The sequence below is a fragment of the Balaenoptera musculus genome, chromosome 5 (assembly GCF_009873245.2).
Source record: "Balaenoptera musculus isolate JJ_BM4_2016_0621 chromosome 5, mBalMus1.pri.v3, whole genome shotgun sequence".
NCBI lineage: Eukaryota > Metazoa > Chordata > Mammalia > Artiodactyla > Balaenopteridae > Balaenoptera > Balaenoptera musculus.
In genome coordinates, this window is record NC_045789.1 from 101393350 (window position 1) to 101681707 (window position 288358).

The window sequence follows — 288358 nt, forward strand, 5'->3', positions numbered from 1 at the left end:
GTGAACTTCATTCAGGCTATGTCTGTTTTACTCACCACTATAGAACTGGAGTATCAGATACATTATAGATGCTCACTTGTGAATGAATGAATGAATGAACAAATGGGTAGTGTAACAGAGCAATAAACGGTGCAATAGAATGGAAAGGAGCTTTGTAATACAAACCATATTAATGTGTTCATTCAAAAAATGCTTATTGAGCACTAGCTGCGTGCTGGTGATTGTTCTAAGTCATGGGGAGACAGCAGGGAAGAAAACAAGTGTGCTTCATGAAGCTTACACTGAAAAAAGTGATTCAGGAAAAAGAGATACAGTTGTAGTTTTAGAGAAGTGTCACTGGAGGCCTCATTGAGAAGGTCACATTTAAGAAAATACCTGTAGGAAGTGAGGGATCCAGCTGGGCATGTGTCTGGAGAGCAATCTTCCTGCTAGAGAGGGAGCACATGCAACGTCCTGAAGTCCAAGTGTGCAGACAGGAGTCTGCTAGTTGGGGTGTTGGAGCAGGTAAGACAGTGTAGGGATTAGGGCAGAGATCAATGTGGGCAGAGAATACAGGAACGCCAGGACCATCATAAGGACTTTGGCTTCTACTGCATGCAGGCAAGAAATCCTCGGAGGGTGACTACTGGAGGCATAGAATCTGACTGCCTTTAGCAGGAGCACTCTGGATGCTCTGATGAGAACCGACGGAAGGGGTAAAGGGTGGAAGCAGAGACACCAGTTAGAAAGATTTGGACCAGGATGAGAGCAAGGACAGTGGTAAAAAGTGGTCATGTTTAGAATTTTCTGGGAGATGGGATGTGATTTTGAGAGAAAGAGATAAGTTCAAGAAAATTCCAGGGTAAAAAGGCACATTAGGAGTGTGTATATGTTAATTCCAAATTCCTACATAATCTCTCCCCAGCACTCCCACTACCCCCTTTGAACTGTAAGTTTGTTTCTATGTCTGTCAGTCTATTTCTGTTTTGTAAATAAGTTCATTTGTATCATTTTTTTTAGATTCCACATATAAGTGAAATCATATGATATTTGTCTTTGTCTGACTTACTTCACTTAATATGATAATCTCTAGGTCGCTACATGAGCTCTCATTTGGTGATGTGTCCATATCTACTTTTCCTTTCAAAGATGTTATCTTTTGATTTTAGTTGCTATAAAATTGTTGAAAACTAAATTCTGCAAGAGAATCAGAATGAATATAATACGACTCCAAGTGCTCTAGCATGTCTGGACAGGATGGCAGTTATTCCTCAAAGTTTTTTCCCTGTAACATCTTCCCCATGAAATTTTAATGAAGGTTATAAAAAAAAAAGTCAAGTAAGTTTACTAAAAGACAAAGATAAATAATATATTTGCTACCAGATTGATCAGAGCCTCTAATATATTACTGTGCACTGTGAGTCTTCAAGGTCACAGTATCACAAGAATGTTCCAGGCTGAATTGTGTCCTCTCCCAAATCCATATGTTGAAGTCCTAATCTCCAATTTCTTTGCATGTGACTATATTTGGAGATAGGCTCTTTAAAGAGGAGATTAAGTTAAAATAAAGTCACATGGATGAGTCTTAATCCAATTTTACTGGTGTCCTTATAAGAAGAGTAGATTAGGACAGAGACACACAGAGAGCAAAAACCATGTGAGGACACGGGGAGAAGACCTCCATTGACAAACCAAAGAGAGAGGCCACAGAAGAAAGCAACCTGTCCACACCTTGACGTCAGACTTCTAGCCTCCAGAATTGAGAACATATATTTCTCTTGATGAAGCAGCTTAGTCTGTAGTATGTAGTTATGCAGCCCTAGGAAACTAATACACCATGTATTTGTCCCTTTTACTGAACTTACCAAAGGCACTGCAGCACTATGCATCAGCACTAATAGGAGCTCAAAACCACTCAGGAAGTATCTGAGGTGATAGGTAGGTGACTGAATAAGAGGGAGGTCCCTGAATGATAGCAGAAGTGACTGTATAGTTGCTAACAGTAAAAATCCATCAAGAAGGAGAACATGAAAACATATTAAGGTGGGGGGACATGAAATTTCACATAAAGTACACACAAAAGGCCTTGCTTAATTACTCTGAGGACAAGAAATATGATGAGGGTTTTAAATTACGGCAAGGAGACCACACCCAGCTGAAGACGCACCATGGATCTTGAGATACCCAGAGATGATGCTACACCATGATCCAGTAAGTGGATTTCTCTATTTAGCTCCTGGGATTAGGATGAAGGACTGATTGAAATTTGGAAAGAATGCGGAATTACAGAATCCATTTTTATTTGGTAACCTAGCACTTAACATGCTTATGATATGCTCTGCCCTGTTAATTGCATTTTATTTTGAAAATCTCTTGAGATAGAACTGCTAGCAAAATTCTGAGAAGGTGTGCATGCATTTATGTGCACTGGGGGTGATGAGTAATACACCATCATGGGCTACATTCCATGAAAATAATTCCCTGGAGAATTTGCAGAAGGGAGCACTAATACAGGTGTTACTTGAAAAAAAAATTTGTACCAAGAAGTTTTCTGTCATTTCTGCCATCCAACTCAGTTAATTCACTACTCTTGAAGGGTTTCCTATAATTTACCAAGAGAAGAAATTAAATACTCTTACTGAAATGTTTTTTTAAAAAAGTGGCATGGGCTACAGAAATAATTCCTTCCCTGTAGACTTGTCTTCAACACCTGATGAGGTGCTACAAAAAGAAATTTCATGTCTCATACCAGCACTTTCAGATGGTATCATTGAGTACCAGACTAATCACAAAATGGACCACAAGATAGAAACGAAAACAGAACCAGTAGGGCGTTTCTAGGAAGAAATGAGCGTTAAAAATTGCATGTACTGAATTCCTTTAAAGCAAACCTGAACATGGAGAGATAGTAGATGGAAAAACATAGGTCAATGGTGAGCTAATTTTAAAATGATGTTAATTTTGAGGACTCTCCCCTGAGCATACATTAATTAGCCACATGTAGATATTATGTTAAGAAGTCTTGTCTTTATGCCTCATACAATACGTTCTTGTGTATGCAAGTCTCACAGCTCTTTCCCATTCCTAATCTGTTGTCCTTACCGAATCCTTCACAACCAGCGTTAATCTCTGCCCTTCTTAGCCATCTGTAGGACTTACATTTGATATGCTCTGTAGTGGTTTATGTATCCTGTAGTGTTCTAAGTAGTACTCATATTCGTACTTCTTGTAATAAATTAGGTACCTTTGGAACTCCAGGGGAGCTCAGAAATAAAGTCTGTTATCTCTTCTGTAAAAGAGGAATAATAGTAACTTCCACGAAGTGTTCTTATGAACGTTAGAGGGAATGTTTAAAAAAACAAAAGAAAACACATGATAGTATCAATAAATGCTACCTATTTTTGTTTCTGATTAAATTAACATCCAGACTTATTTTAATCTAGTTCTAACCTATGCTTCTCATTTTATAGATGTGTGAACAGAGGCTTAAAAAATATCTCATTTTAGTACTCCAAAAATTTAAAGGGGAAGTGGTAGCAGATAGACCAGGGTTTGAGAACACTAGCCCCCTGGATGCTGTGAGAGGTATTTCACCCTTCTGACTTGCCTCAAGGAAAACCTCAGGTTTTTTTTTTTTTTTTTTTTGACTTCTATTTTGTAAGATAGTTTTGAATATAAAAATGATAAAACAAACATATTTGGTTATGTGGTACTTGGCATATTTTAGACCCCTAATAGTTATTAGAAAAGAAAAAATAAAAGTCTATAGATAAAATATTAGGAGTATGAAAAATCTCTCTTCTAGAACTTTGCGTGTTGTAAGAAGAGCAAGAGAAGAGTGTGAGAGAATGTATTCTAATGGTCTGAGCCAGTCAGTCAGAAGCACAGGTGACAACCTGGACTTGGAAGTGGTGTCTGAAGTTGGGGAGAGGGCAGTCTTGCCGGACTGAGCCCTTAACTCGTGTCATCTGATGACCTGATGCTAATTCCAGGTAGGTAGCCTCAGAAGTGAGTTAAATTGTAGGACTTCCAGATGGCGTCCGGAGAGTTGGAGAATTGCTTGGTGATGTGTCAGAAGCAAAGTGCTGTAAGTAGTGGAATTGCAGCAGAATAGAAACACAGAGTGTTTTTCTTTTTCACATAGTGTTTGGTGTTTAATTCATAGTTCAGATTAAAACAAAAATAACAACAAGAAGGCAAATGAAGAAACAAAGCAGTTTTTAAGCCATGAAAATGTAAGCCGTATATGAGAGGAAATATAGCCAAAGCACTGCTTAGAACAATCAGAGATAGAATGTCCATAAGTAAAATATTATAAATTCTGGATACTGGATTATCCAAAACAGCTGTTAAAACTTTATTGGGTGGATGAAGGAGATGGAGGTAATGAAAGTTTATGTTTGGAGGTGGGATTAGCCACAGCATTTTCTCTCTCATGGTAGAACATCAATAGATAATATCAAAGGCCAAGAATCAAATTATGGATAGTCTGTTTGTTTACAACATGTGTGTCTTGTGGGAATTGGCTTATACATGTTTGCTGTGCATATATGTGGAGATTTTGTTGGTTTACGGGTGATTTCTCTCAGTAGTTATTTTGAAGCTATCAAAGGCAAGCTTTCTCAAAATTTAAGAGGAGAGCATTAGCATCATATGAAAACTTAAAAAAATAGGAAATCCTACAGAAATGCCTTTCTTTGGATCAAATTGTGACATTTTAGTGCTCTAAGAATCATTGCAATTTCCGTTAACTTAAGGTATATGGGAACACTAAGGAGGTATTGATGAAGAGACTACAAAGATATCTCTCTTTGTTAAGAAAGGAAAAGATTGATGATGAAGTCTACACCTTGGGAAAGATTTTTAATCTTGATGAAAGTGGTATTTTAGAAGCAGATACCCTTGAGCATCGACATTTTGGAGGAGAGAGTATGAGCCTCAGGGTATAAAACTTTGAGAATCCAGGAATGTCACCCTGGGTGCAAATGCCACTAGAGATTTAACTGGGTGACTCTTCTTAGTAGGGTTGCTATTGTTTTAGTTGATGCTCTACATTTTGACATCCTTAGATTTTGAGTGGTCTGCCCTTAATCCTAATTTTCTCATGAATCTGTTAGGCTTTTCTGGTAATACATTTAACATTATAGCAGAAATGTCTATGCTTAGAAATATGGAGATAAATGCCAGAAGAAAGAGTTAAAATAAATGAATTTATTGCCTTTGAGAGCAAAAACTGAGGGAAGTATGAGAACATGGGCATTGTCTTTATAAGACTACTATGTATAACATTGATAAAAATAAACTTTAAGCACATTAATAATTTTCAATGAAAAGATTTAAGCAAATGCATATGTCTAGCAATATAACGGATTAGATAAACTTACATCCTCTTATTACAAACCACTCAAAAATACTGGGTACATCATAACAAACAGCCTTTGAACACATAGTTGAGTGCTTAAGAAAGTAAATCAGGCACTAAAAATAGATAAGGAATTAAAAATCAGGGTGGCAGATGTGAGCTCCTGAGGGAAGTGAAGAGTTGATTAGGGGTCTCAGTAAGTAGAGACGTTGAGATTGAGATCCACACATAAAGCTGAAAAGCTCAACTGGCTCTATCCACAATTTTATATATATTCTCCTCTCAACACAGGAGAATTTTTACAAAGCTTGCCTGTCCTTGCCTGGATGCTACATGAGAAAAAAATCTCCCGAAATTTTATCACAGCTCTCATGAGAGTTTGAGGGTTACATTCAGACTCATAAGCTGGTTAATTAAACTAAAATGTGGTCCTGAGCTGGGGACATCCTGGGGTGCTTGGATAAAGCAAACACAAAGCACATCCTTAACTGGGCCACTCAAGAGATCCACATATAAAACTTAGATGAACATGAGCTCGCAGACCAAATTACAAAGCTCACAAAGAAAAAATCCACTATTTAGCGGTTCATCATATATGTATCAAGACCAGTTGTATGCCCGGCATTGATCCAGGCACTGGGAATGCAGCAAGGAAAAAAATGTTTCCAAAGGAACTTTCATTCAAATGAAGGAGACAAAGTGCAAACCCACCAAAATTCCCAGCAGAATTCAATTTCCCAAAATTCAAACAGAACAATTGAGTAGGCTTTAGTGTGCAAACATTGCTAAGATGGCTAAAATTAAGAGAACACCAGGGTCATATGATAAAATTACTAAATAGAAACCAAAATGAAAAATACAGTCACTGGAAAAAAAAAAAACCTCAACCCACGGCTTGAACAGCTGATCCCACAGGGCTGAAGATTAATGAATTAACAGATAAATATGAAAAAAAATTACTCAGAATGCAATAAAGATAAAAAAGTGAGAAAAATACGAGAGTTTGAAATTTGGAAAAGGTAATAAAAAGGTCCAATTACTGTAGAAAGAATGAGGAGGCAATGTTCAAGAAATAATAGGGTGTTGATAATTTTTCAGAATTTATGAAGTTTCACGTTAGGAATAAACTCTGACATTTCCTCTCTGAGTCGATAAATCTATAGCATTTTGTGCATTATCATACCAATGCAATTTTTATATTCTATTATAACTTTTTGTTTGCTATCAATTTTCTCCCTCCCTCCTTTCCTCCTTTCCTCCCTTCCATCCTTCATTCATTCCTTCCTTCCTCCCTCCCTCTCTTCCTCCTTCCTTCCAACTTTTCCTGAGTACCTGCCACTCCTGGTCACTATGGAGAATGCAGTACTGAGCTCTGAAGGATTGTCTCTTCCAGTGGAGAAGAGCTGCCATGTACGTTAGCAAGTTCTGGAGAGGGAAGCTGATGAAAGGATTGGTTCCCGGAGTCATGCAGACCTAAGTTCAAGTCCTGATGCTTGTTAGGACTCTGTGATATTGGGCCAGTGAACTTCCATTTCCTCATCATAAAGCTAGGATAATAAAGTCTTATCAGTGTCAGTGAGGGTTCAGGCAGGAGACAGAAACCACACTAGTGAATTTAACAGAGAAAAATTAATATAAATAATCATTAACTAGGTATTAAGCAAGTGAAATGCAAAAGGGAAAACAGTGAGTTATGGAGGTTGAGAAAAAAAGAGAAGAGGTTGGAGTTATGTAATGCAGAAGGTTGCAGTAGGGCTCTTGCAGAATGGAGGTTCCTTGGTCCCTCAGGAAGGGACACTGTCTGGTTCTGGCATCTTTGAAGTTCAGGGAGGGTCTCTGAATCTAATATTCAGCCTTGTTTCTTTGTGTGTGTATGTGTAGACGGAGGAGGGTAGGGAGGAGGCAAAGAAGGGGCTTTTACTACTGTTTGGAAAATTACAAACTAGAAAACCAGAACCAACTGCTGCTGTGAGAACAAACTAGTGGAACAAACTACTGCTGTCAAAGTGAAGAAATTGTGTTAGGGTGACGCTGACCGGAACAGGAAACCCCATGAAGGAACAAATCTCTCCTTCTTTCATCTTCCCATCTGCCTTAGCACCTTCCATTACCAAAATGGGAATGTGGCTTGTAGAGTTCCCGTCCCAATGTCCAGACCATGAAGTCACAGACCAGAAGGATCGGCTTGACGTTGAAAGGCAGTAGCTTAATCATTGGTCCAGTGTAGCCCTTTGGCTAATCCAGCAACCATCTATACATATATACTCATATTTATAATGCATATGATGACAAAAACAAAGTTATGGTTCTCCTAACAAGATGCTATTGTTTTATGTACAAATAAACACATTTCCACCTTCTCCTCTAAATGAGGAAATAGAAAATTCTATCAGTCATTGTATCCATTTCTGGGGAACAGTCACAGCTATCCCTCTCTGGACTATGTTAATTATGGCGCAAATTCAGTCATAGTCTCACCTGAATTTTTGGTTACCCAAAGAGTCAATTGTGTTAGCCTCTAATAAGGTTGTTTAACAAATAAAATAATAAATTTAAACTCCAATAAAATGTGTATAAAGTAATAAGGTAAAAGAGGAGAGAGAAGAAAAAAATTAGGTTAATATATATATGTATACACGTGTATGTGTATACACTTAAATTTGTACACACACTCTCATGTACACACACACTTAGCTTCTAAAACCCTTGCTTTCATAACTGGTCACAAAGTCATAGTTAATATTTATAATTTTTTTTTATTCCGTTACCCATTCTGAGTTTCCCTTGACCTCAGCCAGCACCTTAGCTGGTCAGCATTTTTTACCTTGTAGAGTGATCCAAACTTTCATTACTGAAGGGTCTGAATCCTGACTTTTTTTTTTTTTGATTGCTGTAGTTTTCCACTAACTTTTACTACTGGACATGTAAGTACGAAGGGGAGCCCCCAAGAATTCCCCATGGTTCTAGACATAGCCTCTTTACTCCCACTTCTCCTTGATAATTGGGATCAGTCATTCCAGCCAGTAGGTTAATCCCTGGCTTTTCCTAACCTACCTCATTAGAACACAATAAGGACCAGTGTAGATGACCTCTGTACACCAAGTGCCAGATAGGCAGCAAGGTCTCTGAACATGTAAGTTCCGCCCTTTGAGTCTTCCTTCAGAAGACATTCATTTTTACTGAAGTTATTGTTGGGGGTCTTTTGGAAGGGATCTCCCATAATATCCCTCTTCCTTGATTGAGTTCTGAACAGTTTGAGAAATAATAATATTTTTTTCAAAATGGAGACAAAATGATCACCTCTATTAACTATTGAAGCCAAACTAAAGGATGTAACTCAGTCTACCTTCTGAGCTCCAAGAAGTGGTGGCAGATTTACCCATCAGCCTCTGAAGCAGAGGGGAGCACCTGGGTCAGGTAAGACTTGTAGCATAAGGAGCAGAAAGGATGATGTGCTCCTGTGGGCAGCTGGCTCCCAAAAGAAAAGCAGAGGTTAGAGCCGGGCATGGCCGCCAATTCTTCCCAAATTCTCCAAGTAGGCAATTTAGTTCACTACCCTCTTCCCCCTCCCACAGGAGAACTGGGAGAGGAAAGGCTGGAGGCAGCGGTGATATATACTTAGGGGAAAAACACGCTCTACAGGGACACTGGAGAGGGACAGATTTACACACTCTAACAATCATCATAAAAATATTAGGATGGGCCAGACCTGTTCACCCCTCCTGAGTTTGCAGGAGTGAATGCAATACATCCAACCTGTCAGTAAGACACAGCCAGTCTGCCTTCCTGAGAGGAGGGGCATGAGGAACCCCAAAGAAGGGTGAAGATGCCAAGTCTGGGGTACTCCAGAGTCTGGAATCCTACTGAATGGGAATTTTAGTGCCTTTCAACACTGTTTAACCCAAGATCAGATGAATTGTCTGTTCAATACTGTTTTCTGAAAACTTCATACATGATGCACACAGCATTCTGTTGGGATAGAGTTCAACTCTGGAGAGAATTAAGATAAAACATAGATTAAATTATATTTTTAGTCATTTGATAGGAAAAATATACATGTACTATTTTATGTGTCAATACCCAGAAAGAGTTTGGATACTTCGAATGTTAGGAAAAAAACAAACAAATTATTCTGAAGTTCTTTCTTTAAATCCTTAAATCCCTGTATTTCTGCCAGGTGTAACAGTGCTTTTTAGTTCAGCAATGAATACACAATGGCACCACTGCTGAGAAATCTTAGACCAAAGACAGAGTTATCTCCGCAGCTATCCATTTCTGCAAACTGTCTCTCATTCTCAAATTTCCCCTCCCTTCCACTCATCTCAAATGTGACCCATCCTGTTTTCCCAGGGCACCACGGTTGGAGACCTACCTCCTTTTCACACAGTCTGAAGGCCTATTTTCAGTGACAATTGTGCTGTGTCCCCTGAAGGAGGCCATCTGTTCACCCTGGCGATGTGAGTGTTTCATTACCTGTCAAGATTTTTAACCTGGATCCCGTTATTGGATTAGATTCCACACCTTTTGATTTTTCAGCTCAGGTCCTGTTGGTGCCAGAATCTCCCTCTGGGGCTGGGGAGATGGTTTCACAGGCTCTCTGGACCCCTCAGGAGATATTTGTTCAGGGTCCTAATTGCTTGGATATTGTTCTTCTTCTGAATCATCAGCAGTCAACTCACTCCTCATCAGCCCCGCATGGTGGATAAGCTGTAAATCACGGAATGTCAATGCCATTTCCCAATCATTCACTGTTTTCCAAATAATGCAGAGGGCAAAATAATGAAAGGAACAGGGTGAGCTCAAGTTACCAAAAACTCTGCTAAATAAGCTCATCATCTGCAACCCAAATTAACTTTACCATAGACCATATGTTGCCAGGTTAGTTAACAACATAAACAGATTCACCTGACTGGCCTGGACTCAGTACCCTGATTGAAATAAGAAATAGAAGATAATTGTAAACCATCCAACGCCCTTATTTATCCTCACAAATCCAACGATCGCCCTTTCTTCCCCAAACTGAGAAAACATGTTATGAAGTAACTAAATCACTTTTCATATCTCCAGAACAAACCAACCTAAGGCCAGTTTGCCAGGGAACAACATTAACTGGGGAAAGATCAATGGGAGAAAAATAGGAGAGGGGCAATATATGGGTGGGGGATTAAGAAGTACAAACTATTAGGTATAAAATAAGCTACAAGGATATACTGTATAACATGTGGAATATAGCCAATATTTTATAACTATAAATGGTGTATAACCTTTAAACATTGTGAATCACTAAATTGTACACCTGTAACTTACATAATATTGTACAGCAGCTACACTTCAATTAAAGAAAAAGGTGACAGAATTAGCATTTATTAGAAAGCTATTATAAATCAGTCATTTTAGGTTCCTTCTTTGTTTCTCTTTTAATCTCCACAGCCACCTAGAGAGGCAAAGTTTAAAAATTGTAATTATAGATGAGGAGAGGGGAGCTTGGAGAAGTTAACTAACAAGCGCAAAGTTACCCAGCCCCAAAATTTGCAGAGAGTAGGTTTCAGGTGCTTTCACCACACACACACACACACACACACACACACACACACACACACACACACACACACAAGCATAGTAGTCTTTTAAGAGTAAGAATTCACGAATTTGTTTTTTTTTAATTTAATTTTTTATTTTGTATTGGAATATAGTTGATTTACAATGGTGTGTTAGTTTCAGTTGTACACCAAAGTGACTCAGTTATACATATATTTAACACATGTTAAGCTCCTATGATGTGCCATGTACTCTACAAACCTTGGGAATATAGCTCTAACAAAATCCTTGCTTTCATGGAGCCTCCGTTCCAGCAGGGAAGGCCAACATAGAAACAATAAGCAGGGGAATATAGTTAAAGGCTTCTAGTTTTTGGTCTGACATGACTTGGAAGTCTTAACTCCTGTCCTTATAACAACAACAATAAAAGGCTAAACCAGGTAAAAATTTACAACTCTTCTTAGATCCATCAGATAATCAAGCTAGAAGGGAAAACCATCCCACCAGAAACTGGAGAGACAGGCACATACAGACTCCCAGCTTACCAGGAGCAGAAGCTGCTGCTATATAGCCTGGTAGGAACAGTGTAAACCTTAATTGAGGAATTGCTGGCCATCAAGGATGCACCAACTCAAGACACAACATTCTTAGAGGTCTCCATACTTCTGTGAGTTTTATCTCCAGGAGAAGGGACCTACCCTGCTCCAGCTCCCTCTAGCTTTCATGTCTCACCTATGGGGAGAAAAGAACTGAGAAGTACTTTTGAAGATCACAGCCCAGAGACATAGGCTCTTGGAAGGACTGAGACCTAATTGTAGGACCACAGATCTTCCTTGACTTACAATGGGGTTACCTCTCAATAAGCCCATCAGAAGTTGAAATGATCATAAGTTGAAAATGCTTTTAATACACTTAACCTATCAATTATCATAGCTTAGCCTAGCCTGGCTGAAACGTGCTCAGAACACTTACCTTAGCCTACAATTGGGAAAATCATCTAACACAAAGCCTATTTCATAATATAGTGTTGAATATCTCATGTAATCTATTGACTACTCTACTGAAAGTGAAAAGCAGAATGGTTATAGCTTATTGGTTGTTTACTTTCATGATCGCACGGCCGACTGGGAGCTGCAACATCCTGCCTCACTGCTCAGCATCACGAGAGAAAGACTGACATTCAAAATCTGAAGTTTGGATTTATACCGAATGTGTACAACTTTTGCACCATCGTAAAGGTGAAAAAAAAATTGTTATTCAGGGACCATCTATATAGAAAGTTTCCCCATCATTCACACTTTACTACCCCATCAATAAGGTTCTGTTATAAATTACAGGGGATTGTAGCTGACATGTAATTAAAATCACATAGCTCCAACTATCACTGAAATACATTCCAAATCTATCCATCTCCTCCTTTCCTTTCCCGCTACTATGACTTCTTATCACTTAAACTTCCACGAGCCTTGCTTTTTCAAGTCTAAAATGCAGATCATAATGGTATTAACCACATATGATTCTTGTGAGAATTAAAAGAGGTGTTGGATATAAAGTGCTCAGCAAAGTTCCCAGTGTGTGTTGAAAGCTCAGTAAATCCATCATTATTATCAGAGCTCAGAGTCAGGACAAACCATTGGCTGGGATGGTCAGGGGAGACCTGGTGAAGCCCCATCTGCATGAGCATTTAAAAGGATTAGTGCCCTTTTAAAAGAGACCCCAGAGAGCTCCCTCAGCCCTTCTGCCATATGAGGACACAGTGACAAGATGGGGGTGTCTACCAACCAGGAAGTAGGCTCCCACCAGATCCTGAATCAACCCTTGGCTTGATCTTGGACTTCCAAGCCTCGAGAACTATAAAAAATAAATTTGTGTTGGTTCAGACACCCAATCTATGGTATTTATTTTCATTATAACAGCCCAAACAAATTAAGACATCTCCCTATATTTGTCTACTCTGGCATCCTGAGCAGATTGCCAGGTCTTGTTCCCCTTTAACTTAGAAAAGGATGTGAAGCAAGACATAGGCATAAGCTGACTCAAACAACCCCACATCTTGATGTTTATTTTCCAAAAGGCTGGTTAAATTCCTGAAGGAAAAGACAGAAGAAGAGAGGGAAAAAAGTTGGCTGAGATTTCCTTTAAGGCTGGGAAGGTAGTAGTTATAGACAGACATAGATATGTCAGATCTATGAAGTTAGAGTCTCAGGAAATGGCAAGACCTTGAACAGAAAATGGCTGTGAGATGCATTAAGGGAGTCTGGACCAGCAAGAATTTATGTGTCCCACTGGACCACACACTCCTTGCTTTAAGGATTTTGTAGCTGGGACTCCAAGGATATCAGTAGCAATCAAAATTAGAACATTTTCTGGGCACCAAGTAAGCCTCCAGAATTCTTTTAAAACTTAAAAAAAAAAAAAAGAATAGGTACTAGTAATAAAGAAAACAATTTTCCACCAGTATAGTGAATGAATAGAGACTAGAATAAAGATTTAATATAAGATAAAGGAAAAATAAATGTGATATTATTGTAGTCTTGAAACTGTGTAATAAGATACACATCAGACACATGTACAAATGCTGTTCGAGTCAGAACAATGTGTAGATTCTTTCGGCTGAAGCAGAGGATGCAAAGAGGGTTGGGGAAAAGAGGGAGGGGCCCTGTTTCAACAGACTGATTGGAACTCTGTTGTGCCAAAGTCCATTCTTAGCATTCAACCAGCCCTGGGGAGAAGTTCTCTAATCAGCCCCACTTTATAACTTTGCTCTTGGCTCTATCCCCAGATCTGTTGTGCACAATCTGGACTTGACATTTAATGGTTGGTCCAGCCTGGATGGGATATGGATGAAGCTATTCTACAGATAGGATGGGATTCCTGGATCATATCCAATTTCTGCTGATAGGCATAGCTCTCCTTCTGAAGACTTGTGCAGACAATGTGTCAACTGTAAACGGTAGATATCAGATGATGTTATATCTTCTATAAATGGCATCGATGATTATCATTAAACCTGTTTAAACAGTGTAAATAAAATACTAACAATAGTCACAAAGTGTCTACTAATGTCCAAAATATATTATGTTCTAAAAGTTTTACACATTTTAACTCATGTCATCCCCACATGAACTCTATATGGAAGGTGTTCTTATTATCCCCATTTTACAGAAGAGGAAACTGAGGTACAGGGAAATTAGATGGTTCATGCTAGGTCACACAGCTTATAATTGGTAGAACTATAATTTAAATTGGTTTGTCTGGTCTTAGAGTTCTTAGTTTTACCACTGGCTGGGCTATGCTTCTTGTCTGAATTCTTGTCTCTAAGTGTTCTCCCAACTTACTGTGCTTTTCACTTCATTTTGATGTATGTATACACATCTTCCCAAACACAATTTATTGCACGTCTTTTGGGTGCATGGCACAGGTCAAAGCTCTGTGCGCTCAGTGTGGTAGTAATGATGAGACATGCATGTTTTCTCAAATGTTCCAAATTCTTTAGAGGCGTGAAAGGATTCAATAGAAGTGGACACAACTTTACATATATGTGATGGTTAATTTTATGTGTCAACTTACCTGCACCTTGGTGCCCAGATGTCTGTCTGTCAAAAATTATTCTAGATATGTCTGTGAAGGCATTTTTAGATGACATTAATATTTAAGAAAAGGGAACAATCAAGATGAAAGAGTAGGAAGATCCTGAACTCATCTCCTCCCACGGACACACTGAAACTTCAACTACATATAGAACAACTTTCTCTGAGAACTATCTGAAGACTAATTAAACAGCTCTCCTACAATTAAGCATATAAAGAAAAAACACATTGAGATGGATAGGAGGGGATAAGGTGTAATTTATTCAGGACACAAGACAGAGAGAATATCACAAACTCAGAGGTGCTCCCTAAGGAGTTTAAGCTTTGCACTGGGCCTGTGGATAGGTACTGGAAATATGAGCCCCCATAGCTGGTTTTGAAAACCAGTAGGGTTTATGTCCAGGAGAGCTGGAGGACTATAGGAATTCAACAGTCCACTCTTAAAGGATTCATACAATAGCATACTCATTCCAAGTGACAGTGAAGGGGCAACAGTTTGAAAAGCACTTAACACTCCAACTGACCTGCCAAAACCACTCCAGTACACCAACTGGTCCATACCCTCTCTAGCTCTAGGCAACCTGCCAAGGTGGTGACCCCCAGCTCACACCCAGGAAAAGCTACAGCAGTGCCAACTCCAGATCGAGCTGTCCTGCCAAAAATGTGTGGCACACAGTCTACACAGGAGATGTAGAATCCTATACAAGGTCATGACTTCAAGACTTGGACAGGTAACTGTCTCACCTAATTCATAGGAAAAAACACAGAAAGCCAAACAAATGAGAGGATAGAGAAATTTGTTCCAAAAGAAAAAACAAGATAAAATCAATAGGGAAAATACCCTAATGAAATGGAGATAAGTAATTTAGCTGGTATAAAGAGTTCAAAACAATGGTCATAAATAAGCTCACTGAATTTGGAAGAAGAATAAAGAAACACAGTGAGAACTTTATCAAAGAGTTAGAAAATAGAAAAAAAGAACCAGTCATAGCTGAAGAATACAATAACTAAAATGAAAAATAAAATACACTAGAGGAAATCAACAGCAGATTAAATAATATAGAAGAATGAGTAAGCAACCTGGAAGACAGCATAATGGAATTACTTAATAAGAACAGCGAAAAGGAAAAAAAGACTTTTAAAAAATGAGGATAGTTTAAGGGAGATCTAGGACAAGCAAGCTAGCATTTTTATTATAAGAGTCACGGAAGGAGAAGAGAGAGACAAAGGAGCAGAAAGTGTATTTGATGAAATTATGGCTGAAAACTTTCTTAACCTGGGGAAAGAAACAGATATCCAGGTCCAGAAATCCCAGAGAGTCCCAAACAAGATGAACCCAAAGGGATCCACACCAGTATGTATCATAATTAAAATGGAAAAGTTTTTAAATAAAAAGGGAATTTTAAAAACAGCCAAAGAAAAAGAGTCACACACAATGGAACTCCCATAAGGCTATTGGCTGATTTTTCAGCAGAAATTCTGCAGACTAGAAGGGAGTGGCAAGGTATATTTAAAGTACTAAAAGAAAAACCTTACAATCAAGAATACTTTACCTGGCAAAGTTATCATTTAGAATTGAAGGAGAGGTAAATATTTTCACAGACAAGCAAAAACTAAAAGAGCTCATCACCACTAGCCCATCCTTACAAGAAATGTTAAAGTGTCTTCTTTAAGCAAAAAAGAAAAGGCCATAACTAGAAATAAGAAAATATATGAAAGAAAAAAATCTAACTGGTAAAGGCAAATATATAGTTAAGGCAGTGGATCAATCACATGAAAAACTAGTATGACGGCTAAAAGACAAAAGATGTAAAATCAACTATAACTACAGTAAGTAGTTAAGGAATACATAAAATAAAAAGATGTAAAATATGATGTCAAAAATATAAAATGTGGGGACTTCCCTGGTGGTGCAGTGGTTAAGAATCCGCCTGCCAATGCAGGGGACACGGGTCAAGCCCTGGTCTGGGAAGATCCCACATGCCGCGGAGCAACTAAGCCTGTGTGCCACAACTACTCAGCCTGCGCTCTAGAGCCTGTGAACCACAACTGCTGAGCCCATGTGCCACAACTACTGAAGCCCACATGCCAAGAGCCCGTGCTCCACAACAAAAGAAGCCACCACAATGAGAAGCCCGCACACCGCAACGAAGAGTAGCCCCGGCTTGCCGCAACTAGAGAAAGCCCGCACTCAGCAACAAAGACCCAATGCAGCCAAATAAATAAATAAATAAATAAATTTATTTAAAAAAATATAAAATGTGGGAGGAGGAGTAAAAATGTTGGGTTTTTAGAATATGTTCAAACTTAAGTGACTATTAGCTCAAAACAAGCATATATATATATATATACATACATACATACCTATATATATATATATATATATATATATAGGTATGTATGTATGTATATATATTTCAAGGTAACCACAAACATGAAAACTACAATAGATACACAAAAAAATAAAGAGAAAGGAACCCAAATATAACACTAAAGAAAACCATTAAGCCACAAAGGAGGGAACAGACTAAACAAAGAAGGGAACTGAGAAGAGCCATGAAAACAACCAGAAAACAATTAAGAAATTAGCAATAAGTACATGGCTAACAATAATCACTTTAAATTTCAATGGACTAAATATTCCAATCAAAAGACATAGGATGGCCAGATGAAAAAAACACCAAACAACAACAACAACAACAAAACAAGACCCATATATATGGTGCCCACAAGAGACCCACTTCAGAACTAAATACACACAGAGACTGAAAGTGATGGAAAAAAAATATTCTATACAAATGGAAACAAAAAGCAGGGGCAGAAATACTCATATCAGACAAAATAGACTGTAAAATAAAGACTTTAACAAAAGACAAAGAAAGGCATTACATAATTATGAAGAGGTCAATCAAGAAGAAGATACAACATTTGTAAATATTTATGCAACCAACATAGGAGCAACTAAATATATAAAGCAATTATGAACAGACATTAAATGAGAAATTGACAGTTATACAATATTAGTAGGGGCCTTTAATATCCCACTTACATCAATGAATAAATCATTCAAACAGAAATTCAATAACAAAACATTAGCCTTTATACAAAACATTGAACCAGATAGACTTAATAGATATATACAAAGCATTCCATCTAAGCACTGCAAAATAAACATTCTTTTCAAGTTCACATGGAACATTATCCAAGGTAAATCACATGTTAGGCCACAAAACAAGTCTCAATAAATTTATGAAAATTGAAATAATATAAAGCATCTTTTTGGACCACAATGGTATGAAACTAGAAATCAATTATAGAAAGAAAACTGGGAAAAAAACAGAAACATGTTATGACTAAATATCATCCTACTAAAAACCCAATGGGTCAATGAAGAAATCAAAGGGGAGATCAAAAAAATATCTTGAGACAAATGAAAATAGAAACACAACTTTCCAAAAGCTATGGGAGTTATTAAAATCTTTCTAAGAGGGATGTTCATAGAGATATAGGCCTACCTCAAGACACAAGATCAATCTCAAATAAAAACTAAGTTTACACATAAAAGTGAGAAAAGAAGAAAAAACAAAGCCCAAAATTAGTAGAAGGAAGGAAATAATAAAGATCAGAGAGGAAATAAATGAAATAAAGCCTAAAAATATATGTATAAAAAAAATCAATGAAACTAAGAGTTGGTTCTTTGAAAAGATAAACAAAATTTACAAACTTTTAGCCAGACTCATCAAAAAAGAAAGTGAACCCAAATAAATAAAATTAAAAAGGAGAAAGGAGAAGTTACAACTGATATCACAGAAATACAAGCAATCATAAGAGACTACCATGAACAATTATATGCCAACAAATTGGACAACCTAGAAGAAATGGATAAATTCCTAGAAACATACAACCTTCCACTACTGAATCAGGAAGAAATAGAAAATCTGAACAGACTGATTACTAGTATGAAGTAGAGTCAGTGATCAAAAAACTCCCAACAAACAAAAAGTCCAGGAGCAGGTGGCTTCATAGGGGAATTCTACTAACACTTAAAAGACAGTTAACACCTATCATTCTAAAACTATTTCAAAAAAATAGAGAGGAAGGAACATTTCAAACTCATTCTATGAGACTAACATTACCCTGATACAAAAACAAAAAACACAAAAAAAACCCAAAGACACTACAAAAAAAAAGAAATCACAGGACCATATCACAGATAAATATAGGTGCAAAATAGCTCAGCAAAATACTATCAAACCGAACTCAACAATATATTTAAAGGATCATACATCATGATCAAGTGGGATTTATTCCAGGGATGCAAGGATGGTGCAATAACCACAAATAGATCAATGTGATATACCACATGAACAAAACAAAGGATAACAATCACATATATAAGTTAGTCTAAAGCATTCATTTGTTTTTCTTTTGCACTGTTAAGAAAAAAAGTCTGTTTCAAATCCTATTTGTCCCTTATCTCTGTTTGTTCAGTTGTTTTTAATATCACATACTGAAAGAATTTCAGTAGCAGTTTCACCATGAAGTTATTTGTTATCCTTCAGCAGGCTTTTGCCTACTGAATTGTAAAGCAGTTCTATTTGCATCCTCCAGATGGAGTGGCATATAAATACTCCCAGATATATCTGGTAAGTATGAAAAAATATCTTATTTGTCCTTTCTGTGAATAAATAAGAGAATGTCAAATTTTATAGACTAATAAATTTGTATGCCGGCAGTGACATTGAATCACTCTCATGGCCTACAATGTCACAGACCCTGAGAAACACCATTCTTTTTTTGTTTGTTTGCTTCAAATGAATACTAAGTCAAATAGAAGCTCAATAAAAAGCCAGAATTTGACAAAAAAAAAAGAAAAAGAATTTGACAAAAATGTATCATCCATTAATGACAAAAACTCTCAATAAAGTGGACATAGACGGAACATACTTAAACATAATAAAGGCCATATACAACAATCCCACAGATAATATCACACTCAATGGTAAAGAGCTGAAAGCTTTTCCTCTAAGATCCTCTAAGACAAGGATGCCCACTCTTGCCAATTTTATTCAACACAGTATTGAAAGTCCTAGCCACATCGATCAGACAAAAAAGAGATAAAAGACATCCAAATTGGAAGGGAAGAGTAAAGCTGCCACTATTTGCATATGATATGATACTCTATATAGAAAACCCTAAAGACTCCACTAAAAACTATTAGAAGTAACAAATTCAGTAAAGTTAGAGGATACAAAATTAACATACAGAAATCCATTGTATTTTTATACCCTAATAACAAACTGTCAGAAAGAGAAATTAAAGAAAAATATTCCCCTTTACAACTCCCTCAAAAAGAATAAAATACCTAGGAATACATTTAATTAAAGAAGTGAACAACTTGTACTCTCAAAGCTATAAGATATTAATGAGAGAAATTGAAGACAACACAAACAAAAGGAGAGCTATACCATGCTCGTGGGTTGAAAGAATTTTCATCCAATTAGTTGAAAACTTAATAGACCCAAAGATTGAAACTCTCTGAGTGTGAAGGAATTCTGTAATTAGATGATCTCTGGGCTCAAACCACAATTCTACCCTGTGTCTCCATCTTCCTAGTCTGCTCTGCAGATTTTGGGTTACCAAACTTTGCAAGCATATGAGCCAATTCTTTAAAATTTCTCTTGATAGATAGAGGGATGGATGGATGGGTGAATGGATCGAGAGTTTCTGTCTGTATCCTGTTGGTTCTGTTTCTTTGGAAAACCCTGATTAAGACAATATGGCATTTGTGTAACTGAAGACCTACACAGAGTTTCCTTTGATTCTGGTACAGTAAACAAAATGGGCAGAGACATGACATTTGCAGATTTTTGCTTCCACTCAGAAGAAGCATTCATCCGATGATTCCTCATCCCAGGCACAGCTATAAAATGTGGATGTTTATTAACTGGACTCCTTTCTTGCTGGTGCAGAGCAGAGAATGACAAACAAACAAGCAAACAAAACAAGAAAAACAATGAGGCTTGTGAGGTTGGGATGACTTGATTTGGAGATGTCAGATATTTAACGCCTAGGGTGTCAGTGGTAGTAAAGGCAGTTGGCCCTTCCTCCTGCCAGCATCAGCACCCTGAAGATGCCTAAAAGCTCAGTTCCCATATTTACCAATTCAGATTCCTGTTGGACTTCTGGTATAAGCAAACAAGGGCCACGTGAGGGGAGCTGCAGCCAAGGATGTACCAATAGCAAAACAGGGTAATTTCTAGTAAGTCAAGAAATGTTCACTGAGCACCCTCTTCCCTCCTGTTTGTGCTCCTGAAAGTTTTGTTCATCCCTGAAGTTCATCCTGGACACAGTGCAGAATGATGACAAAACAGGAATGTGGTGTCAGGGAACAAGGCACAAGATGGCATCAGGAAGGGGCAAGCGGTGGTAAACACATGTCACCTGTGGCAGAGTACGGAAATCTTCCCTCCGACTTAGCAATAGGTGACCCTAAAGGAAGCAGAGCCAGTTACCTGGAAGTTGGAACAACCTTGATTGCAGAAGGTTGTAAAAGAAATGGGAGATTAGAGAAGAAAAAACGGTTAGGTCCTTCAATAAACTCAGCAAGGGAAGAACATAAAGCCTTCTGTCTCTGCTACTCCCACCCACCCTACCTCCCTTCCTTCTTTCTTTCTTTTCTTTAGTTTTAAACATGGAAGGACTCCTTGAGCATATAAATATCCTGAGAAGAAAAAGGCAGCAGAGATGGGAAAGTTGAAGTAAAGGAATAATTGATGGAACAGTTTTTAAGGAGGTCAGAGGTGGGTGGTGGCATTTAGAGCAGAGCTGGAACAATTGTGAGCCAAGTGCTTTGCCTGGCACTGGGCAACCTAACCAGCTGCATCACGCCTGCTCCTCTCATCAGTCAGTTGTCAAAGGTCAGGAAAGAATATTTGTAGCAGACAGTATCAGTGCTTCCCCCAGGTCCCTTCAAATTCCTTTTATATTTACATATTTGTTTATTACTTGGTTTGTTTACTTATTTATTTAGTACACCCTTCAAATTCCTCCAGTCTTCTTTGGCTTCTCACACAAGTACCTATAGCTTTTCTTAGGATGGTTGCCTTCAAGCTACCTGCAGGAACAGATAACAGGAAGTACCTGGGAATGTATTCCTCCCTGGATGGCCTTTGACCAATAACAGACAGATGCAGGGGTGCATGTCAGCCCAATTCTCTTGCTTTGATAGGAACGAGTCAGAAGCATCCTTTATAATGAAGAGTTTCCCTCTGGGACAAGGTTGAAGCCAGTTCTCTGGGAGATGCTTCCTGAGTTCTTGGTCTTGTTTGGCTTCCTCTTCTTCCCTTTCCTGCTTCCTCCACTCCCTAAAGTTCTCTGCCTGGAGACCTTCCTTAATAAATCACTTGCAAAAAAATCCTCACTTCAGGGTCTACTTCTGGAGACCCTCACTTCAAACAGAAGCTTTTGAGCAGAGCCGAACTGCATGATGAACTCAGAGAAGCTGGGAAAGAAGGTTCTAGGCAGCATAATTGGCAGGATCAAGGGTCCAGAAGTGGAAAAGTACCTGGGGAGAAAGGGAGAAGAGACCTCTGTGGCCAGCTGTGAGGGTGGAGATGGGGTCAACAACCTCGTGAGGCATCCATCCTACTGGAAAAGACAGACCTGGCAGTGGGTGAATCAAAGTTCCAAAGCTTCTCTTGTCTTTTCCTTTTGAGAAAAAAGTATGGGAAGAGGGATTGGATTTGGGGAGGTAGGTTAGCAGAATTTCCTCTGGTCTATCTCTGTAGTCCAGCACCACAGGGTAAGTCTGGGTCTGTTATCGCGGAGCTGTTTACTCAGTACCTGCCTGATGCCGACGGGATGCTGTAGTGTGTATCTAGGGCAGATGGCAGAGATTGTTTTCCAGGAGCTCACACCCTGCTGGAAAGTAAGTCACCATAGAGTATGGTAAGGTATCCATCAGCTGTGGGGTTTAAAGGAGGGGTAACCAACTGCCTGAGGATTTGGAGAAACTTCTCTCTTCTCTGAGGGGCGACCTGAGCGCGAAATCTCCAGTGGGCATTTTAGATGCAGAGTAAAGGGTTTGGGGAAAGGCAGCGGATAAGGCATCCTGGATATAGCAAACAAGACCAGGCAAGAGTATGTCTGTCCAGAGAAGAATAAGTGAGTCCAGAATGGCCCCAAACACTCTTGTGTGTGGTGCATGGTACCCAAAGGGGCACCGAGTGGTACATTTGTCCATGTTAATGGATTTGAACTTTAATCATTAGAATATACTGAATCAATAGATCTTAAGAAAAGGAATGTTAGGGTCAGTTCTTCATCTAAAGCAAGTGATTGACAACAATGGAGACAAGGAAGGTGATTTTTGGCCCTGTTGTCACTAGCATAATGTGAACTTCCTTCTTGCATTCTACCTCTGGGCTAGGAATTCATAGCAGTAACTTATTTCTGATAAAATAAATTCTGTATTTCTGTGCTTTCATTTCTAGGCAACCATGACAGCTATGTTCCTTGAAAGTATTCATGTACAGTTTGTTTTTACATCTTTTAATTTACTAAATTGCCCTGTGAGACTGACACATATACTCATATGGTGTCTTTCTTTATTGCTGTTACTTTGCTATTTCTTTGGGTAAACTGTCTTGCAGAACTAATAATTAGCATACAATTAAATACAAAGCAATCAACTCAGAAAGATGCCTGCTATAATTCGCTGCAATCTTGCCCAGGCCCTGCATCCCTTTTACTGTTTGATAACTCAAGCCTGGGTAGCAAAACATTCAATTACAAGCAGTCTCAATATTGAACGAGTACCTGGATGCAATGCAAAATCAAACAAATTAGGGTTTTCTTTTTTCCTTTGCAGCCTGCAGAGATGGGGCCTCAGCAGGTGGCAAAATGCACACATTGACCTGAGGTCTGCTAGAGTCACTAATGACAGCAAACCTAGCCAAGCAACCTTGGAAGTGAGAGAGGGGAGCTTTTTGTCACAGCTTCCTTTGCTTTTCTGTTAAAGCATTGGCTTAAGAGAAATATGCTGTATTTCCAAACCAAGTTAGTGCAACAAACATGGGTCCAAGGGCAACACTAATCATTTGGTAAAAGAGGCAGCCAGGAGCCATTTGCTGAAGTTTGTTCTGTTCCAAGAACTGTATGAATAGTGCTGTGAATTCACACAATAATCCTGCCGGTGGGTCTATGATCCTCATTATAGCCTTGGGAAAACTAAGACTCAGGAAGTTTAGTAGAAACTTATTGCAGTGAGTGGGTCATGTAGGAACGAGATATTTTAGACTTTCCAGGGAAGGACATACAGTGTGGGAAGAGACATATTCATTATTACAACATGATATGATGTTTTGCAAACTAAAAAAATGTTTCAACGCAAATAGGAAAAAGCAAAACTGGGCCCAATCTGCCCATCCTGCAGGACTAGCTGAAGATAGATTTTGTATTTGTTGGATCAGAGTTGATTGAGGTGCAGAGGGAATCTCTGCATGAATCCTATACCAGGACAGATGTAAATAGAATCCCTTGAGGTCCCCATAATGTTCAAGTTTACCAAATTGGTGAGTGGCTTAAAAGAGACTCAGAAACATTGCCTTACACCACCTTACCCTTGCACAAGGATGTAATAACAGGAATACATCTATCAATCATCAGTGAAACATAAAGCCATTTACTCTTTATTGAGCAACTATTATGTGCCAGGCATTGTACTACATGCCGAGGCACAATAGAGGGCAAAACAGAGTCCCTTCCTCAGTTACCTTCTATTGGGGAAGAGACAATAAGTCATAAACAATAATGGCAGGAAAGAAGTGCTATGAGGAAAAATACAAAGCAGGAAAGAGAGATAAAAATTAGTGTGGGGATGAGGGCAGGGGGTTCCATAGGGTAGACGGGATGGCTTGATATAAGATGGACATGGTGGACAGTTGAAGAAGTGATATTGGAGCCAAGACCTAAGTGAAGTGACAAAGAAGTTCTGCAGAGAAAGACTCCGAGAGATAGTGCTGGCACGGTCCACGGATAGCAAGGAGGCCAGTGTGGCTGTTGGTCACTAAGGGAAGCAGCAGGAGTCAGGTCATGCAAGGTCTTGCAGCGCATGCTAAGGGTTCTGAATAATAAACATATAGATAAATAATAGTAATAGCAAAAACTTACGTGCCCGACAATGTTCTAAGCGATTTCCATGGAAAGCCTCACTGAATTCTCCCAACAACCCTGCTTCATGGATGAGGAATCAGAATTGGCTCAAGATCGTACAGCTGGTGAATAAAGGAAATGGATTTGAGAGTAGACAGTAGAGGGTCCTGAATCTGTCCTCGCAATCACTGCTTTACAATGCCATTATAAACAATTTTTACCATAAAAAGACAGGATTCCAGGAAAGTGAATGACTGCAGAGCTGCTTTACTTTGCAGGGCTTAGGGTTTATAGAGTGGCTATATGTGTACTTTGTCCATCTGTATGCCCTTCAGGCTGCTGAGAGATTAATTTACTAATTATTGTGCTGGAGCAAATCAATAATGGCATTTTGCAAAAGTGAAATGTTTAAGGTTTGGGCTGTTGAGTCACAGTAATTCAACAAGTCCTTAGTGGAGGGGGTGGGGATCAGTTGTGAGTCAGTACAGTTTCCCAGCAAAACTTGGTACTGATCCCAATAAGACCCAATCACTGTTGTTAAAAGTATTGACACAGTATAGGAACGGATAACCTTGCTAACTGCTTCTACTACAGGCCAGAGTGGAAAAAGTACAGAAAATGCAGTAGATGAAAAATCACACTCAGAAACATTGCCTTAAGGGGACATGGCTTTTAGTCTTGCCTCTATCACTAACTTGCTCTAATTTCTGAGAAGGTATGTCATCTTCATGCGTTTCAGTTTTCTCACTGACCAGATGGAGATAATACCTACCTCGAAGGATTTGGGGGAGAAATAAAGGACACTAAAAGACATGCCCATTCCTCCCGTGACTGGCCCAGGAGTTGAAAGGTGACATTCTTACCGTGTCCAGGGATGGGAATGGGGCAGGACTGAGCAGTGATTGGGGACTGATTCTAAGGGATTGGAACTGAGAAGTATCAGTTATTATAGGAAGGACGGGAGGCCAATTGTAGGAGAAATTATATGTTCACATATCAAAAATCCTAAGTATAAGCATCATACAAAAAATGGCTCAGACCCATAAACCAAGTCTGGGGTCAGGAAAAAAAAATGGGAGCATTTTAAGAGAGCCAAGACCATGGAGAAAGAGCAGGGCAGAAACTGAACACAGAGCTCAGGGCTATGGGCAAAATCCCCAGTCCATTAGGTGGCTGGAAGACAGGCATGGCAGAGGTAACTGGGCTGTCTCCTAGCTTCTCAGGGTCTGAGAACCATGCTCTGTTGTCCATTTATTCATTTGTTTTCTACACTTCTCATTTTCTTTTCTTTCACTTACTCAACAAAAGCTGTTGAATGTCTAAAATGTGCCAGTGTTGTTCTAGCTACTGGGGACTGAGCAAAGGACGAAACAAGCCTGGTCCCTACTCTCATCGACCTTATGTGATCTCAAAGGCATAGATGATAAGCACATCAATAAAGAAACTTTAAAATAGATAGTGTTATAATAAGTAACATGAAAATAAATAGGGAAAATTGTTTAGCCACTGACCGGAAGTTACTTTAGATGATATTGTCAGAGAAGGCCCTTTTCTTCCTAGATTTTATTTTGAAAAGTTCAAAATTGCAGAGATTGAAAGAATAGAACCCGTGTATACCACTCATATAGACTCACAAACTGTTCACATTTTTGTTATGGTTGCCTTACTTTTCCTTTTCTGGATCACATAAAATTAAATTGCAGGCATCATGATACTTTATTCCTAAATATTTTAGCATTTAGCTCGTAAGAGCAAAGTTGCCTCTTTTGTATACTTTAATATCATTAGCACAACCAAGAAATTTAACATTTATTCAATAAAATCAGATAGTAATAGACTTTAGGCTTTGTGGGCCTTTATGGTTTATGGGTCAAGATTTTTCAATTGAGAATATTATTAGTTTCCTATATAACAAAAGGAAAAACAAATTACTAAAAGCTTTATATTGCTGAAATTCAAAATACAGTAATAATCAAGTACACATTTTTGGTACTGAAGTCTAACAATGATAATAATGGAATTTAACTAACATTTCACTTAATTAGGATTCAAAGTTTGTATTCCCTCTCATCAGATCAATTGTACATATTCATCTGTTAATGCTGATCTGTAATAAGGTTTTACCTATTTCATCTTTTAAGCATGTTTTTTACAGTTAGGCACTACCAAATATCGATATCAATCTACCAGCATATGATTGAGCATATTCATCATTTGGAAGGCACTTATAGAGTTTTATTAGGCTCTTTCCTACATTTGCGTTTTAATGTGTCATTACATTACAGATTAATCACTTTCAGTTGAAGATTAGGTAGAAGCTCCTCAACTGTACATTTAAGTAGGACTTTAAATACAGAAATTTCCTTTACATTTGCACTGAGGTCTGAAAAACATTCCTGGAACTGTAGCTAGAGCTCAGAAAAATCTATCTGTTGCAAATTTGTGTGGAATAGAGATCTTGCTTCTTGTTTTAATTTTTGACGGTATTGGAAATTATAAAGGAGGTTGACATTACTTTTTAAAAAATTTTTATTTTATATTGGAGTAGAGTTAATTTACAATGTTGTGTTAGTTTCTGATATGCAGCAAAGAGAGTTAGTTATTACTTGTGATGTAAACATTAGTTGTCATTGAAATGACTTGACCACAGTCTAAGTTTTGTATATCACTGTTTTACCTAGTAATTTTATGTTGAATTTATTTTCCATCATTTTCAAGGCTACTGCAAAATTTAATTTCTAAATCCATTCAATGTTATATCATAGTAGTTGAGGATGGATTTTCTTCTCCTGAAAAATTTAAATCTTGGCTCAGAGCTCAAACAATTATAGTAAAACTTGAAGCCAATGAACTGACGGTAAATTCAGGATATTCAGCTTTTATTGCTCCTCCCAAAAAACAATCACAGAACTGATGACGGTGAAGCCCATAAGAGCAAATGAGGTACACTGTTGATATTATTAGTTCAATAACACATGAGAAGTTCAAATATTTTCCACGAAGTACTCTTTTATGAATAATACAATAAATAACTTAGGCTTCTAATAGCTTATGTTTTTCACAAATTTTGTAAATTTGTCCAATTAAACCTTTTTTCTATTTTACACATACTTTCATCACCATCAAGTGTAAAAAACCTTAGCAGATTCCACTTCAGTTTGTACTGAATTAGTGTTTTCTCTACTTCTTTAAAATTATTCTCACCTATGGTTTTTCCATACAGACTAATGATGGAGGCTAATTCTTCAACACTTAGAACTCAGCAGGGACTCCTCAAATAAACAACTACTGAGCTGTATTAGTACATATGTAGACTTATCCAGAGTCACAGAAATGACCTGAACGCATTAAACTGACTATGGATGTTCTCCCAACATTCTCCACTCTTCCATCAACTATTCCCACAAAAGACTAAGAGCCTGAAGTTTATTTTCTCTGGATCATGTCTTCAGCTATTGCATGCAAACACAATTTAATTAACTCATGATTGGCAAAGGTTTTTGTTATTGGCTAACAAATACACCACTCAAAATTTTACATTTTTTTTGAAACCTCATTTTCATTTATGACTTTTGTGAAGAAATTTTGCCACAATGAGATACTCAGTTTCAACTGTTCTAATTTTTCTGATGGTTGCCTTCCTGTGAGATAGGAATAGGGTGAGGGCTTGGCCAGATAATGTTGATGTAGATTGTATTATTTTAGCATAACTGTCGTGTCATTACATAGGAAATGCAGTGTTTTGACATCTAATGTGATAATAAAATAATCCACATTCCACTATGCCATAAAAATGCAACGTTTGAAGTCCACTTTTCCTTTCTTGTTTTGACAAGATGGACATGCACGGAAAATTAATAAAGTACTATGGTGACACATTTGAAACTCAAAACCTTGCTGAGGTATAACTGTGTTGCTGCAGCTAACTGTGTGCTGAGCAGGAGTGTGAAACAATGAGAGGATCACACACAGTCTCCGTCCCAACTACTCACTCTGAGTAGTTTGTATGAAAGCAATTACAGATGCTACATGAACCAGTGAACATGGCTGTGTTCCCATAAGCTTAACTGACAAACACTGGAATTTGAATTTCATGTAATTTTCATGCAAAAAAATTATTATTCTTTTGATTTTTTTCAACTGCTTAATAAGTGTAAAACTTACTCTTATCCATAAAATCGTAAGAAAAAAAAAAGCAACAGGTGGCAAGCTGGATTTACCTCATGGTTTTTCCAAGCTCTGATTCAGAGCTGCCCCTCTGCCCTTTTTCACCTCCCTCCGTCCCTCTGTCCCTTCCTTCCTTCCCCTTTTTTCCCTCCTTCCTCCTTTCTTTCCTCTTTCCTTCTTTCCTTTCTTCCTTCTTTCCTTCCTTTCTTCCCTCCTTTTCTACTTTCTCTCTCTCACCTCATTTAGAGGGTATCAATTTTTTTCTTTTCCTTTTGAAACAATCTCAAGCTAACATAAAATTTGTAAGTACAGAATAAAGAGCTTTTTTCCCCCTTGAACTACTTGATATGATGTCATTGGCATGGTGTTCCATCTGCACTGAATACCTTATCTTACCAAGAAGGACATTCACCAAACAGCCACAACAAAAACAGTCAAATCAGAAAATTAACATTGGCATATTACCACCATCTAACATTCACATGCTCTTCAAATATTCCCAGTTGTCCTCTAGACCATAAGGATCTAGTTCATGATCAGGAGTTACATTTTGTTGTCACTTCTCATTAGTTTCCATCAATCCATAAGAGTTTCCCAGTCTTTGATTTTCATAACTTTGACATTTTTGAAGGTTATAAGTCAACTATTTTGTAGAATGTCCTTCAATTTGGCTTTGTTTGATATTTATTTATGTTTTGGATTATGCGTTTTTGGCAAGAATATCATAGAAACCATGTTATATTCTTCTCATTGCATCCTATCAGTTAACACGCAGTTTTACTTTTTCTCTTTACTCATTATGTTCATTTTGATTTCTTAATTAAGTCAGTTTCTGCCATGCTCCTCCACTATAAAACCACTCTTTTCCCCTTTGAAATCAGTAAGTAATATTGTGGGGAGTTATTTTGAGACTATCTCATTTTCATCAAACTTTCTTGTCATGTATATAATTTTTATCAGTATCTACTCTTGGTTTCTTAGTTTATTCAATGAGTTATAATCCTTTATTATCATTATTTTGATGCTCAAGTTTTTCCATATTTGGCCAGTGGGATCCTCATGAACCTGGCTTCTATATCCTTTGACACGCCCCTATCATTCTCTGAGCACTTCCTTACTTTATCACTAAACAAGATGTTTCAGATCTTGTACTTTCTTCAATCTAGCCATGGAATCAGATACATTCCAACAAGCACTGTTCCTTTCTTTGGATAACTGTATTTACAATCCAAGATCTGGGTTCTAGGTGTGCTCTTGTTTCAGGCCTTCCCAGGGACAGAGCTAAGGAACCTAGGTCCTCTCGGTGGGCGGAACCAAGGAATATATGTATGTATACACACTGTTTTTTCTGTCTATCTGTTTATATTTACAACCAGAAGTTCAATACAAAAAATCCAATTACAACACAGGGTTCAAGTTAACTTTCTCCCTTTCCTTCTTTGCAGTTCCCTTCTCCAATGGGAGAATCCTGTCTCCCATTATCCTTAATGTATTTACTTGGTTAATCAATCTTCCTGTATGTAGCTGGTATTGTGGCCACTACCTTTACTTGGCACAGGGCTCATGCCATCATCAGAACTTAATGGAGTAACTTATTATGCCCCATTCAATGTGCTTGGCATTTGGGAAGCAAGGGCAAATAAAAGCATCATAGTCTACTAGGGAAGCATGGTGAAAGTAATCACACAAATGAAGATGGAGTTTAAACTAGAAAATGTGTAAGGCTTGTGGTGCCTTACACATTTTACTGGCAGTAAGGGCACCTGATCTGTGCTCTGAGGCCAGAAATCCTAGAGAAGTGGGGTTTCTAGTAAGAGCTAAAGAAAGTCTGGCTGGATCTCAGAAGGCAGGGGGCAGATGGAGTGAGAGAAATCTGTAAGAAAAAGAGCAACCAGAGAGAGTAGAGTCTTTCGATCACATGAGGGTTGGTGGGCAGGTGTCAGATGGTGGAGTCATGATCAAATCTTCATTTTCAAAAGACCCCTCTGGTTATAATCTAGGAGTAAGCTCTGTATGAAGAGAGACCAGTTACGGAGCAACTGTGATAATCCAGATAAGAGATGAAGGTAGGTTGGACTAAGGGATAATTGTAATGCTCAGTAAATATTTGTTTCATGTGTACATGCATGCATGAATGGTGAGGAGACTCATAATACCCTTCCCTAATCACATTAGTTTCCTTTTGGCACACTCTAACACACTTCTCAGGACAACTTAGGTGTCATCTCTGCTATGAATCTCTCAGTTCCATTGCACACTTACCTGTGCAGCCGAGTGAACCACTGCAGCCCTGAGTGCAACGTCCATTTCCATCATTTCTAATAACACCAATCACACCATGTAGAAACGGTATATTTCTCTATCTGTGTCTACCATTAGACCTTGTTCTCTTCAAAGTCAGAGACCACCTACTCATTTCTAGCTCAGGCAGATATGTATTTATTTTCTGGATGAAGGATTTTTTCGTGAAGCTCATATAGGCAAAGGATATTTTGGTCTGTGAGTGAAGTGTCACAGACAGAGCAAAGAGTGATTATTTGGAAACCAATTTCTTAGCCTGGGTTCATCCCCTAACTTGTACTGCAAACTTGATGGTGGCAGGGGGTGGATCATGCCCTTGCTGGACCTCAGTTTGCTCACATACAATAAATAACAGTTAACATGTATTGAGTGATTCTTTTGAACCAGACACTGTTATGTTACAAGTACATATCTTGTTAAATCCTCACAACAACCTTTTGAAGTAAATACAATTTTTCCTTCATATTACAAATGATGAAATGGAAACAAAACAAGATCAATAACTTGCCCACTGTGTCACATAGCCAGGAAGTGGTGGCAGTCAAGATAAACCCAGTCAGTCTAGGACCAGAGTTGGTGTTCCTAACCATGATTCTGTTTGAGAACTGCAGTGACAGTTTCTGAAGATCACCTTTCTAATCTGGCATTCGGTGATATACAGATACTAGTGATGGGAAAGCAGCTCCTGGGGAGATGAGGTAATCGAGCTGAGGCCTCACGTATATATATGAAACAGTATCAGCCTGTTTATATATATACAGAGGTTATTCATATATGTGTGTGTGTGTGTATATATATATATATATATATATGCATACATACACAAACTTACGGATCACCGTTCATGTGGATAATCATATCAGGTCTAGATAAAGGATTGTACACATACTATCATATTGCTGATGTTGAGACATAAGGTATGCACTGAAGTAATACAAATACATCCAAAATGTCCACTTTCAATTCAAAATGCACAGTTTAATTTCAGATACTGGATTCTACCTGAAATTGAGTTAGTGAAGAAACATGATAAAATATTAATATGAGCCTAACACACCTATCAAGGACAGACATTTTCATAATGACGGATACAGTGATTAAACCGAATAGTAAAATGAAACAAGAAACTCACACAGATACACACACGCAAACTAAAACTAAAGTCCATTGGGTGCTCATGTTAGGAAAGCAGGTCATGGCTAAGGCGTCTGTCAGACACTTCAAGCTGGTCCCAAAGATAGCGGATAATGTGTTGGTTGGGTTTTCATGATTTCTCATCCTGGCTGTCAGACTGCAACTCGATAAAATGGAATAATTCCAGGTTTATTAGAATTGAGGTGCATTTAGGTCTCCCATGAGAGACAGGTAAAAAAATCAGTGTGGCAAGGTGCTTTTAAAGGCTGCCTGTTGTTAATTGCAGGTGTAGGGGAATCTGAAAGGGGAAATCCTGACAGGAGACGGGGAGCCGGAGCAATGAAGCTGGCCATTTCCCACCTTGCAGCCACCAGATTTCTAAAAGCCAAATCATGCCCACCTGTCACATAAAGCCATTCTCAAACTCAGAGGGATGATTTATTCTGCAGGGGCTGCATCCTGTGGACTTTTGTGCACAACGTAAAGTGGCTTGTGCCTGAAGGATCACCCTTTTCTTCAAAAAAATAAAAAAAAAGTGTTGGTTTTATGAGGGAATAGAAAAACTTGTATACACACACACACTCAGAGGCTGAGTCCAGGAAACAAACATACGTCTGTCCTCTATGTCTGTGAGTGATAAACTATAATGGAAAAGACTATGAAAAAGAATGTATGTATTTGTATAACCGAACCACTTTGCTGTACAGCAGAAATTATCACAGCATTGTAAATCAACTAAGCTTCAATAAAATAATTTTATTTTAAAAAAGGAAACAAACATATGGAGGGAAGGGAGAAAATACACCACATTATAAGCAGCTTCTGCGTTTACGTGCTTCCATTATTTTGTTGAAACCTCCCCAAAACCTCATGAGTTGAGTTGTATTATTCTCGTCCGAATGAGGACCCAAGATTTAGAGGATTTAAATAGTTCACTGAGTAGACACCACAAGAAGGCAAAATCAACTCCAGTTTATCTGACCCCAAAGCCCATACTCGTTTTGTAACATACACTGTTTTCCACTGAGTTGTGGCAAAGGCAAGCTTGCTTTCTCTTCTGACACAGATCTTCTTTGTCTGTATGCAAACATTAATTATTGCTTCACTCAGGTTTACAAACGAGCTTCCATTTCCAGGGCCTTAGGGATTACTGTTTCATTCAGAATGCATTGCCTAGTAGTTAAAGATCCCAGAATGTGCTAGACCAACAAGCAAAGATTGAAGGGGAGGGGTGGTGGTATTCCAGTTAGAAGACAGAAAAGTAATTCAGAAAAGGACATCAAACGTGTGGTTGTGTGTATTTCATAGGCTTTCTCAGTCTCATACATCTTTGCTTCCCTTTAGCAGGAAATGGATGTCTGCAAAAGTTGCCCATTAGATGAGCAGCTGAATTAGATAACCTGAGTTCCTCCCAAGATTGTGCACAGAGAAATCAGAACTGCCCTAGGAAACACATGGAGCCTATTTCCTGGCAGAGAAAATTCCTTGCCAGCCTCTCCACTAAAGCTAACCACACCTCCCTGTCTTTGTGGACCCATGCATACAGCAGACCTCAGAATAAGTGATTTATTATCTCGAAGGAAGATGACTAAGGAGAGAACTTTATTTTCACAGCAGTGGCATGATAATATTTATATTAGTTGAAGATCAAGGGAATGACTGTCTGGCACTTGTCCATCCCTTCTCTGAGGAAGCAGGTTCAGGGCTGGCTGCAGGAGGGAGGTCCCTTGGACACATTCCTTTACCCTACCACAATGCAGTGTTTTAGATGAAGGGACTTTGATTCACACTGAGTGCCACTTATTTGTTATTTAAAGAGGAGAGGAATTCACCTCTCCTCATTAAGAGATCTTTGAGGGAAAGACTCAATTGGGAAGGGAGTCTGAAGGTCTATCATCTCCCACTATCCTGACATGTAGACCACTTGGTTCCCATTTGCTCGATGAAAAGTTGATTATCATCTTTGGTCTCCATGAGGGCAGGGGCTGGCTCTGCCTGTGCGTCACCACATCCCAGTCCCTAACCAGGAGCCCTGAACAGTGTAGGTGCTTAAAAATACCTGTTGATCACACCGCGATGAAGAGTGGCCCCCGCTTGCCGCAACTGGAGAAAGCCCTCGCACAGAAACGAAGACCCAACACAGCCAAAAATAAATAAATAAATAAATGATAATTAAAAAAAAAAAGAATCCTGGTGGATATAGAACTAACATCATTTGGGAAAGGGTAGAGACTGGGAATAAAACTGTATATAAAAAAAAAAAAACCTGTTGATCATTGCATCACATAACTTTCAAGTATATAATGCAACCATTTTTAACTATAGTAATGGATTACATTGTTATGGTAATCATTCCACAATATACATATGTATCAAATCATCACGTTGTATACCTTAAACTTATACAATGTTATATGTCAATATAATAATATATCTCAATAAATCTAGGAAAACATAAAAAAAAATATCTGTTGAGTGAATGCATGCAAGCATTGAATACACTTTCAGTGGATGGATTCCTGCCCAATCTTTTCTTTTAAAAAAACAGAATGGAGGCTATAGAATATATTGAACACCCACAATGTGCTCAACACTATGCTAAGTACTTAACATACATTATTTCTTGGGGATTAGCGTGATCATTTTCATATGAAGAAATAAAATCTCGATGTAGTCGCGTAATCTTTCCAAGGTCACAGACCTAGCAAATGACAGAGCTGGGATTCCAATCCACGTACATCTGATTTTGTGAGTCAAAGTTTTTCTGTTTAGTTTTGTTTTTCCATTGTATCTTTTCACATCCCTAAAATTTTTGAAGTCCTCAAGGTAGAAAAGTATGAGCCTAGAAAACGTAGAAAAAGGAATAGATGACCTGATTTAGATAAATCTGAGGGCATAGGAATGTGTTTACTGGTATAATTGAATTGAAAGCATTCAGAAACACAGAGGCTAGATGTCATAGCTTGTAATGGTTTGCAGTTGCTAGAAATCCAGATAAAACAATTTAAGGTTGTCCTTAAGGTTGCCTAGACTATCACTTCAAGGAAAAAACCAGGTCACTGCTCAACCCTGCTGAAAGTAGGCAAGATTTTTCAACCCATATCATGCATTTATATCATACTTTCAGCCAATTTTTCCTGTGTAGTGAAGAGAGGAGGCACTCATTCATTCATTCAAAGTCTCTTAGGTACTTACTAAGTGTGAGACTCTACTGCATTCTAGAGATGCCGAGATACAAAGCCATACTCCCTCCCTCTAAGACTTTCATAAGAAACTAATAATGAGGCAGTAAATAATCAGGAGTTTAGCATCTGTAGTTACACCATCTGATTGTGGCAAGGCACACTTGGAAATGCACACTACTAGGCTGGATGGAAATTAGACACCAAAAAATGAGGGGCAAACTCAGATTTCTGGACCAAGTTAAGCTAATGAACATCATAAACAAGAAAAAGCTAACCACCTAAATGTCTATCCATGGGTGAATAGATAAATAAAATGAGATATGTATATACAATATTATTCAGACATGAAAAAGAATGAAACCTTGACATCTGTGAAAACATAGATGGACCTTGAGTACATTATGCTAAGTGAGATGTCAGGTGGAAACCAATAAATACAGTATGATCTCACTTATATGTAGAATCTAAGAGGAAGGAAGGGAGGAAGGGAGGAAGGGTGGAAGGGAGGATTCATGAATCCAGAGAACAGATTGGTGGTTGCCTGAGGTGAGGATGAGGTGGGGAGTGGGCAAAGGTGGTGAAGGGGATCAAAATGTACACATTTTCAGTTATAAAATGAAGTCCTGGGCTTCCCTGGTGGCGCAGTGGGTGAGAGTCTGCCAGCTAATGCAAGGGACACGGGTTCGAGCCCTGGTCTGGGAGGATCCCACATGCCGCGGAGCAACTGGGCCCGTGAGCCACAACTACTGAGCCTGCGCGTCTGGAGCCTGTGCTCCGCAACAAGAGAGGCCACGACAGTGAGAGGCCCGCGCACCGCGATGAAGAGTGGCCCCCACTTGCCACAACTAGAGAAAGCCCTCGCACAAAAATGAAGACCCAACACAGCCATAAATAGATAAATAAATTAAAAAAATAAAAAATAAAATGAAGTCCTGGGGAATGTACAGCACAGTGACTATAGTTAATAATACTGCACTGCATACTTGAAAGTAGCTAAGAGAGTAGATCTTGAAAGTTTTCTTCATGAGAAAAATTGAGAGTTTGGGACTGACATATACACACTACTATATTTAAAATAGGTAACCAACAAGGACCTGCTGTATAGCACAGGGAACTTTGCTCAATATTCTGTAATAACCTAAATGGGAAAATAATTTGAAAAAGAATAGATACATGTGTATGTATAGCTGAATCACTCTGCTGTACACCTGAAACTAACACAACACTGTAAATCAGCTATAGTCCAATATAAAATGAAATTTAAAAAAATGAAATAAAAAGGGCAAAAATAATTTGTAACTATGTATGGTGATGGATGTTACCTGGAACTATTGTGGTGATGATTTTGCAGTATATATAAATATCGAATCATTAAACTGTACATCTGAAACTAATATCATGTTATGTTAATGACACCTCAATTAAAAAAAAGAAAAGCGTGATTCACTACTTTGCTGGGATACAAGGGGCTATTTTAGGAAAGATGTGGCCCCGTAATATCCCTGGGCCCTACAGTCCTTAGCCTGCCTCACAGAACATTTGGGGATAATTCACTCTGTTCCTAGGTGCACAGGTCATCCAGAGCAGTGGTGGGAATGAGAGCCAGGACTCAAGAGTAGCGGGAGGCCTGCTTCTTAACAGGTGTACTGTTAGTATCAATCAATCAACAGAAGTGAATGGAAGAATCCTGACAAATGGCAGCCAGTTGAAAGTGTAGGATGTGAACAAATGAGACAGGATGCTGGGATCAAAGTGTGGAGATACAGAACACCAGACAGGGACCTGCGAGAGCCTCCCCACAGGATAAGATTGGCTTTCAATCACTTCCCACATTAGCCATGAAACTTGAGGATTTACATAGATGAGAAATTCATGGTTTCTAGTCACTATGGTCTGAAGGGCAGGTAAACATGGCCATTCCTTTCCAATTTTTTTTGAAGGCAAATACCCTCAGTCGTGTCTGTTTAGGCCAAAACAATTTTAAAGCAGATTAAGGTCTTGCCTTCTGATCACTGTTTATCAGAGAGGCAGGTGGGCTGGCTGTGTTTGGAGGACAGGCTTGCCATTCTCTAATCTGCTTCTAACCAGTGATCTTTAAGGGAAAACTGTGGCCAAGGCACCATACACTTTGCTTAAGCCAGCCGCTCACCGTTGCTATGGACATTCTGGTAGTTTCCCGGGACTTGAAGGCTGACCAACTTGCTGAGGCATGATGCAAATGGCTTCAGTCTTTAAAAAGCTTTTGTAAAGTGTCGGACTCATTCTCACTGCAATGATTCCATGCAGAATCTCCCATTTTGTGACTTTATCAGAAGAGATGCTCAAGGAATATAGTACCTGAGATCTTCTACAGGGTGATGATGATTTGTCTGTCTCTTTTTGTCTCTCTTTATGTCCCAACACAAACCCTTGGTGCAGTCACTTGAACCATCTGACTACGTGGATCTTACTTTCTGAGTCAGTCGGATCCAGCAAGATTTGGATGTCAACTCTGATCTGTCTAATAGCACAACTTTGGGAAAACAACTTTATTTTCCCCCGAGCCTCAGTTTCCCTATTGTTAAAATGGAAATGATTATAAAACCTACCTCAAAGGGCTATTATGAGGGTTAAAAGAGATCACCACACCTGCAAATGCCTGTCCTGAGTAGATATAAGTCACCCCTGAACCTACTTCCCCTCACTTTCTAGTTCCAAGATGTACACATTTATGTGAAATATTATAATGAGATTCTAGATTATGATTCTCATCTCATTAACACATATTCATTCTTCAAGATCCAGCTCAAAAGTTACTTTATTTCAGTAGTTCTTTCCTACTTTTGCGATGGGAAGTGAACTCCTGACTCTTTGATGCTTTCATTGTACTTGTTATCTCTGTTATAATACTTACCTTGCCGTTTGATAAACATTCATTCGCATGCTCATTTATTTAACAATGATTTCTTCTGCATCTTTTATATCCCAGGACTTGTGACTATGCTAGGTGCTAGGGATACTGTGAGAACAAGATATCCTTGCTGCTACCCTCATGGCGCTGGCTTTCTGCTTTTTCCTCTGGACTTGACCAAGAAACAGGCAATTGTATGGTGATCATGCAATAGGCATCTTGCGTCTGAATTGAATTCTACCTGAAGACTCACAGGAGATACTTTGTTATACTATCCCAGAGCCCCAGGGACATATCTGTGAATGTCCCAGAGCCCCCTCCTCCATGGGTGTGGGCCTGGAGGCAGAAGTGTAGAGTGCAGGTATAACGTATCTGGGGACTCAGAGAGCTGTGCAGGGGAGGAAAGAGTTTCCTTCTACCCTCCTAGGTTTGATCACTGTGACTATGAAATAAACTGATGGCAGGCAAATTACCAGGAGAAAAGTCATACACATTTATTAATGTTTAATATACACGTGTGGAGACATCACAGAAAAAAAAGTGAATGCACAAAAATACGGTGAGATTTGAGAGCTTATATACGATCTTAATAAGAGAAGGGGCTGTAGTCCACTTAAAGGAGAGTAAGTAATTTTCAGGAAAGATTCATGGGCCCTTAGAAGAGTAGATGGGAGGTGAGATATTTTGTGACAAAGTTTGTCTGGCTGTGGTGTCAAATTCTAGTCTCCTTTCCTGAATGAGTCCATCTTCCCTGGTTGATAAAACTCCCAGGAAGGGGATTCATGACAATTTAGTTCCTTTTGGAGGATCTGTCTTTAAGCAGATAAAGGAAGTTCAGAGAAAGCTTCTCCCTGACTTTGCTATTTTACAATAGCTCAAAATAATCAATAAACCAAAGCGGCATATTTTGGGGTGGCCTGTCTTAAAAGTCCTTCAGGTGCAGAGAAATGTGCCTTCCATTCTCCTAAGCTCAGTGGAGTTGGAGCAGGAACGGGCAGCCCTCCTGGTGATGAGGTGATGCTTCTACGCAGTCCAGAGAGATGAGTGAGGATTCACATGGGAGACGGCAGGGGTAGGAGGAATATGGGGGGATGTGGGGCGGAGCTAGCTCTTCATGCAGGGGCACAGAGAGCTGCAAACAGATATGCCTCCAGCTTCCTCTACGCTGCCTCTCCTTGATTTCCATCTAAGTCCCTGACTGACCGACACTTTGTCTTCTTTTGCTTCTGCCCTTTCCCAGCTTGTCCACGGTCCTGCCTTTGGGTCACTGGTTCATGCCACTCCCCTTCTGATGGCACCAGAGCTGCTGGCTTCCCCAACTGCATCTCTAGCATCAATCGCTCCTTGAGAGGCAGCCATTCATTGCAGTCTGTTGGGCATTTAAAGCAAGATTCCTATGACCTCTTAAGATATACCAATTGCACACTATACCTTTCTTCCAGTTCAGTAACTTTTAGTTTCTTGTTTTGTTTATGGAGCCATCATTGTATCAGTCATGCAGACACGCAGCTAGGATTCCACTGTGCCCGTTCTGCTGCTTCCACCCCTGCCACACACACAAGCCACATCTCTGCTCCCAAACGGTCAGCAAATCTCACGTCCTCTGCCATGCCATCTGTATCTTGCATGAATCACCACCACGGTAGCCCTTTTTAAATATCTCACTATTCAGGGTGACTATAAGGACCACTGCAGTAACCTCTGAATGTATCCTCCTATATCTGATCTCTAGCATTCCCGATCCATCACCAAGGAACTTTCCTTTAGCCTACAGTACCTTCCCAGTGCCTGCTGCATGTGGAATTGAGGTCCTCTGCAGCTTGCCTTTCCTTCTCTTCTCTTTCTCCTCTTTAGTAAGTATCATGTTTTCCTATCTTGGAATTGGTGAAGATCCTAGAAGAGAAGCTTGGTGCAGTGGATTCGTTATACACTAGGAGGAAAGGACCTTTATTTTAGTATCAGCTCTGCCTGTAAAGACAACATGACCATGGGCAAGTAACTTCAACTCACTGAGCTATGATATTCTTTATCTAAAGCCCAGGTCAGCAAATTACGGTCCATCAGCCAAATCTAGTTCACTGCATAGTTTTGTAAAGAGTCTTATTGGAACATAGCCATGTTCATTCATTTACATATTGTCAATATCTGCTTTTGTGCTATAACCACACGGTTGAGTAGTTGTGACAGAAACTATCTGTTCCACAGAGCCTAAAATATTTACTATATGGTCCTTTACAGAAAAAAGTTTCCTAAATCCTAATCTATAGGAAGATCTCTGAAGTTTATAAGCTCTAACCTTTTATGATTATAAATAACTATATTTATAATTGTTTAAAATCATGTATATATAAACACCAGTGGGAAATTAAGCTGTTTAGTCCTTTATACATTGTGATTTACATGCTAAGGGAATTCAGACAGGTCACTTCATCTCTTTGAGTTTAAATTTCCTTATTTTTTAAATGATGCTACCAACTGCCTCTTAGGGTTGTTGTGAGATTTAAAGGTAAAAATACTTGCAGAACCATCCAGCCTCATACCTGGCACGCGGCAGGTATTCAATACATGTTACTTTTCCTTCCCTTAATCTCCTCAGTCATTTTATCGTAATCTCTAAGTAAAGAAGAGGCAAAATGTCTTTCTTATTTAACAGGTCTTGAGATGAACTCCCACCACTTCAATATCAATATTCCAAGCCAAACCGGGCTTTGACTTCTACATAAATACATGTAATACCTTTGTAATTGCCCTTCCCTCCTCCTCTCCCATTACTCTGTCCTTCCATGCATGAAGACGGCAAACACAGTCTGCTTGCATAATTAAAGGCTCTGTGAAGGGTCAGGTCACTTGGGGCAAGTGTTGCCCTGGAGTGTGTAAGATGATAATCATCTAGAGATGCATCAATAGGACCAGAGCTATTGTAAAAGGAAAATAGCAGCTTAGTATCTGATCATCTTTGTGCTACATCCCATGAAATCCTGGTGTGAGAATCTTCCCACCACATTTTAGGAGTCAGTGTTTTGTCTAAGGGAGAATGGTTATCTCAGGAACAGATGAGGCATCCGTGAAAATATGCTGCTCAGGTCATTTGCATTGGGAAGAAGTAGTTGATTGACAGCCCCAGCAGGCACACCTCTGATTCACCGCTGTGTATGTGCTGAAGCCATGCTTCCCCAGGGTTGCTCACAGCCAATGGCTGGGCAGTGCGGACACTAAATCTGCTCGTGAAACGAAGGGTGACTCCAGTTGGCAACATTGGTTGCAAGAGTCCCCATTGGCCCAGGTGAAACTTTCATAGATTGATGCTACTGTCTGCCATTCCTCCTACCCCATCTCCTCCCTTCTGCCTCTCTCTTCATAGATGTCAGGCCTGCATCACGGTCTGAAAGCTCTCCCTGCCCACTTCTGCTTTCTTAACTTTACCCTTTACAGGTGTTTCTACCAATAACTCCCCTGGTCCTGTCTTGATGTTTGCTTCTCAGAGGACCAGAACTAAGACAAGTAGACCAGAAATGGTCCAAGAAAACAAGTGGTTAACTTGTATGGAGAAGTGGATCTGTATGGCACCTGGGACGTACTTTAGTGGCCATGAACTCCTATGCTCAGGTCTTTCTCCAGGAGTACTAGCTGCAGGGAGTGTACTTGAATGTCAGGCCACCCAACTGCGCAACCATGAATGCTGAGACCGCCTTCCCTCAGGCTGGCCCCACCCAATGCCTGAACATGATAGGGACTCTGGTTCTGGCCCATTTCTCCTGATGTGGGACTCTGCCCATGGGTGCCATCGGCTCAGGAACTCCCATCAGTCTAGAGGGCTTTCTCAGACCACTGTCCTGGGTCTGGAGGTTCTTCCTACTCAATCTTTCCTTACCCTCTTCTTTCACAGGTATATGACCATCACTGTGGTCTGATGGCTCTCCCCACCTACTCTGATGCCTCACCTTTATCATTCACAATTTCCCTAAGAAATCCCTTGTACACGCAATTTTGCCTTGACGTCTGCCTCTGCATGGACTCAACCAGAAGAGCAATCAGAAAAATGGAGCTAGTGATCATGTATTCAGTCATTAATTCATTCAACAAATATTCATGGATCCTCCTTATGTGCTGGGCACTGTGTTAATGATAATAAGTTAAATAAACTAGTGTCTGTCCTTTCAGTTAAAACAGCTAAGTAAATATTCTCTGATATATTCTGAGTAAGGTGCACACATAGTCATAGTAGGGGGAGTTTAGTGGAAGAATAAATTCCACACTCGCAGAAGTAGTAAGGAAACCCATGGGGATGTAGAAAGAAGAGCTGGACGCTTCTCTGGGGAGCAGTTTAGAAGACAAGTCAGAAAATTAGGAGTTTGGTGATGTTCTAAATGTGAAGGCTCAATTTCCAAACAACCACATTAAGAAAAGTGTTAGGATTAAGAGGGATTTGGTTGGGTAACTTGCCTCAGGTCTCCTTGTGATAAGAAAAGATTTTAACTCTGGAAAAATCTACTTACCAAGCCTATGAAACATTTGCATCCATCACCCGAATAAACAAAGATAGATGTGTAGCTATGAAGCCAAGGTGTAAAGAGAGGAGGGGACCTGTGGTGAATCTGCCAAGGGATAAATTGTTGAAAATTCTGAGGGTTTTTAAAGCTCCTTCTATAGGAATAACAAAGCGAACCTCTGGATGTGTTGAATCTGTTACACACTTTATGGAAATAAGCCCATTTCATGATGTCAACATGACCACTTATAGTACTAAAAACCATAACGTAAATCTCATGGACTGGGATGCCTAAACAGTTGGAAAGCAGGTCATCTGCTTCCTTATTGGTTTCAAATGTAAGTACTGAGCAACTAGCAAATTGCTGTCCAGGATAATCATAGTAAATAGTCCATTTAAAGGGCTATTATGCTTTTAAGCATCTCACATCCATTCCCCTGTTTGGGTCTCAAGACTACCTTATGAGAGACCTTACACGGACAGACATCATCCCTGATTCATGCAGAGAAGGACCCCGGGGTAAGGAAAAACGTAGTGGTGGAAGACATGGGACCCAGGTATCCTGATGTTTTGCCCTGAACTGTTGTTACCACCATATATTTACACTACTGTTTTCACCATACACACACATACACATATTGTTTCCTTAGGAAACGTCTAAATAATTTGCATTTAACGATTACTGTTATGATGAATTTAGTCATCATTCTCTATAAGGATAAGGAGAAAAAAAAAAGAAGACTTTTTGTGTGTTTCCTTGTTACCTGTGTACGGATCCATTTTAATTTCATGATAACTTTTACTTAGAAATGTGCACTGTGTAAATCGAAGCTTAGTACTTACGCAGCATCCTCAGCAAGCTGAAAATATAATTCTTGTTAGGAGATCACCCTAAAAAGACCTATGTAAATCTGACAAAGCCCTTGACGTTCCGACAAGTTCTGTTTAGGACTATGCTATGTACCTAGGGCTGTGTGCTCTGTAGCCGCCAGCATCTCAGGCAGGAGGAGGAAACAGCCTCCTTCATGGAATCCCAGATGGGCTTAGCTGGCACTGGCTCTTCTTCTCGTGGGTCACTGTGGGGTTTCCATTCTGAATTCCTCCTGGAGAGCTGTAGATCTCCGATTTCCACATGAGCGGCTCTCTAAGGTTCTTCCTGAGTGATACGCAGGCATGGTTCTCAACCCCTGGAAGCTGGGGGCGGGGGCTACCTAGCCCATCTGGGAGGGAAACAGTCTGAGCTTTGGGACCGTGAAAAGAAACCCATCAATCTTCCAGGGGGCAACCGTGTATAGTTCCACTGGCTCCCTGCTTCTGCAATTTTCCCAACCCCTGGTGGGGAAGAGCATAGAGGACAGAATGGGAATCGGCGGGACACTACTGTCTCACCGATGGAATCTCATGGAAATGGGACCCCAATGTTCTTTTCTGTTTTCCTGAATCTCTGAGACTGGCAATGTCTGCTATTTTTTTTTTTTTTTCCAAAAGGACGCTACATAGTAGCCACTGCCCCTTGGGAAAGCAAGTCACTCCAATTTGAAACCAGAGTAAATGTCTTTAACATGTGTGAAATGCTTTCAGAGAGCGTAAGCAATTTGTAATTGTTAAGAATTCATGTCCCGCTTCATTTGCAGGACTGTTGGGGTGGAAGCAGAGAGGACTCAAGGTTGATTACAGTAACAACAGCAATAATAACTATAACGATAGAGGCTAATTTATTTATTGAGCACTGAGGTTTCTTAGACACCATTCTAAGGACTTGTGTAACTCTTGGATCTTCACAAGAGCACTGGAAGAAGTAGCTAAGAGGGCCTTCACTGCGCAGAGCTGAAGCTAGTGCACAGAGAAGTTAAGCTGACCAAGGTCACACAGCCAGGATGCAGCAAAGACAGATGACATTCATTACATTCAGGTCATTGGTCTTCAAAACCCCTCAGTCATCATCTGATGATGTGAAAGACACTAGATCTAGGAAACACCCTTCCAATGATCTTATTCTACCTCTTGGACCAGCAGAATGCTATCCTTTTCCATTATCCTCTGAGGCAGAGTTTTCAGAAGTAGAAGGAGGAAATAAAGGTTCACAAAGTTTCAATACTTTCTCAGAGTTCCAGCGATAGTGATGGGGCAGGAAACTGAAAGAACATGTTGTTTCTCCTCTATCATGTATCCTTCCAAGAACAGTAACTTTTCGTTCCATGAGGCCCTGGCCATGACACAATTTTTTCTAAACTTACCTCATGTTGGACAGAGACTGTTTTTCGTGGAGATCTATGAAATTTCAAAAATATAGCACAATGAGGAAACAGACAAAGATGCAATTGGCATTACCTTAGCAGCCAAGGATTTAATGTGATGACATTTAATTTTAGCCTTTGTCCTTCCAAGAAAATAAATCACACTCTATGGGTCCAACAGCACAGTTTAAACTTGTAAAAGTCAACGTTTTCTTGTTAAGCATGTCTCTTTGGAAGAATCCTTCCCAGGATCAATTTGTTCTACTCTGCCTGGTTATAGCCCTGATTATTTTGAATTGAGAGCTTTATTTACTCCACACATATAAATATAAAGAAAAAGTGATAAAACACAAACCAAGTTCTCATTTCTAACATCTGCCAGGCCAAAAAAGTGTTAATAACTTGTCTATTGCATTACTTTCAAATGGGGGATGTGGGTGGAACACACACACACATTCTTCTCACCCAGAAGGACAAGTCTTGATGACTCCATCTTGAAAAACTAATTAATAGAAAGTACCAACATTTATTGACAATTTTCTTTTAACCAGACAATGATCTGAGCAATTAACATTCTCTGAAGTTTCACATTAGCACTATCCGGTAAGTGTTATAATTACACAGGTCATACCCATGGTCCTCAACCAGGGTCAGTTTTGCCCTCCCTCCAGGGGATATTTGGCAATGTTTGGAGACAATTTTTGGTTGTCACAACTGGGATGCTGTTAAACATCCTACAAAGCACAGGACAGCCTTCAACAATAAAAAATTTTCCAGCCCAAAATGTCAATAGTGCCAAGATTGAGAAACCTTGTAATAGACTAAAGAAGAAGTAGAAAGTCTGAGCCATCTAATAAATACTTTATAAATTTAATCTACAGCCAAAATCTTCCCCTGCCTTTTTTCCTGCCAAAATAAAAAGAAAGCAAGGTGTTACAGACAAGTCTTAAAATAAATTCCTAATTCACTCTATTAGGCTAGTATAACCTTTTATTTTTTTCTCTTTTTTGTTTTCTCAGTTTCATGTTCTTTTTTTCTTTTTCTTTTTTTTTTTTAACTTTTTATTTTATGTTGGAGTATAGTTGATTAAAACTGTTGTGATCGTTTCAGGTGTACAGCAAAGTGATTCAGTTATACATGTATGTGTATCTATTCTTTTTCAAATTCTTTTTCCATTTAGGTTGTTACATAATATTTAGCAGAGTTCCCTGTGTTATACAGTAGGTCCTTGTTGGTTATCCATTTTATTTTATTTTATTTTTATTTTTATTTTTTTTTAAATATTTCAGCTTACTTTTTTTTTTTTAACTTTGGGTTTATTTATTTTACTTATTTATTTATTTATGGCTGTGTTAGGTCTTCGTTTCTGTGCGAGGGCTTCCTCTAGTTGTGGCAAGTGGGGGCCACTCCTCATTGCGGTGCACGGGCCTCTCATTATCGTGGCCTCTCTTGTTGCGGAGCACAGGCTTCAGACGCGCAGGCTCAGCAATTGTGGCTCACGGGCCCAGTCGCTCTGTGGCATGTGGGATCCTCCCAGACCAGGGCTCGAACCCGTGTACCCTGCATTGGCAGGCAGACTCTCAACCACTGCGCCACCAGGGAAGCCCCGGTTATCCATTTTAAATACAGCAGTGTGTACATGTCAATTCCAAACTCCCTAATTATCCCTTCCCCCCACCCATCCCCCCTTACACTTGTACAATCTTGATCCCAAATCACACAAGAACATTTCCAAAAGAAATTATCAGGTTCCCAGCCTTAGGAAAGACCTTCAGTGCCCTGGCTTGACATAGAAGCAGCAAGACATAACTTTGAAAAGAAGTTCAAACATTGGACAATGAGTACATTCATAGTGACCTGTGTAGACCAAAGCCCCGAGGACACAGAGACACTTACCCAGTACCTAGTTCCCTACAAAACTAGCTGGGCATTTCATGCTGCCCAGTCAGGAGCAGACCAGAATGACTTCCATTACATTTTCCACCAGCCTGGCAAGGAGGTGCATAGTATCAGATTTCATTTGATTTTAGGGAAAAAAAAAAGTACTGGGCCAATTTTTGCAAGCCTGAGTTTGGAGAGTAATATTTATACCAGCTATAGACATGCCCACCATTCAAAGCTCATGTGTGGAACTCCTGATGAATTTTTAGCCTGGATAATTATAGAGATTATTTTTATCTCCTCAGTGTCAGGGTCTCTCATGCCTGTCATGTAATAGCTTTTTTGGAAATGTTAATGCCTTCCTTCTGGTAGGTCTGAAGTCACAGCATTCCTTTGCCTCCTCCTTCACCAACAGACAAGCCTAACTCTCATGCAGGGCAATGATATTTAGGAATATTTTCTTGATGTTTTTTACCTCAAAGCTCCAAACATTTTTTGTCAAACCCTGCTGCATACTGAAATCAGTTGTTCCTCTATCATGTTTGTTCTGGGCTTAGTACTAAATTCTGCACCAATCCAAACAAAATATCAATAGAACCCCCCTCCTACCTTCAATGGCCTCATTTTGAAATTAAAATCCCAGGTATTCTGTCAGAGCATTTAGCCTCAGACATTTTTCTCCTGCTGTTCCTCACAGGCTATTAGGCTAATAAGCTTTATTATCTGTTCTATAACCACTGGTAGTTACACAGCTCAGTGACCGTTAGGAAGGAAAACATAATGAGAGAAGCACAAGGTAAACTTAATAAAGCACTCTTTGTTATCCTGGTATGGGTAGAATAATGGGCAATTTCTTCTTGTTTATTGACCACGTAAAGAGTTTGATGTGATCTGCATCCTCTCTGAGGCTGAGAGCTTCGTCTTGGAAAACTTGCTCTCAGCTGAAACGGAGGTTTGGAAGTGGCTTCTGGGAGGCAGAGACTGGACACACCAGGCATTTTCACACATGCTGTCTTCTTTGAAGGAACCATGGTACTTCTCATACAACCCTGCTAAGGCTGTTTTGTTGTGCATTGAATTATAATATGTAAACTTGAATTTTTCCTTACTAGAAAACCAGGTGTGTCATTTTCGTTTAGAACATGGATTCTGCGTGGCGTGTTTTTAAACCACATTGCAGTGAAGCGATACAAAAGACCTGAAGGGTAACCCCTCTGGTTGGTTCTCAGTTTCAGAAGGGAAAAGAATTAGTATCACATTTGGTTTGGGGGGGTGAGGGTGGGCAGTTAGGTAAACATTTGCTTTGTTAATGAGGTAATGATGCTTTTTATTTAAATCACGAAAACTATTTATTTAACAAACACTTATTTGAAGCCTATTCTTTGCCAGTCTCTAGTCTAAGAACTTTACATATATTAAAGCATTTAATCTTCCTAATATTCCTATGAGGTACTACTCATTATCCTCATTCTACAGTTGAGAAAATGGAGGCACAGAGAAGTTAAGTAGGTTGCCTAAGGTCACACAGCATAATTTGCCCAAGTTTTGGAATTAAGATTCAAGCACAGGCCATTTGACTCTCAACCAATGCAGTGAAATTATGGGTCACAGATACTGTTGATAAAAGCATGCGTCCCTATAAATTTAACCAAATAACCCGCAATAAACCCATATTGATAATTATGATGTTAAACTCACAGAATTTCTAATGGAAAAGAAAGGAAGGAATAAATATTTATTGAACATCTACTTTATATCTAGAAGTTAAAACATATTATCTCATGTACTGACATCCATAAAAAATGAATTATTGTCTTCATATTACAGATGAGGGAACAAGGTTTATAGAGATTAAAAGATTTGTCAGTGGCCCCAAGGTTAGTTAGCAACAGAGCTGTGGCTTGAATACATATCTGAATTCAGGGTTTTGTGTCTAGCATCTTTGTGAAAGGTACACTCTATTCCCAGACTGTGGAATTGATGCCAGAGTTTTCATTATTCTCCTGCAGAACAGTCAGTGCAGTAACTGGATGCTTGCTACTTTGTACTATCATTACAGAAGTCACTAAATAAATCTAAAAGCATATTTTTGGCCCAGAATCTTTTCCCACTTTTATCACAATTCACCAGTGTTCTATGGTCCATATTATTGTACAGTGCTTTGCAGTGCTCCGAAAACAATTTTTGACTCCCTGTTAATGTTCTTGGTCTCCTCTCTTACTTTTCATTTTGCTGAGAGACAGGCTTGGTTTACAACAAAGGCACTGTGTAATTTTTTCCCTTCACAAGTTTCTGAAAAGCCTACATTCACGACATTCTTTGCCTCTCCCTTTGTGATCAGTCCTTCTGCCCTGCTCTGTTAATAATTAGAAAGATAGTGCCCCTCTCTTCCCTTTGCCTAGAATAATCAGAGAAACATCTCTTCATCTTTTTCCCATTTTCCTTTTTTGCCAGCCATGTATTCTAAGCTGATCAAAAGTAGTTTATTCAAGTGTCAAACGTGTTTCCAAGAGTGCTAAACTGCAGAAAATTCAATGTTGCACAGGTATAATGTATGTATAATTTATAGATAAAGAGAATGAGGTTGGCAGTTGGCGTTGTGACAGATGTAAAGGCTCCCAGTTCAAGTATTCATGAGTTTATTCAAAGACCAGTTTCTAGTGACCAGGTGTCTGAAAAGAGTGGTGTTGCTTCTTCTAAGCCTGGCATAAAATCACAGCAATAACAACATTATTACATGAAAAACAACACAAAAGCCAAAGTAGAAATATTCCTGTGAGAAATACTGCTGTTGACTTGGAAGTTCATTTTCTTTTCTTTTTCAAAAGTAATTTGTTTACACCTGTCACCTCTCAGCTCTTTATATAAAAGTGTTCTATAGGAGAAACCATCAGAGGGACAGTCTATGCCATAAATGAGTATTTAAAAAAATGTATTTCAACCCAGTGCTTCCTTTAGTTCAAATAAAACCATTTGAAAGCTTTATGACAATTATATTCCATACTGAGATCATAAGCTTGTACAACCTCTAGTCCACTTACGTACACATTTGCATCTAGACACAGCTGAATAGCGAGCAAAAGTCTGAGCTGTCTGCAGCAGAATAGTGTCATGCTCCAACATCTGGGCATCAGATGCATTATTTTTAGCTTTCTCCCAGAAGACATGATACTGATAGGTGCAGATTGTATATCTTATGAGATTAGTGCAATCCTTTTTCAGGAAAATGTAACTAGTTCTTAGAAACTCCCAATGACTTAATCCTTCAGCCAACTATGAAGAATTCCTTAAAATAAATGTGTTGTTAAATCTCTATCAGATGATTGAATCATTTCTATCTTTTATCCATTATGTAGTCATCCCCATGTGCGTGGTCAGCTCCAAGATAGAGACATACTATGTTTTTAAGGCTACACTGTCATGGATGTCTTTCTTATTTTGAGTCAATTTTATTTTCTCATGTGATAGCCACAATCCAGCCATCCATCCATCCACTCATCCATCTATTCATTCAACCTTATTTCCTTGAGACCTGGAAAAACAGATCAGATCCCACCTATGCATGAAAGGCATTCTCATATTGAGGACAGCTGATGTTGGCTACGTGGTTCTTCACCTTTCAGTATAAACATCCCTAGTTTCTTCAACTATCCTCACATTTTCTTTCAAGACCTAGACTAGAAGGTTTCCCTAAGTTCTCCAGGCATAGCCAGTCCTCCTTCTCCAAGTACCATGGGATTCTGAATGCATCTCTAGCATCACTCTTCTTCTAATATCTGTTACATGCCTATAGTCACAGTTTGTATCAGTTAGGATTGCTTCCAACTGCAAGTAACCGAAAGTCCAAAGAATATTGCTTTAAACCTTATTGCTATTTAGTCACTTAAATTTTAAAAATATGGAGGTAGGCAGGCTCATGGTTAGTCTGGCAACAGAAACATGCCATCAAGAACCCAAGGTTCTTTGAGTTTTTTTCTCTGCTTTTCATGATTTTTGAATTTTTCTTACTTTTCTTCACTTAATAATTGTGAGATGTTTCCAGATATCATATCCACAGTCAAGGCAAAAAGCAGAGAAATGGTGATGACAAATTGTTGTCTCCATATTTATCCCTTTTATAAGAAATCGAAAGCCCACTTGAAAATGTATCAAGTTGAAATTAAAAATATACAAGAAGGGTAATACATGATGACCAAGTGGAGTTTATCCCAGGAAAGCAAGGTTGGTTTAAGATTTGAAAGTCAATCAATGTAATTCAGCATATTAACAGAAAAAAATTAATAAATGAGATCATCTTCATAAATGTGGAAAGATCATTTGACAAAATCCAACATCCATTAATGATTAAAAATCCTTGTTAAATTGATATGAAAGGAACTTTCTTAATCTGATGAGAGCATTCATAAAAATTCTACAGCTAATAACATAATTAATGGTGAAAAGTTAAATGTTTCCCCACTACGACCGGGGACATAGTAATGATGTCTTTTCCCCTCACTTTTGTTCACTGTACTGGAGGATTTAGCCAGAGACTTAAGATAAAAGATAAAATAAAATAAAATTAAATTAAATTAAAAAGTCATCTAGATTTAGAAGATATATATAAAATTGTCTTTATTAGCAGATCATCTATATAGAAAATACTATGAATCCTACACAAAAGCTATTAGAACTAATAAATAAACTTAGTAAGGTTATAGGATTTAAAAAGAAGGAAAAAGCCCATCTGAAGACTTTTAAATTGTCCCAGAGCCAGTCCTAGCTTAGGAGAAGGAAGGAAAAGTGATTATCTAGCTTGGACTGGGAATATTGTTGAATAAGAAAATTAGTTAAGAAGAAAGAAGGCAGGATTAGCTTCTGAGTCCACAACAAACCATGCTTGCCACACACTGAGTTGTAAATATTTTGTGAGTAGGAACAATCTCATTCATTTTTGTATCCCTAATTTGTGGAAAAAACTTGATACTTATTGATGAATGAATGAATAGATGGAGGCATAAACTTGAATGGATAAATAAATGAATGAATGAATGAATCCATCTTGGCTTTAGTCACTTGACAACCTTTATTCACCTTGTCCATATTTTCTTGGAAAGTGGCACCAGAAGAGAAAAAGCACCACCAATGCGTCACAAGCACAGAGTAAAATAGGAATGCCACCTGCTTGGTCCTGATACCATTCTTCTGAGATTACATGAAAGAAATGTGGATTTAGATCCACTGACTTCACTTTAGCCTCATTATACGCTCATTTACAGAGCAAATGCATATATATATATATATATTTTTTTTTTTTTCCCAAATCTCATCCTATTGTTGGCTTTGTCTTGAACAATTTTATTTTATCAGTTTCATCCAACTTCACTACATTCCCAAAGAGGAATAACACGCTTCTTAGTTTCCTAGGGCTACCCTAAAAAAGTACCGCAAACCAGATGGCTTAAAATAATAAAAATTTATTCTCTCCCAGTTCTGGAGGCCAGAAGTCTGAGATTGAAGTTTGCACAGGGTTGGCTCCTTCTGAGGCTGTGACAGAATCTGTTCCATGTCTCTCTCCTACCTTCTGATGCTTTTCTGGAAATATCTGGTGTTCCTTGGCTTGTAGAAGCATCACTTTGATCTCTCATTTCACCTTCACATGGCATTCTCCCTGTGTATGTGTTACTCTCCAAGTTTCCCTTTCTTATAAGGATACCAGTCATATTAGGGTCCACCCTAATGACCTCATTTTAACTAGATTACCTTTGTAAAGATTCGATCTCCATTCGATCTCTTCACATTCCGAGGTACTGGGGGTTAGGGTTTCAACATTTGAATTTGTGGGGGACACAGTTCAAGCTATAGCACCTTCCTTGGGGTAATATGGTCCATTAAGCGTCACAAGTGGGGAATTATTTGAGAGACAGTGGTTCCAGCGGGGAGCTGAGCAGATCATGGAACTGGATGGCCTGGGTTCAAGTACTGTCTCTCACCTTTATCAGCAGTATGTCCTGGGCAAGTGACTAACTCGCTATGTGCCTCATTTTCACCTAATGTAAAATGGGATCATATTTGTAGATACCTCACAAGGCTCTAGTGAGAATTAAATGAGATAATATAAGAAAGTTATTAAAATAGTGTCTGGCAAGATGTAAATTTTATATTGAAACTTGCTTTCCCCCCCCCCCCGCTTTTTACTATTGTTGACCAAATGTACAAATCCTATTTATTTTTCCATTTATGGTATATAATCATTTTTGTCTAAAAATGTACTATACAAAAACTTTCCAAAGTATGTGTTGAATTTACATAATTAATGGTGAAAAGTTAAATGTTTCCCCACTAAGTATGTGTTGAATTTACGCATACTTTCCCTCTCTGCATATCTCTGATCTATCTCAGCATTAGCTGTGCTAAAAATAGGAAAGATTTTATTAGAAATAATCAATTCTTCAAGAATCCATGTGGAATGATCATGTCTATATGTTCACAAACCATTTCTATATGTATTTTGCTAAAAAATCTTTTCTATCATTGAGTTATCCATCATTTATTTAGTCTGTAATCCTCATTATATTAATCTGTATTTTTTTCATATTCATTTATTTATTTTAGCTGTATAGAGTCTTAGTTGTGGCACACGGGATCTTCATTGCAGCATGCAGGATCTTTCGTTGCAGGGACCGGGCTCTTTGTTGCAGTGCACAGGCTTCTCTCTAGTTGTGGTGCGTGGGCTCCAGAGTGCACGGGCTCAGTAGTTGTGGTGCATGGGCTTAGTTGCCCCACCACACGTGGGATCTTAGTTCCCCGACCAGGGATCGAACGCATGTCCCCTACATTAGAAGGCAGATTCTTAACCAGTGGGCCACCAGGGAAGTTCCACATTAATCTGTATTTTTAAAAATCCATCTATTTTCTCTCCCTCTCATTCCCGGTCCTTGATACGCAGTTATGTGCATGTGTACACACACACACACACACACACACACAGACATGCTTCTTTTATTAGCAGGGTCTCTATATGCTGTTTTCAATCTCTTAAGACATTCCCCATTCTCCACATTCTCACGTAATGTCACATGGACTCAACAATCTCACGTTCAAAGTTAACTCTGTTCACAAAGGAAGGAAGAAAAACAGTGATTATTGGGCATATACTAGACACTGGACATTTTATAGGAAATGTTTCTCTGATATTGTCACTTTCCTAAGGTGACACAGCTAGTAAGTGCCAGAAATAGAATTTGATCCCCCAGCTGATTTTAAAATATGCGTAGTATTTTCTAACTATTGTACAGATTCTGAATAAAATATAATAAATATGGTTCAGATGTACTATATCCAACACAGTTGTAGCAGATCGTTTTCTTATGACTTTGGGTCATCTTTCCTCATGTTTCACAGAGTTCCCAGGGATGCTGGGTGTGTGTCTGGGGGTGGGATGCAGTTGGAGTTTCTGATGACTAGGCCTCAGAATAAGACCAGTTCAATCTGGGAGAGGCAAGACCTACTGAGTTTATTTACAAAAAATATATTTATGTAATTCAAGAATATGATTTGGCCAGGGTTATTCTTAACCTGATTTTTATGCAGGTTGACAAAGGGAAGAAAAAGGAAAACATTAGGCAGCTTCTGTAAGCTTCCAGGTTTACAGCGACATCAAGTCACAGCTGACTGCCCGGCCCATGCACTGCAAGGATTACAGGGTGTGACAATAAAGTGGCTTTTTGAGAAATGAGTTGTTGCATATTTCATTTTTTTTCAATATGACCACCCTGCAAGGAACTGCTGTAAAACTATCCTGAGTCCTGAAATGGGAGGGGTAGATTTTCCAAATAGCCACCAAGTGGTAGGGAAGCCTCCAAACTTGTAAGTTGCCCATTTGGGCTGTTGGCACAGACACAGCAGCCTCAACCAAAGTGTTTATTAAGGGCCCAGCTTTCCTGGCTGCCACACAAGATGCTTTGCAAACAGCCAGATACAGGAGCGGCACTGCTTTCAAGGCTCAGATCGATAGGAGCTGACAGTTTTAGGCCAAGAGTACAGGTTATCTCTGGTAGGCATGTGAACACAGCCTGGCTTACCAAGTGTGCCCTCCTCCCTTTAACCCCAAGTAGATCCTGTGTGATCGGCAGGACAAGAGATGTTGTCCGTCTTTTACATGAGAGTTCATGTGTCCTCCCCTGGGTTCCACAACTTGAGGGTAGCAGAGTCACGGTTCAAATCCAGATCTCTGGAGTATTCCATCTCCTGTTCTCTCTGCTCCCTCCCGCTGCCTTTGCCACAAACTTTGAACTTTTTAATATAACCATGCATCTAAGATGAAAATCTTGTTTTTTTAATTTTTATTGGAGTATAGTTGATTTAAAATGTTGTTTTAGTTTCAGGTGTACAGCAAAGTGAATCAGTTATACATATATATATATATCTCCACTCTTTTTTAGATTTGTTTCCCATATAAGCCATTGTAGAATATTGAGTAGACAGAGTTCCCTGTGCTATACAGTAGGTCCTTATTAGATATATATATATATATATATATATATATTTTTTTTTTTACAAAAGCAATTATATTTTTATTTACTTGCAGTGAACAACCCAAAAATAAAATTAAGAAAACAATTTACAATAATATCAAAAGGAATAAAATACTTGGGAATAAATTTAACAATAGAATTCAAAACTTACAGTCTGAAAACTCTAAAATATTGTTTGAAGAAATGAAAGAACACCTGGATAAGTGGATATATAGTAGTGTGTATATGTCAATCCCAATTAAGATGCAAATCTTAAAATGGCAGAATTTCAAATCTGAAAGGCACATAGGAGCCTGAATTCAACACCTTTATTTTATTTATGAGGGACTCGAGCTTCTCTGAAATGTCCACTGAGCCCTCAGTACAGTACCTTCTAGGCAGAGCTATGCCTAGAACACAAGGGGAGCCAATGGTTCCGAAGCACCATTATTTGTCTTTGAATTGAGAATTCCATGGGGCTAGATGTTCCATGTAGGTTGTAGGTTTCTTTTTTCCTGGTCAAATTTCTTCTCCTTACCCCATGCTGATTTTCTTGAGGCAGCACGAAATATTGTTCACCCCCTGAAATAAGAAAATGCCCTGGATGAGATAGAATGAGGTTGTTAAGACACTGGAAACAGAAGAGGAGAGACAATGAAGTCAGGCTGAGGTTCCCATGTAAGGAATTGGCTTCATTCTTCCCAGTCGTGGAAAATCAGTCCAAGATAAAAAGAGTGGTCTGAACAAACTCAGCACCTCACACAGCAGAGCAATGAATGAATCTGAACCAGACATACAATTTTGAAAGTTCTAACTGAGGCAGGGGGGCATAAACTAAGGGAACAGATGTATCAGGAAACTAGAATTCATACTTTGCACCCAAGGTGCAAAACTCTGGACTAAAATTAGATCCACAGAGCGTTGATACATGTTGAATTGAAATTGACTTTTTGTCATCCTGCATGGAAATGAACTAAAATAACCTGTCCTAGAAACTTCTCTTTCCAGCTCCTTTCCTTACAGAATGAAAAAATAAGGGAAACACACACAGGCGCATATGGATTCATTCTTTTAAAATAGATCATCAAGATGAATGGAGTGGCGTTATTTACTTTTAATTAATAAATCAATATGTGTTTATTGTGAGTCACAAGAATAACATAACACGATTAATAAGACAGGGTTCCCTGCCTTCAAGGAACTCTGAGTCTGGCCAGCAAAACAGACAAGGACAGAGTAATCAAAACACGATATAGAAAGGGCTATACAGCTACATGTAAAAGAATTAAATTAGAACACTACCTAACACCACACACAAAAATAAACTCAAAATAGATTAGAGACCTAAATGTAAGACCAGACACATATAGGAAGAGGAAAACATAGGAAGAACACTCTTTGACATAAATCACAGGAAGATCTTTTTTGATACACCTCCTAGAGTAATGGAAATAAAAACAAAAATAAACAAATGGGACCTAATGAAACTTAAAAGCTTTTGCAAACCAAAGGAAACTACAAACAAGACAAAATGAAAACCCTCAGAATGGGAGAAGATATTTGCAAACGAATCAACAAAGGATTAATCTCCAAAATATATAAACAGCTCATGCAGCTCAATATTAAAAAAACAAACAACTCAATCAAAAAATGGGCAGAAGACCTAAATAGACATTTCTCCAAAGAAGACATACAGATGGCCAAGAAGAACATGAAAATCTGCTCAACATCACTAATTATTAGAGAAATGCAAATCAAAACTGCAATGAGGTATCACCTCACACCAGTTAGAATGGGCATCATCAGAAAATCTACAAACAACAAATGCTGGAGAGGGTGTGGAGAAAAGGGAACCCTCTTGCACTGTTGGTGGGAGTGTAAATTGATACAGCCACTATGGAGAACAGTATGGAGTTTCCTTAAAAGGTTAAAAATAGAACTACCAGATGACCCAGCAATCCCACTACTGGGCATATACCCTGAGAAAACCATAATTCAAAAAGAGTCATGTACCACAATGTTCATTGCAGCACTATTTACAATAGCCAGGACATGGAAGCAACCTAAGTGTCCATCGACAAATGAATGGATAAAGAAGATGTGGCACATATATACAATGGAATATTACTCAGCCATAAAAAGGAATGAAATTGGGTCATTTGTAGCAACGTGGATAGATCTAGAGACTGTCATACAGAGTGCAGTAAGTCAAAAAGAGAAAAACAAATATTGTATATTAACGCATATATGGGGAACCTAGAAAAATGGTACAGATGAACCAGTTTGCAGGGCAGAAATAGAGACACAGATGTAGAGAACAAACATATGGACACCAAGGGGGGAAAGTGGCGGGGGGTGGGTGGTGGGGATGGTGGTGGGATGAATCAGGAGATTGGGATTGACATGTATACACCAATATGTATAAAATGGATAACTAATAAGAACCTGCTGTATAAAAAAATAAATTAAATAAAATTCAAAAATTAAAAAAAAAAGAAAGGGCTATAAAAAATGTACTTGAAAAGTGTCACAGAGGCTGAAGAGTGAATCCTGCAAGAGCTGGTAAGAGGATACTGGTCTGGGAAGACTCATTAGAGGAGGTGGCATTTCACAAGTAGAAAGATAGGAAATGATATTCCAGAAGAAGAAATTGTGGAATAAAATTACCTTCAGGTGGAAGCATGAAATGGCATGCTTTGTTCAGTGAATTGTTAGTATCATGCAGCATATGGGGCAAGATGCAGGAAAAAAAATGGAAGGTGAGTTGGAAGAGGAGGGGTTGGCTCATATCACATGTTGAGAAACCTTGGGTACCTGGCGAAGGAGCTTGGACTTTATCCAGGATGCTGCCTAGTTGGGGAGTGACACGTTGAACTGTCTGTCCTGGAAGACTGGAGTTCATGGGATAAACGTGTCCTTAAGCTAGATGTAACAAATATATTTATTTTTTAGAAAATAAATTCCTAGAGAAAGATAGATCTGAAATAATGATGATGATCATCATCATGATTGTAATTATGATCATGATGATACAGTCCACTGAGCACTATTAGACAATATTCTGGATTAAAATAGCATATTATTTATTATCTAATTTCTAAATTTAGAACAACATTAAAAAGCTGATGATAGGCAATGCTGTCAAAGTTTTGCTGAAATCAATATACTCAGATATTGCTAATGATGTACATTGTCAAAGCTGTTTTGAAAAGAAATATGGAAGTACATTATCAAGAAAATCATATGCAATCATGTTCCTTGAAATAGCAGTCCCAATTCTGAGAATTTAAGTGAAGAAAATTATCCAAAAGCCAAAAGTACCATATATATGGAGATGTTTACTGCAGCATTATTTATAATAGCTAGAAAAACTAAATAAGCATCAACAATAAGACAATTATAAGTACATTGTATCATATTGGCCAAATGAGGTGTAAAGCACTGATTAAAATATTTACTGAAACATGAAATATTTAGTCAATATGATGATTAAAAATACAAACCTATGTGTACAGTATTATTCCTGCTATGTAAAATGATGTGTGTGGCAATAAAACTTGAAGAGAACAAAGACAAATTAACACTATGTAATGTGTTTAGAAGGTAGAATTTTTCTCATTATATTTAGAGTTGCATTAATACTTTTATAATGATGTTTGTGTAAAAAAATCACATTTAAAATAGCTGTCATTTATTTAATGTCTATAGTATGCTAAGCACTGTACATGCGTTATCTTATTTAATTCTCACAACATTGCATAAGGATGGTACTGTTATGATCCATCCTTTAATTGAATTTTAATTTTTTTCAAATTGATACATATGTATATTTTATAAAGATAAAGAGTTATGACTAATTTTCTTAAGAATAAAAGCAATACCTTTCCCTTCAACTCTAATTCATTTAAATAATTTTAGAAGTTTCTTTCTTACGCCTCACCCATATTTCTAAATCATATGATAATATTGTCATTTATAAATTTCTGCTTTAAATATTATTCATTTAATAGAATTAAGCCAGTCTTTAAAAATGTGTTTTTGAAGGGAAGCATACAATTAATAAACCCTGAGTAAAACTCATCAAAAAAAGAGAGAAAACAAAAATTAGCAATATCAGGGACAAAAAAAGGACACGATACATAATCCACAGGTATTAAAATTATAATAAGACAATATCATAAACAACCGAAAGGTAGTGTACTTGAATGTTTAAAGAAATGGGACAAGTTCATTGGGAAACATAATTTACTAAAAAACATGGAGAAAGAAATAGAAAATACTAATTGCATTATATCTATTAAGGAATTGAGTTCTGAGTTAAAACCTTCTCACAGGAAAAACCCAGGCATAAATGACTTTGCTGGTGGATTCTATCAAATATTTTTGGGAGAATCATACAAAGATTCTCCACCTTTCCAGTTTTTTTTTTTTTTCCCCTAATAAAGTCCCTGAACGCTAATCTCCATCTCAGCTCTTGCTTCTAGAGCAAACCTGAAACATCCCAATCTGAAATACTCACCAAAATACATGTACAAAAGTTTTCACAGAATCTTTACTCATGATAGCTAAAACCTAAGATCAATTCAAATGTTTATCAAAGGGAGGATAAATACATTGGGTTATATTCACACAGTGGAAAACTACACAGCAATGAAAAAAGCTACTAATACATGTGATAACATTGATGAATCTCAAAACTGTATAGTAAGCTAAAGACAAAAGGCAAAAAAGTATACATACATTGATGTGATATTCAAGAACCAGCAAAATTAATCTGGAAGAAATGGAAATGGAAGTCATAGAGTGCTGACCTCAGGGAACTTTTTGTGACTGTGGACTAGTATGAGGGATCCTCTGGGATAGTGGAAATGTTTTATACCTTGATTGGGTTGGTGGCTTCACAGGTAGATACCCACAAAAATATTTCTCAACGTGCACATTTAATATGTCTGTATTTTACTGAATGTAAATTATACCTTGATTTAAACAAAAGCCTTTCACGATAAGAACAACATAGTTCCCAGACCACCATCCACCAAACAGAGATAATGTGCCTACTCTGGGCCTCCTTTCTCTCCAATCCACTCTTTGCCCTTCTTCGCTATGGCGTAGGAAAACTCACCTGACTCCACATCTTTAGGCTTCCAGCTGAGTTTGAACAGGAGGCTCACTGTCAGTAGATTAGAGGGTGAAACGAAGGGAGAAGGCTGGATGTTCTTGCTTCCCACCTTCCTCCCCCACCTTAGTGGGCACATCTGGCAGAAGCTACAACATCCAACTCTGAACGGGAAGCCTCACCAGGGTCCCACCCCGTATCCCTCCAGCCTCTGGACGCTGCCCCACCCCATATGTCTCCAGCATCCCATCTACTAATCTCTGGGTTACCTCATCATCTTCTATTGGATTCCTTACCTTTTTTCATTACTTGTGTAACTAATTCCCTGCTTTTAGTTCCCTCTGTAAATACTATGTCAATTGCTCTTTTTCTGTTTAAACCAAAAAACTTATACAGATAACCACCCTAATTGTTTGGTTTGAAATTGACTTTTTTAAAAAGTCATACTGAGATATGATTGACATTCAAAAAGCTGTACATATTTAATATATACAACTTCATGATTTTGGAGATAAGTATACCCCAGTGAAACAAACCATCACCACAATCTTTATTTAATTTATTTAACTTATAAGAAACAAAACAGTCCCCATTTCTCCCAACTCCCATTCCCTGCCTTTGGCAACCCCCAATCTGTTTTTTGTATTTATTAGTTTGGGGTTTTTTTTTTTGATACCACATATCAAATAGATCATACGATATTTGTCTTTCTCATTTGACTTATTTCATTTAGCATAATGCCCTCAGGGTCCATCCATGTTGTTTCAATTGGTAAGATTTCATTCTGTTTTATGGCTGAATAATATTCATATATATATACATATATCTCACAATTTCTTTATCCATTCATTCAAAGATGGACAATTAGGTTGTTTCCATCTCTTGGCTACTGTAAATAATGCTGCAATAAACATGGTGGTGTATATATCTCTTTGAGTAAGTTTTTCATTTTCTTTGCATAAATACCCACAAGTGAAATTGCTGGATAATATGGTAGTTCTATTTTTAATTGTCTGAGGAAACTCTGTACTATTTTTCATAGCAGCGGCACCAATTTACATTCCCACCAATAGTGCACAAGTGTTCCCCTTTCTCCGCATCCTCGCCAACACTTGTTATTTACTGTCTTTTTGATAATATCCAATCTAACAGGTGTGAGGTGATATCTTATTGTGGTTTCGATTTGCATTTCCTTGATGATTAATGATGTTGAGCATCTTTTTACATACTTGTTGACTATCTGTATATCTTCTTTGGAAAAATGTCTATTCAGATCTTCTATTTTTAAATCAAATTGTTTTTTGCTATTGAGTTGTCTGAGTTCTTTACATATTTTGGATATTAGCCCATTATGAGATATATGATTTTCAAATACTTTCTCCCATATTTATTTTTCTGAATTTTCTAGATATTCAACAAAGAACATTACTCAAATAACAAGGGAGATATATGTGATAAATATTAATAGTATTATGAAAATCACTTCATTTAAGTCACAGCATCTTCAAGAATGTTGAACAAATTTTTATTGTTGTTAAAAGAAATACAGGCGATATAAGAAATGATATGCTTGATTTATTAATGATAAAACATATTTGGGAAACATTCCTTAACAATTGGGAGAACAAAAAAGATTACTCAAATTTTTCCTGCATTCATTCCACAAACATATATTGACCACCTATCAGGAAACAAATGTCTTTATTCCAGGAGTCAGGAAGGAACAAAGAGTAAAGTGTAACTCTAATGGAAAAAAACAGATATGGACCATAGCAACCAAAATAAAACACTGTTGTCATAATAATGCATTCAAAATGGGAAGTGGGTAAGAGGGATGGAAATTCTGCCCTCAGATAAGGGAAGGTCTTCAAAAGTAAGGTAACTTTGAGAATATCCAATATCTTGGATATCACCATAGAGAAAATAGTGGGAAGGTATTCCAGATATAGAAATCACATAAGGCATAGAGAACTGAGAGTATATCTTAGTTGCCTATAAACAAAAGCCAGTAGAAATATATATATATGAAGGATGAGGCTAAAAATGTAGCTAAGGGGAAAACTGTAGAGCATCTTGAACATCTATGACTCCAAATTTGGCTTCATCCAAGGTAGTGAGGATATTGTGGATGTAAGAAGCATGGGGTCATACCTATATTTTCATGCTGGTCAGATTTTTCTGGCATAAGCAGAGTGAAAAATGTGGGGAGGAGAAAATGGAGGCAGATCGACCCACTAGAAAACTATAAGAAATGCCTAGGTAGAGTAGGATGTGGCCTGAATCTGACTAGAGGCTATAGAGATGGAAGAGAATGTAATACAGAGAGATGCTGATGCTGAAGAGCTGTGACGCCATGACTACTGCTCAAGAAGCATCGTCCTCAGAAGTGGGGTGGAAGGATTCATCTCTCACCAAATCAATGGACAAACACATGGACAGTTTTTTGAAGGATGTGTTCACCTTTCAGACAGGTGAATAAGCCAGTCTGCCTTACCTGCCCATCCTGTAGCAATGGGCTAGAGCTAGGGAACTGGAGCCAACACTCTCAGTGATAAAAATGAAAAATGCTTGAAGTTAGAATTAACACCTCATCAAAGAGCTAAGAAGTTAGGGAGAAATAAATGACCAAGCCAAGTTCACGCAGAGTTTTGGAACCCAGACAGGTGAGCCTAGCACTTGAGTTCCCTTTATCCTGGACCATGTTGCTACATTGGGAAAGACAACTAAGAAGCCCATTGGTGATTTTGGTGACCTTGAGAGGCTGTAAATGTGTGGTGCCTGATAAGCCATCACCTACACGGTTCTGGACCCAGATAATGTAACCTGGTTATTGCCACAGTGATGTAGAAAACAGATCGCCACAAACTTCAGTGCCTTAGAACATTAATGCTTTACTTGCCTTCAATTCTTCAGGCCGGTGGGAGCTACTCTGCTTCCATCTGAAGTCACTGGGCTTGTTTCCAGGTTGCAGATAAACTTCAGGTGTGCTTCTTATGTCTGTTATCCTCCTGCCATCAGCTGCTGCCCTGGGTATGCTCTTTTTATGGAGAAAGTCTAGAGAATAAGCAGCACCATACAACCACATCTAAAGATCTTTTGCATTTTATTGGTCACAGTAAGTCACAAGCCAGGTCCAGGGATACACACCTGAGGGGCAGGGGGGCAGGGAAGTAAAATCTTTTTGAGCAATATTCCAGTTCATCCTAACACCTAAATGTGAAAGACGGTTAGCAGACATTTGGTCCTGTCCAAAGCGCCCTTGATATTTGGTTCTGTACAAAATCCATAAGACATTTGGTCCATAAGACATTTGCCCTATGCCAGAAGGTCCTTGATATTTTGAGAACCATTTGGACCTTTCCAAAGCGTCCATAAGACATTTGGTTCACGCCAAAAGCTCCTTGATATTTGATCATATTTGGACCTGTCTAAATTGTCCTTAGAGACATTGAGTCCATGCCACAAGTTCCTTGATATTTGGTCCTGTCCAAAACCATTGTGCATGGACCAAATATATTCATGGACATTTTGGATAGAACCAAATTTCAACAACTTTTTGGTGTGGACCACATGCCTTATGGATGTTCTGGACAGGACCGAATGTCCTGCAAAGGTGAAAGATACTCATTTTTTAATATGCTTTTAAAAGATAATATTCGAGAATATCTTCAGGGCAGAGGATAATTTCTTGAAATGATATAAAATTAAAAAGAGTTGGGATAAAATGAACTACATTAAAATTAAAAATTTATATTATTAAATGATATCATTAATGAATGAAAAAGTAAGCCACAGAAAGGGAGAAAATTGTTGCAACACATATAACTGATGAAGAGCTTGATTCCAGAAGCCAGAAATGTTTCTGACAAGTCAATGAAAGATAAAAAACACAATAAAAACATTGATTAAAAGTGTGAATGGACATATGATGTAAGAAGTTTAAATGCTCAAAAAATAAGGAAAAGTGTTCAATCTCATTATTACTGAAGGAAATGCAAATTAAAACCAGAAAGTAATATCATTATATGCCAATAAAAATGGCTAAAAAAAAAAGTCAGTTTCAAGTGTTGATGAGGAAAGTTTCATTCACTGAAAGAGGGAGTATTTACATTGGGGCAACCTCTTTGGAAAACACTTGGCCTTCCTTATCTATTGAAGTTGAAACTGTGCTCACTTTCTGGTCTGGCAACTGCACCTCTAATGACACACCGTAGAGAACTGAGGACATTTGTGCCCCAGAACACACACGAGAATGTTCATAGCAACTTCATTATCTGTAGGACAAGCAAGAAACAACTCAACTGTTCCCTAACAATTGAATGAATAAATACATTATATTCATGAAATGGAATTCTGTATAGCGATAAAATGAACACAGCACAGGTCTATACAACAATGTCCATGAAACTTGCAATGTAATGAAAGAAGCCAGATTTAGAAACACTGCATGTTCATGAGTTCTTTTCTAGAAAGTTTGAAAAAAAAGAAAAGAAAAAATAAATGGCCTTGTTCTTTTAAAAGGGGATGAAGGAAAGAGGACTTGGTACATTTGTTTTATCATATTCAGGAAGCCTTGCATTGATGTCTTGTGAACTTTACAGTGTATTATTTTTCCCAACAAGAGAATTAAAAAGAAAAGTCCTACTGTCTAAATCTTGGTATCTGTATTAGTTTGCTGGTGATGCCGTAACAAAGTACCACAGACTGGGTGGCTTTAACAACAGAAATTATTTTCTTTCAGTTCGGAAGGCTCAATGTCCGAGATCAAATGGTCAGCATGTTCGGTTTCTTCTGAGGCCTCTCTCCTTGGCTTGCAGACGGCCTCCTCTCCCCTGCGTCCCCACATGGTCGTGTCTCTGTTCATGCAGGTATCTGGTGTCTCTCACTGTTCGTGTCTTACTATCCTCTTCTTATAAGGACTCAAGTCATATGGGATCAGGGCCTACCCTAATATCCCCATTTTGATTTAATTGCCTCCTTAAAGGCCCTATCTCCAAATATAGTCACATTCTGAAGTACTGAGTGTTAGGACTTCAATTTATGAATTTTAGGGAACACACTTCAACCCATTAATAGTGCCTAAAAATTTCTCATAAGAAAAGTCGTCACTCCTCTGAACTTCCAGCAGTGTGTTGGAATGTTCACTATGACGCTTCTTTGGGTAGCACCACAGTGGCTCACCATTATTACATCTTTATTACATACCAGGCACTGTTCTATGTGCATTAAATCATTTAATACAACCAACAAAATGGGCATTTTTATTATTCCCATCTCACAGATGGCAACACCAAGGCACAGAGATAGGAATTGTGTAGCTAGGACTTAAATGCAAATGATTAGACTTCAAAATCTTTTTCTATACCCTTTACACTGTCCTTAACCTCCAGGTAAAACTCCAGGAGGCAGGAGGAGTGTTGAAGAAGAGGAGTGTGTGTGTTTGGGTGGGGAGGGTGATTCAAGGAGACAGGGAGGAGGGATATGAAAGTTGTGAAAGCTGTGCAAATCTTTGTAGGAAGTTTTGCTATGTTATTGTTATAATCCCCTCTTACTCATGTCTTCATGGGACTTTAGTAAAAACAGATCTTGCTTTTCAAATTTTTCCAACTGAGATTTGTGTTTCTCTTGCTAAGTTTCCCTGCTGAGACTGGGAAGCTCTCCTCCATTCAGGTAAAAGGCACAAAATGCTGCATGTAATTTCAGGCCATATCAGTGTCTCCAGGGCCAAATTTCAGAACTCTTCATATTATTATTATCATTCTAATGATGAAGGAGAAATAAAAGGAAAGCAAAATGAGTCTGCCTGAGAGAATGATTCCTCCCAGGATTGTTAACCTGGGAAACAGACTGGCATCATTTCTCGCCGCTGTGCTCTGCTGACAGTACACATTTGTAACTGCCCTTACTGGGCACCTGGGAACACTTTGGAAATAAGCACACATGCCTCCATATTAGATAGAATAATCTGCATGTTCTTGGGATCCACAAGAGAGTTAAGTCAATTAGCATATAGGAGATGTTGATCTATAACACGAGCACACATACATTTTCTTGGCACAGAGTCATAGATTAAAACAAACAAACAAACAAACAAAAAATGAAAAAACCCCCACTAGTTCTTTGTTTTCCTGATAATTCATGGACAAGTTCAAAAGATATCTGTTTCTCTTTGTAATGTTTTTTTTCTCTTTGTAATTTTTTAAACAAAATGACAGACTGTAAATATGTCCAGTTCAATATCGATATTTTAATAGGAAAATTTCCTGCCTTTCTTCTTTCCTTCAAATTCTTCTTCTTTTTACACACTGCTACCACTTCCTCTGCACTTCAAAGCTCATCCAAGTTCATATGCATAGAGATTAAGATCGCACGCCTTGGTATTAGATGGGGCTGGTTTTCAGTCAGTTCTGCTACTTGCTGGCCATTCCTCAGACAGCAAATTATGTTCTGAGCCTCAGCTTCCTCCTATGTGAAGTGGACAGACTAGTATGATCTCCCTTATAAGGTCATATGCATATTAAGTGAGAAAATTCCAATGCAGCATTTGTCATGGGAGTGACCACCTAGGGGACACTCCACACATATGTCACTATCTTCCTCCTATCATCATATCACCAGCGATGCAGTGTGCTTGTATTTCTCTGAAATTCCTTCTCCCTTCTTTTCCCCAAACCTACAGAGAAAGCAAGGTCCTCTATGTCATTGGCATCCCAGCCTCTGACTCCTTCCCAGAGCTAATATCACAGTTTAAAAAAATCATTCCTCTGCCATGATGGTTTTTATTCCCACTTTTTTCCTTATGGTATTTTTATAAATCAAGATTTCTTGGAGCTTTATTTATTATGACCTTAATTAATCAAAAGCTTCACAAGCACTGAGACTATGCCATCTCACCATTCTCCATAGCTAGTTTCTGATTCTCCCTTAGCAAACCTTGATAACAGATCTAAGATTCACTGAAATTCTTTGGAATGTGATTAGTTATCTCAAATACCATCATTCTAATGAAAACTTCACCTATTTATTTGTTCTAGATTCATAAAAATCCTGTAGGAATTGATAGATTAAGGATTTGACAGCACAGAGCTCAAATATTTCATAACAGATACGACACAGGAATATATAGAAACTGAAATGGCTACAATCATACATTGTTTTGCAACAGAACTTTACCTTCCACTTCAATCAAGGGCAAAAAAATGAATAATCAGCAGTTTGACTTAGATTTCATTTGCTAATGACAATTTCTAGCACAAAATAAGTGCACTCTGACTGAAATGAGTGCCATACAGATATTTGAAAACAGGCTAAGACACACATTTCTTTCACTAGGCTTCAGATGAAGCATCCTAGAAAAATGGTAGTAATAATAATAGCTACAACAGGTCAGCTGGCTGACCAGAGGCACAGAGGTTCTCTTGAGAGTTTCTTTACTTGCACAGCAAATTATTTGCCATCCAGAAATGTGATAAGCACTGAGGTCACCAAGAAAAACAAAACAGATGTTTTTTCTCAAGAATCTCATGAATCATCAAGAGATAATTATCACACAATGTGCTAAGTGCAGTAACAGACATACGTTCAAGAAGAGGGGCAACCAAACCTGTCTGAGGGTGCCTAGGAAATCTCTGAGCAGGTCACTTCAGAGACGAATCTGAAAGGCTGGCAGAAGTAAGGCAAGGGATGGAGGAAGGAGGGAGGAAAGAATAGCAAAGACACAAGGAAAAACACAAGCAAAGTTCAGAAGAGAGAAGTGGCATGCAATTGGAAAACTCAAGCTACTCAAGCTTCCAGAAGCTCATGTAAAATGAGCTCACAAAGGCAGCTGTTGAGGTAAATTGACGCCAGATCTTAATGGATCTTCGAGGGTCTATTCAGACACTTAGATCTTACCCAGAGTGCAATGGGAAGGCCTTAAATGATCTTAAGACACAGTCATAATATTGATCACTGTTGACTGATGAACTTATTATTTTTCAGACTTCTTATTCATAATTCCTTTTAATTTCTAATGTTTTCAAATGGTCATATCTTTTTGATTTAAAAAAATAGTTTTAAAAAGGACCACTTTTCCAAAGAAATTTGGTTGACTCCCTACTTGCAAAATGAGGAAATTTCCATAGTTTTCCTACCATCCCTCCTTCTTTCTGTTTTATTTATTGGTGAAATCTTGTCTTGGATTTTAGACTGATATTCTTTCAAATTATCATTCTTATGTTATAGTACATATTTCATGTTTCTAGAAATAACGATGCTTGCATTTGTTCCTTAACTGTCTCTATAATGATTATGTATGTGCAATGATAGGTAAATGTACCACATTCCTTAACTTCATGAGGCACCATTTGGCCACACACCATATCTTTTGTGACTGGTTGCCCTGGGGGTTGTGAATGCAGCAGATGCAGCAGCTCTGATTAAATGATTTTGATATTTATTCTACACCCTAGTATATAGTTCTATTTGCATTCTTAAGTTCTTTATTCTTCTCTAACATTATTAGGTATTCTTTGAGTAGATAGTGTTCCCTAGCAAGGGTGATATAATTTCTAAGTTGTTGCCTATCTTAAATAGTTTTTTCTCTAAATTTCAAACATACAAATAAAAATTCATCTAAGAAATAAAGTTTTAGGTATCATTCATTATTCTTTGGACTCAAACATTTTCCCATTTTTTTGCCATCTCTTTTTTATAAAAGTATAAAACTGGTTGGATTTATCTTTTTTGTTTTTTTGTTTTGGTAACATATATTTATTTTTCTACTTTTTCTGGATGTTTTCTCTTGAATTGAAGTTGAAGACTTTCTCCAGATTTGGATATTCAATACTTATTTCCTGGTATTATATAAATTTTCTAAGATGCAGATTTATTGCTCTTTGGCTCAGGGAATTTTTCTTTTATTTTTAATTTTTTTTGTGAAAATTGCTTCTGTTTCATTTGTTCTTGTGTATTTGTCAAGAATACAAAGGAGAGGGCCACCCACCACTCATTCAGAAACAGGTGATGGTCTCACTTGCTAAGCAAGGAGAACTATTCTTTAAAAGCACAGTCTCTCTGAACAAAGCAGAGTTGGGACTGTCTATATAATTTTGTGAAACACAGGGTTAAGGATTCGAACACTCTAAGAAGTGGAAATGTCAGGGATTGGCGGATATTTTGGCTGTGGAAGCTGGGTATTACAGCACGAGCACAGTGGGTGCTGATTGGCTGGATTTCAGAAGTCTGGTTATGAAAGAGAGGTGTCCAGAGTTTGTTCCCTTTTCACAATACCCTCTTGACTGCTCATTGATCCAGGCTGTCAATGTCCCTCTTATTGTATCACACCTCCACAGGAGTCCAGGTTCAATTGTGTCTGAGAGCACAGGTCATAAGAGGATCACATTGTCACTCTGCTTCTCTATATGTAGCCCAAGTGTGGTAATCCCACAGCATGTTTATTTTTCTCTGCCTATGAATGCATTTTTGACTAGGTTTGAGGCAGGTTAGACAGATTGTGTAATCTGGTAAATTACTAGATTACTGACATCTAGTGAAATCTCAGTCTACTAGAGTTCATGGTGTACTGAACATGTCAGGACAGAAGTTCAATTAGTGACTCTCGAATGGTGGAATTTTAGATATCACTTGAGGTCACTGGGGGGCACTTTGCATAATGAGTCCTTCCTTCCTGACAGGTGACATCATTTAGACATCCAGGTGTCCTCTACTATTAGAATATTAACTGAATGAGTGCTCGTGACCACTGAAGGCAAACATAGCCACAATGAAAGACCAGTTCAGGTCACGTTGGTCCCTGACCTCACTCGTGTGTACTCATCATAAAGTTCAGCTTGGGGATTTTCCTTAAATTTTTAGAATATTTTTTATAACAGAGAATTATTACGTTTTTGTGATTTCTGCTAAAAAAGTAGTATTTTTATTTTCTTGTATAGTATACATTTTATTCAAAAAAGAGCCATCTCAGACAAGGTTCTTGCAAAACTGTAATTTTTAAATTAACTTAAAAATTCAATTAAATTCTTAAATTTCATTTGTAATTAAAATATAAAATAAAATATAAAACTATTTGTTGAGTATTCAGTAATTAAATGCACAAAATCTGCTTTTGAAAGATTACAAGAATAAAATTACCAGTATTTATAATTAAGAGTGCTAAACTAACCAATTTCCATTATTATGAAGTCCATATTTTTATTATGTATTTGGAGGAGCCTAAAGAAGAACTCGCAGAAAATCAGTAACATTTTAGCCAAGTCTAAAAGCTGAGCGAGAATTCGCCATTGAATGAATAGCAATGGATAAATGAATGAATTAGAGTTAGGTATAATGTAAATCTTGCAGGGGGCTGCCTCAGATGTCACTGCTAGATAAAAACATCAAGCAGTTCACATTCTAGTGAAAATATTCCAGAAATAGGAGAAAAGGAAATCTTGAATCTCATTCCCAACCTGTGGCTGTACCATGTGACCTTGGCTAAGTCTTTAGCTGGAAGCCTAGTCTGCTTTCACCAGCTACCCCTCGGGGATAGATTCTAAACTGTCACAGGCCGATATACCATGATTTCCTGACTACATTTCCATGAGTTTTCTTAGCATGGTGCTTGAAAATAATTTCTGGGAATGGTATGGAGCTTGCAAAGTGATTTGAATCCTAAAATTAGGGTGAACCACCATCCTGGGTGGTTCCCAGATGCAGAACTTGCAGTGTTAAAACTGGGAATGTCCAGTTTGGTCACCAGAACAAGTTGGTCACTCTACTAAAATACAATTCAGATTTGCTTAAAGAATCTTCTTTCCTTCCTCCCTCGCTCCCTCCTTCCCTTCCTTCCTTCCTTCCTGTCTTCCTTCCTTCCTCCCTTCCTTTCTTCCTTCCTTTCTTTCTTTCCTTCTTTTATCCAAGTTCTTTTTTTTTTTCTTTTATTGAAGTATTTACAATGTTGTGTTAGTTTCTGGTGTACAGCAAAGTGATTCAGTTATTTATATACATATATATTATGTATGTGTATATATATATATTCTTTTTCATATTCTTTTCCATTATGGTTTATTGAATATAGTTCCCTGTGCTATTTATCTATTTTATATATAGTAGTTTGTATCTGCTAATCCCAAACTCCTAATTTATCCCTTCCTGCCCCTTCCCCCCTGGTAACCAGAAGTTTGTTTTCTATGTCTGTGAGTCTGTTTCCGTTCTGTAAATAAGTTCATTTGTATCATATTTTAGATTCCTCATATGATATCATATGATATTTGTCTTTATCCAAGTTCTTTTTAACAATTGTTTAGATTCTCCAACTCAATTGAAAGAAAATCAGACTTGATCCAGTAACTCCATCCCTTTCATTTGCCAATTAGCTTTTATTTTTCCAGTGCTTAAAATTCATTCATGTTACCACTGCAATGAGTGATGAGGGAGAGTTTAACCACTGACTGATTATAAGCATAAATAAAAAGCCCAATTCCCCCAGAGACTGATGGTTAGGAACCAGAAGTGAGTGTCGAGATCCCAGATCCTCAAATGAATTGTTTTCCATTAATGATTTTTTGTTGTTCAAACTAAAGAATGTATTTGTGAAATATTTAATGATAGGGAAGGCTAAGCTATAATATTTTAGAAATGGAGAGGCATTTTTTTTTTTTTAAAGATTTATTTATTGATTGATTGCTATGTTGGATCTTCGTTTCTGTGCTAGGGCTTTCTCTAGTTGCGGCAAGCGGGGGCCACTCTTCATCGCGGTGCGCGGGGCCTCTCACTATCATGGCCTCTTTTGTTGTGGAGCACAGGCTCCAGACGCGCAGGCTCAGTAATTGTGGCTCACGGGCCCAGCTGCTCCGCAGCATGTGGGATCTTCCCAGACCAGGGCTCGAACCCGTGTCCCCTGCATTAGCAGGCAGACTCTCAACCACTGTGCCACCAGGGAAGCCCCTGGAGAGGCATTCTGAGATCAAATAGAAGATAGTGTTTCCAACATTCTCCTGGAGAACAAAGACTTCCCTGGAAGGTCCAACTTTGGAGATAAGAATTTAATAAAGCAGGTGGGACTCCTAGCTCCCATTTTCATTTCACTTAGAATAGCCTTGATTTCATCTGGTAAATGTAATAAAGTATTGTGTGGGATGATATCTCTTTGTGGTTTTGATTTGCATCCTCTGATGAACGGTGATGGTGAGCACTTTTTATATACTGTTGGCTATTTGCATGTCTTCTTTAGCGAAAAGTCTATTCAGGTCATTTGTACAATTTTAAATCAGGTTATTAGGGTCTTTGGGGCTATTGTGTTGTTTAAGTTCCTTTTACACTAGTGAAATAAGCCAGACACAGAAAAACAAATACTCCAAGATCCTACTGATATGTAGAATCTAAAATGTCCAATCCATAAAAGCAGAAAATAGAATGGTGATGGCAAGGGGCTTGGGAATGGGGGAATTGAAAGATGTTGGTCAAAGGGTACAAAGTTTCAGTTATACAGAATAAATACATTCTGATAGAATGATGTACAGCATGATGACTATAGTTAATAATATTGTATACTTAAAATTTGCTAAGATAATAGATGTTAAGTGTTCTCATCAAAAGTCAGGGGTGCTATGTGAGGCGATAGATATGTAAATGACCTTGACTGTGGTGTATCATTTCACAGTGTATTCATATATCAAAGCATCAAGTTGTAGACCTTAAATATATAAATTTTTTTTTTTGTCAAGTAGATCTCAGTAAAGCAGGGTGGGGCGGGTGGGGGGGGGAGTTCTGTGCAATGTTTTATTACTTTGGGTAATGTGTTTAACATCTTAAAAAGCGGGGGGAGGAAAATAGTGAATCACTCCAACTCCCTCACTTTATAGAGACAAGAAGTAGGGCCCAAAAGGCAGTAGAGCTTGGGAGAGATAGGAGAGGAACTTTGCACTACGTTGTATGGTTTGGGGCACATTTATGAATTCTGGAAGTCTCTCTCTCTCCCTTCTCCCAGCCCCCATTCACCTGGGTTTAAAAAGAGAGAGAGGGTGAAGTTCTGACCGTAGCAATTCTTACAAGGATCCCCATGATATATGTGAAAGTTCCATGAAAAGTGCAGGGAACTAATGATGAGCGTAAGCTCTCTTCATGGCCTCCCATGCATTTGATACAATCAGTCAGTCACTCAGTTTCTTCCTAGGATCTTTGCTCTTTGCTAGTTCTTATATTCCCTTTGAGTTTGAGGGGTGGGAAAAATCCCTGCATCAGGCCACGGAATCCCCAGTCTCCTCGGAGGAAGGATTTATCTCTTCCTCCATCACTAATCAAATGTCACCACAATTATCCCGCTGCTGGAAATAGCTCTGGCATTTTTTGACACTGCGCAGCTCTGAAGCTCCTGTCAAATGAATCTCTGCTTCACTCTTTCAGTGTCCTCTTCTCTGGACCCTTTGCTTCATTTGCTCTAGGGCTGAGATAGCAGTCATGTTGCAGCTCCTTGCCCTGTTCAACTCCACTTCTAAACAAAACAAAACCCCTTTTTTTGTTGTTGAGTCTTTAGTGAGTTCAGATGGGGCTGCTTTTCTGTTTCCCTCTACCATGGGGTTGTCCACACAGGCTGGTCTCGTCATCCTAATGAGTGTCTATAGCATCTTCCAATTTTGTGCCATCCACAGATTTCATTAAGGGGTCATTTCGTCCCCTTTCCAGGCCATTAATGGAGAGATGAGCCAGTCTGAAAAGTGTCACATTTCCAAGCCTCCTCCCAGCTGCAGACTTGGCTATCCACTTTTCCTTTTTGTTCATATTTCCTCAGTCACTTTTCAATCTGTGGGTTCAGAAACAATTTCTGTAAGGGTGGGAGAGAGTCTAGTGCTTGAATTCTTGCAGACGTACCGGGGATAATGGAAAGGACAGGGGCTTTGGGTTCCTGCATATTAACCCCCAATTGGCCCTGACCTCACTATGTGATTGTGTCAAGGAACATTAAGGGCTCTGAGACTCTGAAAATGAAACTGAGACTATTGACAACACCTTCCAAGAATTATTGTGAAGATTAAGTTGCATGAGATAGTACACAAAGCACTGGACACAAGGTCTGTTTTACATCAGGGATTCAATAAAAGTTGATCCTTTCCTCCCAATAATGTATATTGAAGATTTGTGACTGATGCTGCCTGTGGCCAGCCTGTGTCCCCTGACCTTGACTGTCTCAGTGTACATTAGCCCAGTGTCCAAGGCCAGCACCTGCATTTCTTTCCAAGCCCTTTCCTGTACCATGGGAGCTTATTTTTCTGCCTAAGAGGAAGGCAGATGGAATGGGGAAGGAATGCCCACCAGGCAGCTACCTTTCAACCATGAACAAAGGTGTCTGTGCAAAAATACTCCAGCTCTTCCACCCTTGTTTGGATAATTCCAAGGTGCCTGTTCCACACTGGCTCCTGCAGCATGTCAAATTTCCAGTTTCCCACAATGGTAACTGGCTTCATAACACCCCCTTTATCATTTGCCTTCCCTTCCCTGATCTAAAACAGCCTAAGATCATACAGTCTAAGAACTATACCTAGTGCAGTGTGAAGTACTTGATTAAAAAGCGATTCCTCCTCTACATCTTTTCCCATCCATTGAAGTGTTCGGACTGAGGCCAGGCAACTGCCTAGTGGTTTGAACCTATAGTAGGATTTTGCATCAGTTGAAAGATGGAAAGCAACTTTTAAGATATCTCTTGATACATGAGAAAATGATACTGGTTTCTACGCAGGAAAGATACTCAAGGGCTTTGTGATTATTAAAGTCACAATCTGTACAATTATTGATTACCTATTGATTACCCGTCTTAATTCCTGCTCAGCAGGACATTTTCTCCAAGGGTAGTCTAATATGGGAAGAACAAGCGTAGTAAATAGTGGGTGAGGGATGGGGGTGGAGATTATCCAAGCCAGAGGTGATAAGAGGGAACAGAAAGTTGGTGGCTGGGGGGTGTGATAAGATCAAATGCCCAACCAAGAACTTAGGAGCAGGGGCAGCATGGAAAGATGGCGCCCAGAGTCAAGCGCCATGGGACCAGGTACAGAAGAGGGTTGGGGATTAGTGAGGCAGTTCTAGGAGAATTCTAGTTTTCACAGTTTACCTTTTGGCACCACCAAGGTTTACAACTTTATAAGAGCCACCAGTGCTGAGTGCTAACTATGACCTGGGAAGCAAAGTGCAAGCTGGCCTATGGGAGGAGGGTCAAGACCGCCTCACCGAGATTCAGAAAACAGGACGATGGTATTACAACCCTTCTGCTGCTCAGTGTGTGTGCTCTTCTGCCCTTGAATTCCATCGGTTTCACACAGCTGCCTCTTCTTTTTGTCATTATGGCTTCACTGATGACTTAACTCCCTTCTCGACACAGGTATCACCCCTGTTTCTGTGCCAGCTCATCCATTGTTGGCTGACCTGGAGCAGAAAATAGGTTGCTTAATAAATAGTCCCAGCATCAGTACAATACGGCTTATTTCTAGGTCAACTGTACCTGGTGGGGAGGGAACAATGGTCTTGTGGATAAAAGGAAATGTGTTACCTATTAAGAGTGTTGTCCCTTAGATGGTTAATTAACCAGAGACCTGGGAGGCCAACTCAGAGGGCATCCTCTGAAGATGAGAAGGAAGTGGTGGGACAGTAGGCAAGCTGTAGGGGATAACCTTGGATATTCTGCAAAGAGCTGGTCACACAAACTGCTCCATGGAGGATGACTGATGTAGCATTTATACAGTACACAGCATTGTACTTTCTCACTGCTGTGGACCTTTTTGGCAGGAGCTGTTTAATCCACTAGGACATTCAATCAAGTCCTTTTGAAAGTTTCAGGTCCTCCATGTTCCCTTTATCCAAGCAGGCCGCCTTCCCCCAGTCCCTGCCCGGGCAGCCACTGCCACATAATAACAGTCTGGGTGCTCTGCGTGCGTCAGCAACTCCCCTTGACCTTGCTGTCTTGACTCTTCACACATTCCACTTCCTGACTATTTCCCAGCCTCCACACTTTCTAACTGTACTATTTATAAAATCCGCTATTTATTGAACATCTTCTATGAAATAAGTGCTCAGTAAATATTGACTGTTATTAACTGTTGGTTTTATTCTGTTGTTATAGAATAACGATATCAAATATATAATGGTAAATAATATAACTATATATTTATATAAATATAGATATATAATTTATAAGCTATAAATATTATAAATATACTCATACACTATTTTTGATTAATGTTATTGTCAATAACTACTGTCATTGTTACTTTAACTTATCACTGTATTCATATCTATGTTATTTTATGTAAATGCTCAATCCTAAGAGTCATATATAATTACTCTCATTTTATGAATGGGAAACTGAGGTTTAGGAAGATTCAATAATAGTCCCATGGTGACACTGCTTGTAGTAACTAGTGGGACAAGAATTAAATCTCATGGCTCCCAAATCCACTTTCTTTCTCATTCTCTTCTTTCCTCCTCCTCTTCCTCCTTCTTCTAATATAACTCCTCTCCTTTTCATATTCTCTTGCTCACTTTCTTCACCCAGGGAACCCAGAGTTTAGAGACAGCTGCTCTGACACCTGACATTTGCAGACCAGACTTTCAAGAATAAGTATTTTCTGCATTGGATTAAATCATAAAATACCACATTTAAAACCAGAGCTTGGATCTGGGACTTCTCTGAGGAAGGAATGGTGACTGAGAATCCAGGCTATGAGAGGTGATCAGAAATCCTGTAACATCCACTTGTCAGAGAAGAAAGCCAAAGCTCCCAAAACCAAGATGAGCAGTGAGCCCTGCTGCATCTGGTCCAGGGGTTCTCAACCTTGGCACTATGACATTTGGGGCTAGATGATTCTCTCTTGCGGGGGGCTGACCTGGGAATTGTAGGAGGTTGAGCAGCGGCCCTGGCCTTTACCCAGTAGATGACAGTAGCACTTCCCCCGAGTTGTGACAAGCCAGTACATCTCCAGATATTGCCAAACGTCCCCCGTGGGGGAAATTCATCTCCAGTTGAGGATGACTCATCTAAGTTAAATGGAGGAAAACCAGGAGGAAATAGTGAAAAATGATGTTGAGTAAAAGAATCTTCGAAGGAAGGGCCATGGGAAGCTTGCTTTCTTCGCAAGATTGTAGAATTCAGGATTGGGAGAATTTAGTTGGGCTCCAGCTTTGCCCCTCTGCTGGCACTTGGTCAAGCCCACATGGACAAGCCAGTTTCCGTCTCTCATCCTGAGTATCTTCAGTGGGGAGATGGGGAGTTACGGACTGAATGTTGGTATCCCTCCAAAATTCATATGTTGAAGCCCTAACCTCCAAAGTCCCAGTGTGATGGTATTTGGAGATGGGGCCTTCAGAAGTAATTAAGATTTAAATGAGATCATGAAGGTGAGGCCTTTATGATGGGATTAATATCCTTATAAGAATAGCTTCAGAGAGCTTGTTCTCTCCCTTTGGCCATGTGAGGACATAGCTAGAAGGAAGCTGCCTGCCACCCAGGAAAAGGGCTCTCACCAGAACCCACCCATGCTGGCACACTGATCTCAGACTTTCAGCCTCCAGAATTGTGAGAAAATAAATTTCTATTGTTATGGTAAATTTGTATTTTGTTATGGCGGCTGGAGTAGACTAATACATAGAGGTAATCATTTTGCTTATGGCTCTGGACTGTTACAGTAAGTCCCCTACATACGAACCTTCAAACTGTGAACTTTCAGAGATGTGAACATGCTTTCGCATGTCCAATCACGTAAGTTATTTCACGTCGCTGGCGTACATGGACACGTGCGTGCATCCTCTATAAGTGCTTGTGCTTTTGTGTACTTTACTGTACAGTACTGTATATGTACAGTAGCACAGTATCTTTATTTCAAGCCCAGGAAGTCAGGAAGCAAGTGTAAAAGCAGAATTGATGTAGCTGGTACTACTGTACTTTTCACGGTACTGTATTGTAAGTTTAAAAATGTTTCCTTTATTTTTTGTGTTTGTTTGTTTTTTATGTATTATTTGTGTGAAAAGTATTATAAACCTATTACAGTATAGTACTACATAGCCGATTGGGTTAGTTGGCTACCTAGGCTAACTTTGTTGGACTTACGAACAAACTGGACTTACGAACGTGCTCTCGGAACGGGACTCGTTCGTATGTAGGAGACTTACCGTAATTGAAGTAAATATGAAAACTGTAAAGTGACATATCATATTCAGTTTTATTGATAGTTATTAGTTTCAAGAACATTTAGCAATTAACTGCTTATGAAGTTTGGCAAGCACTGGTGCTACTAGACCCACTTTGCTGAAGAAGTGATATAATTGTAATTAACTCATTTCTGGTATGCTACAGAGGGCTGCTAAAAACTTGAAATTAGTGCACACTTAATGAGTTCATTTCAACATTTCACGGTGAGTGAACAAGTCAGACTCAGAATTTGCCCTCATGGAGCTTACATTAAGGTAGATATATAAAAACTTGACTTACAAGATTGAGTCAATAAAAATATTGAACAAAATAAAACCATAGATTATTTCATTACAATTTTTAAGTGCTCTGGCAGAGAAGCCCAGAGTTCCATCACAGCACATACTAGTAGAAACCTCTTTCTTAAAAAGTGGGAACATCCTTACTGGTATCCACAGTAAATGACTGAATTGCTTAAGAAACCTTTCTTCATAAATAATATGCATTATTAGAGGTGATATAATAGGGCGATGAATCATAATTTCATTTAGTGTTTTCCTGGAAATTGTTAAACTCCTTTTTCTATATACAATGTATGAAACCAAAAGCAGAATTGAGCAAGTACTTGTCCTTTTCCTGCTGCCAGAACTGCACAGCACTAGCCAAGGAAGGGTTGATAATGCTCAGTGGGAGGAATTGGAGCCAAACAGAATACACTTCTCAAAGAACATTTATTCACAGACAATTATGAAACTTGCAGCACGTGTCAGGCACAGTGCTGGTTGGCAGAATACCTAACTCCTACAACTGCAAGAGTTTCTGGTTTACAAAGCCCATCCCACTCATTATCTTATTTATTTCTCATTTGTTTATCAAATCAGATGAACTCTAAAGCAAGTAGAAGATATTATTCTCATTGAAAAAATAAGAAAACCAAGGCATAGAGAGGATCAGTAATATGTTCACCATCAGCATCTGGCAAGATGAAGAACAAGGATTCACATCCAGGTTAGTCTTGGGCGCCATACAATGGCCTTTCATTGTACCATGTGAGGCCACGCTCCATCAAAACACACTTCCCTCAAACATACTATTAAGCACGCAACAGAGTAGCCCGGTTTGTTTTCCTTAACTAGATCAGCGCATTTGGTGAGCACTAAAATCCATTTCCTAAATTGTCCAGGTCAAGCCTTTTCTAAATCATACAATTAAAATTATCTCATGCTTCGTCTTGACTCAATTTACTTTTATTCAGTAAAATAGTTACATGTAGTATCCAATTTGTATGTGAGCAAAAGTGTAAAAGGTAGAATATATTGGGTTCTTTGAGCATCAATAGGCCACTCACTTTGGCAGAGCATGGGGTGTCTTAGAAGATGAGATCCGAAGAATAGAAGGACGGATTGAGGCTGTTTGAATGATCGGTGATTTCATAATGTATCAATCTGCTTGGGCTCCCATAACATAATGTCACAGACTGGGTGGCTTAAACAGCAGAAATGTATTATTTCATGGTTCTGGGGGCTAGAATTTCCAGATCATGGTCTGCCAGGGTCAGTTACTGGTGAGGGTTCTCTTCCTGGCTTGCTAATGTCCATGCTCCCACTGTGTCCTCACCTGGCCTTTCTCCTACCTGCCCTCTGAGAGAAGAGAGCTCCCTAGTGTCTCATCTGATGAGGACACTAATCCTATGGGATCAGGGCTTCACTCTCATGACCTCATTTAACATTTGTTACTTCCTTGAAGGCCCTACCTCGAAATACAGTCAGGCTGGAAATTAGGGATTCGACATATACATTTGTAGGGGTGAGGATGCAAACATCCAGTCCATAATATTCCACCCCTGGATCACCCCCCAATTCGTGTCCTTCTGACGTGCAAAATATACTCATTCCACCCAAATGGGCCCAAAGTCTTAACTCATTCCAATATCAACTCTAAATTCTCAAGTCCGAAGTCTTATCTAAATATCATTTAAATCAAGTATGGGTGAGACCTGAGGTATGATTCATCCTGAGGACAAATTCCTCTCTAGCTCTGAGCCTGTGAAGCCAGACAAGTTATGTGCTTCCAACGTATAATGGTGGGACAGGCATAGGATAGACTTTCTCATTTCAGAAAAGAGAAATCAGAAAGAAGAAAATATCGACAGGTTCAAAGCAAGTCCGAAACCTATCAAGACAAACTCCATGAGATCTTTAGGCTTAATGCTCTGCACTCAAGACCCATTGAGGTGGCAGCCCCCCCGCCCCCGCAAGACACATGCAGTTCATAACACAAGGGTAGTTCTGGAGGCAAAGGAAAGTCACTAAAAGTGTTTTCACCTGGAAATGACATGAGCAAAATATTATTCCAGAAATATAAATTTGGCTTAAGAGAAAAGGATAATTTGAGATAAGGAAAAAACAAAGTAAGTGCGATAAAGCTATTGCTGTGATTTGTTAACCTAGACAGCTTAAAGTAAATTGAGATCTTTCATTTATTTGTTCATTTAACAAATATTTACTGAATGCCAACCATGTGCCAGATACTATTTTTGGTACTGGGAATTTAGAGGTGAACAAAAGATATAAAATCTCTGCTTTTCTGGAGCTAACATTATATTGGGAGAGACTGGCATCAAACAAGTAAATAGGTACATGATAAGGTTTCAGACTGCGATTGTGTGACAGGAAGAAAATTTAAATGGAGTAAATGATCAGAAAGTGATGAAGAAAGTGACACTTTAGAGCACACGCTTAGGGAGGACTCTCTTTAGAAGGGACATTTGAGGAAAAACCTGAACAAACCTTTGAGTCACTTCAATTCTCATTTAGTCTCAATAGTACACAAAGCCTGGTGGTAGATCCTAGTAGTAAGACTAATAAATAAATCAGGAAACAGAGAAGAATCACAGCAGCCCACATAAGGCACTCTTTTTAAAAAAAATTTTATTGGAGTATAGTTGATTTACAATGTTGTTAGTTTCCACTGTACAGCAAAGTGATTCTCTTATACATATATCCACTCTTTTTAAGATTCTTTTCCCATATAGGTCATTACAGAGTACTGAGTAGAGTTCCCTGTGCTATATTGTAGGTTCTTATTAGTTATCTATTTTATATGTAGTAGTGTGTATATGTCAATCCCTATCTCCCAGTTTATCCCTCCCCCTCCCCTCCTGGTAACCATAAGGCACTCTTTTTGATGAAGCACATCCTGAACTCTTTCTCTGCCAGTTGCATACTCTTCCCCTTTCCGACCCTCCAGAAATCATTTATTTCAGAGTCACAGAATGCACAATTGAAGAAAAAAATGGGAAAATGGGATATTAGGAATAGAAGGAAGTTTTTGAGACAGGAGCTATCCCCTACTATTTGCAAATAGTAATTTTCTCCACATGCAAATTCTCCACCTTGTGATTGTCCAACACATGTTTGATGTTGTTGCCCAGTGGAAAACTCACCACCCTGAGAGGAGTCCATTGTGCTGGTTATCTTTTATTATCAGTCTAGATCTGGTCTTTGTGCAAAACTGGACAGATGTATTCTCTCTTCTTCCACCTGTCAGCCCTACGCACATCCAGGTGAAGGACACTTCATCCTCTTAGATACATTGGTATAGAGTGGCTCTCTATTCTGGCTTCCTTCCTCTGGCACCACCCACACCCCTTGACTGCTCTACTTTATTCTTTTTGTTTGTCTATTTGTTTGTTTTCTTTCTCTGAAACACTTATTGAGGGGAATACTATGGGCCAGGGGTTTCACAAGGCAGTAAAATATCAAGATCAACAAGACATGGTCCCTGATCTTTAAGATTTACCATCTATCAGGGAAGAAAACTTTGAGAACAAACCCATCACAATGTGAAAAGTTTACTTTAGTTAATAGAGGACAATTGAGCTCCAGCGCTAGAGAAAAAGATGAGGTAAGGATGGTCAGAGCTAATCCATGTGTGGCCAGGCAGGTTATTACGAGCTGAGGGAATGAGCCACGTGAGCAAACGTAGGCTCGTGTAAAAACACAAGCATGTTCAAGGATCTCCTTAGAACTGAAGCTTAGGTTCCTGAAGATGGCTCTGCAAATCTGCAAACCTGGTTTTTTTGAAAACCAAGTTTGGGGGCGTTTCATTGTGTCGAAGACCCTTTGAGCATCAGGTTAATGTAACTATATAAAAGAAGACTGTTGCCTCCTCTGTTTTGGACTAGAGATTCTAATTGTGTTTTCTGAGGTGGGATTAAATGGAGTTGGATTGTGTCTCTTCATCCCTCAGATCATTTAAACTTTCCTTTTCTCCAGTTCAAAGTGTTAGTCCCTTGAAAACATGGACTAGATTATGTTTCCTTCAGAATCTCACAGAGGTAATGGCAGCATAGAAGTCTAATAATTATAATAATAACATGTGTGGCTTGGTAGCATTTGCAATGCAATACCATATACAACATTCACTTTTGAGGGGCGCTTTTTCCCCATTTTGCATATTAAGGGAGTTGGTGGGGCTCCAGAAATGTCATATGGGTTGTCTCCATGACATGATTACAATTGGTAGGGGTAGAACTAGAATCCAGGTCTTCTGGCTCCAAGCTAATGTAATTTCCACTAACTTTTAATGGTTGCTTTCCTCAGAAAAATAAATAAATTTAGATGGAAGTAGAAGACATAAAGAAAAACTATCTATTCTTCTATGATCCACTGAGCTAGCAGGCACGGCCCCTGCATTTATTACTCATCTCCAATCCCATTTACAGTGCAATTGTCAGGATTTTTAGAAAGGATCTGAGAAGGCTGGGAGCAATGATCAGCTTTTCAGAGGTTCTCTAGTCTGTTTCTGAGAACGTGTCTGCCTCTGAATGCAGGTAGCACAGCACCATGGATAAGAGACATGGTCTTCCACTGAGATTGCTAAAGTCCACGGTGCCCAGCTCTCTTTCATGCAATGTCCTGTCAAGCAGTTTGCATAAAACACTAGCCTTAAGGTTATTGGATGTTTGTGCTTTTGTCTGTTCCTTCTTTAAGAAGAGCAAAAGATGGAGAGAGAATTGGCTTTTCAAGCCACATAACGAGGTGCTATGTCATGATAACAAGCAAAGCTTTGGTAAAGCTTTAGAGCATAATCGATAAGTAAGTCTAATTCTTGAAATTACCTTTTGTAATAGGCGTTTTTTAAACATCTTTATTAGAGTATAATTGTTTTACAATGGTGTGTTAGTTTCTGCTGTATGACAAAGTGAATCAGTTATACATATACATATATCCCCATATCTCCTCCCTCTTGTGCCTCCCTCCCACCCTCCCTATCCCACCCCTCTAGGTGGTCACAAAGCACCGACCTGATCTCCTTGTGCTATGCGGCTACTTCCCACTAGCTATCAGTTTTACATTTGGTAGTGTACATATATCCAAGCCACTCTCTCACTTTATCCCAGCTTACCCTTCCCCCTCCCCATGTCCTCAAGTGCATTATCTACATCTGCATCTTTATTCCTGTCCTGCCCCTAGGTTCTTTTTTTTTTTTAGATTCCATATATATGTGTCAGCATACAGTATTTGTTTTTCTCTTTCTGACTTCACTCTGTATGACAGACTCTAAGTCCATCCATCTCACTACAAATAACTCAATTTTGTTTCCTTTTATGACAGAGTAATATTCCATTGTATATATGTGCCACATCTTCTTTATCCATTCATCTGTTGATGGACACTTAGGTTGCTTCCATGTCCTGACTATTGTAAATAATGCTGCAATGGACACTGTGGTGCATGACTCTTTTTGAATTATGGTTTTCTCAGGGTATACGCCCAGTAGTGGGATTGCTGGGTCGTATGGTAGTTCTATTTTTAGTATTTTGAGGAACGTCCATACTGTTCTCCATAGTGGCTGTATCAATTTACACTCCCACCAACAGTGCAAGAGGGTTCCCTTTTCTCCACACCCTCTACAGCATTTATTGTTTATATATTTTTGATGATGGCCATTCTGACTGGTGTGAGGTGACACCTCATTGTAGTTTTGAGTTGCATTTCTCTAATGATTAGTGATGTTGAGCATCCTTTCATGTGTTTCTTGGCAATCTGTATATCTTCTTTGGAGAAATGTCTATTTAGGTCTTCTGCCCATTTTTGGATTGGGTTGTTTGTTTTTTTGATATTGAGCTGCATGAGCTGCTTGTATATTTTGGAGATTAATCCTTTGTCAGTTGCTTCCTTGGCATATATTTTCTCCCATTCTGAGGGTTGTCCTTTTGTCTTGTTTATGGTTTCCTTTGCTGTGCAAAAGCTTTTAAGTTTCATTAGGTCCCATTTGTTTATTTTTGTTTTTATTTCCATTTCTCTAGGTGGATCAAAAAGGATCTTACTATGATTTATGTCATAGAGTGTTCTGCCTATGTTTTCCTATAAGAGTTTAATAGTGTCTGACCTTACATTTAGGTCTTTAATCCATTTTAAGTTTATTTTTGTGTATGGTGTTAGGGAGTGCTCTAATTTCCTTCTTTTACATGTAGCTGTCCAGTTTTCTCAGCACCACTTATTGAAGAGGCTGTCTTTTCTCCATTGTATATTCTTGCCTCCTTTATCAAAGATAAGGTGACCATACGTGCATGGGTTTATCTCTGGGCTTTCTATACTGTTCCATTGATCTTTATTTCTGTTTTTGTGCCAGTACCATATGGTCTTGATTACTGTAGCTCTGTAGTATAGTCTGAAGTCAGGGAGCCTGATTCCTCCAGCTCAGTTTTTCTTTCTCAAGATTGCTTTGGCTATTTGGGGTCTTTTGTGTTTCCATACAAATTGTGAAATTTTTTGTTCTAAGTCTGTGAAAAATGCCCTTGGTAGTTTGATAGGGATTGCATTGAATCTGTAAATTGCTTTGGGTAGTATAGTCATTTTCACAATGTTGAATCTTCCAATCCAAGAAAATGGTATATCTCTCCATCTGTTTGTATCATCTTCAATTTCTTTCAACAGTATCTTGTAGTTTTCTGCATACAAGTCTTTTATCTCCTTAGGTAGGTTTATTCCTAGATATTTTGTTCTTTTTGTTGCAATGGTAAAAGGGAGTGTTTCTGTAATTTCTCTTTCAGATTTTTCATCATTAGTGTATAGGAATGCAAGAGATTTCTGTGCATTAATTTTGTATCCTGCTACTTTACCAAATTCATTGATTAGCTCTAGTACTTTTGTGGTAGCATCTTTAGGATTCTCTATGCATAGTATCATGTCAACTGCAAACAGTGACAGTTTTACTTCTTCTTTTCCAATTTGGATTCCATCTAGTTCTTTTTCTTCTCTGATTGCTGTGGCTAAAGCTTCCAAAACTCTGTTGAATAATAGTGGTGAGAGTGGGCAACCTTGTCTTGTTCCTGATCTTAGTGGAAATGGTTTCAGTTTCTCACCATTGAGGATGATGTTGGCTGTGGTTTTGTCATATATGGCCGTTATTATGTTGAGGTAAGTTCCCTGTATGCCTACTTTCTGGAGGGTTTTTTATCATAAATGGGTGTTGAATTTGTCGGAATTGTTGAATTTGAGATGATCATACTGTTTTTCTCCTTCAATTTGCTAATATGGTTTATCACATTGATTGATTTGCATATATTGAAGAATCTTAGCATTCTTGGGATAAACCCCACTTGAACATGGTGCTTGATACTTTTAATGTGTTGTTGGATTCTGTTGGCTAGTATTTTGTTGAGGATTTTTGCATCTATGTTCATTAGTGTTATTGGTCTGTAGTTTTCTTTTTTTGTGACATCTTTGTCTGGTTTTGGTATTAGGGTCATGGTGGTCTCATAGAATGAGTTTGGGAGTGTTCCTCCCTCTGCAATATTTTGGAAGAGTTTGAGAAGAATAGGTGTTAGCTCTTCTCTAAATGTTTGATAGAATTTGCCTGTTTAGCCATCTGGTCCTGGGCTTTTGTTTGTTAGAAGATTTTTAATCAGTTTCAATTTCAATGCTTGTGAGGGTCTGCTTATATTTTCTTTCTTCCTGGTCTGTCTCAGAAGGTTGTGCTTTTCTAAGAATTTGTCCATGTCTTCCAGGTTTTCCATTTTATTGGCATATAGTTGCTTGTAGTAATCTCTCATGATCCTTTGTATTACTGCAGTGTCAGTTTTTACTTCTCCTTTTTCATCTCTAAATCTGTTGATTTGAGTCTTCTCCCAGTTTTTCTTGATGAGTCTGGCTAATGGTTTATCAGTTTTGTATATCTTCTCAAAGAACCAGCTTTTAGTTTTATTGATCTTTGCTATTGCTTCCTTCATTTCTTTTTCATTTATTTCCAATCTGATCTTTATGATTTCTTTCTTTCTACTAACTTTGGATTTTTGTTGTTCTTCTTACTTTACTTCCTTTAGGTGTAAGGTTAGGCTGTTTATTTGAGATTTTTCTTGTTTCTTGTGGTAGGATTGTATTGCTATAAACTTCCCTCTTAGAACTGCTTTTGCTGCATCCCATAGGTTTTAGGTCATCGTGTTTTCATTGTCATTTGTTTCCAGGTATTTTTTTATTTTCATTCCTTCAGTGATGTCCTGGTTATTTAGTAGTGTATACTTTAGCTTCCATGTAATTGTATTTTTTACAGTTTTTTCCTGTAATTGATATCTAGTCTCATAGCATTGTGGTCAGAAAAGATACTTGATATGATTTCAATTTTCTTAAATTTACCAAGGCTTGATTTGTGACCCAAGATATGATGTATCCTGGAGAATGTTCCATGAGCACTTGAGAACAAAGTGTATTCGGTTGTTTTTAGATGGAATGTCCTATAAATATCAATTAAATCCATCTTGTTTAATGTGTCATTTAAAGCTTGTTTTTCCTTATTTATTTTCATTTTGGTGAAAAGAAATCCATTGGTGAAAGTGGGGTGTTAAATTCCCCTACTATGATTGTGTTACTGTTGATTTCCCCTTTTATGGCTGTTAGCATTTGCCTTATGTATTGAGGTGCTCCTATGGTGGGTGCATAAATATTTACAATTTTTACATCTTCTCCTTGGATTGATCCCTTGATCATTATGTAGTGTCCTTCTTTGTGTCTTGTAATAGTCTTTATTTTAAAGTCTATTTTGTCTGATATGAGAATTGCTACTCCAGCTTTCTTTTGATTTCCATTTGCATAGAATATCTTTTTCTATCCCCTCACTTTCAGTCTGTATGTGTCCCTTGGTCTGAAGTGGGTCTCTTGTAGACAGCATATACATGGGTTTTTTTTTTATCCATTCAGCCAGTCTATGTCTTTTGGTTGGTGCATTTAATCCATTTATATTTAAGGTAGTTATCGATATGTATGTTCCTATTACCATTTTCTTAATTGTTTTGGGTTTGTTTTTGTAGGTCCTTTTCTCCTCTTGTGTTTCCTGCCTAGAGAAGTTCCTTTAGCATTTGTTGTGAAACTGGTTTGGTGGAGCTGAGTTCTTTAGCTTTTGCTTGTCAGTAAAGGTTTTAATTTCTCCATCGAATCTGTATGAGATCCTTGCTGGGTAGAGTAATCTTGGTTGTACGTTTTCCCCTTTCATTACTTTAAATATGTCTTGCCACTCCCTTTTGGCTTGCAGAGTTTCTGCAGAAAGATCAGCCGTTAACCTTATGGGGATTCCCTCATATGTTATTTGTTTTTTTTCCCTTGCTGCTTTTAATATTTTTTCTTTGTATTTAATTTTTGATCGTTTGATTAATATCTGTCTTGGCGTGTTTCTCCTTGGATTTATCCTGTATGGGACTCTACACTTCCTGGACTTGGTTGACTATTTCCTTTCTCATATTAGGGAAGTTTTCAACTATAATCTCTTCAAATATTTTCTCAGTCCCTTTCTTTTTCTCTTCTTCTTCTGGGACCCCTATAAATTGAATGTTGGTGTGTTTAATGTTGTCCCAGAGGTCTCTGAGACTGTCCTCAATTTTCTTTCTTTTTTCTTTATTCTGCTCTGCAGTAGTTATTTCCACTATTTTTCTTCCAGGTCACTTATCCGTTCTTCTGCCTCAGTTATTCTGCTATTGATTCCTTCTAGAGAATTTTTAATTTCATTTATTGTGTTGTTCATCACTGTTTGTTTGCTCTTTAGTTCTTCTAGGTCCTTGTTAAACGTTTCTTGTATTTTCTCCACTCTATTTCCAAGTTTTTGGATCTTCTTTACTATCATTACTCTGAATTGTTTTTCAGGTAGATTGCCTATTTCCTCTTCATTTGTTTGTTTTGGTGGGTTTTTATTTTGCTCCTTCATCTGCTGTGTATTTCTCTGTCTCTCATTTTGCTTAACTTGCTGTGTTTGTGGTCTCCTTTATGCAGGCCTCATATTTGTAGTTCCCATTGCTTTTGGTGTTTACCCCCAGTGGGTAAGTTTGGTTCAGTGGTATGTGTAGGCTTCCTGGTGGAGGGGACTGGTGCCTGTGTTCTTATTTATGAGGCTGGTTCTTGTCTTTCTGGTGGGCAGGACCAAGTCTGGTGGTGTGTTTTGGGGTGTCTTTGAATTTATTATGATTTTAAGTAGCCTCTCTGCTATTGGGTGGGTTTGTGTTCCTGTCTTGGTAGTTGTTTGGCATGGGGTGTTCAGCACTGGAGTTTCCTGGTTGTTGCGTGGAGCTGGGCCTTAGCATTGAGAAAGAGATCTCTGGGAGAATTCTTGCTGATTGTTATTATGTGGGGTTGGGAGTTTTCTAGTGGTCCAATATCCTGAACTCAGCTCTCCCTCCTCAGAGCCTCAGGCCTGACACCCAGCCAGAGCATCAAGACCCTTACATATAAATGGGTTAAATTCTCCAATACAAAGGCACAGGATGGCCTGCCTTCTGTGCTCTGCTCATTCCCCAGCCGTGCATTGTCCTCCGGACCTGGTCGATATTGAGAGCCTGTCTTGGATCCAGGTCCAGCTGCATTCTCTAGCATCTAGAAGAAACAGCTGACACCCCTATCCTCCCCTATCCCTGTTGCAACTCATCATGATCCTGGAGAGTCCAAGCCTCTTGTAATAAGCAGTTTTTAATCCCCATTTCATGATTGAAGAAAGTGCCAGTCAAGAGATGAAAGAAATAAAAGAAATAATACATTGAGGGCATTTGTAATGTCAGGCATTCTAATAATTTTGCATATATTAATTTATTTACTGTTCTCAAAAACCCTATAAAATAGTTACAATTTTTTTTTTCTGTTTCATAGGTAAGAATCAATGAGAGTCAGCTTGATAATGTAACTTACCCAGTCACACAGCTAGTAAATATGGAGTTGATAAGAAGCCTGACAACTGCTCTGTGGTCCTCCTACAAGTAATCATGTTGGGAAATTTTCATATGTAGCCTCATTCAGTCCTGTTTGTCACCCTGGGAAACAGGTATTGGGAATCCTATACTTTATATGCTAATAATCAGAGAAACTAAAACACATGCCCAAATTCATTTGGCCTTCAACTGGCATTCAACTCCAAGTGTTCTAAACATCACATTTCATATTGTTCAACTATACTCAAGTTCCTGTTAAACAAGACAAATTAGAACCACGCTTTTTTTTTTTTAATACTGAAAAACAGTCGTTTATATTGTTAATCCTATGTTAGCGCAGTGGCAGTGATGAAACTCATACCTTTTGCCATTATTATATAGGCTAATTTCATTTCTGTTTTTTAAATTTTGATTTCATTCTTTAAAATAATTTATTAAAAGTCAGTAGTAAGAGAGCTTGTTCTCATTTAAATACTCAGTTTCTTGGGGGTAGAATGAGAAAATATTCCAAAGCAGCTCAGATGGAGGCAGATGTGGCAGGTATGTGGGCTGCAGGACTTTGGAGGGGAGCTCCTGGTCCTTAAAATCAGACAATGTCCTGCCAAGTTGCAGAACCCAATCAAATATACCTCACTTCTCAAAACCAATGCTCTTTTGAAATCACCAGATCCCTTCTCAGAAGTCCTTGGACTTTACCATTCATAATTCTTATTATTGTTTTACACTAGGTCATCGTACTTTGAGTCTTGCTGTCTTGTTTTCTTTGGCTCTTCAGAGGCTAGAGCTTTCAGATCCCTTCTTGATTTCAATAGAAGTATTATTTCTGAGACACCTCTTTCAGAATTTCCTTAGTTGTCAAATCTTGTACCATTAAACAAAGTAGAATATCTCCCAAGCTACACTTGCTGGCTTCAGTCCTTATATAAAAATTGACAATCACAACTATATTTTTCCCAACTTTAATCTGTAGCTTCTGCAGCTAGGTAGAATCAGAATTGAAATAATAAAACCTTGGATTTTAATTTTAGCTTGACAATTTACTGCATGTATAGCCATTGTTATGAGTTAAGCTTTCTGATTCTTAGCTTTTTCATCTCAAAATTTTAAGCTCTATTATCTGTCATGATGGTTGTTCTGGAGATTAAGGGCAATCATTCATTCACTTATTCCCTCACTCATTCATCATATTCAATAACTATGTGTTGAGGGTTTACTAAGTATCAAGTATTCTGTCAACCCTTGGCCGTGATAGAAGTTACAATGTTTTCATTTTTATTCTCAAGGAGTGAATAATCTATTTGGGAGAGAGTTTAGTGCACAGTTAACAGTTGTCATGCTGTCTGCTCATAGGATGTATGTACAGAAGCTACAGGAACACCAACAGGTGAGGGGAGGGTTTGGCATCTGATATTGTTTGGGTGTTGAATGGTGACAAGTGTATGGAGTAATCAAGGTATTTTTTCTGAGGAAGAGAAAATTAATCAATGACTTAATGAAAGAATAAGAGTAAGCCAAATGGGAAGAGGGTTGGGGCAGGGACATAAGAGAGGTAGCTATAATTGAAGACACATACCTAGGATAAAGTGTGAAATGTTAATAAGTGCTTAGTACTTTGAACCTCTTTGGTTCTAAATAAAACAATGAAAAACAGCCAATTTGACCTCAAAACCTGCCTTTGGTTGTATATAACCAAAGCTATTACTTTTCAGTGTTAACACTGAGTCTTCACAGCTTCCCAGACTTAGGAGCTGTTCTTTGAAGTACACAAAAGATAAGATCCTATGGGGACAGGACTTTCTGAACATAGTGAGATTAACTTACACCACCACAAAATAAAATCAACCTGCTGTTAATCAAAGGTCCAAATCCTATTTTCCAGGGCATTTCACAGGAGGATTTTTCCCACCATGGGAAAAAATGAAAAGATAGTAGAAAAATCACTCTTGCGATACTTTGGGATGAAAACAAACAACAGAGTCATGCTCTGATGAGAAAGTTAGCAGGTTGCCATTGATATGTCTCCATAGAGGAGGAAAAGTAACATTTCAAACAGAAAAGAATGCTATCTTAATTAAGCAACTTAATCTATTTATGTGTTTATTTTTTATACACACCTAATATGAGTGGAGCATCATGTTGGTTATTGAGGTTTGATTCCATATAACACACTTAGATTAAGGATGAACATGTTGTAAAGAAAAGAAGATGAGCATTTTGATTTAGTTCTGACTGTGCCACTTAGATAGCATGACCTTGGGCAGGATTTTACCCCCTTTCCCACATATTCAATGCTACTAATAGCATCAGCCTAGCCCACAGCACTTTTGATAACCAGATATGGAGCAATAGATGCACAATTACTTGAGGAGCAATAATGGAAAATGAATGTAGGAAATTGATAAAATTAAAGTTAGAAAATATTTTAATGATGAATTCATTTTGAGTTCAACCTTTCCTAACCCTGGACCTGCATTCACAGGGCTAGGAATTCAACAAAAGGTACTCACACATGTGATTCCTGTTGTCTTAGCCTGGCTGCTAAAACAAAATACCATAGACTGGGTGGTTTACACAACAGACCTTTATTTCTCACAGTTCTGAGATCTGGGAAGTCCAAGATCAAGGTGCTGGCAGATTTGGTGTCTGTTGAGGACCCTCTTCCCATGTTATAGACAGCTCTGCCTTCTTACTGTATCCTCAGATGTCAGAGACAAATATCATCTCTCTCATGTCTCTTCTTATGAGGACAGTAATCCCTCATGAGGGCTCCACCCTCATGACCTAATTACCTCCCAAAGGCACCACTTCCAAATACCATCACATGGAGGATCAAGGCTTCAATATATGAACTTTGGGGAGATACAAACATTCAGTTCATAGCACCTGCTTTTAATTTATGGGCATTTTCTACTGTTGTATCATCTTTCAGATTTATTATCAGTCTCTTGATTTTGTTTGGGAACATCATCTCAATTTTCTTATGCAGACCTTTCCACCAACCTACTCCTTCCTCTGTTTATAAATGATTAACCGCAGAAAGCGTTCATCAATCTATGACACAACAGTGTAGTTTTTGACAAATAAATTAAAGAAAAAATGAAGAAAAATCCAAGGTCTTCCTTTTCTGGAGGCAGTCTTACCCGTAGCACCTTACAGGCAGTCTTACCCGTAGCACCTTACAGGCAAGCCCCTCAGAAGGAAGATTAAGGTGTCTGTCTAGTACAGATCTTGGTACCAAGTGGATGTTCATGTAATGTTGGTCATCATCACTCACTTCCCTCCACAGTCCTCACCGTCATCCCTAATTTTGAGGACACAGATTGGAAGATTAGGAAACTTGTTCCTTTTGCATCAAGTCACAAGGCCTAATTCTGTCATTTGCTTACTGTTTTTTTTTTTTCTGAAATTGATTAAGATTACTAACATACATCAACTGACATGCATCAAATAGTAATGGGAAAGCCCCCAAACACTAAAATAGGTGTCTATAAAGGAAATGTAATACTGGTGGGAGGAGCAAAGGGATCAATTTCATTTTGTTATTTATGCTTGGTCCTTATTTCCCTGATACCAGAGTGTAACTCCAGGCTAGGTTAGTTTTCCTTTTGGGAGGTGCTGGAGGGTGTGATGGGTTTCAGAGAAAAGGGGCATCATTAGCTGGCTGCTGAAGCTTGTCCTGATCTCCATGGCAGCATTTCTCAAAGAGGATTCTATGGGGAAAAGGAGAATAATCCAATATTCTCTACGACTTTCCAAAAAAGAAGAATCTGGAAGAGAGTAAACCCACACGCTTCATCCTGAATCTTCTGCCCTGAAGCTGCTCCATTTTACAGGAAGCTCTGGTCTGCCTGTTTACTCAGCAACCTTCCTGTCTCTTAGAAGGGAGCACGGAGGAGGAAGAGACGGTGATTGGACTCCTGAAAGCCATTGGATGGATCCATGATGGGAGAATGTGGCCTTGACTTTCACCTAACAGGAATGGATTCTGCTGGACATTTCCCTGAAGAACCTGTGCAGGGGTGACGGTAAAACGCAGGCATCTTTTCTCATCGGTATGTCCCTAGGCAAAGCTGTGAGCCCTCCAAATCAGAACCCACAGAATACCAGATGTGGCAAAACAGGACTTTCACAGAGCACTTGTTAAAATTGAGAAATGATATTGAAAAAGAGAGACAACTCTTAAGCAGGACATTCCTGAGATAGCACAATCCAATGTCATGAAACAACCATTTAAAAAAAATTCTATGTGCTGTTGAAGCCAATCTTTACCCAGTCCTACTCCTATTAATTCCTTTACAAAGGTATCAAAGATCTTAAGGTGGGATTGGCTATCTCAAATTTTTATCATTTTTCCAATTACATATACATATACATGTATATAATATATGTAATATACATATATGAAAACTATACATCACTTTGTGTGCTTTTAAAGTTACATAAGTGGTTTTGCAATATAAAAACTGAAGATTATGAGTTTAAGCTTGGGAAATACTGCAAGGTGTCTGCAAGATTTTTCAGAAGCTTAAAAATGATTATGACTTGCAGTATTTATTAATCTTACTTGACCATGATGTTATACACAATAATAGCAACCATACCAACAACAGCAACACAAGAAATTGCTGAGCCTCTCTGCAGCTAAGTGTACAGAGGAACCCATTTTGGAATGAATATAAGACTCTGAGCTGAAGGTGCAAAGGGATCCTTGCAGAGGCTGCACTGAGCCCCAGGACGAGAAGGCTGCAGAATTCAGGGATGAAGCGAGGCTCAGGTTTAGCTCAGGTGTGCAATCGTGCTGTTCTTTTCATGCTCCCTGGGGAACCTAAGCGTGGCAGCAGGCAGCCAGGCAGGGTAAAGGTCTGAGTGAGCTGCGGGTCCCCTGACATCTGGCAGTGGCAGCAGCAGCAGCCACAATAGAGTAGGATACTCAGCCCCAGTCCGATAAGATGGTTGTGAAGATGAAATGAATGGGACCTCATGACAGCATCTTGTGAACTGCAAAATGTCAGCTCTGTATGCCACCACTTCTACGGGCAGTGTCAAATCTTGTGCTAGGTGTCACTAACACAGGAGATCATTTTAAAACATCCACAGCCAACAATTCTTGAGCCCTTGACATCAAGAGTTGTGCTAGGCTGACCATGTTCCTGGTGCTCTTCGTGTATTAACTCTTTTAATACTATTTTTATTGATACAATAATTTAACACTGTTATTCGTGAGTGGGAAAACTGGGCTGCACCCCAAGCAGTCTGACTCCCAGCTCAGCTCTTATTCTCCTTACTGATCACATCATGAGCCTATGAGAGACATATCATTGCTCTTGGTTTAGGAATGAAGAAACTGACTTTCATGGAGTACCTGTAATTTGCATAAGATCTTACAATTGTTCAAGGGCAGAGCTATCTTTGCAAGAGAGAATGATGCCTCTGGTTGAAGTTGCTGAGTGGCAAGAGTAGCGGCCGCCCCAAAACCCCATCCTAACAATGCGCTCTGCACGTTTCACATTGAGAGATAATTCTCTACCACTTGGGTAGCCTGCGTCATTGGCTGGATCATCAATTTGACTAGGTGGAGTGAAAGCCTTTTGGGAAAAGCAGGCAATATTGAAATAAATATAATGTTTTATATTTACATAGTCAATTATGCTCTTGTGTAGAGGCTTCCATATCGAATTGTCCACATCGTTTGGTTCTCCCAATACCTGCAGAGAGTAGGTAGTTGCTTTTCAAAAGTACACCAGATTTAGATCTACTCTGTTTGAATCCCAGTTCATCCATGTAACAACACTGTGATCCTAAATAAGTGTCTTAAACCACCAGAGTCGAAGACTCTACTTTAAAAAATAAGGTTAATGTGGGAGATTGGGATTGACATATATACACTAATATATATAAAATAGATAACTAATAAGAACCTGCTGTATAAAAAATAAATTAATTATATTAAATTTAAAAAAAAAGGTTAATGTGACAAACCCAGAGTGGTGAGGAATAAATTAAATTAGTATCTGTTGAGTGCCCTTAGATAGACGATACTACTTTACTATAGTTTCATTTATTCAGAGTGTCTGTTGAGGCCCCACTGTGTGCTGGGTGCTGATCTCCATGCTAGATGAATCTTGTTTAAGTGTAAGGGATGAAGTTCAATAGGCTCAGACCGTGGATCAAACTGGGTGATCTGAGACAAGAGACAGGTTTTCTGGATCTCTTATCCTGGCTCCTTAAAAACAAAACAAACAAGACTCTTATATCAATCAGTGGCTTTCATGTTGTGTTCTGTGTCCCAAAGATTCCATTCATGTTCCTTGGGAGCCTCCCATTAAGATGGGAGATGTAGGTTTGACAGGACCCAGCGTCCATGCACCCCACTGCCTTCCTTCAGAAGTGATAGGACGGTTGCTCATGAGTAAGAAATAAACACAGACTGTTTGGGCTGGAACATTGTGTGGTTTTGTTTGAAATAGAACTGATTTTTTACAAAGAGAGAGAGACTGTGTGTGTGTGTGTGTTTAAATCCATATTCCCAGTTTAAAAATATCAAATGACTATCACACAAAGAGGACAAACCAGTGGTGTCAAGCAGAGCTGAATTTGCTTGCTAGCTATGTGACCATAATGGGTGTTAAACCTCTCTGAGCTGTAATTTTCTCATCCATAAAATGGGAAAATACTATCTCACAGAATAGTAATAAGACTTAAATGAGATCATTCTTTAAACAAGATGCCTTGGCCCATAGCTTTGCTAAATACATGTTAAGTTTTTCTCTTCACACCATCTCGGGGAACAGAAATTTCTCCAAGGCTTTGTCACGGGGTCTTAAAATATAACCAGGATCCTTAAAGGTTGGGTTTTCTTCAATTCTTGAGAAATGATTGTACCTATCTTTCTTTATGACCGCATTGTCTGATTTCATCATTTTCAATACTGAAAATATTCCTACATACCACATATGTACAATCCAATATACATTAAAATGTTTAGATATATAGTCATTTTTTGAAAAACTAATATATAATTAAGGTACTTTACTCCTGCTCTGCACTTTATGATTATTAAAGACACTTTCAGATGTTCATATACAACTTTTAAACATATAAAATGTACACATACATCATTATTTTATATCTTGATGGTTATGATTTAAGGGGTCAATCTTTCCATGTAGTGAGTTTTCAAGGGACACTGGCTGTGCTCCCAGCATCAAAAAGTGGGTGTATTTAGGTTCTAAATCCCTAAGATCTACATTACCTTGTACAACCCCTGTGAGCGTGTATAAAAATGTGGCTATTATACCAGTCAGAAGTTTTTTTTAGCCTGCAGTTTGCACTTCAGAGCAACTATTATTTTTCTTTTTTTAATTGCTTATTTTTTAAATTGAGGTGTAATTGACATAACATTATATTAGTTTCAGGTGTACAACAGATGATTTGATATTTGTATACATTGAGAAACAATCGCCACAATAAATCTAGTTAACACACCTCCTCTTATGTAGTTACAAAATTTTTTTCTTGTGATGAGAACTTTTTAAGATCTACTCTCTTAGCAACTCTCAAATATGCAATACAGTATTATTAACTATAGTCACCATCCTGTACATTCCATTCCATGACTTATTTGTTTTATTATTGAAAGTTTGTAGCTTTTGACCCCATTTACCTATTTATCTCACACATTGACCACTCCTACACCCCACCTGTGGCCACCACCAATCTGTTCTCTGTATCTATGAGTTTGTTTTTGTTTGTTGTTGTTCTATATTCCACATATAAGTGAGATCATATGGTATTTGTCTTTCTCTGTTTGACTTATTTCACTTAGCATAGTACCCTTGCAGTCCAACTATATTGTCATGAATGGCAAGATTTCACTCCTTTTTATGGCTGAATAATATTCCATTGTATTAAGATATAGATATAGATATAGATATAGATATATAGATATAGATATAGATATATACCACGATTCCTTTATCCATTCATCCATTGATGGGCACTTAGGTTATTTCCATATATTGTCTATTGTAAATAATGCCGCAGTGAACATGGGGGTACAGATATCTTTTCAAGTTATTGTTTTGATTTTCTTCAGATAAATACTCAGAAGTGGAATTGCTGGATCATATGGTAGTTCTAGTTTTAATTTTTTGAGGAAACTTCATACTGTTTTCCACAGTGGCTGCACCAGTTCACATACCCACCAACAGTGCACAAGGATTTCCTTTTCTGCATATCCTCACCAACACTTGTTATTTTTTTGTCTTTTTGATGATAGCCATTCTAACAGGTATGAGGTGATGTCTCAAGGTGGTTTGATTTGCATATTTCTATGATGATTGGTGATGTTGAGCATCTTTACATGTGCCTGTTGGCCATGTTTATATCTTCTCTGAAAAAATGTCTATCAGCTCTTCTACCCATTTTTTTAGCAAATTGTTTTCTTTTTGCTATTGAGTTGTTTGTATTATTTACATATTTTGGATATTAACCCCTTATCAGATATATAATTTAAAAATATTTTCCCATTCAGTAGGCTACTTTTTTTAGTCTGTTGATGGTTCCCTTTCCTGTACAGAAGTAACTATTTTTTCTTTTCACAGTAAAGCTACTTCTCACCCTTAATGCAGTGGAAAATGGGCATTAAAAGGAGATACTTTTTCTAAATAAAATAAGAGGAAGAAGATACAGAAGGAATTTGTTGGAGGATGACAAAGCATTCATTTGGGGAGACCACCAGGATACTTAAGTGATAAAGCTTTTGACTAAAATGATCCTCTCAAGTGACTGAGCCTTGGGATGAGTCAGGAAACTCAGTCCCCAATGCTGGCTCTCCCTCTTAATCACTGAATGACCCTCTTATTTCTTAGTCTTTTCTTGAACTGCCCAGCTCAAGGACCGAGGTGAAAATCCACTGGGATGATGAATGGAAAAGTATTTAGAAAAAAATAAAAACATAATTTTGAAAATATGTAGAATTATACTGAAATACTTAAGTTTGAGTCAAATTTGAGGAGCTTACTAGTTTTGAGTGTAGCTTCTAGAGACTGACAGATCTTTATGAAAACCCTAACTTTAACACCCATAGCCCCATTCAGAGTGTTTTATTGAACTGATCTAAGAATTGGTTTTCTCCTCTTTAAAATGGGCATAAATTGTATTCTCCCAAATGAGAACCAAATGATGAAATGCTTGCATGATGCTCAGTTCAGTGTATGGCACAGAGTTAGCCCTTAATAAATGGTAGTGAGAATAATGAGATGAGATTATGGCAATGGCCTGGTCAAAATGTTAATCCTAACAGCTACATCAGTATGAAATTCCATTTTTCAGCTCTTTTTAAAATCTGGACACTTGGGTATCATGGAAAGTGAGTTAATTTCTACACATGCAAACCAATGGGTACCTTGGTTGAATTTTTATTTAATACGTTAGATAAGTTATATGTATTGGGTTAGCAGATAAAATATTACCAACTGGTACATTAGGTGAAGAGCATCAGGTAAGTTTGTGTATTGGTTGAAAGTGTCAGCCAATGGTTGCCAAAGAAACAAAAAAGAACTGAAAATAAAAAGCTCACTCTAACCATGTTTTTCCATATAAACCAAAATAATGACTCCGTTAGGCTCTTGCTTTTTTGTGTTTCTGAAGATCATGTGGTATTAGGACAAATCACAGGCTTTAATTTATCACATAAGTCCTCTAAGCTTCCTCTATGGCTCTAATAATGCATCTTACAGCATGGTTATGAGGCATTAAACAAGATATTGTACTTGAAAAGAATAGGAAGGTGGTAATTTTTTCTCAGCTGAATAAATATTAACATGATCCCAGCACATCTAACACATCATAGATGTACAATAACTAAGAATATTCAGTCCCTCTTCCCTGAGTAGCTCACTGACAAGTTGCCAGAACAGGGAAATTAGCACATAACCTTAATGAATTGCCAAGGGCACTAATAATCTTGGATTAAGATGCTTCCTAACCCAGTTTGAAAAGATTTCCTGAAAGAAGTATCCCGTGAATCTAGAATCCCATTAATCTAGATGAGAAATATTTAGCCAGGTGCAAGTATGGAAGAAGAATATGAGCAACAAGATAGGAGGCTGGAAAAAAAAAATTACAAAGGAAAGAAACTGGAAGTGTGTTGTTTGGTGCGAAGGAGCAGTAGAAAGTGTGATAAGAGAAGTCAAATTTAAGGGCAATCTGAGTTGATTCCTTTAACCATGGGGGAAAAAAGTTTAATCAAGGGGCAGAGACCTATGTTATTTATGGACATACCATCTGCACTGAACAATCATCAGACAGCCAAATATGGTTAACTGAACTGTCACTTGGAAGATTTCTTAATTACTTTTAAGAATTAACATCAGGGAACCAAATATATGGTAACTCTACGTGATCAATGTATATTGATCCCCTCTGTTGATGGAACCACGGATGTTGCCTTTCATCGTGTCTTCACTTTGTGACCTTGGATTGGATCCCTGTAAATTCACAGGCAGCTCAGAGATAGCAGGAGGAATAGTCACGCCACCCTCTATGCCCTATTACACCTGCAACAATTTCCCGCATGGACATTACATCTCTTTTCCTGGAAGAAATAAATGAAGGTAGTACAGTTATAAAAAGGAACTTTACCGTTTCCCAAGACCATGGACCAGTGAACAGATAAAGTGGAGAAGAAAAATGGGCCAAATTCCTTTGGAGAAGGGGAATCCGGTAATCACAGTGATGAAGATAAACACTTAAGCTGACTTTCCCTGTTTCCCACCTTCCTAGGGCGTATTCTGTCAGCCCAGCTGGACCAACGGCCTATCATGTGTAGGTTTAGCTTGAGCCCAGTTTCCAGGATGAATGGGCCTTCAAGATGAGAAATTCCTGGCTCAATCATGAGTCAGCCTGTCATGAGTACCCCATGTTGACTCTCTTCTCAATATTCCCCTTTAGATATAAAACTCCCATCTTGAACCTCAGTTCTGCTCTAGTTCCTCCAAGTTAAAAATCCCACCTTCCTTTCATATCTGTTCTCTATTTTCCTGATTCTAAGGCCAGATGTTTTTCTCATCCACAGCTCCAGTTCCTGGTTTCTGAATCCCAGAACTTCAGGCTTATGTCTAATATCTGCTATTGATATCCTTTTGATGCTCTTGATATTTCCCCCGATATTCATACTTTATCCCTTTTTAGATGCCCATATACCATGTTCTCACTCTCTGATAGAAACCTCACTTGTAATGTTATTCATTTATTGATTTATTCCTTCACAGATGAGCACTTGTTTACCATGTGTTAGCTGTTAGGGCAGCAGATGTGAATAGGACATGGAGTTCACAGCGGAGTACAGGACATTGAGACATCCACAAAGAAACAACATACATGGATTAATTACATGGAAGCTTGAATCAAAAATAAATTAACAACTTTCCAAGCATGGGAGTGAGGAAGATAATGCCAAGGATAGGGCTCCAGATAAAATTGCAGCGCAACAAACCACCCCAAAACTCGGTAGAGTAAAACAAGCATTTTCTTATGTTTACAGATTCTGTGCGTTAGGAATTTGGGCATCTCATAATGGGAAGATTTGTCTCAATTCCCTAATGTTTAGGGTCTCAGCTGGGAAGGTTTGAAGACTGGTATAATGTCACGTCTGGGGCCTGGAATCATCTGGAGGCATCCTTCTTCACGTGGCTGGAAGTTGATGTGGTTTGACAGCTGGAAGACATACACAAGGCCTGAGCTTCTTCACAGCACGGCAGCCTCAGAGTACTCAAATTTCTTACAAAGGCAGCTCAGGACCAGAAAGGTAAATGTCCCAGCTGACAGGGCAGAAGTTGCATTGCCTTATAACCTAGACTCAGAAGTTTCACAGCATCTCTTCCGTTAGTTATATATGAGTCAAAAGGGAGGGGGCTTAAGCTTCTCTCTTGGTGGCAGAGTTGAAAGTCTCTAGAAAAGCACGTGGAACTGGAGATAGTCTTAAAGCCATCTTTGTTAAAACATAATCAGTGGTTTTCACACGTGAGCAAGGGGAAAAGTTCTGAACAGTCTGTGCAAAGATGTTAGGCATCAAGGGACATGATTAATAGATGAGTGTGTGTCAAGGATAACACACATGGAGAGGAATTGGTAAGGAGTTGTCAGGAGAAGTGTTGGAGTTACAAGAGGAGATCTTGAAAAGAGGCCGGGGACCATTTAATAAGCCACAGTAACTGACAAGATGAGAAATGATAAGAACTTCAACTCAGGCAATGGCAGTGGAATTTGAAGAAGAAAATGACTGAGAGATATTTAAGATGTAAAATCCATATGACTTGCCAGTTCCCTGGCTATTAGGTAAGAGAAATGTGGATGCACCTGATTATCTGTCACTTTCTATTGCACAGCACCTTTCTCATGCACTGGACAAATCAGGGGGAGGGACGGAATCTAGGTTGGTCAACCAGAGCACCCCATCTGGTTGGGGTTGGGGTTGGGGGGGGTAGGCATATGCCTCAAGGTACAGCTAGTGGAGACTGACATATAGGATTTCTGGAATTACTAGAAAAGTGATTTGCTCTTTCCTATGGGAAATGTAAGAATGACTTAACCCCAGAGCTACCATTTGCCATATTTTTCCAAATGGAGAGCAAAGGTCAGAGAATGAAGTTGTCCCAGGAAAAATTCTAGCCAAGAAAGGGGAAAGAGAAGCATGCACCCAAAGATATTGTCAGAATCCTCAGATACAGCTGAGTCAAAAGCTATAATTCAGGTTGCACAGACCGCTATATTCACTCTTTCTGAAAGCTTTTTTGAACTGTACTTCCATCCACTACAATCAAAAGAGTACTGACCTATGCAATAGAGAAATTAAAGATGACTCTGAGTTTCTCAGCTGGGCGTCTTGGAAAGTGTAATAAGATTCTGTGACTGTCATGGGGACCACAGTAGAAGAGAATGTCTGGTGACAGCATACATCCTGGTTTGAACATTGGCAGTGGAGGAGCCCGTCAATCAGCCCAGCCGTCAGCATGCTCTTCTCACTGACACATGACAGCACTCACACATGTGACATTCCCATTCCCACGGGCATACCCCATGCTGGGCACAGCTATTAGTCCACTAAATCTAATTCTACCACACCCTTGCTCGCTCAAGAAGCATTTCATGATGCAAGCAGTTGGAGTTATTAACAACCTCACTGATTTGTATATTTCAAATTCATTGTTTGATATCATGAGTTAATTAAATATTAATAGTGACAAATGATCCCCACCACACTCCACAGCTGATCACGGTCTTTGACTATGACCTAAATCATGGTTGTGACCTGATGCTTTTGGCTATCAGGGTGTAGAGATTTGGAGAGAAGACACAGATTGGGTTGAAAACTTTGGAATGAGCTAGGGCTTTGTCAGCGTTGCTCCAGCTGCTGTGACCGAGGATAATTCCAGTTACATTGTGACGCCTCTAATTCTAAGTGTAATACAAGTAGCTTTTCTCTCTCCAGTGTGTTCTATTGATTGCAGACAAAATGTAATTACCTTCTGAGATATACTTTTCCCTTCTTAGCTCCCTTTACATGTGAATAGAACTGTAACAGACAAATTAGCTTTTCTTATTTTTCTTTCTAGTTCCTAACGTACTTAGATTTTTTTCCTGATCTGATGATTCTCCTCTCCTACCAATATAGCAGTGTTATTGGGGATTAATGGCATGTTCTATAAGGCCAGATAGAAATAATATGCAGTCCAATACAGTATCTAGAGTTATACTGGAATAGATACCACAGCTGAAGGTGCCGTCTGAAATCATCACATCTTAAGTCCTGTCTTACCCAGTGGGAAGCAAGGAACCCCAAAGCATACAAACCATCCAAGATGGCTCACTCCTTGTTAGTTACAGAATTCTTTCCTGAATCCTGGCTCTTTTCATTGCCTTAAAGTTTGATTATATGTACTGAATATATTGTATTTTGTAGGCATTTTACATGGTTTTCTAGCCATTCACAAGTTCAATCTCACTGTAATTTGGTTCCATCAGAGCAAGAGGATGCCCAGCTCAGCTTTATTCTATTGCTCCATTCTGGACCTTCTTTGTCAGCAGAAGACGCAGCATCTGCTGCATTATGACAAACACACAAGCTTTAAATTTCAAAAATCAGGGCATCTCAGTCAGTGCGCATTTTAGGCATACAAATTAAGGTGATGATATTAAAAATACTTTTGTAGGATAAGGATCGCAGTGCTTTACAGTGCATAAAGTGTGCTGAGGGGTTGTTGACCATTAAGTGAGATATGTAGATACAAAAGCTTCCGTCAAAGAACAGACCTGGAGGACCTGTTGAATCCTTTTAGGCAAGAGTTGCTCCTTCATTTTAAAAAACAAATTCACAAAGAATATTGTGGCAAGAATAAAAAAAGCAAAATGCAATACACAATCTAATCACAGGGCAAACTTATCATTCCTTATTTTCCATGTTTCTTTTTGAATATGTCCATTTACACCATGTATGTATGTGTGTGTGTGTATATCTATATTGATTTATACATTTAGATCTTTTAAACATTTTTATTTTACTTAATTCCATATGACTTTGCCTGTTGCTACACTGTATTTATAGTACTCATGATTAATTCTTGCTCAATGTTAAAGTGAATGGATATAATACAATTAAAAATATTTTTCCATCAATGTTATTTCTTTTGCAAAAATTAATGAAAAGGGAAGAAGTGGGGGGAGACGAAGGCTTTAAAATGTAACTGTTGCTTTTTCATTTGTTTGTTACTGAGGATCGGGTGGAGGCAATAACTGGGAGAGAAATTAATGAAGACACCCCAAATGAGAACAGGCAGAGGCTATTAATTTAGACTTTACAAGGGCATCTGCCACCATCACGTGGGTTTGGCAGAGATTCAAAGGCAGTCAGAGGAGTGGGAAAGCTTTACAGAGGAAAAAGACAAAGCTTCAGGTTTGCCCTGATTGGAAGTTAGGGAAGCTGATTTGTAGGCTTCCTGGCAGAGGATCTATGTGATCGGTTTCGGGGACATATGTATTTGCCTTTCTCTGATTGGTCCTGAGTTGGAAATGGGGGCAAAAACGAGAGAAACTGGCAGTCACTGACCAAGTCCTGACCTTTTGGGGCCAATTGCTCCAGATGTTGTGAGTCACAGTTTTGTTGTGATATGTGGTCTGGCTATTATCCACCTTTATCATCAATCTCTCACTGGATAAAAGTTGACATGATTGCTTATAGCTAGCATTAAACTGAGAATTAGTCTCTGAGTCCTGGGCATGAGTGAACCTTAAATGTCAAAAGAATGTCTCTGTGGTAAAATAGAACACCTTTAATAAATTCCTATGTTGCCACTTGGACAGTTATTTACTGAAATAAATTTATTAGTAATAGTTATTTAGTGCAAGTTCATAAATAGTTACTCAGTTGACACTTTCGTGTTTTATTTGCCTGTTTCTACTAACATAAAAATGGTAATAAATTAAACCAACCTAGAGGTGGTCTGTGTTGGTCTTTTAGGGAGTCACCAACACCAGCTCAACCAGTGTATGGCTTGGAATATTTCATCCTAAATCCAGTTTGTAGTTTTAGTTAAGTAATTGCTTCCCACTCATCCTACTTAAGATCCTGGACTCATAATATTTCACCTCTTATCCTTTTTAAGTTATAAATAAATTTATTTCAAAGTGTGTATTTGAATAGATAGAATCCATGCATGGACAGATTACAAATAATCATGTAGTGAACACTTGTGCAATTAAAACAAAGGTTAAGAAATGGATTGGGCTAGTTCTTTAGAGGACTTTGAAGCTCATCTCCAGTTTCATTCTTCTCTCTTTCCCCAGAACCATTATTATGATTTTTGTAAAATGAGTAATCCATTGCCCCAGGACTGCCTGTTATATCTTGTTTTCTGATCTTCCAATCTTGGTCTATCCACGTGTTCCTGTAGGAGTCCACTGTTTAGGCATTTTGCCTCCCAGGAGGTTCTGGTGAAGTATCAAACCAATATTCTCATGAAATGCATTTCTTCCAGATGTGGTTAAGTGGCGTCCAACACCTATCAATGGAGCAACCCAAAAGTTGAAGGGATTCCATCTGACAGAATAAGACTCGTTAGATGTGATGATACCCCTCCCCTCCAATATCTATTCACAGGTGATGGGAACAGAAGCCTAACAAAGTCTGCTAGTCTAAATATCTGTGGCAAATCACAGAATATACAACCACTTTCTTTGGGTTTCCTTTTGAATTAATTCAATACAACCAGCATTCCTGCTGGGCACCTCTCCCTGAAATTTCTTCAAATCTTGTGGGTATAGGTGGGGAGTGAAGGGAATATGAGAGTAATCGTGACATCATTTCTTCCCTTTTGAAACCACTGCATAACTATAGGAGAGACAGAGAAAGTACTATTGTCTATTTGGTTGAGGAAACTCAGAAAAGGCAAAGGTTGCTCCAAGGTAAAAAATACAAATGGCAGAAGTGGAATTCTCATTTAGATTTCTAATACTGCATCCTGGGCTCTTCCTCTTAAAACATGGTACTTCCCAATATCATATCAAGCATCTAGGAGAAGCAAAGCTGTCTCATGCCCATTCTCTTTGTTTGAAACAGAAGAAATAGAGTTTCCACATCTGGGCTTGATCTGGAACGAGCTTGAATCTGAACTTTCCTAGTTTTCAATAAATTGTTGAAGAAAAATGCATTCTTTCAAGGAGCTAGGTTCTAATTCTCCATAAATGCACATGCAACAGCAAAGAATTAACTTCTCATTTGTTCTTTCAGCATTTGACTAATATTTACTTCTTAAGACGTCTGTAAGATAAGTGGAACACTTATGGTTAACACATTTTACAAATATATAATCCACGCTCAGACAAAGGTAAGCGACTTGCCATCTTACAGAGCTAAGAGCTGGTGAAATTTGGTATCAACCCCAGCCCTTGTCAGTGTGAGTCTAGTTTTCCCTGCCGAGTTTCCTCTCTGAGTGCAGTGATTGCTTCCGTTCCCTACATCATGACTGAACAGTAGTATTTATTAATGCTTGAAATAAGAGCCATGCAGAGGAGCCATCCATGCCTAGCCTTGCTTAATTGGAATTCTCTCTCTCTCTCTCTTCCTTTTTTTTTTTTGGCTGGGGGTACATATGGTCACATCTGAAAACCAAACTGAAATGCAGCAAGAGAAGAAGCCAAGTCAAGAAAGAGTGAGTGTTACTATTCCAGCTATTCAATCAAATGAACCTAACAAACAGTCAATGCTAATGGACCACTAGTATGTTCCTAGCTCAAAACATGGCTTAACAAAATACTCTTTAATAACCTAAATGGGAAAAGAATTTGAAAAAGAATAGATACATATATATGTATAGCTGAATCACTTTGCTGTACACCTGAAACTAACACAACATTGTTAATCAACTATACTCCCATATAAAATAAAAATTAAAAAAATATATATAAGGAAAATAAGCACTTGGTTCTTTGCCTGAAAGAACTTAAAAATTCTCTTGTTTGAAAGAGAATAGTAACATAAAAGAAAAAAATAACGCAGCATAGAAATTTTAGTTCTTAGAATGTGTTCTATGATATATGTAACCAATACTTGGGCTCATTTGTGCTCCAGGACTATGTGACAGGCCCTATGCCCTCATTCGGAATCTGCGACTCAGAATAGATGATCAGCTTACCTGAGATCGCAGAGTTCAGAAGTAGTGGGGACCGGGATTTTTTACTTTTAACTTCCATCCAAATCGCAGGCTCCTGATTGCAGTAAGGATACCCCCTTATCACAGCATTCTAGCTTTGAGTTTATATCTTGGAGGAATAGGGGTGTTGGCTCAGGAAAGAAAACAAAAAGGAAAAATAGAGAGGGCAGAGGAAAGGAGCGGTCTGTGTGTGTGCATGTGAGCAGTAGAAAAATTCTGGGTCTCAGCTCTCACCTGAAAAAAATGGTGTTTCAATGCCTGCAGGCATTTGACAAGAGAATGGCGAGCTTGTAGCACTGACAGATCAATTGGAAACATCTTAACTAGAATGTAGGGGGAAAATAGACTTTCTGTAATTTACTTCATCTGATGTTTTTTTACATGGACAAAGAAGTCACTTCAACTCGATTAGGAAATTGCTTTCGGAGTTTTCAATAAGTTTCTTCAGTGGCAACTTTGTATCTTATAAAGTTGCAAAATTATCCATGTGATGGCACTATTAGAAGAGAGAGTGTAAAATGTAATTGCTTTGATAACATTTTGCAGCAACATCAAGAAAGACTTTGATGTCCCTGTGGTTTCAAAACTCAAATAATATCAACTGTGTTTCCTGGGCTTTTTTTTTTTTTTTTCTCAACTAATCTACATTCGTATTAATCACAAGGTGCTGACAACTTGACAAATATTCCTTTGCATGGTATTCAGGTGATATTTTCTAGAGCCCAGTGATATATCAAATGGGGGGTGGGGGGGGGGGAGGAAGAGCTGATAAAAATAAATTTCCCACTGTTGTCAGCCAGAGCTTTAGATCTCTAAAAATTATTCATAGCTACAAGGTAGCATTACTTCAAAGAGATGAAAATCATTCAAATGGAGTGGAAAAACTTCAGCTGTTTCTGAACCATATTTCAACTGAGGGAAAAGAAAGGCATCTACATTATTAATCATGGGGAGAAAAACAGCAGTGTGTGAATTTTCACAGTGTGTTTGTTATTTCCTCTTGGACACAGTGCTCCAGGAAGCCCAGCTAGGTGATGATCTTAAACCCAAAGCAGATGGTCTTTAAAATGATCATACAGATTTTCTTTCATAATGAATCTCAAGAATCCTATAGGATTTATAATAAAAACTGTTCATACATATGAAAAGACAGATGTTTCTTTAGATGCTGCTCACCATTTCTTTGGCTGAATCCAGGAAGAGCCATTAGCTAAGACTTTATTTTCAAGCAGTTGAGTTATGTGGGACTTTAGTTTCAACTAATCAATGTCAAAACACCTTTTAAATGGAAATTATTTTTTCTCTGGGGTGAAGTATGGACGTCTTGTGTTTAGAAGACTGGGGAATTAAGTCCCTTTTCATATGTATTTTTTATTGTTTCACAAGACTTGGGACATTCATCAGCTTCTTTTTGCAATTTTTAGTCCATGAAGCAAAACACTATTCAAAACACATATTTTCTGTCTAATAAACAATGAATAGACTACTATACAGAGAAAAAGTAAATTCTAAAGTTTGGATATGATTGTGGTTTTCAATACTGCTCCAGAAGGCAGGAAACTGAGCTCCAAACCAGAATCTATCACTCACTAGCTTCTGAGTTCATCTTGATCAATACCAAAAGACATTTGAAATAATTCAACATATCAAAAACCTAACATCAGTAAGCAAAATAGCAATAATTGTAATACATTATTAACAATGTATATTTAATCATTAGAAATGTGTGTTTTCTGGAAAGAAATACAACCATTGTAATATTTACAATATTGAGAGAATGGAAACAACTCAAATACTGGACAATTAAATGAACAAATGCAACACATCTGTCCTAGGGAAGAAGACCACCTAATTGTTGACAAGGATGCTCAGAAAATTTTATTTCATGATGAAAATTTTTGGATTATTATGTTAATTTTTAAAACTCAGAATGTAAAGGTGTGTGATCTAAATGAGTGTTTTGTTTTTTTTTCTTCCCTCCTCCTTTTCTTCCAGCCTCATTTTCTTCTTAACAGGAGAAAACTGCAGTGCAAAGCTTTTTCACGTAAGGGGCACCTTCAAGATGGTGGAGGAGTAAGACATGGAGATCACCTTCCTCCCCACAAATACATCAAAAATACATCTACATGTGGAACAACTCCTACAGAACAACTATTGAACACTGGCAGAAGACCTCAGACCTCCCAAAAGGCAAGAACCTCCACACATACCTGGGTAATGCAATAGAAAAAAGAAAAAACAGAGACAAAAGAATAGGGACTGGACCTGCACAACGGGAAGGGAGCTGTGAAGGAGGAAAAGTTTCCACACACTAGGAAGCCCCATCACTGGTGGAGACGGGGCCGGGTGGGGTGGGTGGGTGGGGTGACAGGGGCCGGGGAGGGGGAAGCTTTGGAGCCACGGAGGAGAGCGCAGCAACGGAAGTGCATAGGGCAAAGCGGAGAGGTTCCCGCACAGAGGATCAGTGCCGCCCAGCACTCACGAGCATGAGAGGCTTGTGTGCTCACCTGCCAGGGCAGGTGGGGGATGGGAGCTAAAGGCAGTGGACTTTGGAAGCAACTGTAGACTTGGGGTTTGCTTTCTGCATCTAATTTGTTTCTGGTTTTATGTTTATCTTAGTTTAGTATTTAGAGTTTATTATCAGTGGTAGATTTGGTTATTGATTTGGTTGCTCTCTCTTTTTTTGGAGTATATATATATTTTTTCCTTTTTCTCTTTTTGTGACTGTGTATGTGTATGCTTCTTTGGGTGGTTTTGTCTGTATAGCTTTGCTTTTACCTTTTGTCTTAGGGTTCTGTCTGTCAGCTTTTTCTTTTTTTGTATAGTTTTTAGTGCTTGTTATCATTGGTGGATTTGTTTTTTGGTTTGGTTGCTCTTTTCTTTCTTTCTTTTTTTTAATTACTTTTTATTTTTAATAATATTTTTAAAAATTTTTATTATAATAACTTTTTTACTTTTTTTTTTTGATTTTTTTTCTATCTTTCTTTCTTTTATTTTCCTCCCTTTTATTCTGAGCCATGTGTCTGACAGGGTCTTGCTGCTCCGGTCAGGTGTCAGGCCTGAGACCCTGAGGTAGGAGAGCCGAGTTCAGGACATTGGTCCACCAGAGACCTCCCAGCCACAAGTAATATCAAATGGCAAAAGCTCTCCAGAGATCTCCATATCAATGCTAAGACCCAGCTGCACTCAATAACCAGCAACCTACGGTGCTGGACACCCTATGCAAACAACTAGGAAGACAGGAACACACCCCACACATTAGCAGAGAGGCTGCCTAAAATCATAATTTCACAGACATTTCAAAACACACCACCAGACGTGGTCCTCCCCACAAGAAAGACAAGATACAGCCTTATCCACCAGAACACAGGCACCAGACCCCTCCACCAGGAAGGCTACACAACCCACTTAACCAACCTTACCCACTGGGAGCAGACAAAAAAAAAACAATGGCAACTACGAACCTGCAGCCTGTGAAAAGGAGACCCCAAACACAGGAAATTAAGCAAAATGAGAAGACAGAGAAATATGCAGCAGATGAAGGAGCAAGGTAAAAACCCACCAGACCAAACAAATGAACATGAAATAGGCAGTCTACCTGAAAAAGAATTCAGAGTAATGATAGTAAAGATGATCCAAAATCTCAGAAATAGAATGGAGAAAACACAAGAAACGTTTAACAAGGACCTCAAAGAGCAAACAAACAATGAAGAACAACACAATAAATGAAGTTAAAAACTCTCTAGAAGGAATCAAGGGCAGAATAACTGAGGCAGAAGAAAGGATAAGTGACCTGGAAGATAAAATAGTGGAAATAACTACTGCAGAGCAGAATAAAGAAAGAAGAATGAAAAGAATTGAGGACAGTCTCAGAGACCTCTGGGACAACATTAAATGCACCAACATTCTAATTATAGGTGTCCCAGAAGAAGAAGAGAAAAAAAAAAGGGACTGAGAAAATATTTGAATAGATTATAGTTGAAAACTTCCCTAATATGAGAAAATGAATAGTCAGTCAAGCCCAGGAAGTGCAGAGTCCCATACAGGATAAATCCAACGAGAAACATGCCAAGACACATATTAACCAAACTACCAAAAATTAAATACAAAGAAAAAATATTAAAAGCAGCAAGGTGAAAGCAACAAATAAAATACAAGGAAATCCCCATAAGGTTAACAGCTGATCTTTCAGCAGAAACTCTGCAAGCCAGAAGGGAGTAGCAGGACATATTTAAAGTGATGAAAGGGAAAAACCTACAACCAAGATTAGTCTACCCAGCAAGGATCCCATTCAGATTTGACAGAGAAATTAAAACCTTTAAAGACAAGAAAAAGCTAAGAGAACTCAGCACCACCAAACCAGCTTTACAACAAATGCTAAAGGAACTTCTCTAGGCAGGAAACACAAGAGAAGGAAAAGACCTACAATAACAAACCCAAAACAATTAAGAAAATGGAACATGCATATCAATAACTACCTTAAATGTAAATGGATTAAATGCTCCAACAAGAAGACATAGACTGGCTGAATGCATACAAAAACAAGACCCATATATATGCTGTCTACAAGAGACCCACTTCAGACCGAGGGACACATACAGACTGAAAGGGAGGGGATGGAAAAAAATATTCCATGCAAATAGAAATCAAAAGAAAGCTGGAGTAACAATTCTCATATCAGACAAAATAGACTTTAAAACAAAGACTATTACAAGAGAAAAAGAAGGACACTACATAATGATCAAGGGATCAATCCAAGAAGAAGATATAACAATTGTAAATATTTATGCACCCAACATAGGAGCACCTCAATACATAAGGCAAATGCTAACAGCCATAAAAGGGGAAACCAACAGTAACATAATCATAGTAGAGGACTTGAACACCCCACTTCCACCAATGGACAGATCATCCAAAATGAAAATAAGTGAGGAAACATGGCTTTAAATGATACATTAAGCAAGAAGGACTTAATTGATATTTATAGGGCATTCCATCCAAAACCAACAGAATACACTTTCTTCTCAAGTGCTCATGGAACATTCTCCAGGGTACATCATACCTTGGGTCACAAATGAAGCCTTGGTTAATTTAAGAAAATTGAAATCATATCAAGTATCTTTTCCAACCACAGCACTATAAGACTAGATATCAAATACAGGAAAAAATCTGTATAAAAATACAATCACATGGAGGCTAAACAATACACTGCTAAATAACCAAGCGATCACTGCAGAAATCAAAGGAGAATCAAAAAATACCTACAGACAAATGACAATGAAAACATGACAACCAAAACCTACGGGATACAACAAAAGCAGTTCTAAGAGGGAAGTTTATAGCAATACAATCCTACCTTAAGAAACAAGAAACATCTCAAATAAACAACCTAACCTTACACCTAAAACAATTAGAGAAAGGAGAAAAAAAAAAAAAAAACCCTAAAAGTTACCAGAAGGAAAGAAATCATAAAGATCACATCAGAAATATATGAAAAAGAAATTAAAGAAACGACAGCAGAGATCAATAGAACTAAAAGCTGGTTCTTTCAGAAGATAAATAAAATTAATTAAACCATTAGCAAGACTCATCAAGAAAAAAAGGGAGAAGACTCAAATCAATAGAATTAGAAATGAAAAAGGAGAAGTAACAACTGATACTGCAGAAATACAAAGGATCATGAGAGACTACTACAAGCAACTGTATGCCAATAAAATGGACAACCTGGAAGAAATGGACAAATTCTTAGAAAAGCACAACCTTCTGAGACTGAACCAGGAAGAAATAGAAAATATGAACGGACCAATCACAAGCACTGAAATTGAAACTGTGCTTAAAATCTTCCAACAAACAAAAACCCGGGACCAGATGGCTTCACAGGTAAATTCTATCAAATATTTAGAGAAGAGCTAACACCTATCCTTCTCAAACTCTCCAAAATATAACTGAGGGAGGAGCGCTACCAAACTCATTCTACGAGGCCACCATCACCCCGATAGCAAAACCAGACAAAGATGTCACAAAGAAAGAAAACTACAGGCCAATATCATTGATGAACATAGATACAAAAATCCTCAACAAAATACTAGCAAACAGAAATCCACAGCACAATAAGAGCCTCATACACCAGGATCAAGTGGGGTTTATACCAGGAATGCAAGGATTCTTCAATATACTCAAATCAATGTGATAAACCATATTAAAAAATTGAAGGATAAAAAGCATATGATAATCTCAATAGATGCAGAAAAAACTTTCAACAAAAATATAAAATCTTTTAGCCAATTAAGGATAAAAAAGGCTTTTCATACCTGACAAACAATATCTTTTTAAAAAAGTATAAAATTTAATAGCAAATATAAGTCTTATTTTTAAGGTTGGGAACAAAATAAAGATTTTTTTAAAGCTATGAATATATCTATTCAATATTGTACTTGAAATCCTAGGTAGGGCAGTATGTCCAGACATATAAGCAAAAGACACAGACACTGGAACATAAGAATTAAAACTGCCATTATTTTCAAATAATAAAGTTATGTATGAAAAAATGACCATGAAAATTTGGAATTTAGTAGGGTTACTGTATAAAATCAATACACAAGTGTCAGTTGTGTTTCTCTACATATAAAACAACCAGTTTAAAATGTAATAAAAAAGAAATCACATATAATAGAAAGAAAAAAAAAGTGACTAGGAATAAATTTACCTAAATCTTATAAGTCTTTTATGAAGAAATCACAAAATTTTATTGAAATGGCTAAATATGTTTATCTTGATATTGGATGAGACAACCTTGTATGCTGTGAAGATTGTATATTATTGACTTAAAGAAAAACACACAATGTAAGAGTTGTGAGTTTAAGTTTTATTCAGGGTCTTACTGAGGACTATAGCCTGGGAGAAAGCCGCTCAGCACTGCAGAACTGTTCTGAAGAGGTAAGGGTGAAGCCAGTTTATATATGATGTTTTTGGCTAGTAAATACATGCAGTCAAGCATACATCTTGGTAAAAGATTACTGTTAATCATAAAGAATGGATATCTCCAGTTAATGATTTTATTGCTTTCCTGTGGGGACTATGCAAGAATCTGAGGTCACCGACATTCTCCCTGAGATATGCAACTAACTATCTAAGGCCTGTTATCCAAAGCTCAGAGTCCTCAATCCTGTTTTTCATCCTGAACTCCTCTCAGGTTCCACTGTTGGCGGGCAGCTGCAGTGGGTTATGACTTAACCCTTGTAGGAGTGGGTGGTAATTAATGCTCATTCATTTGTCTTTGTCCACAATATCCATACGGGAAAACATGAAGTTGGATTTCTATCTCCCAACATTCAGAAAGCTCAAGTGTTGTTAAATTAATTATTTTATAAGACAGTATGGGAGAATATCTTGATGATTTTGGGGCAGAAAAAGATTTCTTAAACCAAACAAATCATTAAGCAAAAGATGGATACATATAAATGTATAAAGAATGAAAGGGCAAGTCAAAACTGAAAGAAGATACTTGTAACACATAAGTCTAAGTATTTGTATACAGAATATATAAATACTCTGTGAAATAACAAAAAAAAATAGGTAAAATTATCTCAGAAAGAGAGGAAAGTTGGCATAAAGGTGATAAGGAATAAGTAACCTAAAAAAAGAAAAAGCCAGTTTGTCTGGGTCAATGAAAGGAATTGAGAAGAGGTGCTAGGCAAAGTAAGAAGGAAGTAGGAGGACGACAGCCTAGACCATGTAAAGCTCTGGGGGCCTACAACGATTTTGAAATGGAAGCCAATGAAGAATTCCAAACAGGGAAATTATGTGGATTAATATAATTTTTTAAAAAAGATCCCTTTGATCATTGTGCTGTCAAAGAGCAGTAGGAGAGTACTTTGCAGGCTAGAGTATGGCTTCATCCAGGGAGGGGCAGAGGAGATGGCAAAGTAGACAATATTATGAAGCATGAGTCCAGAGAATCAGCTGATGGATTAAACAACAGGGTGGAAATGATGAGAAAAAAAGAAGCAGATGGGCTTCCCTGGTAGCGCAGTGGTTGAGAATCTGCCTGCCAATGCAGGGGACACGGGTTCGAGCCCTGGTCTGGGAAGATCCCACATGCCGTGGGGCAACTGGGCCCATGAGCCACAATTACTGAGCCTGCGCGTCTGGAGCCTGTGCTCCGCAACAAGAGAGGCCGCGACAGTGAGAGGCCCGCGCACCGCAATGAAGACTGGCCCCCGCTTGTCACAACTAGAGAAAGCCCTCACACAGAAACGGAGACCCAACACAGCCAAAAATAAATAAAATATAAAAATAAATTAAAAAAAAAAAAAAAAAAGAAGCAGAGATGCTTTCCAGAATGTGAGATTAAATAGGGTTATGTTGGTGCCAATTGAAGAGATGGGGAAGTCTGGGGCAAGTGGTGGAGGGAAAAATCTAGAGTTTTGTTTTGGACTTGTAAGCTTGGAAATGTCCTCTAGAACTACTTCTTTTGTTGGTCAATAACCAAGAAAGTTAGTATGTGGGGTGTTACAGACTACAGGCTTTGAAGTCAGTTGGACCAACATTTAAAGGCAGATTTTTGTCACTTGTAGTATAGCCATGGCCACAACACTTTTCTTTTATGAGCTTTATTTGTTTGTTTGTTTTCCTCATCCTCAACAGTCATCATGAGGTTTAAATGTGATGGTGTATTTTACATTCTTGGCACATTTTAGGTACTGAAATACTAATGAGTTTTTTCCCCTTCCAAAGTTTATGATGAGAAAACTGAAGCTTGGCGAAGGAATGGCATCTATTAGAAGTTATACAGTTGGGAGTAGAGGTAAAGGAAACACCTCTGTTATTGGTTACAATTCCAATTAATTTTTTTAAAAGATCTCCTTTGTGTACTTACACACTCAAGCTGGTAGGTAATCATAGGTGGCAAATTTTGCTATTCTCGCAGCAGAGTAACCTGCTATGAGAGGTGAATACTCTTGCATCCAAATGATGCTTGTGTGGGAGGGAACAAGAAGAAAAGTTCAGGCACTGAAATGAAAAAAGTAGGGTATGTGAGGTCAAAGCATGATGATCTCTGGCAGGTCAAATTCACCAGCTAATGACAACCTTTATTTTAAGAATCCATATCCACTTAGCAGAGCTAAGTTCTTGCCCTCTTTCTTTGAAAGTTACCAAAGAGATGAATTTCCTCACATTTTTCTGAGAGAGAAGAAAAATAGGTTTTGTTTGCTTTTATCTTCACACACAAATGAAGGCCAAACTAAAGGTAAATACTCACAAAAGAAACAGGGAAAAATTGAATGTGCAGGTAAGATAAAATGGATGCGTTTCATGGAATGGGTTTTTAAATCATTTTAAAAATTCATTTTAAAATATATCGCTGATTTCCAATGGCATACTGTTTCAGATTGGTAAACCTCATGTGTCTCTTTTCTTTTTCTCCTTCCCTTCCTTCCTCCTTCCGTCCATTCATCTCTCCATTCCCTCCCTTCCCTTTTCTCTCCTTCCTTCTTTCCATCTTCCCTCCTTCCTTAGCCTCTCTCTCTCTCTCTTCCTGTCATCAATCCAGAGTTTTAACAATGATGCTTTAGAGAGAAAGTGACTCCTCTTTGAAAATTTGTTTTGCTGTCTTCCTTTATGGTGCTTTGGAGATAAAGATGTCCCTTTAATGCTCGTAAATGCAAAATTGGTATGCCAGGAAAATGTGCTATTGTAAGGCATGGTATAGATACCATTTGTCTGATGGAATGGCAAATGTTAATCTGGGTTCACGGTCCAGTTTTATCTTTCCCTTGCTGTATCATCTTGGAAAAGCCACTTTGAGTCTTTAATATAAATAGGCCAGAGACAGTCCCTGTTTATTAACCTAAAATGGTCCCTGTGGTGCTTCCTTCTTCACAGCAGGCTAGCACCATTAGCCTAAAGTCTGATGACATTAAACTCAAATTCTTACATATATAATAAGCTCAAACTCTTACATATATACATATAGAGAGATATATCTCTATCTCTATCTATCTGTCTATCTATCTATCTATCTATCTATCTATCTATCTAGAAGAGTCCAAATAAACATATTTTAACCATTTAGAGCCTATGTACTTCACATTTCCTGCAAAATTGCACCAACATCTGCTAACCACAGATAAGACAAGCCTTTTAGCTAGATCCTAACTGCTGCCTCTCTTAGGAGCTCTTGACCCAGCCATTCCTCTCTTGCTGCTGAGAGACAAGAGGCATCAACCAGACATGTAAGCTCCCTGCATTGCTCTTCTCCCTTGGGAGGTCCTTAGGGACCTCTTTGGAGGAGGCCTTATCCCCCCAAAAGCTTTGTGCCATTGTCTCTGGAAGATCTCTTGATGGGAAGGTCTCCTCTCATGCAACCCTGTCCAAGCACAGCCCCAGAAAGCTGTGTTACTGCCTTGTATGGCTTTGTCTCTTTCTAAATTAACCCTGGAATCCTTGAACTCATCACAGAGTCTGATTTATAAAATAGGGAAATATTATTTACCCAGCAGGGTTGTTTGGAAAGAGGCTAGTATCACACCAGAAGTTTAATTGGAGGTCATTAAATGCAATACCCTTTTCTTTGTAATTGATTCATATGCTGTCACTTGTACCAGAGAAAGGAAAGAGGAGAGACAATAATAATTATTCCATCATTTACTTAAACATTTTAGAATTACCTGTTTGAAGCTGGAGGAATAAATTTGCAGGGGTGAACTGAGCTGTTTGGATCAGTTGGCTCTTTCAAAGTAATTGATTGGAATCTGCCAAATACCTATATTGCTTAGAGCTCTGAGGGGACTACCCTGAAGACATTGAAATTCATTCAATGTCATTTTCCATAGGATAATAGTCAATGTCAAAGATGACAGACTGTCTCTTGCTGGGACAATATGAGAAATATTTTCCAAGTGCAGATTAGTGAATAAGTAGATTTCTCTTTTCCCTCTAGTGATAGGGATGGACAAGTAAATGAGCAAAATAAGCAGTGTTCTCTTCTTAAAAGGGCTGTGGCAGGGGAAGTTCACGGTATGATGGATATACAGGACAAGCAACCATTCAGAACGGAGGGTGCTTAAAGCACGCATGACCTCAGTTGAACAACCAGAAAGGTTTCTGTCCCTCAGTATATCAAAATAATTGAAACCAGATTTCTGTAGGTGCAAAAATGTAGTGGCTTACTAGAGACAAAAGCTCACTTCCTCTCGGAAGCCATTCCTAACTTCCCATCTGATCAGAGCACAATTGGCTGCGCTCTGTATCACAGTACTGTACTTTTAATGGAGTGTTTTTGGTGTACTCAATAAAGGTGTATATTTGGACTCTCTCTCTTACTACCCTCGTGGTTCTAGAGGAGGTTTACAATCCTTTTGAGACTCAGTTTCTGCCTCTAAAAAAATTACACTGAAATATCTACAGGCATACCTCAAAGATATTGAGGGTTCGGTTCCAGACCACCACAATACAGCAAATATTGCCGTAAAGTGAGTCACACAAATTTTTTGTTTCCCAGTTCATTTAAAGTTTTGTTTGCACTATACTGTAGTCTATTAAGTGTGCAATAGCATTATGTCTTTAAAAAGTAAACTTAAAAACCGGAATTAATTTAAAAAATAATGTTGGAAAAATGGTACCGATAGACTTGCTCAGAGCAGGGTTGCCACCAACTTTCAATTTGTAAAAAATGTGGTATCTGTGAAGCACAATAATGTGGAGCACAATAAAATGAGGTATGCCTGCATAACAAAATATTTGGGAAAAAAGGGTAAATCTTAAAATATTTAATCAAAACAAGAGATATATTGAAAAAATAAAATGGGCAACAGAGTAGGAGTTGGTGGAACAGGAGTCCTGGTTGTGATGTAGGTCTGACATCTGGGAAAGAAGAGAGGGAAGGAAGGACGATGGATAGGAAGACCCTGACACATCACGGCAGACCTTAGAAAATCTTTTCTAGGGTGAGGGGAGCCACAGAGTGAAGATTACTTATTGGACGAGTCCCATGTTGGGCTGCAAATGTCCACAGTGGTGGTCCTGCCATGCACCATCATAGCTAGGACTCTCCTGGGAGAGGTTGGCCTCACGTGAATTCAACAATGGATCCTGAAGCTGTGGCACCTATTAAAGGCTGTCAGCTCACTAGATTCTTTGCAACAAGTCTTGTGAAGGGGAGCTGAGCAGCATACTCAATGTCGGCTCTAGTACACCCCTTGTATTGCACAGATGGACTTCTCCATCCGTGTGTGGGGAACAGCTTCCTCCAGGGCACACAGGAGTTTCTAATACTGAAAAGAAACTAAGAAGGGAAGGGTTAGTGGAACAAACGACCGCCACCATTTGCTGCAGTTGGTCACAATGTTGCAACTGGTATTCATTTTCTTCTGATGTTATCCATTCTAAATGCTCCTCATCCTCAGTAATCACCTCTGCAGGTCTTGCTGGCTTACCTAATGGTGTAAGTCAAACATTCACTCCTGATGGGTTGAGCCCTTGGTAATCATACTCTTCTTCAGGCCAGGATTGCTTCAAATGTCCATGCACAGTTATGATGAAGCAATGAGTACCAAGATGTTTTCCATAGAGTCTTCCTTTACAAATTGTTGGGAAAAAAAAAAAAAAAGAATAACTCTTCCTGTTGATCAGAGTCAGTTACCACTGGTAAGATGGTGATTCATCTTCTTGCCAAAAGGACTCTTTGGACCCAGGGAATACTAAAGTTCCCAGACAGCCACCAGAGCTTGTGGTCCAATGGTAACCTTACTCTGTTCCCTAGAGAAAGTGCATCTCTTTTGGGGACCATGAGCTCTAACTCTAGAGAGCCTAGAATTTGTGGGACAAGGGAGCACAAATTCCCCCTGTGGATCTCTCTAGAGTGATGATATTTGGACCACTCCTGCTCCCATCCCTTGGTTCTTGGACCCACCTTCCCTTCTGATTAAGAAAACAACACTTACAACCCTTACAGAGGTCTCTGATTTGTGCCAGTACTGTGTTCTGAATAATGGCACTCAGCTTCCAGAGCATTCTCTATAAGCAGGTGCCACAACTGCATCTTCACTAAGGTGTTTTAACATTCTATCAAGTCAATTGCCTTTCCTTTTAGATTTTTATCCAGCTGGGAGGCCATTGGTTAGTGCCCAGAAATCATATCTATATCTATACCTATATCTATGTCTATGTCTATGTCTATGTCTATATCCTCTCACCTCAGGCTATTTCTCTTTGTACACAAAGGAGAACCAGGTTCAGCATTCATATTTCTATCCACTGGGAGAAAATTTTCTCTCTATTGTCTTTCAATGCCGTGCTTTAGTGTGACTTTAAGGCAACCACCATCTGTTTTTGATTTGCATGCACATCTCAAGCTGACATATACATCACCCAAGCTTGGGCATTTTCACTCTTCTTTCAGGTGGTCATATGCTACCTCACCTCACTCACACACACACACACACACACACACACACAGATACACACACAATTATAAGTGTGAGCTGGGGGCAGTAATGGTGCGCCACTGTGCTATGTAACAGTGGATCTGGGCCATTTGGTCATGCAGCTTGCTCATGGCATTTGACTTTGCTTGGTCTTAGTCCTACATACATCATTTTCATCGTATAATGAGCTGCTGTTAGATCCCTCAGTTATGGATTGTCCAATTTTTATATTGGCAGGACTGGTAGAATCAGCTTATTATATAGGCAGTCTGCATGTGTGATTACTTGTGCCCCATGACCAAGTGCTCCATCTCTACTGGCATCCTGTAATGGGTAGGGAGTTCTTTCTTGACTGTCTTATAATTCTTTGCTGCAGATGGCATGTCCTTACTCTAGAACTTTAGGGGTCAGCGTCTTGATTCTCCCACTATGACTTATACGCCATACTGCATCCTTTCACACCGTTACTGCCTCCAGCACTATAGGGTTTGTTGGATGTATGGCCCAAGTTGCAAGTCTGCTCATGCCACTGAGTAGGCCTAGCACAGAGACCTTTTCTGCTCCAGGCCAACTCGGAACCAGCAGCCCTTCCACGTCATCCAGTAAATGGGACAGAGAAGCATTTCTACATGTCTTCTACTTGGCATTTCCCACCATGATAGTTTTTACTCCACAGTAATGTGGAGTTACTCTACAAATTCACTACCTAATGTCAATCCTAGCTACACACTCAGAGAACTGGGGAAATTATCACCAAGTTGGTTTACAGACCCAGTCAATCCACTCTAAGCTGTACTTCAGCTATGACTCAATTTATTATCTGGCTCTCACATACCTTCAGTCTAACTAGGATGCCATGGCTATGCTTACCATCTACAGGGATCAATGTCAACTCCAATCTAAACCAGATCTCAAAAAGGTGGGGATTCCCCTTTTCCCACTATAAGTAAATGGCCATAGACTCTTTTGGGGAAGGACTAAGGGCATCTCTACTATGGACATCTGCTATGGTATTGTAGAGTCCTTTCTCCCAAGTCAATGAGTACCAGATCTGAAAATTATCTCAGGTCCAAGGACTCATGCCTTTGTTTTTTTTTTTTAATTGAAGCAGCTAGCCCCAACCTATGCTCCTTTATTTTCTATCTTCTTCTGAGAGTAGATGTGAGGCAGCCCCTCCATTGACAATCTGTCTATTTTGTCTCTAAGGATATCATATTCCATGAACTGTGTTTAAGACTCCCTCTGGGTCACGCTCCCTCCCTCCATCCTCATGGTTTGTAATGGAAACTGCAGCCCCTAATACTAAAGGTTAAGTGTTGCCACCTAGTCTCTGTCACTGTGAGGCCCATGATCTCCATGAATATAATAAACCCAGCTCTGTGATGATTCTACTACTGCCCACCCTGCTCTTTAGAAGAGAGTCACCAGGGAAATTCTTAGAAATGCCACGGCCTCTCTCCCGAGCACAGTCCTGATTGTCTTGATTAATGGATCTGAATGGGCCCTCCATGGAAGCTACTTTTCTGGTGGATCTTCTAGCTTCATGTGACACAATCATTTTGCTATGCCCATTTCTTTCAACCTCTTTATTCCTTCCACTACTGTTGGTCACAGCAACTCAGGAAATCCTACTTTGTTCAGAATAGGACATCACTTTTTCCAGGCTTCAGAGATCCACAGCAATGAGTTTGCCCTATATTCTGGCACTGGGGGGTAGGGAGTCTTACCAAAGGGTTAAATCTCTTGTCACAAAAATATGCCTTAAAACAATGAATTTATGCTTGCCCAGTCCTATGTTCCAACCTGCTTGATCAAGCACTCTTAAAATCCATTTCCAGCGATACTCCCCTATCTCCTACCAGTGTATACGAGGTGATGTTTGCAGCTCCTTTGGGGTATAACATCTTTTATTTCTATGAGACCGAGCAAATCCCCAGCTGAACCTAATATAGTGGGATTTATTCATAGTTGTTGGTCTATGATCCAAAAAGAGCAGACGGAGGCAGCTCCAGAGAGGAGGTCTTATTGCTTTGCTGGGGAAAGGCCTTTGCAGTAACTTCCTGCACAGGGGAAGTGTTTGCTCTTACCAGGGAGGGCTGTGTCAACTCTGAGGACACCGATGGTCCAGGTGAGGTTGCAGAGCTGCCAGATGCCCTCCATTCCATTTTACAAGGCCTCCCATTTTCGCAACCAGGGCCCTTATGTTAAAAAAACAGACCTGCTTTGACTGAGCCTATGTCCCTGGAGCACTCCACTATGACTATCGAATCCTGTGTGTGCTCCTCTGCTGTGTCTGTGTTTCCACTGCAGAGATAAAGATTTCTCTTAAAGCTATAAAGAAGCCCTCTGTCTCTCACAATTAGCTTTTAGCTGCTTGTTGATAGTTTTTCATCCTTTCAACGGGGCGTTGCTATGGACTGAATCTTTATCTCCCCTCAAAATCCATATGTTGAAGCCAGAATTCACAATATGATGGTATTTGGAGGTGGGGTCTTTGGGAGGTTGTTAGGTTTACATGAGGTCATAAAGGTGGAGCCACCATGATGGGATTAGTGCCCTTATTAGGAGGTGAAGGGACTGAACCTCTTTTTCTCCACCACGTGAGGACACAGAAGGAATGAGAGAATCTACAAGTCAGAAAGAAAGCACTCACCAGAACCTGACCATGCTAGTACCCCGATATTTGACTTTCAGTCTCCAGGACTGTGAGAAATAAATTTCTGTTGTTTAAGCTACCCAGTCTACGGTGTTTGGTAAAGCTGCCCAAACAGACTAAGATAGTAATTGGTACCAAGGGCTGTGGTCCTGCTGTAACAAGTAACTAAAAATGTGGGAGCACCTTTGGAACTGGGTAATAGATAGAGGCTAGAAGAGTTTTGAGACACATTCCAGACAAAGCTGATATTTCCATGAAGGGACTTTTAAAGGCAATTCTGTTGAGGACTCAGAAAGAAAAGAGGCTGAAAAGAAAAGACAGTTGTAGAGAAAGCTTTATTGAGGTATAATTGACAATCAAAACTGTATATATTTAAGATGTACAACCTGATGACTTGATATACATATGCATTGTGAAATATTCACCACAACCAAGCTAATCAACATATCCATCATCTACACTGTTATCATTTTTCCTTTTTTTTTTTCTCCTTTGATAAGAACATCCAATTTCCACAATATTAACACATTTTCAACTTGATTTGAACTTGAGACCTCCCGTGACACAATTTGTTTTCCCTTTTCCTTGTTACCCTCTGCTATATTTACCCACCGTTCCCAGGCTGGTAAATGAGAGTAGCATCCTGTTGGACCTGCAGTCAACAGGCAGAAGTTTCATTTATAATTTTGCAAAGGGTCCTAGGAACCACATGTGCAGTAGTGTACTTGTCAATCTGATCACACATGTACACACACACATGATATTAACTCTAGGGAAAACTGAGATAACATAGCTTCACCAAGATCCCATGGCCCTCAATCCAGTGAGCAGTGGGTGGTTGTCAGATTCTCACAGTCTTGATGCGTCTCAGGATTTGAGAGCTTTAAGAGATTTGGGGCAATACCTAATTATCACGCATTTTTGTCTCTAAATATGATGGGACTAGAAAGGAGGCTAATGAAAAGTAATGTGCTATGGTCTATTTAACTCTTCAAGGGGACTTCTAGGTCTAGGCGGTAAATCTTCAGAGGTAGTAATGTTCATTTATCAACCAGAGAAATAGGGTAGCAGAGTCTTTTCCACGCTTTGGATATTGCTAAGTGATTCCTGATAAAACTTGTCTGGGGAACAAAATTCATTCAGGTGTCTTTTCTGCAGGACTTCTTGGAACTTTCATTTGCTACTTTAATGAGTATTGTGAAGAGAGTAAGCAGCATTAAACAAATGTATTTTCCAATAACGTCTTTCTTTCATGGAACATCACTTAACAGAGAATCAAGGAGTCCTGTATCTGTTACTCACTGTATGATTATCAGTTAAATGACTCAATCTTTCTGACTTTCCATATCCCCATCTGTAAAATGGGAAGACTACCCCCAGCCATGCCTGTTGATTTCCCTTCATTGGAGGATAGAGGTTGCATATGTGTCCACGGTGAGTGCTAGGAGGGAGGTAGCCTCAGCTTTCATCAGCAGGTAAGGGTGTAGATTCAAGGAGCAAATGAAAGCAGAGGGATTTCATGGACCTGTACCAGTCCCGGAGCATTTGTTTCTGGTCAGCAATGAGATTAGTAGAGAAATGAGCAGAATGTGTTTAGAAACATTTAGAGCAATGTGAGAGGGATGTGACAGCCAGCCTGTGATCAGAGGAATTCCTCGACTTTTATTGTATTTTGTAAAAACAAACTGGAGAAATAGCTAAACAAAACTGGTTTCCCCCACAGACAGCTGGAGAGGTAGTGCTCTACAGCACATCGAATCTCTCCCTTTAAGAGACTTGCAATGTTAGATAACCACAAAATGGGTTTCCTTTTCGATATTTGAAAACTCTTTCTTTTAAAAGCTTTTCTATGCTTTAGTTTACTTGGATATGACTATTGTGCCTCAGACACAATGTGATGCCTTCAAAATGCCACAGGCAAACTCACTGTTTATGTGCACAGACAAGAGCTGAGCCCAGGGTGAGATGGAGATGCATTGGAAGACCAACAACTTGTCTTTCTACTCTTTAACTCTGATTTATCTTCCTCTAAGATTTTTAGCTTGGACTGATGACTTGATCATCAGAGCAATGTGAGTCTTTTAGGAAAGGAGGCTGGAGACAGAGTATTTACAAAGAAGAGTTTTCCCAAGGATCGGACAGTGTCTGGCCCACAGTGTGGGCTCTGCCCTCATCTACATCTGAACCCACTTCTTACAGAGACATTCTTCTTGTCCAACATCTGTCTATAATGCTACAAATGCCCAGGTTCCATTTTAGAGCAGTTCTGGAAGCAACATCAGGGTGTCTGTCTCCTGCTCCTCATTTTATTTGTCTGTGTGAGGGCTGTTACTTCTAATCTAATGGGTTTTTTGGCTATAAAACAAGAAGTTTGAAAAATAACTGTCCTTGATATGAGCATAATGTAGGCTGCTTAATGTTTTTAAGATGGGGGTGTGCCCAGCTACACATGATAGGTTATGAATACATTGCAGATTTTATGTTCTGAAACGGGCTTATCATTCATTAACCCACAACAGAGGTTCACACAGAGAGACAACCAGGGAAAAAGTAACATGCCAAAAGAGGAAGACGCAAATTTACCCAGAATAAATCTGAGGCTGTCAGAAGCTCAGATTCTTTCAAAAGACATGACAAGGCTTGTTGTGTGCACATAATGAAAAGGGTTTTAGGCAAATATGTTTTGTACATGCCAGGTATTTCTGCATAAGTGCTCAGGAAAAAGAGGGAAAATAGCTTTCAACTTGGTGTGAAGTTTTCTGATTCTCCATCAGTTTATCCATCCATCCATACCTTCATCCATTCAAACACTGTCTACCATGTTTCCTTCTTCAAGTTTTCCTTTTCACTATTGCTATAGGCATTCCTCTTCTGTGACTCCCAGTAGGAGGTGAGAGTGGGCAAAATATGCTTTAGATTACTGTTAATAAGCGAACCTAATTTCACTTAACGAGGAAAATGTATCCTTAATCAATTCAGGAAAACCCAAGCATTTTAGAGTTTTCTCAATCAAACTGGGGGTTTTCATCTGCTCTTAATCATGTCTCTGGATTGATTTTAACTTCAAACTTCAGGGCATTGGGCCATGCCAACCATACAAATGCGGGGACTAATGATCTTTCCTTGTTAACATCTATCCATTTTGCTATCTGCTAATTTTACTTATGTTGTTCTTGGTCCCCAGTTATCAGTCCGTAGTGTTTTTTCTTAATCCACCCTTGCTTACCCTCAGGGCACTCAGCTAACTTGCTCTCTCTCAGATAACTTCTGCATCCTTCCCAAGGACATGGGACATTTGAGCATTCTCTCCTCCAGCCTCTTGAACATTCAAGAGCCCAGCTTAGACCCTCTTTTCCCCCACATGCCATACCACATTAATGACTATACCTCTGTCAGCCTCTGCAAGGAGATTTTGCCAGATTTGTGGCCAACCCTATCACCCATGGGTTGATCAGGACAATGAATCAAGTGGCCTTTGATCATTAGGTCCTCAAATCGGTTCCTGTATTCTATATTTTGCAGTTTTATCATCTTGCTTGTCCCATACATAGGTCAAAAGATAAGGAGAAGAATTTGGGCTGCGGTCTCTTTTAGGGACCCATGTCTAAGCTTTTGCTTCCCTTCATATGTTTTCCCTTTCTCCTGCCTATGGCAGCTTTATAGAATTTTGGGTGATTAAAAGTAACTCTTTTTTGTAAAACGTTCTTCATGATAGGTGCAGTGCATATTTTATGTCCTGAGTCTTTCAGTGTTTATGAAACCCCAAAATTATAAAAATTTCTTGGAAATAAAACCTTGACTTCCAAAACTTATTTATGCCATGGATTTCATCAAAAGACTGTTTGGAAAATCAAAACTTAGTATTGACTGTGTGTATGTTGGGGGGGGCAGGGTGTGTGTGTGTGTGTGTGTGTGTGTATTTCCTACTAAAACAATCCTTTTTTTGGGCATGGACACCCATTGACTGTGTGTATGGGAGGGGCGGAGTGTGTGTGTGTGTGTGTATTTCCTACTACAACAATCCTTTTCTTGGACATGGAAGCCCATGAGTGCAGCGCCTATGCAGACCTGGAGGAGGGAGGTGGGGGAGCCTTAGTTACTACCCTAAATTAACATCCTATAATATATGCTGGGCTTGGCATAACCTGCAGTCTTGCTTTATCACTTGAAGAAATCCACACCTTTTACTCTGTGCCCTAGCTTTATCTAACCACTGAAATCTGCTCAAACCTGCTATGCTGTGCTAATTTCCTATGACTTTGAACAAAGCTCTATCTTTGTTTTAAACACCTTTGTCTATGTGGAAAACTCCTATTCATTCTTTCAAAACCAACTCAGGAGTTTTTACCTTTGAAAGCTTCTTTGATGTTTCTAAACTAAATTGAACCTTTCTTATCACTAAAACCTCTATTTGAAACTGACTACAAACTGTTGTCATTATTCCACTGACCTCCATCCCTCCCTCCCTCCCACCTAGACTGTCAGTATCTTAAGACCTGGGACTGTTTTAAACATTGATATCTGCATTTCCAGAATATACAGCACATTGTTCATAACATGTACTTAGCAATTAGAGGAAGAAATGAAAGCAGGGAAGAAGGTAGAGTTTCTGAGATAGAAGGAGAAATAAAGGGAGGAAAAAATAGTTTATTTTATTTCCAGGTGAGTAAGATACTAGTAAGTAAAAAAAAAAAAAAAAAAAAAAAAGCTAGCGTTTGTCTCCAACCTGCATTGTACTGACTACATGTTTAACTTAGATTATTTCATCAGACACGGCAATTCTGTGCTCTCACTTCACAGGTGAGGAGGACTCCAAGGAACAGAAATGTTAAACAAAATTATCCAAGATTCAATTTCAAGTTTCAAGAGAAACTTGATCCTGGAATTCACATCCTTGCCATGATGTTCTACTGAAAAGCTGAGCTGAGACTGGGGAAATCATCTTAGTGCCTGCCTTAGATTCTGTTCTAGAAGCCTCTTCAGCTGCCCTTTGCTTGTTTGTGAGCTCCTCTTGGAACTGCTCTTGACCACATTCTCTTTCCGCAATTAGGGCTCTGTTTATTTGCTATTTCCTTTCTGTAGTCATTAAAACATAAGATCTGGCACCCAAAACCCTATTTGGAATCACGATTCTGCCATACTTTACCTTCTGTGAGTTATTTAAACTCTTTAAGCCTATTTATTCTTCAAATGTAGGTTGTTGTGAAGACCAAAAGAGATAATTTATGAAGTGTTTTATAAATGGTAGTTTTTATTCCCATCCTCTATTGAGATGCTGGCAGTCATGACTGTCCAGAGCCTCATGCGGATATATTCTATGCTCCTTTGGTCTTGAAACTCTGGCTATATCTAACTGATGGGAATGCTATGAGAAGTTCATAAGAATCAGGGATAGAATTCTCTGGTCCCATGATGCCTCAAGTAGAAGTGAAATTGGTTGGAGGACATGCAAAGAATATTTTAGAATCCTAGGCTTCACAGTACTGAATTCCACAATTACTCCCTTCTGCCCCCCAGCAATAGGCAGCACTGTGGAAACTCAGTCTTTGACCTACAGGGATATGGAACTTTTTAACTTAATTTAATTTTGTTTTTCTGGATGAGAAAAGACTAGAGCTTATCTGTTCTGAGTCAGGCAGGTCCAAAAGAGAAGGCAGGATTGAAGCAACTGGGTATTGTTTTTAAATTTAGGTGGGTGAAAGTTGGGATAGAGTCATAAGCCAGGAGTGTTTGAGTCAATTCCTGCTGAAAATAATCACAAAAGTGGTGAATAAGTAGCTCCCCTGAACATGTGTGACAGAGGCTCTCTCTTTAAATATGAGAACAGTGTCAATGGGATATGTGGCTGACACTTTCTCTGTGTTTCTCTGGAGGCCATAAATTGAACCAGTGGGTGGTTAAGATGATATGAGAATAAGACCATCTTAAGGAAGAACTCTAACAATCAGGGGTAGCTATCAGGTGAATGGACTGACGGATGAGATAGTGAGCAGAGGCAGAGAGAGGTCACAGTTCTAGGGATGTATTATTTATCAGAAGGGCACATGTGGACCATTCAGGTTATCTGGATGGATGCAGGTCTTGGATGAATCACATGGCCAATGACAAGCCATGTGACCCAAAAGATCTTACTTAATCTGAGCCTGTTACCTCACAATAGTTTCAAACTAAGTAAGTCTCAAGTTGCTCCCAGACCTAAAATTTTAGAAACACAACTAATCCAATGGTCCTGTCTGGTTTTTTCCATATCTCTTTGTTGTATACATTCAAAGACTCTGTTGTAATTATATTACACTTTCTACATTTTATAGAGTCACGTACCTAAAAAATATATTCCGGAGCAAAATAAAGGGACAAACCATAATACCCTAAACAAAATACAACTGGCTTGAAAGAATAGGTTCAATAAGATTACCCTGATGCTAAATCACATTAAAAATAAAATAATAATTCTTCATCATAAACTATAACATCTAGCCAGCATTATGCTTGACTACCCTACATTCTGATAGCAAAAATGAAAAATTAAAAAGCAATGGTATACCCTGAAATAAATTATATCATATAGATACTTGAAATGATGAATATTCCCAGGATTTTCTTTTGTTTATTATGTCCTGAGAGTCTATAGTTGATTTCACAGCTGATTATACATCACTTTAAATATTGAAGAACCATTGAAACACTCTAAAATAAGAACGATAATAGCACTGTACTTAAGAAATGAGGTAAGGTTGATTATGCTCTGTTCACTACAATGATTGTATTCAGTAAATTTCCAACACAGTAGGAATAAAAGAGATGCTTTTAATGTACTCACGTTAATAGCAGAAGATAGTCTTTTTATTTTACAGGAAAACTTCTTTCTTCCTTACAATGTTTCCAGTCAGCTTCTACACAGTTTAAAGCAGCTGTGCTCCCTGTGAAAGAAAATTGCTAGAGACTAGAGACCGCTGGCCAGTCACTTGTTCACTCCTGGGGAAAACAGTGCAGCACAAGGCTTTCCCCAGAAGGCTGTGAGACCAGTGTTCCTGCTGGGTAGGCAAACGAGTTTTCAACCCATCTGAGGGGTCAGGAAGGTCTGGTGAATCAATTCCTTTAGGACGAACTTTCATGTGGTGCCACTTGCTCTTAATGATGCACCTAAACTACTAAGAATGTATCCTGGTGACTTAGGGACAAAGGGAGACAGTACTGAGACAACCTCATGTTTCTCTAAAGGTTCTTGTGTTTCCTGAAAGGAGGTAATCTCAGGAGAGATGCTAAGGTGCGTGTGGTGTATCGTGTAGCTTTGTCACTCTTAGTCTCAGTCCTGTTTTCTTCTCAATACAATGTTATCGACTACAGTCCCTATGTTTTGCATTAAATCTTTGGAAATTATTCACCTTATGGTTGACAGTTTGTACCCTTTTATCAGCATCTCTCTATTTCCCCCATGCCCCAGCCGTCGGCAACCACTTTTTTACTTTGTTTCTCTAAGTTTGACTTATATTTTGATTCCACATATAAGTGATACCACTTATGGTATACCATAAGTGATACCAAGTATTAGTCTTTCTGTCTGACATATTTCATTTAGCATAATGTCCTCAAAGTCCATCCATGTTGTCGCACATGGCAGGATTTCCTTCTTTCTCATGGCTGAATAATAGTCCATTCATACACACAAACACATACATATGTGTATATGTATTATATGATTATATTTTCTTTACCCATTCATCTACTGATGGGCACTTAGATTGTTTCCATATCTTGTCTTTTGTGAATAATGCTGCAATGAACGTGGGAGTGCAGATATCTCTTCAATATCGTGTTTTCATTCCCTTTGGATATATACCCACAAGTGAGATTGATGAATTATATGGTAGTTCAATTTTTAATTTTTTGAGGAATCCCCATACTGTTTCCCACGGTGGCTGAACCAATTTATATCCCCACCAACAGTACGCAAGTGTTCCTTTTTCTCCACATTCTCACCAACCCTTGTTATCTCTTATCTTTTTGATGATAGCCATTCTAAAAGGCATAAATGATATCTCATTGTGGTTTTGATTTGCATTTCCCTGATGATTAGTGATGTTGAACATCTTTTTATGTACACGTTGGCCATTTGTATCACTATGTCTTCTTTGGAACCATGTCTATTCAGGCCCTCTGGTCATTTTTAAATCAGATATTTTTGTTTGTTTGTTTTGTTGTTGTCTTTTGCTATTGAGTTGTATGGGTTCTATACAAAATCTGGATAACTCTTTATTAGAAATGTACTTTACAAATATTTTCTCCCATTCCATATATTGCCTTTTTATTTTGTTGATAGTTTTCTATGCTATGTAGAAGCTTTTTAGTTTGATGTAGTACCACTTGTTTATTGTTGCTTTGCTGCCTTTGCCTTTGGGGTCAAATCACTCATAGTCCTTTCTTACCAGCAACAGTGGAGTGAGAGGGAGGGAGAACTTGGTTTGCTTAGAATGTTGCAAACCACTGAGCTAGCTGCACTGACTTAAGCAGCTCAAGCAATCCTTTGAGCATGTGTTTTATCTATCAAACAAGAACACTGCTGCTTAAGAGTGTAGCTCCAATTAAATGAGGGAAGAATGAACGGAACATCTTGGAAAATTATTAAGATGGTAGTTTCTCAAGGAATATATATTGAAGATAATTAGATGTAGGATATATGCCAATAGTTTAAAAATGTGTATGCTGAGGGGAAAATACAAGGAAAGGTATGAGAGGGAAGGGTAGAGGGAAAGGAAGAGTGAGGTGAGTGAGAGAAGAAGAAATAAGAGAAGGAAAGGAAAGGGAAGGGAAAGAAAGGTAACAGATGGGAGGAAGGGGGCGGATCTCAGCCACATTCTCTTGGATGCTCTCTCTTACCACTACATGTCGTTATCCACTCACACACAGTGGCTGGCTTCACTCTAACCCTGGAATCTTGCCTGACTTGACAGAACTGCCATCATTACAAAAGTCTAGCACTCAGGGTGTGTACCTCACTCTTTGAAGGCCCCATAGCAGGTAGCATGGTACCTGACACTGAACTCAAATTCAATGTCTATTTCTGCATATACTGACCTAGTTAAGAGGCATGGTGGGAAGCGGAATCTCCAAAGGCAGGGTCAGGAAACATGAATTTGCATTCTTCTGTGCCATTCAGTAGCTTGGAACCTTGGGAAGGCTCTTCACCTCTGTGTTTTCTTATTTGTAACCTGGGGAGGTTGCTTAACTAGAAGATTAGTTGGGAGAATTAGACAAAATAATGGATTTTTGAGGAGGCATATGTAACCTATAAGGTACTAAGTGAGAGTATTTGTTAGGGCATGAATCATCCCCCTAAATAAGTTATGCTGAAGTCCTAACCCCCATTACTTCATTGCAGATGTAATTAAGTTAAGATATGGTTATACTACTAGAATAGGGTGGGCCCTCATCCAATATGATTGTTGTCCTTATAAGAAGAGCACTGGAGTTTTAAACCCAGTTTCTTCATTATGTTGAAGGTCCCTAGATGCATGGAGCTCTGGGGGGCAGAGGATGGGTGAAGAATATAATGGAGAATATAGCAATCATTTCTTTTCATTTACATTCTTCTCCCATTGTCAAAGTATGGGTAGCCAAACAATAGCACCAATTCAGTTGTAAGTATTGACTACTTTACTTGTTCCCTTTCCCAGAACTGGAGTCAGTTAGTACCCATTAGAGACATGGGTCTCACTATTGTTCCTGGACCCAACTTGAATACAGAGAGATGTAGTATATTCTGGCCCAAAGGCAGAATCCAGCTGGCCTGCTTCTGGTGCAGCTATTGCTCTGGGTCTCCTTTTAGGACCTGGATTCTGTTTTGTTTCTTGGATCTCTGATCTGCTCATAACGAGTCCGATCTTGCTCACCGTTACCTTGGCCCTGCATCTACATTGCCATCATGGGTGGAAAATAACAGATGTCACTGTGGTGCCAAGTAAAGGAGTGGCAGAGGTGATATCCTTTTCTATCCTAGCAAGGATATCAAAACTAGTATAAAGAATAATGTCAAAATTTATAGTCATTCACCCATTCATCCAGTCAACAACTATTACTTGAATATTACTATGTGCCACACACTCTAAGTACTATACCATGCACTGGGATTAAAAAAACACACAGTGAAAAATGCAGAAGTGATCTTTGGACTCATGGAGCTTTGGGTCTAGTGTCAGAGGTTGGTGGTGAGAGAGAAATTAGAATATGATTCTAGATAGAATAAGAAAGAATCAAATCAAAAGAGTCAGGCAGAGAAATGAAAATGGGTCCAAAGTGAAAGATCCAAATCAATGACATCAAGAGGGAGTGAGGTGGTATGAAGGATGGGCACAGGAGATACCTCTAGAGGTGCCCTGAGGCACCAATGGGCAGGAACAGGTGTCTTTTTTATGGTACCTCTCTTGGGGAACCCATTTGAAGGGGCCATTAGAAGCCTTGAGTGGGTCCAGACACTCATCTTAGAAACTGATCTTGTACTTCCAATTCTCCTACCTCTAAAGTCCCTGCTGGGCTCGCCCCTGTCACTTCAGATCTGTCCCCTAACCTCCATCTCACACTTTTCATTCCTTTATTGATGACTGAGTTTCCTGAATCCTGGACCTTTGAAGCAGGATTTTTCCTGGTCTCCAGGCTAAGGTGTCTCTGATCCATCCCAGTTTTTCATCTTAGGTCATGTTGATGGCCAGCCACCATGTTACTGCTTCTGCATTCCACGGTTCATGGATTCTACCTTATAATTGGGACTTTATCTCATTTTTCTGCTTTGTCTCTCTCCCTGTACTTACCTCCTCCCTCAAGGGTGTGTTCATAGTCTCTGGTCACGGTCCTTACTTTCTGCCCCAGCCCACCAGTGTTAGCCCAAACATGAACTGGGCTTCACTTTCCCATCGTTTTGGTTAATACAGCTGCACAACTGTTTTTCTGCCCCATTTGACTTTTAGAAGAAAAAATGTCCATCTTAGTTTTCTTCTTTTAACCTTCTCTGGATTGTCTCGCATTTTTTGCAGAGACCTTTTGGGTAGGAGTCTTCAGGATGATGAGCTGTAAGTTTCAGCTGCCTGTTCTCCACTAATCAAGAAAAACAACACAAAATGAAACAAAGTATGTTATCACTTATATGTGGAACCTAAAAAATAAAACAAACAAATGAATATAACAAAACAGAAAAAGACTCGCAGACATAGAGAACAAACTAGTGGTTACCAGTGGGGAGAGGGGTGGAGGGAGGGGCAAGATAGGGGCATGAGATTAAGAGGTACAAACTACTATATGTAAAATAAGTAAGCTACAAGGATATATTGTACAGCCCAGGGAATATTGCCAATATTTTTATATCACTTTAAATGGAGTATAATCTATAAAAATATTGAATCACTATGTTACACACCTGAAACTAACATAATATTATAAATCAACTATACTTAAAAAAAAAAGAAAAACAAAACAAAAACACTGGCATCTATGTCCCACTCCAAAAGATAATTGACAAATGTGGGGAGATTCTCAGATGGAGGATTAATTCATGTCAAAGTGGGTCTTCCAGTTAATAATAATAATAACAATTTAATGAGTATGATTTCCTCTTTGCCGTAACAAAGAAATTGCAGATGGCTAGGTTAGATAGCTGGGGGGCAGAGTGGTTCCAGGAGCAGAGACTTGCCTATTCACTCCAATAAAGCTTCAAAATCCCAATAAAGAGGTCATAGGATCTGATGATTTATCAGCCACAACCTTTCTCTCTGCTGACTAAAACTGAAATGTGAAAGATGAATATTGGCCCTTGGGCCATGTATCTTTAAAAGATACATTTTTTTTTTTTTTTTTTTTTTTATTTATTTTTTTATTGAAGTATAATTGCCTTACAATAGTGTGTTAGCTTCTGCTTTATAACAAAGTGAATCAGTTATACATATACAATATGTTCCCATTTCTCTTCCCTCTTGCATCTCCCTCCCTCCCACCCTCCCCATCCCACCCCTCTAGGTGGTCACAAAGCACCGAGCTGATCTCCCTGTGCTATGTGGCTGCTTCCCACTAGCTATCTATTTTACATTTGGTAGTGTATATATGTCCATGACACTCTCTTACCCTGTCCCATCTCACCCCACCCCCTCCCCATATCCTCAAGTCCATTCTCTAGTAGGTCTGTGTCTTTATTCCCGTCTTGCCACTAGGTTCTTCATGGCCTTTTTTTTTTCCCTTAGATTCCGTATATATGTGTTAGCATACTGTATTTGTTTTTCTCTTTCTGACTTACTTCACTCTGTATGACAGACTCTAACTCCATCCACCTCATTACAAATACCTCCATTTCATTTCTTTTTATGGCTGAGTAATATTCCATTGTATATATGTGCCACATCTTCTTTATCCATTCATCTGTCGATGGACATTTAGGTTGCTTCCAGGTCCTGGCTATTGTAAATAGAGCTGCAATGAACATTGTGGTACATGACACTTTTTGACCTATGGTTTTCTCAGGGTATATACCCAGGAGTGGGATTGCTGGGTCGTATGGTAGTTCTATTTGTAGTTTTTTAAGGAACCTCCATACTGTTCTCCATAGTGGCTGTATCAATTTACATTCCCACCAACAGTGCAAGAGTGTTCCCTTTCCTCCACACCCTCTCCAGCATTTATTGTTTCTAGATTTTTTGATGATGGCCATTCTGACCGGTGTGAGATGATATCTCATTGTAGTTTTGATTTGCATTTCTCTAATGATTAATGATGTTGAGCATTCTTTCATGTGTCTGTAGGCCATCTGTATATCTTCTTTGGAGAAATGTCTATTTAGGTCTTCTGCCCATTTTTGGATTGGGTTGTTCGTTTTTTTGTTATTGAGCTGCATGAGCTGCTTGTAAATCTTGGAGATTAATCCTTTGTCAGTTGCTTCATTTGCAAATATTTTCTCCCATTCTGATGGTTGTCTTTTGGTCTTGTTTATGGTTTCCTTTGCTGTGCAAAAGCTTTTAAGTTTCATTAGGTCCCATTTGTTTATTTGTGTTCTTATTTCCATTTCTCTGGGAGCTGGGTCAAAAAGAATCTTGCTGTGATGTATGTCATAGAGTGTTCTGCCTATGTTTTCCTCTAAGAGTTTGATAGTGTCTGGCCTTACACTTAGGTCTTTAATCCATTTGGAGTTTATTTTTGTGCATGGTGTCAGGGAGTGTTCTAATTTCATACTTTTACATGTAGCTGTCCAATTTTCCCAGCACCACTTATTGAAGAGGCTGTCTTTTCTCCACTGTATATGCTTGCCTCCTTTATCAAAGATAAGGTGACCATATGTGTGTGTGTTTATCTCTGGGCTTTCTATCCTGTTCCATTGATCTATATTTCTGTTTTTGTGCCAGTACCAAACTGTCTTGATTACTGAAGCTTTGTAGTATAGTCTGAAGTCAGGGAGCCTGATTCCCCCAGCTCCATTTTTCGTTCTCAAGATTGCTTTGGCTATTCGGGGTCTTTTGTGTTTCCATACAAATTGTGAAATTTTTTGTTCTAGTTCTGTGAAAAATGCCAGTGGTAGTTTGATAGGGATTGCATTGAATCTGTAGATTGCTTTGGGTAGTAGAGTCATTTTCACAATGTTGATTCTTCCAATCCAGGAACATGGTATATCTCTCCATCTATTTGTATCGTCTTTAATTTCTTTCATCAGTGTCTTATAATTTTCTGCATACAGATCTTTTGTCTCCTTAGGTAGGTTTATTCCTAGATATCTTATTCTTTTTGTTGCAATGGTAAACGGGAGTGTTTTCTTAATTTCACTTTCAGATTTTTCGTCATTAGTGTATAGAAATGCAAGCGATTTCTGTGCATTAATTTTGTATCCTGCTACTTTACCAAATTCATTGATTAGCTCTAGGAGTTTTCTGGTAGCATCTTTAGGATTCTCTATGTATAGTATCATGTCATCTGCAAATAGTGACAGCTTTACTTCTTCTTTTCCGATTTGGATTCCTTTTATTTCTTTGTCTTCTCTGATTGCTGTGGCTAACACTTCCAAAACTATGTTGAATAACAGTGGTGAGAGTGGGCAACCTTGTCTTGTTCCTGATCTTAGTGGAAACGGTTTCAGTTTTTCACCATTGAGGACAATGTTAGCTGTGGGTTTGTCATATATGGCCTTTATTATGTTGAGGAAAGTTCCCTCTATGCCTACTTTCTGCAGGGCTTTTATCATAAATGGGTGTTGAATTTTGTCAAAAGCTTTCTCTGCATCTATTGAGATAATCATATGGTTTTTCTCCTTCAATTTGTTAATATGGTGTATCACATTGATTGATTTGCGTATATTGAAGAATCCTTGCATTCCTGGGATAAACCCCACTTGGTCATGGTGTATGATCCTTTTAATGTGCTGTTGGATTCTGTTTGCGAGTATTTTGTTGAGGATTTTTGCATCTATGTTCATCAGTGATATTGGCCTGTAGTTTTCTTTCTTTGTGACATCTTTGTCTGGTTTTGGTATCAGGGTGATAAAAGATACATTCTTTAAAGAGTGAAGAAATTATTAAACAATGTAAACCGAACTCTGCTTTCCCAAGTGTTTACAGAAATCAATATATATCAAATGGCATGCATGCTACTATATAAAAAAGGAATGTGTCTCATTTCTGTAATATATGGTGCCAGATGATTTGTGTAAGCATGGCTTTATGTTATCACTTTTCTGCTTATTCATCCAAGAGATGGAGATATTTATAGTCAACAAGGAAAAAATATGATAGTTTCAATGTGGGAAATATTTACAGAGGAAAATATAAAAGGAGGCATGAGAGGATTATTTGAGTTATTTGGACTAGGAATAAAAACTCATAGCTGTACTTGAAGAGCCCAGATAATTAAAATAGAAGTGTGCTACCCGTGATGTAGAATCAACCATCGACTCTTCACTTTATGTCCTAAATACCACTCAAACTTATTCTCTTATTCACCACCCTGCTGCCAATTCCTGAGTTCAGGAATGTATCAACTCTTCCTTAGATGAAAGGGGATACACTTAGGGATTTAACAGATGGATAAAAATTCCTCACCCCCAAATTGTAAGGATTGTAGAATTGTAGAGGTCACTAATGACCTGGGACTGGCATCATTTTATCTTGCCAAATAAGGATATTTTAAAAGCACACCATCTGCTATCACCGACATTTTGTAAAACAAATGATAGATTTAATGTTGGAAAAAATGTAAAGTAACAATTTCAAAACGTGTTCTTTTCAGTCCAATGCATTGGATGTCACTAAATCCAATGAATTCTGCATTGTCTTTACTGTTCTCATTTTGCCAGACATATGTGAACATTTCCTTGAGGAGAAGGAGTGTCAAGCAAAGCCTTGGATGCTAGCAAATCTTCCTAGCTCGATTTCTCTCACTCTGAGTTCTTCTTGTTACTTCAGCCAAAATCATCTTCCTTAATATGCAAAGTGCTCACTTGCTTACAACCCACTCTAGCTCACCATTATCCTCAGAATAGTTTATACTTTTTCACAAGATAGACAAACTCTCTAGGTTCTGGGGTTCCATCTTCTGGTGCCTTCACTTGGTCACTTCCCAGCTTACACTGTGAGTGGTCCAGCTGTAGTAGACTCACATAGGCTCAGGTGTGCTCAGTCAAACCCTTTCACTTCTGAAATGCTGTTCCCTCTGTCTATCCTTACATGAAAAACCCCTCCCAGGTCTTCTCCTCTTTAACTTAGTATGACCTTCTTTACACTGACTCCCCTGGCAGCATTTTACTCATTCCTTCAACAAATGTTTACTGATCCTCTGCTGTATGCCAGGCATACAGATGGAGCATAAAGACAGAGCAGAAAACAGAACAAGTAAAACCTCTTCTTGTATGGAACTTATTTTCTTATGTGTTCTTTTCCCTAAGCTGCCACTGCATCTTAAGTATTATACATGTATACAAGTATACATCATACTATGAGACCGTATGATTTGTCTTCCAAACCAAAACCTTTTCAAGAGTAAGAGAGATGCTATTAATTATTATTACCAGACAACAGATGTAAACCAGCAATATCTATGGCAAACGGGGATGTTGGACTACTAACTATAAAAAGTGTCACTGTTAGCACCTCAGACTTCCCGAAGAATTTTGTCTGCATAACACCCAGCACAAACCAGGGACATGGTTGACAAGCAAAAAAAAAAAAAAGTTGACTTGTTTAATATGCTTTGATTTATTTCATAAGGTAATAAAGAATGAACAAATAATCACAGCTCTCTGTTTAACTTTGCATATGTGGGCACTATTGTGTTCCTACAGTAAATAACCAGAATTCTTTTATAGGTTACAGGTGACAAAAGCACTACTCAAATTAAGTTAAGGGAGAAAAAGAAATGTGCCTGGAAATCCAAGGGGTTTACCATTAGATATGGCTAGATACAGTAGTTCAAATAATGTGATCTGGTTCTCCCTCTTTCTCTCTCTCTCTTTCTCTTCTCTCTGCTTGGCCGCATTCTTAAACTCTCTCCATATAGAATCAAGATGGTCCCAGAAGCTATAAGCTTCCTTGATTGTTATAGTTTAGGATCTAAGAGAAAGAAAGATCCTTTTTATGAAGAGTTTCAGCTAAAGTTCCAAGGAGGGCTTTGACTGGCTTGGCTTGCATAACTTTTTTTTCTTAAAACAGCAATTAAAAAAAAAAATTCCCTACTATTTATATAGCACTTCATGCTAACTATTGCCTTAAGACCTTTTCATGGCTTCATGTTAGCTATTGCCTTAAGACCTTTTCATGGGTTCTGTCCTTTGATTCTCCCAGTAATCTTACATGCCAAGCATTGTTGTATCTGAACTTCACAGAATTAATGGGATTCTCTCAGAGTGGGAATAGAATGACTTCCAAAGGAAGGTATGATAGAGAGAAAAAAAAGTTCCACTCTACCCCAAGAAATTACTCAAATGCTGGTTTAATCTGAATATTCTAGTAGGTACTGATAAATGAGAAATGCATGAATCTCTTTATTAGTGTTTAGTGCAGGAGAGCACAAAACAAGCTCACATCCTCCCACTCTGCCTGGAAGACCCTTCTGCTGCCTCTTCTACCTCTATGAAGAGAGCAGAGGTCCAGGGCTTGGGTTCTGTGGTCGGATGGCAGGTGCTTTAGTCCAGGTGTGCCATTTGCCAGCTGAGGGTCTTGGTCAAAATGCTTAATCTCCTAAACCTCAGTTCCTTCATCCATATAATGAAGATACTTATAAGGTTACTGTGAAAACTAAATTACGTGAAATATAGAGATAGTACTCATCGCAGGGCCAAGTCTAAGTGCTTGTTCAAAAAATGATAGCCATTGTTAGAGCCAGTTTCAGGAATTACGACCTGTGGGATCACACAGAGCCTGGTTCCCAGGAGAGCATCTTTCTTGGTTTAATTCCCCATTGCCACCTTCTTGAAATTCTTAATAACTTTATCTTTGAACTTGTGTTTTGTAAGTGAAGTCCAATGACACAGTTGAGTCATACCCACAAGTAGAGGCAGTCCATGAGCATATGGCCTTGCAAATGTTCATGAGCACAGAACTCTAATGGATTCGTGTTGCATGAAAGTTCAACAGTACTCAAAGCCAATACAAAATGGGTATGTTGTCTTTGGTTAAGTAAAGGTGCTAGCAACTCAGAAAATACCTTGCTTTCTGTTTGAACCAGAACTTGCTTCAAACACAGAAATAAGGCAATGCCACCCAAAGATACACAAAAGACAAAGGAGGCATATCATATCCTTTCCTGCTTCTGTTACTTCCCTATATTAGCGAACCACTTATGCTGGAAATGATACCATAGAAGGAAACAGAAAGACAGGACAACTCATAGTCCCTTTCCTTTCAATCCTTCCTTACTCATCAGTAAAGCAAAAGTAGGGAGTGTGGGTTGAATGTGCGCATATAAAGAGGTTAAAGAAAAACAGCTGAGCTAGTTTCGTGCATCATTTCCACTGTTGTGGCAAGAACAAAATGAGTATGTACATAGGAGTTATAAAATACGAATTGTGCAATTCTGGCAATTCTCAACACGATATAAATGTTCTTATACCTATGTTTAAGACTGGTGTTGCACAATACGAAGGTGAATGGAAAATGTCATGTTAATAATTTAAAATATTTATTTTTATTTACTGAGAATGACATCAAATACAAATAAAAAACATCAAGACAAGTTAAGAGAGACACCACTGGAAAAAAAAAAAAAAGCTTTAATTTTTGGTTTTTTAATGGCACTTCCTCTGCCTTCTGAACAAAGGACTCATATTTTTATTTTGCACTGGCCCTGCAAATTCTGTAGCTGACCCTGGCTGTATTATTATTATTATTTCACCCTGAGAAAAAAATTTAGCTCTGTCTAAATACTGCTTCCTCCAGGAAGGCTGCCCTAATTACTTGATCCAAATCTCTCTTCTCTCTCTGTTAATCCTGTAGCAATTTTCTTAACTTTCTTTTTTAGCACAAGCCCCACTGTGATTGCTATATATTCCTGTCTTGTCAATTAGACTGTGAACTCCTTGGGGTTTAGAATCTTATTTGTTTCCCTGCAGCCCCAGAGCTCTCAGACTAGCTGACAGCAGAGACCAGTCTTCAATTAAAGCTTCCTGAATTGAATCATTGGCCTCTTTGGGAACTGTTCGTCCTGATGTGAATTTCTCTTCAGAGGCTTACCCTGAATGTAGAACTTTGATTGAATTCAATCTAATGCCTTGGAAACATCTGGACACTGCTTTTCTCACAGAGTTTTCTTTCATATATTGATGTAGGCCTTTTGATCTCAAGCAGTCAAGATGATACGTAGATTTCATTGGCTGCCCTGGGGATAGACCTCTTTTCCTGGGGCAGCAAATGGATTGTTCCCCCCGCCCCACACCCTGGCAGTTCTCTCTTCCTCTGAGTCAAGCCTTTGGTAAATGGCCCAGCAGGCAACAGAGGGTTCTTTCTTTCTCTCTTAGAAGAAAGAGAGCAGCTGGGTGCTAAGAATAGATTGTGTGCTCCTGGGGCTGGATCTCTACCATGCTCCCTGTTGGAGGGGCCCTTGGAGTCAGAAGTGAGCAACATAAACATGGAGCAGAGGACACTGCCCATCGTCCTTGGAGTAAACTATGGAGTCCTCACCATGACCTTGAGTCCACTGTGATTCAGCCCCTGACCTCTCACTACCACCCCAGAGCAAGCCCATGCCTTGGTGGCTGTGAACATATAAAGCTCTCCCTGCACGCACTTCTGCACCAGGCTGCCCCGCTCACATGGTCCCCTGTGCTCTGGGAGACCTAACTTCCCTTAACTATCCACCACATCACTGCCAACTCAGCATACTCACACCTTTGGTTAACTCCTCCTTTAAGGCTCATCTTAAACATAAAATACGGTTAGTCTTTTGGGAATATAAAAGAATCCATTTCTCAAAACTGTACTAGAGGGGAAATATATATACGTATATAAATATACATATGTTGCAAAAGCATGAAAATCAAATAGAACCAGAAGAAAACATAGGTTTCTAATCTTGTGAGAGAGAAGGTCTTCTAAGTATGATATCTAAAGCAGAAATTATAAACTAAACATTTCATAGATCTGAACATAGGAAAAACTTAGATTTTCATATTAAAGCATTCCATACAAAATTAAAAGCAGAGAATAGCCTACAATAATTTTCCTTGATACATGAAAAGATGAACATCCTCAGTTTATAAGGTTCTCTAGAAACTCATTATGAGAAATGCCCCCATAGAAACCACATGATAGAGTAATTCACAAAAGAAGAAATGCAATACATGTTTAGGGAGCTTCAAGATGGCGGAAGAGTAAGACGTGGAGATCACCTTCCTCCCCACAAATACATCAGATATATATCTACATGTGGAACAGCTCCTACAGAACACCTACTGAACGCTGGCAGAAGACCTCAGACCTCCCAAAAGGCAAGAAACTCCCCATGTACCTGGGTAAGGCAAAAGAAAAAAGAAAAAACAGAGACAAAAGAATAGGGACTGGACCTGCACCTCGGGAAGGGAGCTGTGAAGGAGGAAAAGTTTCCACACACTAGGAAGCCCCATCACTGGTGGAGACGGGGGGCGGGGGGTTGGGGTGGGTGGAGGGGGTGATGTTGGGGGGAAAGCTTCGGATCCACGGAGGAGAGCGCAGCAACGGGAGTGCAGAGGGCAAAGCGGAGAGATTCCCGCACATAGGATCAGTGCCACCCAGCACTCACAAGCATGAGAGGCTTGTCTGCTCACCTGCCAGGGCAGGTGGGGGCTGGGAGCTAAAGCGCCAGCTTCAGAGGTCAGATCCCAGGGAGAGGACTGGGGTTGGCGGTGTGAACACAGCCTGAAGGGGGCTAGTGCTCCACAGCTAGCCGGGAGGGAGTCTGGGAAAAGGTCTGGAGCTGCCGAAGAGGCAAGAGACTTTTTCTTGCTTCTTTGTTTCCTGGTGCGCGAGGAGAGGGGATTAAGAGCACCGCTTAAAGGAGCTCCAGAGATGGGCGTGAGCTGCGGCTATCAGCGAGGACCCCAGAGGCGGGCCTGAGATGCTAAGGCTGCTGCTGCCGCCGCCAAGAAGTCTGTGTGCGAGCACAGGTCACTCTCCACACCGCCCCTCCCGGGAGCCTGTGCAGCCCGCCACTGCCAGGGTCCCATGATCCCGGGGACAACTTCCCCGGGAGAACGCACTGCGCGCCTCAGGCTGCTGCAACGTCACGACGCCTCTGACGCCGCAGGCTTGCCCCGCCTCCTCCATACCCCTCCCTCCCCCCCCGGCCTGAGTGAGCCAGAGCCCCCGAAGCAGCTGCTCCTTTAACCTCGTCCTGTCTGAGCGAAGAGAAGATGTCCTCAGGTGACCTACATGCAGAGGCGGGTCCAAATCGAAAGCTGAACCCCGGGAGCTGTGTGAACAAAGAAGAGAAAGGGAAATTTCTCCCAGCAGCATCAGGAGCAGCGGATTAACGCTCCACAATCAATTTGATGTGCCTGCATCTGTGGAATAGCTGAACAGACAATGAACCATCCCAAATTGAGGAGGTGGACTTTCGGAGCAATGATATATATATTTATTTTTCCCTTTTTCTCTTTTTGTGATTGTGTATGTGTATGCTTCTGTGTGTGATTTTGTCTGTATAGCTTTGCTTTTACCATTTGTCTTAGGGTTCTGTCTGTCCTTTTTTTTTTTTTTTTTACATAAAATTTTTTGTTCTTAATCATTATTTTTTATTTTAATAACCTTATTTTATTTTATTTTATTTTATCTTCTTCTTTCTTTTTTTTTTTTCTCCCTTTTATTCTGAGCCATGTGGAGGACAGACTCTTGGTGCTCCAGCCAGGAGTCAGTGCTGTGCCTCTGAGGTGGGAGAGCCAAGTTCAGGACACTGGTCCACAAGAGACCTTCCAGCTCCATGCAATATCAAACAGCTAAAATCTCCCAGAGATCTCCATCTCAATGCCAAGACCCAGCTCCACTCAACGACCAGCAAGCTACAGTGCAGGACACCCTATGCCAAACAACTAGCAAGACAGGAACACAACCCCATCCATTAGCACAGAGGCTGCCTAAAATCATAATAAGGCCACAGACAACCGAAAAAACACCACCAGATGTGGATCGGCCCACCAGAAAGACAAGATCCAGCCTCACCCACCAGAACACAGGCACTAGTCACCTCCATCGGGAAGCCTACACAACCCACTGAACTAACCTTAGCCACTGGGGACAGACACCAAAAACAACAGGAACTACGAACCTGCAGCCTGCGAAAAGGAGACCCCAAACACAGTAAGTTAAGCAAAATGAGAAGACAGAGAAACACACAGCAGTTGAAGGAGCAAGGTAAAAACCCACCAGACCTAACAAATGAAGAGGAAATAGGTAGTCTACCTGAAAAAGAATTCAGAATAATGAGAGTAAAGATGATCCAAAATCTTGGAAATAGAATGGAGAAAATACAAGAAACGTTTAACAAGGACCTAGAAGAACTAAAGAACAAACAAACAGTGATGAACAACACAATAAATGAAATTAAAAATTCTCTAGAAGGGCTCAATAGCAGAATAACTGAGGCAGAAGAATGGATAAGTGACCTGGAACATAAAATAGTGGAAATAACTACTGCAGAGCAGAATAAAGAAAAAAGAAAGAAAAGAATTGAGGACAGTCCCAGAGACCACTGGGACAACATTAAACACACCAACATTCAATTTATAGGGGTCCCAGAAGAAGAAGAGAAAAAGAAAGGGAATGAGAAAATATTTGAAGAGATTATAGTTGAAAACTTCCATAATATGGGAAAGGAAATGGTTAAGCAATCCAGGAAGCACAGGGAGTCCCATACAGGATAAATCCAAGGAGAAAAACGCCAAGACACATATTAATCAAACTATCAAAATTAAATACAAAGAACAAATATTAAAAGCAGCAAGCGAAAAATAACAAATAACACATAAGGGAATCCCCATAAGGTTAACAGCTGATCTTTCAGCAGAAACACTGCAAAGATGCTACCAGAAAACTACTAGAGCTAATCAATGAATTTGGTAAAGTAGCAGGATACAAAATTAATGCACAGAAATCTCCTGCATTCCTATACACTAATGATGAAAAATCTGAAAGTGAAGTTAAGAAAACACTCCCATTTACCATTGCAACAAAAAGAATAAAATATCTAGGAATAAACCTACCTAAGCAGACAAAAGACCTGTATGCAGAAAATTATAAGACACTGGTGAAAGAAATTAAAGATGATACAAATAGATGGAGAGATATACCATGTTCTTGGATTGGAAGAATCAACATTGTGAAAATGACTCGACTACCCAAAGCAATCTACAGATTCAATGCAATCCCTATCAAATTACTACTGGCATTTTTCACAGAACTAGAACAAAAAATTTTACAATTTGCATGGAAATACAAAAGACCCCAAATAGCCAAAGCAATCTTGAGAAAGAAAAACAGAGCTGGAGGAATCAGGCTCCCTGACTTCAGACTATACTACAAAGCTACAGTAATCAAGACAGTATGGTACCAGCACAGAAACAGAAATATAGATCAATGGAACAGGATAGAAAGCCCAGAGATAAACCAATCCACATATGGTCACCTTATGTTTGATAAAGGAGGCAAGAATATACAGTGGAGAAAAGAGAGCCTCTTCAATAAGTGGTGCCAGCAAAATTGGACAGCTACATGCAAAAGAATGAAATTAGAGCACTCCCTAACACCATACAGAAAAATAAACTCAAAATGGATTAAAGATCTAAATGTAAGGTCAGACACCATCAAACTCTTAGAGGAAAACATAGGCAGAACACTCTATGACATAAAACACAGCAAGATCCTTTTTGACTCACCTCCTAGAGAAATGGTAATATAAACAAAAATAAACAAATGGGACCTAATGAAACTTAAAAGCTTTTGCACAAAAAAGGAGACCATAAACCAGACGAAAAGACAACCCTCAGAATGGGAGAAAATATTTGCACATGAAGCAACAGACAAAGGATTAACCTCCAAAATTTACAAGCAGCTCATGCAGCTCAATATCAAAAAAACAAACAACCCAATTCAAAAATGGGCAGAAGACCTAAATAGACATTTCTCCAAAGAAGATATACAGATTGCCAAGAGACACATGAAAGAATGCTCAACATCATTAATCATTAGAGAAATGCAAATCAAAACTACAATGAGATATCATCTCACACCGGTCAGAATGGCCATCATCAAAACATCTACAAACAATAAATGCTGGAGAGGTTGTGGAGAAAAGGGAACCCTCTTGCGCTGTTGGTGGGAATGTCAATTGATACAGCCACTATGGAGAACAGTATGGACGTTCCTTAAAAAACTAAAAATAGAACTACCATATGACCCAGCAATCCCACTACTGGGCATATATCCTGAGAAAACCATAATTCAAAAAGAGTCATGTACCAAAATGTTCATTGCAGCTCTATTTACGATAGCCAGGACATGCAAGCAACCAAAATGTCCATCGACAGATGAATGTATAAAGAAGATGTGGCACATATACACAATGGAATATTACTCAGCCAGAAAAAGGAATGAAACTGAGTTATTTGTAGTGAGGTGGATGGACCTAGAGACTGTCATACAGAGTGAAGTAAGACAGAAAGAGAAAAACAAATACCCTATGCTAACACATATATATGGAATAAAAAAAAAAAAAAAAAAAAAAGGTCATGAAGACCCTAGGGGCAAGATGGGAATAAAAATGCACACCTAGCAGAAAATGGACTTGAGGATACGGGGAGGGGGAAGGGTAAGCTGGGACAAAGTGAGAGAGTGGCATGGACATATATACACTACCAAACGTAAAATAGATAGCTAGTGGGAAGCAGCCGCATAGCACAGGGAGATCAGCTCCATGCTTTGTGACCACCTAGAGGGGTGGTATAGGGAGGGTGGGAAGGAGGGAGATGCAAGAGAGAAGAGATGTGGGATATATGTATATGTATAGCTTATTCACTTTGTTATAAAGCAGAAACTAACACACCATTGTAAAGCAATTATACTCCAATAAAGATGTTAAAAAAAAAAAAAGAAAAAGAAATGCAATACATGTTTAAAAAATCATATGAAAAGGTTTTTTTCTTGGAAGGCATGAAAGAAATGCAAATGAAATATACTATATCAGTTTGGCAAAGATTTGTAAATGATGCAATAGACTATTGTACAGCAAATAATTATTCTCTTTTTACTCCATTGATTTTGGCTTTGCCATGTGATTAGGCAGGTTAATTATACTTCCTCACCCCTTGACTTGGGGATTGGCTATATGACATGATTCAATAAACGTGTCAATGGATAGTATTTGAGCAATGTCATAGCCTGTGTTCATATGGTAAGAATTATTCTCTTGTACCCCTGCTTTCATTATGAGAAGAACATGCCTTGAGTATCTGCTGGTTCAAACACCCGAGAGGTTGAGAGATGGTGTGGCAGGGCTAAAACCTGACTCATATCTTGGAGCCCAGCTGAACTAAGCCCAGCATAGATTGGTCAAACTCCAGCCAAACACATAGACATGTGAGCAAGAAATTGATTTTACATTGTCAAGCATGCCACTGAGTTCAGCCTGGTGTGTTACACAGGATCATTATAGCAAAAGCTAACTGAAACAATGTTTGATATTGGTGAAAATGTAGAGTAACCATTTTGGCCACTCTAGTGGGATAATTAAAAATCATGAAGGAAAGGAGAAAGGAAGGGATATAAAGGGGAAAAACTAAGGGGAAGAAAGAGGGAGGGAGAAAGGAAGAGAAAATTATGGTGAATTGCTTTTTTTACTGAATTGCTATGCCTAAAATTGCTGGAGTTTGGCTATATAATAAAAGCAAATATCAAAACCAAATAATCCAATGAAAAGATAAAGCAGAAATGAGAGCCATGTTACTACGTATGATTATCACGCTGACCAGGATGTTGCTGATGAAGATAACTTGCGACCATATAGCGTTTTTCAAACTGAAAAGGCTCCTTACGTGGTTCTTAAAATCTGACTTATTCCCCTCTTACAGATGAGGGAACTGGGACACAGAAGTCGTATGGCTTTTCCAAGGTCACAGGTAGTCCTGAGATTTTAGTGAAGGTCATCTGACTCCTAAGGAAGTACCTTCTGCATTTCCACACCTGCTTCCATTTGTCCCTGGCTGGCTCGGAGTTTCTCTGCATGACTCATGGGCACGACTTCCTGAGAGCATCTAACATGTTCTCCTCTTCCCGATAGGGAAAATGGAGCTTGTTACCGATCATATCTATACTAATTATGAGCAGTGATGGTTTAGAAGACCTGACTTTAGACTCTTCTCAGATCTTGTCAATTCCCATTATGGGATACTGCCAGGATATTCCTCATGAAAGGATAATAATTACTCATTATTCAAAAGATTCAATTAAAGGGTCTTTCATCGAAGGATCTTAAGTACTTGCTGTGCTCCTTCAAAGGTAACGATGGTGTTTACAGAGAGAGCCAGAGATACAGAGCAGCATTCAGAGATCAAATGTTTGATGTGCTCCACTGGGGAGGATGTTACCCACACAGCGGAATTACAGTAAACTGAGCTGTCCTTTGAAAGTTGCAAATGGGAAAGACCAGTTTGCCTTCTGATCTCTGTACTACGCTACTTGTTTAATAATTTAAGAACCCTAAGAAAGTTTTCAGTCAAGATTGAATTGATAGTTTCTACAAGGGCAAGCTAAACTCACTGAAAGGGGCAGGCGTGGAGTGTGGAAAAGAACCGCAGATGTGGGGTTAGGCGTCTGGATTTAAGCTTTGCCACTTAGCGTCTCTGGGAGCTTGGACAAGTCTTTCAATCTCGCACATCTTTTTGTTCCTCCTTCCTTCCTTCTCTTCTTCCATTCCTCTGATCTCTTGCTATGTCATGTAAAGATGTGTGTGCATGTGTGTGTGTGTGTGTGTGTGTTGTATGCATGTGTGTGGCAAATAACAGAAACCCCAATAAATCAAGCAATAAAGTGCTTGATTTTGATCATGTGAGTGAAAAGTCCAGAAGGACGAGCTTCCATGGGAGTGAGAGGAATGCTATAGAGCTATGTCTCTGTGGTTCCCAATTTCCTGGCTCTTATTAATACTGCGCTCTGAACTTTCACTTTACCCCATTCCTTTTCTGGTGATTATTTCATAATCACAGGGTCTCTGCAGAACACAGATGCCCCCTATTTCATTTCCCAACTGAGAAGAGGATATTTGTGTGTTTCTAAATATTAGAGCATCTTCACCCCAGCATCTCATTTTGAGTGTCTTTATTCTGGTGTCACTTGCAGTATTAATTATTACGTTTGCCAGGGTCCAGATAGCAAAAAGGTGGCATACTCCAGTTGGGAAGTTTGAGGAAAGCGACTCATCACAATGATGTGGTCAGGGTTTAAGGAGGACAACATAGGAGAGTCAGCTCAGGTCCTGGCAACAGTGGGGAGCTGTTGCCACCCAGGGGTCTGAAGGGACAAGGGAAGGAGTGGTCCTGGCTTCCAAATAGAGAATTGCATGGAAAGGACCACTTGACAAAAGCTAGGGCTTTGGCAGAGGGCCCAGCCCCAAAGGAGTCAGGAAAACAAGACCTCCAAATTCACTCTCTTAGTGGTTTCAATGCCTTACCATTGCTGCCTTCCCATCTCCCCTCAAGAATGCCAAACACAACCCCAAGCCTGAGGGCATGGCTGCCCAGGGAGATAGATCATTCCCAGGACAGAGCATTCAAGACACAGAGCAGGTGGGTAAAGACAGGGCTGTACCTGGCACCCAGCCCAGTCCCATGATAACTCTGGGCTTTGCTCTGTAACAAGTGGATCGAAAATGTAGAGGAAGAAGCTTCTCTGGGATTAAAAACACATTATATAAAGAACAAAGAAGGAAATACAGTTTTCAGTCTTGAGTAAAAATGAGGACATGAACTTGAGGGATGGACACCTTTTAACCATTTGAAATTAGAAGCTGGCAGTGAACATATACAGAGCCCCACCACATTTCAGGTATACGGAGGGGCCTGAGACACATAGAATGAACTGGTACCCTGGCCTTCGGGAGCTGTTATTTGAAAGAGTGATTAAACAGATTCCAGACAAGCTAAGGGAATGGCTTGGAGAAATGACTAGAAACTCATGAAAGGACAACAGAATTAGCCTCAGATGTTTTGGCAGGACATGGGCACAAGAGTTAGCTGTCTCACAAGAATTTTGAAGTAGAGGAGATTAATTGCCACTAAGAGTTAAATTTAAATCTACACTCTGGTTGTGATTTTCTGTTGGTGGTGTGTGGTAGAAACCCATACTGGAAATGTGAGTCAGAAAAGGCAGGGAGCAAAAACGTCCCTGTGTTATGTTGTGACGTGTCTGTCAGGAGACTCATTTTACACATGTGGTATCATTTAATCTTCACGACAACGCTGGGCATCAGTTTCATTACTCCTATTTTATATACAAGGTATCTGCATTCCATAGAGGCTGAAGCACTTGCACAAAGTCTCACATAAAGTTAAGGAACAGAGAATCCAGTTAAATACAGGTCTCTCTGGAGTCAAAGGATTGTTCAAGGAGATAGAGCTGGAAGGCCACTGTAATTTAGTAAAAAATAACCTGGTGGGCATGATTGAATTTCAGTGGTGATAGTCTGTCCCATTTCTTTGCCCACTTTTCCATACACAAATGCTTGAATTTAGCAGAGTTTACAGCAGTTTCCAAAAGACAGAAATTTAGAATTCATGGTGTAGTGGATTGAACAGTAGCTCCCAACAGATGTGTCCATCTAGAACCATGGAATGTGACCATATTTGAGATAAGGGTCTTTGTAGATGTAAATAAGTAAGGATATTGAGAAGAAATCATCCTGGATTAGGCTGGTCCCTAAATCCAATGACGGGCATCTTTAACAAAAGGAGATAACAAAGAAAAAGACACAGGAAGAAAGTCACGTGAAGATGGTGGGCTGAGAATGGAATTATGCTGTCACAAACCAAGGAATATCAGGAGCCACAAAAAACTGAAGAGACAAGGAAGGATTCTCCCCTAGAGCCTTCAGAGGGAGCATGGCCTTACTGACATCTTGATTTTAGGTTCTAGCCTCCAGAAATGTGAGAGAATAAAGTTCTGTTGTTTTAAGCAACCAAGTGTGTGATAATTTGTTGTGGCAGTCCTAGAAAACTAATACAAGAACTTTTGGGGGGTACTAATTAAATGTTCTTCCCTATGGAAGATGGAGGAAGGGAGGATTCATCATCTTATTTCTGAAGCTTATTCCTTTGCTTAACTTTTTACTTACCAAGTGACTTTTGGACAACTATTACAGAACTGGAAATTAACAGGTGTTCATAGAGAACTCGGAGGAAAAAGAAATCGTCAACTAGTGAATGGCAGGTGGGACACAAAACAAGTGTGTCATTCCAAAGCCAATGCTCTAACCTCTACATCGCAGTGGGTCCCATCTGATCAAGGGAAGGAGTTACTCTAAGGAGAGAAGGTATTTGGTCAGTGTGGGGCACCACAAGGTTAAAAGCCAAATCCTTTATTTATTTATTTTATTTAATTAATTTTATTGGAGTATGGTTGATTTACAATTTTGTGTTAGTTTCTGCTGTACAGCAAAATGAATCAGTTATACATATACGTATACCCATTCTATTTTAGATTCTTTTCCCATATAGGTCATTACAGAGCACTGAGTTAGGTTCCCTGTGCTATACAGCAGGTTCTTTTTAGTTATCTATTTTATACATAGTAGTATATATAGGTCAATCCCAATCTCCCAGTTTATCCCTCACCCCCTTTCCCCCTTGGTAACCATAAGTTTGTTTTCTACATCTGTGACTCTATTTCTTTTTTTGTAAATAAGTCCATTTGTACCATTTTATAAGATTCCTCATATAAGCAATATCATATGATATTTGTCATTCTCTGTCTGATTTACTTCAGTCAGTATGACAATCTGTAAGTGTATCCATGGATTTCAGCAAAAGAAAGCCACTCTGATCTCCAGAGAATCAATCATCTGACATTGCCATCACCTTCTTTTCTAACTACAGTGCAGGGCTTCGGCAGTCAGAGCCATGCCAGCAGGGAGGTCCCTGTTCCTGGAGATAGTCGGGCACTAGATGAATACTTGGACAGCTGACCCCGGAGCGCTGAGATTCTTTGATTCTATGAGACTTCCTCAGGTGTCTGATTAAATGATCAAAGGACACAGTGGTTGCAAAGAAGCTTTGACAAGCTCTCAGCTACAGAACAGAATAAATATTAAATAAGTTAGCATTTTAAAATGGTGTCACACAGCTACATGTAAAAGAATGAAATTAGAACACTCTCCTCCCTGACACCATACAGAAAAATAAACTCAAAATGGATTAAAGACCTAAATGTAAGGCCAGACACTATAAAACTCTTAGAAGAAAACATAGGCAGAACACTCTATGACATAAATCACAGCAAGATCCGTTTTGACCCACCTCTTAGAGAAATGGAAATAAAAACAAAAATAAACAAATGGGACCTAATGACACTTAAAAGCTTTTGCACAGCAAAGGAAACCATAAACAAGAGGATAAGACAACCGTCAGAATGGGAGAAAATATTTGCAAATGAAACAACTGACAAAGGATTAATCTCCAAAACATACAAGCAGCTCACACAGCTCAATATCAAAAAAAAAAAACAAACAACCCAATCCGAAAATGGGTTGCAGACCTAAATAAACATTTCTCCAAAGAAGATATACAGATTGCCAACAAACACATGAAAGGATGCTCAACATCACTAATCATTAGAGAAATGCAAATCAAAACTACAATAAGGTATCACCTCACACTAGTCAGAATGGCCATCATCGAAAAAATCTACAGACAATAAATGCTGGAGAGGGTGTGGAGAAAAGGGAACACTCTTGCACTGTTGGTGGGAATGTAAATTGATGCAGCCACTATGGAGAACAGTATGGAGGTTCCTTAAAAAACTAAATAGAACTACCATATGACCCAGCAATTCCACTACTGAGCATATACCCTGAGAAAACCATAATTCAAAAAGACACATGCACCCCAATGTTCATTGCAGCTCTATTTACAATAGCCAGGACATGGAAGCAACCTAAGTGTCCATCAACAGATGAATGGATAAAGAAGATGTGGCACATATATACAATGGAATATTACTCAGCCGTAAAAAGAGTTATTTGTAGTGAGGTGGATGGACCTAGAGTCTGTCATACAGAGTGAAGTAAGTCAGTAAGAGAAAAATACCGTATGCTAACACATATATATGGCATCTAAAAAAAAAAATTTTTTTTTCTGAAGAACCTAAGGGCAGGACAGGAATAAAGATGCAGACATAGAGAATGGACTTGAGGACGTCGGGAGGAGGAAGGGTAAGCTGGGATGAAGTGAGAGAGTGGCATGGACATATATACACTACCAAATGTAAAATAGATAGCTAGTGGGAAGCAGCTGCATAGCACAGGGAGATCAGCTCGGTGCTTTGTGACCACCTAGAGGGGTGGGATAGGGAGGGTGGGAGGGAGGGAGATGCAAGAGGGAGGAGATACGGGGATATATGTATACGCATAGCTGATTCACTTTGTTATACAGCAGCAACTAGCACAACAATGTAAAGCAATTATACTCCAATAAAGATGTTAAAAAATAAACAAATAAATAAAATAAAATGGTGTCACATACTGCCTAGAATAGGCATTTGATATTTGCTGCTTAAGTATCAATTTTCCAAAAGCTCTTTAAGGCAGTTCAGTATAATAAGCATATATCTCATATTTGAAAACATTTGAGCAATATTAGAATATGAACTTAGGAAAGCTACATAAATCCTCTGAGCTGCATATGTGAAAACTAAATGAGACAATGTTTGAAAATTCCCAACTCTGTTTCTGACACATGTGAATCATGCAATAAATGGTAGTCATTTTTTATTTTAAGAAGTAGACTTTATAATATCTAGGAAAGAAAATCCCCAAAGAGTAGCTTTGTTTTCTTTTGTTTTAATCTTTTATGTGAAAAATATTCATGGAAAGGAAGCAATGTTCAAGATATATTGCTAATTAGAGGAAGCAGGATGTGAAACAGTAGATAGGTGTGAAAATTGTGCAACATTAATTTTTTTATTCATTTTGCTGTACAGTAAAAACTAATACAACATTGTAAAGCAACTATACTCCAATAAAAATCGATTTTAAATAAAGCATATTTGATAGAACTACCATACGACCCAGCAATCCCACTACTGGGTATATACCCTGAGAAAACCATAGGTCAAAAAGTGTCATGTACCACAATGTTCATTGCAGCTCTATTTACAATAGCCAGGACCTGGAAGCAACCTAAATGTCCATCGACAGATGAATGGATAAAGAAGATGTGGCACATATATACAATGGAATATTACTCGGCCATAAAAAGAAATGAAATGGAGGTATTTGTAATGAGGTGGATGGAGTTAGAGTCTGTCATACAGAGTGAAGTAAGTCAGAAAGAGAAAAACAAATACAGTATGCTAACACATATATACGGAATCTAAGGAAAAAAAAAAAAAAAAAAAAAGGCCATGAAGAACCTAGTGGCAAGACGGGAATAAAGACACAGACCTACTAGAGAATGGACTTGAGGATATGGGGAGGGGGGTGGGGTGAGATGGGACAGGGTAAGAGAGTGTCATGGACATATATACACTACCAAATGTAAAATAGATAGCTAGTGGGAAGCAGCCGCATAGCACAGGGAGATCAGTTCGGTGCTTTGTGACCACCTAGAGGGGTGGGATGGGGAGGGTGGGAGGGAGGGAGATGCAAGAGGGAAGAGAAATGGGAACCTATTGTATATGTATAACTGATTCACTTTGTTATAAAGCAGAAGCTAACACACTATTGTAAGGCAATTATACTTCAATAAAGATGTTTAAAGAAAAAAAATAAATAAATAAATAAAGCATATTTGAAACTGCCATTTAATAACATAAACTTGTTACGTTCAGGTATATCTGTGTTTATGGCTGTATGGTCACATATATAATCCACAGGTGGATTCTTATATAACAAATATAGTTTACATACAGATGTACATAATTGAAAGATGTTTATTAATTGCTTATAATGTCTACAAGGTAATTTACTTTAAAAATACTTCTTTATAAATAGTGTGATATTTGTGGGTAAAATTTAATTTAATTCCAGACTGTTATTTAACACTTAGAGTATGCATATCAAGAATCATTCCCTTTAGAGTGGTTACGTGACATGTATAATATTGTTAAACTTTACACCAGAGAATGTGTTAATTAGCATAAATGTTGGTAAAAGTTCATGTTATTGGTGAAAAGAGTAACATTCAAGGTGATTAGGAATATTACAAGGGGCCTACTACTGTTGCATCAATATGGCAAAACCAGTCGACTAATGTCACCTAAACAATATTTAAGGTCCAGGATCCCATTGATCCTAAATCTACATGGCATGTAAGGTTATCACCAAACCCAAACACAAGTCCAGTGGATCCTGTGGTTAAATATCTGTTTCCACCTTTCATGGTAAGTGCCAGTCTGACTGCTCTGGGGGAGTGAGAGTAGGAGGGGGAGTTCCCTGAACCACAGAAAAAGTAGTGAGATTGTTTTTGTGCCTCTTGGCAAATACTTGCTCTGCCTTTGATGGAATTTTGTAGAAACTTTGCTTTACTGGAACAAACCATCTGATAGTGAAATTGAAGGGGATGTAACATATACTCTTCTAAGCTCTATGACAAGAGTGCTATCAATATATCCACCAAACATAGGTCAATTAACATATGTCATATATACCATAAATTCTGGAAATACAGACAATATTATTTTATCAAGTATTAATATGTATGATAAATTAACCACTTATGTATTTACCTATGATTCAAAACTTGTTGGTCACCCTGTGTGTATATATATACAAACACACACACACATTACACACACACACAAAAACTGAAAGGAAAAGTATCAAAATGTTCAGAGATTACCTCTAGGTAATGTTCATTTTCTTCTTGATATTATTTTATATTCTAAATTTCCTTCAGTAAATAAAGTAAAAAAAATTATAATAAAAATGCAATAAATGCTATAAAAATTTGCATTCACACCTTCCAGTTGCAGATTTGCTCAAAGGAAACAGTTGGCTGGTAGCCCTGTAACATTCTGTCTCCTAAAATTAGAGCCAAAGACTCTGATATGATCCATTACATGAAATAGATTCCATATTTAAAAATGTAAATAGACATTGCAAAGCATTAACTTAAGCTGTAGGAGCTGGGCTGGATCTGATCAGCCCAATAATTTTTTCAGTGATACATATTGAGTACACACGGTGTGCTCAAGCTGTGTGAAGAACAGTTTAGAAGAGAGACATGATCTCCCTTTCTAGAAGGATCAGGCCTGATCTCCCTTTCTAGATGAAAGTTCCAACTAAGGCAGAGATCCATCTGTTTATAATTGATCTCATAGGTCTTCCTCCAGTTGTGTCATATAGCAAATGCAAAATCAATATTAGTCAAATTGAAATGGAAAGGATTTACCAATTCAAACCAATGTAAATCAGTTCACCAGGATTTTTGAGTGTCTGACACCAGACATCTGGCTAAGTTCCAAGATAAGAACAGCACATGGACCCTGAGATTCTAAATCTCATGGTCTCCTTGGAAAATCGTGACACAGAGTGATAAGTGAAATGACAGAGTTACATACAAAGTACACAATTAGCTAAGTGGAGGGAAAGGTTGATGACTCAAAGATGAGAGGTCACTAAAGACATCATCTAGGTTATTTCAGAGCTGGGCTATTAAGGAATGAGTCAGCTGGGTAAAGGGTGGAGGAAGGACATTCCAAACAAGGAGAAACAGCATGTGTAACTGCCTTGGAGGTTAAAGCAACCTGATGTATCTCAGCAATTGGCTATTTAGACTGGTTAGAGCAGTAGAGGGTTTACAAGCCATGGCAGGAAGCTAGACTTTTGTCATACTGTAGGTGATGGGGGACCATGGAAGATTCATGAATAGAGGAGTGACAGATGAGATATATTCATGATATAAACTTCTCGGGCAGCTCTGTGTAGGATGTTCTCTGGGGAGAGAGAATACGAGAATGGGTGAAAGAGAGGTCTGGTAGGGAAGGTACTTAGTCAGTTAGAGTAGGAGATGGAGAGCCAAGGTCGTGGGAAGAAAAGAAGTGGATAAAATCAACGAATTTTGTTAAGGATTAAAGTCACACTGACATGATTTGATGGCATCATTCACTCATTCAACTAATATTAGTTGAGTGAAAGAAAAACTCGAAATACATTAAGTTCAACAGTCATGTTAGGTTATTGTAGAAAATACTTTGGAAAATGCCCTGTCAAAGTAGTATTTTTTGAAACATACTTTACGGAATACATTTTTGTAACATGATGCTGAGTCATATCTTGTTACATAATATTAACAACATCAACAATAATTATATCTTTATACCATGAAACTAATTTGATCATCTCAAGACCCTGTGACTAAAGAAAAGTGACAGTTATTCTCATTTTAAAGATAACAAGAGGAAAATGATGCTTAGACAAAGTAAGAAAGTTGCATAATATCGAATCTTATGTCAGTGATGGTGTGTGTATGTGTGCATGTGTGTGCATATTTAGGTTTTTTTTAACCCCAAGTATAAAGTCATTCCACCAGGCTAAACTGTAAAAAATAAAAACACAAACACAAGCAAAACAAAACTGGTAAACTGTGTCTTTGAGAGAAGAATAGCCTAATCTGAACACAATTAGAGCCCTAATAGCAAAGTAAAGAGTTCCAAGAACATTCTGAAAACTTCACATAAATTTTTACTTTGCTCTCGTACATTTTATCTTAAATAAATTTATTTTTTAAGTGGAAAATTTTGATGTAAGGTATAAATGAATTAGTCATTCTTTGACCTGGGCTGTATTAACCAGAATTCCCTCTACTCATGAATCACTTCAGATGACAGGATAAATGATTTCTATGTCAGAATAGTAGTAGTGAGTCTAAATAGCATAGTATTAACCTAACAAAATTTTTTTAATAAAAAATAATTATTGATTTTTTTGGTTTGTTTTTGAAAACACCTTCCTTCTCAGACATGTCTATGAAAGGCAAAATCTAGGGTTCTGGCTGTTGGTTGAAAATAGAAAACAAAAGATAAAAAGACTCAAAGATTTATTGATTGATACATTGGTGGACAAATTTGAACCTGAAAATATCCCTTGCATCCTCACTCTTTCTCCATTGAACACAGCTTCAAACCTTGTCCACTTATGTCTTCCAAAACTCTTACCCCACTATTATCCTTCCTTCACTCAAGAGTAATGATAATCTTTTGAAAACAAATATCTGAGCATATTTTCCCTCCCAATTAAAGTCCTCCAATGGCTCCCATTTCATTTTGAATTGAATTCAAAGTCATTCCTCTAGCCTGGAATGCTCTGATTATTCTCTCTGCCTACCTTTGTAACTTCTCCTCTATCATTATGTTCTTTTATACCTCACCTCAACATCCTATTTCTGATTCTTTCCTGAACATTCAGTATTCTTTTTGTACTTTTGTAATTTGTACACCTAGGGTTCCAGAGTTTAGTAGCTGGGATGGACAAAATGTAATACACTTTGGGCTATGAAAGGGAGGGAAGACAAAACATTGACTATAGCATCATGTTTCTAGTTTGTCTTTCTTCACTTAAAAAAGAACATTAAATTAACTCTGTTCTAGAAAACTGGAAGCAATGATGAAGACTTATGACTGTTTAGGGAGCGATCATAATTATGTCATAATAATGACTGAGTATACTTTAATTGTGATTTGCTCATAAACATCAGCCTCTTCTTTCACAGCCTGAAGTAGAGAGATAAGGAGATGGCCTAGGGGAAGAGCAAGCACTGGCCATGTGATCCACCCCGTACTATTCAGTCCTAGGAGGAATGAAGTCTTAAATTCAAGATGCCTACCAGTTGACCAAAAAGATCTAGTCAGTACAAGGCCGGGGACAGACCCATGACCTATTGCTTAGAGATCACAAAAGGACACTTCCAAGAACAAAAGCTAGGCAATTAAATTTTTCACAGGCATCAGCGGTAAGTGGAACCAAGTATAGATGTCAACATGAAGACTAAGTAGTCAAAGAGCCTAATGACAAATGAAGAATTCAAAGGAGGAGATGGATGGGATCAAAGGTGGGTAGAAAACTGTAAAAAAGAAAACTTTTGCAGTGTATGTAGCAAGCAAGAAGCTATGTTAGAGATACATAAATAACTCCCACAAATCAATAAGGTAAAGACAAATAGCCCAATAGAATATTGAACATGAAGTTTACAGAAGGAGGGATACAAAAGATCAATGAATATATGGAAAACTATTCTAGTCCAGTGAAATGCATATTAAAACAACAAGAATATACTATTCCTCACCCAATGGTTTGGCAATAACGGAAAGATTAATAATAGCCATTTTTTAGCAAGGGGTTGGGGAAGAGAGTCTCTCTTATGTTCTGGAATGTACATTTGCAGAGCCTATTCAGAGGGTAGGTTGGCATTACTGATGAGTCTATGTATCTATCCTGGAGAAACACTTTCACTGGGACCTAGCAAATCAGGCATAAAGATCATCATTGTGACTCTGCTTGGAACAGCAAAAATCAGGAAACTAATGTCTATCAATAAAGGAATGGCTAATAGTTTTGGACATTGCATAGAACACTATGTGGCCTCTAAAATAATGTCTATCTATATTAATATGTAAGGCTCTCGGACACATATTGTTGAGTGAGAAAAACAGTATGATTTAAATTGGTAACAAACAAAAATCATGGTCAAAAAAATCCTACAGGAAAAATAACAGCATGCACATAAAGGCTTTTTTTTTTTTTTTTTAACCTGTCCAGGCTGGACAGATAAGAGGCATTGCATCTACAGGGTAGCTTGTAATTACCTGTGGAGAGAAGAGGGGCCTGAAGTCAAGGGTTGAGGAGGGATCGCGTTTTGTCTGGAGTGTTTGAATGAAATTCAAACTGAATTGGACATGTTGAAAAAGACTGGAAAGTTGCATAATTTATAGAAAGGAACAGGTGTATGAATGTGTTGGAGAAACAAGGGCACACACTCCTGTTTCCAGTTCTTAAGGGCATCATGTGACATTTCTAACAGTCACTTGTATTAACATTAAATTGATTTATTTCAAAACTTTAATCTTAGAAAATGTGACTAGGCAAGTAAAGAAGAACAAAAGAAAACAAATGTAGCGCTTGCATAAACCTGTGTTTGTGAGCATGGAGTATGAAATAGCATTTTCCAAAAAACTTAAAAAAGAAAAAAATAATAACAGCCATCTGACTAGTTCAAGCTGCAATATCCCACAAGCCTATATTATTTGTAAAAAGTATAGCAATCTCTTTATCTCTATATCCAAGATGTCAGTTGCTTAAAAAGTTAAATAATGGAACTGGGATGCTAGAACCTCAGTGCTAAGACGGATTTTACCTATTTTATATCAACAATTTCATAGATGAATAAATAGTACTCCAGAGTGTAAGCTGAGGAAGTTTTGGTTGCAGGCAACAGTAACCAACTCTGGCTAAGAAAAGTAAAAAGATAATAAATTGGCAGATAAAAGTGGTTCACAGGACAGGAATAACTGAAAAACCAGACTCAGAACCAGAACTTATATAAGGATCCAGGTACCTGTGCTACAAAATTAGGTACCACTTAGTAGATGTTAACTTTAGGAAGCAAGAAAAATAATGCACATATATTGAGTTCTTGCAATATTCTCAAAGCTATACTAAGCCCTTTAAGTATATTCACTCATTTATTTCCTCCCAACAGTTATTATTATGTCCATTTTACAGATCAAGAAACCATAAATGAACAAGACATAGAATTGAGAGTCAAGTCAAGCAGTCAGATTCCAGGGACCACACTCCTAATTGCCATGAGATTCTGCCCATATTAGGTGATCAGCAAAGCCTGTCTAGAGTTGCTACTGGTTGGCTGAGCTGTGACCGCATATTCTAGCCCCACTTGTATCCTCTGTTAAGATAACTAGCTTAAAAAAACGTGATATATGCTAATTCTAGAGCTCACCCTTCAACACCTTATGCATGACCTTTCATGATCTCTCTTCTTCCTGCCTAGAGGACATCAATGCCCTTGATGATCTTGGAAGCTACATGTTGACAACCAGAGTCTCTACCAGCCTGGATCCCTAGATGACTGTGTGGAGCACAGCCCTGCCCTTCCCCCAGTCTGATATCCATATTAATACATTTTTTCTCAGGATAAAGCACTGAGATTTCAAAATTCGTCTACTATAACGACTACCATAACTAATACATCCAGACATGTAAAATGAACTAGGAAAGTACAGTGGAGAGATTGGATGTCTGAAGAAATCTTCCTGGTGGAGGTAACATCTGAAATTACACTAGGAAAACAACTGAAAACTTCTTGAAAATGTCTCCCAAAGCTAGTTGTATTTTAGAAAGAACCTGGATAAGTTCAAGGGCTTTGTGTATACTCAAGGACTCTCAAGTGCTGGAATTTCCCAGGATATCCAAAATTCATGCACCCATGGAAAAGACCAATGCTAGAATAAGATGCTTTCTCCGTCTGCAGGATCCTATTCTGATCCAGCTGGTTTCAATTCAATATGCTTTCCTGAGCACCACTCTTTGCTCAAGGTTCTGTGTTAAAGCCAATGGGAAACAAAACAAAACAAAAGAAAACAGAACAGAAGAAACAAAGATGTGAAATTCACAGTCCCCCCCCCAACCCCCCAGAGGAGTTTCCAATCCAATGATGGAAGAAGAGTGGAGTTGGTCTTGAAGCAGGTAATGAGTGATGCTGTTTGGGGGAGGAGGGTTCAAGTGTTCCTTCATTTGCCATTATTTCATGAATTGGAATGTAACTGATAGGAACAAGAAACAAACATTTTGAAAATCTGTATATCAGATTTCAGAGTGATTTTGGAGAGAGAATCTCAATTTATCACCTCATTGATTATTTCCCCTGAAATTGTAACTTGTCGTCAAGAATTGATTCAATCACTTTGTGTTGAATGCTACTATATGCTAAACACATTGACATATATCAAAATATAGAAGCCTCAAGTAGAGTATCTGAGACTGGTGTTATTATAAGTATTTAAAAGGGGCCCCAGGAGGTTCAGAGTGCAGCTGCTTTTCCAGATCAACCCAGGAGGGAAGAGACAGAGTGGAGAGTAAACTGAGTGCTCCACCTATACTTTTAGAGCTGTGCCTGCACCCCTATAGCTGTCATCTCACCCCTACATCATTTTCTTCCCTGAGCTCTTTCTAGCTTTCATCTTCCCTCTTCCAAGTACCTGTTTCCCTTCTGAGCCTCCCTTACTTGAGATGGAAGTCTCAAGCTGTATGCTCACCTCACTCTGCTTCAACAGCCCTGGGAGGGAGGGAGGGAGGGAAGGAGAAAACAGAAAATAGCTCAGCAGATGTTTCCGGATAAATGTTGTTTTTCTTTAAGTGCAAGTTGCTAATGTGGAGGTTTATTTTGGGGCCTGCCAGTGTTAGCAGATGTTTGAGCACACATGTACCTGCTTAGACAATTATACATAGAAATTGATAGCAGGATTGCATAAGAAGTCAATCTTTAAAAAAGGATAATATAATAGGATTTTTTATATAGATTCAGCATGCTTATCCTAGATTGGTTCTTGGGGACTGATTTAGACCCTATATTTATTCCTGAACCTTTGTACTTACGAAAACGGGGCCATACAAAAGGGGAAATAGAAATAGATTGTGCCTACAGACACAGGCTAGAGAATATAATTAGAGGACACAATGCCAAGAAACTCTGACACTCAGGCACTGGAGCTCCGATTAATTGCAGCTATGTTATTTTGGGACATAAATATTTACACTTCATTTCTCATTAAAATTCTGCTTCTTAAAATATTAAACCTAAACTTCTGATTGCTGGATAATTAATGACAAAATAATGCATCAAGACTTTCAGGAAATTGAAGGTGTGCAATTTTCATTCTTTCAAATTTCATTCAATTTTCTGGGTATTCTTATAGTAGGGAAAGTATGTGCCCAAAAAATCCATTCAGTAAACATTTACTACACACTTACCTATGAGTAAGGACATAAGTATTTGGATTCAGAGATAAGTAGGACACAGTTCCAGCTCTTTGGCAGCTTAAATCTCATAAACATCATGTCAAAAAGCTGATAGATTTCATAGACCTCATAGAAAAATTTCCCTCTGATTGGTAAGAAGTTGCAAATATGAACTTTAGACCAACTTAAGGCCTGCCTGGACCTACATGAAAAATGTATTCCCAGGAAAATGGTCCTTAGAAAAGCTATGAGAATGGTGATGGGAGGTTCATAAAAATTCTGATGTGATCTTCTGGAAGATCAGTAGGTGCCTTGAGTGATGAGGTACTATTGTTGGGACCTGAGGGCCAGGGAAGTTTGCCCTCCAGCAGGTAACTGTAGATGAGACTCCTACTTTGACAGCAATCTGTTTATTGTTATATCTGACATTTTTTTCTGGACTTATTATTTCTCTGAGTCTGTTGGTAATTTTCCAGAAGCACTAGAGCCCTGTACCCTAAATGTGCAAGTCTTCCTTAATCAAGTGATCACGTTACTCTCCCATGGTTTAAAACACTTTAGCATTTGCCTTTGCTGGTAGGCTGGATTCTGTCAAAGCCCCCTACCAACTGGCTTCTCCCTGCATCTCTAGTCTCATCTGTAGTGACTTCCCCTGACAATACTAACCTTCTGAGAGGTCCCCAGATGTGCCAAGCTACTTTAAAATTCCATATTTTGCTGATGATCTTCTATCTGAGAAGGCTTTGCTCCTAAGTTTTGCTTCAGAGCAATGAACTGTCCATTATTATAAACCATGCTCTAGTGTCTCCATGTCTGGGGTGAATTTCTTGACTTCTTCATCTTTCCAGGGTGCCAGGTACTTACTTTTGTTATTGTTATTGTATTACAGTATTGTCATTATAGATTTGCATGCGTGACCCCCAAACTAGCTGTGACCTCCTCCACAAAGGTAGGGGCATACCACACTCATCTCTGAAGTTCCTCCCCAGAATATACCTTGCCACACAATGGGGGCTCACAGCATGTCCTCTGAATTACTGCATCAGTCTGAATATTTCCTTTTGAAGCAGCAGAGTTCAAACTAGTTTAAACACCAAAAGGAGAACATTGGTTCACATAAGTGGGAAGCACTGGGGTGGCATTGGATTCAGGCATGACTATATCCGGGAGCTCACATTGTCAAAACTTGGCATTTCTTGGCTCTGGTTCTTCTTCTTTCTGAGAACTGGCTTTATTCACTCACAATTCAAATGCTCTTTTGCCACATAGTGGCTTCTTGATATTCTGGGATTACATCCTTGACTTTATAAACTACAAGGAAAGAGAGACCATATTTCTCCAGTGGCTAAATATAAATTCCCAGGGAAGAATTCTGATTGGTCAGGTCTGGTTCTCATGCACACCCCTGTGGAAATTGCTGAGGCTAGGAGGATAAGGTAATGTGGTCGGGAGCAGGTCTGAGTGAGTGACCAACTCACCCTAATGGCTGAAGGATACACTGATTGTCAATCACACCTAAACCACACAAGAATGGGGCAGGGGCAAAGAGAGAAAGGTAGTGAGAAGAACCAAAAGAAGTAGAGAACAAATCTTGAACAGAGAAAAACAACAGTGGTTTACTAACTCCTGAGCAGAGCATGTGACACATAGTGAGCATTTAATAGATGTCCACTTACTGAATGAATTCGCAAAAACATAGGTTCACGTTAATTTATTTTTCTCATCCCATCAGTGACTTCTCTGATTCCATAGAAAGAATCTGGCCCATGTGTTTCATGTTTGCAAGTTTATTTCTTTGTTCATGTCCTAGACACTCTTCAAGCTCACAACATACTCTGTTCATTTTCCAACAGAAACTTTTTATTTATATTAAGAGATTCTCAATCCAGCAATCCAGATGGGTTACTTTTAGACGTCTGCCCACAAGCACAGGCATCAATCTGTTTCCTACAAAGTGTTGTTTACTGTGATAATCTCACCTCCATCAAATGTTCCTATCTTTAACTCTTTGTTATTAAAATAGTGTAGAGGAAGCTCAGGAAAGATAAGGCCATGGGCTGAGGCAACATGATACAGTAGAAAGACAAGGTGTCTGGGAAATTTATACATGGCTTTAAGTGTATCTTTGCTACCAACTCACCTTAGACATGTCACTTCACCTCTCTCAGCCATTATTTTATCTATAAAAGAGATGAGATTAGATGATTTATTGGTGTCTTTCAGCATTAACTCTCTATACATCTATAGAAGATTTTTATCACCAGACCAATATTTGAGCAACCGTGGCTCCATCAAAACCACGAGAACCCAGAATCTACCACATTCATCATTCATCAAGACTAACTTGGCCATCCATCCAGTGAGCACATAACTTTGCTTTGTGCTTTAGGACAGACCAAATTATCTGACTTCAATTAAATTTCCAAACAATATGTTTTACTCTGTTTCCTTAACCCCTGTATGCCCCTCCCCAAAGAGCTGATGTGCTCTTCTCCAAGAACTTTATATTTTTCTTCTGTAGACTTACTTATGCAGTTTCTGTCACTAAGAAAGTCCCCTCCTCCAATTTTATCTGTTCATATCCTACCCATCCTTGAAGGTCCACGAAAAGACTACCTGCTCTGTAAAGTTTTCCTATTTTCCAACTCGCCTCCTTCCATCAGGATGCTTCTCACTCTTTTCCACTGAGTTCTTACAGCTCTTTCTTTATGTCTTTGAATAACAGTGACCATGTTCTACATTGTGTTACAGTTATTTGGGGATTTATCTCATCTGTCCCCCTGGAATGCAAGCACCTTCCTATTAGGACAGGATATTCTATGTAGTCAAGCACGAATGGATTTTGCAGCAAACAAGCCATAATCAAATTCCAGCTCTTCTGCTTAGTCCTTTGGGGAATTACTTAATCTCCATGATCATCAGATTCCTTATCAGTAAAAATAATAACTACTGGAGTGTTGGAAAGACAAAATGAGATCATTTAAGTGAAAGCACTTAGTACTGTGCTTTGAACATGAGGCAAGGTGTTTTTTTTTTTGTTTTTTTTTTGCATTTGCATTAACCGAACACTCATAAGAGCTGTTGAAATCCAACATCTCTACAGCATTTTGAGTTCAATTCAAATTCCTCACTAGGGCATACAAGGCTGGACATAATCTGCCTCCTGCTTCTCCTGTTTTACCCCCCCTTGTTTTGTGGTTGGTTTGTTTTTTACCAGTCTTATTGGGATAAAATTGACATACAATAAATCACACGTATTTAATTGTATAATTTGTTTAGTTCATATATATACATGAACTCATCACCACAATCATAATACTGAAGTATTTATGCCTCCCAGTTTCCTTTTGCTGCTTTGTAATTCTTTTTCCAACACTTTCCCTACTATGCTTTCTGTCCTATAATTAGGCAGCCACTAATCTGCTTTCTATCACTATATGTTAATTTGAATTTCCTAGAATTTTATATAAATAGAATTACCCAGTATGTAGTCATTTTTGGTCTGTACTTTCTACTTTCACTCATCATATTTATTTTGAAATTTATCCCTATTGTAGAACGTAGCAATAGTTCATCACTCTTTATTATTGCACATGATTCCATTGTGTAAATATACAAGTTTGTTGATGGACTGTTGGGTTGTTTCCAGTTTTTAACTATTGCAAATAATGCTACTATGGGCTTTCTTGTACAGGTGTTTATGTAGACATATACTTTCATTTCTTTTGGCTAATTATCTAGTAGAGGAATGACTGGGTCATGTGATAATACAAGTTTAACTTTTTAAGAAACTGAAACTATTTCCAAAGTGGTTGCACAATTTTTACATTTCTACCAGTAGTATGTGAGAGCTCCAAGTCAACACTTGGGATTATCAATCCTTTTTTAATTTTAGAAATTTTGAAATGTGTATGGTGGTATTTCATAGTGGTTTTATTTTCATTGCTCTAGGACTATTGATGTTGAGCATCTTTTCATATGCTTATGTCCTCTTCCTATGTCTTCTTTGGTAATGTGTCGTTCAAATATTTTGTCTTTTTTTTAAACTGGGTTATTTGTTTTTATATTATTGAGTATTAAAAGTTCTTTATATACGTAAGATACAAGTTTTTATCAGACATTTGCTTTGCAAATATTTTTTCCCAGTCTGTGGCTTGCCTTATTCCCTTATCAGTATTTTTCAAAGAGCAGAGATTTTACTCTTGGTTAATTCCAATTTATCAAATTGTTTTTTTATGAATTACAATTGTCCCTCAGTATCAGCAGGGGATTGGTTCCAGGACCCACAGCAGATACTAAAATCTATCGTCCAGTCCCATAGTTAGCTCTCCTTGTCTGTAGATTCTGAACCTTAAGGTACGGAGGGCTGACTGTATATTTATTGAAAAAAAATCAGTGTATTAGTGGACGTATGCAGTTTGAACCGGTGTTGTTCAAGGGTCAGCTGTATAATTTTAACAAAGTATCCGAAGAAGCCTTTGCATAACCTAAGGTTATAAGGAATTTATTCCATCCTTTCTTTTAGAAATTTTGTAGGTATATGTTTTATATTTAGATATGTCATACATTTTGATTTAATTTTGTATATGGTATAAATACTGATTGAAGATCTTTTTTTTGTTTATGTATGTTTAAATTTTCCAGTGTCATTTGTTGAAAACTTCTTTCTCCATTGAGCTGCTTTTGCAACTTTGTAAAAAATGTATGTGTAGATCTATTTCTGAACTATTTATTCTGTTCTATCAATCTGTCAGACTTTATACCATATCCACACTGTATTTAATACTTTAGCTTTATATTAAGAACTGAATAAATTCTGAAATAAAATATTGTCTTCCAACTTTGTTCTTATTTTTCAAAACTGTTTTGCTATTTTAAGTTGTTTGCATTTCCATATGAATTTTGGAATCTATTTGTCAATTTCTATAAAAAATAAAGCCTGCTGGGATGATGATTAGGATTACAATAAATCCATAGACAAGTTGTTAAGCATCAACTTTGTAATAATATGAGTTTCCTTACACATAAACATGGCTTAGCTCACCATTTAGTTAGGTCTTCTTTAATTTCTTACAGCATATTTTGTAGCTTTCAGTGCACAAATCTGTATTATTATTTGCAAGGGTAAAGAAATACAATTAATTTATGTAGGTAGATTTTGTGTCCTGCAAACTTGCTAAACTCACTTATTAATTTTAGTAGATTTTTAAAATAGATACATTAGAATTTCTACATAGATAATCACATCATCAGCAAATTAAAAACGCTACTTCTTACTTTCCAATGTAAATGCTTTATTTATTTCCTTACATAGTAGCAAGGGCCAAACCTTTAGTACAATGTTGAATAGAAATGGTAAGATTGGGCTTCCCTGGTGGCGCAGTGGTTGAGAATCTGCCTGCCAATGCAGGGGACACGGGTTCGAGCCCTGGTCTGGGAAGATCCCACATGCCACGGAGCAACTGGGCCCGTGAGCCACAATTACTGAGCCTGCGCGTCTGGAGCCTGTGCTCCGCGACAAGAGAGGCCGCGATGGTGAGAGGCCCGCGCACCGCGATGAAGAGTGGTCCCCACTTGCGGCAACTAGAGAAAGCCCTCGCACAGAAACGAAGACTCAACACAGTCATAAATAAATAAATAAAAGAACGTGAATTTCTAAAAAAAAAAAAAAAAAAAAAAAAAATGGTAGGATTGGGCAAGAGAATGAGATCCCCCAATTGCAGGGAGAAAAAAAGCATTCAGGCTTTCACCATTAAGTATGATGCTAATATAGGTTTTTTAAAGATGCTTTTTATCAGGTTAAGGACAATCCCTTCTATTCCCAAATTTTTGAGAGTTTTTAAAAGGGATGGATATTGGATTTGATTAGAAATGTTTTTCTACACGTATTGATATGATCACATGGATTTTCTTCTTTTGGTTTGTTAATATGGTAAATTATATTGATTGATTTTCAAATATTAAACACATTTCATATAACTTTAGTCCTTTTAAATTTGTTGAAACTTATTTTATGGCCTGCAATATTATCTCACTTATCAAATTTTCTTTGAGCAAGAATGTGTGTTTGTGTATTTTTTTTTTTTTCTGGTGGAATAGTCTATAAATGGCTATTAAGTTGGCAAATAGTATTCAAGTCTTATATATCCTTACTGCTTGTCTATTTACTTTTTGAGAGACGAGTATTTTTATTTCTGATTAAAATTGTATATTTCTCTATTTCTCTTGCAGTTCTATCAATTTTTGCTTCATGTATTATGAAATTCTGTTCTTTGATAAATAAACATTCAATATTACTATTTCTTCTTGATAAGTTGACCCCTTAATCATTATCTTTACTCTGAAATCTACTTTGATATTAATATAGCCACCTAGCTTTTTTGATTAGTGTTTGCATCGCATATCTTTTTCTACCCTTCTACTTTCAACTTTTTGGCGTTTTTGTATTTCAGGTGCATTTCTTGTAGGAGGCTATAGTTGGGCTTTGCTTTCCCCTCCCTCAGTCTGACAATCTCTCCTTTTTCATTAGGGTATTTAGACTATTTACATTTAATATGATTATTGATATGCTCAGATTTTAGTCTATCATTTGGTCATTTTTTTTCTATTTGTCTCAGATGTTCTCTGTTTCTTTTTTTTCTGATTTCTTTTGGACTAATTGAATTCATTGTATGACTCCATTTATAGTCTTTCTTGGTTTATTACCAACACGTCTGTGTTATTCAAATGGTTGCTTTAGAATTTATGGCATATATTTTTAAGTTATCACAGTCTACTTTCTAGTGTTTATTACCCCACATCAGGTGCATATAAGAAACTTAGCGTAGTATACTTCCATAGCTTCTTCATTATTTTTGCCATGTGTATTATTTTCATGTATAACACACCAAATATATGTTTATTATTTGGTTTAAACAATTATCTTTTAATAATATTTAAATAAAAAGAAAAAAATCTTATATAATTTTCAAGTAGTCACCATTCCCAGTGCTTTTAATTTCTTCTTGTAGATGCAGATTTTCATCAGGTATCTTTCTTCTTCTGCCTGAAAAACTTTCTTTAACATTTCTTGTAGAATAGATCTCTTGGTAAGAAATTTTTCAAATTTTGTATATCTTTAAAAGTATTTCTTTTGCCTTCATTTTTGAAAGGTATTTTGGTTTTGTATAGAATTCTAGGTTGAGAGGTTTGTTTATTTGCTTCCTTTTTCAATACTTCAAAGACATTACTCAACTGCTTTCTCACATAAATTGTTTTCAATGAAAAATCTGCTGTCACCTTTAACTTCATTCCTCTATATGTAATGTGTCTTTTTTCACTGTCTGCTTTTAAATTATTGCCCTTTATCATTGATTTTGAGAAATTTAAAGATGTGCTTTAGCATAGTTTTCTTCATGTTACTAGTATTTGACTTTTATTGCATTTCTCGAATCTGTGGTTTTATAGTTTTCATCAAAATAGGAAAAAATTTCGCTATTTTCTCAAACACACACACACACCCTCTTTGGAGACTCTAATGTTACTCATATTAGGCCAGTAAATCTTTCCAACAGCTCACTGAAGCTTCCATCATTTTTTTATTCTATTTTTCTCTCTATGCTTCATTTTGATAGCATTTTATTGCTATGTCTTCAATAGTACTCCTTTTTTTTAAATGTAATATTTAATTTGCTTTTATTCCTATTCATTGAATTTTTATGTCAGGGATTTTTATCTCTAGTAACTGATTTGCATCTTTTATATATCTTCTATGTCTCCACTTTACTTTTTAAACATATAGGAAACAGTTATAGCTGTCTTAATGTTCTTGTTTGCTTTATCTAACATAAGTGTCCATTCTGGGTCAGTTTCAATTGATTGATTTATCTTCTCATTTGCTTGCTCCTTTGCAAGCCTGGTACTTTTTTGTTAGGATACCAGACACTAGGATTTTTCACCTTGATAGGCACAGGATATTTTTGTATTCCTATAAATATTCTTGAGCCTTTTTGGGGGGAGGCAGTTAAGTTCTTGGAATTAGTTTAATCCTTTAGGTCTTGCTTTTATGATGTGTTATTAGGGACCAGAGTCAGTTCCTTATTATGGATGCAAAACTCTGTATACTCAATTCTATGTCCTATGAATCTTGAGGTGACCCAGTGTGGCTGATAGGACTAAGCACTATTCTCAACACTGTGTGAATGCTGGGCCTTAGTTCTTTTGGGTGGCTTTTTCCTAGCTTCTGGTTTTTTCCTCACATGCATGTGCTGATCAATATTTAGCTGAATATTTAAGAAGAATCTCTGCAGATCTCCCAAGTGCAGTTCTGTGTAGTTCTCTCCTATCTTGTAAACTCTTAATTCTTTGGTCTCCCTGGACTCAAAGCTTTGTCTCCTCAACTCATGGAGTCCATTGAGCTCTACCTCAAATTCCAATCCCTACATCATGTCCTGGAAATTTCTCAAGAAGTAAGTTGGGACAATATCAGAGCCGTCCTTGTTTGTTTCTTGTCATTCAGGGTCATTTTCCTTTTTTGCTTGTTTTTCAAGGTCTTGCAAAGAGTTGTTTCATATATTCTGTCCATTTTTTGACTGTTTCAGATGGGACCCAACTTATTTCTATTTATAACCATATTCACTAAGTTGCCCTTTCTTTCCATCCTTTGCCCATACCAAGCTTATTCACACGTCAAGCCTGTAAAACCTGCTGACCCTTTTTTTTCCTCTGCTTGGAATACTTTCTCCAAGATCTCTGCAAGCTGATGGCTTCTAATTATTCAGGTATTAGTTCTAATGCCAGCTCCTTTGGGAAAACTTCTTGATCATACTAATAAAGTAGACCATTCCCACCTCTAAGTTATCTATCCAATATCATGCTTTATTTCTTTCATAATGTTAATCACCATCTACATTTATTCAATTGACTTGTTTACACTAAATATATATTGAAAGAAGAGTCGTGTCAGATATTCAAAGAATAATTGAAACTAGGTTTATAATATGTACATATAAAAGATTAGATGATTTAGAAGTGACTTGGAAGGAAACTTGCTTATTTCACATAACAAAAGGGCCCAAAGTAGGACAGTTCCAAGATTAGTTAATTGAGTGGCTCTGTGAATTCATCAAGGATACAGTTTCTTTCTACGTTTCTCCTTGTCATCTGTAGTGTATTAGATTGCCATCTTAGCCCAGCTCTATTTATTTTCCCAAGATGGCTCCCACAATTCCAAGAAGCACTTGAATCAGATTTTAGAGATTGTAAAGGGAAGGTATTTTTCTTCATCTCTTTCTAAAGGTAGGAAAAAATTTCCCAGAATCTTTCCAACTTCCAGCAAACTCTCCTCACATCTTCTTGGCCAGATGTTGGTGCCATTCCCAAATTAGGTGATGGCAATGGGAATGAAAATTACCAATATTGGCTCAAACTAATTAAGGCATGCTTTCATCTCAGACCTCTCCTCTTCGACCTTGGGTTTATGGAAGTTTCTTTCCCCACCTCTCCCAAGAACTTGGTGCCTGAAGTTGTCAAGAATGGAGTTCTATTAGAAAGAAAGATGGGAAATATGTAGTTAGGGAGGCTGCCACAGATTATTTTATTAGGATGAGAGTGTGCAATTCAAACATTTAAATTAACTTATTTTGGTTCATCTAGAAAATCTCTCAACTAGTTCAAATATTTGCCAGAGTGTGAGACAAACCTCCTGATATCAGCTGAGTTAAGCATAAGGTTTTTAGCTTGCATTTTTAGTTTTTCACTTTGTATAACATCTCCAATTCTCCGCCTTCCTTCCTGGTATCTTGCCCACCACATTGATGCACACTGTCAACTGAAAATACTGTTTCCACAAATTTCCAACAAGCTGGCAATGGGATTTCTGAAGTAGAAACATATTTCATTTTTTCTGCTTAAAAATGGAAATTTAATCATAGTACATTTCTTGTCGTGATACACCCATTCAAAAATATTTACAGCTGATTCTATTTACAGTGAATCCACAAATCTTAGTAAACATTTTGATCAAAAGGATGATGCTATGCTTAATTAATCTTTGACACAACCCTGTACTCATGGGTAAAATTATATTATTTTAATCTAGGGGTGAAACCAGGAGATCACCTATTCATTCCTGGTGTTGAAGGTGTAGAAACTGGATGGGTAGAAATTAATTTATTTCATCAAAGTCATTTGAAGGTGTGTGCTGGAGTCCACTTATATCAGCTTATGAGACCCAAATGTGAGCACCTCCTCCTAACTACACTATTAGTGATGCCAAATTCATAGATTGAAATTGGCTATCGTGGGAGTATTTACACTATAGAAATTGGCAAAATGCTACAAATCACAGCTTTGTCTTTTCTGGAATGCTGGTTTTAAACATTTGCCAGCACACCATATAAAAAGATGCAGAGCAAGATCTAAGATAGTTGAATTGAAAGAATTAAGAATTTTAAAGTGATATATTAGTAAAAGTCAATATTATTATTAATACCGGTTTTGTTGTCATTATTAACATTTCCTGACTCAGAGTATATCTTTTTTTCCCACTATATTGTAACAGTGTCTATAACTCATTTGTATTTACCCTTTTCCCCAATTTGATGGATTCATTTGCCTCTGAATAAATTGGGTTGGACACTGTTTTAGTCAGGGTTTTGGTGGTGAATAACAAAAATAAACAAAAAGACCCAGATGCAGGGAGAAAAGGAGCTTATAAGGATAGGTAATGACTCATTGGATCAAGAGAGAATAAGACTTGGAGAAAGGACAAGAACCAAAGGGACCTGGCAGCAGAAACCTGAGTCAAGGTCAGGCCTACAGGACTGTCTGGTTATGACACTGCCACTGGTGTCACTACCTCAACTGTTGTGGAACACCCTGTCTGTTTACAAACCAAGTAATTTCTCCATAATCAATCCCTCTTTACACTAATAATGTAATATTTAAAACTGATGATACTGGCACAAAAATAAAAATACAGATTAATAGAACAGTGTAGAAAGCCCAGAAATAAATCCACAAACCTATGGTCAAAAGTTCTAAGACAAAGTATGCAAGAGTATACAATGGAGAAAAGATAGTCTCTTCAATAAATGATGCTGGGAAAACTGGACAGCTACATGTAAGAAAATAAAATTAGAATATTCTTTAACACCGCACACAAAAATAAACTCAAAATGGATTAAAGACTTAAATGTAAGACTGGATACTGTAAAACTCTGAGAGGAAAATATAACTCTTTGACATAAATTGCAGCAATATCTTTTTCGATCTGTCTCCCAGAGTAATGGAAATAAAAACAAAAATTAAAAAATAGGACCTAATTAAACTCAAAAATTTTGCACAGCAAAGGAAACCATAAACAAAATGAAAAGACAACCCACAGAATGGGAGAAAATATTTACAAATGATATGACCAACAAGGGATTAGTTTCCAAAATTTACAAACAACTCATGTGACTCAATATTCAAAAACAAACAACCCAATCAAAAAATGGGCAGAAGACTTAAATAGACATTTCTCCAAAGAAGACATACAGATGGCCAAGAGGCATATGAAAAGATGCTCAACATCACTAATTATTAGAGAAATGCAAATCAAAACTACAATGAGATATCACCTCACACCAGTCAGAATGGCCATCATCAAAAAATCTACAAACAATAAATGCTGAAGAGGCTGTGGAGAAAAGGGAACCCTCCTACACTGTTGGTGGGAATGTAAATTGGTATAGCCACTATGGAGAACAGTATGGATGTTCCTTAAAAAATTAAAAATAGAACTACCATATGACCCAGCAACCCCACTCCTGGGTATATATCCAGAGAAAAACATGGTTATAAAAGATACATGCACCCCAATGTTCATTGCAGCCCTGTTTACAATAACCAAGACATGGAAGCAACCTAAATGTCCATCAACAGATGAATGGATAAAGAAGATGCGGTACGTATGTACAATAGAATATTACTCAGCCATTAAAAAGAATGAAATAATGTCATTGTGGCAACATGGATGGACCTGGAGATTATCATACTAAGTGAAGTAAGTTACACAGAGAAAGACAAGTATCATATGATATCACTTATATGAGGAATCTGTAAAGAATGATACAAATGAACTTGTTTACAAGACAAAAAGAGACTCACAGACTTAGAGAACAGGAATTATGGTTACCAGGTGTGAAGGGTGGTTGGGAGGGATAGATTGGGGGTTCAGGATTGACATGTACATACTGCTATATTTAAAATAGATAACCAACAAGGACTTACTGTAAAAAAAATTTAATTTAAAATTAAAAAAAAACCTGATAGAACCATCTGCTTTGTTGAGACTGAATCCTGCTGCTGCAGGTGTTATAGGAATCTTACTTTGCCTCAACTTCCATAGTAAGAGACGGAAAGTCACCTCCCACAAATATAATTCCCACTGATAAACTCACCCCAAAATAAGAATGGAATTTGGTTGCTTGGTGGCAAAACTGAAAAGAAATACAAATAAATGTTCCTTGACATAATCATTGTTAAAAAATGGGGGGAAAAAAAGAAGACACGGTGCCCTGACTATATGCTGATATGAGCAGGGGAGAAAACATATCATAATCATAGAGCAAAGTACAGTAAGTCCCCTATATATGAATAAGTTCGATTCTGAGAGCATGTTCCTAAATCCACTTTGTTCGTAAGTCCAACAAAGTTAGCTTAGGTACCCAACTAACGCAATTGACTATATAGTACTGAACTGTAATAGGTTGATACTTTCACACAAATAATACATAAAAAACAAACACAAAAATAAAGAAAACATTTCTAATCTTACAGTATATTACCTTGAAAAGTACAGTAGTACAGTACAACAGCTGGCATACAAGGGCTGGCATCGAGTGAACAGGCAAGAAGAGTTACTGCCTGGAGGAGGGAGAAGAGGTGGGAGATGGTAGAGCTGAAGGATCATCAGCAATAGGCTATGGAGGGCAAGCTACAACTTCACTCACGCCTTACGTGATTGGACATGCGAACACATGTTCACACCTTGAAAGTTCACAACTTGAAGTTTCATATGTAGGGGACTTACTGTAAATGAGAGGCATGGTCTCCATGGAGCCTCTCAAGATGTCATGTTGTCTTATAGTTTTCTACCTAGGTATTTAAGAATCAACATTGTGAAAATGACTATACCACCCAAAGCAATCTATAGATTCAAAGCAATCCCTATCAAATTGGGTAATTACCAATGGCATTTTTCACAGAACTAGAACAAAAAATTTTACAATTTGTATGGAAACACAAAAGACCTCAAATAGCCAAAGCAATCTTGAGAAAGAAAAACGGAGCTGGAAGAACCAGGCTCCTGGACTTCAGACTATATTACAAAGCTACAGTAATAAAGACAATATGGTACTGGCACAAAAATAGAAACATAGATCAATGGAACAGGACAGAAAGCCCAGAGATAAACCCACGCACATATGGTCACCTTATCTTTGACAAAGGAGACAAGAATGTACAATGGAGAAAAGAGAGCCTCTTCAATAAGTGGTGCTGGGAAAACTGGAGAGCCACATGTAAAAGAATGAAATTAGAACACTCCCTAACACCATACACAAAAATAAACTCAAAATAGATTAAAGACCTAAATGTAAGGCCAGACACTATAAAACTCTTAGAGGAAAACATAGGCAGAACACTCTTTGACATAAATCACAGCAAGATCCTTTTGACCCACCTCCTAGGGAAATGGAAATAAAAACAAAAATAAACAAATGGGACCTAATGAAACTTAAAAGCTTTTGCACAGCAAAGGAAACCATAAACAAGATGAAAAGACAACACTCAGAATGGGAGAAAATATTTGCAAACAAAGCAACTGACAAAGGATTAATCTCCAAAATATATAGGCAGCTCATGCAGCCCAATACCAAAAAAAAAAAAAAAAAAAGAAAAAAAAAACCCAATCCAGAAATGGGCAGAAGACCTAAATAGACATTTCCCCAAAGAAGACATACAGATTGCCAACAAACACATGAAAGGAGGCTCAACATCTCTAATCATTAAAGAAATGCAAATCAAAACCACGATGAAGTATCACCTCACACTTTTCAGAATGGCCGTCATCAAACAATAAATGCTGGGAACCCTCCTGCACTGTTGGTGGGAACGTAAACTGATACAGCCACTATGGAGAACAGTAAGGAGTTTCTTTAAAAAACTAAAAAAGGGGCTTCCCTGGTGGTGCAGTGGTTGAGAATCTGCCTGCCAATGCAGGGGACACGGGTTCGAGCCCTGGTCTGGGAAGATCCCACATGCCATGGAGCAACTAGGCCCGTGAGCCACAACTACTGAGCCTGCGCATCTGGAGCCTGTGCTCCGCGACAAGAGAGGCCGCGATAGTGAGAAGCCTGCGCACCGCGATGAAGAGTGGCCCCCACTTGCCACAACTAGAGAAAGCCCTCGCACAGAAATGAAGACCCAACACAGCCAAAACTAAATAAATAAATAAATAAAAAATAAAAATAAAGGAATTCCTTTAAAAAAAAAACTAAAAAAGAACTACCATATGACCCAGCAATCCCACTACTGAGCATATACCCTGAGAAAACCATAATTCAAAAAGGTACATGTACCACAGTGTTCATTGCAGCACTATTTACAATAACCAGGACATGGAAGCAACCTAAATGTCTGTCGACAGATGAATGGATAAAGAAGATGTGGCACATATATACAATGGAATATTATTCAGCCATAAAAAGGAATGAAATTGAGTTATTTGTAGTAAGGTGGATGGACCTAGAGTCTGTCATACAGAGAGAAGTACGTCAGAAAGAGAAAAACAAATATCGTATGCTAATGCATATATATGGAATTTAGAAAAATGGTACTGATGAGCCTAGTGATATGGCAGGAACAAAGATGCAGACTTGAGGACACAGTGGGGGAAGGGGAGGCTAGGACAAAGAGAGTAGCATGGACATATATACACTACCAAACGCAAAATAGATAGCAAGTGAGAAGCAGCCGCATAGTACAGGGAGATCAGCTTGGTGCTTTGTGACCACCTAGAAGGGTGGGATAGGGAGGGTGGGACGGAGACGCAAGAGGGATGAAGTATGGGGATGTATGTATATGTATAGCTGATTCACCTTGTTATAAAGCAGAAACTAACACACCCTTGTAAAGCAATTATACTCCAATAAAGATGTAAAAGTAATAATAATAATAAAAAGATGGCATGGTGAATTTATTGTGGTTTAGGGATATAGTTTTAGTCCTAAAGAGGCAGACCCAGAAAAAGTGAAATTTATGTGGAAAGTGAAATTGCCCAGCTATAAGATTAAAAGTGAATTCCTGAATAATAAGAAATGGCTTGGCTAGTTGGTAGGAATCAGGAAGGAGAAAAATTTTAAATCAGAGACAAGGGTTTCTGGGGAAGACACATGTGAAAGGGCACATAGAAGTGGGAACAAAGGGTATGGATGTTTGTGTCTCATGTTAATGTCCACCAGAAAATATCCACATCAGAAGAACCACTGAATAACCATGTAAGCAGAAGGATTCATCCAGTGCATTACAACCAGCCCCTGTGTCCCCAGGTACCCACTGCTTAGATAATGCGCCCATGATTGGAATAGCCATTGTGGCAGGAATGCAGTCTATGCATTGAGCCCAGTAGTATGGATTCTTACCCAAACTTAATAGAGTCTCTTCTGCTGCTGTATGCCCAAACTTTTAGCAGTAGAGATTAACTCCAAATCTTCAATATGGCTCTATCCCTGGAGGAGTTCAGCCTGCCACTTGGTAGCTTGGTTATGTTGGGGCCAGTTGTTGGTAGGACAGCAATTTGTCTTAAAGGGAACAGTAAATGTATGTACATTTGCCTTCCCCAACTTCAGTATCTCTGTCAGAAGCAGTTTTCAAGGATGTAGAAAGCACTTGATTAATAAACATGAGATCCTGCATTACATTGGCTCAGATCATAGGATTCATTTTATTGAAAAAAAAAAAGTACAACGATAGATACACATAAAACGGATCCACTGATCCTACCACATCCTTCATCACCTAGAAGCAACAGCCTGATAGAGTGTTGGAAAGATCTATAAAAACCTAAGCTAAAGCACCATTTGAGGACAAATACCTTGCATGTCGGAGTGCTATCCTTCATGATATGATACATGCTTGGAAACAATGACTGATATATGATAATTTGTTCTCAACAAACAGAATTCACAGGTTCATGGTCTAAGGGAAAAATAGGACTGGTCCCTCTTATTATCCCCGGTGATACTGTGCTTCTTCTCACAACGGGGAAACCCAGTAAGAGTATTCCCAAACCTGAAGCTGTGACTCCCATCTGCTCACTTTGGAATCCTCATGCCAGTGGACAAATCAGGAAAAAGGGTTATCATACTAGTTTGGGTGACTGACCCTATCTTCATGGGGAAGTAAGGTTGCTGCTATCTAATGAATGCAGAGAGGTCCAGTCACAATTCACAGAGTCATATTTTGGTACTTCTGTGCTTGGTGATAACAGAGATCAATCAGTCACATTAAACTTGCCCCATAAGGGAAGGTCTGATGGGGATGATGTTCTGGATCACTCCAACAAGGAAATACTGTAGACTATCTGAAGTGCTGCTTCAGATAAGGGTGAGGAAAATATATGTTGTTGAATGATATATTTCACAAGAAAGAGATGATAAATCTCAATTGCAGCCTCAGGAGACCCCGCAATAGTGAGTACCACGGCTTTTATCACTAACCCTCATGACTGTTTTTAGAGACTATTCTTTAGAGAGTGCTTCTGGCCACCACGTTGAAAAGTCAGGGACAGAGTGGACTACATGAGGGTATTATTAGAACTGAGAATGCAAGAGGTAGCAGACACTTGTGGCACTCTGTGTCCCATGGAGCCCTAGGATGTTCCATGTACACTGACTATTTCCCACCTAAGCAGGGGCTTCGGCGTCTCTGTTCCTCTGCCTCAGGCTTTTTCTGACGCTATCTTAGCCCACATGCAGGAAAGACTAGAAGTACAAATAGATATTGTTCTCATGGGATTCCTCAACCAATGGGACATGAGAGTTGAGAGATAAATATTGCAGACTCCCATCCTTGGAGGGAGGACAATTCTGAGAGGGTTCTATGTGACTCACAGTGCAACTGAAGCCCAGTTCTGATTCTGGTAACCAGTTCAATAGTGCACACTCTATTCACGTTTTCACTTTCATAATCTCACTCTTAGTACTTCCTCACTCCTAAATTCTGGAATCACTTCCCAAAAATACAATCTGTATCAAATCCTTGTCTCAGGCTCTATTTTGAGGGAAACTCAAACCAAGAGAGTAGGAAGGCTGAGGTAATTATCTTATTGCTGCTTGGTGAGCACAAAGCAAGCTCACTTTTCTATCCCCACAGCCCAGAGTACTCCCCTGCTATCTAAAATTCATGGGAATCCCACATTTTGAGTATCCTTCTCAAATTATAATCAGGTGCAGCTTCTGTGTAACTGACATATCCCAACTATAAGTTTTGTTTGTTTGTTTGTTTTTTAATTTATTTTTGGCTGCATTGGGTCTTTGTTGCTGCATGCAGGCTTTCTCTAGTTGAGGCGAGCGGGGGCTACTCTTCCTTGTGGTGGCTTCTGTTGTTGCAAAGCACCGGCTCTAGGTGTGTGGGCTTCAGTAGTTGTGGCATGTGGGCTCTAGAGTGCAGGCTCAGTAGTTGTAGTGCACAGGCTTAGTTGCTCTGCGGCATGTGGGAGCTTCCCGGACCAGGGCTTGAACCCATGTCCCCTGCATTGGCAGGTGGATTCTTAACCACTGCGCCACCAGGGAAGTCCCCCAACCATAAGTTTTAAGTAGCACAATTCATGTAATCACTTAACCCAGTGCCTAGTGCAAGTTAAATACTCAATGCACGCTACTTGCTATGATGGTTATTATTGTTATTATTATTACGTTACTGACTTATCTACTATTCTGTCTGTTTAAAAATTACTGTTTTCTGCTATTGTTTCCACTTAGTTTATTTCTGATTTATTTCAAATATCCTTTCACAAAAACTTACAATTGCTATCAGCTAATGCTTAAAATACCTACTTTTCAAGATTATTTTGAAATTAGTATATATAAATGATTAAAACAGGGTCTAACATGTAGTATATTTCCTACAATGCTTACTTTCCCGTCTATTGCTATTATCTATTTTCATTATTATTACCAATAATATGATCACTACTCTCATTGCTGTATCCATGGAATCTAAGATAATAATGCAAGAACAGAGCTCCCATTTTTTTATTTTTATTTTTTAAATATCATGATCCAGTTTGGGAATCTCACTTTCATTAACTTTAGCTGCTCAATAATTCAATTTCACCAAATATGGCAAACCTGATCCAACCGACAAATGGAAGATGGCATTTGCAATTTGCGTGTTCTGTTACGAGAGTTACCAGTAAGAAGTGCTTTCTAGGATTTATTGGCTCTACGGTTGGAACTCATCCATAATATAATATAGCATGCAGAGGAACGTCATTGATTGAATGCCAGCTCTGTACCATGTGCTGTGCTGGATATTGGCTCATTAATGTCCAGAGCCACCCCTCTGACTTCCCATCATTGATCCTAATTCACAGGTGAAGCACGAAGGCATACAGAGGTTGAATCACCTGCACAAGGTCATGCATTCGGTACATGACAGAAAGAATATCTCCTTCAAATCAAATTGATAGATGCTATTTACTATATTTTTTATTCCTAACAAAGGGACCACATGCAAGGCTCAGAACAAGAAAGGCATCTGTACTCTGAACTCTGATCAAGAATAGAAACACTGAAGGTGACATTCAGATCCGGAGGCGTATCAGAATTTCACTGACTGCCGTATGTCCCAGTTTGTTGCGGCTCTCACTGTGTCTTTCAGAATAGCCTATTTTGGTCCCTAAGCCATCAAACAACTTGAAATAACTGAACCATGTAACAAGAGCTTATTGAAAAAATACAAAAAAGAAAGAAAGAAACACTTTCAGAGACGGGTGCCCTCCCTGTGATTGTAGGACTTGCAAAACTCTCAACTCCAAGGGGGGGAATTCCACAAGGGCCCCTCAGCATCTGAGACTTGTGGCAGGAACATATCGGGCACAGACCAGTTTCTCTTCCTGCTTCTGCCTTTATTTTTTGTGGTAATTCATCCTCTAATATGAGTCAAATAAACTCACCAAGGGTTTATTTTTAGTTTGTTTTTGGCTTGGTTACGGTAGATCCTTTTCACTCAGATATGCATATTAATAAAAGGCCAGGTTTAAGCTCCATTTTGGAAAAAGCGTGATGTCATGCAAAAAAGTATGAATTTTGGAGTCCCATACTTGCATTGAAGTCCTGCTCTGCCACTTACTGTCTGTGTGACCTTAAACCCATTCCCTAACCTCTTTGAACCTCAACTTTGGCCTGGGTTAAAGGGGATAAAATGAATTTTGCATGGTTATCCTGAGAGCTTAATGAAAAGAAAAAATCCCACTGGAGTTTCTGATTCTCAGTGTTATAGTCATTGAATATTGATTCCCCTCATTTATTCCCTATCCTTCCTCTGTTTGAAAATTACTTGATGGGCTTTATTTTGGAAAAGGTGGTAGACTTAGAGGCAAAAAATCTGAGCTCCCTTCCAGTTTCTGTCTTTCTCTAACCATATTTTCTTAGCATGATGAAATGGTATGATGCACTTGAAAGAACGAAAAAAAATTATTTTGATCTCTTGGAATCTTGGGCCACCTCTTCACCTGCTCATTTCCCAGTTGTGTTGGGAATAAGGAATCATCACACCATTTGGCATGGTACCAAAGAGCTCAGGGTCTGGCTCCCAAAGCCATCTCAGACACTCAATGTCCTTGTGAACTTGGACAAGAGTGTGACATCTCTGAGTATTGCATGATTATTTATAAAATGGGATTCATAATAGTACCTGTGTCAGAGGGCAGGGGTGAGTACTAACTGACATAGAATCAAAAGAGTAGAGCCTGTTTCGTAGATAAGTTCATTTCTGTCATATTTTAGAGTCCACATATAAGTGATATCATATAGTATTTGTGGGGGAGGGATAGATTGGGAGTTTAAGATTAGCAGATGCAAACTATTATATATAGAATAGATAAACAACAAGGTCCTACTGTGTAGCACAGGGAATTACATTCAATATCCTGTGATAAACCATAATGGAAAAGAATACAAAATTGAATATATATATACATATATGTATAACTGAATCACTTTGCTGAACAGCAGAAATTAACACAATATTGTAAATCAACTATACTTCAATAAAATAAATTAAAAACAGAGTAGTGTCTGACAATATGCACTATACATGCTAATGACAGTAATTTGTAATTTGTTTTATTTAAGGAAAATTTCAGCTCTAAATGGCTATTTATCTGTTCATTCACGTGTCTGTGAATTTACTGTTTACTTAAGCATTTATTAAAGACGTATTTTGGGAATGACTGCTGTGTGCCAGGCACTGCTGAGGGTTTAGAGGATACATGACTTCTGTCCTTAAGGAGCTCACGGTGTGCTAAAACGTGGGGCAGGCAAGTCATCAGTTGCAAGACACTGGTAGATCCCGAAGATGGGAATGTATACAAAGTGCAAATAAAGCACCTGACTTCAGAGGAACAATAAAAAAAAAACATGAACCTCCATGTTCCACTGATACCTGGTTACCACGCTGAGCGATATTTTAGGAGCTGCTAAAGATGAGCTCTCAAATGTCAGGACTTCTCATGATGAAAATTGTTTCAATTTATATTTCATGGTAGTTTCCAAGAAGCCAATGCGCCAAGTCAACTAACAGTGTTAATTATAGGATGTTTCAGTTTTCTTGGTTTCCATTGGTTCAGCAAAATCCTTACCCTAGGAAGGCTATTTTATCTGCTTGGGAACACTTCTAAGGCCACATACACTGGAAGAAGCGCCACATCTGCTGTCGGGATGGAGTGCTTTGCAGTCATCAGATATCATTTTGGAAGGAATCAGAAGAAAGAACCAGATCATGAGCAGAAAGATGTTCTCTAGGAAAATTTATAAAAAACTGAGTAGGGAGGTTTTTTTTTAAAGGTAAAATAATCAGAAGTGAGTTTATAATGTTTTTAATCACGTGTGAGGGTGTATTTCCTTCCCTTTTGCTAACCCTGGAACAAAATGAACACTGGGCCGAGAGTCAGATTTGAAACTTAGCTTCATCTCTAATGAGTGATGTGCTCTTGAGCAAGTCAGAACCATTCTGAGTCTGTCGCCTCATTTGTAAAAAAAAAAAAAAAAAGGATAATTATGGGACAATTATTGCTTAGAAAAAACTCTGCAGAGTCAGTGACCAATAAAGGACCTTTAGCAAATAATATCCATAAGGATAACGCTGATGATGATGATGATAGTAATAATTTTAAAAATAATCTGTGCTGCTCATTTTAAATGAAACCTGTCAAGAAATCTCACTGCAAGCTGCACTAGCATGTGATTATGAATTGGGTTAAGAGATGGAGAATATAGAATAGATACATACGATAATGGCCCAAGAGGAAACGAGAGAGTGAGCCTTTAATACTTTCATTAGTAACTTGAGCATGTAAAGATACTCATGGACCTTAGGAAGGCTTTGTGGAACTGAGAGGAGTTACAGAAAAGTGTGGGACTCTACAAGACAACCTGTGTCCCCATAGCGCTTGTGAGAAGTTTCCGTCTGCTCCTGCTTGAAGCAGATGAGACTTGGGACACCACAGATGGCCAAGGACATCTCGTGGAGGGCTTCCACTGAATTAGCCGTGGGATCTGGGGCAGTAACTCTCATCTGGTATAATAGAAAACTTACACAAGGGGGGCCAGTCAATATGCATCCATGTGCAAAAATTGTGTGGTTAAAATTGAGTGTAATACTGTTAGGGTGATGCCTGCTGGGTAAAACATAGAGCTGAGCTGGTTAAATAATACAGAGAAACATGAGCTAAAATGTGCTTTGGGTAAGAGGTGAAAAGTAAAGCGTGGTGAATAGCTGGCTCTGGAAAGTGCAAGGACTTCACCTAACAAGTAATTGAGAACTGAGTGAGGCCGGTGCAAGGTTTTTTTCCCCAACAGGAACCTAGTGCCAGTAATTAAGTGAACTAAGCGAGAGTCAGCTACTCACTACTAGAGGTGGTTCTGTAATTATTGATAAATTTTGAGTATTTTTTTTTTTATAAATTTATTTATTTATTTTTGGCTGTGTTGGGTCTTCGTTTCTGTGTGAGGGCTTTCTCTAGTAGCGGCGAGCGGGGGCCACTCTTCATCGCGGTGCACGGGCCTCTCACTATCACGGCCTCTCTTGTTGTGGAGCACAGGCTCCAGACGCGCAGGCTCAGTAGTTGTGGCTCACGGGACCAATTGCTCCGCGGCATGTGGGATCTTCCCAGACCAGGGCTCGAACCCGTGTCCCCTGCATTGCAGGCAGATTCTCGACCACTGCGCCACCAGGGAAGCCCCTGAGTATTTTAATATCTTCACATTCAGCAACAAAAAGTCTAGCATTTGACAGCACTCTGCTTCCTCACAAAGGTTTAGAACTACTGATGTTAGGAGCACAAAGAAAGACCTCCATCTATTTGATCTATTATCTATTACTGTGTAACAAATGGCTCCAAGTTGCAGTGGCTTAAAATGGCACACATTTATTATCTCAGAGTTTTTGTGGGACAGGAATCTAGGCATGGCTTAACTACCTCCTTTACTTCTGGGTCTCATAAGGCAGCAATCAAGGTGTTGGCTGGGGGTGTAGTGTTGTCGGAAGGCTGAGCTGGGAAAGGAGTTTCCAAGCTCACTCCAGGAGTGGTTGGTGGCATCCAATTCCTCACAAGCTGTTGGTCAGCAATTTCACTCATCTCCTTGCCTCATGGCCCCCTCCATACAGCATTTCACAACATGGTGACTTGCTTCATCAAAATGAGCAAGTGAGAGGGTAAGAGAGTTTCAGCAAAAGGGAGAGGATGCTAGTACGATAGAAGTCCTTGTAAGTTAATCACGGAAGCGCCTTTTATCACTTTTGTCAGATTCTATTCATTAGAAACAAGTCTTTAGATTCATGCCACACTTATCTGGAGAAGGATGTATAAAGTCTTGAATACCAGGGAGTGAGGGTCATTTGGAATCATCTTAGTAGGATGCCTGTGACAGCTGATATAGGAAAGGTTAAACTGTAGAGATCCTAGTCTCCTCTCTCATCATCTACTTCCTACCTTTTTCCTCTTCATGTCATGATTCTGATTCTGAATTTTTTCCTGGCCAATATCTTTTTCCCCCTATACCTCCTTTCCTTTTGCACCTCCTTTCCTTTTGCACTTCCTTAACTTTTTTTTTTTTTTTTTGGTCCTGAGAGACTCTGATATAGTGAAAAAGACAATGTCAATAGGAGTTCCCAAATTTAGACCTAATTCTAATCCCACTACTTAAACTGTATATGAACTAAGGAAAAAGCACTTCACTTTTTAATCCTCAGTGTCTTAAGCTGTTAAATGAAGCTACAAGGTAATATAGTGTAGAGCTTATTATAATGGGATTTGGAGTCAGACATTCTGCAGTCAAATGCTCTACCCCTGATTTATACCCCCTCCCTTTGGAGTCAGACATTCTGAATTGGATATTAGGTCTCTGATGTTTTAGTATTATTTCATTGTGTATTATTCTGTATTATTTATTTCTTTTAATTTTATAATACTGCAAATTAGAATCTGTCTCCAATTTATACACGAGGAATATGAGACTTAAAGAAGTTAAAATCTTAGCAAAATTTTTCATTATGAAGTGTTAATGAAAGTGTGAAACAGCAGGAGGTCTTACATACCCTATGCCTGGGAGAACACACATTTTTACAGCACATTTGGTACACAACTGGGCATTGACTTAAACTTTCATTTGTACCACAATCTACAAGCTGGAAGCTTAGCTAGTAGGAGTATACCCCAGAGAATGCCTGCACTCTGATATGTAGATAACATTCATAGCAATACTAATACCAATACTGACACTGATGCTGATATTAATAACTGCCGTTAACCTGCATGGTACAGTGGTTCTCAAATCTTACGTGCAATCATAACCATCTGGAAGGCTTGTTAAAACACAGCCGCTGGGCCCCATTCCCACAGTTTCTGATTTTGTAGGTCTGGGGTAGGACCAGAGAATGTGCATTTCTAACAAGTTCTCAGGGGATCTTATGCTGCTGATCTAGGGACCATCCTCTGAGCACTGTTGATAAAGTGTCTACTCTGGGCCAGTCACTCCTCTAAGTGATTTATGCATATAAAGTCCATAATTCCTCACAACAATCCTAGAGGTAGAGAACTCTTATTATCTCCTGTTTACAGATGGAGAAACTGAGGCATGAAATGTAACTTGAGCTGCCTGAGCTGGGAAACTCAGGCTGACTGGTCCTGGGTCTGCATGATTAACCAAAACATTTGGTGTGCTCCTGATGGACAGATGCAGAAAAACATTTCAAGTGGAGAGAATGTTAATAAAAAGCTTGGCAGTATGGGCCATTCTGACAAGTTTGGAGACTAGAAGGGAGTCTAAGTGACTCTAGTATTGGACACACGTGGGGCGGGGATAAAGACTGGATGAGGTCAGAAGGAGGAAGCAGGGGTTGTAGAACCAGGACTTTGCTTTCCACGTGAGATTGCACTTTGTCCTGGGGATTACAGGGCACGGGAGGGCTCAGGCAGGGAGGGACAGGATGAGATTTGTGCTTTTAAATACATGTATAATATACAGGGCTTGGGGAATGGCTTAGGGGGAGAGAAATTGGAAAGGGAGGGAATAGTTTGGAAGTTATTTGGGATGGTCCTGATGGGAAGTGTTGGCAGATTGGACCACGTAGGCGGGAACAGAGCTGGGAGATCAAGTATGAGAGATATTCAGGTACAGAGTCAGCAGGGTCTGGTGGCTGCCTGGGGTTAAGGGGAGACCAAGGGGGTTAAGGCTAATTCCTAGCTTCCCGACTTAGTCCATTTGGTCATGGTGGTGTTGTTCTCTTGGGGCTGGGGTTTTTTGGGGTAACTGTGCTTTCTTCACTGCTGAGTCTGAAGTCCCTGTTAGAAATCTAAGCAACTTTTTCTCTTAAAAACAAGAACAGCTTGCAGCAGCTTCTGACACAAGGAGTCCAGCAGACATGGTTTGAATCCCAGGTCCAACATTTATTAGCTGTGCAATCTTTGGCATTTGTCCTTTCTGAGGCTCAGAACAATCCCAACATCATAATATTGTTAAGAGAAGTGCATACTGGGGTTGGCATAGGAGTTCATTAAACAGATATTGAGTCATCTCCAAGTGGGATGCTGATAGAAACACAAAAAACCCCTGCTATCATGGAGCTTCCGCTCTAGAGAGGAAATACTTATGAAAGAAAATTGGAGTGTGCCCTGTAACCACCTGCTCAGCCATGAGTCCCTGAAAAAAACAGGGAGTTCAAGCGATCGGATGGGCTGTGGATTGAAACGATCTGCTCTTGAGGCCTCCCACGCTGGCAATTACAATCCTCACAGGCAGAGATGAGCCTTATTAATGCCTGTATCCCCCAGACCCACAACACTGCCTGGTACATTACCGGTATTCAATGAAGGTGTGTTGAATGAAGCAAAAATAGTGTGTTCAGCGGTTTTCACAGATGAAAAATGCTGAATCCGGAAAGAGGTCTGTGCTGGTGGCAGGGACGGTTCGTAGGGTTTTATCATAGAGCTAGGATGAGTTTGTGCAGCTTTCACGCTCACTGGCAAAACTGCAATGACCTAGTTAGCTTCCCAAGTTAAAATAAAGAAATCACTCTGTCAACGACCACATTCTGTGCTTAAAATAAGAAGGTTTCTCTTTAATATATTAACCAAATCACCTGCAAAATCACCAAAACACCCCTGCAATTTGTGGAGCAAGATGATTCCGTAGAACTGAATAATTTATTCATACATCTGCTGACAGTGTGCATTTCTGACCTACCATTATTTGCAATCCTGCATCATTTCCTGATGCCATGTGGTCACTATTCTGCCATGTCGTATCAGAAATCTGTTTAATTTTTCACTCCCTAAAATTACAAGACAAGGTATCCCAAGGATGTTGCTTTTATTTCCAGCAGCAACTAAATTTTGAATAGCGGTGAAAATATATTGTTTTTAACCTTTACCAGAAAGGGCAAGAGATGTGTCTTAGCACCCCACTGGTGGGCTTTCTAAGGATGCCTAGGGTTCCTTTCTGTGTGTCAAAACCTTGTCGGATGATGAGGACCTGGATAGTGACAGCAAAAATCACAAGCTCCCTCCCTGCCATGAACTTTGTCTGTTCTGAGCCGCTTTATTCTTGCAACAAGCCTGGCACAGAGGAACTATTATTATCCACACAGAGGAGGAAACAGAGGTGTAGGTGGGGTTAAGAACGAGAGAGGAAGGACCTAGATTGTGAGAATACAGCTTTAAATAGTTGGTTTTGATTTTACTGCGTTAGGAGCATTTTTACCTTCATGACTTCACTTGGCAGTTCTCGAGACTAAAGTAGTTTCCTGCTTATTTTTAGACGTTATTTTATAATTTTTTAGTGACTGCAGGGGTTGAGGAAGTGTAGAATAAAAAGGGATCTGTCATATATTGAACAACTATTAACTGTCCTACACTTTCTTTTAAAAAATTGTGTTGATTCTTCACACCAGTCCTAGAAGGGAAGTAACATTATGGTATTTGCCCCTTCAGTTTGAGGATGAGGAAATAGAGCTCATAATGATCGGTGATTATTCAGTGACTGCGTGGAGTTAAAAAGCCCTTACACGGCTGAGATGGAACTTTGGACTCTCGTCTTTGATTTCAAGCAGCGCTCTCTTCATGTTGGAGAAATTGTGCCCAGTGGGTGAAGAACCCTACTGATCCTCATGATACTATAACCTGTGCTGTGAGACCAATCCAGCAAACTAAGAGCTGTGTTCCCACATAGCATGGTCGTGACCCCTCTATAATTGCATGTATGCATAGGTTCTTTTGTGCTTTACCAAAGATGTCATTTTAAAAAATGGCATTTTATATGTTATTGAGTTGTTGCCCCCAGCGTTACAGTGCATGAGAAGAATTCCCTTCAGATCTCACTCCTAAAATAAAGACATCCACCCTTCTTCTAGGTTTTTCACCTATTGCCTTTCCCACTTTTCTCGGTCCACTGAGAAATCCAGAACCAAATGTGCAGCATGCCTTTAGCAAGTGTACAGAACTTGAAGAACAACAACCATTTGCTCAGCTATGGGAACTAACCCTCTTGGTCATCAACTGTTAGGTATCTTCCTATCTTAATTTGTCCTTCACCACCATTTCCTCATTAACAATAGTACTATATGAAATTCTATAAGCTACCATGATATCCTTCTGACATTTGGCTGAGTTACATACACAAATAAACAATGTTTTCCAATGGAACAAGCCACCCTGAGAAGCAGATCTGAGAGTGGAGGTGCTATTTCCTAGGAGGTGCCCCAGAGAGGGGGTTAACCTATAAGACAATTATGGCAATAATAAGCTTGATTAATAATTAATAAGTGATGACATCTTGTGTGCTTATGATGTGCCATCTATGTCAAATGCTTCCTCTGTGCTTAGTCCTCGAAATAAACTTGGAGGTAGAGACCATCATCCTTTTTACCGGGTGAAGAAGTTGCCCATTAGTGACATCCAAATATACCCAACTGGGGAAGGGTCACCAACTGGAAAGGGGTGGAGCCAGGGCTCCAGTTCTGGTCTGTCTGCCCCCAGACCCCAGGCACTACTCCACTAGGGGAAACTGCCTCTCTGGGTGGAATGGTTCCAGCTCCTAAAATGAGCTGAGTGGGGCAAGCACCTGGTAATGAAGCAGGGAGTTCCCTGCCCCAGAGAAGGTTCCATTCACTTCCCCGCTTTCAATTCTGTTGCTTTCAGCCCCCTGAGATGGATGATGTGACCTGGTAATGTGTATTGTATTCTCCACCCTGCAGGATTGTTAATTTCAAAAGGCAGGGGATTTATGAGTTTTGCACGGCCCTGTATCATAGCTGCAATGTGGAGGTTTCCCCGGGGAGGCAGCCCCAGAGCATTGCCTTTTCTGGGGGCCAGCACGCTTTTAACTGAATTGTCCTCACAGAGGAATGAGTAAGGCCTGGCTGAAATGGCATCAAAGGCAATTGTCACCAGCACCCAGGAGAGAAAAATTGGTGACAGCGTGGAAGTGAGCTTAAGTTGGATTTCTCAAGCGGGTTTCACTGTCTGCCCTGCCAGGTGGGGGCAATTCACTTCCCCTTTTTCTATTTAACTTGTCCTGTAGCTTCAAAACAATGTACATCCACTGCGAAGAAATTAGAATATACAGAGACACAAAAACACATTGAAGTTTACATTATCTCATCCTCCCAGATGATCTGTTATCAGATCACATCCTTGCAGATCTTTTTCTATGTAAATAAAATTAAAAAAAAAAAACTACTGTCTCTGTTATTTTAAGAGCAGCTATTTTTCTGTAAAAAATATATTGTGAGCATTCATTCATGCCAATTAGCTTTCCACTGCAGCAGAGTTCAGAGATTGGTGACTCAGGCTCTCCACCTCCCTTCTTCACAGAGCTTAACAGGCTAAGTAACTGGACAGTAGGTGGTAGATTTGGTATCTTACCATTTATTGCTTTATTTTAGAACTAGCAACTTACCTGCAACTTCCCAACTTCTGTCGGTATCTTGAGTGTGAGCTTCCTGCTCTACCATGGGAAACATTTGACTGCTGTGTTTCCTACTGCTGCTGTAACAAAAGACCACAAACAGTGGCTTGAGCCAAGGTGAATGTATTATCTTACAGTCCTGTGAGTCAGATGTCTGATATGGGTCTCACTGGGCCAAATTCAAGTTGTCAGCAAGACTGCATTACTTCCAGAGGCTCTAGGCAAGAGTCTGTTTCCTTGCCTTTTTCAGTTCCAAGAGGCCACTGCATTCTTTGGCTCAAGGCCTCTTCCTCCATCTTCAAAGACAGCAAGGTAGCATCCCTCTGACTTTGCTTCCATCACAGACCCTCTTTCTCTGATCACAGCCAGGAAAATTCTCCCCTTTTAAGGATTTATGTGACTCCATTGTTTCCTCCTGAATAACCCAGGATAATTTCTCCATGTCAAGGTCTTTAACTTTAATCACATTTGTAAAGTCACAGCTTCTAGAGATTAGGACATGGACATCTTTGCAGACCTTTATTCTCTCTTCCACAAGTGGTACACCGTCTGATAGCTGTAGGGCTATCATATATTTAACTGGTCCCCATTAATATACATTTAGGCTGCTACCAACATTTTTGCTTTATAAAGAGTTATCCAGTAAAACATTATGTAACTAAATCTTTGCTTAGCTTTAATTGTTTTCTTAAAGGGAATTACTAAAAGCAGGATTTCTAGATTAAAGCATATGCCCATTCATAAAGCTTTTCCACATTCAGTGCTCCATAAACATTTCTTGAGTACCTACTTTGTGCCAGGCATTGTTCTGAGCTGCAGAGATTCATTAGGGAACAAAACAGATCAAATATCCCTGCCTCAGTAGTTTCTATTGTACAGGATACTGGTGGCTAATTACCTTTTGGTAATAGCTAGACTGTTTTAGAGACTGCCTTTTTCAACTGTCTCTCTTCAGTTCACCTCTCTTTCTTAGGAGCCCAGCTTTGATGCATTTTTAATCAGTCTTTTAAAAACAGACATTTATTTTAACATGTGGTAGCAATCAATTAAGCTGGTATTTACAGAGAAGTAAATTTTGCTTATACTCAGAAACCCAAGGCTCAAGATCCAGTTTTGCTATTTACTAACAGTGTGAACTTACCCTGGCCCCCTCATTGTTACAGACCCGTGTGATAGAAGTAGAGTGAATTCCATGTGTTAGGCAACTTTTAAGTCATTTTACGTGCATTATCTCAGTTATTTCCGATAAAAACTCTGTGAGTTAAATACTCTTAAGAATGCCATGTTATAGATATGGGAATTGAAGCACAGATAACTTAAGTAATCTGCTCAAGGTCACACAGCTAAGAAGCACTGGAATCAAGATTCAAACAAGCCAGTCTGATTCCACAGCCTATATTTATAACTGTCTTGATCCTTGTTATAGGTAGAATTTTGTACCCCAAACATATATGTTGAAGTTCTAACCCCTAGTACCTTAGAATGCGACTTACTTGGATATAAAGCTGTTGTAGATGTAATTAGTTAAGATGAGGTCATACTGGAATTGGATGGGTCCCTAATCTAATATAATAGGTGTCCTTATAAAAAGGGGAAATTTGGAGACAAAGACAGACATGCATACAGAGAGAATGGCAGAGACAGAAATGAGGGTGCTACTTCTACAAGACAAGGAAAGCCAAAGCTTGCCAAGAACTGCCAGAAGCTCCAGGTTTCAGAGGGAGCATGGCTCTGCCGACACCTTGATTTCACACTTTTATCTTCCAGAATTTGTTATTTTAAACCACCCAGGTTTTGGCACTTTGTTATGGCGGCTCTAGGAAACTAATACAATCCTCCTCTACATTGTGGAGATACGTTAATTTACTTTTAGCTTATAGACAATGTAAACATGTCACTGACCATGTGTTTTTCTTTCTTTGGTTGACAGGACATTCAGCGCAGGGTAATAACTGCAGAACCAAAGCTACTACACCTCTGTCATCTGAATGTCCCAACTGGATCCCATCATTATGGCTGTATTCTACCTTTACTCCAATGCCCTTACTTGTAGGAAATCTTACTGTACTGCATGCAATTCTTTAAGCTACATTCAAATTGCATCCTGTCTAATGGCTAAAATGTATAAAAAGACAGATTGAGAGGAAATTCTAGAGGGGAGACATGACTTGCTAAGTCACCAATCATTTGCAGCAGGTGCAAGGCTAGAACCTGAGCAGGTTGTACACCCCGTTCAGTGGAAGCCCTTGACCAGGGTGCCTCCAAATAATGGAGGATTCCTCCAAACTCCTCTCTCCATTCCTCTGCCCTCTTCCCTGGGTCCTACAACTTTCCTGTCTGGAAGTCCCTACCCCTGTCAGCTCATTCTTTTTTATTTATTTATTTATTTATTTATTTATTTATTTATTTATGGCTGTGTTGGGTCTTCGTTTCTGTGCGAGGGCTTTCTCTAGTTGCGGAAGCGGGGGCCACTCTTCATCGCGGTGCGCGGGCCTCTCACTATCGTGGCCTCTCTTGTTGCGGAGCACAGGCTCCAGACACGCAGGCTCAGTAATTGTGGCTCACGGGCCCAGCTGCTCCGCGGCATGTGGGATCTTCCCAGACCAGGGCTCGAACCCGTGTCCCCTGCATTGGCAGGCAGACTCTCAACCACTGCGCCACCAGGGAAGCCCACCAGCTCATTCTTGACTCTACTTCTTAAGCCAACCTTGCCTGAGGCAGCTCCAAGTGCTCCCATAGTACAGATGACCTGGATTGTAGATACCTGAAATTGTCTCCCTCCAGATCCCAGGATCTTTTCATTCTGCCCAAGCTGATTTCTAACAAGAACGGGTCCTCTCAAGGATTTTCCCAATTGGCAAAGCTACTGGGTTGGTGGGAAGAAAAAACAAAGTAATGGAAAGATGATATGTAGGATTTGGTCCTATTTCTCCTTCTAGCTGGGTGATCTTGGACACGTCATTTAGCCTCCTGACACTTACTTGGTTTTCTATCTGTGAAATGGGAATTGTTACCCCACAGGAAGTTTACATGTGTCTCACCCAGTTTTGGCCCACAGAAAATTTTACCCCTTCCCAATACCCTCATTTCTATTGTCCAGTTAATTATTCAGCTTCTGCTACTATGGACCCACAGGAAGAGCTCTGTACCCTTGATGAATTAGAGTTTAGGTTTTCTTGCCCTCCACTGCTTTCCTCCATGGCAGCATGAATGACAGAGCTTCAGGGACAAGAAGACAAAGGCTGCCCTTGGGTATTAGAGAGCAGAGCAGGGAGAGAAGATGACTCTTCTGCTCTCAAATCAGCTCTATCATCATCTCAGCCTGTCTGCTTTGATGGAAAAGACTTGGGGAATTCTGGAAGCACAAGCGATCAGCCTGGCCAGTGTAATGTGTTCATCTCTTCCTAACTTGTTCTGTCTTTTTGCTGCTGTTAGGACAGGACGTGTGACATCTGAATAGCCCCCATGATCGGTGCTCAGCAGTCTATCAAACAAATGCTGACATTTCATCCAGAGCATTTTATTTCTCTCCAAAGCACCATTACACAAAGAGCTCAGACAGATTGTTGGAGTGGTCCATGTTGAGACGGGTCTTTAAGCTTTGCTATCAGAGAGGTGATGCTGGGACCTGAAGCATCAGTGGCCTGGGAGAGAGAAGATGAGGCAACTAACATACCCTAAGGACCTGTGTGCCACAGGCTGGGCACGCCTGCATCTTCCAGCCACTATACTTCTGCATGCCCAATGTGGTGATCTTCATTGCACAGGGGAGGAGACTGAGCTCCGAGATGTCCTTCACCCCCCTTCTCCCACTATTGCGAGAAATAGGGTTTGATTCCCAGTGCATCAGTTTCCTCTGCATGAAGCTCTCCTGGCCTGCAGACAAAAAGCACAGGTTCTAATGAGTCTGGGCAAGTCATATAGACTCTGTCTGAGCTTCAGTTTCTCAACTTTAAAACTGAAATATTTCTCCTGGTCCTGATGGCTTCTGGAGTCTCGGTGCAACTCAGTCAAGGTAAATAGTAAATAGAGTGACCATATCATCTATCACCATACCCTTGAGTGCCTGGGATCCCCAAGACCACACCCATCTTTGGAGATTCACTAGGACTAAGCATAGAGTTAAACTCACAGCTAAGATTGATTACGGCAACATAGTAGGGATACATAGCCAAAACATATGGGAAACAAACACAGGCAGAGACTGCAGGAATCCACGTGAGGCTTCCCTGTGGTCTCTCCCTATCCCATGAGGAATTGCACGGAGCACACTCTTTGCCCAGCAATGAAAATGCAGAACTGTGTGCCATGTTTCTGCCCAGGGAAATCCACTAGAGGCTTGGTACTCCAGGTTGTATTATGGGCTGGTCACATAGGCACCCTCTGACTAGCACATTTCAAATTCCATACTTCCAGAAAGAAAGAAGCATAAACAATACTGTCTCAACGGTGTAAGTGCAGTGAGCCACACTTGTTAGTTAGGGAAAGTTTCATATCAGTGTAAGGAACCATATACCAGCCAAGTGCCCAGAAACAGCCAAGGGCCAACATTGTAAGAAGGGCTTTTTAGGGATAGCAGTCTCTGATCTGCTATAATAACTATCTTCTGGACTCCAGAACACCAGTGAGAGTGAAAAGAGAGCTTAACAGGATGGTACCCCAGGACAACCAGCATAAATCAGGAAAGTCCCAGATAAACCAGAGCATGGGCATCCAGATGTTTGACTACAAAGCTAGCTGTGCGATGAAACACTGCCTTGCCAGACCAGGTCTCAGGGATGTTAACTAGTCCAATCTCACTTATACTTTCTAGAAGAGTGATTTTCAAAATTGAGTTTGATTTCACATGTGTGATATCCAAAAGTAAATTCCTATATCTGGTGCTTAGGCACAAGTGAGGCATTGCTTTTAGGGAAAAGGGGACTTCCAAATTAAGGCGTTAGTGAAAAATAGATTCAAGTTGTTATGTGCTTTGTATTTGGCTGTGCATCTTTAACGCTACGTACTCAAATTATCACGTTTGAATTTTAATACTGCAAACAGCCCTGCAAAGAGTTTATTAATTAGAACGTCTAGCTATCTGCAGCCCGTTGAATCCGTTGCTTGTTAAAGGCAATATAGTTTCTAGTTCAAATGTCTTAAAATAATGAGCAGAATTCCTTTTCCATTCATTAACACAGTTGTCAGTATTCCCGGACAGGTGACAATACAGCGAGTTTTACCAACCGCGGATGCAGCTCTCAAGCTCAGGGAAGAAACTTCCTGGGTCTCTCTGCCGTATTCATTCTTGTCACACTTCTCAGCAATGTGTTCTGTAATTCTCTGATCTTTTGACATTGTCATTCCCTGGTAAAAGAAATTTAATCAAAATATGTGTCCTGAAATTTTACTTAAGCAGAAATAATGACACTCATAAATTCAGATTTCTACGTGAGCCTTTTCATTAGAGGTGTGCATAATCTCAAGCCTGGTCTCTCTGTGGAGGCGAGCCACCTCCAGGGGAACCGGGGCAGGCAATGCTCAGGCCTCTCTCCTCCTCCCCATGGGGTGCAGCTCTGCACATCTGAATGTGCACTCCATTTCTACTGAAGAATTTCTGCCTTATATATCTCTGCCAGCCCACCAGTCACCAGGATTTATTTTTGTGAGGATTAAATAAAATTATATATATACATGTATATATACATGTATACATATATTATATACATACACACACACCTAGGAGATGATTGTTCAGTTCTAGACCACTATAATAAAGGAAATAGCGCAATAAAGCGAGCCACGTGAATTATTTTGTTTCCCAGTGCAGATAAAAGTTATGTTTACACTATACTGCAGTCCAGGGGGCCCCAATCCCCGGGCTGCACAGCAGGAGGTGTCCCCATGTCTCCCCATCGCTCGAGTTACCACCTGGACCATCCCACACCCCGCCCCATCCATGGAAAAACTGTCTTCCACAAAACCGGTCCCTGGTGCCGAAAAGGTTGGGGACCGCAGCTGTAGTCTTTTAAGGTGTGCAAAAGCATTATGTTAAAAAATATATATATGTTTACATACCTTAGTTTAAAAAATCCTTTATTGCTAAGAAAGTGCTAACCAGCATCTGAGCCTTCAGAGAGTCGTGATCTCTTTGCAATAGTAACATCAACCATCACTGATCACAGGTAATCATGAGAGAATACTAATGAAAAAGCTTGACATATCGTGAGGATTACCAAAATGTGACACAGAGGTATGCAGTGAGCAAATGCTGTTGGAAAAACGACACCGATAGATTTGCTCTACAGAGGGTTGCCACTAACCTTCAATTTATAAACAGCACAATATCTGCAAAGCACAATAAAGTGAAGCACAATCAAATGAGGTATGTCTGTATATATATATATATACACACAGACACACACAGACATGTAGAGAGAGAGAAAGTGTGCACACACGGAGTGGGTTGAATGGTATACCCGCCTATGTCCTCATCCTCACGGCAGAACCTGTGAAAATGGGATCTTATTTGAAAAAAGGTCTTTACAGATATAATTGCATTAAGGATCTCGAGATGAGATCACCCTGGATTATCCAGTTGTGCCATGAAACCAATGACAAGTGTCATAACGGAAAGACAGAGGGAGATCCAAGACAGAGGAGAAAAGACCGTGTGAAGACAGAGGCAGAGATTTGAATGATGCAGCCACAAGCCAAGGAACAGCAGGAGGCACCAGAAGCTGGAATAGGCACGAAGGAATCTCCCCAGAACTTTTGGAGGGAGAAAGGATCCTCGATTCAGATTTCTGGCCTGCACAACCATGAGAGAATAAATTCCTGTTGTTTTAAGCCATACGTTTGAGGCAATTTTTTATGGCCCAAGGGAAATATAGATATAGATGTAGATGTGGATACAGATGTAGATATACATGTACATGTAGATATAGATACAGATGTAGATATAACCTACAACCAGTGCAGGCCTGGGCACACATTTTATATTCAGTACATGTTCTTAACTGCTCTGTCCTCTGTCCTGACCTGTGTCTGTTCCCTGGAGTGACAGTGGCTCTGAAAAGTCAGCACCAAATATCCCTTATCCAATTTCCAATTTGCAGCAAAAACCTTCCTTTTAAAAATCTCTTCTACTTGACCTCATCTATTATGGGGTGAATCATGTCCTCCCAGAATTCATATATTAAAGCCCTAACCCCCAGCACCTCAGAATGTGACTGTATTTAGAGATGGGCCTTTAAAGACATAAGTGAGATACAATGAGGTCATATAGGTGAGGGCCCTAATGCATTGTGACTGGTGTCCTTATATGAAGGGGAGATTTGGACACAGACACACACAGGGGGAAGACTAAGTAAAGACACAGGGAGAAGATGACCATCTACAAGCCAAGGAAAGATGCCTAAGAAGAAACCCACTCTGCTGATGCCTTGATCTTGAACTTCCAGCCTCCAGGACTGTGAGATAATAAATGTCTGCTGTTTAAGCCTCTAGTCTGTGGTACTTTGTTATGCAGTCCTAACAAACTAACACACCATCCTGGCAGCAAAAAAATATATCTACGCCTGTCACTTTCTGAATCAGGGCTTGGGGGGGTGTCGCTAAGACCCACCAAGGTTCCACACTGGCTATGACATGCAGAAAGTGTTCAGAAATTGTTCATCAATGACACATCATGATCAAAAGATGAGGAACCAAGCAGGAAAAAATAGTCTTTGGAGAATTCATTGTTTCTGTTTCCTGGAATGGAATATGCTGCTACAATGATGGTCTTGGGGTAGGAGGCCCTGAACCCCAAAAGGCTATAATCACGCCATGCACTTAGCCTCTGCCACACGTCCAGTCCTGTGATGAGCTCTTCTCATATAATAACTCATTAAATGCTCATACTACGTCTTCAAATCAGCTGCCATTGTTACCTCATCCTATGAGGAAGCAGAGGTCGCAGAGCTTGCATGCAGAGTTGCTGAGGTGTATACCCAGCCCACTGCATCCTGAGTCTGCTTTGCAAGCCTGCAGGAGACTGTGGATAATAGAGGCCTCCTCATCTTCCTGCCCTTTCTCCCTCCTAAACGTTTCCCGATGATTTATTTGTTGTTATTTTTTCTCCACTTAATCACCCAGGATCTGCTACTTGGAAACTGGTTTAAAAACAACAGATTTTTTTTTGGCATCAACTGCTAAAAAGACATCAAATGGAAGCAAATATATTGGTAATAATGTTTCCTGTGGGGAAACATTTGTGAAATATAATGCAATCTTCTACAATGATATTTTCCAAATCCCTGCAAAAAAAATTAATAAAGAGGGGAAAAGGGGGACAAAACTCTTTTATCATATTAGATTTTTATTGACTCTGGTTTCAGGGGGGTTACTCAGGGCCTCCGGTCTGGTGGACTCTGTAAAGAGTCACCATCAAAGATTTATCATATCTCTTGTTTATGCCTTTTCTCCTTCCAACAGGCACCAGAATCGTAGGACTACAGGTGGGATACTGTGTTCCACTTGTGGTTTCCATGAAGAGGGACATTTCTCCTAAGCATCTTCTGGTCTCTCTCTGCCTATATTACTCTCTCCTCCCTGAGGACGTGGCATGACTTACCAGGTCAGTAAATTTGGGAAGAATCAACTGGGCACACTCATCTCCCAGCCCAGTCTCTCTTTTTTGTGTGGTCCTGGCTGCTCCCCGAAAGCAATCCTGGTTCTTCCATGCTCTAGCCTCTCCTGGCCATGGCCCGTGTAGAGACGCCTGGTGCAGCAGGAGTTTCTGGTGTCCTCCATCACATCTTTTTGGCCCATCTTTGGTTGCAGCCATAGCTGCAGCGATTCAAGCTCAGACTCAGGTAGCAGAATCCCCCCTCCAGGGCATGTTACAAGTCATTCCACTTTCTGCCTCAGGAACTTCTTTGGGGCTGCAGGAAACTGCTTGACCAGCAAACTCATATGGCAGAAGTGCCAGGGAGTTACATCCCTGGAGTCAACAGTCAATGAGGAGACAAGCCAGGGGATGCCTGCTCCTGCTTCCCATCATTCAGACTCTCATTTCTGCTTCTTGGAATCACCTTCCAAATTATCTACCTACACCCAAGCCCTTGTCATAGACCCTAGTTTGGAAGGAATCCAAATTAAGACACAGGGAGCTCAGCTCGGTGCTCTGTGGTGACCTAGATAGGTGGGATGGGGGATAGGTGGGAGGGAGGTCCAAGAGGGAGGGGATATATGTATACATATAGCTGATTCACTTCGTTGTACAGCAGAAATGAACACAACATTGTAAAGCAATTATACTTCAATAAAACAAACAAACAAAAAAAGACACTGCTGGATGCTGCATTCCGTGAACTGAGCTGTTTTGCTGACATGAGACAAAGTCTTGCAGGCTCTATCCACAATAAAACTTCTGTTTGGCCTCTATATTAACCTGGATTTATTTCTGAAATTGCACAGACCTGACAGGAGATGATTTGTGCTCTTTCTTTGGGGAGATACACAGAGATCCCATCATGCAGAAATGTTTAATGCATGCAAAGTATTTTGTAGTTTTCAGAATAACTTGCATCTGTGCTTTCCATAGTGTGAGGGAAACACACATAGCAAAAGCATCTCACAAGGCCGCTCTTTACCTACACAACCTCAGGCATGTCACGAACTCATCTGAGCAAACATTAAATTAGATAAAGTTTATCTAAGAAAGAATGTTGCCTTGAAATGCTCACTTTGAACTAGAAGACAGGAATAGGAAAGTGTGAATTATTAGAGTTTGGCAGAAAAAGTTGTATGGCCTTTAAGCCCCCAATATGAGATACCAATACAGCATTGGAGAGTGGGTAAGAGTCTGCTTACCATGCCCTGGGCCTTGCTTGGGGCCATTGTGGATTCTGACCCTAGCACTTACTAGCTGTGTGATCTTGTCTAAGTGGTTTAACATCTCTAGGTCCTGGTATCCACATCTGGCAATGGGCATAAAGATACTGAAATTATTTCCTGAAGTGGAGTAAGGATGAATACAATGATATAGGAAGAGCAGTTAGCAAAGCGTTCAACACATAATCAATGCTAGACTATTGTGTCCATTATCTACCGCTATGTACACATCACCACAACACTTAGTGGTTTCAAAACATGATAAACATTTATTATATCATACAGTTTCTGAGAGTCAGGAACTTAGGGATACTTAGCTGGGTGTTTCTGGCTCAGAGTTTCCCATGAAGATTCAGTGAGATGTCAGCTGGGGCTGCAGTCATCCAAACTTTGTCTGGGGTTGTAGGATCTAGCTCCAAGATGACTGCCCCTCATGGCCGGCAAGTCTGTGTTGGCAGTTAGCAGAGGACTCAGCCCTTGCCACAGGGACTTCTCTATAGAGCTGGCACAGTGTCCGTATGACATAACAGCTGGCTTCCTATATGTATATGGACATGTAGACCTAGAATCTAGATCCATATCTGTCCGCTTCTATTTCTATACCAATAGAGTTTATGATGAATTTTAAAGTCACTGGTTCTAACCGCCAGAGCAGAGAGGAGTGAGGATCCCATGATCCTTCAAAAGGAGTACACTGGATTTGGATTAGTGGAGAGTCAGCAACAACACATGCAAAGGTGTGGAGGAAAGAGTGACATATATCTGAAAGACAGATGGAAAGACCAGTTGCATAATAGCATTGGATAACAAAAGACTCAGGCTGGAAAGAACACAGGGAGATGGAAAAAAAAAAAAAAAAAAGGTGGGACACGCAGAAGGGAGCAGCAAGGTCAATGACACGTGACTGGGAGCATCTGAGCAGAGAACTAACCTGATTGAAACAGCAGTGACTGTGATAGGCTTGGACACAGTGTATTTGGGCAGCTTGAAGAAATCTGGAGGCAGAAGACTGCGCAACATTTCGCTGTTCGTTTATTATGAGCAAAATGCCTGTCCTCGCAGGGTAGTAGGGACTAATTTACGTAAAGAGCCCTTGAGAGAACATAGTATACTCTGCCTTCCATACAAGTCGAAATTAATGCACTTGTAGATGACAACTCTGAGCTGACAGCCCAAGTGATCTTCCCGGGATTTAGTAATTATGGCCAAGGATGGGCACATTTTGGGGAAGCCTTGTGGTGGCACACACTTTGCCAACTTTTCTGGAATCATGTCATCTGTAGCATTTGAGGAGCTTGCGTTTGCCCTGCTGTGTACAAGGGTCTTCACTGATCCCTCGTAGCCCACCCGACGGTAACCGAACATAATTTCCTGTTAACCTAGTCCCACCTCCTGATTCCCAGAGTGGGAGTCAGCATGTTAAGGGGTCAGAGCTTGTGCTGTTGAGAGTCAGACTGACTTGAGCTCAAAACTCCAGTCAGTTAATGTACGGTTTTCATGAACTTCTGTTAAAAAAATACTCATAGATGTATATGCACATAATGTATGTATATAAATACAGATTAATGCCTGGAAAGATTGTAGTGACAACTGAAATTTACTTGGAAATGTATCTAGCATATGGAAGATAATATGTTTATCGTCTCAATTTTGTTTATCTTCTCAATTCACATAACAGAGAATATAAATACGGAAAGGAATCAGACTTTATTCTCTGCGGATGGTGACCTACAGGCAGTAGTGGCACCCTGATTGTCAGGTCTTAACCCAGAAGAATACTGTGGTCAAGTGAGGTTTCTAGAACCCATTAAAGTTCAGAGACACTCCATTGGTGACCCTGGAACGTCTACCCTTGGACTCTGGTTATAACATCCTAAGCACATTGACTTGTGTCCAACTCTGCTTTCAAAATACAAGTTTTTATGTATCTTTGGTGCTTAATCTGTGTCCTCTCCAGAGTCAAACCTTTGCTTGGCTTTCCTCTTCCAGATTGACAACTCAAAACCTGTTCTCTGGTATAAGCCAAAGAAATCATCCAGTTCAAACATTCCTTATGATATGTGAATCAAGCCCACAAGCTGCTTTTGGGAAACACATTGGATGAGACAGAATTAAGCATTTGTTATTGAAGCTTCTAAGAAGCTGGGGTTGTTTGCTATTTTACAGTAAAATTTTTGTCTGTTCTGACTAAAGTCATCAGAAGATGTGGGGTTTAATACTTATATTACAATTAGCAAATAATTGATTGTTGATCCCAGGGCCAGAGAAAGCCAATGGGACCCCATTTACATGGCAGGGTGTGGGAGAATAAGATCCAGGTTTCAAATCTAACTGGGAGAAGTTTTACTTGATGAAGTCTGAGGGATTTGAGACCAGAATTCTGATAAGTAGGAATCAATTTGGACCAAGGGAAATGGTATTTAGTGTTCAGTCTGAAAAAATAAAGTACCAGATCTGAGAAAATGGCTGAAAAATTAATATTTGAAAGGGTCTCAGGTAAGAGGAAGATAGCCATGTCTGGGGCTGGAGCCATGGATGGTCCAGAGCTAAGACCTTGAATCAGTTGCTGGGGCTTATCTTTCATTTGGCGCCATGGGTGTACGGCAGCGGGTAGGCATGGACCTGGTAAGACTTTGCTTCTCTGAGCCATGGTTTCTTCTTCTTGTAAAATGGGGATCATCATGTCTCTCTCATATTTAGTACTGAACCATGTATGGGGGGAAAACAACAGACAACCCAGCACAAATGTGCAAGAATTGCTTATAAGACAAATGCCAGTTGAAGTTTAACCTTAAACAGATGGTACACTCTTCCCGGACTTCTGCAGGACACCCTTCTCACCATGCAAGCAAACTTACAAATTGTTCCAGCTGTTCCCAAATCTCATTCAGGTTTTTGGCCAAACAGGGATGACAGTTTGCTTTAACTCCATTACCTTTCCATTAGAACCTTCTACTCCCAGGAGGGATTCTTCATTTCCAGGGCTCATGGGAGGGCCCAGGAACAAAAGATGGTTTGTGGTGGGTGTAAGACAGCCGTTTTTTTTTTTTAATTTTTTGTGTGGTTTTTTGTTGTTTTTAATTCAGGTGATAGCAGGTGATTGCCTGCAAAGCACCAGCCTAGGACACCTGTCCTCACCTTGATGCCTTTCACCACTATGAAAGGGGCTCACCTCAGAAGGGGGGCTACACTATGACTTCTTCTTGTTTATATAATATACAAGTATAAGGATATAATAATACAATAATATAAATATATATGATATATAATGTATAACATATATATTTTTAAATTTTTTAAATTTTATTTTTTATTGAAGTATAGTGATTTACAATGTTGTATTAGTTTCAGGTGTACAGCAGTGATTTGGTTGTATATATATGTATTATATCTATATATAATATAGATATATTATTCTTCAGTTTCTTTTCCATTATAGGTTTTTATGAGATATTGAATATAGTTCCCTGTGCTATACAGTAGGTCCTTGTTTTTTATTTTATATATAGTAGTGTGTATCTAGGTATATATGTATATATAATAACTACAGAGTATAATAATAAAGTCACATGATTGGGGACTTGCAATGGACCGAATATTGTTCAAAATACTTTCAACATTTAGTTCTCCCAACAACCCATCATACGAGAGAAATGCCAGTTCCCCCAATTTACAGATGAAGATGCTGAAGCACAGGAAGGTACCCAGGGTGATGCAGCTGGTAAGGGTGAACAGAAGTTGAACCCAAGCAGTTTGCTCCAGAAATAGCACTTGTACCCTACAGACCCACACCCTGCCTCTGCCTCCATCTGTGTGTGTGCTGAAGAACTAGTATGGTTCTCACAATTTGGGTACCAACAGATTTCCAGGAAGCATTATACAAAGCCAGCATCTAGACCTGACTCACCATATGGAAAGCACATCTTTCAAATCTATTTCATTGCCTCCTTTATAGGTGATGCCATCTGTCTGTCACCTCTCCCTAATCCCCACCTCATGCCTTCAATTCTTATGCCATAAACATGTCACCTGCTTTCTCTGGACTTCATTTCTGCATAAATGAACCATTTTATGATTGAGTGCATGAATATATAGGACTCTGCAATTTCATAGATTCCATATACTAATCTTTTCATGTTAATTACACTTCTAAATAGAGCTTTGGTCAAAAGGGGACATCAAAATTATTAAGGGGTGGGTATGGAACCCACCCTTAGATCTGAATCTGCTGCTTATTCTATAACATGGTACATCATTAATTAAAAGGAGACTTTTTCCTTAGTTTTTAAAATATATTTAGAGAAGGTGGTCTTATATATAACACATTAGGCCCAAGTTGCCTAAATAATCATTTCAATATACTGATATCAAACATAGTTTAAGTCATTTATCCAAGTGGTTCAAGGATCTAGAATATAACTCAGCCAGAAGTGTTTAAATGACAAAGCCAGTTTCCCATAGGCAAAGCTTTTGCCCATGAATGTGCCCCTCAGTCCCTTGATTTATATAACATCTGTTATATCTGATAGTCTGAGACAATTTTCTAATAGAGAAAAGTGAATCTAGACTTTCTTCATTAAAACTCCAGCTCAGCAGGCAGGGTCTAAGTGAAGTCTTCAAGTGTGTGTGGTCCATAGTTTTCTCTGGACATCAAAATGAAATCAGGAAATTTAGTGTTACTCTTGGGGAAAAATAATTATTTTCTCCCATGGGATTTATATATACTTAGTTTTATTCTCTCTCTTAAGGAAAATGCACACACTTAATGTTTAAACCGGAATATCTTCCACTTCCTCCTGACTTCCTTACACTAAACTAGTATGATTCCAATTTTTATTTGTTTACAACCTACCCACTGCCTGGAAGCCCATAAATAGCATCACTTATCATCACAAATCCCCATCTCATAAATTAGAAACCTGAGCAATCGTTTCTGTAACTATTTAAATAGTAATATCAGTCAGGGTTCAACCAGAGAAGCAGAAGCAGCAGGAAACATCACAAGTAAACTGGGATTCCTTGGGAGCAAACTATTTGAACATCTGGGCGGAACTCACCTGATTAGGGCAGGCCCACCAATGGTAATCTTTTTGATGAATTTAAAAACCAACTGATGAGGAACTTTAAGCACAACTAAAAAATTCCTTTATACCTAGATTAGTGTTTGTTTGATGTCTGGATATTGTAACAGAGTTGACACATCAAAAAGTCATCAGAGTAATGGAGCTGGCCCATATGGTACTAAAATAAGTACAAATTCTATCACACCACATTGCCTCTCACAATGTGGTCTACAGCCTTTGGTTCTCCAGAGAAAACACTTAAAAACAATAGATGCTTCTTCTCACTAACAAATGATTCACTGTAGAGATGATTTTCAAGGTTGGGGTAGGGGTACAAGGTGATAAAATAGTTTTGAATAAGTTGAGAAAACCCTTTTTCATCTGAGGATATCATCGTATCTCTAAATTTTTTGGTAAAAGAGAAACACAGAACCTCTGGAAATTCAGTGTGATGTAGTTTTAGAGGAAAATCTGCCATTTCACTAGTAATGAGCAAAATGGTGAAAGAACACTTCTAATAGGGTTCTTTGTTCTTGTAGAGTTTAATTTCTACTAAGGCAAATAATTACATCTTATTCCATATTTTGTGTAATATTTTATCTATCATCATCCTGATTATAAAGTCCGTTGGGGGCCTGCCCATTTTGTGTTCCCCACAAGCAATGCACATTGGTTCTGAATACAAACCTCCTGGAGTATGTGTTTTCCTACAGTAGACCCAAAACAATGTATGAAAATTTCAAAGGGTGGTAAAGGACTCATGCCAGACTAAAAGTAGGCAGAAAACTGATAGAAGACAGAAAACTGATAACAATAAGAGACAAGAACTTCTGACATTAACAACAATAATAATAGTGAAACCATCAATTCTCTGGTGTCATTTAAGGCAAGGCCTAGTACTCTGCACTCCATAGTTGCAACCAGTATCACCCTTACTTCTATTGCAGCAATCATTAATTTTGGGAATCGTTACTCGGACCATCAAGGAAGGTGCATACATGTTCAGGGGCACATGTTTAAATGAACGTAGGTGTTTTAAAAGTTTTTCTGTAGAAATTGTTCCAGCAGGTGAAATTTCCTTGTCTGAAAAGAAGTCACATTGTTTCTACGGTGATGTCAAATAAATAGCACTGTTTACACATTTATGGTCCTTCTCGTACCAGCCTTTGGGACTGGAATACATCCACTTAGAACTACTCACAAGATCAGTATCTAATATGCAGGTAAGACTACAAATAAGCAATGAAATATAAGAAGAAGATACAGGAAGGTATCCCACTGTCTAAGGCTAGGAAGGGTCATACCACAGGAGGTGGTGCAATAGGTAACAGTATGGAGTACAGCATTTGGGGATAGAGAGCCTGAGTTCAAATCATTCTAAAAGCAGTTCTGTAGCCTCAAGAAAGTCATATAATTTCGATGTGCTTTACATTTCCCATTTAAAAATTGAGCTAATAGCCCCTACCTATAGAATTATATGATAGATGTTAGTTACTTGAAATATGTCAAGTACTGGTCACAGTGGCAATGCATTATATGAGCTCTATAAACATTTACTATGATTATTTCTCCAATGAAGGTAGCAGAGGAATTTAGGAACCAGCTCAGGCGCGCTGAGCAGAAGCTGTGAAATTTCTTATACTAGTGGCCTGTAGTGGGGGTAGATGTGTAAAGGTACGTGCTTAGAAGCCCTGTCTACTTTAGGATCTGATTCCCTGAAGCAAAATTAATTTCCATCCAGGAAACAAGCTTCATTCAGGGCACAGGCAGAGGGTTGTATTGACAGGGAAGCCTGACCATCAGTATGATTCCGCTCATTGGAATAAAGTTGGGGTTCTGTACAAAATGGGATCTCTATCTAAAGCCTGCTTTCCTTCAGTGAGAGAGTGCACACCTATACCCGCCCTGTTTAATGTAATCAAAGGATGCTTAACAGTTGTTCTTGGGAGGCTTGGGCAATTCATGTGTTCTTAGGTGGCACAATCAGTAACGCACCATGTCCTGATTAATTGGTCCTTTCCTGTGATGGGGCAAACGATGGGCAACTGCAGAAGTTGATGGAGCCGAGAGATCCGTCCCCTCGAATAGATATTGGCCTCTGGTCAAACCCAAGAAGTCCTGGGTGAGAAGCCCATCTATCACACTCAAAGTTTTGCTGTCAGGAGATGGGGGCAGGACAGTGCCTGAGGAGGACAGAAAAGACAGGACTAAATCAACAAAACCAAAAGGAAACTATGATTATAGCTTCTTCACCTCCCCCCAGCTTGTGTTGTGTGGCTTCCAGAGACCTTTGCTCTTGCTTCTCTAAAATCATTTTCCTTTTCTAAATTTAACCCAGCTTTGTTTTTCAAAACAAAAACAACAAAATACTCTGTGTTTATGTGAGACGGTAGCAGAGAGCAGGCCTGACACTTCCCTTTGTGAGCTAGTGAACAAAACAGATCCTATAAACACAGAGGTAGCGAGGCTGGCTAAGAAATAGGGACACAAAACATGTACGAGAGAGATGCATAAATATATATGAAGGTGTCGAGAAATCATCACTTTTTAGAATTGAAAGGCATTCTTGTAAATGTCCAAATATTCTTGTACTCGAACTCCTCTATAATGTGCCTGTCAAATAATTTTCCAGCCTGGGATTATAAATTATGTCCAGGGACAGAGAGTTTATTACTCCCCAAGCCAGATCTAACAGTTGGAAGCTTTCTTTGAGTGAAACCAAAATCTTAATCTGTGATGTTTTCAATCCTCGGTTCATGTTCTACCTCTACATTTAGTTCTGTGTGGAACAAGTCCGGGATTTCCTAGCTGGATGTGAGTGAGAAAGTTATTTCCCCTTCCTGTATCTCAGCTTTTTCTTCTGTAAAGAGAGGGTAACAAAGATATCTATTTCATGGGGTTGCAGTAAATGTTAAATGAGATAATCCAGGTAAAGGATTTACCATCTGATTTGATGCAGGGTAAGTGCTCGCTAAATGGTAGGAATTTCTGTAAGTATTATGTTTCATGTGGCAGCTTTTCAAACATTTTAAGAAATTCATTACCTAGATTATCATTGAGGAATGCAAGCTTAGACGTAAAGAAATTCTGTTCTCTAGATCCACCTCCCCTAGCCTTTAGGAAGAACCTTCAACTGGCCAGAGAATGTGCCGGGTACTATGATTAGCACAAAAATAAGTAAAGCACAATCCCAGTCTTCTGTGAAAATAAGTAAGGATGCTCATTATCTAGAATAGAGCGTGAATAAGGGAAAGGAGACCCGGAGATATGGATAAGACAGAAGTGGATTCTGACCCTGGTGGTGGCGTTTGAGCCTAGCCTTGGATAAACAACTTTAATAGCTAAATCCTCAGCGGGGTGGTGGTTTTCCACTCTCTAGTGCCTAGTCTTAACTAAGCAGAAGATACTGAACAGAACTTTACATTCTCCTTGAAAGGCTTGCGATTCACACCAGGAATACCAGTTATTATATATATCCTGGAGAGAACTGCGAAACTTTGCATGTAGTCTGAAAACTGCAATTAAGTAGGTAGCCTTGTGCAATGGATTGGATGTTCATGTCTCCCTAAAATTCGTACTTTGAAATCCAAACACCCAATGTGATGATGTTAGGAAGTGGGGCCTTAGGGACATAATTAGGTCATGGGGGTGAAACCCTCATGAATGGATTCACGCCTTTATAAAAGGACGCCAGAGAGCTTTCTTGCCCTTTTTTTTCACTGTGTGAGGATACAGAGAGAAGTCAGCGGTCTGCAGTTTGGAAGCAGGCTTTCACCAGAACCCAACCCTGCTGACACCTGATCTCAGGCAGCCAGCGTCCAGAATTGTGAGAAATACACTGTGTTGTTTATAAGCCTCCCAGTCTCCTGTATTTTTCTACAGCAGCCTGAATGGACAAAGATGCCTTGTGATCCTGGGTAAGTGGGCAAGTGTCTCCATTCACTGTAAGTTGAGAGTGTGGATCAAATGTCCTCTAGACCCTTTTCAATTCCCAGGGAACAGGTCTGCCCAGCTCACGTAGGGGTGCTCAGAGTCGACCACAGAAAACACTCCACGTGCTGGAGTAGAGGATGAGGTGAAGGCAAGGATGGAAGTAGAGGATGAGGTGAAGGAGTGGAGAGAGCACATGTAGAGACTAGGAATCTTCCAGCACAAATAATTAAGAGAAGTTGGAACAGTTTCTTCAAATCAATTTAAACCTGACCCTTAGCCCTTCTAGGTCTTGGAACAGGGGCCAATTTTCAATCTGTCCTTACTGAGGATCCTTTATGCTCTCAAAGCCAAAGGGAAGACATATGCTTTTGCTTTTGTTCAAAGACTGAAGCTTGAAAACGAAGTTAACTTTAGACAATTCTGCTTTTTGTTTTACAGCACCAAATGCTTCTAAAAAAAGGGTGGCCCAAGGGCTTCAACCAAGGTGAGGAGAAACACAGCAAGAACAAAGAATAAAATACAAGTTAATATTCCAGTAAAATATACACCAATTATAAACTAGTTGGGTTGGCGATCTACTAGAACTCTAGAAGGTTATTCGTTGTGGGTCTTAATGGGTTTCTGCAAGGGTTTGGGGCCCTTGAGGTCTTTACAGATTGCTAGTCTACCTCCCTTCCCTCTTCTGATTCAGTCTTTCCTCCTCTTTGACTTAGCATTGAGAAAAGCTCAATTTTGGTTGCAAGTTACTTTTTGTAAGTGTGTGTGGTACACGAGCCCTTCTTATGAGAATCATACACATATAATAAATGCAAGTCATTTGAAGAGATGTCAAAATCTGTACGGTTCAATGTAGGAGTCTGTACACCAGACTGATCTTTTCTCCTGATTACATACTCATTGCGCCACTTTGGCTCCATTAATTTACAAACCCCAGGAGTCCCTTTCTTCTCCTAGGTCCCTCTTTATTTTCATTTCAACCAGGAGAATTTTTTATGCTTCTCTCTGGTCAGTGAAGCCTTGTAAGTAACACCTCCATTTTGCTGGTTTCAAATCAAAGGTTCTTTCCCCTTTACTGACACAATGTACTCCACTGTCATGAATTCAGAGGTTCAAGGATGTGTCAGAGAGGACAATTCCAGTAAGACTGAAGATGTGTGGATGAGTACAAACCCTTCTATCCAAGTGAAGATGGAGTGTAGAGAAACAGAATATCACAATCTTGAGGATTAATCGTAGGTGCTGAACACTAAGAAAAGTTTGGAAGAAATAAATAATGTTGTAATGCTGTTATGGATTCTACCAAATAAAACTCTCTTTGCTAAAAGCTGGAAAAAAAGTGCAATGCAAGTAGATGCCCGGCACAATTCCAATCAGGATAATTACTATGTTATCTCTGCAGGGGAATATGAACTTATATGGGAGCAATAAATTGTTCAGCTACCTTGGAGAACTCAGTTGAGTCCATCAGAAGCCAAAGAGGATCCAGAATTCTCTGGATATATTGGAAAATGAAATATAGACATATTGCACTGCATTCTGAAAGAAATCTTAACCACTAGATGGAATACTGTTATTCTGGAAGTATTTTATTAAGTTGGTCATGGAGATCCCAAATGAGAGTTGCAGGAGTTTAATAGTTTTAAGAATAATAAGAGTATTAACTTTATAATAATTTTCAAAGAGTTTGAAGCAAGTTAATTGGGAAAAGCTAAAATGAAAATGTGTGACCTTGAGCATATTCTTGCCCCTTCTTTGGCCTCATTTTCCTTGTTAGTCAACTAAGGAGTCTGAACTAGAGGAGACTTGCGATCTCTTCCAAGTTCAACATCCACAGAATAAAGGAGACAGTCATGATTTTCCTTAGAAGAATGGGATTCTGTATAGGAAATAGAGCATGTGGCCTTTAACAAACCGCTTCATCTCCCTCAGACTAGGGGTGTAAGGGAGAAGTTGTATTTGCAAAACTTTATATGGGAAATATCTGCAGCCATCCTCACTAAGTTCTTCTGACACTAAATAATTACTTCTAATTTTTCAGAATGATTTTTAGATTTGATTAGACCTCCAATAGCCTAGGGCACGGGTTTGTTATCTTGGGTGCCTTGCACTACTGGAATGACAAGACTATTCTTCAGGCTTGCAGGGATTCCCTAAAGTTGTATGCAAATGTCATGTCCTCCAGTATCAATATATGTGTATGTGCATGGAATTATGCATATATTCCTCCCTGTTCATGGGAAAATGATCCATGGATTTTATCAGATTCTTAAAAGGACCCAAGACATTCATAATATTTAGGAAGAACTACTGTTGTTATGCAAGGTGCATGCTATAGACTGAATTGTGTCCCCCCAGATGCACAGGTTGAAACCATAACCCCCAATGTGGTGGTATTTGGAAGTGGGGCCTTTAGGACTGTTAACCTAAAACAATAAAATTGCCACTTATTTTACCAGCAAAATGGGTTTACTTGAGAGCAGCTAAGAATTGCAATCTAGGACATGAAACTATGGTAAACCGCATACAAGTCTAGCAAAGCAAAGGGGAAGAAACTCTTTTACAGAGAAGAAAGGAAGTCGGGAGGGGCTATTATAAACAAAAAGTCCCTTGGAGGAAGCTGAGAATTCAAAGTATAGTGGCTTTTCATTGGCTGAGTTGTGACAGTCTCTCATTGAATGAGCTGTTGCCAGGCAAGAGAGAAAAATATTACTTTCTCCTGCTGGAAGTAGTAAAGTAGTATTACTTCCTTCCAGAGCTACAAGGTACCACTCTTCCTTTTGCTATTTGTATTGGTGTTGAGTGGTAACTGCCTGGGAACTCTGCTTTCTGGCCTCCCAACTTCATTTTAGTGAGGTTTCTCTTTATTAATGTTCACAGGAGGTGATTAGGTTTAGATGAGGCCATGAAGATGGGGTCCTCATGATGGGATTCGTGCTTTTATAAGACGAGACCTCAGAGAGGTTGCTTCCTTTCTCTCTCTCTCTCTCTGCCATGGTTATAGAAGACAGCTATCGATAAGCCAGGAAGAAGAACCTCAGTGGAGAGCCAAATTGGCCAGTACCTTGATATCAGACTTCCCAGCTTCCAGAACTGTGAGAAAATAAATGTCTGTGCTGAAAACCAGCCAGTCTATGGGGTTTGTTATGACATCCTAAGCAGACAAATACAGTACAAAATATTGAATTCATGAGACCTACCTTCTAGGCCAATTTCTCTCATTGAATATATCTGTAACCTTGAATATTAAAACATGATTTCCTCTGAGAGATGGATACAGTATCACTTTGAAGGTCCAAATTCTACTTATGTTTTCCATATCATTTTGAAATTGAATGGTATAAATAAATTGGTTTTGTTTTTCCTCTTTACTTAATAGATGAAGAAACTGGAAGTCCCCTAGCTGGCTCATAAAGCACTAGCTGCAGAGCGGTAAACGCCCACCCCACTGAACTGTGTGCTACTTAAAAGCAAAGAGCTGAGAGTTAATGGTCTAAAGCATCTAACACTGACATAACATGGAAGCATGTCCTATAATTTCTGGTTAGTGGACTGAAACATGAAACAATCAAATAATGCCTATTTTAAATATGAACAAATGACTATTTGTAATTGACTGGATTTTCTACTTAGGAAAATCAACTGGAAAAAAAGATCATTATCATTGCTGCATTACAAATGAAGACTCTGACCCTGCGGAGAAGCTCAGGAAATACACAAATCTCACGACTAGTCAGAAGTAAAAGCTGTATTTAAAACCTAGACCTTTGTACTGCAAAAACTGTATTTTTCAGCTTGACAAAGTCTTTCATTTGGCATCCACTTAAGAGACTATTTAAAAAATTATAATTTAGTTCTAAATTATGTTGGTTTTATAATATGAATTGAGCTTACCTTTTGTTTACCTTACAAAATAATGAGTGTATTTGTTCCGCCTTGTAGGTCTTAGATAACTCACAGAGCGTAAAATATAAATAATTCCTAATAACTGTTTAAATTGCTTCCTTTGTTACTGTCCTATTCAGGTTTTCCATTTTATCCAGTTGCTGTCAATTATATGTGTATATTACAAAAAAAAAGTCATTCATAAGTATTGATCGAATGCCCCCTATGTGCTGGAATAATGTGTGTTTTCATTTTCATTTTGTTTTGTTTGGTTCTGGAGGTACAGTGACAGGGACTGACTACAGAATCTCTATCTTCAGAACTTAATATAATAGAAGATGAGCAAATAGACTGGCAATTATAATACAATGTATTATGTTCACTTCCCTATTTTTTGGAGACCTTAGTATATATTGTCTTACAATAGTAAATCATATGTTTGTTGTATTACTCTTCTAACCTCTCATTTGTGTGTAGTTTTTAAAATTTTATTTTCTTGATTAAATTTTCCAAATATTTATCTTTTTACTTAAAGATTCAGCTCCTGAAGTTCTCTTGCAATTCTATGAATTTTCAAGTGTTTTAATTAATGTTTACATTTTTCTCATTTTTTCTTTTTATGACTTTGCTTAGGGTTTTAGTTGTTATTGTCTTGCTTTTTAGTATGCTTTCCTTCCATTATTTTCGTCAATGTCTTTTATTTTTATAAATCACTGGCTGGATCTGATTGAAGACAGACTCTGAAACAAAGAATAATTCATCTTTAGGCCCCCAGGCAAATCATATTGGAAAGACATAAAGCAGGAGACGGGGCACTTCTGCCTGTTAATAATAATTTGCTTCTCCTCCCAAATTCTTCCAGATAATACTCTCACAGCAGGCATTTGGGTCCTGAAGACCTCTTCTGGTTGGGTTCTAGAGACCAAGCATACATTTTGGCATCCATCAAGTGCGGTGGGTTCTAATCCTGACTCTGCTGTGTAAGAGAGGAACATCTTTGCCTAATTGCCTAACCTCCTTCAGCTTTGATTTCTGCTTTGGTGAAAACTGAGGTTCATAACACCAGCCTCCTAAGAATGACTTGCTGTATACGGAAAGGGTAAAAACTTTGTCCACAAGCTCAGACGTAGAAGCTCTACTTTCTTTAAGTCAAATTAAACAGGACTCCTCACCCCAGCTTGGTAGGAAATTTAATCTCAGTCAGTATTGGACCTCACCATCTGCCGGGTATGTCCCAAGTCTGGAGGTTTAATTGGCACTTAGAAAAAGAAGCCATGGCCTCTGACCTTCAGGCCATTCTGGTGGCTGTAACATCCCCATTGTCTTCACTCCCTGTGGCCCCTGGAAGTCTGATGGCTTTGCTGGAAATCCTGCCTATGTTTAGCTGATGGACATGTTCACCCTTGTCTGATGGGGTCCGCTGCAGAACCGAGCTGACCACAATAGGAGGACACAGTGGTCTCCACCTCAAGGGCGGCTACCTCCTTTCCAGGCAACCACTTCTCTTTCTTCTCTTTTCCCCCATTTTTTCCCCACTTTCCCTCCTTGCTCCCAAAACCCCATCCTTCTTTCCCTTTCTCTCCCACAGAGACAATTTTCAGTGAGCCCAGATTTTTACAAAGAAAAAAAATGACACTAGTTTTTGGGAACTTCTGTTTTTATATGGGAAAAGCAAGCTGTTGGCCTACCTACAATTTGAATTGGGGTCAGTGGAAAGGTAGGAAGCACAAACATCAATGAAAATATTTTAATCATTTACCCTGGCACACATGTAAAGTGCTGGCCACTCAAAAATGTAGGAGTAGCCCCTTCCTTCTTTAAAAATGTTGGTAATTATTTGATAGATACAGAGTTTCAGTTTGGGATGATGAAATGTTATGGAGATGAATAATTATGATGGTTAAACAGCGGTGTGAATGTACTTAATGCCACTGAACTGAACACTTAAAATTTGTTTGAATGGCAAATTTTATGTTTTATATATTTTACTAAAATTAAAAAATATTCAGTGATTCCTTAATCAGACAAAATATAAAATAGTTCTTCAGATGACCACCAAGGTTCTCGCCTCTCCAAACATCTTTCTTTTATGCCCTTTGTATCCTTCAGTTTTTGCTGTAATGTTGTTGAATAAGAAACAATTTCAACATTTAAGTGATTTACAATTAATATGTACTTCTCACTCATATCAGATGCTAGGGTTCTGCTCTAAGCTATCGATTAGTTCAGGACAGCGTGAAATGTCTTCTCATTCCAGGATTCAAAAGGAGAGAGTCATATTTCGAATGTGATATTCTCAGGGTGGAAGGCAGGAGTGCAAGAGAGCTGATAAAACTGGTGGAAATTGCCAGTGACTATGATCTTCTGCTTGGAAATGGCACATCAACGTTTCCTTCAATCCCACTGGACAAACCCTTGGGTCCATGCCCAAGCCCAATAACCACTGGACAGGGAAAGTAACCCCTCCCTTGGAGGTAGGAAAGAGGAAGTTTCTATTTAATTTACAACAATAAAATGTACTGAAGTCCATACTTCTAGTCACAAATACTCACTCTCCTTCTTTCCACAAACAAATACACAAACAAAAATTTCATATAAAAATGGCATCAGGCTCAATATTGAGGACCTCGTGGTAGTTTTCACATCAGATCCCAAGGTGGTACTTCTGATCCAGAGATCTATAAGCTAAAAAGACAGGTGATTTCTTTCCTCACACCCAAAATACATTGGGTGAAACAGGGACAGGATAACCAAAATCAACAGCCTCATTTGTAAAGGGAAAGATTAAAGGGACACAGTTACTAGGCAATAGCAATTTGTACGTCTTCTTGGGTGCACCTTTTGAGTATCCACTGTCTCAGGTTAGGAAATATACTTTGGTTATCCCCCGGTTCTTATCCCTGGGAGAAGCTCCCCCGTGTATTGCCCTCTGGCTCTTAAATCCAAACTTTGAGATGTCTTTCTCTTTCCATCATCCTCTTTGACCACATCTAAAAAGAACATTGGAGACTATGCCCTTCTTAGCGCTTACACAGCTTTCTAAGCATGCTTCCTGACCATAAACAGTTGGGGGTTCTGTGACAGCAATCCTTTTAGATGTCCTCTGATAATCCCATGTGGTACTTATGTCCTTGTATAGTTCCTTTCCACATTGTAACAGGGTTAGTCTGTGTGATAAATAGCATACCATGTAAGGCATGGCATGTCAATTTCAAGACTAGATCCTAAAAGATAGTGTAACATTTCCTTTGTCTTCTTGTATCACTCACTCTGGGGGAACCAGTCCCCAGGTTGTGAAGACACACCATGAAGCTCTATGGAGAAGCCCACATGACAAGAAACTGAATCTTCCTGCCAACAGCCATGTGAGCAAGACATCTTGGAAGTAGATCAGTCCAGCACCCATTAAGCATTCAGATGGCTGCAACCAATCTCTAAATTAATCAGCTTTTACTCTCATCATCCCTTATAAATATTATCAAATATTTAGTGAGTTTCCATAAAAAAATGTCGATTACTTGTGGCTCTGTGTCTGCTACCACATCTCTGCAGGGTGGGCTCAAGTTTTCCCTATGGATCTTCTTACTCCAGAGTCCAGGCTGAAGGAGTAACCTCTGTGCAAGATGTGTTGTTCTCATGTGGAAGTCAGGAGCCCAGAGGGTTGGTGGAAACTTACAGTGTCTCTTAAAAATTCTGCTCAGAAGCTTTATTGGCTAAAAGGTACATGGCCAAGTTACACCTGCATTCCCTCCTCTGTGTTAAAGCATGTCATGTGACCAGGATGAATGGGAAAGGGAAAATAATACAACCATGGGGTGCAGGCAGAGAACAAATATTTGTTGAGCAACAGTCCAATCTATCACACCCTTTTCCAGGTTATCTATTGATGGGCAACAAACTACTACAAAACTTAATGGCTTAAAAGTACAATATATTATTATGTCCTATGTTTCTGTGGATTAATGGGGCTACTCCGGGTACTCTGTGAGGTCTCTCCTGATATTGTCTCAGATGATGGCTGTGCCTAAAATCATTTGAAGGTGTCTTCACTCACCTATCTTTGCCTGGGCAAGAATGGCTGGAACAGCTGGAGCTATTTGGATATTTTTCTCTTTTTGCACATCAGTTCATGGGGTAGTTTGGGCTTCCTTACAGCATGGTGGTCTTAAGCTAGTCAGATTACTTATATGGTGACTGGCTTCCCTCAAACAAGTCTCCCATCAGAGAGGTAGTGAAAACTTCTAGTCTCATAAGTCCTTGGCCTGGAGAGTGGCAATTTTCATAGCAACTATATTGTAAAAATCAAATCAGTCACATCCCCTCTCGAGATGCATGGGAAGGGGTCTTTTCAATGAGAGAAATATCAAAGAATTTATGGCCATCTTTACTGGTTTAACAACATAACTATAGCTAAGTGAAGCTACAATAGACTTTTTTTTTTTTTTTTTACAACAGACTTTTCATTTATCCCTCATGAAAAATCTGGCCATACCTTTGGGTGTTGGCTTGTTTCCCTTGTAATTTAAGTCCTCAGTAACCAAGAAATATGTTCCTTCATATATTTATATCTATTCTATAGTGCACAGCAGAGTATCTTATCAGTAGTAGACCCTCAGAAAATGCATAATGAATTCAATTAACCTCCCTGATATGAAGAGAATATGCCCTATCAGAAGCAGAACTCAGAATTAGTCAGGAACCCTGAGTTCTAGTCTGAGAACTGCCATAACTCTGCCACCTTGGCAAAGATGCCTCACCAATCTAGGTCTCCTTTTCCTCATCTGTCAAGTGAGCTGATACTGGTTGGTCCACAGGTTGTGTTTTAAAAAGAAAAAAAGGAAACTGTAATGAAATACGGAATTTGTATCTATACAGTGGAATACTGTTCAGCCAATAAAAATAATGTTTTAAAATTATTTAATAGCATGCAAAATGCTATTTCTGATACATCCCAGGGTGAAAAACTGCAGACCACAAAACAGTAGACACTACTCTTATATGTTAAAAGCAAATTAACTCTTGGTTGTGGAATTAGGCTTAATTATTACTTTTGGATGACTATCTTTCCTCAAGAGTTATTTATTTAGAGTAACACACTCCGGAGTAATGAAGTAAAAGAAAATAAAAACTCTAATGGGATATACACTTTTCAGCCATACAATAAAACTCTGTTCTGCCATTGAAAATAGTGTTTTAAAACTATTTGAAGATTTGACAATATGTTTGCGATCTATTTTGGGGTGGTAAAAAGGCAGGTTACAAAATAGAATATACTCTGATTAAAAGTAGTTGACTCTGTTGGTAGGATAGAGCTGATTCTCATTTCCTTGTATGTGTTCTTTTATTTATTTTCCACATTTTGTATAAAGAAGATTTTTTTTTTTTTTGGTCAGAAAGTAATGCTAATTTTTACTTTAAGGAATTCAAAAGATGTAAAAGAATGTAAAAGTCAGATGATGTTTGAAATATGTTGGTGCAAGTAATGTCCTGTCTATAATTCCCTTTTAGTTGTCAAGCATGTGTAGCTTTAAAATCACTATTTTATGTTATCATTTTTAATTTTACCTTATCATTTTCGTAAGGAGTGCTGTTCATTGACTTTAATACTATCATGACTAGAGGAAAAAGTAATTGGAGTGTTTCACATGATTCAAAATTTGGCCACTAGGGCAAAAGCAGCACCCATATGCTGAGCCCCATACCTCACAGAGGGGAACAGAATGAGCTGGAGAGAGCTCGTCCTACCTTGTCAAAAATGGCAGCATATTCCCAGGTGTCCACACTGGCTTCCAAACCCTCTGCATCCGCAGGCCCTGCAGCCTGATAGATAAAGCTCAGAGCAAAACACCCCAGCCTAGAAGCTCCTTCGCATGGCATGCAAACCATCTGTCAACACAGCAGAGACTCACCTACCCCCCCCCCCGCCCGGCCTCTAGGTTGCAAGTGCAAATTCCAGAGCCAGCCATGGGAGGGTTGACCCTGTCTAGGTTTGCAGGGCTTTGGTTGGTATGTTCTGGAGATTCCCACGGTCAGGTGATCTTAGTTCTTGGCTAGTTTGTGGCTCTTGCAGATCTCAGTGTGACGCTGGCTCTGACCAGCAGGGAGAATTTACATGAGTGGGTCCCCGTGCAAGCTGGCGCTGGCACTGAGGCACTGCCAATACTTCCCAACAAGGAGAGTCCCTCAGGAGCCAGCGACACTTGTTCTTCAGAGTTGGGGACCCAACAAAGAACACCAACTTATCTATCTTGAGTTCTGAATCTAGAGAGAGATAAGGCTTAAGGGAGATGGGAGAACAAAAGACTGCCTTTACAGCAGGAAAGATCATCTTGGGAACTGTGGATTATATCTGAACCTCAGAATTAGCTAGATCCACCCAGGAATCACAGGTGATTCTGGGTCAGGCAAAAGCTGTTGCTGCCGGGAAGAACACTGAGGAAGTTGTTCTCCCTGAAGGGACCCATCCTGAGAGGGAGAGGGGAGGAAGGGCCAGAGACCTGCGGGTTACCCCTAGGAAGACCAGGCTTTAACTGCTACGTTTCCTCAATGAAAGTAAACCAGACACTGAACAGGGCTGTGCTGGTGTGGATGCAACTTGCTTTTTCTTCTAAACTCTGTCATGGAATTAAGTCATTCCTCCTCCCCAGGAAAGACAGAGTCCCAGGGATCAAAGACAGGCCAGAGCATCAGACTCATGGCGCTTCCTGCCTATGGGTTAGAGCTTCTCATGTGGGAGGAAGTACTCTCATGCCCCAGCATTAAGGGTGGACCAAGTATTTTCTCAGATGAAAACGTATAGCACTGGGAGTCAGCAAGCCACAGTTCTCATACACAACTGGGTCTCCACTTCCTCATCTGTTGTTTCTTCCCACATTTATGGTATTTCTTTTAGGCCAGGCACTGTATTAAACAGAACTGGGGTAAAAAGAAGGTCTTAATCCAGCCCTTCACCTTGAGGTACTGGAGAGGAGATGAGCTTGTAAACACTGTGATTTCTAAAATCGCTCTCACCTCTGCAGTTCTCAGTTTGGTACAGCAGGCATCATCGTGTGGCACAGCAGCTCTGACTCAATGAAAAGATGGAGATGATCTTAAAACTTCTTACTGAAGAGACGGGTTCTTAGTCTGTGGTAGAAGCTTCAGGCTTAGAAACAGAACTCTCAAATGTGTCCTCTTGAAGACAGAACCAGTGTCAAGGGTATGGAGAGATGGAAGCTCTTCACAAAACTGAAACTCTGGACAAAGAGAAGTGTGGGCTTGGGGTAGGGAGAGATATCAGGGAACAGGAGCAGAAGCTATTGTTTCCGAGAAGCTCATTGTTCCTGACTCAGGGACATTTTAGCATTCACATTGCCAAATGAATCGATGTATGATTCATGAGACCAATCACAAAAATACTTTGCATAAAATCCTTTAAACTTCTCCCTCTGATCCCATCTAAAATAAGGTGGCTTGCACGATGTGTACAATCTGACTCTCATCCCTCTCAAAGTTTCTCCCCTTGAAATCTATGATCCAACTTAACCAAGTTTACTTCCCTTCCCTGAACAAGTAATGTGCTGTCTTTCTTCTGTATGTGATAAAACTTGTCTCCACCTGGAGCCCTTACTGAAGCCGAATCCAGCCTCTGTAACCCGACACTGAATTAATTCTCAGAGACAGAGTTCTGGGTGAAGTGGAAAAGAATACTGCTTTGCCAGGCAAAGGGGGCCACAGTGGGCTAATGCCCTCAAAACTGTGTGTGCCAACCTGGAGGGCGTAGTGAGGAGCTTTATGGTAATTGTTCAAAGAGGACGTGATCAGCTCGTGGACATTCTTCTGATTGGTTGATGGAGAGGTAAACAGGAGTCAGCATCACCAACCTTCTGGTTCCAAACAGTCTGGGGTCTATGTGTCTGTGGGCAGAGTAGTTAATTTCTCCCACCTGGGGGTTTCAGTATCTGCAAAACAGCTCAAAGATATTGTTATGTGTATCCCTTGAGGGGGAACCAGGACCCTGCACCAAGGCTGTGCTATTGTTTCTTTTTTTTTTTTTTTTTGACTGTTCCTCCCTTGTCTCTGCATCCCCTCCCTTCCCTAATTAGCAACTGTTTGAACTGTTGGAACTCAGAGAAGGTCATGGAGGCTGAATGAAGCTTATTTCCTGTAATCAAGAAGTGGGGACACAGAAAGGCATTTGTGCCCAGGAGCCTCGCAGGATCCTGCTTGGGATCGTTACCATCCTCCCCTGCCCCGCACAGTCCCTTTCAGTTGGTTTCTCCCATTCATGCTGTACAAGACAGCTTAGATGTCTCTCCTGCTGGGAAGCTTCCTTGCAAGTGTCTGAGCCTGATGCCCCCTCTAGGCTCCCTCCCCTGGCCCAGGTCCTCCCTCCCCTCTTTCCTCTTTCCTCCCCTCTTTCCTCTTTTCCTCACTAGCTTGTAAGCCTTGTCTGCCCTATCCATCACCACACCTCAGAGCCTGGACAAAAGAATGAATCAACATGTATTTAGTGTTTTACATCTGCCTTGTAAGCATTTTACTCAACCCTTAAAATCAGGCTGGAATTGAGAGGAGCAGAAAGAAAGATCATTATTCCCTTTCACAAGTTAGGAAACTGAGAATCAGAGTTTAAATGGCAGGTGTGAGTTCACAGTTCATTGAGAGATGGAGCAAGAACTATAATGTGATCTTCTGTGATTTCTGGTTGTTTATGGTACTCAGCTTTTGGGGAAGAAAGAAAGAAATCATGTTCAATTTTTCCATGATCATCTTACCTGGTGTGAAAATACAGAATTACTCAGATTCTAACTTCCTTTGCAACAACAGGCTTTAAATGTAAGTAGTTCATTTAGACATGAAACCAATTACATATGTGTGTGCATTTGTTTGTATATAAATTATACATAGGATTTTGAGCTTTTCCAATGGATAAAGTACTATAGCTCCTTGAGAAACTATGTTCCTTTTGACCCCTCTATCCTGCTGAGATCACTCACCAGTGCTCTGCACAGAGTAACACACTTGCCAGATTCACTTTTAAGTGCTTCCTATGGATTTTTTTGATGTGTTGTTTATTGGAGGCATAGACTTAAGTCCTCATAAAATTAGCAACTTCCTATCACTTGATAATGTAAAAGTAGTGCCCAAAGCTATATTTCAAAATACTGTATTAGCCTAAATTCCATTGTTCTCATTGGGTAAGAAATATTGATAGAGTATACATGTTATCTGAGAGTTCGTATGTGCCAAGTACTGTGCCAGATTCTTAAGATATACAATTTCATCTAGACTTTACAAACTGCCTTTGTGTTGAGAATTATTATCACTATCTTACAGAAAAGGAAACTGAGACTATGAGTTTAAACTTTTCCCAGGTTTATAGACAGTATTTGACAGAATAGAAACTCAGTTCCAAATCATCTGCCTCCCCAAGTCTAAGTTCTTTCTATTTCTTTTCTAGAATTCAGTTTGCAAGCTTGATTGCATTTCTCCCATGATCCAGAACAACCTCAGTACTTAGATTCTCCAGGAGGAAGGATAATAGGGAAAGAAATTTATTCAGAGACTATCAAGAATGGGGTTCAATTCCCAGATTTGACTGTTCCAACCAGGCAACCTTGAAAGAGCTAAGGAATCTTCAGGTGCAGTGACGCTATTAGATGAGAACTCTTACTAAACCAAGATTGATTTGGGTGGTCACCTCTGTTCTAAGCCATGCGACCTTATAACTTACTTCACCTCTCTGGGTTTGCGTGTCCACAAGTACAAAAACAGGAGCGTGGAGCCCAGTAATCTCTAAACGATCTTGCTGCTACAAAACTCTATAAGTTCTAGCCCACAACAATCTATTTCTTCTTCTTCTTGATCTCCTCCTCTTCCTTCTCCTTAATATATTGATAATTATATTGATATTGATAATCATATATTGATAATATATTGATAATTATTAAGTTGCTTCCTACCACTGAGTTTAAGTTTTGACTTTCCTTCATATACCTTTTCCATATATCGTCCAATCCACCAATTAATGAAGTGTTTGTTCTTTTTCTATCCTTTAAAATAAACACAAGCATGTTTTGTTTGCAGATTCTCAATCCGTTGTGCTACACCACACTTTGGAAAAATATACTCAAATTTCTTTCTGCTTCTGAACACAGACATATACAGATGTGCCTTTCCCAAGCAACAGGAGGTGTTGTTCATGGCCAACCTTTTTTGTAGCTGTCACCATGATGGCCTGTAAGAAACAGATGGGCTGATGGAGAGTACAGAATTGATCTTTTTTTTTTTTTACTTTTTTTTTTTTTAACGTTTTCGATTAAAGGGAAAAAAAACATCATTTAGGCCATTCTTTTGAGCTATAGATTTTTTATGGTTGGTTTTCCAGTTGTAACAAGTATTGATGTTAGAGAGAGGAAGAGAGATAGAAACAACCAAGAGGAGCCTGATAGCCAACTAAGAGCATTTCTACTGAGTACTTGTGCCTTAGAGGTATTGTAAAGTTTTAGTGTCTGGTCCTCAACATTTTAAGTTTGGGAACTAGTTTTCCCTAGGTGATCAAACTCAAGAAGACTGATATTTTCTAACCAACACACAGGTATTGGTATATATAAAAAAACTATTTTGTTTACATATTTATTGACACCTAGATGTGCTATGGATTCTAATAGGTGATGGATATACAATGACTAACAAGATGCAGTCTTCGAACTCAAGAGGTTTATAGGCTCACGGGGAGCACAGAAAAGCGTATAGAAATATGTGATGCAATGTAATACATGTGCAAATACCTAGAAACAAGCTTGAAATTTCTGTGAGGAGTTCATTATTGTACCTTAGGGTACAAATTTAAGAAACAAAATAATGCTGGAGAAGTTGGAAATTCTGAAAATTCTTCTAACATGGTTAAGATTTTGAATAGGTCAACACAGTCAGATCTTCATTTTGGAAAGAGAAAAATGATATGGTACAATGAAGCTGGGAGTGCATTAGATAGAGCAAACTTTGAGGGGCTGACATGGAGCAAAGCTCTGCCTTGTCTGAAATCAGTGCCCCCCCCCCGCCCCCGGGCAGCTGGGTTAGTGAGCGGAATGGTTGCAGATGGAAAAAGGAGCAAGGGTATGTTCTGGCCATGGAGAACCTGGATAAACCATCTTTACCCTCACCTTTGGAAGTCCTTCCCTGATGACCAGAAATTTCACCTCCCCTAAATCCCGGGCTTCCTTTTGGTTGGCTGTGCTGAATACACAGGAAAAAGGGCTAATTCATAGAAAACACTTTGGCCAGGGTTCCATGAAGACCATCCTTCATGCCTCCCACACACTGAACAATAACAGCCACATGTTTTGAAACCGTACTGTATGGCAAGCCTTGGATAAGGCTTATGTCTGCTCCCTCTTTACTTTTTTACCTATCCAGGGAGGTCAATTTGGGGCAAGTTACTCAAGCTCTCCAAGTTGCAAGTTTTTGTGTGTTGCAAAGATTAAGATGGCAAATAGTAAATGAGCAAGCAAGGAACAGAAGTTAGATATCTCTGACTCTAATACCTGTGCTGTTCAACATATGAGAGCCAACATTGCAGGCTGGAGTGCACAAATACTTAAATTTCATTCCTTCCAGATTTTTTCAGTTTTCCATGGAATGAGTCCTTTCCCCTCTTGGATGCCAGGTGAACACCAGATGAATATTGAGATTCAGCTCCAACATCACTTTCTCTGGAAGCCTTGTCTGATCTCTACAGAATAAAATTCGGTCATCTGCACCCTGGGGCATCATGCACATCTGTACAAGAGTAGCCATCTGGGAAGGCAATAGACAGGATCCTATTTACTCTGTGTCCCCAGCTTCTCTCAAGTGGCCGACAATGATGGTCTCAATGAGCTGGCTTGTTGAATGAATAAGTTATGCCTAAGTTGTGCCTTTCTAAGATCACCCCCTACTCTTCCTGTAGACTTGCCCATTTCTGTCCTTTTCTCAGTAAATCTTTGGAGCACGTCCGTGGCTGGTTAGCTAATGTGCACCTGTGTAGTGCTGTCTAGAATCTTAGTGTCACACCAATCTAAAACATATAGAAACTAAAATTAATGTGTATATCTGTGTGCCAGAGGCCCTCACAGTGCTTTTTATTCTTTCTTCTTTTATTTTTTTCTTCTTTGAATACATTTGAGGCTTCGCCTACCTCTTTGTGTTAAAAAATATACCAGCTTTTATCCTATGTTGTTTTTCTGATTGAAAAAACTGTATTTGAAGATCAAGCCTCACCCTCTGCTCCAAAGAAAAAACACGGTGACTTTCTGTGTTGTTGTTGGCTTCAGAGTGTGGGCCTCTATTTTATCTCCTGATAAATCTCCAGTTTTATTTCCTCTCTTCAATGAGTGAGGTGAGAGATTCTTATAGAGGGTTCCCATGGGGATCTGGAGGAGGCCAACCTTCACAAAGAGATTCAGAGCTCTGTGTGTTTAAAAAAAGAAGCACAGGAAGGCAAGTTCACGTTTCTCCAGTCCTGGTTTGTGTGCTGGACATTGTGCTATGTTAAACATTATGTGATGAATCCACCCCAAAATTTTACAAGGTTTGTCCCTGCATTAACTGAGGTTGAGCAGGTTTGGGTAAGAAGTCCAAGGCCACACAGAAGGCAGGGGTGTGGAGTGGGGTTTGTGTAGGGTATTTCTTAGGCATCACTTCTGATCCTCTCTTATTTCTGCCACTGCCTCAGTTCTGCACCCAAGCAGACCAGCTTCAAGGTGGTACAGCCTAATGGTACCTTCACCAGGCTTTGACCTGAGCATTTTCCCTCCAGCCCACACCTCTCTGTGGTCTTAAAGTGTCCTACCTGTGCAGCCTGGACATGAGGTTGTGGCTAATCTTTGACCAAGGGGCATGGAACCAGTGCATAAATGGGTTTCCCCAGGTGGACAGTCCCAAAGTTCTCTTCATGTGGCCTCTTGAATTGTAGCACAGGATTGTGCAGCTGGTCATCATGGCAGTGCCCAATTCCATGAGCATCCTTGCACTGGCTCTCCTTCCTTCCTCCCCTGCTCCCCTCTCCTATTTTTCTTGCCTGATCCTTGGGACCACAAGCCCAATAAAGGCCTCACACTTAAACTTCTGTCTTAGGCTCAGATTTCTAGAGAACCCAGGCTGCATCAGTATTCCAATCCAAGCTCATAATCCATGTTCTTTCCAATATTCTAGTGGCTTTTAAGCTTTTTAGATCCCTGGAGACATTTAAATCATACAGATTCTTGGACATTTCCTACAGACCTGGTGATTTGCATATTCAGAGGAGTGCTAAAAATATGCACTTTCTTTGTTTTTTCTGTTTCTTGTTTTGTTTAATTCTCCCATAAACTCCAGAGGTGATTCTTATGAAAAGCCAAGGCTCCTCACTCAGGCTTTGACCGGGTTCCCCAAGGTCAAAGACTAGGTATTTACTTTTTGCTGTACTCCTAACCCTAGCACACTCTGGGATCATAGCAGACACACACACACACACACACACACACACACACACACACACACACATGTTTGTTAACTTGCATTAACTTAAATGATTTCTTTAGAGAAGAATCTGAAATCTTACTTCTATTAGAGAATAGCTTACTTAGGAAAGTTAGAGAATAGCTTACCTAGCATGAGCCTGGGAATTAAAAACTTACATTTGGATTTCTAGTCTATCATGTAGCAAACTTCTCTAATTTTTAGTTTCCTTACCTATCAAATGAGGATTGAAATAGCTCATCAAGGGCTTCCCTGGTGGCACAGTCATTAAGAATCTGCCTGCCAATGCAGGGGACATGGGTTTGAGCCCTGGTCTGGGAAGATCCCATATGCCATGGAGCAACTAAGCCCATGCGCCACAACTACGGAGCCTGCACTCTAGAGCCCACGAGCCACAACTACTGAGCCCATGTGCCACAACTACTGAAGCCCAAGTGCCTAAAACCCATGCTCCACAACAAGAGAAGCCACTGCGATGAGAAGCCTGCACACAGCAACAAATATTAGCCTCCCGCTCGCTGCAACTAGAGAAATCCCACTCACAGCAATGAAGACCCAACACAGCCAAAAATAAAAAATAATAATAATAAAATAAATAAATTTAAAAAAATAGCTCATCAGGTTATTATAAGAATGACCTAAGGTAACATATTCAAAAGTTCTTTGTAAACCCTAAATGGATCTATGTATATAAGGATTAGGCAAAGGAGTTGACAGCCTGTGAAACAGGTATCCCATCTAGCCAGCTGAGTAATTTTGCTTTTCCAGAAAATCCTGGAGAATCCAACTGACATTTTTCTAGCACCATGTTGCTTAATCTGGGGCAGAAGCAGACATTGTACTCCCACCACTTCTTTAGTGACTTTGAAAGTAAGACATGACACACTTTACCCTCTGATTACTGTGCAATCTCACAGGATGAAATTATTGGAAATCTGTACCTGGAACTCATGTGGACCATTCAGTGATGATTTTCAGAAATATATTTTAAAATCTTTTCCTGTGGGTTTTCCTTAAAATGATTGTAATTTTATTGAAAGCAGAGTGACTTGGGAAATGAAAATTGTTTGGGAACTTTGGCAGTGCAATGATGTGTGCATTACGAAATGGTGAGTCTACAGTCTGTAGTGTATATTTCCATTCAAACTTGTCCATCTGTCATCTATAGTAGGCACTACAACGTTAAGTCCATATTCCGGTTGTTTTTCTTCCCTTCTTTAAAATACAAATGCTAACAACTTTAGCATTTTGCTTCAGAAACAATACTTTTGGATTTCTTTGGTCAATACATAAAATTTAAACAAGGGAGTTTGATTTAATATGTTTCAATTCAATAAGCATTTACTGAACCACTTTCACACACAAAGATCTGAGACATAATAGCTGGAAGAATCACTACTACAACATTACATGTAAACAACAGTTTAAAATCTAGTTGCCTGCAAACACATCACCTAATTTAACCCTGACAACTGTCTTGAGAGTTATACAATCAAAGTGTTAGGTACACACATTGTGGAGAGAGAAAAACTGATGTGTAGGGTAGAGGGAATTAAAATTGATGGAGCAGGTATGATATCTCAAATGCTGCACTAGGCATGTAAAATGTTTTATTCTTTCAACAAAACTGCAGTATAGTTGTTTTTACTATTTCCATTTTGTTAAAGAGAAAACCGAGTCTCAGTGAAAGTCAAGGATCTGTCCAAGGTCCTGCAACTAGAACATCCCCAGACTCTCTGATTCGAGTTTTAGGTGACTTTTTATGCCAATGGAAATCATCAAAATGATGAATGAAATTTGAAACAAAGAGAGCTACTGAGCTCATCCCAATGTTACTCAGAAGCTGAGCTGCTTCAGAAACAAAGGCAGTTAGGCTCCTGCCCCCAACACTAGTCCCTCCCCCTGTGGAGAAGTGATTGTCACTTCTCTTACTGTATTATTTGGCATATTAAAACCATGCTCCTTTACATCACTGGAGTCTGGCAGGGGTTCATTCATCACTCAGTATCAATTCCATCCTTTCTCTAAACAGCAAAGAATCATTTATAATATGAAAATATTGTATAATTCATAGCACTTGAAAGGAGGTATCATCCTTCGCAGAATAATTTGTCTCTGCCTATTCTGTAAGGGCAGAGAGATGAGGTGAAGGTCAAAAGACCTCATGTCTGGTGTTCATCGTCAGGCCACTTAGACTCTACGAGCTCCAGTTTCCTCTGTAGTACAGTGAAGATGCAGGACATTAAGCTGATACCTCAGAAAAATTGCCTGTCAGAGCTACAGTTCCCACTCTGCAAAATGTAGGTGGGGACAGTGGCTGAACCAGCTCATTGAAATATCACCTGGAGGTAAAATGGAAAGAGTGCTGATAGAGAAAGTGGAGGGAGGGGATAAAAGAAGATGGGAACATTCAGAAATTCATGCCAGCTTAATTCATAATTTGACACTGTGGTCTCTTCCACACCAATCTATCTTATTAAGTAAAGGATCCAGAGCTGAGGCTATAACTGTGTTCCAGGATCAAGGTGGCAGGAGCATGTGACGCTCAATCTCCATAATGATACTGTATTAGTTTGCTGGGGCTACCATATCAAAATACCACAGGCTGGATGGTTTAAACCACAGAATTTTATTTTCTCACAGTTCTGGAGGCTAGAATTCTGAGATCAAGGAGTTCTGAAGTCTTGGTTTCTTCTGAGGTCCCTCTCCTTGCCTTGTAGATAGATGACCATCTTCCCCCTGTGTTGTCACATTGTCTTCCCTATGTGTGTGCCTGTGTCCAAATCTCCTCTTCTTATAAGGACACGAGCCATATTGGATCAGGGCTCACCCTAATGACTTCATTTTATCTCAATTACCTCTTTAAAGACCTTATTTCCAAATAGAGTCACATTCTGAGGTGCTGCGGTTAGAACTTCAACATCTGATTTGGGGATGGGGTACACAATTCAGCCCATAACAGATACTTTGCTGTGTGACTGCAGAGGATTAACTTTCTGTATCTTCATTTCTGCATCTATAAAATGGTAATAATTATGCTCAGATTAAAGGTGTATCATGAAGATTAGAAATAATGCATGTGAAGTACCTAAATAGTGACTTCTTTCTGTTATTCAGAGAAGGCTAACCTATGGAACAATGTATAGGTTCAGTGGCTTAACACATTAAAAGTTTATTTATCACTCATTTTCCAGGTTAGTGGGCTCCCCTTCATCAGAGAGTCTGGAATGGAGCCTCTTTCCAGGTCTTGTGACAACTCCACCTTCAAGCAGTAGCCTCCAAGTTTGCCTGGGAAGTGGATCAGAGCATGGGAATGCACCACAGGGCATTCCTCGTGACAGCTTGCTTTCTCTTGGCCCAAACTGGTCACGTGAGCCACACTGGGGCAAAGGGTCTGGAAAGGCAGTCCCTTGTCTGAGAGTCCCCTTCCCAGCAACAATTCTGCACTGTGGGAAAAGAGAACAGACACTTGATAGTGGATAGTTATCTACATCAGTCGGGGCCATCACAGGCAACAAAAGATGGCACAAAGTAGGGCATGTGCAGAGTGGTTAATAAAGGAACAGTTTACAAAGGGATGGGCAGTTTTTGAGGAAAGTACAAGGTCATGGGCAGTGGGAAGGGACATTGCCACTCCCAGGCTTGAAAGGGCCATAGGAGGAAGTAGATCCCAGGACCCAGAGGGAGGGGCAGCATGTGGAGAGGGCTGCCTGCCAGGAATAGTAGTCCCTGTTCAACAGACTCAGCCAGAGAGACCGCATGGGAAGGAAGTCAAGTGAAAAATACCAAAACTAATCCTTGGCTCCATCCAGCCTTGAAACTCACTGCCTGCTGACTGGGCTGCCCAGAAGCCAGAAGGCAAGGGAGTTCAAGGATGTGGTACATGCAAGGTGGCCTCGCGGTCCTGGGCAGATGGACAAGTGTGGAGAGAAAGTGGAGGGGGAAATAGAATAAATAAAGCACCGCTCAAATGTTATATTCTTCAACAGAAAATAAAATTAGACTGGAGGTCTTTGGAGGTCTCCTGAGGTGGCTCCATTACTACTTTTTATTCCCTATGCTCTCCTTTCTAGAAGAGATGGGAAGCAAACTGGTGAGCAGAAGTGTTGTAGAGCAAAGCCCACCAGCTGTGGAACTGGCACCAAATATGTGTTGACTGAGGTATGTATTAAGGCACTCCAGTGAGTAAGGAGCTTCCCCATTGTTCACAAAAGATTGCAAGGCAAGCATCATTACCTCCACACCTTTAGGAACTCGAATTCTTGGTTCCCTCTTCCTCTCCCTCAGGCCCCACCTGGTCCCACCAGAACTCCAGCATCAAAAGTGCTTCCCAAGCAATCGGAACGTTCAAGCCCAAATAAGAGCAAGGAAAATAAACCCTGCAAATCTGCAGACTTTCAACAATTCCCAACACCTGTAGCCAAAAGGGTTCATCAAAATTTATAAGACAGAATGCATACTTTCGAGTGGAATAAATTAGGCACACTCCTCAAACATTTGTTACATAAATCTCTTTTCACCTCACAAACACTTTTTTCAAATAAGGAAGCAGAGGATATAAGAAGTTAAATCACTCTTTCTAAGGTTTCTGAGCTAGTTGGTGACAGAGCCAGTGTAAGGATACAAGGACCTTGCTTTATTCTCTGTACTCCGAACCCAACACACACACACACACACACACACACACACACACACACACACACACACACACCCCACGCAGACCTCCAGCTATGCAAGAATTGCAATCACTTCCTGCTGCCTACCAAAACCACATCTACCTGACAAAAGAACAGGGAGGGAGAACCAAAGAGCTATTGGCCTCTTCTCTGTTCTGGAATGAGAAGTAGGGATCTGCCAGCCAGAGAGAGGTCTCTCTCTGTCTCTGTCTCTGTTTTTGCTTCTGTCTCTCTCTTCCTTTCTCATGCCCTCCTAATCTCACCAGATAGAATCAAGGATACAATAAAAGGAGATTCAGATAAAGAAGAAAACAACACAAAGTAATTAGTTGTCATTTTCTGAAAACTCTGCAGTTCATGTGGGATGTTAATGTGCATTTAAAGTCATCCTAGTTGGGCTACTCTCAGACATTGATGTCTCTGAGTCCATCTTAAAGACAAATCAGAAAACTTAAGTAAGTTATCTACCTAAGGAGACAAAAGACCTGTATGCAGAAAACTATAAGACACTGATGAAAGAAATTAAAGATGATACAAACAGATGGAGAGATATACCATGTTCTTGGAATGGAAGAATCAATATTGTGAAAATAACTATACTACTCAAAGCAATCTACAGATTCAATGCAATCCCTATCAAACTACCAATGACATTTTCCACAGAACTAGAACAAAATTTCACAATTTGTATGGAAACACAAAAGACCCCGAATAGCCAAAGCAATCTTGAGAAAGAAAAATGGAGCTGGAGCAATCAGGCTCCCAGACTTCAGACTATACTACAAAGCTACAGTAATCAAGGCAGTATGACACTGGCACAAAAACAGAAATATAGGTCAGTGGAAGAGAATAGAAAACCCAGAGATAAACCCATGCACATATAGTCACCTTATTTCTGATAAAGGAGGCAAGAATATACAATGGAGAAAGACAGCCTCTTCAATAATTGGTGTTGGGGAAACTGGACAGCTACATGTAAAAGAAAAAAATTAGAATATTCTCTAATGCCATACACAAAAATAAACTCAAAATGGACTAAAGACCTAAATGTAAGGCCAGACACTATAAAACTCTTAGAGGAAAACATAGGCAGAACACTCTATGACATAAATCACAGCAAGATCCTTTTTGACCCACCTCCTAGAGAAATGGAAATAAAAACAAAAATAAACAAATGAAACCATAAACAAGATGAAAAGACAGCCCTCAGAATGGGAGAAAATATTTGCAAATGAAACAACTGACAAAGGATTAATGTCCAAAATTTACAAGCAGCTCATGCAGCTCAATATCAAAAAAAATAAACAACCCAATCCAAAAATGGGCAGAAGACCTAAATAGACATTTCTCAAAAGAAGATATACAGATTGCCAGCAAACACATGAAAGGATGCTCAACACCACTAATCATTAGAGAAATGCAAATCAAAACTACAGTGAGGTATCACCTCACACCAGTCAGAATGGCCATCATCAAAAAATCTACAAACAATAATGGCTGGAGAGATTTTTAATGAAATTTAGGCCATAGTTATAAGACACAAATTATGTTATGTATCATTGATATTGAGCTCCATGGTAATTAGACACAAATGATTCCTAGAATTATTGTAATTGATTAAGGGTTTATATAATAAAACATGAGTTTGTCAAAAACAAACAAACAAACAAACAGAAACAAATATAGTCACATCCGAAGTACTGGGAGTTAGGACTTTAACGTACGGATTTGGGGGGGGGATCGGCATTTCAACCTATAACACCCTCTTACCTATATTTCCTGCTTCAGCTCCCAAATTAACTTCTTGTTCTTAAATCCCTGTCTATTGCTTCTGAGGGAACCTAAACTAGGTGTTTTGCTAGAGTTTTATTTTTTTTAATGTTTCTGTAAGTGCCTAATCCTTTCAACATTTCTGCCAAGGTGTAATTATACACATTCTACATATGAAGAAACTGTGACTCACAGAGACCATACATATTCTCAACAATCTGTAAAGAGAAAAAAAAAAAAGAGAACTGGGATGAGAACACAGATCTATGTAGGTCACTATCTTTACATCCTTTCCTCTTGTGTCTGCTGCAGTTCTTAGTAATCTCCAGAAGGTCTCTAGAGAGTTCATGATACTGTAGATAAAAATATTAACTGTTCTAAGAAGTTGCTTTTTCTGTCCAAAAAGTATTAGTACTATTACTTGAACAGAACTGTGTTCCTATTTCTCAAATCAACTTAACCAGCCTCCCTGAACACAGACTCTGGGGGATGCATCAGCCTGGTCCAAGAGAAGTGCAAGATGAATAAGTTCCTGCTCCCCTAAACTCCCCTGTGAAAAATACCATGTAGATTTTAGTGCAAAGAAGCACTTTGTTTTCAATGTGGAAAGACATGTTTCCTTTTTGGAAATTCAGAACTGAATAACAGCTTACACCTCCCTTTCAAGCAGGGCTTCTGGGAAGCATTAGGCTTACCCATATCATTAGTGTATTTGAAATTTATTCCCATTCTCTTTGATGGATTTTATTTATTTACAGTCTGGTATTTCAGGATACTGACAACCATACAACAATGACACCAACAACAACAATAACAACTGTTATTACCAATATTAATAAAACACATTATGTTTTAAGCTCCACAATTTACATGTATTTCATTATTTTATATAGCAACTCAATGAAGTGATTGACTAAACAAACAACAGTCTACCAACTGTTTTAGAGAAATGAGATTCCTTCCTCAAGATCATACAACTAACAGAAGAGATGTTGGAGATTCAAACTCATGTCTGTAAAACCCCAAAGCCTGGGGTTAACCTCAGTGATATAATTTACATGTCATATTTTAGGTCATCTGAAATCTCTTATAAGAACACGGAGGCTGTGTACCATGGTGGGGGGTGTGGAGGTGCTCTGTTCAGAATGCCTTTCACGGAATTGCTGCAAGAATCATAAATGACCTTCAGCCCAAGATGTTGCATCTTCAGATCCACCCCAGGCAGAGGCAAGAATGCCAAGGTCACACTTTCCCCGGGCTGCTCATGGTCAACAACTGAGTGTGGGAGGGTTACCAAGCAGGCCCATTCCTACCTCATGATGGGGAATTCTTCTGAAGGGTTACTTTGGCTTAGAGACACCCCATTGGCCTAGCTGAGACTTTCTCCAAATTGCAGTGTGGTCTGAGGCTCTCCCTACCTACTCCTGCTCCCTCCTTTAGTTTTCACAGGCATTTCTCCCAATAAATCTCCTACACTTCTAATCTCATCTTTGCATCAGAGAGAATGATAGATAAATAAAAGAAAATAAGTGTATTCACTTTTTAATTTATGTAATGTAATCCCAGAGCTAACTTAGTGCCTGTGACATATTCAGTACTCAAGAAATATTTGTTGGATAAATGCCTTCTATATTCAAGTGGCCTATAGCACTGGAATTAAAAGTCATGTATGGTAATGGATAACTTAGACAGGAGACATAATGTAAAAAAGGTCTATGATAAGAGAATAATAAGTAAAGTGCTTTGATTGTAGAAGATTGGATTGGAGAAACCAGCAGAGAGTTTCATGGAGGGGGAAGCATGCCACATGATTTTAAAGGCCATATAAGACTTCTGTGAGTGAAGAAAGTCAGAGAAGTTAGTAAAACTCCAGAAACAGTGTGAATGAAGTAGAGAGATCTGTTCTATTACATGGCTTCTACTAGACAAGTAAGTGGTGACACATGACTGGAGTAGCTTTTACAGAGCATAAATGGGGAGCAGAACGGAGAGGGAAACTGGGGAAAGAGTTTGTGTATGAGTGTAAGAGGTGTATGAAGTCATACTCTTTGAATGATCTAGAAATGAGAATAACGATAGTTGCTCTCTAATAGCGCTATCCAGTAGAAGCACAATGCAAGCTACACATGTGAGCCACATTTGTGATTTAAAATTTTCTGATAGGTGCATAAGGAAATGGGTGAAGATAACTTAATAATATATTTTAAATATCCAAAATATTATTACTTCATCATGTTATAAATGTAAAAATTATTCATGAGATGTCTTACATTATTTTTTCTTACTACATCTTCAAAATCTGGCATTTTATACTTAACAGAGCATCTCAGTTCAAACCAGCCACATTTAAGTGCTCAGTGGCCATCTGTATCTAGTGGATACTCTACTGAACACCCCAATTCTATAATAGCCTACAGACAAAAAGATGGAATGGCTTAACAAAACACTGTAAAGAATTCACATCTGGGAGAGGAAACACTTCCTGAAGATACCCTGAAGAACTCAGGTCATGGGGACAATGCCAAGCCTTCCTGCTTGGGTGGTGTTTATTGAGAGTACAGCCTTTGAGAGGATTGGCTTTGGAGAATCCAGCTCTTGCAGTGGCTAAGTGTGTGATCGTGAGCACATCAGGGCATCTTTGAGTCTCAGTGGCTTCGGGTGTATGATGGTGATAACTCCATCCAGCTCTCCAGTTGCTTGTTCTTCTTTCCCATGAAGCCATTGTTCTTGGTTTGTTGCAGGCGCAATTCTAATTCTGTGTGCCTTGCAACACCAGTCTAATTCACCTAACAACCCTATGAAGTAGGCACTACTATTATTTCCTGGTGCTATTAGAGACATAAAAAGAAGTGAAGTGACTCACCCAGGGTCACCCAGTGAGTAAGGTGTAGAGTCAGGATTCAAACCCTGCCCTCCAGCTCCAGAGTCAAAGTTCTTATCATTCTATCATGTCGCCTCCCTAACAGGGCTTTGAGACCCCAAATTATAAACAACAACAGCAAAACAACAACAACAAAGCCAAGTGATCAGAAGGCAAGTATTTCTAGACATAACCGGGAGATAACTGATAATAATTCCTCAGCAGCAGAGTTGAGTTCTGACTATATTTGAGGACCGGATCTTTAAAGAGGTAATTAAGGTAAATTGAGGTCATTAGGGTAGGTCTTAATCCAATAAGACTAGTGTCCTTATAGGTAAAACAAACAGGGATACAGAAATACAGAGGGAAGGCACATGGAGATGACAGCCTTCTACAGGACAAGCAGAAAGGCCACAGAAGAAACCAATGCTGCAGACACCTTGATCTCAGACTCCTGGTCTCCAGAACTGGAGTTTTTTGAGCCACCCAGTCTGTGATCCCTTGTTATGGCAGCCCTAGATGACTAACATAGAGGGTGAGGAAGTAAGACAGGGAAGGGAAGGAGGTCACTCAGGGGGCATTAATGGACAGGTGACCTGTGAGAGCCTCTAGGACTCAGCCCCATTGAGGACCCCTGTAGTCATCTCATCCACAAGGTTGGGGACGCTGGGTGGTTCATCCACTAGGTTCCATCCTTTTTGGGCTGAAGTCTTGGGCATTAACATCCTAGCTTGCCCCACTTACAGGCTGAGCATCTCCTGAAGTCAAAGAGATTCCTCAGGCCATAGCAGTAAAAATCCTCTAAAACAATGGGAACTGTGAGTGTAGGGTACATGGATGAGGCATCAGTGGCATTTGCTGTTAAAATGCTTAGCAAACGTTAGTTCCACAATAATAAATGAAGGCAGTACTAATTAATTCAACACATATATACTGACCCCAGGCCATGTTCTAGGCTCTAGGATTACCCAAGATGGCCATCATTCAGCTTGGAGTACAGGTGGGAGTGAGTGATGTGGAGCTAAGGAGGCAGAGAGGGGACATATAACAAAGAATAAGCTCAGAGAGTGACAGGTGCTATGAAGGAAGGGAAAGAGGACAATGAGACAGATAAACCGACACAGGGTCACTAGTATTTGTAACTGAAAAGGACAAGAGCCTCAGAGCCCTACTAAATAATTCCTCACACAGAGGGAGAGCGGCTTCATTTACTAAGGAACTCAGAATTCTAGGGAGACCCTGAGGTTGGGGCACAGATAAATTTATTTCTAGGAGAGCAGAATGTGGCAGGGGAGAACACTGAAGAACTATGGAAAAAAGGTACAAGTTCACTTTTTTAAAGGGCAGGCAAATGTACTTTCAGGGAAGTGGTCTTTAGCTGGTACTAAATTCTCTTTTGCTATTCTGATGAGTTTCAAGCTTCTAGAGGCAGAAGTTCTGCAGTAAGGAAGGAAGAAATAACTAGAATTTATCACCAAAGGAATCATCCAGTCAACAGATATGCATCTAAATATTTTCTATGGTTGATCCTTGGGCAAACAATTTAACAGCTAGCTAATCAGAGGGGGTCCTTGACCCTACTAGGCTACAGTCTTGCAAAGTAGTTCTCAACCAGGGGAGATTTTGTATCCAGGAAACATTTGTCAACATCTGCAAACATTTCATTTGCCACAACTAGGAGATGCTACTGATATCTGATGGGTAGAGCTTGAGGATGCTGCTAAACATCTTACAATACCCAGGACAGCCCCCACAAAGAAGTATTATCTGACCCAAAATATCGATAGTGCTGTGGTTGAAACCTTCAGGAAAGTCAGTGATACTGGATCTTAACCATCCAACCGCAATATTTAAGCTTCTCTTCTTTTCGTGTTCTCTAAGTATCTAGCACAAAGCCACCATGTATTACATGCTAAATAAACATCAAGTATCGTATGATAAATGCTGATCATCAAGGTACTATGATGTAATAGAAAGAGAACAGGACTTGGAGGTAGATGCCCTGGTTTTTAATTATTTAACTTGCTACTCATGTGACTTAGGGCTGTGGCATGACCACTCTGACCCTCAGTTTTCCTATCTGTCAAAATAGGGTGGATGTAAACGTGTAACGGAGAGACACATGAAAAGCAGCCAGAAGTGTAAGACATAGCGTAAATCCTCCACAAATATTCTTTCGCACAGTTTCCCTCCCCCAATCAGTGACCCCAGTTGTTCAAACACCATTAAGTCACTCTACACCCATTTCTAATTTTGAATAAATTGACCAGGTTGCTTTCATTTTTTTCGAAGTCCATATTAGTCTCAATCCCTTAATCATTTCATTTTTATAGGAATTTGTTTATAAAAATTGAAATCAGAAAGAAAATGCAGATTTTAATTTCTGATACTCAATATTTTAGCAGTTTAAAAATTCTGTGGAAGACCACACATCATGAGGTCTACTGTGTTTAAAGAGTGCAACACATTATGGTTGACTATAGGTACAAAGTTGTACAGCAGATCTCTAGATCTTGCTTCACGGAAATTTTATGCCTGTTGATTAGTAATTCCCCAATATCCCCTCCTCCCAACCTTTGACGACTACCATTCTATTCTCTGAGTCTATGAATTTGACTATTTTGGATACTTCTTATAAGTGGGATCATGCAGCATTTATCTTTATGTGGCTGGCTAATTTCACATAACAGAGTGTCCTCCAGGTTCATCCATGCTGCTGTGTCCTGCATCTCACCTTCTGTGGCCTAGAAGGGTTGGCTGGTTCTCTGACATGACAGTCTTTTTTTTTCCCCTTCCTCTCCAGGTCCTGTAAGTGGAGGAGAGCAATGTGGAGGCTCATTTTTTTTTCTGATATAAATTATCACAAACTTCTATTTCTTTTCTCAGAGAAAAAAATGACTTTAATCCATTTTAATCAACATTTTTTACTTTAGAATTTTATTTCAGGTCTGCAGAAAAATTACGAAGATTGTAGAGAGTTCCCATACACTCTCCACTCAATTTCCCCCATTATTAACATCTTACATGAGTACAGTACATTTGTCAAAACCAATGAACTGGTATTGATATATTATTAGCTGAAGCTCATGCTTTATTCAAGTTTCCTTAGTTTTTACTTGATATCTTTTTCTATTCCAGGATCCCATCTAAGATACCCTATTATTCCAATAAGTTTTAATTTTACATAAACACACAGACAAAAATTATGATATTTTTCACATCATGCTCTGGTTATCTATTTTCTTAGTGATGACATAGGAGCCCAGAAAGCATGTGGGCTCTTGCGCACATATCATTGCAGATTGGGAATGGAGTTGTGGCTGGAACACTTGGTGGCTATCTTTGAGCACTTTCCATTTATTCTGGTAATTTCCAACATTGTAAGCCTAGCCATCCTAAAGAGGAAGACAGAAAGTCCCCACCATGACTCTCTTGCAGTTAGGGTTGGAGCATGTGACATGGTTTCTTTGAGTTGGACTTGGGTTTAGAAATAAACAATGTGAGGACATGACAGGTCTAGAGACAAAAGTCAGCTGTTCCTTCAGGCAAGGTACATTGGGACTTCTGGCATCCACTCACTCACAGGTGCCTGAGTAGGGTTTTTCCTAAAGAAGTCCTCACCATGTGATTGCACAAACTCCTTGACTACAGCACCAGAGGCCCGCTTATCCACAGTCATGAGATACTTGGTATTACCTAGTATCCTTTAATAAATATTTTTTATTTAACTAATGAAGGGATTCCAGTATTTGCAAGTAAGGATTATGAGCAATAAAACTAGAATTCTCAGAAAATCCTCATGATTAATCTTATTTACTTCTACTACATAATTGGTCTTTGCAAAGTTTGATTAGTAGCAAAATGGTGATAATTTTGAGTAGTGCATCCTTCCTTTGATTTCACTTAGCCTTTAAAAAATGTAGGAAGAAGGAAAAATATGTTTGCACCTATATTTGCTTGTTAGGGCTGCTGTAACAAAATACCATAAACTGAGTGGCTTAACAACAGAAATTCATTATCTCAGAGTTCGGGAGCTTAGAAGTCTCAGATCAAGATGCTGGCAAATTTGATTCCTTCTGTTGCTGTGAGAGAGAATTTATTCCATGCCTGCCTCTTAGCTTCTGGTGCATTTCTACTGATCTTTGGTGTCCCTTGATTTGCAGAAGCACCACCCTCATCTCTGCTTTCACCTTCATACGGCACTCACCCTGGGTTTGTGGGTCTGTGTCCAAATTTTCCCTTTTAATAAGGATACTATCATATTGCATTAAGGCCTACCTTGAAGACCTTATTTAACTTGATTACTCTGTAAAGACCCTATCTCCAAATAAGGTCACATTCTGAAGTAATGGAGGTTAGGACGTCAACTTTGGAGGCACACAATTCAATCCATAAGAGCACCCCTAAGTAAATGATTAGCTTCTAGAAACCTAACTCCTGCCAGGGTCATCAGCTTCATTTCGGCAGTGGTACTCTGAAGGGACTGAGAACCAGAGAACCAGGTAGTGCTACAACCTCTAATTCAACCAGTCAAGGTGAAGAGTGTATTATAAGTAGAAATCAGTTGAGGGACAGAGAGGCTGGCTGATACTAGATATTAGGTATGACCCTGTTGTCACAAATCCAGATTTTCAAGCAAGTCTTGATTGGAAATGTCTCAAAGATCTAGAATCTAAGTGGGTGAGTCATTTGGCTCAAGTGACAATAAGTCAAAACAAGGTGCTATGGATTTGCTATTGAGAAAAAGTTTATTTCAAATTGGAGTCCTTTATGAATATCCTATCAAGGAACTAGAGTCTAGATCAGGCTTTGAAAAAGGGAAGGGGATCTCTGCAAGTGATAATGACCTCAGTGTGCCTTCAGTACCTTCCAAGAGAGAAACCCCTCACTTCTTACTACTTCCTCCCTTCTTTCACACTGTTTTGCATCTAATCAGTCACGAAACCTGTCATTACTACCTCTCCAGTGTTCCCCAAGGCCATCATTTCCTTTCACATCCCTACTGCCATTACCTTATTGCAGGCACTCATTTGATATTCAAACTATGACAATAACCTTATTTTATTTAATTATCCATATGGCTGCATTTTTGTTTTGCCCATTTTCACATTTAAATCTTTGCTTGTTTGGAATTTATTTTCATGTAAAATGTGAATAAGTGATCTCAATCATTTTTTTTCTCATAATGGCTTGCCGGTTGTCCCAATACAATTTATCAAATAATCCATGTTCTCCACTGATTTCAATGCTGATTTGGCCATAACTTCCTATACATATTTGTCTCTAATTTGGATTCCTTTCATTCACCATTTTGCCAATTTTTGTATTGATTTCTGTTTTAATTGGAATCGAGATTTACAATGTATTTTGATTTATGACATTAAAGCTGTCTTTTCATTACTTCTCCATTTCAAGGTTGTCTTTCCTATTGTTGCATATGTGTTTTTTAAGATGGACCTTAGAATAATTATGCCAATTTTAAAAATCACTGGACCTTTGATTGGAAGTGCATTGAATTTGTAGATTGAGGATGGACAAATTGCCATCTTCACAATCTTCCCTCATCTCAAACTAGGTAAGTTTCTTCATTTGCTTGTTCTTTCATGTTACTCTAAGTTGGTTCTTTCAGGTTTACCATTAAAAAACTGTATCTTTTAATAGATTACTTATATTTGTTTGAATCTATTGCAATTGTGAATGGGATTTTTTGGTTCTATTTTCCTTTTGTTTTTATTATGAGAAAGCTATTGACTTTTGTATTTTTTTAAATAACTGTTAAACTTACTGAACTTTCCTATTATGTACATCAGTGAGTCAATAGTTCTTGTTAGGTTTTCCAGAAATGCAATTGCATTATCTTCATGACATTATTATTTTCTACCTCTGTCAAAACTTGACCTCAAAAGTAGAAAACATAAAAGAAAAGACTGGTTAGTTTAACCACAATTTTTTCAACAAAAGTTGAAATCTGAAATTTAATAAATAATTTTATTAGCTTTATGCTAAGAGCTATGATGGAAAAATAAGAAAAAAGACAACTACATCAATGGAAAAGTGAGCAAAGAACACAAATATCTAATTCCCAAAATTTGATCACAGATAGGACACATATGACAAGATATTCAACCCCATAGGTAATGGAAAATCATGAAAATGAAATGAGATACTTTTTATCTTATAATTTTGGCAAAGGTTAAAAATATCAATATTAGTGACTATGGGGTGAGGGGAAGGGGTACTCTCATACAATGCTGTAGGAAATAGATATTGGTATAACATTTGGAGAAGAATCTAGCAACAAGATACAAAATTTATAATGCATATCTCTTTAACCCAGACTTCCTTTTCAGTTAATTTTTCTCTACACCTATTCAGGAAAGTGTATAATAACACATGCTCTGTGGATATTTAACAGAATTTTTTATAACAGCCACAAGTAAATGTCCATCCATACGGAATTGGTTAAATTAATGACAGTATATGCATATAACAGAGTTCTCTCTAGCCATTTGAATAATAATGTAGAGCTATATTCATCCACATATAAAAGCATTCAAAAATTTTATGCAGAAATAAAGTAACATGTTTATTATAATCCTACTTCTTTAAGTTATTTTTATATTTATATACTGTCTTAGTCCGTTTGGGCTGCTCTAACAGAATACCATAAATTGAGTAGCTTATAAGCAGTAAACATTTATTTCTCATAGTTCTGGAGGCTAGAAAGTCCAAGATTATGGCGCTGGCAGATTTGGTGTCTGGTGAGGGCTTGCTTCTTGGATGACATCTTTTCCTCTAACTTCACATGGCTGAAGGGCAAGGGAGCTTTTTCAGGCTGCTTTTATAAGGGTACTAATTATCTCCCAAAGGCCTCACTTAATCCCCTCTCAATGGCACCATCTCTTAACACCATCACCTTGGGGGTTAGGTTTCAACAGATGAATATTGAAGGGACACAAACATTCAGACCATAGCATAGGGTCATAAGAGTTTCCAAAGCTACCACCCTTATTTTAGTTTCTTTTCACTGGGAACCTATGCAAACTCTTTATTGTGTCCCACCATCCACTTCCTGGCTGCCCTGGTCAAATCTGGCTTCACTCTGCCTCTGCAATCTTAAGTCACTATGTTCAGCCACACTGGGATGTCCAGACACCCCAACTCTTTCAAGCCAGTACCTTTATCTGCTCATTCCTCCACCTGAGCTGTTCTTATCTTGTTGATGGCATCCTTTATGTCTCAGTTGAAATACCATTTTTTATCTCTATGTAAACCACCCCAGTCTGTGTCAGTGCATACTTTTCACTCCCCTCCATGGCACTTGTTACAACTTGCAATTGTTTCTGTGTTGAATTGACTTTATTATCCACCTCTGTCACTATACTTGAAACACAATGAACCCAAGGACCATAAAATTTCTCATTCATCACTGTCTCACACATATTAGATGATCAATAGATATTTTTCAATGAATGAATATGCATGAAGAAATATCTGTAGATATTCCCTGAAATGTTAACAATGCTATCTCTTGGTATTGGGATTTGTGGTGATTTGAAAATTTCTTATTTATATACTTCTTAGGTATTTCTGTATTGAAATGATAATGCTTATATTTGCATTTCAAGTTACATGTTCTATTTCTTTTTTTTTGAATTTTTGAATTTTATTTTATTTATGTTTTTATACAGCAGGTTCTTATTAGTTATCTGTTTTATATGTATTAGTGTATACATGTCAATCCCAATCTCCCAATTCATCACACCACCACCCCCACACCCCTCCCCCACTTTCCCCCCTTGGTGTCCATACGTTTGTTCTCTACATCTGTGTCTCTATTTCTGCCCTGCAAACCGGTTCATCTGTACCATTTTTATAGATTCCATATATATGCATTAATATAGGATATTTATTTTTCTCTTTCTGACTTACTTCACTCTGTATGACAGTCTGTAGATCCACCCACGTCTCTACAAATGACCCAATTTCATTCCTTTTTATGGCTGAGTAATATTCCATTGTATATATGTACCACAACATCTTTATCCATTCATCTGTCGATGGGCATTTAGGTTGCTTCCATGACCTGGCTATTGTAAATAGTGCTGCAATGAACATTGGGGTGCATGTGTCTTTTCGAATTATGGTTTTCTCTGGGTATATGCCCAGTAGTGGGATTGCTGGGTCATATGGTAATTCTATAAACTCAAAATGGATTAGAGACCTAAATGTAAGACCGGACACTATAAAACTCTTAGAGGAAAACATAGGAAGAACACTCTTTGACATAAATCACAGCAAAATCTTTTTTGATCCACCTCCTAGAGTAATGGAAATAAAAACAAAAATAAACAAATGGGACCTAATGAAATGTAGAAGCTTTTGCAAAGCAAAGGAAACTACAAACAAGATAAAAAGACAACCCTCAGAATGGGAGAAAATATTTTCAAATGAATCAATGGACAAAGGATTAATCTCCCAAATATATAAATAGTTCATGCAGCTCAATATTAAAAAAACAAACAACCCAATCCAAAAATGGGCAGAAGACCTGAATAGACATTTCTCCAAAGAAGACGTACAGATGGCCAAGAAGCACATGAAAAGATGCTCAACATCACTAATTATTAGAGAAATGCAAATCAAAACTACAAGGTATCACCTCACACCAGTTAGAATGGGCATCATCAGAAAATCTACAAACAACAAATGCTGGAGAGGGTGTGGAGAAAAGGGAACCCTCTTGCACTGTTGGTGGGAATGTAAATTGATACAGCCACTATGGCGAACAGTATGGACGTCCCTTAAAAAATATGTTCTATTTCTAATTATGAAAATATCTGTTCATTTATTTACACATACGTATATATAAGTTAAAATGTATATATGTTATATATGAATATATATATAGAAAGAGAGTGTGTGTATGTGTGTATGTGTCCAGTTTTAAAATGTGCATCTGATCAATACCCCTCCATAGCTTACAATGGAATTTTACTCAGCCATAAAAAAAGAATGAAATAATGCCATTTGCAGCAAATGAATGGACTTAGAGATTACCATACAAAATGAACTAAGCCAGATAGAGAAACACAAATATCACATGATATCGCTTATATGTGGAGTCTAAAATAAAAGATACAAATGAACTTATATATAAAACAGAAATAGATCCACAGACATAGAAAACAAACTTATAGTTGCCAAGGGAGAAATGGGGGAGGGAATAAGGAGTTTGAGATTAAAATATACACATTACTATATATAAAATATAGTATATAAAATAGATAACCAACAGGGACCTACTGTATAGCACAGGGAATTATACTCAAAATTTTGTAATAATCTATAAGGGAAAAGAATCTGAAAAAGAATATATGTATATAATATATATATTATATATATATATATATAATATATATATATATATATATATATATATATATATATATATATATATACTGAATCACTTTGCTGTACACCTAAAACTAACACAACATTATAAATCAACTATACTTCAATAAAAAAAAAAAATTAACATTGTGTATACATGTGTGTGTGTCTAGTTTTAAAATATGCATCTGATCAATACTCCTCCATAGCTTAACTCACAATTACTTACAGAATAAATTTTAAACACTTTAGCATGACATTCAAGTCCCTTACAAAGCTGCTTCAATGCTCCAGTTAAGTCTTACCTTTTGTAGATTCATTCCTTCTGACAGCTCACCCTCAGCTTCAACCACAGTGGACAGCACCCGTGTCCTGCATGACACATGGCACTCGTCCATTTCTGCGTCCCGCTCACATTTCATCTTCTGATGGAATGCTCTTCTGTATCTTCTTTGCCTGAAGAACTCTCATTTTAGTTCTATCAATAAGGTAGCCTTGGACTCCCTAAAGAGTGTATTCGTAGTGATCTGCATAGTCGATTCCACCTCTAGAATGTGAGCTATTAAAGGCCAGGGACCTTATCTTTTTCTACTTCAGCTCTGCAGCCTAGATGGTGGCATACAATAGGGAGTTGTTTTTTTTTTTTTAACTGATCAAGTTGTAAGTAAATTTTACAAAGAATGTTCTAGTTACTATTTTTATGATAATTAGTCCCAAATCAGTGAATTAAAACAACAATCATTTTCTTACTGTTTCTCTGGGTTGGGAATTTAGGAAGGGCTCAGCTAAGTGATATTGGGACGCTGTCGTTTGTAGTCAGACAGTAGGTAGAGCCAGGGGGGATAGAGCAGCTGGCTTGTCATCTCTCCCTCTTTTCATGGGGTCTTTATCTTCCCCATGTCATTTCCCCACATGGATAATGGCATATAGTAGTTACATGCTCATATACCAATAGTTTGGTATATTTGCTGATAGTTTGAGTTTCTTCATAGCCTGGCAGTTTCAAAGCAGAACAGCTGATTACATGCCAGCTCAGGGCTCCACAGGTAAAAGTCCCAGCTAACACAGTGGGTGCCTCTTCACTTTCTGTGATCTAGCCTCAGAAGAGGCAGGTCATCTCTGCTGCATTCTATTGGTTAAGGCACTAAAGCCAGCCCAGATTCTGGGGGAGGGGCTATAGATCCCACTTCTCAACAGAAGGGTCTCAAAGAATTTGTGAAGACATTTTAAAGTCACCACAGAGAGTCTTATAACTGATACCTGCACCCCGTGCAAAACCCTCTTCGTACAAGGATCAAAGGACCTGAGTATTTCACACGCTGAAATTACGAACGCTTAATGCAAGAACTATGTTATTAGCTTAAACTGAGTGCATCCTCTTTGCAAACACGATTTCAGCCTGCTTAGAAGAAAAGAAGCAAAAGTAAAAAAAAAAAAGAAGAAGAAAAACCTCTGGAAGTGATAAAAATGAAGCTTTGATGTTGATAGTTTACAACTGATGTAGACATTGCTAGTTTCTGCTTTTATCAATAGCTGTGCTCCCATTTTTAGACACACAGAAGTCAAAGAATTCTGCTAGTGAAGGAATCCCTCTTTTGATCTGGAAGACGCTACTCAGGTAGATGTGTTGAGGCTTAGTTCATAAATCTTACAACAAGCAGGAATTATAGAGCTCTCTGAGTCCAAATGTGTCTACAGGCTCATTTCTCCATTCCTTGTACCAGAGACCGGGCTCAAGCAGTCAGATAGAAAAAAAGTCTGGACTGTTTCCTGTGAGAAATTGGAGATTCCACCTCAAGCTAAAGATTCAGCCATTTTTGGAGGCTCCAAATGGAAAAGGGGACTAAGAGTTCAGAGAAATTTTCTGGGGCGTTGAATTTTGCTAGGGGATGACACAAGGGATGGAATAAGTCACATCGTTACATTAAAAAAATGCTAGATTGGGAGTTTGGGACTGAAATGTACACACTGCTATATTTAAAATAGATAACCAACAAGGATCTACTGTATAGCACAGGGAACTCTGCTCAATACTCTGTAATAACCTAAATGGGAAAAGAATTTGAAAAAGAATAGATACATGTATAACTGAATCATTTTGCTGTACACGTGAAACTAACACAACTATAATAAACTACACTCCAATAGAATTAAAATTAAAAAAAAATGCATGTATAGATTTATGTTTTGTTTGGAGGGCTGTCCTCTGGAAGTGGGATTCAACAACCAAACATTTGCTGACCCCTTATTTGTGGGAAGCTCTCAACCTGACTCAGGTTAGCTGCAAAGAGCACACAATCTGGCTGGTTGGAGAGCCTCCTGCCTTTTCTGGGAGCAAGGTTGAGCATCGGAGCTGGGAACTCAGCAGAAACCTTCAGAATGCAGAGTCTATCTCAAAGGTTATGGACCAGGCACAGCACATTGTCCCATGCATGAATATGTGCACACGGGCACGCTGGCTTTGCACTGAGAAGAGCCAAGGAGATATGGCTGCACAACAGGAAAGAGAGCCTTCCCATGTGAAATCAGGCCATACTGTCTGGGACTGGAATAAACATCTCAGCAGCTTCAGTTCTACCAGCTGCCATCCCATTAACCACTTAGTTGAGTAGTTCATGTCATTTTATTTTCTTCAAATGAAGGTGATTTATAAAAATTATAACCAAATGAAATGTAGTTTCTCACCTTTACAAAACCCCCCAAAAAGTCAATACTTTGAAAATCAATAAAATAAGCATTTATTATATTCAGGGTCTGGTTTATCTGTAGGAATTAGTGTAGTAAACATCAGTACTGTGGCTGGCAGACCTACTGTGTGCACAAGAAGAGCTGTTTGTGGGAGGTGTTATTTTTCTAATTTTATGTTGAGAAAACTGACCTGGGGAGGTAAGTCAATTTCCCAGAGGTTATATGGTATGGATAGTGCATCTAGGAGTCAAGCATGGACCTATTTTGACTTCTACATGCCTGTTCTTTCCATTATAACACACATTTTCTAGCTTTTGGCATCTGACAGAAAAGCTTGGTTCAATTTGTATGCCTAAAGAATATAAGTAGATGAATAAATGTTTTCTTTCTTCTATTTCTTTTTTTTTTTTTTCTTAATCAATAGCAGTGTAGGGTGGAATGAAGATCTGAGTTGAGTTCTGGCTGCACTATTCATTGGCACTAAGTCCTTGGATAAGTCACTTATTTTCCCTTTTTGAGCCTATTTTTCACCTTTAAAATGGAAATAATAACTCCTGCTATACTTACACCTTGAGATTATTATAAGATTAAGATAAAACATTGTATAGGAAAGCATGTTGCAAACAGATGATTCCAGATAACTCTTTTTTTTTTAAATGGGTGAATTTTATTTTATATAAAGTATACCTCAATAAACCCACTTTTTTAAACTTAGCAAGGTAGTATTTTATTTAATTAATTAATTTATTTATTTTAACAAGTTTCAAAAGATTTTTTTTTTAATTGGGGTATAGTTGTTTCACAATGTTGTGTTAGTTTCTACTGTACAGCGAAGTGGAGTTCTCCGTGCTATATAGCAGGTTCTTATTAGATTCCAGAAAACTCTTGATTTAAATTCTTCCCTAGTAGTCGTTTGAACATATGCTGGATCTATTTCTGACCCATGGACCTCTTTGGGGGCTTGGTTTTCAAGAGATACATTGTTCACTGTGGATGGAAAGGTGTGTGGAGAGACATTATGTGTTGTCATTCCTACAATAATGAGCCATTACAAAAGCTGATTTCTCTTCGAGTTTTTTGCAACGCTGTGATTTTTTGATATCCATGAAGGGTGCCCTGTCATATGCACTGGGGACCCTTCATCCCCTTCATTTTGAATCCAGGCCTTGGTTCATACATTCAAATGTGCTGAACCTACCAAGATGGATAATGTCACGCGGCCATTCTTGGCTCTTGTGACTGGTAAAGTGAATGTGTTCATTCAACATTCATACATTCGTTCACTTATATGGCAGACATTTACTGAGTGCCTGGGAACTGGTGTGAAGTGTACAGATGAAAGGACAAAGATTCAAGGGTGAAGGTAAATGAAGTCCCATCCCCAGCTGGGGTACAGTCCACAGCATAGTGCAAGAGATAAACATGTAAACAAAAGATTACAAAAACATTATGATTGTGATAGACACTCTTGGAACTAACACATTTCCCCTTGAAGGCTGAGGTGGGCCAGGCTGGGTTTGGGTCTTAGTGCCTGAAGTGAGTTTAACCAAGAGGCAAGAAGTGATATAAACCCAAGCATACTCCTTGAGCATCATATAAATTAAAAGTTGGGAAACCAATACTAGACATTATGTGTGAATAAAATAAATAAGCCATATATATGGTAACAGAGAGACAAGAGATACAAAGAGGGGACCTGACCTTTTCTGTGAATGGACCTGAAGCTCTGATGGCCAGTGGCCAATGGGAAGGGAGTGAACTGTGCTCATTGAAAGATTTGGAAACTGCTGTGGGAACTGAATGGGAAGCAACATTTGTGCTGGATTTTGGTAGCTCTTGTAATAGATCGTGACTGCAATTTTGTGATGAAGATCACACATAAGAGCTTTCTTAATATGAACCTGAAGTCCCAGGCAAGCAACCACAGAAAATAAGTGATTAAACTGAAAGTTAGGTAATTGTGTCCTTGGGTATTCATTGGCCCTTTCTCTATTTCTTTTTCTATTTCTGAGATAATCTGGTTATTAAATGACATCAAAGAGAAAGAGCCACAAATAAGGGCATGTATACCACCTCTCCTCCTATTCCAGAAGCTTAATTGTGAATGGAAAGTTCTGGTTTAGGTCACAAATCTCAAAGATAAGAGATGGGACAGGTAAGCACCTAGAATTGGAAACATCTTATTTTGGCTTGTTGGGAGGGGTGGGATCATAAAGATGAGAGGACTAGGGTTTATTGGGCCTTGATCTTAAAAGCACAGATGCACCCAGGTAGTGCTTGGAACACACCTGTGATTCATCCCATATAGAACAGAGTCATGCAGTTTGCTTGTGGCATTTCTGAGATGGTGGTCGATACTCCACTCTTCCACTGTTCAGCCTCAAGCAAGCCATTTAGCTCCTCCCAGCCTTGGATTCAAATTTGTAAAATGAGGATAATGTTCTCTTTCTTACAAGAATGTGAAGTAGATTAAAGGAGGTATGTGAAAAACATCATCTGGTAAACTGTAGGTTCATGAAAATTACTGGGTTTCTCTTCCCTTTTGTTACCTCTTTCTGTAACATCACGCTAAATGAAAGTTTGGAGCAGTAGGGAATACGTTTCTGAGAATCCAGGTCTATATTTTTCCAGGAACTGGGTGCAGCCACAGGTTCATAATATATGATGCATTCAGCTCAAGTCTTCCTAAATGGAGCAACTCTGTACCAGAATCTAACTATACCTGGAATTCTCTGTAGCCCGAGAATGATTTCATATGGGCGCTGGATTGGGGCAGCTCTTTGAGGCTCCACATATAAATATAATGATTTATATAAATATCTTTTCTATCACAATATTACAAGACTGTGGGATTTCATTTGCATACCCCAGATGATCTCATTATACACTATTTTATCTCCCACTTTCTGTCCCCAGTTAATTGGGTCCTATGATATTAAGCTGTCTGAAAAGTCAATCTCTGCTTCTGAATTTCAGATTTTAGCTTCCAAGTGAATTGGTGCTGATAAAGTGATGTTTTATGTACACAGGAAGCACAGGAGGCTTCCTGGAGGCCTTATCTACTTCCTTAATATCTTTTAAGTCAACCTTTTGGGGTCCTATCTGCCTATGCGTGGAACTCCAATAAGCAATATACCTAAAGCCACCTCCTCTCCTCATTAAGTTGATTCAATTTTATCTTTCCCATCAGGATGCTCTGTCCCAGTGAACATTTGGCCTCATCGCCTTTTTTATTTCCAGCTGTCAGTTTGAAAAACGGTGACGGCCTATCTGCCTTTCCCATTTCGCAGCATCAGCAGAACTAGCCAGGTGCTTCCTGTTTGCAGAAGACTCGCCATCATCTTCCACCAGAGGTGCCGAATCTGCACAGCTGGCCAAGTTCAGCAGATGGCTGGCAGGGGATTCAGCCCGGGATTACGCTGGTCGAAAAAACACAGGCATGGAACGTGTGCTCCAGGCACCAACAGTGAGCGAGTTCCCACTTGGACAAAGCAGCTCAGCAGAGGAGGCCACGTGGAAGACGATAGGAAAAACCTGGGGGCGGGGGGTGGGAAGAGGAAGAGGGAGGGCCACGCTGAGCCTCTTTCAGGCTCATGCCCTGTCTGACGTGTGAAAAATATGCCAATTTTCAATTCTAGAAGTATTGGCCATTTACCATGAAACTCTCTGTCAAAGAACTTGTGGAAATCCAGATATACCTGGTCCCCTGTCTTAAATTCCCTTTTTTCTCCCTTCACCACGTTCACTCATACTTGTCTGATGATGCTGAGTTCAGATGTCACCTTCCTTTTCCACCCCTACATCCTCAGCTTGGGAGGAGTGCCCTTTACCTACACTCTCACACACACACCTATGCTCAGCCCCATCTTCACACATGCCACGTTGAGCTGTGACTATTGACTTGCCTGCCTTTTCCAGACCATCCAGTTTATTCATTTCTGCATCCCTAATGCAAGGCTTTGCTCTAAAAAGGAGAGATGCATTGAGGTAATGACCAACCCTACAAGGACCACAGTGTCTGCCAACTGTGTGAGGAAGACCTCCATCAAGGCTATCCAGGTTAAATGAGGGACATCTTGAGCCATGGTACCACTGTGCTAAGCCTGGCACTATACCTGACAAGTGGTAGGTTTTAAATCAAGTTTTCTTGACTATATGAACAAATATTTGAACAAACAGATGAATGAACGAACAGCTGAACAAAAGGATGAATGAATGGTTTTCACTGAATCTCTGGCTTTTCCATGAAGCCTGTTGAAAAAGGAGATAAGACATTACTTTAGATAAAGCACCAGTTGGAAAACACTGGCATAGATTAGTAAAAATCGATGAATCCAAGTCCCTCAGAGTAACATAAATAAGATGAAAAAAAGAGAGAAAAATCTATATGCTTGGGGAAGGTAGTTTCTATGTAATGCCAAATGTGTGCATGAAAATGCCTTTTCCATCCCCTAAAGAAGACCATTTTGGTATTTGAACTTCTCTTTACACAGAGATCAGTGACCCCTGTATTGTTGTGTTATATGAACATTGCAGTTAATATATGGAATTTGTGCTAAGCATGGACAGTGCTTCAAAATAACATGTGTGTGGGGGAAGTGGGCAATTTGGTTCATGCTACATAAAAAATAATAATAAAAATAAAGGAAACAATGAGGATTTTGAGTCCCATCTCAAAAAGCTTGCAGGTACATTTACGATTGACACCCATATGACACTGATGGGTACATCACTCCAATTATATGATAAAGGTCTTTATTTTTCTCAAAACAATTAAGAAAAAAATATCACAGTAAACAAATGTTTCAGTGGGCTAAAACTCTCTCCATTTGAACCACTTTTTTCTTTTTAAAAAAATCAGAATTCACTCATCAGATCTAGAAAAAAAATCCATCTACAAATTGGCAAACATCTTGGAAATGCACCTCCCTTCTGAAACCTGTTTGCTGAAAGGAGAACAAGGGAACATAATTTTCTGGCTAAAAAAAAACCCCTTAACAAAGATGATTGGAAAGCTTTTATGTATTTCCTAAACCATTTCTCCTCCAGTTGGTTTTTGGCCAACCTTGGATCTATGAAAGATGACTGTTGGCTTTTTAATCATTTTATGACTCAGGGTTGCAGTAAACATATTTTTTGCGTGCAGTCTTTATATTTGTTCATTTATTCATTGACTCAGAAAATATTGTTTTGCGATTTTTCTATGTTCCAGTCACTCTGCTGGACACTTAAGAGGCTATGGTGAGCAAAACTGATGTTTTTTCTAGCCATGATGAATGTTATTGTGGGGGAAAGGGGATGGTGATATAAAATATAATCACACAATTGACTGATGAATAACCATCATGACAGGCTGCAGAGTTCAGCATCAAAGTATAACAAGGGGTCTTAGTTAATTGGCCAGCCTGGGTTCACTCCTCTGACAGGTTATATATTTGTTGGAATCTAAGGCATTAATAGTTTCAATAGGCAACAAAGTGTTGAGAGAGTGTTACTGGTGGGAGGGTGGGGACCGCGTACGTGAATGACCCTGGAGAAGAAGTTTTATCATATTCTTTCACCTGTGTCTACAGGCACCACATAGTTTTTGAGCACCAACTACTTTCCCAGCTCAGTTCTGTCTCAGCCTTCAGGGGCCATAAACCCGTGGGGGAGAGAGGGGCCGGGATCTGCCTCAGCTTTAAGGAGCATCACGGTCTAGCAGAGGAGACCAAGAAACAGGGCAGAGTTCCAGTCTCAGGGGAAAAGTCGAGAAGCTTAACAGGATACTGTCCCTGGACTTGGTGACACAATGCCAGCCAGTTGCCACTTGCCAGAGGTGTCGGCCCCGCAGTACACCTGCTTTATGGAGGGGCTGCTGGGGGTTCTCACCGAGCAGACTCTTAGGTCTACCTCCAATATGTTCCCGTGAAGAGACTCAATTAAGCTCCCAGCTGCGTATACGCAAGTTTTCCCGAAGCAGAGAATGAGTCTATCCCAGCTTGACTGGCCCTTGTTTATATGCAAAGAAACCCCAAGGATCTGGAATAACAAAAGTCTCTGCTAAGAGACTCTTAAGTATCAAAGTGGTCCCCTGCTGCAGTGAGACTCTTACCTCCTTGACTAGTCCTTAGATTTATTTTTTAAATTGTGTTTAATTAATTTTTTTTTTTTTTTTTTGGCCACACCACACAGCATGCTGGATCTTAGTTCCCCGACCAGGGAGCGAGCCTTTGTCCCTTGCAGCGGAAGTGCAGAGTCTCAACCACTGGACCGCCAGGGAAGTCCCTAGATTATATTTGAGGCATTAAATCTTGGAAAAACACCAACTTTCAAGTTCAGCACTCGAGTCTTCAAGTTCTTCCTCTTCTCCATTGATATGTTCAAAAAATTAGAGTAAGAATCTCACCCCTTTTTTCAGTAAGGTTTTGGAACAAAAATCACTGTACGCTTGATTTGGGGTATGTGGCAGGGATTAATGCCTGTCACTCCTACAAGCCAGGCTCTGCTGCTACAGGGCTCTGCTGCACTGGCCCACACTGCAGACTTCCCTTGTGGGTGCATGCCTTACACCAGTGTGGCTACTCTCTCCTACTTTGTTGCCCTGGGCCCTTTGGGCCTGTGTCTGAACACCTAGGCAGCAAGAGGAGTGTCAAGATTGCAATTAAATCAAGTGATAAAACTAGCTGTCACTTACTAAGAACTACTCTGTGTTAGTGTTCTTGTATTAACTCATTAAGTTTTCAGAATGATGCAATAAGGTAGGTATAATGATCCCCATTTTAGAGATAAGAAAAACCGAGGCACAAAGAGGCTAAGTAAGTCGCCAGAGTCACACAGCAAAAAGTAAGTGAGCTGGAAATTAAACCAGGTGGTCTGACTCCAGAGTCTGCATGGTCCCTACCATGCTGCCTGGCAGAACACTGGCCAGCATTTATGACAAAGCCTGAGGCTCTGGTTTACATGAGGTTAGGTTGCAGACTTAATGAGGGCTTGAGCTGGGGCTTTTTTGTTGGCAAGGAACAAAGACTCACTCAAGTTGGTTTAAGGAAGTAGAGGTTGGATAGTTTAAGGATGAAATGAGTTGGAGGAAAAGACAGAATCTCACAGACATCATGAAAAGTTGTTTTTGATCTCACCATGCTGACACTGCAGGTGGACTCTGTGTAAGGGTCCACGGTGGCTCCATGCCCCTTGGCAGGGAAATTTAGAGACCGGTGCTTACTGCTTAGGTCGCCTAGTCTAACTCACATTTTCTGAGTGTCTACTACCCTCTTGTCTCTTAGCATCATGCCTTGTGCTCTCTGTTCTGTACCCATCACTTCTTATTCACACTTCCTGATCCCTGCCAACCTGCGGTACACATAGCCGCAGACAGAAGCTGTGGATGCCCCACCCACATTCCCTGGCCCACACTGTGCTCACCTGCAGCCCAAGTGGGCAGGTTCTCTTGAAGGCTGACAGCATCCTTCCTCAAGCACCTGCATCTCTCTGCTTGTTCACCTGAGGCTTTCTCCAGATGGACGCTCATTGAGCCCACCTGCAGAGCACCCTACAAGGGCACCCCTATCCAACGAGGGTTGGGAGTTTAGAGATAAGTACCCTAGCTCCTCACAGGTGGATCCATTACTGCCAACTCAGAGGGTACCCAGGAGGGGGTAGACAGGTGGGAGTGCTTCAGGAAAAGACAGCCTGGATCCGGAAGCAAATAGAAAAGAAACCAAAGTTAGTTATGCACTTATCTTGGGCCAGGATTTTTAGCGGTCAGGTTGACGTTTTTATACACATTTATGCAGATTAAGAAACAAAGGTGCAGGGCCTATGCCTAAGGACCCCACAGCCACTATGCAGGGAACTTAGATATAGTTCACTACGGTCATTTTTTCTCCCTGTGGTATCAGGCACCAAGGGATAGATAAAGTCAACATGTCAAGGACTCAATAGTTACAGATATTGAACAGATTGAAATGAATACCTTCAAATGAAAACAGGCAGGTGAGTAAGGTGACCCGCAGGGGCCTGTTTCACAAAACTGACAAATGTCACGTGCCTCCTTTACTACGTTCTCTCAGGGAAAGCAGCCCAAATCTCTTCGCCACAGAATCAGCACAGTACTACCCTAGATCTGCCATTAAACTGCGATTTGGTGCCAAGAAAATAATGTAACACTAATAATTTTTGCTTGACTAGCATTCGTGACTTTCAGGAAAGAACAAAAAGAAATTCTTACTATTCACCTAGAGTCTGTAGATTTAAACTTTGAATAAAATAGCTACAAAAATGAGGCAAAAGCCTGGGGTGGGGAGGACCAAGGAAATTAAGAGAAAAATAAGAATACCTGCTTTCTGTATGCATCGATATGATTAGGTCAATTAAGTTGAATTTTTTCCCTTTATTGGTGTTGGTGTCTGGAGCACAAGGGGAGTGGCTCGGATCAAACCAGGGAAAAGTAAGACCTGTGCTGTGAATAACCCATTAGCAGCAAGACTGAGCTATGGAGCTGAGAGGAGCAATATTTAAACAATCCTCTAAAGTCTGAAAACTCCTGCATCCACATTTGATTGTGTTGCAAGCATATTCTGACCTCTCTGGTGTGACAAAGACAGGTGCTCACACACACGCATAGAGATACACATTTCCAGATGCACGTTGAACACAAACACAAGTTTGAATCTCAGTAAGACCCACCATCATGGGCAAAATACCTGCTCTGTGTAAGGTCCTTCGGTTATTTCGTTTGTTTGTTTTTTATTCATTTATTCTGACAGCAAACCTGTGAAGCAGGGAGAGATTTTGTTCCCATTACATAAATGAGGAGACTATGATTTATAAAGTAAGTAACTTCACTGTGGTTACCCAGGGAAGAGGTAGCAGAGCTGATATTTCCAACTAGGCTCACTGACCCCAAATCCAGAGTTCTCTCCAGCCCACCACATGGCTCCCAGGGGATGTGCTCAAAGGGCGATTGCCAACCATGTTCATTCACCTATTCAACCATTGTTTATGGCACATTTAGTATGCGTCTGCCAGAGATCATGGCTTTGGAAACAGACACAGTCCTTCTCTGTATACATTTGTGTTATCTCCTTTCGATCCAGAGGTTAAAAAAACCCTGCACATTTGGGGATTTATAATCCAGAGGTAATATAAAGTGTGATGAGTGTTGAAAAAACAATCACACTGAGCTCTGGCCAACAGTGGGGTTGGTGAAGACTCCATGAGGTGGTCATAATGGCAGATAACTGAAGGATGAGAGTTAAGCTGAGCAAGTGGTAAAGCTCCAGGTGGAGGAGACAATTATACAAAGTCCTAGGGATGGCAATGTGAAGGGCATTATACACCATGTTAAGGAGCCTGGAAGACATTATAGGAACAGTGGGTATATATGCCAAGGATAGAAAGTCAAGAAGTGTCATCATCAAGTGGAAAATTCTAGAACTTCACTGCTGCCTGACGTTAGCCATTTGCTGAGAGCTTCCCAGAAGTAACCTGCTTGAAGTTAGGGCTTAGAATGTTGGGGTTTGCCAATCTCAAGGAGCCCCCATGTAATGACATGGTCATTTTGAAAAGTATTAGTATGACAAGGCAGTTTTGTTTTGGAAAGTGATAGAGGATTGAAAAGAGGGAGTTGGTATCACAGAATCTGTGATTCCAGCACAGAAGATGCCCTGACTGACTGAAGTGACTAGTGTTAGAAGCAGGCTTATGTCAATAACAACTGCTGCCATTGAGTAAAAATCCTGTGTGCCAAGTCAGATAATATACTCTAAATACTATAGATGCTATAGACTCTACACTGTAGTCTATCCATGATTCCTCACAGCAACCCTCTTGGAAAAGTACAATTATTCCTGTTTCAGAGATGAAGACAATACTGAGGCTTAGAAAAGTAACTTTTTCAAGGTCACACAGGTGAAGACTGAAATAAAAATTAAATTCCCGTCTCTCTGACTCCAAATGACACACTTCTGCCAGTGGAAAGAGGATATCATTAATTAATAACATTTTCCTTTACTGCCTTCCAAGCAAGCTGCCACAGCTCTCAGTTCAATGTCCCAAAGAGACTCTCCAACCTGGCTGTGGAAAATATTGGCCACACACTTTCTCCAAACAAATAAATGCTTTAACATGGTGGATTCCTCCTCTGGTGCTTGAGTGTGACTCCGTTCCCAGAGTTTGAGCTCTCTTGTGGAGGTAACAGAATCCAACATCTGTTCCTGAAAGTGGGCAGTAAGCTCTGCGGCATCACCCAAGCCTGGGCAAAACCTGGGGCTTGACTAAAATCAGGCAGCCAGACCAAACTTGCCATTGGAAAAGTTCAGACAGCCAGTGTCACCAAGGTTCCTTTGTACCAACTATCACCAGCCCATATGTTAGGTTCTAGGGATGTGAAAGTGAACCAGCCCTAGGCACTGCTCTGGAAGATCTTATAATCCAGTTGGAGAGAAAAGTACATACATAAATATGGACAAAGTTGAGTGCTTTGCCGGAATTCTAATCAATGTGCCCTGGGAGCCCAGAATAGGGGCTTGGAACTCATGTTGGAGAGGATGGAGAAGATCATGGCTGAGCTGAGCCTTGGGAGATGAGGAGGAATTTCTCATCTGGCAAAGAAGAGCAGGAGGGAGCTCCAGGGAGATGGAATGGCATGAACAAAGTCATGATGTAACAATGTCAATGTTTTCACTGTTGAAAGGAGGAGTTAGGCTATCATAAGAGATGAGGCCAGCTGGGCTAGCAGGGCAAATATTGGACAGACATGTGTGCTAGGATCAGAGGCTCGTTTTTTTGTTTTTATACTAAACATGACAAAGGGAAGAAAAAACTTTGCAAAAGGCATATACATCAAGTTTCCATTTAACCTAAGAAAATTTCACTTGATAATCTTCCTCAAGTTTCTTTTATTGTATTTTGTTTCACGTTGTGTGCATTCCTAGCTTTCTTCTTTTCTTCCCTCTTTAGCATATATTTTATTCTCTACAAGGCTGTAAGTTCTTTGAGGGAAGAATGTGTGTATTTTGCTCATCTTTTTTTTATTACAACACTTGGCAGGGTGCTTGGCATGTAACGAAGTACTTCATAAAATGCTGAAAGAATTGAAATGAAGGGTGAATTTCATTAAGCCCAGGTTAGAGGTTTTAGGAATGCTCTTTTCCTTAATTTTCACTACACCACATTATGTATGATGATTTTCCTCTCTTTATGTGTAAATAAATTAGAGGTCAAGGATGACAAGTAACAATCCCAGGGCCACAAAGGCTGTGTGCATTTACTAATGTATAGATATGTCAGGACTTAGCCTGGGTGTGTGTCATGACAATGACTATGTTTTTAAGCATTTTGCTATATGTGTGACCTCAGGTTGGAAATCCTGGGCTCAATATTGTCCTGTACACACTCACTGGCAACCTCACTGAAGTGAGAAATCAGCCACAAATGGGTCTTTGAGGGTAAAATAAATCAAAATAAAGTATGCACAGCTGCCTATGCACTTCTCTAAGGAGAATCTCTCAGAACCATTCTCTTTGGCTGTGGAGATAGACAGAAAACGTTAGATAAAAAGATGCCTGAGGTTTGACTACTGATGTATCTACTTCATCATTGCATGTCAAATTAAATAAATATAATTAGATTTGCACCAATAAACTGTCAGGGCTTTTTGTTCCAGAGAAATTTGTGCTCAATGCATTTGGTAGTTTGAATGCTTACAACATGTCCATGCTACACTGGCTGTTGTGCCTCATTCAATTCACTTAATAAACTTGTGTATCAACTTCATTTGGGCCCAGCCCTGAGCAAGTGTGATCATACAGAAATCGATAAGACAAAGAACAGGAGTACATATGGAACCCTGGCTAAGGGTTTGTGGATTTTGCTTATCTTTTTAAGAAACAAACTCTTAGTTTTGTTGATTCTTTAAATTGTTTTTCCCTTTTCTGTTTCACTTATTTCTGCTTTAATGTTCATTATTTCCTCTCCTCTGCTATTTTTGGGCTTAGTTTGGTCCTCTTTTTCTGGTTCCTTGAGGTGTCAAGTTAGGTTGTTTATTTATGATCTTTCTTTTTTTTAACTGTAGGTGTTCATCACTATAAACTATAAACTTCCCTCTTAATGCTTCTCTTCCTGAATCCCATAAGTTTTAGAATGTTGTGTTTTCATTTTCATTCATCTTGAGATATTTCTTAAGTTCCCTTTTAAAAATTTTCCTCTTTGACCCAGTGGTCAAGAATGTCTTGTGTAGTTAACACATATTTATGAATTTTCTTATTTTCTTACTGTTATTGATCTTTAGTTTCATTTGATTGTTGTCAAAAAGATACTTCATATAATTCTGATCTTTTAAAATTTGTTAAGACTTATTTTGTGGCCTAATATGTGGTCTATCCTGGAGAACATTTCATGTGTTCTTGAGAAGAATGTGTACAGGCACATCTCATTTTATTGTTTTTGCAGGCATTGTGTTTTTTACAAATTGAGGGTTTGTGGCAACTCTTCATCAAGCAAGTCTATTGGCATTATTTTTCTAACAGTATTTGCTTACCTAGTGTCTCATGTCCCATTTTGATAATTTTCACAATATTTCAAACTTTTGCATTATTATTATATTTGTTATGGTGATCTGTGATTAGTAATCTTTGATGTTATTATTGTAATTTTTGGGGGGTGCCATGAAATGCACCCATATTAGACAGTGAACTTGATAAATGTTGTGCGTGTTCTGACTGCTCACCAACTGGCTGTTTCCCTGTCTGTCTCCCTCTTGTTGGGTCTCCCTATTCCTTGAGACACAACAATATTGAAAGTAGGCCAATTAGTAACCCGATAATGGCCTTGAAGTGTTCAAGTGAAAGGAAGAGTCAATTGATGCTGCAAATTTTATTGTTGTCTTAGTTTAAGAAATTGCCACAGTCACCCTAACCTTTAGTACCAACACCCTGATCAGTCAGCAACCATCAACACTGAGGCAAGGCCCTCCACCAGGAAAAATATTATGACTTGCTGAAGGCTCAGATGATGGTTAGCACTTTTTAGCAATAAAGTATTTTTTAATTAAGCTACACATGTGTTTTTAGACATAATGTTAATGCACACTTAATTGACTACAGTATAGTGTAAAAATAATGTTTATATGCATTGGGAAACCAAAAAATTCCTGTGACTCCCTTTATTGCAATATTCGCTTTACTGTGGTGGTCTGGAACCAAACCTGCAATATCTCTGAGATGTGCTGGTATTCTGCTGTTGGGTGGAAAGTTCCCAACAGTATATGTCTATTAGGTTCATTTGATATAGCTCATTGTTCAAATTCACTCTCTATTTTCTCTCTTGGTGTTCTATGCATTTTTGAAAGTGAATTATTTAAGTCTCCTATTGTTATTGTATTGCTGTCACTTTCTACCTTCATATGTGTTAATATCTACTTTATATATTTAGGTGCTCTAATGTTGGGTGCACATTAATTTCAAATTGTTACATCTTCCTGTTGACTTGAACTTTTGTCATTATGTAATAACTTTCTTTGTAGCACTATAAATGGCCACTATAATTATGAAATGAAAGGACCTTAAGTGAAGAATGAGGGGATGTTTCACAGAGAAGGTAGCAAGTAAACTAGGATTGAGGAGTGAGTAGGAGTTTGCCAGATTGGCATTAAAAGAATAATCCAGATTTGCCTTGTTTTGTTGAACCCTTGGATTTTAAATTCCACCTATGGGATCTGTCAACCCATTAATTAGTTTTAATATCTGAGGATAACTAAAGTCCAACACGCTTCTGAATATTAGAACAGCAGCTTTCTTTGTGAGGATAATGTAGGGTGTGTAAGGGATGTTTGCTGTTTGTATGTGTGTGTGCATATATTGGGGGTCATCCAGAGTTTACTCTTTTCTTGTGATAAAAGGACCTTGATTTTGTTAGGGGTTCCAATCTCCTGTCACTCTTCATTGAAGTGTTTTAGGTAAATCTAACACTGTACCCAAGCCAGGGAATCAGGTGCAGCCTATCAGGCAACCCAGTTTCTCCCATCACAGTGATTAGTTTAAGGATGAGCAAGGCATCCCCTCAGAGTCAATGGTATTCACTGAGATTTGTGCTGAAGCTCCTAGGAAATAAGCTTTTGTTCTGATTCTGTAGATGTGAAACCTGAGAGGGGTTGGGGACTGAAATGGCTGCTTACATCTGATAGAGACTAAAATCTTACCAATCAAAGGCAGAGCTAAAAGATAGAAGAACTGAATCTTGATGATGTTATTTGATCCTGACTGTAGGAAAATCTGAAGTTTTATCTACCCTACTGGGGTCTTCTATTACATTGAGGCAATACACTTTCTTTCCACTTGAAACAGTAAATGCCCTGCCGGGTACTGTGTGTATTTTTGAAGGGTCATTGCTTCACATAGCAAAAATAGATATTTGGTCAACAGGGAACCTTATAGATATACTTTTTGCTTACAAGCTTTCATAGTGATGTGGTGAAATGTTCTCTCTGAGTGAGAGAGGCTTTGGATCTATAGGCTCTTCCAACTATAATATCTCCTGTTAAGATCCCAACTATGTCACCAATTACCTGTGACTTTTTACTTTAAGACAAACTATCCCCTACCCACCACTTAGCCCCCAACCTTTCTGTTTCCACTCCAAAGATGTAATTTATTGCTTATATATTTTGGCTTTTCTCTTATAGATATGCTCTCAAAATGAAAAAGGTAAAGGACAGGCATGAGCTCATTTCAGGAAATAATTTACTTTTTCACATATTACAATTAAATTAAAAGAGGAATATTGGTTTTGCATTTAATCTGACTCTGGACCTTTCAGGCTGAAGATACATTGCAGTATAACAAAAAGAACTCTGGGGTTAAAAAGTTCCAGATGTAAGCCCAGACATCACCATTAGTGTGTAAAATCTTGAGCTGATCACTTCACCTCTTTGAGCCTCAGTTTTCTCATCTGACAGTGAGAACGATAGTACCTCTTGAGCAGTACTGTTGAAAGAATACCATCCACACTATATTTTCAGAGTGTCTGCCACCCTCATTTCTCTTCCAGTAGATTCTACTGAGGGCAGCCCTCTGTGCCCCTGTGCAGCTAACCACAATGGATTGAACTGGGGTGGACACCTGTGCCTTACCCAGAAACAGCCAATCTATAGGCTTCTGATGATTGAAAGAAGAGTCTGGTCTAGGAAAGAGGATTGGGGAAAATAAGATTCTCTCTCAGAAATTTACTTTGAAAAACTTGGTGAAAATGATGGAGGTAGTAGCAAGATCTGAAACTAAAAATCACACTACAGAGAGAGACAGGAGACAACTGGAATGATGGTCCATCAATGTCCCCATTTGTCTTCCTTTAAAAGCAGAGCCTGAGGCAAGGGTTTGGTGCAGGTGGTTTCTTTGGGAGATGATTCCAGAGAGTGTTAGGGGGAGAGAGGGGGCAGTGAGACAGGGAAGGGAGAAAGGTAGAAAAATGAGTGTTAATGAGTGGGTAATTGCTGTGGGAAAGTTATAACTTCTTTGGTGGGTCTTTCCTAAATTTATCAAATTTAGCTTAAGTATAACCCCCCATCCATATCACCTTATAATTCTCATACCATAACACTTAGGAAATTGTATTTTAGCTGCTTATTTAAGTAAGATCAGTTGGCCCTCATTAAATATTTGCTGAAGGAATAAAGAAAGAAAGAAAGGATTGAGAAAGGAGAATTGAGTACAGAAAGAAAGAAAGGGGTACCTAGAGTGTACCTGGGTGAAGCTTTGGGGATATTACAGGAAACAATGCAGAGAAACTTTAGGAAACTGCTGGTTTGTTGAGGAAGAGAGACAAATATTATAAGGACCTGTTATGAAAGGGGAAGTGTGCAGAGCTATGATAACATAAACCACAGGGATAAGATCCAGTTAGGGACATCAGAGAATCATGCTGGAGGAAGTGAAGAAAAAACATTCTTTAGAAGCTGTCTATGTCCAGAAGCATAGCTGATTAGATACCCTGAATTACTCTTCAAATGCAAACAGCTTGAAAGCTGAATAAGGCAGAAAAATATTTTGAAAATGGTTTTAATCACTGTCTCAGTTGGCAAGAAAGTAAGGGATTTGCAGAGGTCAAAAGCATAGGTGAAAGTAAAATATCTGAAGGGTGAGTGAGCACAAAGACAACTCTTCCCTGTGAGAATCTGCAGAGCCCCAGGGCTGTACTGAAAACATGAAAACCTTCTACTGAAGCCAGTGGAGGAGCCAGATCTTTGTGGATATGTCTTTAAAACAATAACAAAACAAAACACAAAAACCACTTTCTTCTTTTCTTCATACTCTATATTCTTTTTATGTCTGAGTTGAAAATGATTTATCATGGCTATTATACATGATTTGGGACTTTTTTATCCTTATGAAATTTTGAGATGGCAAAGTTGACATTCTGCTTTTGGTTCAATCTCACTAGAAGTGAAGAATTCCAAAACAGGACTTTAAATGAAAGATCCACCACCTACATTGAATTAAATAGGTAAAAATTCAATATACAAATATCTGCATATCTTAAGGTTATTTTGTTTAATGTTATGTAAACTGGTGAACCAAGCTTGGGCAGGCAGTGGAAGTGGTCTATCAATGGACAAAACAAAAAGTGACATACTATATACAGAGAATTTATAAGAACGATGAAGCAAACTAAAGTTCATTTGTTTTTTCATGTCACCAAATGCCAGCACCTCTACAAGATTAGTGATAAAATACTCGTCCTTGAAAAAAAAAAGATTTTGTTGGTCTAAGTTCTAAAAATTACTATGCTTAGTGAAGGTTTTTAATAACATATGTAAGTTTCATAGCAGGATATTTTTGTTAGCTATCTTTTAATAAAGTAAAAATAAATGTACGTGGAAGTCAATTTGGAGAACTCTCGTTTGTACAGTGAACTCCCCAAAACATAAACTCAGTTACATGCATTTGTTAAGAGAATAAGATGTTAATGTTTTGAAGTTTTTCAAGCTTGTGTTGGGAGCAGTTTATACCTCTAATACCTGTGCTTTAATACATATTCTTGTATTTGAGCAGTAGATTTTAAATAATCAGTGACAGCTGTATGAGATTTTCTTTTCTGAGTTATCTTTTCCTTTTGGTGTGAAGTTTTAGCTGAACATGATTAGAGTAGAAAATCATTGCAAATTAGGAACATTTATTTGGAAAAAGAGTCAAATTTTAAAGAAGAATGCCAGGAGAAAGGACAAAAGATGCTGGTCTCACTTTACCAGAAAATATGTAAAGAACAATGTTTGAATGGCTCCATTATTCTCACCAAGACCTGACACTAATAAAGCAATGGATAAAAGATCTCAATGCCTTCTACCATTCAGTCATTTCTCTGATGTTTGCAGAATAATACTTTTGAAATGTTTACTAAATATGCTGAAATTTATAATAAATTGTCAGGTGAAATTATGCCACTGGAAAATTTTTGACTGCAGAAACATTTTCAAGCTTTTAGAATCAATCTCAATAGGCACAGACAGTATTGCAATTTCTAGAATTTATTATTGATACATTTTTGCCAAATTTATCCTTACCTTTAAGATTTTTCCTATTTGTATATATAAATCATCTGTGAAATAAATTTTTAAAAATTAAAATTAATAGAAAATATACTATCAACTAAAGCAAAGGTAGAAAATCTAGTTATACTGGGTGCTGAACACAAATATTCAAAGAAGATCAGTTTTGATGAAGTAACTGAAGAATTTACATATATACTAGGTGGGTCCATAGCATGAATGCCAGTGCATCAACTTGTAAATATTGGAGTTGTGATCTAATCTAATCTCAATTAGTCTTCTGTGTTAATTAAATTTCTGTAAATATTTGTAGACTCAAAAAAGAATATAATGTTCTTCCTAACCTGACACAACTAAAATACCCTCCTTTAAGGTCAGTGCAAACTGTCAAACTATTTCTCTGTTTAATCATTCATAAGTGTTGATTAATTGTTTTATAACAAAGCATAATAGCTTTCACAATCTCCACATACTGGAGGCAGTATATGTGCTTCCCAGAAGCCCTCTTCCCAGCCTGTCTCCTAGGTGTCATACGCTTGCCCAGGGAGTAGTAGAGTCCATGCAATTCTCAAGTTGCAAAACTCTAGTACTGTCAGTCACTTGTGTCACTGCCTTTATGTTTGCACATCTCGTGTCTTGTTTAAGAAGTCTTTCCCTGCCTAGAAGCTTACAGGTTTGTTTTTATGATGTCTTCTAAATGTTTTATAGTTTCACCTTTCATATTTAAGTCTTTAATCCACTTGGAATTGATTTTTGTGTATAGGGTGATTTAGGGGTTCAATTTATTTTCCTCCCTATTGATAACCCAGAGTCCTAGCACCATTTTTTGAGAAGTCTCTCCTTTCTGCACTGATTTGCAGCACCAGATTCCCCATAAATCAGGTTTCCATATTTGCCTGGGCTGTTGGTGAGCCCTTTATTCTGATGGTTGTCAATTTGCCTATGCCTAATGTCACCATAGCTTAATTACTCTAACTTTACAGTAATTCATGATACCTGCAGAGGAAACGCCATGCAACCCACTTTTCTTCTTTGTCTTGACTATTATTGACCTTAGCACTTCCAGTTAGATTTGGGGTTTTAGCTTGTCAAGTCCTATGAAGTACCCTATTGACATTTTCATTGGAATTACATTACAGCTATAGCTCAATCTGGGGAGATGTCCAACATCTTTATAATATTGAGTCTCTCTACTCCTTCTGTTATGTCTTTAATATCTTTCAAAAGATTTTTATAATTTTTACCATAATGGTCTTGCATAAAGTTTATTGGACTTTTTCCTAGGTGTTTTACGTTTTATGTGCTTAGATAGATAGATAGATATAGATGGGGTGTGTGTGTGTGTGTTTGACTATTATAAATTTTAGATTTAAAAATTATATCTTCAAGCTCTGTATATGGAATTCAACTCACTTTGGCATATTGATTTTGTATTCAGAAAACTTGCTAACATTTTTAATTCTAAAAAACTACCTTTTGATTTTCTTTTTAAGTTTTTCTATGTAAAGAATCATACTATCTGTGTTAATAATACAACTTTTGTTTTTTCCTGTGCAATCTTTATACATTTTTTTCCATTGTCTTGCCTTCCATGCTGGTCAGGACCAGCAACACAGTATTTAGATATAATTGGTGGTCTTACATTCATGGCTTACTCCCAAGAACGTCTAAGACTCAGGGAACATTCCACATCTTCAGCTGTATTCTGAGTATAGAGAAGTTCATTTTGTTATTTTTAAATTTTTTTCATATTTATTATATACACTTTAGTAGGCTTTCTATATTGACTGTTTCTAAATTGAAGTAGAGTTGATTTACAATGTTGTGCCAATCTCTGCTGTACAGCAAAATGACTCAGTTTTACACATATAGACATTTTTGAAAATATTATTTTCCATTATGGTTTATCCCAGGAGTTTGGATATAGTTCCCTGTGCTATACAGTGGGACCTTGTTGTTTATCCATTCTATATGTAATAGTTTCCATCTACCAACCCCAAATTAGAAATAAAATTTTAAACAGAAACTTGAATAGAAATTAGCCAAATGTGGGGAAAGAGGATCTTCTCAGGTGTTCAATCAGAAAGCAGAGAGCAAGGATAGAGGTAGAGCAAGCATGGGACCTTTAGAGTAATGCTGACAGACAGAAGAGGAGGAGGGTGCTTCCAAATGAACTTACTCCAGTGGGCAGAGGGCAAGTCATCACACCTTGAAGGAGGTTGAGAGCATTGTTTCTTACTCCCATCCTTGCTTCCACAATTGCATGAGAACAATCTCATGCAGAGTGAAGGCAGAAACTCATCTATCCCAATTTTAAAGGTAATGAAGAAGTTGGCACCAGCTCCAGGCCAGGCTCCTGAGGCCCAGTGACAGGTTATAAACATCTACCATGCAAGGTCAAGATGAAGTCTGACCAGCTAATGATGTCAATAGAAGACACAAGTGGGGAGTTTTAGAATCACACACATTGTAAGGGATGGAATGTTGGAGATCATGGCTTGGCTCTGACTTCCTTGCCAGCATTATTTCCTACTCTATCTCTCCCCAGCACAATTCTGCATCATTGGAGCTTCCCAAAGGGACCCAATTCTTTCAAATTTCTGGGATTTGAATAGGCCCTTTCTTCTGTCTGGAGTGGCCAAGCCTACCTCACTGAGCCCTTATTGATGTTTTCTAGTTCAGCTTAGATAATACCATCCTTGGGAAACCTTCCCTTATCTCTCCCACTTCTCCAAAGAAGGATCCAATCCTTCCCTATGTTGCTTTGTGTGTGTCTTGTATGTATTTTTCTGGTTGTATTTGTTCTTGTTTATTTGGTCAATGACTCTCTTTCCTCAAATACTGTGAGCTCCTCAATAACATAGCACAGTACCATATACGCAATCACGAGGGCAACATTTATAGATTTTTTATCATGTTCTGGGAAATGTGTAAGTACTTTTCAAGCATGATCACATACTAGGAGTTCAAACATTTCTTTCTAGATGGGGGTTGGGAGTGTTTTGCTCAAACCCATAGAGCTAGTGAGAGGTAGACCACGAATCATCTGACACTGATGACATCATACCCTTCCCTCCTCCAAGAATAGACATCACATGTAGTTTAATCTATGTGGACTCTTGGAACGTACCCTACATATCTGAACCCCTTTCTTAGCTGCTATGAATTTCCAGATATTCAGCCCAGTGCTTTCAGAGCCTGAAGCCTCTTTTAGTCAATATAATCAGCATCTCTAAGAATAACTACAGAGAGAGGGCTTTGCCATCCCAGGAGAAAAAGTACATATAAGCCAGCATTACTCTTCTTAAACAAGAAGTGAAATGGTTCAGGATAGACCCTCTGCAAGTTTATGTGCCCTCCAACTATTTCCTTTTCATCTCATCTTTTGAATCTGTTTGCTAAACTGTCAGTCTGGCCAGTCTGTCCACTGTTGTTCTTCTATCATGTGTGTACATGTACACAGGTGTATGTGCATGTGTGTATGTGAGTTTTCCATGCGTTGAGTGTATATATTTGTGTTTTCCCCTTGATGGGTTGTTAGACCAGGACAAAATCTGTTTTCAAACAAAAAGCAAATTCATCTCCTTCCTTTTCTCTGAGGAGCCCTGGAGTTCAAAGCTGAAGTGATTTTGCCTGCTTGGATACCGGAAATTGTGGCTACGGCAGCCAGATTTCAGGAAGGAACACCAGAACACCTCTGACAGATGTTCTCTCAATGGCAAGACATAGTTCAAGTTGGGATCGTTTCTGCAAATCCAGGACATACTATAAAGGGAAGAGCATTGCATTTGGGATTAGAAGCACTGACAATTATTAATAATAACACTGGGATTTGTTTATTTGTTTGTTTCCACACATATCCTGTGCCATGTCAAGGGCTAAACTTGTCATGTGGATTCCTCAATTCTTCTGAAACTCTTGTCACATTTGATGAAACAGAAACCTTACTGTATGATGGTAATTATTTCACTTATTGAGCACTAACTAAGTGTCAAATGCAATGCCAAGCACTTGACATGAAATATTTAACCTTACAGCACCCTCTGGTGCAGGTGCTCCTATGAGCTATGTTTTACACGTGAGGAGAGTGAAGTGTGGAGACGGTAAGGGACTTGCCCGGGGTCAAAAATAACAGAGATGGGATTAAAGACAAATAATAGGAAATTTAGAGAAACTGTTATTACCTATTTAGTGCTCACAGGAAAACTGTGAACCAGGTACTAGAGTTCCCACTTTTCAGACAAGAGAGCGACTCGTAGGAGTAGGGAAGGAGGAAATGACAGGAAAGTGCATCATATCTACTGCTGGTCAGTGACGCTCATGGTCTCTCTGATACATAGTTTTTCTCCTGCTTAATTAGAGTTCATTGTAGGATGTGGTCTCGTCCACTAAATTCACCCTCAACATTCCTTTCCCAGACTGTATTCCCCCTGTGCACCTAAGAGCCAGTTCCTTGCCATGCATTAATTTAATAGATGGCTTTTGAGAACTAGCTTTGGACCAGGCATGGGCTAGTTCCTGTTATCAGAAAGACCCAGAACAGAGCGGGTGCCTGACTTGCAGGTCATTACAATCAAAATTACCATGTCCCAGCCGAGATCTTTTGTTGCCAACACTAGAGCTGCCGCCATGTAATTGACTTGGCTTGGCCCCTTTTGTACCACATGCTGGTGGCAGCTCTTTCTTTGCAGACTGTGGTTGGCCAGGAACCTCTGTTCTCCACCCCTGGATGCCCAGCCAGCCAAGCCCAATCTCAGCATTTTAAGCTGAACTTAGCTACACCCTGTGCTTGGCTCTGAGCTGTTGTGTTTTTTTGTTTTTTGTTTTTTAACTTTGCAAATCATAGAATTAAAAATATATATATACAAAGTAGAGAGGAAAATATACAAATCACCACGTAGCCACCCACAACGCAGCTTTTTCAGTTATCAACATTTTCCCCATCTTCTCTCATCTCTCTGACCCCACGCTTTCTCCTTAAGTTCTTTAAAGCAAAATTCCAGATAGAATGTCTTTTTAATCTATACTTAATTCAGTATGCATATCTAACAGATAAGGACATTTTCCAAAAACCTTTCTACCGTGCCATTATTACCTCTAACAAAATAAACAATAATTCCCTGATATCATTTGACGCCAGTTCCATATTTTCCCAACTGACTCAAAAATGCCCCTTTACAGTTTACATTTGAATCAAGATCCAAGCGAGGTCTACGTTCTGGTTGATATGTTCTCCTTAGTCATTTTATAAAAATTAAATTTCTTATTCTGATATAATCATAGGCTCACGTGTGGTTGTAAGAATATTACAGAGAGATCCTGTGTACCCTTCAGTCACTTATCCCCAGTGGTATCACCTTGCAAAATTATAGTACATTTTCACATCCAGATAGTGACAATGGGCATTGTCACTGAGCTGATTTTTGAAAAATGTCAATATTTCAAATCTCATAAGTCAATAATGTTTAATGGAGAAATGCTGTTTTCTTTCTTGTGTAATTCATTCATTCTCATCTAACTTTTCTTCCTTTGTAGGAAGAGAAACACTATCTCAAGGAATGCCTTGATACAGGTGTCCTAACACAGACCTGCTTCATTGTGGTCACATCATTTGTTTTTCAAGGGGTTCAGGCCAGCATGAGTGTGGGTAAGCTGGTCTGGTTTCCCCGAGACCTTATTAGTTCCCTAGGAGATCACTCATTGCTAGGAACCCTGGACTCAGAAAAGGTGTCTGTGGGCTTCCCTGGTGGCGCGGTGGTTGAGAATCTGCCTGCCAATGCAGGGGACACAGGTTCGAGCCCTGGTCTGGGAAGATCCCACATGCCACGGAGTAACTAGACCCTTGAGCCACAATTACTGAGCCTGCACGTCTGGAGCCTGTGCTCCGCAACAAGAGAGGCCACGATAGTGAGAGGCCAGCGCACCGCGATGAGGAGTGGCCCCCACTTGCCGCAACTAGAGAGGGCCCTCACGCAGAAACGAAGACCCAGCACAGTCATAAATAAAATAAAAAAAAAAAAAAAAAAAAGAGAAAAGGTGTCTGTGTAACCTTAGAGAACACTTCTATTACTTCTATTACTATTCATGATAAATCTTTGGGAATCAGCCACAAAGGTGAGTCAGCCTGTGAATCGCTGTCTTTTCTACCACTCTCCTAGTGAGGCCCGTGATCTCTCCAGCCCAGGGAGGAGGTCTCACACATTCATACATTTTCAAGTTTGCAGAAGGGATTGCCTGGGGGTGCCTCTGCAGTATCTGTTGCTCAGTAAGTGACTTTACTGGAAATTAATTTCTGGACAGCCAAATAGAAGTCAGTGGGCTATTTTGCATGCCCCTAATATTTGCAGTGGTCTTTTAAAAGAGATAATAGACCTGCCTTTGGGGTCTTGACAGACAGCAGTTGGGTAGGGGCGTGTGTGTGTGTGTGTGTGTGTGTGTGTGTGTGTGTGTGTGTGTGTATGACAGGGCTCGTTGTAGACAGGTACATGGAGTGGGTGAAGGAAAGGAGACTATTTTTCAGCACTCCCTATGCACCAAAAGCTGTGGTAGAAATAATACACACGTTTCACCATGAAATCCAGACATTGGTAAAACAAGATTTAAAAAGGAATTTGAAAAGCCAGGGGTTCAACCAAACAAGGCAAATCTGGATTGTTCTTTTAATGCCAATCTCCATTTTTACAATAAGGAGACAGAGAACATTCTCAAGGTCCCACAGCCGGTGAATGCAAATCAGGATTCATACCAGAGCCCAGAGAGCACGCTCTTTCATCCTTTCGTTTTCTCTCTTCAGGTCACTGCTCTGCTCTGCACTGTGAGGGTCACTGAAACTTTTGAAGGAACTGGGGATCTTTGGCTTAAGAAGAGAGAATATTAAGGGACATCATAAATACTGTTTTAACTACTGAAAACCTCTCTCCCATCACACTGCTTGTTCATTTGTTGTGCTCATTTCTGGTGGGGAAAAAAATTATTTGTTTATATGCTTATTTGATTTTTTAAATTAATTAGTTAATTAATTCTTGCTTACTTGATTTTAGTTTATCTTCCCCACCAGAATTAAAGAGAGAGCATGTCTATTTGGTTCTCCCCATAGCAGTTCCTAGAACATAGTAGGCACTAAGTATACATTTATTACATGGATAAATGAATACTTTATGAGGATTAAAAAGATAAAGTGAAATGTCTGTGCCCGGGATTTAGCTGCTGTTTAAAAAGTGGGGTCCCCCTTTGTGATTCGAAGAAGGAAACAAATTTGTCTGCATTAAAGGCCACATAGAGTTTGGCCCTAAGCTACCTTTCCAGTCTCATGTCCTACCGCTGCCTTATAAATACTCTTCTCTCCATTCTCACTGGTTTCTTTCCTCCTCCCTGAGGGCCTTACATGAGTTCCGCCCCTGTGCCTTTGCTCATGTCAGCACCCCTACCAGCATGTCCTCTCCCTGCTGCTTTCCCTTCTCCCAGTTACTCTCTCTCCTGGCCTCATGTTATAATCCTGTGGCCTTTTAAGATCTGAATGAGGTTCCTAATGTGCCACCACAGTTTAGAACCACTGACTGGTGTCTGGTGTCTGTGCAGCTCAAGAAGCATAAGGCTGGAGGGATTTGAGGTGTTGGCAGCCAGTGTTAAAGGCATTTGCAATCCTGACCTAGTGAAGCTGTGTTTCAAGGCCTGAGTTACCTCCCCCATCCTCCTCTCTCTGGGTCCTGCTGTATGCCCCTCTGTTCTGATATCCTGTGGCCCCTCAATTTATCCATACTTCATTTGGCACCTGCTACCTTTCACCTTATTTTGTAAGTTACTTTTCATGTTAGCTCTTTTGTTTGTTCATCCAGATCCTCAGAGAGCAGGGCATTTGCAAAAATACAAAACATCACAGTCGATGCTCAGTCTGATTTGCTCCCAGGCTCCTAGCTGCTGATTGATAAGGAAAGTCTTCTGGTAACGACATGACCCCAAAGTCCTCCCTGCACCCACACCCCATGCAGCATCTTTCAAAAGCAGGAGGAAGTGGGAAGGGAGGCAATCAAGTGAGTTCATCATAGCAAAACTCCCCTCCTTCCCAGGGAGCTGGCTCTATCCCACTCTGTCTTCCTCTGGTGCTTGACACTTAGCTCATTTACTTAACAAACATTTCTTAAATATCTACTTATGTGAGCCAAAGGAATGAACAAACTTCTCTAGAGCAGTCTTGACCTCAGAAAAGTGCTAGGGCATTCCCTAATACACATTAGTGAGTCGGGAGTAAATTGAAATATATGTCACTCTTTTTCAATCTCATCCCATTTGTCTTTTTTGTACAAAACTGTATGAGACTAGGGAAAGCTGGGGGTGAGGAGGGGGGTTATATGGGAGCTGCTGTACTCTTTGCTTAATTTTTCTATAAACCTAAAACTGTTTAAAAAAAAAAGTCAGATTCAATAATTTAACAGTGTTAGTTGTGTTTTGGTCACCTGATATTTCCCAAGTGCTGTGATAATATGCATTTTTATTAAACTAGCAAATATTTGTTGAGGATCTCCAACATGTCAGGAATCATGCTTAATAGGTATACTGTGGTAATGGGAAAGGCCCAGCCCAGAGTCCACAGGAGAAACACAGAAGCACTCAGAGAACAAGCTTGTGAATATCAGCTGGGTGGAAAGGAGCCAAAAGAAAGAACCCACAGGGAAAGGGAAATAAGGAGTGTGGTCCAAGAAAAGACCCAGCTAAAATAAGCAGAATGTCATAAATTCTTGCACTGACTGTACTACCTAGATTCAAATCCGTGGCACCATTACTTATTGAGTACGTACTGAAAAATGACATGACGCTTCTAGCTCTCAGTTTCTACTTCTATAAAATGGGATAATGATATCTACTTTCAAATGTCGTTAAAGTCTTAAATATCTTAAAAATATTCTGACACTTGTTAAAAGGATAAGGGAGACTTTATTTAAGGCTATTGCAGCAGGTGTCAAGGCTATCACAGGAAGAAGGAGAGATTGGATTCAACTCTGAATACAGCAGAGACGGCTGGGGATTTACAGCTAGTGAGCAGAGTTAGGGGGTCATTGGATGGAAAATTACTAAGAGGAGACGTGGATGGTAGGGGAATTCTAGCTAAAGCAACTTATAGAATTCTGCTAAAGGCAGGCCAGGATGATCAGATTACAAGTGTGTGAGATGAGGAATTTGATCAGCTCTCAAGGGTGATCATACATTAAGATGGGGAGGAATTCTCACTAAACTGGCTTAGCTGTTAAAACTGAGCTATGCAGGCCCAGCAAGGGCAGAAGGCTCAGAGGAGCCAGACTAAAGTTTAGTTAGGGAAAGAGTCTTTGTCAACTGATACATAAAATTACTTGTATCAATATCTGGCTGTCTTTGTCTGCTCATGCTGCAATAACAAAATACCATAGCCTGGGTGGCTTAAGTAACAGACATTTATTTATCATAGTTCTGGAAGCTGGAAAGCCCAAGCTTAAGGTGCCAGAAAACTCAGTTCCTCATAATAACCCACTTCCCGGCTTGCAGATGGCTGCCTTTCCACCCTGTGCTCACACGACCTTTCCTCTGTGCATGCACATGGAGGCAGGGATTCTCTGTGTTTCTCTTCTAAGAAGGCACTAATCCCATCATGGGAGCCCCACCCTCATGAGTTCATCTAAACTTAATGATCCCCAAAGTCCGCACCTTCATATACCATCACATTGGGGGTTAGGCTTCAACATATGAATTTTTTTAAATTATTTTTTAATTTTTTAAGATTTATTTTATTGAAGTATAGTTGATTTCCAATGTTGTGTTAGTTTCTATTGTATAGCAAAATGATACAGTTATACATATACATATTCTTTTTCATATTCGTTTCCATAATGGTTTATTACAAGGTATTGAATATAGGTCCCTGTGCTATACAGTACCACCTTGTTGTTTATCCATTCTATATATAATAGTTTGCATCTGCTAATCCCAAACTCCCACTCCATCCCCCTTGGCAACCACAACTCTGTTCTCTACAACATATGAATTTTGAAGGGACACAAACATTGAGCCCGTAAAATTGGCACAGAGTAGATACCCAATATCGGGGGCTATTGAATCCTGATTCATTCCATTTTTTTCCATTAGAAAATTAATCCATAACCATTTTCAAAGGTTCAGAAAATACTGAAAACTAACTTATAAATACTTTAAATATCTTGTTATTTTTTCCAGCTTAGAAGAGTGTAATGTCTTTTTTCTTGAGGTCGGTGAGTTTAATAAAGAAGTTTCTGTATCTATTGTTTTTGTTTAGTTATAAAACAGAATGTTTCTATGTTATACTAAACTCTTTGTAAACGTACATTCAGAGTACAAAGTAAATTTACTTAATAGATAACATTTAAATCATTTGCTGCTTTTCCCTAAAATCATAGAGCCAAACACATCTTCGATAATAATGCCTGCTCTTTAATTAGAATCATTTCCTTATAAAAGGTTTTGAAAACAAGAAATCAAAAGCAAATCCTGTCACTGGCCTGTCAGGGGTGGGACCTTCAACTGTGACTACAAACCAGGGCGATACATTTCTCATCAACCTGCTGGGTCCAGGGAAAGCAACTGCCCTCTCTGAGTCTCTTTTTTCTCACCTGTAAATGGACAAAAATTACCAGCTGAACCAAGTTGGTACAAAGATTAAGTGATACATCAAGTGAAAAAAAAACAAATCTAGAAATGTACCCAGGGCAAGCAAATGACATTCAATTCAACTCACAGAGTCTATGTAAAACCTATAAAACATTCCTTCACAATTTTTTCTTAGGATTTCCTCCTTTTTAGTCAGAAGTCCTTGAAGAGGTACAGGCTGTGTTCAGAGCCCATGGTAGGTGGGCTGCTTTGTGTCTTCTCTAGCAGGGAGGGGTCCGGCAGCTGGAGTTCCTGTGGGGAGGATGGGCTTGTCCCCATCAAATTCCACTTATTCCAAAGATGGGGAGCTGCACACAGGTATAACATAGTGCTTAGACCTCCAGGGTCTGAGTGCTGTCCAGACTCCAGTACTCACACTGTCTAAGGGAAAGAGAGTGGTCATGTGCCCAGACTTACTTTCTCCCACCCTAGAAGGCCACATGGTTGGTACCCAGAGTGTGTTGGAGAAGGATGCCTAGCACCTCAACAGAAACAACCTACTATGTGGAAACCACTCTTGTATGCACTTATGTCAACCTTTTGTATATACGTAATTTAAGAGATTCAAAATCTTCCAGAAGCCTATGCATAGATGGACACCAAATTAAAAACTCTTATTCTAGATGTAATTGATGTTTTATTGAAATCACTCTTCAGATTCTACCTTATCCAGAATATATACTAGTTGTATTTATTTAGAATTCAAATACAGTGTCTATGATATATTTATTATATAGAGGCATGCATAAATTCACACACAGCTTTTTTGGTTGTGCTTTGTTTCATTTTTAAGAATAACGTGAGGGCAACTACTCACCTGACAGATCTTTACCAGAATCTACCTTTAAGTCCTGAATCTGCTAGGTCACTTTATCAATTTAGTTCACCCTCTGATAAAGAGGAAGGAATATCACTCAGGCCAGCACTGCAGCCCCACTCTCCATTCATTGTGGTTAGGACCAAATGTAAAAGTGCTTTAGATAGATTAGAGTGCAATTAAAATGTAAGAAACATTTGTTGTGATAAGTTGTCATTACTCTTGTTTCTGGGAAAATTAGCTCTTAAGGCCAGAAAAATCTAATGTCAAATACTCCAAACAGAAGAGGCAAGCCCATAAAGAAAGCACGAGCTTTTCACAGTAACTTTGAATAAGTAAAGTGTGTGTGTGTGTGTGTGTGTGTGCGCGTTGCTTTGTTGTAAATTCACAGAGATAGACCCACAATTAGCCAACAACCTTCCATAGAACCAGATGTGCTAGCTCTGAGATATTCCTGCAAGCTCCCACTCTTTCACCCATCCCAGGGCTGGATAGTGTAGACCAGTTGTCTAAGGTCTAATTCCTATAAAACCCTGATTCCATAATACTCATAGAGTTTCTGCCTTGTGTTTGAACTCTGTCGTGTGCGTGTGTGTGTGCGCCCATGCTTGCCAATTACGCAGCCTAATTCTGACTCAGAAACCAGCTCTTCAACATCTGTCACCCCCACACACCTCACATCTCCCTGACTGTTCTTAGTGAACGAGGCCATGTGAACATGATTGCTGTGGTTGACCACAATGAACACATGCCTTGGAGCTTACAAGAAGTACTCAGCTGTGGTTTTCCTGATCTGAATCAGGAGGTCATCTTTCAGGATCTACTCTTTCCTTGTGAAATGAACTCAGTCAAAACCCCAGCCCTATGAGAACAAGAGAGGCTTAGTGGAAAATGGGCAGAAATCTATAGCTGTAGCTTATAGCTACAGCAATGATTCCTTCTCCCAATAGGCTTGTGTGTGGCTACCTGCAGCATGGAAGAAAATCAGGAGTCCTAAGAGCAAGGGCTTACCTGCCACTATCACAAGATGTGTGCTCGTTTCATCTCTCTGATCCTTAAGTTTTCTGTCTTTGAAATGTAGCTAATCATATGCAGTTCCTGAAGTTGTGAAAATGATAACCATTAATGAATAATAAAATTCTATATAAGTATTTTAGGTATATTATAAATAAAATGTGATATATGTGCATATCAAGGTTCAATCAGGGAAGCAGAATCTCTATGAGGATTATGGAATCACAGTTTTATACGAACTAGACTTTAAACAACTGGTCTACCCTAGCCAGTCCTGGCATGGGTGAGCCAGTTGGCGCTTGCTGGGGAATCTCAGAGCTAGCATATCTTGCTGCTGGATTGGGGCTGTGGAGAAGGCTAATGTACAAGTCTGTGTGTGTGTGTGTGTGTGTGTGTGTGTGTGTGTGTGTGGCGGCGCCATGGGGGATTGTCCTTATCTCTTCATAGACCCACCTCTATGAATTTGCAGCAAAATATCTACTGGTTGGCAGGGGCCACTATGGTCAGCAGAACTGGTGGTCAGAAAGCAGAACTGGTGATCAATAGAATGGGCTTTGTGCTAGAAATGCTTGTGTTGATGTTATCAGCCCAGCACCAGTGCTGTGTGCTGAGTAATCTCTAACAGTAATCTGCAACAGTGGCCCCACTGACCACAGGATAAACTCCCAATTCCCTAATGTGGCATTCACAGTCTTTCTGAGTTCTACAGAGTTCAGTACAATTTCAGCCTTATCTGCTAATGACCCCATTGCTCACCTTACTTTCTTCACACAATGAAATAAGTGCTGCTTTTCAAATACAGTGTGAGTTTTCATCCCTGTACCTTCCATCTGCCCATAATGCTTCCCAACCTGCTTCTGCTTAGTGGCTTGTTTACCCTTCAAGTCCCTCTCAAACACAACAGTCTTGAAAAGTTGAGATGTACATATTTAGATCAGGGAAATTTGGCTGCTCCAGGGCTGGCAGAGAAGAGCCGTTCTCACCCAGCAACCAATGTGTTCACTGTTATTTGGGGCTCAGAGCCTCTCCTGAAGAATGTAGGGCAGCAATCCAAACCACATATCTTGTGCATTCAGCAGTTATGCCCTAAGAGGAGTGTTCCCCTATGAAAAGTACAAAGGGCAGACCACGGGGCTGGAGCCAGTTGTGTGGGCTGGAACTCTCTCCAAGATGCAGCAGGTACTGAAAGCTGTCCAGATCAAAACACTGGCACTGTGCATATGTGTCTTGGAAGAAAATGGTTGGATCGTGTAAATGTAAAATATCTTACTGAGGATGTATCTGGGGGCCTAAGCAGAATGGCTAAGCAGGACCCTGAGAGAGGACTCAAGGACCCACCATTGCCTGGGAAGTGCGAAAGGAGACAAAAGTGTCAGGGTACCAGAGACAGCAGCTCAACTGGGTGCACATTGCTGTAGGTTTTAGAACTTCAGCAGGTTGTCAATACCAGCTCAAGATGGTGGCCCTGGTGTAAAAAATCAGAAAGAGAGACTGTCCATGGGTTTAGTGGCTGCAAATACGAACATCTGAGGGCACGATTTATTCCTCTTTTATCAACTGCTTTCAGTAAGAACACAAGACCCCTACTGACCCCTCCTAAACAAAGTAATAAAAGAAATCCTAGAAGATTGAAGAAATGAAGAGTTGAGTTCCTGTTACTTGGGTAACTAGAATTTTAAGCCCCTCTAATTTGTTTTTTTAATGGAAATGCAACTTTATTTTATGGTCCCATGTTGAAGGGGTTTTGACAATTGAGTTATACAACAGATGAAGAACATAAAGCCATGAAAGAAAAAGAAAAAATAGGGAGGGAAAATGGAAAGTAACATTTCCTGGGTGGAGGCAGTATTTGCCTTCAGGTTATCCCATTTTAGTGCTCATTTGATTCTTATAACAAACCTGCAAGGAGAGCATCATTAACCATGTCTTAGTACCCTTAGTAGAGGGAGTGAAGCTCAGAAAGACCCACCAGCTTGTTAAAGTTCTCAGAAGAGGCAGGTGGCAAAGCAAATTCTCCAGAAACCTGAGCTATGATGCTAGTAAGAGATGTATTCCCTGTCACTTAGATACCTGTTCAAATTAAAGGCAGATGACGGTGGAGAGCTCGCTTGGTTTGGGACTTTAGCAAACACAATCATCTTCTGGGAGCATCACATTATCAACCAGTATCCTGCTTCCTTTCTTTTAGACATTTCCTGTCATAGCAGTTTGCCAGAATTAGAAAGGTATGCACTCTTAGTGTCCATAATTGTAGTTTAAATCGTTCTTCTTTTGATGTTAGGAAGTATATTCTCAACTAGAAAATTCCTTTATTGTGATAATTCCACCAAACTGGATTTCGGGGGGAAATGATAATTTTATATATATATATATATATATATATATATATAAATAGATATAGATATGTAGATATATATTCAATTATATATGCAATTATATATAATTAGCCCATCTTCATATATTATTATTATTACTATTGGATAGTGAAGAGTGGAAACAAGAATTGAGGGAAGAGTATATTCTGTATACTTCAGAATACTGTATACTGTATACTTCATGTATTTTATCATGTGCCTTATATAGCATTGCCTCATTTTATATTCACAACAATCTTAGAAAATAGGTATTTCTATCCACATTTTAAAGATGAAAAATGAAGCTCAGATAAGTTAATTTGCTTTCTAAATGTGTAGCACAGGTAAGAACAGAATCTATTATTACCTCTAATTCTGAATAACTTTATGAGCCGAAAGAGACCATGCACTTAATTTTAAAACTATCTTAATAAACTGTCCATTCCTTGAACGTAAGAGTGTGTGTTTATTTGATAACATCTCCATATCCAATCCCCGGGGGAATGCTTAGTGCATAGGAGGTGGTCCATGTGTTTGTTGAGCAAATGATTCCTGAGTGGAGGATCCATGTGGCCTGTTGTCATTGTTCTGGAAATGCCCTTAATGTTTTGAATTCTATTTATAAAGGTGATGCCTGAGATGGAATATATATAACTAGTTTCTAAACTCAGCTTGTGTCTATATGACCTAAAATGTGGGCACACTGCCTCTAAAAGCTAAAACCAGAACATATTTTCACTGATAATATGGTGTCTTTGCATGCATGAACTCTTGGCACTTAAAAGTACATTACTGTTTGTGGCTAGTGTCAATATATAGTCTAAAAGGTCTATGCATGCAACAAAGGGAAGAAATTCCTCAATTAAAAAAAGTAGATCCAGAATGACTCATCTGCAAATCTGAGTGCAGACTCTTTTCTTTTCTGCAAGGATGTAAAGTTTTTTGACACTTTCCTTAATATGACCTTTGCTATTTAATTTCATTTCTCCAGTTAAGGCACACACACACACACACACACACACATACACACACACAGTCAATGCTCCAGGACTTAGAGAAATATAGAAAAAGTAGCAGCTATATCTAGATTTACTTCAGATCTTAGAATCTTGTTAGAGAAGTAACAGAAGCAAACATAAATGATTAACAACACATATAAGACAATAGGTACCAATTGCAAGATTGGGTCCAGGTCAGGTCAGACTTAAGATGAGCAAAGAAAAGTGAATGTCAGAGGATCCCAGAAATGTAATGAAGGCAAAGGGATGTACTATACATGCAAGGTAAGCCTCTTTGCCTTGCAAATAACAGAGAGTAACTTGAGCTAATTTACACAGACATGAGAAATGTCTTATAAGGATAGAAGGTTACATGTCTGAAGGCAGATGCTGAGATGGATTGAAAAATGCTGTCTATCTATCATCTATCTACCTATCTTTATGTAAGAGAAAGAAATTTACTTGGAGGAATTGTCATACGTGATTATAATTGGCTTATACAATTTTGGGGTCTGGCTGGGTACATTTGGAATCTGAAGGGCAGGCAGCAGATGGGAAACTTAGGCAGGAGTTGATAATGTCAGCCTTAAGGTAGAATTTCTTCTTTCTCAGAGAATCCTCAGTTTTTGCTCTTAAGCCCTGCAGCTTATTGGATGAGATCCACCCACATTATCAATAGTAGTCTTCTTTATTTAAAGTCAAGTGATTAGAGATTTTAACCACATTTACAAAGTACCTTCATGACAACAACTAGGTTAGTGTTTGATTAAGTAACTGAGTATAGAAGCCTCACCTAGTTGTCACATGAAATTAACCATCACAGTGGCTTACCTGGAAATGTGACACAGACCTTAGTTCCTGAGTGGCCTGAACCTGAGAAACCATTTTCTTCTCTGACCAGGCTTGCTGGATGGCACACACAACCAAGCAAGACTCATGAGAGAGCCAGATGAACACCTGAAGTTTTCTCATAGCCCTTCCTGCTCCATTGTGCAACAGCAGCCTTACCAGCACAGCTGATAAGGGACAATTTCCCTCACATAGATGGTGACCCCTCTCTCCTGCTGGATCCTGGGCACAGCATGTTCAACTGGACCCTAGATGTGTCTTCTGGAAAGAATGTACCCCCTCTGGGGACAGAACCTCTCAACCTACCAAGTCCAGAGTTGCAAAGATGAGAAATGACAGATCCTCCTTCAATGAAGGTCATATTGCTCCAGCTGTTAAGAGTGTTGTCATCATACAACCTTCAGCTCTCAGCCCTTCTAAGGATTGCTTTAGCTGTAGACAGCCACCTTGCACTAGGACATGCACCCTCCATATCCAATGACTGATCAATGTGGGAATATACAGGTCTGGTCATCTTGGTCCAAGTTGGGACAAGTCCGAAGGACCATTCTAGCTCTGAAGCTCCCATGGTACCAGCTGCATTTTCACTGCATGAGCTGCTTTGCAGCTTGACTTCTCTCTTTGCCCAGTGCGGCTTCCCCTGTCTCCTTTCCAAGGACTTTGATTTCAAAGTCACTCCTTAATAAACATTCTGCATTCTCAACTCTGTCTCAGGGTCTGTTTCTTGGGAACCCAATCTGCAGCCAAGTGTTTCTACAAATGAGCAATCCATCTTGGGTGGGACTGAAGCTTAAGTAGAAAGTGAATTTTTACTGCCAAAATAAGTTTTAAATATCCTTTCTTTTTATAACAGAGAATGAGGCCTGTAGAAAAAGAAAAAGGTCTTTAAGCCCAGGATAAAGAGAAATTGGGAGAGCTACAGCACCCAGGAAACAGACAAGAAGAAACCACACTTGGCTTCATCAGAAGGTGGGAACCTGCTCTCTACTGAGCATATTGGATGGAGCGAACACTGCTGGTAAGCAGGCACTAACAGGACCTGCAAGCAGGTGCAAACACAAGGGCAAGGGGACGTCCAGCAAAGGTCACAAGAGCTGGGAACCAAACTCACAATAGCTTGAGGAAGACCAGTGTGGGACAGGAATAAGAACTTCAGCAGGATTTTAAAATATCAAAAAGTCTTGGCTGATTCCCATGTTAAATACTCTTTCATGAGCCCAGAGTCCCACAGCAGTATCATATTTTAGTAATCATGGCATAGTTTTGTAATTGTCTATTTACTCTTTTTGTTTGTTTGTTAGTCCGTGGTGGAAAGTCTGTTTATGGGCAAAATGGAAACTCACAGGACGAAGAGCACAGGTGGAGATGCAGGGAAGTTATACAGTGAAGTTCGGTTGACCATAGAAATATGTCCCCCATCCTCATGGACACTCCTCTGTGTGAGGGTGCTTTTCCACAAATGTTCCATGAGCAGGAAGCATCCTCAGGATATAAGGAAAAATTCTTCTGTCAGTCTCCAGCCCAGTCAATCTGCCTGGACCCCTAAGATACAGCCCTCCTGATCGTGGCAGCTCTTTATAGATACATATGAAAAACCCTCCCCTATATGACCACCACTCCCCAAGAAGACACACAAACATGAAGCCACAGTTGTCACCCTGAAGAGTTCTAACATCAACTACAATCTATTTGGAAAGCCTACTGTCACTTCCAACTCCCAGCACTTGTTGCGAAGGACAGCTTCGGGTCCCCTGGCTTCTGCCTTCCCCCATCCCAGCCATGGAAACAGATGAGGAGGAGAAGATCTGGAACTCACAATGTGTACAAGAATGATCTGCAAGAGGAGACTTGGGTAAAATCAGACATCTGGGAGGAGAGAGGAGGTGGAATTTGTGATAAAGGAGATGATTCAAAGGATCACATGGCACGAGAGCATGTAGTGTAGAAGGAAGGTGTGTAAAGAGTAAGCTCTAGGCTAGTGGTCACATAGGAAGAGATGCCCCTCAGGACAGGGCTTGGAGTTGACACCTGGGAATTGACTCATCACATCCAGGGGCCACAGCTAATGTTCTACTTCTCCCTACCTCTCAGCCCTTGTCTGTATGGTTAAGGGTCTCTCTCTGCAGCAGGATGACAGAGTGGTTAGGAATCAGGGTTCTGGAGTCAGACTGTTTGAGTTCCATTCCACTCTGCCACACTAACTGGGTGACCTTATGCCAGGGAGTTAACTTCTCAGTGCCTCAATTTCCTCATTTGTAAAATGGAGATAATAATAACAAGGAACAATTACATAGGCCTGTTGTGAAGATTAAATGAAATATTATACATAAAGCACTTAGAACAGTTCCTGGCATATAGGAAGTTCAAGTTCTAAATGATGTTAATTATCTATCTGTCTATCTATCTATCTATCTATCTATTCATCTGTCTACCTCTTATCAAACCTCCTTCCAAATTAGATATGAGCATGTTTTCTCCTCTCTTTTACCCACGCTAAACATGTAAGAGTCACCCATAGATACCGCCTCACCACCTTAATAATGACTGAGTTTTTCTAACCAATGTCCACAACGCATCCTCAAGATGGTCCAAGTAACTTGATTACATTGGACAGTTTGGAGGAAGTCCATTCATTCTCTGGGTCTTAACATCTCTATCTGTAAAAAGAGGGATTTGGAATGAAATGGTCTTGAAAGCCCTTTCCAATCTTATTTTATTTTTTTAACATCTTTATTGGAGTATAATTGCTTTAAATGGTGTGTTAGTTTCTGCTTTATAACAAAGTGAATCAGCTCTACATATACATATATCCCCGTATCCCTTCCTCTGTTTCTATCTGTCCCTCCTTCTCTATCAAATGCATGTCATTAATAAATTGGCATTCAGTAAAACATCAGTCAAATAGAACTTGACAGACAGAAAGAGACTAATTCTATGAAACCATGTCTCTACCACCAAAATCCTAATTCTATGGGATGTTCTCAGTTGAGTGACTACCCAGACACCAATTTTCCATACTTCCTTTACTATCATCTACTGCCTGAACAGTGATTTCTGGTGCAAAATTTAGTCACCCTGGTGCCCTATAAAAGCCTTGGCCTTGCCAAAAGCCCCCCCTGGTTAGAATCACTGGGATCATCCCAAGTCCAGGAAGAATATGACACATTATAGAAATATCTGGAACCACAAAAGGAGAGACAGAGGAAAAAATGTACCAGCCCACTCATTCTTTGTGGTATGATAATGCTTTCATTGGTTCAGGATTTATTTACCCTAGAGAAAGGTTTTTTCTAATTGTGGGGTAACTGGAAAAGATGTAGAGTATGGTGGAGGGGTGGGATGTAGGTGGGATAAGCACAATAGACTCTCATCCACACCTGATTCGAGTCCACAACTTCAGCTCTGTTGCAATTTGTTCTCTTTGCTTTACTCTTTGAGCTTCTTTGTGAAGAAAAGTCTTTTGAAGAAAAGATTTTTGAGCTAAAAATTTGAAAACCCCTACCCTGGAGAATGTTTCCACAGATACAATCCTC